General features: G+C 36.0%; 6 protein-coding genes and 2 long non-coding RNA genes across 12 annotated transcripts; 4 read left to right on the top strand and 4 right to left on the bottom strand.

Annotated features, from left to right (window-relative positions):
• Nucleotides 1-1,300: 1,300 nt before the first annotated feature.
• Nucleotides 1,301-2,813, bottom strand: LOC121430242 (cilia- and flagella-associated protein 251-like). Its single transcript, XM_041627519.1, has 2 exons — nucleotides 2,801-2,813; nucleotides 1,301-2,547 (listed from the first exon to the last, which is right to left on the bottom strand). The coding sequence occupies exons 1-2, from the start codon at nucleotides 2,811-2,813 to the stop codon at nucleotides 1,301-1,303; spliced, it is 1,260 nt and encodes a 419-aa protein (XP_041483453.1).
• Nucleotides 2,814-7,752: 4,939 nt separating this feature from the next.
• Nucleotides 7,753-78,547, top strand: LOC121410878 (TBC1 domain family member 1-like). Of its 5 annotated transcripts, none has more exons than XM_041603234.1 (19): nucleotides 7,753-8,486; nucleotides 27,019-27,735; nucleotides 37,710-37,808; nucleotides 45,196-45,319; nucleotides 52,630-52,721; nucleotides 55,303-55,419; nucleotides 56,979-57,083; nucleotides 64,213-64,269; nucleotides 64,836-65,242; nucleotides 65,902-66,053; nucleotides 66,942-67,130; nucleotides 67,751-67,912; nucleotides 68,995-69,153; nucleotides 69,990-70,141; nucleotides 70,949-71,041; nucleotides 71,835-71,994; nucleotides 72,498-72,667; nucleotides 73,161-73,391; nucleotides 73,962-78,547. In XM_041603234.1, exons 1-19 carry the CDS (start codon nucleotides 7,890-7,892, stop codon nucleotides 74,373-74,375), a joined length of 4,197 nt encoding a protein of 1,398 aa, XP_041459168.1. In that variant the 5' UTR covers nucleotides 7,753-7,889; the 3' UTR covers nucleotides 74,376-78,547. The 5 variants fall into 5 exon arrangements, with proteins under 5 accessions (XP_041459168.1, XP_041459185.1, XP_041459177.1 ...); XM_041603251.1 differs by lacking the exon at nucleotides 7,753-8,486 and adding an exon at nucleotides 22,031-22,210; XM_041603243.1 differs by lacking the exon at nucleotides 7,753-8,486 and adding an exon at nucleotides 26,606-26,850.
• A 2,638-nt stretch (nucleotides 78,548-81,185) lies between these two features.
• Nucleotides 81,186-116,040, top strand: LOC121410864 (heat shock protein 75 kDa, mitochondrial-like). Its single transcript, XM_041603215.1, has 16 exons — nucleotides 81,186-81,360; nucleotides 94,679-94,876; nucleotides 95,428-95,510; nucleotides 99,581-99,727; nucleotides 101,389-101,460; nucleotides 102,192-102,355; nucleotides 103,026-103,135; nucleotides 103,730-104,083; nucleotides 104,808-104,877; nucleotides 105,620-105,767; nucleotides 107,775-107,902; nucleotides 108,494-108,684; nucleotides 109,206-109,291; nucleotides 110,270-110,415; nucleotides 111,666-111,738; nucleotides 113,215-116,040. Exons 1-16 carry the CDS (start codon nucleotides 81,222-81,224, stop codon nucleotides 113,314-113,316), a joined length of 2,211 nt encoding a protein of 736 aa, XP_041459149.1. The 5' UTR covers nucleotides 81,186-81,221; the 3' UTR covers nucleotides 113,317-116,040.
• LOC121410873 lies at nucleotides 82,272-90,264 on the top strand. Its single transcript, XR_005969394.1, has 3 exons — nucleotides 82,272-82,851; nucleotides 84,053-84,112; nucleotides 88,589-90,264. It is a non-coding gene; the product is annotated as an uncharacterized LOC121410873 (long non-coding RNA).
• Nucleotides 116,041-117,633: 1,593 nt separating the features above from the next.
• Nucleotides 117,634-126,319, top strand: LOC121410857 (zinc finger matrin-type protein 2-like). Its single transcript, XM_041603206.1, has 6 exons — nucleotides 117,634-117,744; nucleotides 120,989-121,085; nucleotides 121,739-121,942; nucleotides 122,240-122,385; nucleotides 125,107-125,245; nucleotides 125,887-126,319. The coding sequence occupies exons 1-6, from the start codon at nucleotides 117,703-117,705 to the stop codon at nucleotides 125,889-125,891; spliced, it is 633 nt and encodes a 210-aa protein (XP_041459140.1). The 5' UTR covers nucleotides 117,634-117,702; the 3' UTR covers nucleotides 125,892-126,319.
• A 4,384-nt stretch (nucleotides 126,320-130,703) lies between these two features.
• LOC121410851 lies at nucleotides 130,704-144,830 on the bottom strand. The gene is made up of 6 exons (XM_041603195.1): nucleotides 144,330-144,830; nucleotides 142,206-142,409; nucleotides 140,911-141,826; nucleotides 138,108-138,891; nucleotides 137,425-137,512; nucleotides 130,704-133,771 (listed from the first exon to the last, which is right to left on the bottom strand). The coding sequence occupies exons 1-6, from the start codon at nucleotides 144,635-144,637 to the stop codon at nucleotides 133,675-133,677; spliced, it is 2,397 nt and encodes a 798-aa protein (XP_041459129.1). The 5' UTR covers nucleotides 144,638-144,830; the 3' UTR covers nucleotides 130,704-133,674.
• A 9,946-nt stretch (nucleotides 144,831-154,776) lies between these two features.
• LOC121406409 lies at nucleotides 154,777-160,783 on the bottom strand. Its single transcript, XR_005968796.1, has 3 exons — nucleotides 160,666-160,783; nucleotides 155,451-155,726; nucleotides 154,777-154,883 (listed from the first exon to the last, which is right to left on the bottom strand). It is a non-coding gene; the product is annotated as an uncharacterized LOC121406409 (long non-coding RNA).
• Nucleotides 160,784-163,905: 3,122 nt separating this feature from the next.
• LOC121410847 (trace amine-associated receptor 13c-like) lies at nucleotides 163,906-180,620 on the bottom strand. The gene is made up of 2 exons (XM_041603180.1): nucleotides 180,397-180,620; nucleotides 163,906-165,352 (listed from the first exon to the last, which is right to left on the bottom strand). Exons 1-2 carry the CDS (start codon nucleotides 180,602-180,604, stop codon nucleotides 164,349-164,351), a joined length of 1,212 nt encoding a protein of 403 aa, XP_041459114.1. The 5' UTR covers nucleotides 180,605-180,620; the 3' UTR covers nucleotides 163,906-164,348.
• Nucleotides 180,621-208,528: the final 27,908 nt, after the last annotated feature.

Here is a 208,528-nt window from a genome sequence, read left to right as displayed (position 1 = left end):
CAAATATGATTTTACTATAAATTTGATTATCATGGCAAGATTGGAATCTCATCTCTTATTTGAAACCAACAGCTTAACCAGTCGTTCACGCATGCAGATAAAAAATGTTGAGACATATCAGGAACGATTTGCGCAGAATCTTGAATCCACTCTCATTTCAGGGATCATAGAGAGAAAAATTAACCCCGGGAAATTAACAAAGAATACAAAAGAAATGCTAACGAGCCAACCATTGAATAAGCACAATCTTCGTATCACCAACCAATCTTGTCCAATTTTTCTGGGTAACCTGGTTTTTACGTTAAAATTTCAAACTCATCACTCATGAAGTGTTTGTCTCATATTAGGTATCGAAATAAAGATAAATAATTGAATTATATGACTAAGTAATTATCATAATTCATCTGTTTTTGAAGAATAAAGACATGAGAATCCCGGTTTCCTTTTTTTTTCTAGGACGCATTTTAGAATCATGGGTTTTGGTCTGACAAATGCGAGTAGCTCCCCCATTGGTCGTATATGTATACATAGACATAGAACTCCACCAGAAAATTTGGCGCGTAGAATCTAGAGAGATCGGATCGCCATCATATTCAACAACAACATTGATTATGTCAGGCACACCATTTCATACTCACTTTGTTAGAAAATATTTTCAATCATGAACCATTAGAAAAGTAATGTACCAAAATTAATGTTTTTTGCTGATCCCTATGGTTCAATGAAAACAATGGATAAATGCATAAGTTTTTTACGAAGAAAAAGTGAAAATAAAATTCAATAATAAATGATTTAAAACCAAAGGGATTTTTTGTTTTCATGGAAAAAAAGTTTTTTTTTAACTCTTACTTCGCAAATTTCTTGTGTGACATAACCCCATATAACTCCCCAAGAAAATGATTTTGTTGCTTTCATACTATATAAACATCCATGTTATTCCACCATGATCCTTGGGGAAAATGTCATGGCATTTTCAGTTTATAATTAAGCTTTCCACTTTCTCCCATAACGAATCTTCTGTCCATAAAATATTTCTTTTTGTCAATTCTTGTGACTTTTGTTTTATTCAGTAAATCTCTAGGCCAAACCAACACCATTCTCCTCTCACACTTCAATTACCCCTTCCTTTTCCTTTAATGTTATTTTTTATTTCTTTTTGTATACCTGTCTTCTCACTCTCCATCTTACCTTGTATATAAAACACACACACAGTTAAATTGTAACCACTGGAGTCTGGTGACTTATATTTACAATATTTACATTTAATTACATTATTCATGCATGCAAAGTTATCTACATTCTAGCCCAAACAACACAGTAGTTTTCTCAACCATTTCCGCCTCCTCCTTTGTCCAACTTTGACAGATGAATCCAGATCCCTGTTTGATTCATTCACCAATTCCTGCATTTCTAATCCATCCCGACCCTCACCCACCTTCGGATTACTTATTTCCCTTTTTACTTTCTCCATCAACGCCCCTTGATCTACCTCCAGCTTCTCCACTCCTTCCTGCTCCACTTGCTGCTCCCGTTCAACCTCCTGCTGCTGGAGGTAGTCCTCTTCTACATTCTGCCCTGCCTCATGATCCTCTTCCTCCACCTGCTGCTCCTCCTCCGATTCTGCTAACTCTTTTTCCTGCTCCTCAACTTCAGCCTGAAATTCCACCTCCTCGTGAGCGATATTCTCCTGCTCCTCAACTTCAGCCTGAAATTCCACCTCCCCGTGAGCGATATTCTCCCGCTCCTCAACTTCAGCCTGAAATTCCACCTCCTCGTGAGCGATATTCTCCTGCTCCTCAACTTCAGTCTGAAATTCCACCTCCTCGTGAGCGATATTCTCCTGCTCCTCAACTTCAGCCTGAAATTCCACCTCCTCGTGAGCGATATTCTCCTGCTCTTCAACTTCAGCCTGAAATTCCACCTCCTCGTGAGCGATATTCTGATGTTGCTGGTCATCCTCCTTCTCATTCACTGTATTCTGCTCCTCAATTTCTTCTTGCTGCTGATCCAGCCTCTCATCCTCCTCCTGCATATCTTTCTGCCCCTCCTCCTTCTGCTGCTCTTCAATATCTCCCCGCTGCCCCTCAATATTGTATTCCTGTTCTTTCTTCCATTGCCCCTCCTCGGTATCTTCCTGCACCTCCTCAGCATCTTCATGCTCCTCTAATTCCTCCTTTTTCTTCTGCTGCTTCTCAATGCTACCGTCATGCTCTTCCTGGTGCTCTTCAATGTCACCCTGTTCCTCTTCCTTTTCCTTTTCGTTCTTCTGCTCCTCAATGCTATCATCCTGCTCCTCTTCTAGCTGCCCCTCTCTAGCATCATCTTCCTGCTGCCCCTCCTCAATATCGTCCTGTTCCTCTTTCTTCTGCTCTTCTTCCTCCTTATTCCCCTGCTCTTTCCTTTTCTCCATGTCTTCTTCCACTGGCCCGAGAACATAATCCAATAGGCCATTGACTGATCTAACCAGCAGGTCACTGAAGAATATGCCGAAATCAAAGGCCAGCGGGTCTTCCAGTTGTTCTTGGTAAGATAGAATGACCCGATTACCTGCAAGGAAAAAAAGAGCAATTAATAAAAAAAAAACCCGAAGCAATAGAGATAATAAATAAAATCTTAAATAAAATGCATTGTCCTGTTGCATGAGAAATGTGTGAATCGTGACATAAATTAAAAACGAAATGAAAGTTTCCGTATTAACTGAATTGGAGGAACACTTTAACATAATATGCAAAAGAATAAATAGTTGATTTGATAAATTTGAATTTATATTAATTATTGATTTTATAAAGCAGTGAGTTACCGTTGTCACTCATGGTGTAAATTTGAAAGTCGAAGATTCTAAAGAATAATGTGCAACCCGAAAAGCCACAATATCAGAAATGATAATGACAAACAATAATAATGTCAAAATCAGCATAAACTTGGTAACTATTGCTAGCAATAATGCGCGAAAATCTTTTATTACGTCACGATAAAAAAGGACAAGTTGTGCGCATGGAGAATTAAAATGGCTGCAGTCAGAGTTATCAATAGACACTCTGGGCTCAGTCAGAGGGCTCAGTCAGTGGTAGAGTGCCCGCTAGCGCCTCGGGATAGGGAGATCGTGTAGGGTTCCATACCGGCCGAGTCATAACGGGGGCGGCGGAATGTATTTTCGTTTGGGGGGAGGGCAAAGCCAAAAAGATGTGGGGGACAGTCTCCCCTAAAAAAGAAAAGAGAGAAAGAAAGGAATAAAGAAGAAAGTAAAGAAAAGAGGAAAGGAAAGGAAATCGGATAAACGACAATAAGTGTAGGCCTAATGAACAACTGTATAACAAGAAAATTTGAAACCTATATATAGAATAGCGAAAATTTTTACTTTGGAAAATAGTACACAAAGTTTAACTTTGTTTCTTATACTATTTTGTTCAGAAAAATAATTGACAAGCAATTTTTTACGCACACAAAAGAGATTCAGATCAAATCTCTCCATTATATCATGCACTTGTTTATTACCGTTCATATTGCAATATTCATAAATTATTTATTTATTTTGTTTTATTTATTTTATACTGCAGGGTAGGCCTGTTAAATTCTTAAAACTGCTTTACAAAGGCGCCCTGCAGTTTAAAATACATGTCAAGATAACTATGAAATACATCATCAAAAAACAATCAACGTCAAAAATACAAAATACAAACTATTTAACATCAGAAACAATAGAAGAAAAATAACGAATAGTAGTGAAAAGACTGGAAACACAGTATATTCGAGATAATTCCACATGTTCAGGGAGAAATAAAACTTTGTTTCACGGGACAATGAGGAGAAAATTAGCATATTTCATATTTCATATGACAATAGAAATAGTGAGTGATGTCATCAGTTCCCTCATTTGCATACCGACCTGAATGTGCATATAACTATTTTGTGAAATTAAGCGAAACTTAAAAGGTCATATCTTTCTTATTTTACATCCGATTTTGATGAAATTTTCAGTGTTATGCTTGTTTGATTTTTCTTTTTTTTAATTCAAATTAACTTCTCGTTGGGGTGGACTTGTCCTAACCCCCCCCCCCCCTAATTTCCCACATTCAAATTCAATTGAATTAGGATTATTGCATACAAAATTAGGATTTTATATTGTACATCATCAGTACTGATTTTTTCTTCTATTTTTATATATATTTAAAAGAAAAACAATTATCGGTAGTTGCCTGGTCTTATATCTTTAAACGAAACAAAACAAATGTGAGTTGTGTTGTAGTGTGATATGTTTTTGTAATGTGCGGTGTTTGGTGTGGAGTTTTGTAATGTGTTTATTAGTATGGTATGGTGTGGGCGACTTTTTGTGTTTTCATAGTGTGATGTGTTGTGGCGTGGTGTTTGTGATTGCTCGATGTCGATCGAACCGGGGTCCATCGGATGTGTTGGACCGGCACCGTCAGTGGCGTACCTAGGATTTTCCTTAGGGAGGGGGGCAAATTCGTCCGCCAAAAAAAGGTCTTCAACCACAAATAGAAGATTTCGTACCAGAAAAAAAAATTGACAAGCAAAGAAAAAAAATGGTTTTAGAGTTCTAAGGAACGGGCCAGGGATCAGTTGTGACTCGTCAGGGGGGGGGGGCAGGGATACATCCCTTGCATGGGTTGTGCCGTCGGGGGGGGGGGGCAGTCTGCTAGTGGGCACCGTGCTTGGGGCGTCTCCCCCCACATAGCCCACATGCAGGCAGAATTTCAGTGCAACTGACTGTCCTCGCAGCATACTATTTAGATTGTTTTGTTACTGTGTAATTTTGCATTGTATATTATCTAATGCCATTATTTTTGTAATTATTTATTAAATGTTATTTATTGTTCTTTGTTAACAGCCGGAATATGATCTTTATGCCAATGAAATTTCTTTTTTTTGAGTATGACAATAATCTTTGAATATCTAAATATCTGAAAATATAATAAGGTCATATTAACCAAAAAAATGACAATAAAAAAAAAGGATATTCGATATTGTGTCCCCCACTATTTTTTATAGGGGGACGTGCCCCCCTGTTACCTTCGGATTTCCGCCCATGAAATATAGGGCCTATGAGGTTATTACACATTTATGTTGTTTATAAGAATAAAACTAAGGAATGACTATTAGAACATGGGCGTTTTGCACCCCCAAAAAAAAATCATGACTAAAAAGAGAAAAGGTAAAGGATATCAATTTTACGTGATACGCCATATCGAGCCCCCTCAAAATTGTCGGCTCATTACGTCACTAGGACAGCCCCTTCAAAGAAACAAACAAAAATCAACTAGGGGGAATATGAGTGAAACAACCCCCCCCCCATTTGCGGAAGCTGGATCCGCCCCAGCTCATTTGCGAAAGCTGAGTAACAAGGAGCACTACGAGTACGCATCATATCATTCGATTTTGGCTATTTCATGGAGAAAATCAAACTAACATGACGCTGATTTTTTTTAATAAAAATCGTATGTATTAAATAAGAAAGTAATGTACGTTTTAAAGGTATAGCTTATTATGGTATTATTCACAACACATCTAAACGAGACAGTTGACAATGTTCTTTATTTATTAATTCATTTTCAATTTATTGTTTGAATTGTATCTTATAGACTGCACAGTATAAGGGCCAACTTGACTGAACCATAAAAGAACATATTCCACACAATGTTCAGAGAGGAATAAACGTTGTTTCATTGGACAATGAGGAGAAAATTGAGATATTTAATTCTTCATATAAAATATACTAAAACACAAATGCTCGTATTCTGAACTCGGGTTTAAGCCATCCTGGAAGGATAAATAAGATAGATGTCTTAAAGGACTATTGGGAAAAACTTTTAAAAAGTTGTCACATTCTTAGCTTCCCATAATTTCAGCATACAGTCGCACAAAGGTTTAAGTTAAACCAGGGACCTATCGTTATCGTAATAGGTCCATGGTTAAACCCGAGTTCAGAATACGAGCCAAAACATAATTGAGTGGATGGGAGTGGGTGACGTCATCAGTCCCCTCTAAATGTTGTGTGAAATTAAAGCTGTGAAATATGGAAGCTTAAAAGTGCCACCGAGATGTTGAGATAATTATCTTGGGAAGTCGACATCTTGATAGCAAAAGATCAGATGACGAGATCCCGGATCTCATCATGTCAACATCGTTTAAAAGAAATGATGAGATGACAAGATCCCGGTTCTCATCTTGTCAACATCTTTTAGAAGAGATGATGAGATGACAAGATCCCAGATCTCATCATGTTGGCATCTTTTAGAAGAGATGTTGAGATGACAAGATCCCGGATCTCATCATGTCAACATCTTTTAGAAGAGATGATCAGATGACAAGATCCCGGATCTCGTCATGTCGACATCTTTTAGAAGAAATGGTCAGATGACAAGATCTTCGATCCATGATCATGAAATCTAATCATCTATTCTTAAAGATGTAGACATGACGAGTTACGAGATCATGACATCTGATCATCTCTTCCTCTGGATGTAGACATGACGAGATCCAAGATCTTGTCATCTGATCATCTCTTCTGCAAGATGTCAACATGATGAGATCCGGGATCTTGTCAATTGATGATCTCTTCTGAAAGATGTCGACATGACGAGATCCAGGATCTTGTCATCTCATCATCTCTTCTAAAAGATGTCAACATGATGAGATCCGGGATCTTGTCATCTCATCATTTCTTCTAAAAGATGTTGACATGATGAGATCCTGAATCTTGTCATCTCATCATCTCTTCTAAAAGATATTGACATGATGAGATCCGGGATCTCGTTATCTTATCTTTTGCTATCAAGATGTCGACTTCCCGAGATAATTATCTCAACATCTCGGTGGCACTTTTAAGCTCCTATAGTGAAATAACTTACATAAGTTTCTTATTTACATCCGGCCGATTTGGATGAAATTTTCATTGTTATATACTTGCTTAACGTTTATTTATGTTCACGTTGGGGTGGACTTGGTCATTAGACGTCGATACTGCTATCCAGGGGTTGGGGACATTTTCCTGATGAAAATTTGACAACAAAAACTAAAAAAAAGGAAAAAGAAAGAAAGAAAAAAACTTTCAAGGGGGGGGGGGGGGAGGGGGGGGGGGGGGGTTGGGCCACACTTGGCATTTTTACATTACAAATTCTGATTATGGGTCTCAAGGGGAGCACGGGTCGGATGTGCCCACTGTCCCCCTTGATCCGCCACTAACGCTATCTGCTATCAGATCATCCCCTTCCCCAGTGAAAAACGCCCCTGATGTTGAGGTGTCCACTAGCGCTTCCGAATAAAAGTGATTTTGTTCGATCAGTCATAAATTTGTGTAAGCAAAGGGGCAATAAAAAACGAAGGGGGGGGGGCATAAGCGGTGGAAGCGGGGGGGGGTCCTATCCCCCCTTAAATTTGAGGTGGGGGCTGGGATGGTCCCCCTAAATTTTTTGTTGAAAACCTTTTTTTTGGGGGGGGGGGTTGTCATTTTTTTACCTGTGTCCATCTCAAAATTTCAGATAGAACCCCTAAATTTTTTGGCTTCCGCTGCCAAGGGGGGGGGGTCCCCGAAAGTACGATCGGAGGGAATCCCTTTTCGGTGAGTCATCCAAATGAATGAAGAACCCCGGAAATAACTCCGGTACGACAACGAAAATGTGGAGAGCTCTATGAAAATGGTAGAGACACGCGTTAAAAAATAAGATGTAAGCTGGTCGCATCTCTTCAATCGCGCTGCATTGCGCTGGCGCTCATATGGTACGGTACCGGTACAGCAAACTAGTAAAGCGCGGAATACGAGAGTTTAAAATCGAGAACCTACGTAAAAGAACTTTGGTCGGTCGTAAAATTATCGTTTATTTTGTAAGTTTTTACTGACTTGGATTGGATTGGTAAAACCTTACATCATAATGAGTTTTGGAGTAAACAAGAAGGATTCATCACCTTCTTATTACCGTCATAAAGATGATCAACAGTTGAATCTTAGCCCGCAAAGCTGTTCGAAACTTCAGGTGTTAGATCAGGGGGAGCGTCGGCAGAGTGAGCCTTTACCGTCCGCTGTTACGACCCAGACTACAAGCACAATGGCACACGTTGGTCAGTCATCATCAAACTCTCTTTCTGTTCCATCTCTGCCGAGACACAGGGCCAATTCTGGTTCTAAACTTGAGAGAATGGTATTACAGCCCATCGTTTACAGTCTTATGTACTTTGGGAATGTGGTCTTGGATCGAAGAATCACCCAGCCGATGTTGCCATGGTTAATTGATGAGAAACAGAGGAATGGTAAACTGGGGCATGCAATCATCCTCCAAATATCTTCAAAGGGTGCCCTTGGTATTTCTGAGAGAAAGGGGTCTATCGTCTTCGAGCATCGTCTGCATAACATTTCTAGATTCTCAAGAGGGCAGGATAAGAAAGGTTTTGGGTACCTCTGGAGACCTGACTCAAATTCTAACTTCAGATGTTTTGTTTTCCGTGCTTGCACTGATCAACATGATCAAGTGGTAAGTCCATATTCTCAGTTGGGTTTAGGGACAGGGTTAATGAATCATAGTTTCCCTTCAAAACTTAATGATACAGAGTTTTTTTACAGACTATTTCTATGTGTACATATATTTGTATAATAATGCATCCACACTGGAGGGCTTAATGCTGTGTGCCACTGCCCACTGTCATTTTTTTGGTAATTCTTGAAAAAAATTGAAGGGGCATTCAATCTAAATGAAGATTCATACAAAGAGAAAATAAGGGAAGCAGATAAAGGTGACATTTAAAGTTACATCATTGACTACCTCCAGTCTAGGTCCATGGTTAGACACATTAATACCCCTTTCATAAACCCAATTATGCGGCTAATAGCAGCATAATTTGGTTGTAAAATTGGAGGAGGACCAGAGTTATCCGCATTATTTTGATGCTGCTATTATCCGCATAATAGCAGCAGCATCGGGACAAGATTTTGAGTTTATGAACGCATTTCCAAATAATGCGGATAATTGCCATGGTGCGGTCACAAGGTCACCCTTTTCCAACACAACTGCATCGGAGGGGGCGTGTCCAGTTGTCATGTCGATTATCTGCCTTTTTCAGGACGGGCGCTCGTAAAAATAATGTGGCTTTTATTTTCGGAGTTTGTGAACGCAATTTTTATTGAATTATCCGCATTACTCTTAGGCGGCTAATTGGAGGATTGGTTTATGAAAGGAGTATAAGTTGTAGATTGCAATCACTCTACTGGTAGTATATAAAATTTCCTTATGAATGGATAGATTTGCTAAATGTTTGATTAATGCCCTGTGGGAAATGTAATTGAACTACAAACTCCTTGTTTAGAAGATATATATACAGTACATATATTGTGACATCTCACCGATTTGCAAAGCCAAAAAGGCAATTTAAATATAAGCTGACTTTTTTAAAGTCTTCATTTTCCTCCTTCCAAGGAAGGGCAATGAATTAATTGTTAGTATTCTTACTCCTGAGCAAGTACTTTGGATATCAAATAGGTCAACTTGGGACCACATTTTTCAAAATTGGATTTGACACATTCTGTCAATAGTGAGAAATGTGTGCTTTTTTAAAATGTAGCCTTGTATTAATTGAAGGCATCATTTGAGTTAAAATGACATTGTAGCCCTAATTGTTTCTTTAAGAGGGAGGCAATTTCAAATACAATTTGAGTTTGACATCACATAAAAAAAAACACCAACAACTCCCCCAAAACCTCACCACAGTCTATGGAACATTGAGAACTATGTTAGATATAGATTTCTTCTGACTCGTACAAAAGAAGATACATTTAATATTCAGTTTCATTCTAGATATATTTTTAACATTGAAATGGCACAATGAATGTATCAACAATGACAGGAAGGATTGACCAGGAATTTCAGGAACTCAATTGTTGATTACACAGGTCAAACCTTTACACACTTTATTAACCCTACAAAATGTACAAACCAAAATACTCTTATCTTTGTGTTTACCCACCAGGCTGATTATGAACTTCTCCATCCTAATAAAAATAAAAATAAAACCAAACAATGATGTTGTTCATGATTTGTAACTTGTTTTCCTTTTTTTTCAACCCGACCATCCAGACAAGTGTCTGGCATTGGCTTGTGGTCTGTAATTATACATGCCTACAAGGTACACCATTCAAATTATGCATGGTAATTTGCAGATATGTTGAAGGATATTAGACAGGACGGTTATGACTAAGAGAATGTAGAGAGTTAAAAAGGGAAGAAAGTTAGGGGGGGGGGGTAAGTAGAGATATTTGAGAAGTTTCACAGTTTATTCACTCATCTTGAAAACTTGCAACCTAGTCTTAACATAGAGCTATTACAGGGTCTTAACAATCACAATCCTACCAGGTTGCTACATGTATGTTATTAGATATTGACTTGGATGTCTTGAAGAAGAAACATCAACTAGCTAAACAATGCTTGGATGTTACTAAAAGACAATCACTCAAAACTTAAGAGGGATGACTTATAACTACCAACTTATACTCTAGAAAGCAGGTGGGGTTTCCATAACCAGGAAGTAATACAAAACAAATTGATCAATTTCAAGGCTTATTTGTTTATTACTTTGTTCTCTCACTACATAGTGATTTAATAAGTCTATTGTGGTCTATGGTCTAAACCACATCCTTTAATAGAGTCTGCTTGTTAATTTTAAGACAAACATTGTTTTTCTTCTTAAAATGATGTCTATGAATGAAGTTCATCAAGCTAAACATTGTCATTGCCCTTTTAGCTACCACTGTCAAGTGTATTTCATATGGTTAGAGTCAGTGGGTTGCAGGAGAAAAATAAAAAGGCTCTAAAAGTCTAGTAGACACTGAAGTTGACCTACAGGGGTGTAACATATAAAAATAGGACAAAGTACTGAGGAAATTTATATTATTTGTAGAACTAATAACTCGCTGACTTCTGAAATTTTGAATTCCCACAGCCTAGATGTACAATGTATTATAAAGCAGTTGCAAAATATTCACCTCCAGCTCTAGTATAGAGCTTGCCAAGCAATAGAACATACACCAAGGATCAGCCATTGTTACAATGAATAGAATGTACAGGGTTGATGAGTTTTAGATTGCATTGTAATGAACAGATGTATGTTTGGCCTTTGGATTCCTGGTCATGTTTGTAAACAATAAATACATGAAGTTTTTACAAAAATGCTGATATTTTTTCTGGACCTTGTATAGGGCAGATTTAGGGTTGCTTTTACATGGTGCCTATTTGTTGTTGGAAAACTTTTTTTTTAAAATGGGGGGGGGGGGGTGGTTATGAAATACTATATGTCAGAAACATCCATATGCATGAATCATGAAAAGGTTGCATTATCTCTAGATTCTCCAAATTCATTTTGATAGCTACTACATGTACAGTATGCACATTTGATTACTGTTGTTTACTCAGAGAGGAAGTTGCCATGGGTGATTGTCTATTCTGTGATTTGTGTAGGACAGTATGATATGACGTTGATATCATAATGATACTATTAAGGAAGTGCAGGAGTCAGAAATGATACCTGTAGAATAGAAAAAAACACTTCCTGTAGTCTTTATATGAACAGACACATGTATAAAGGTAAATAATAAAGTTAAAGTTATCTCATATTAAGGTACTGTTGGTTTACTTTATGGATATTAATATGTACATGAAGGCATACATGAAAGGAGGTTTTGTACACGTTCTTGGGTTTGTAACTCTATTGTAAAACATGGAATCCATTGCTCTAGATAACAGTATGAATAATAGTGAATATAAAAATCTCCGCCCCCATTGCCATGTAAACAAACCAAAATTTATATATGATTATTACAGGTGTAGGCTGACAGTATGTATTTGCTATGTTTGCCTTAATACTAGTCAGCAGAATGCTTTGCAGTGTAACCTGCAGATATTAGATTTTATTTGATTTTGATTGAATGATTTCACTTTATTTTTTAAAATTTTTTTAAATATTTTTTTTGGGGGGGTTGTATTTTACTTTGATTCCCATTTTCCCCTACTCTTTTCCTACTTCTCTTTTGTCCAAGTTGTTTTCTTTTTCTTCTTTCTTTCTTTCTTTCTTTCTTTCTTTCTTTGTTCCTTCCTTCCTTCCTTTTCTTTTTTAATTGTCTCCATTTCCATCTTTTTCCCCTTCTTTTTGCTGAGCACTTTTTTCTTCATTTTTCACCTATTTTTTTCATTTGAAGTACCTTTTTTTATTTTGATAAGAGTTGAACATGTATTTTTTTTTATATATTTTGATTCCCTTTTCTCTCTGACCAGAATGATACAAAATTACAAATGAACATCACCCTTGAACGCATATTTTTTTGCTTGACTTGATGTCAAATGACAATTCAAATGGAATTTTATTTGTCATTCCTTCCCACTAATTATCCATTTAAATGCGTCATGCAAAATCATGAAAAAAGAACACTGTGATTGTGGTTGCATGATTCAATAGTATTGAACTACATCTGCTTTTTGTCAACAATAGGCTTCTAAAGTTACCACCAGAATTCATAGAAATCAAGACTATAGGCACTTGCTATAGGGTGAGTCATGCAGACTTGGACAACCCCTTGCATATTTGACTGTGTATAAACACCAATATGTTTTCATCCCCACTGAAGATGATGAGGCATGCTTCACTATACATGCTACTTGTTGACCGTGAATTTGAAGATATTGATCCGCTCACGTCTACAAGGTGACAGAGATTCCTGAAACACAAGTCATACTCCCGCTGAGAGGGAGGAGTTGATTACCAAGGTTTTTGCTTCACCACCATTGGTTTTGCATGTAGGTTCTTTGTCTTGGGGGAACACCAAATTAGTCACCATTCCTTATTTGGATAAAAGGTCTAGACGATATTGTTTGCCTCAGTTAACTGAATTACTAATCTCTCCCATCTTACAAGACTTTCAATTTCCTTTTGTTTTAAATAATTTATTGCACGCGCAGTTTTTTTTTAACAACTCTGGTGCCTTCAGAAGCAATGCACTTTTGAAATTCATTGATCTTCTGATCACCTACAGATTTTTTTTTTTCAGGGGTGGATGTCACTGGAATGTATGTTTTGGTAAATACATTTAGGCGCAAGCGAGCATACCTTTTTTTTTACAGATTTTAACCACTATTCATTTGATTTTCCATGAAAAACATCAGTTTTTATCCTTTTTCTTTTGTGTTTATTTTTTATTCTTCTTCATCAAACTTTTTTTTTTTTTGGGGGGGTGGGAGGTAATGTGTATTAAATATTGGTCTAAACTCTAAAGTAAAATGTAGACTGAATTAGTTTGAAGGGGAAATCATGTTGTAGAGAAGATATAAATGATAATTATTTGATGACCTTTTTAAGTTCTTTAATGATCATCTATTTAAAGTTCTTTTCAAGTTACTAGCAAATTAAAGTAAAATTGGACAAGTCCACGGACTGCAAAGGATTGCTTCTCAGTCAGATGCCCTACATTGTATTAAAGCCCAAACATACGCCCCATGGATTTCAGGTACATGTACATGGTGGTATTTCTCTATGAATTCGGTCATTCTGAAAACTTACAGCTTACTTTGTGAAGTTGGTGCATGATAATGAATATTCAACATCCATTCTCTTTTAGGTAGTTTATCTGTCATAACCAAAATTAGAGTTTAGCAATGCAATGATGAAAATACAAGTGAGTTATGTAATATGGTACATGATCTGTTTTCACCAGTTTATGCCTCCTTTATGTCAGCAATCTTCGAGTGAAAGGGTCATTTAATGATGGGGGGGGGGGGGGGGATCATCATTATGACACTCTAAATTTGCAGAGACCCAATAATTGTTTATGGTTGATGTTAGATTTTACAGAGCTATAATGTTGTCTAACCATATGAAATCAATAATAATGCAGGTTTCATTGCCAAAGTGATAACTTTGTGTTTTATTGAATTAACTGGATTTCCTGTTTTCCAGAGTCAAGTATTCAAAAGTTTGTGGGCCAAACTGATCTGAATTGACTTTGTACTGTCATTAAGCAAGGGGGGGGGGGGGCAAGATAAACTTCTGTAGGCTACCAAAATTGCAACTTAATAATTCTGTGACATCATTTTCTATAGATCTGGTGTTTTAGCTGGTAAAGGTCATGTAAATAGCCAGTTTGCGAATTCAAGTCGAGTGCACATTTACAGTGAACTGTTTCTCATCCCATTATCAATTAGGTGGAACCAGATCCAGAATGGGAAATACCACTAGGCACTTCATATCCTGTTCAACTAGGTTCAATGTACTTGAAATGGTTTACTGCTTGGGCTATTACCCGGTTGGTCTCAATCCAGTACCTGGCCTACAAGCAGTTGGTCTACTCATGGTGATACTAGTCTGCAGGCACAGACCCTTGGTTTTCCCAAGTCGGATAGTGCATACATGTAATGCAGAGTCTGAAGTAGTGAGACTAGGTTCACTGTTTACTGTGGCTTGGTCGAAAAAGTCTTATACCCCTTTCATAAACCTATCCTCCAATTAGCTGCCTAAGAGTAATGCGGATAATTCAATAAAAATTGCGTTCACAAACTCCGAAAATAATCGACACTATTTTTACGAGCGCCCGTCCTGAAAAAGGAGGATAATCGTCATGGCAACCGCACACACCCCCTCTGATGCGGTTGCATTGGAAAGGGTGACCTTGTGACCGCACCATGGCAATTATCCGCATTACTTTCGAAATGCGTTCATAAAGTCAAAATCTGGTCCCGATGCAGCTATTATGCGGATAATTGCAGCATCAAAATAATGCGGAAAACTCTGGTCCTCCTCCGATTTTACGACCAAATTATGCTGCTATTAGCCGCATAATTGGGTTTATGAAAGGGGTATTATTTGACACAAACAGAGGTAGGGCCTTTGCAATCTAGTCTTTAATCTATACCTGTATGATATTGGTTAAACATGAGTCTGTGCTTGCAGACTATGGTCATACTGTTGTAGGCCTTCATTATCTTCATGGTCTACTTCTCAAGGACTTAACCCATTTGGTCTATTACCAGTTTGGTCTCGTTGTCAGTTGGTCTCATAAGGGCCGTCTGCACCATCCTGAGTTTTCAAATTAGCGCGCTATTTCTTATCTGGCAAATTATCCCGATCTGAACAATCTCAAGATAATTTGCAAGGGAGACGCAATTATCGCGCTAGTTCGTAGGATCAATCTCAAAATTGTATTTGCAAAATAGCGTGCTATTTTACGAATTATCGTGCTAAATCATAGGTGCAGACGCACTATTCACGGCGTCAGACCATAATGCATCAATGCCTCGCTCAAGCAGGAATCGCTCTTGCGATGGTGGAGACTAGGTTTCTTGAATCTCAAGATTAATCGCGAAGAGGGCCGATCGGGCTAAAATCTCGAGATTGAGCAAACTCGGGATGGTGCAGCACCGCCTATTGTCAGTTGGTTTGGGGTGTGTTCATGTGACACTTTTTTTACCCTAGAATTTTGAATCATTCTGCAGAATCATGATTGCATGTAGGGCCTTTTCACACATAAATCTTGAATATTCATTGTAATGATGATTGCTAATAATCATGCAAAAAATATCAGTTTACCTATATATGCCTAATACTTCCTGTGTCAAACTGTGCACTGTGAATGCACGCTGGATCGACCCGAACCGAAGGAGAAACAACATTAGAATGAAGGTCTTCTAAACCCTGATTCTCTGTAGTATTGTGATTCATGTTGGTGTTTTGAATCATGATTCAAACCTTGATTCTGGCTTGAGGTCACATTAACACAGCCCTACACAGAAATAATCAGACTGTGTATTCATACACACTCTATGGTGTTAGACCAGTGCACTGAAGCATTTATTTTACCGTCCTGGGTTACAGATGATTAATGTTTTATTGTTATGGTATAATTTTTTTTCAATTATTTTTCTTGATACCGTCTATAGCAAATTGCAATCAATTCCTTGCTTCCCCATTTCTTTTTATGGGCAATACAGACAATACAGCTCAAACCCGCATCTTGTAATAATTTCAGTGCTCCCTGAAATACCACAAATCTTTGCTATTCCTTTATAAATCCCACAATGTTTATCAAACCTGTAATGGGAGGAACAAACAGCCATGTTAAGGGCAATCGATAATCAAATGGTTTACACTCCTTCCTTATTTACCCTGCGTGTAAACTTTGAACCAAGATATGATGATTGTATGCTTTGAAGGGAATTATTTTTAGAGCAAGGGTAAAGTACATGCAGTTTTAAAGTATTAAACTGTCATAAAAGTTGTCCCCATTTTACAAAGTGGCAGAAGAGGGTGTAAACACTGCATAGGATCTACCGCCTCTTTAGTGTCCTCAATATAAACAAGTGCATTCATTTGTAAGAATATCTCCTTTAGAAAAATCACACAAAAAAATCATTGATTTTCCTACAGGTAAACCATTACAGGAAATATTCCTGTGTATTATATTCCAAAATTTCTTCCTTGAGCAGATGCATATGATTTAAAGGTCAAGTCCACCTCAGAAAAATGTTGATTTGAATCAATAGAGAAAAATCAGACAAGCACAATGCTGAAGATTTCATCAAAATCGGATGTAAAATAAGAAAGTTATGACATTTCAAAGTTTCGCTTATTTTTAACAAAATAGTTATATGAACGAGCCAGTTACATCCAAATGAGAGAGTCGACGATGTCACTCACTCACTATTTCTTTTGTTTTTTATTGTTTGAATTATACAATATTTCAATTTTTACGAATTTGATGATTAGGACCTCCTTGCCTGAAGCACAAAATGTTAAAATAATGGAATTCCACGTGTTCAGGGAGGAATGAAACTTCATTTCCCATGACAATGATGAGAAAATAAAAATATTTCATATTTCATATAATAAAATACAAAAGAAGTAGTGAGTGATGTCATCAACTCTCTCATTTGGATGTAACTGGCTCGTTCATATAACTGTTTTGTTAAAAATAAGTGAAACTTTAAAATGTCATAAGTTTCTTATTTTACAGATCCGATTTTGATGAAATTTTTTGTGTTATGCTTTTGTTGACTTTTTCTCTTTTTATTCAAATCAAGTTTTTGTTGTGGTGGACTTGTCCTTCAACAAAAAGAAAAAGTGTGAATATGACATCACCAGGTCTTTAACAAAACCCGGCACACAATAGTTAAACCAATGAAACTTCAAACTTGCATAACATCTTAATTTTTATTCTGATATTCAATTTTTTTTATGTACATGTATGTGTAGATTTGAGTATTTAAAGTCACCATGCCATAGCTACTTTGAACAGCGCCATCTCAAAACCTATACTACCTCTTGACCACCCTACATCTTTGTCCAGAATGCAAGAGTATGATTTATGAATAATGATGAACAATGATGAATAATTTCTTTGTAATCTTTACAACATATAGAAACGGCCTTGGGGTGGATTTTTGAGATCCGCTTTATCACAGATAAAATGAAATAAAACATTTAATTTCTGTTAAAATCTGTGAGATACATGCAGAATACCCTTAAAATCTCTCCGTAATTGTATTCTGAGAACCATTTTATCTTCTTTTTATATCTGTAAGACACTTAGACACCTACATGTATTTTTAAAGAAATATCCAATGAGAAACACATTATTTTATAGCACTTTCACCTCATTTAATCAATGAAAATCCATTTCGTCAGATGTTGCAGTCTTTACAGAAATTTCTTTGAAAAAAAAAGAAGAAAATACTCATCTTTTTTTAATGTCATTATCGCATCATTACAAGCATCATTAAAAAGACAATATTAGTCAAGAAGTGTCTAATGAAAATTGTAAATTCTACAGGAATTATTTTAAAGTATTACTCCCAGTCTCAATGATTATACCATTTTTCTTCATTTCATTTCAACATTTGGAGCTAATTCACCTGGAAATATCATTTTGAGACTTTCCACATTTAAAATAAAATCCATGTCAGTTTCACAAAACTTTGCACATCTAGATACTTTAGTACCTGCTGAATATTCCAAATATGCAAAAATTAGCTTGGGTCCATTTGCTTGATATTTTGCTATAGAGCTTGAATAAAGTTCACCCAAATGGATGGTCTTAAAGCAGATACGAACCAATAGTGCCATCTCGAGTCCTCAACTACTACCGTGTTTACACAGTGACACGGCTCGGGGGTTCGACACGCGAGCCGTGCTCAACACGGCAATTTTATGCTGTGTAAACGCGATCAGTGTGATCCGCGAGCTGTGTTGAACACGGCTTTTTTGATCCGCCAAAATCGTAGGTTTCAACCTGCGAGCCGAGTCAGACTTGGCAATTTTTTCGTGTGTAAACAGAAAGCCGTGTCGAACTCTCTTGACCAGGTCACTGCGCGCGCTTTCACTTTTGGCATTGTTGTTGTTCGCACGGACAAGATTCGATTCTGGCGGTGAATTTCCCGCGTTTAATTTGCGACGTCATAATTCTTCCGTTTGAGATCCGCGAGCTGTGTTGAACTCGCCTTTTTATATGTACGTATGAACGCGATCTCTGATCCCTTCTTCTTAGTGTTCAACCCGGCTCGCGGATTCAACACCCGAGCCGAGTCAATGTGTAAACACGGTATACATGTACTCATACCTGGCCAGTTTCCTGACCCACAATGCTAGTGTAGTGTAGTAATATAGACCAACTTGAAATTATAACATGCTAATTAACTCAATACATGTATACCGCAATAATTATGCTACCAAGTAGCAAGACAATTACTTTTCCTCTCAAAACATTTTAGTTGTTTCTCTATAGATACAAATATAATTATAGCCTATAATTATAGTCAATTTATTCTCTGTACTATTAGTAGATATCCGAAAACCTATATTTTAAGACTATGTATTCATAACACAAAGTCAATGAGAGACCACATTTACAGTTCACTACCCCTTTAAAGCTTGTGTATAGTTTTGGTAAATCCACCAAAATGCACCTATCACTATTCCAATTCATTGCTAGCTAATATGAATGGATATGCCCTATAACAGTTATGATGTGGAGGATATGAAATGAAAATGTGTTTTACAGGATAAATTTTGCGATTTTACATGGAAATTCAACTTGATCGGGTCACCCGATCAAATTAAAATATCTGTGTGTTTTTGTCTTTCAATTAAATCCTATTCCAAATCATGGAATGGGCTGAAACTTTCAAGATATGTTCTTTGTAACTTTTGGATATCTAATCACTAAATTTATAAGATAAGTGCTTGAATGCCCATTTTTTAAATTTAAAACAAGCATCGCCGAGAGAGGGCGCTATATATCCAAGATTTGAATATTTGAAATTTTCTCAGAGAAGTGCAGTTGGAAAAATATCTAACGGTCTCTACGCTTCAGTAAGACTGTCATATTAGATGATATTCGATTATCAATCACATTATTGACCCTTTACCAAAGCTATACACAGGCTTTAAGAATTGCACATATTAAAGAATTTGGCATTTTTAGACTTCACAGGGTCGCTACAATGAGTTTAAACCTCTATTACTCAGTCATAATCTATGAAAATTTCATCAAATTTTGCAATATAGTGGATAATTGTATCCTTAAGATAGAGATGCTATTCATATTGCTTGTTGTTTGTTCATTTTATTAAAGTCTATAAGCACTGTCAATTCTTAAGAATGGTATAAAGATAACAAAACACAATCTCAAAAATGTGAAATTTCAATAACCAACTTGAGAAGTACAATAAATGCTGCAGTGCACTTTATTTAAAACCCATGTCATTTTCACCAAACTCTGGAAAGTTGTAGAGGAAGGTATACTTAAAGGGGTGGTCCAGGCTGAAAATATTTATAGCTTAATACACAGAGTAGAACTCACTGAGCAAAACGCTGAAAATTTCATCAAGATCGGATAACAAATAATAAAGTTATTGAAGTTTAAAGTTTAGCAATATTTTGTGGAAACAGTCGTCATGAATATTCATTAGGCGAGCTGATGATGTCACATCTCCACTTTCTGTTTTCTTATGTTATTACATAAAATCACATTTTTTGCATTATTTCATACTTGTGTGAATAAAATGTCTCCCTTATAATGAAATAAGTTGTAGCAATAAATATCTAATGTATTAAATCAGTTGTCAATCCAGTTTTTCTAGTTCTTGGAGGAAAAAATTTGAAAAAACCTAATTTCATATAATAAAATACAAAAGAAAAAGTGGAGACGTGACATCATCAGCCCACCTAATGAATATTCATGACGACTGTTTTTACAAAATATTACCAAACTTTAAAATTCAATAACTTTGCTATTTGTTGTCCGATTTTGACGAAATTTCATTTTGCTCAGTGAATTCTACTCTATTTATGAAGCTATAAATATCTTAAGCCTGGACCACCCCTTTAAGAGGTACATGTACAAACATTAAAACATAGGGGTTCATGAACTTGTTTTCAATTTCAAGCTGTCAGCACTTTTATTAGAACAACTTGCTTTTTGATGCACCCAGGTTGATTGTTGCATGAACATTTGTGTTCTTGTCATTTTGCACATGGATGAGCAGATTGTGACGATGATATTCCTGTCATATTACACTATTAATTTACTCTGTATTGCTTGGAAAATAATGACAGACCACCTGATTATTCCTCATGATAAATTGAAATCTACATGTAATTATTTCTAAATTACAAGTTAAAGTGGGTATTACACATGTAATTGAACGATGTACATGCACAGATGTGAAATGTGTCAAGATCATGTGGTTGTCCTGTGAGGTTGCTACATGTACCAAAGAAAAAAAAAAGAAAGAAGAGCTAAAATCTTTTTAGCAGTTTGGATGATAATGAAGCAAGCAGATATAGAAGGTCTCTTGGCCTTCTTGCTTGTTGTTGATCATGGCCAAGAAACCAAGCAAGCAAGCGTTCATGGGCTGTTGATTGAAGTCTGGATTCTTCTTAGTGGCATTCACACTTGCCAAATTTATTGTTCAAGTAACTGTTTGCTGTATAAGAAAATCTGATTGCACAGAACTACATATTTATGTAATCTTTGATAGGTACATGTAATTTTATATCAACATTCAGCCCAAAATTTCAGTTGGTCAAAGGCTACTCAGAGTTGATCTAGCTTTTAAAAAATGATGTGACTGCACATATGTACATCTAGCTCCATGGTGTAACCATGGATCTTAGGATCCATGGTGTAACCTTTGAATTGGGACATGCCAGCTTTGAAATCCTTTCTTATCTGGAATAAGGGACCTGAACAACCTCTTTCGCCAGCCCAGAGTTTAGCCAAAAGGCCCTAAATGGAGAAATCTATTACTTGAAGGCCTACATCTAGAATTTGTATAGATTCTCAATTTTGTTACTTTTTTTGTGGAGCATTAATTTTGCAGAGATAATCATTTGCAACATTAGGCTCATAAACAAGTGAATACAGTAGGCCTATTATTAGCAAAAGTAGAACCACCAAGAAAATTTTGGTAGATATCTAGGCCTATATGATATTTTATCTGAATGCAATAATATTATGGATTAGAATTATTGTCTTTTATGGTGAAGAGACCATAAGACCCCAAAATGCACTTTTAAGAAGCTAAGAATCATGTGATTGCCAATTATTGTTTCTACATGTAAGGTGTTTAAAATGTAATGAGTGAATATTGAACAGAAAGGGGGTCTCACTAGAGCGTTTACAACTGTATTAACATTCTTAGACATTCCCAATATCCGATTGATAATTATGTATATCCGATTGATAATTATGTATGATGTGAAACAGCAAATCATACTATGTAGATAGTTATTTGTTTTATTTCTAAAGATTTTTTTTTCTTTATGCAATGCCCTAATTAATGCTATCTCTGGATTTTTTTCTTCTGAATACAAAATTCATGTAATTTTCTCTGGTGTGAATGATGCTATCCCTTGTGTCTAGTGTGAATGCCTTTGAGGTTACCTGGACAAGCAATGACCTGTGAAAGTCTGAAATAGATATCTGTTGTTTTCATTTGGCCTTTAATACATAAAGGCATCATGGCCTGTTATTAGGATGGTGTCTGGTCCTCATCATGTTCATGTTCAAGAGCCACGATTATTCATTGTACATCACATGGTGGTATGCCATAGGGTTCTTAGTACTGACATTTGAGGTCTAATCATATAGTCAAGCATATAGACCATGCTACTACATAATAGTTAATGGATATCATACCAGGAACATACAGATAAAGATAAACTCTTGGTAAGCATGCTGGAAAATGTTTTAGTGAGTGTGTGTGTTTGTGTGTCTGAGTGTGAAAAATAATGTGGTCTTATGGGGATGGGGATATTGTTTTAAATGTCATAAATAACCTTCATAAATTGAAAAATTAAAAAGAGCCCAGGTCCTGTTCAATTACTATTTAATAATCAGTGTATTCAGTTCTTTTATAGCACATAACACATGGCACAGCGATGCATGTCCCTCATAATTAGCCTCTATCTCCTGTCCTTTATACATTTTATTATATATTCTCATATTCATCTAGTGATGAGCATAAATTATATTTTTTGATACATGTACTTGTGTACTTTTAATATTTTTCTACAAATGTAGATGAGTACATGGATAGATGCACTCTTTTAGATCTACCCCTTTCTTTATAAACACTTGAATAGTTCTGCTCTAAGGGTCTGATGATTAATTGTCCGTGGTGAATTTTTCTGAAGTATACTATATTTGGTCCATAGTTGTATTCAGCGATTCCAGCCTAAATTGATTGAATGCAACATAATTCTTGTAAATGTCAAGTGTGGCTAGAGAGTGGGATGCTATGGAGGATAGTCGGCCAGAGGGCAGAAAAATTACGATATTGCTGCTTTTTCTCTGGTGTCGTGTTCATATCTCTGACTTCTCTAATGGGAGTATTTGGTGTCAGTAGAGTGAGATTGATTCTTTAAAGGACAAGTCCACCCCAACAAAAAGTTGATTTGAATAAAAACAGAAAAATCCAACAAGCATAACACTGAAAATTTCATCAAAATCGGATGTAAAAAAAGAAAATTGTAATATTTTAAAGATTCGCTTAATTTCACAAAACAGTTACATGCACATCCTGTTCGGTATGCAAATCAGGGGACCGATGACATCACCCACTCACTATTTCTTTTGTATTTTATTATATGAAATATAAAATATTTTGAGTTTCTCGTCATTGTCATTTGAAACGAAGTTTCATTCCTCCCTGAACACGTTGAACTCCATTATTTTAACATTTTGTGGTTCAGGCAAGGACCTTATTGTCGAATTCGTAAAAATTGACATATTGTATAATTCAAACAATAAAAAAACAAATGAAATTGTGAGTGAGTGACATCATCGACTCTCTTGTTTGCATATCACTGAGTTGAGCAAAGAACTGTTTTGTGAAAAATAAGCGAAACTTTAAAATGTCCTAACTTTGTTATTTTACATCCGATTTTGATGAAATTTTCAGTGTTATAATTGTTGGATTTTTCTCTTTTTATTCAAACCAACTTATTGTTGGGTTGAACTTGTCCTTTAATACACTTCTTGTTTTGTCAATCATAAAAAGAGATACATGTACATGTAGGATTGACTGTAAACTATGGTTGGAAAGATTATTGCAATGCTGTGAGTTTTTTTTTTATATTCAACTTTCTTTACTTTGTACAGCATGAAGCTTGATTAGTTATTCATTCATTTACCATTATGTTTACTTTGAGTGATCCAAATGATTCTAATTATTCATATTAAAACTAGTGATTCATGATTAATTCACAAAATATTGCTTGTGTATATTGCTCATTAATAGAATGCACAAAGGTCATGCAGCATAAGCCATTACAAATATCTCAATATTTCTTTCTCCTGGGACCCGTTGCATAAAACTTTTGCCATAAAAAAACTGTGGCAAATAAAATAATGCTATTAAAACACTCTGGCAAAAAAATTGCCAGAGTTTTTTATGGCAAAAGTTTTATGCAACAGGCCACTGATCAGGACATATAGGCCTATAGTTTGCTACGTCAGGAAATAGCAGAATAATTGAAAACTCCCATGCTTAGCACTGATGAGCTTTGTCAGTCTACATGTACAGAATAACTTTTTTTTTTCGTGATATTAAAATCATCTTTTTTTGCCCTGTCTACACTTTGAACTTTGAAGAGATGTCTAATTATTGATCACAAGACCATCATAAAACCAATTGACCTTTCAAACTGACTGGTATGAAGTGGACAAGATGTGTGTATGACTTGCAATATATTTTATGACTTTATGATTGAAAACAAAAATCCAAAATGGTTGGTCATTAAATGGCAATACCATTTTAGGCCTACAGTGTATGTGACAAATGCCCTTTTTACGCATGCTAAAATTTCCTTAACCCCGTACTATAGGTGGGGCTAAATTGCCATTTTAGCCCCACGTATAGTATACGAGGTTAAGCTTAGCCCACTTTCTTTTTACACAGCATTTTTGCAAAGTGGGCTAACCCCATCTTTAGTACGGGATTATTTGGCCCTGCAAAAAAGCAGGGTTATCCCAGCAATCGCGGTGCTAAGAGCGATAGTACAAGGTTACGATCGCTAGTGTAAAACGAAAGTGGGCTAAGTGCTCCCATCCATGCCCCGCAACAGAGCCGGTCCTCTTGTCCAATCAGAGGTAAGCATAATGAATATTCATAAACAATAAACAGCAAACACGGCGATGAGAAAAAGCATGCGCCAAAAGTCAGCGAGTTGGAATTCGTGTTTTAATACTTTCCTCATCGACGCTTGTGAATATTCATGAGCTACAACTAGTCCGGGGTTAGCGAGTTTCATGTGTGAATAGCAAGCATTCCTTATCCGGGGTTAGCAATAACAATTTGGCATGTGTGAAAAGGAAAAAAAATAGTACGGGGTTAGCGATAGTCTGAGGCTAAGAAAATCCTGTGTAAAAAGGGTATAAGAGGTTTGTATTATGAAAGTTCATTTGTCCTCCACACTTGATTATCAGGTCACTGGTAGAAAACATGTTCTCATTCTTATTTTTCACAACTTGCTTTTATTCAGAAGCATCGTCTATTTACGCTTTGGTAATATTGCAGTTTCAGATCACTCACCAAAGACAAATGTCACTTAGGGTCAATGAACTTTGGTTATGTTATTTAATATGAATCTAGTTCATGAAACTTGGACATGAGAGCAACCATGCGTCTGTGAATATACATGTACTACTGTGCATGTTTCAGATCACATGACCAAGATCAAAAGTCATTTACGGTCAATGAACTTTGGCTGTGTTGGGGGTACTGGTTGAATTGTCATCATAACTCAAAAAGTTTATGGATCTATTTCTAGAAACATATACATATAAAAATTGATGGTCCAGGCTGAAGATATTTATATCTAAAAAAATAGAGTAAAATTCACAGAGCAATATGCTGAAAATTTCATCAAAAACGGATAACAAATAACATGGTTATTGAATTCTAAATTTTACAATATTTTGTAATAACAGTTATATGCACATCATCATGAATATTCATTAGGTGGGCTGATGATGTCACATCTCCACTTTCCCTTTTCTTATGATATTACATGAAATCATAAATGTTTTATTTTTTCACATGTATAAATGATGTGTCTCCATTATGATAAAATAAGTTGCGGCAATAAATAACTAATGCACTTGCAATAAATACCTTATCAGTTGTCAATCCAATTGTTTTAGTTCTTGGTAGAAAAAATTGTGAATAAACCTATTAAGTTTCATATAATAAAATACATAAGAACAAGTGGGGATATGACATAAGCCCACCTAATGAATATTCATAAAGACATGTCTAGAACTAATTCACCTGAATAATGCAAATCTTTAAAATTCAATGACGTTTTTATAAATTTATATATAATTTTGATGCAATTTTCAGCATTTTGCTCTGTAAATTTTACTCCATTTATTGAGATATGTCTCTAGCCTCAGTGGTTAAAGGGCAATCAAGTATGAATGATCTTTTTTGCACAAATCTTAGGCCACATGATCATGGTCAGAGGTCATTTTGGGTCATTGGACATTGTGTTTTGATAATATGTGAATGTTTTATTTGTGTGTGAATAATTATTCAATAGCTGTTTTCAAAGTAAGCACTGCTGCTATATCGAATCGCATAATGCAGGCGAGACTGCCAGAGGCATTCCACTTGTTTCAATTTCACACATATATTTCATAACCAAAGCATTGAAAGCAACCATAAAAGAAGTAGTGCACTGGCTTTATCACAACAGTATATTGCTACCCAATATTTGAAGTAACTTTTTAAAAATTGATAAGGGCTGCTCAGTCGATGATGCCCTTTAATTGGTTATGATCTTATAGAACAAACAGAACATTTGTTTTAGCACTTTGAATACCCAGTTCCTTTTTTAATTGTTTATTACCTCTCTGATCAATCAATAACTAGGTACTAACTGAGACATATAAAACAGAGATATTTTACTTCCTTCTTGACAGATGGTGTTATATCGTCTGTTCAGTTATTGGCTCAGTGATGTCTCGTGCTTGACCTGGCAATTCGCTCATCTGGGTCCCACTGGGAGGTGGATTGTTTGGTTGTTTTGTTCGACGACGGGTTCATTGTTAGTGGGGAAATTTAGTCTCTTGAATCCACAGGGAAATGACTTGCTCCTGTAAGAACTGGCATTTCAGTGCAAGTTTACCAAAATTATTCCTTATATAAGGGTATAGGTCTGTGATAGGAGTCATTTCAAATGAGTGTTTCTTCAGATGAGGTTCCCAAAATGGACACTATAGTTGAGACAGATTATTTCCTTGAGCGAATGGAAAAGGACTATCTGGATAATAATAACCATATCAGGGATTCTATGGTATCACAGGTTAGTTTAAATTGTGTTCTGTAAGTCCTGTGAGTGTAAACCATGAACTCATTGAACTTGCTGCCGCCTCGGTTCGTTTTTGAACTAATTAACTTGTTTTCTAGTGTGGAGACTGTAGACACAATTATGTCTTTAACGTTTTTCTTTTTAAAAATTTCTTTGCTGCAGGTGAATGACGTTGTGACGAGCATACGGGAATCAGACAAGGAGAACATCCCGCAGTCAGCCCAAGCAGAAGGAATCACTGAAGTGATGGACATCCTGAAGGAGTCCAACTCCTCTATGTTTGAGGTTCTTTATTGTGGCAAGATATCTGTTAGTCACAAAAGAGCCCCTCCTACCTTCATTGATGAGTCCATAGAGAAATTCAAAGAGCATGAGATGATGATACAGCGGCGAAAGCGGCACTTCTCTTCTGATGATCGACAGCGTTCCCTATCTGATGCATCACCAAAGAAGTCATCCTCTCTTGATATCGTGGAGGAAGACATATCAAAGTCGCACTCTGACATTGATCTTCCATCAGTTATCCAGAACATTCAGAACAACAACTCAAATGACTCCACACTTACCATGGAATTACCACGAAAGTCATCCCTACCCTTGACAGACAATCAGGTTTCAAGACTCCAGGAAGACTCACCAAGGAAAAATTCCCTGCCGCTGTCAGGTTCTCAGGATGTCGACTCGGGTGCGACAACAGGTCGCACATTTGGAACACTCCCACGGACAGACTCTTTTGCCAAGTTGATGGCAGCCAAAGAAAGTACTCATAATCGAACAATGGTATTCCAGATAGGAAGGAGTACACTGACAATCATCAGTCTGGACAAGAAATCCTTTGCACTTACTAAGAAATTCAGTGAGATCTCCTTCTGCTCCCAGGTTTGTATTGGTTTTGATATGTTGGGGCCCTGTGGTGTGTGGTGGCATGGTGGTCTAGTGTTACGACTCTCGTCTTTCAATCAGAGGGACGTAGGTTCAAATCCCAGCCATGGCAAGTTTTCCTTCAGCAAGAATTTTACCCACATTCTGCTGCACTCAATTCAGGTGAGGTGAATGGGTACCAGGCAGGATCAAGTCCTTAAATGCTGCAAGCTCCAAGCAACTGAATAATCTGCGCCTCATAAATGCTATGTAGGCCTACTATTATTTTTATTATGGTAAATTCATCTGATAACATGTAATTAAAGGGGAATCCAGCCTTGGCCATAGAATGTTGTGGTGGGAAGGAGAAAAATGAATTAAACAGAATGGTGAAAGTTTGAAAGAAATCGGACAAGCAATAAGAAAGTTATAGCTGCTTTAAAATTGAGATCACTAATACCATGTAGATTTCAAATTGGCAACTGGGTAAGTAAATTATGACAAGGGGCAAGGACAACTTTCCCATAGGCCATGTACTTTATTATCAGGGATTTGTGGTTTTCTCCTAAGTACCCATTCCCCTGGGGCAGTAATCTGAATATAACCCAGGTAGTATATTGTTTAATGTCCTCATGAAAGAAAAATATAATTTGAAATAAAACTTTTGGGAAAAATGACATTTTAGCCATAATATGTATTGGAGTACATGGATGAGTAGTCCTTGCCTTACATCACTATGACATCACATAAGTGGCCAATTTGAAGTCTCCATGGGTCTAGTGATTACTAATATTTACAACTTTAAAAAATTCATAACTTTCTTGTTATTTGTCCAATATTGTTCAAACTTTCACTTATCAACTTGTCTGATTTTTCTTTTTCTTATAAAAACAAGGTTTCATTTGGGTTGGATTCCCCTTTAAGTTTTGTACAAACAGGACTTTATTATAACAGTTGGTCTGGGGGTGTTTTCACAAATAGTCACATGCAAAATCCTGATTATGTGCAGTATATAGTGCAATTCAGCATTGGTCAAAACATTTTCAAGAGATGTGCTGCGCACTACTGCATATCAATCAAGAAAGAGTGTTAGATCAATCATGTGTCTGTCATTACTTAAGCATGATTTTAAGTCACACATAATACTTTGTGAAACATTCGCTGATCATTTCATCTTTCAAAGTGCTCCTGTTTGTTATGATTCAGGGCGTGCATGCTCCAAAAACATTGTGATAGTGTGATCTATTATCATGTTTTCTTTTATACATGTAACTTAATACAGATTTACCATTTTGAAAATGCATTCTTCAATATCACCAGGGAAATCTCACCTCCCTGATGTCTCTATTGAAAATGCTATATATATGAAGGAATTATTCATATAACTATTCTAGGTTATGTTGAATCCAGTCTCCAAGAACTCTTTTTGATAGCCTGGTTCAAGGGAAATAAAAAAAAAACTTATCTTCTTTGCACACATAGTGTAAGTTTATAGTGTATGTAAAATCATTTTGGATAATTGAAAATGTGTTCCTCTTCATACTTCAAGATTATCAAGAGCATCAGAGCATGAAAATGATCTTATTTTGGTTTCATCAATTCAGCCCATTGTGTTAATGGTGTCATGGACTACATCATTATATTCAATAACATTTTCCTGTTTAGGTCCTTCCATGTTGTTGAAGAGAGTCCGATTGCTCCAGATGTTTAGACTGTATGTACTGGGAAAGACGGATATAACTTTTATCAGTAAAGTGCTATACCAGAAATTGTGCCCCCTTTTCAAGCGTTTCGGTAGATATGACGATCACGGACTTCCCCATCTATGTGGGGAATAATAATGGAATGGCCCTTGTTGATTGTGTATTTAGTAATCAGTCTGAAGTATGAAATCATGGGGCAGGGTATAAAAAAAATTTGCTGATGGAGCGTTGTGGCCTAGTGGATTAGTCTTCGGACTTTGAAACAGAGGGTCGTGGGTTCGAATCCCAGCCATGGCGTAATTTCCTTCAGCAAGAAACTGATCCACAATGTGCTGCACTCAACCCAAGTGAGGTAAATGGGTACCGGTAGGAAGTAATTCCTTAAAAAGCTGTGTGCGCTATGAACGCCTAGCTTAGCCGGGTAATATAGGAGCGCCTTGAGCACCTAACAAGGTGGATATGTGCGCAATATAAATACCCTATATTATTATTATTATTATTAAATAACTGGGGAGAATTTTTCTCACCCATTGAACCAACTGATAGAGATGAGATGATATTTTTCATCATAGGGTTTGAAAATTATGGCTTTTTTCTTCTAATTCATTTTCCATCATTCTGGACAATTTTTTTTTTGCTTCAATTCTTGGCAGTGTATAGTAGGGTTAACCCTGCGTTTTCACAAGGCCAGCCAGCTACATTTATTATAGAATTATCAGTACTATAGTGATAAGATATCTTGGGGGAAGGAAAGGATTTTCCCTTTATTTTGTTGTTGTTGCACCCCATTGCTTGAGTTCACTCTCTCCCTTATTCCCCTGTATCCTAGGATTTAAGTGTTCAGCCACTCCAGGATTCCAATTAAGATTCTGTCAGTTTGATTTTCTTGCATCGCTTTTTTTTCTTCTATCTTTTCCTTCTCTTGCTCTCTATTTTTCTCCCCTTTTTGTCTCACCTGCAAAGCAGAGTGAGACTATAGGCACCGCTTTTCCGACAGCAGCATCAACACTAAATCTTAACTGAAGGTTATGTTTTTGAAATGACAGCATAACTTAGAAAGAATATGGACCTAGTTCATGAAACTTGGTCATAAGGTTAATCAAGTATTACTGAACATCCTCTCTTAGTTTCAGGTCACATGACCAAGGTCAAAGGTCATTTTAGGGTCAATAAACTAGACCATGTTGGGTAATCAACATCAAAATCTTAACCTAAGGTTAAGTGTTGGAAATGTCATAAATTAAAAAAATATATGGACCTAGTTCATGAAACTTGGACATAAGGTTAATCAAGTAGTACTTAACATTTTGCCTGAGTTTCAAGTCACATGACCAAGGTCAAAGGTCATTTAGGGTCAATGAACTTTGGCCAAGTTGGGGGTATCTGTTGAATTACCATCATAACTAAAAGTTTATGGATCTTATTCATGAAACTTGGACATTAAAGTAATCAAGTATCACTGAGCATCCTGTGGAAGTTTCAGGTCACATTATCAAGGTCAAAGGTCATTTAAGGTCATTGATTTTTTTTGCCATTTTGGAGGTACAGTAATTATTAGATTGCTGTCATAACTTTCAAAGTTTATAGATATCGTGTATAAAATTTGGATAGGGGTAATCAAGTATCAATGACAAAATGTCAATAAACGTATTATTGTATCATTATGTGAATGGTGTTTTTTGTGAATAATTATTTTATAGTTAAGTAGTTTCCAAAATCAGCACTGCTGCTATATTGAATCGCGCGATGCAGGTGAGACGGCCAGAGGCGCTCCACTTGTTTAGTTTTTCTATCCTTTTTTAGTTTGCCTTCCTCATGCTTGCATATTTGTCTGAAATCTTCCTTGCATTTTGATCAGCTTATTCACACCTGCCTTCCCAGGAAAAATACCTGAATAAAAGAATTTGTTAAGGCCTCAATATACCTGATAATTATAAAAAGTTGTACAGGCCTCAAAATATCTGGTAATTTATCTTCATGCATCCGTACACCTGCCTAAGACAGATTGGCCCGAATTCACAAAGGTGGTTTTGAAAACCAACTGTTGAATCCATGGTTTATGCAGATTTCCTGTATATAAATTATGCTTAATTAAGCGCGTATCGTCATATATTGCATATATTGCTGTCATAACTTTCAAAGTCTGTAGATATAGTGTATGAAATGTGGATATCAAGTATCACTGACAAGTTTTAGGTCACATAATCAAGGTCAAATATCAATGAACGTAGTATTGTATCATTATATGAAAGGTGTTATTTGTGAATAATTATTTTATAGTAGTTTTCAAAGTCAGCACTGCTGCCATATTGAATCGCGCGATGCAGGTGAGACTGCCAGAGGCATTCCACTTGTTCAATTTACTGTGTGCTCGATCATCATTGAATGATCTGGATTTTGGTCATGTGACATTGTTATGAAATTCATTATTACTATCAACTGGTCTCCGATGGAATATTGCTTTGATATAATTATCTCAAGACATAATAAAAAGGTCAAGAAATTTGAAATTGTTCAAGGTGTGATATGACCCACTCACCTATACCGTGTTTACACATTGACTCTGCTCGGGTGTTGAATCCGCGAGCCGGGTTGAACACTGCGAAGAAGGGATCAGAGATCGCGTTTATACGTACATATAAAAAGGCGAGTTCAACACGGCTCGCGGATCTCAAACGGAAGAAGAATTATGACGTCGCAAATTAAACGCGGGAAATTTGCGCGCAGTGACCTGGTCAAGAGAGTTCGACACGGCTTTCTGTTTACACACGAAAAAATTGCTGAGTCTGACTCGGCTCGCGGGTTGAAACCTACGATTTTGGCGGATCAAAAAAGCCGTGTTCGACACGGCTCGCGGATCACACTGATCGCGTTTACACAGCATAAAATTGCCGTGTTGAGCACGGCTCGCGTGTCGAACCCCCGAGCCGTGTCACTGTGTAAACACGGTACTAGTCACAATGGATTTGTTGATATTTGGAACTTTGCAAGGTCACACATTTTGATTTATTCTTAATCATCTGCTCCCTATATTTTTTTTTGTACTGTCTAGTTCATACCTGGAAGTAATCCTTTTATCATAGACAATTCTGAAGTCGATTTCGACTCCTGTCATCTCACACATGTACCTCTCAGTAATTCTTTTACATCAGATCCCCATGATATATTAAAATTAGCTTTCAGAAATTAAGAATATACTGCTTTTTTCTAGCAAGGGTTATTTCACTAAAATCAGTGTGAAAGCATGGTAAAGTGAGGAATGCGTGCCAGAGAAGTTCGCCGGGGAAAAATGAAGAGGCCAGTTTGAAAGGGGTATGAAAGGGAGCGAACTGTCATGGTGACTGCACACTTACCTCTACATCAGGGGAGTAGTTTATGAACGAAGCTTTCATGGTGCAGACTAGTTTGGCCTGACCTTTCTGTAATTTAGAATTTAATGACTTACATACATGTAGTATGATATAGGCCTACTGTAAAGAGGTATGAGGTTCTACACAAATCACTGAAATAATGGAATATGCAAACGAGCCACCCTACATATTGATTTAGAAATCATTATTTGTAGCGTTAACATGAGAATGGTCAGAAAATGGGGAAAATAACCCTCTTTAAAGGATTTTTTTCAGGTGACTCGCTCCTTTGATAATGTAGATTCAAGAATGATTTCAAATGAAAGTAAATGTTGGGTTATTTGGGGCTTGAGACAAATAGTACTTCATCATTGTGTTGTTTGAAGTGGTGTGCAAATTTTACATTGTGAAATGAAATTTATTTTTAGTGATTTCATCTGGGTCCACACCATGTAGGAGATGGATAACATTAGGAATATCCTGTATTACATTGCTACTGTAACCTAAAAAGCATCTTTACTTTAGTTACTCTTTTTTTCCAACCATGAAATTGATGGTTGCTCAATTTTTTTTCTAGATGTTAAATGTGATACTGATGGATAAGGACTGGAGGTGAGAGAAAAGGAGAGAGGAGGTGGGGGAAGCAGACAGAATTAAAAAATCAAGAGGATAATTACAAAAGAAATCGTAGGTGGAAAATACATGTAACATGAAGTTAATGAAAAAAAAGAGGGGAAAGATGGAGGGAACAAGGGAGGATGGACGAAGGTCAAAGAGAAGATCTGAGAAATGATTTGAGGGATGGGTTCAGGTTGATCATGGACCTATGGGTTGATAGAGTGATCAGGGAAGGATGGAAGATGAGAGAGTGAGAGAGGGATGGAAAAAGAAGAGAGATTAAAGGAATACAGAATGGAAGTTTTTAATGTCATATATTTTTTTTTCAGTGATAAACAATTTTGCAATTTGCTCCTAAATGCAAATGAATGAAATTTCACCTTTGTACTAACTTTGATTAAAAAAAACATCTAGGGTATTATTAATTTAAAAAATCTAATCTAAGTCTTGAAAAGTTAATTTTAATAGAATATGTAATATAGAAATGACATACTGTTAGTGTTACTTCTACCCTTTAAAAAATTGTTGCCTTAAAACAGTATACTGCGCTATAAATAATGTAAGTTTAATATTGAAATTTATCCCATATGTAAGATAAGAGAGTTGGGATCAGTTTTCATCTTTCTCTAATGAAGTGGATCAATATGAAATATGTACCAGTACCTTATCACCCTATTATGGACCCTATATTCAGGCGCTGCTATATATGTCCCCATTTATGGTATAGCACAATATCTATAATATTATACACAGCAAAATTAAGCACTGTTTGGATCATAAACGGCAAAGTATCCGTCTGATTCCTGAAAGGATTATAACACTGATATTATTTTTAATTGCTTGAAATCTACTTATATGATGATTGGTGTTATCTTGGAAGTTTTTTCACCACCTGTGTGTGCAGGAAATGGCCTTCTAACATGATTGTAAGGACATTATCTATTGATTTCTTTTCTATTTTCTGGGAGAGGAAGTGTTCGTTGTTTTTATGGAGGTAAACTGTTTCAGTCGTGTCACTTTGTTGGTAGCCGATACCAGGATATATTTTGCACAGACAGTACAGTATTAATGTGATTTAGGTTTATGTAGGCCTAGATTTCATACATATTCATGTTTATGAAATAACAATGTTGACAGTTACAATGCATCTATCTGTTTTTTCCAAAATATGTTTGGTATTGTATGCTTCCCCCATCCTGATGAGAATTTTGATTACCAAAAGGTTGAATTTGAGTTGTCATTTCTTTTAAGGAATTTCCATTTTTAAGAAAAAATAAATTATGTACCATGAAAAGAAACTACTTTTTTTTTAGAAATTACAATCTTTAATTCTTTTATGGAAGAGCCATGGTGTAGTGGTTCTGACTCTCGCCTTGAAAACAGAGGGTCATGTGTTCGAATCCCACCGCGGTCTAGCGTCCTTTGGCAGGGCGTTAATCCACACTGCCACTCTCGACCCAGGGGCTTAATGGGTACCCAGTAGGATGCGAAAGCCTTTGTAATACATGCCTAGGTTTTGAGTTTTGGAACTCTTGTTGGAATGCTTCCCAGGGAGTGGAGAAGTGCATACATGTGCATTGTATGCAGGCATGCAAGGATCCGATGACAGGGGTAATACTATGCTGTAAAGCGCTTTGGGCCATTATTGGAAAAGCGCTATATAAAAGATAGCTATCATTATTATTATTAGTATGAAAGTCATAGACTCCCTCTTTCCCTCCTTTCCTCTTTTTGTTCCTTTCCCCTCTCTACTTCCCTACCCCCTCCCCTACCTCTATATAACCCTCTTCTCACCACTCCCTTTACCCCATCATTGTCTCCTGTCCCTGTTTTTTCTCCTTCCCCCCTCCTCACTCTCCTTTTAGTCGTAATCAGACTGCATAGCGTTGAAAGAAGGTAGACTAGTGGCGTTGATTCGTAGACTAGTATGTATGTAGGGAAATGTTCTAATTAACACATTACAACACAAGATTAAACCCGTGGGTAATGCTTCAAGTTGCTTCTGACTTAGAATCACGTTAGTTCCCTCGTTAGTTCCCTTGGAGTCGGTTGAATTAGATCACGTTTTATGGCTTGGAACGAGGGGATGATGCTATAACAGAGAGGTTAAAGTGTTTGTGGACTCTACTGGTCATGAAGCTGTAAAGGTGGGCATAAACTTGGACTTTATGGAGAGGAGATTAACCTGTATGGAGGTATAGACTTTAGTCTGTAATTAGTAAACTTGATTATGTTTTTGTTGTGCTTTGTACATAACCTTAGCTGGGGAGGGGGGGCACTGGACTATATCGTTCTACTTAACAGAAAAAAGTCTATAAAGAGAAAAGGGTGCTGTTAAAAATGTCCAGGTGCCATGCGTAGTGGTCTAAGGTGCCTAGACACGAAACATGAAAGTACAGGGTTTGAGATACCTGGCCATGATGCACTTGAGCAAAGTGTGATTAAGATATTGCTTCACACAAGAGAAACCGGCATTTCTGGGGGTGTTTTATGATGCATCTGTACGGTTTTGTAGTTGAGTGGTCCCATTTATTTCATAGCTGCTTGCAGAGATGCAGTTGAGATGCCAAAATGTGTATGAAATATATTTTATTTGTGCTGGAGTAAAAGCATTGTATGTTTATTACTGCTGTCTGCTGAGAGTAAATGATTTAAAAAAAAGATTTATTTGACATGATTTAAGTTTTAGGGGCCTTATAGTATATTGCCAAAGTGTCTAGGTGAATTGACTTTTCAATTTATGTATTATGTTACTCACTACATGTAAGTCACCATTTTTCAGCAAAAATAATTGAAAACAAGATGAAGTTTTTAGTTAACTCCAGAAAATGAAATTAACATTTTCACTCCTTTTTTTTAAAGTTTAAAGTAATGATAATTTTCATACACAAAAATTAAAACAATGTAGACCACCTATGAACGCTTTTTGTTGTTTGTTGCATTGTGAACTTTGCTGCACCTCTCAATGAAAGGATGCACATTAAGCCTACAGTTGCTCCACTGACAAGTTGACATCCTTTATAGATAATGTGGCCCTGTTGCTTTCAGATGACATGCAGCATTATTCCATTATGAATTAATGAACCTAAAATTTCAGAATTCTCATTTTTGTTTTTCCAAGATTTATGGAAAAGGGTCCAGTTGCTTCAACAATGCAATTAATGCCTCTTGGCTTTTTTTTTAAGTTTCCCCTTTCATTTTCATTATAACTTTTGCTTGTTAATAATTTAGTAAATTTTGTATTATGTATATTGTTTAATCAAGAATGAAATAAATGTGAATTGAATTGAATGTCTGTTTTGGAGGTTTTGGTTTTAACTTGTCATAGTGCAATATAATTTTGTACACATGTATCTATTGTCTCTTTTGAAGAAATCTGTTTTGAAGAGCATTGATAATAACTGAAAAGGGCAATGATTTTTCAATTAGTACAATGTTACCTATAATTCTTTTGTTTTTAGTGTGATTTCACTTTTGTATAGTGTTTTTGTATTGAATTCATCTAAATTTAAAATCCAATTAACACCGATTTATATTACATGTATTTAGGACATGATTCTTTATAATTAATAATGATTCAACCTTCAATGGTTTGTCCGTGTATCTGAAATAGCCTGTTCATGGACCTTTTGTTCATTAAAATCCAGTAATAAGTATCATTGTTATGCAGGAAAATACATTGTTATTCATTATTTTTGCACAGTATCTGAATACATGCCTGTTCATTTCCTATGACAAAGCAAAGTCTGAAAATGGAATATCTTTGAAAGCAGGCAATCTAATGAGGAAACTTCTAATAATGTCAGAATGTCATTTACGCATGAGTAACATACAGAGAGCAGTGGGACATGCAGTTTGTATGCTACATTGGGTTCAGTTTCAAAGAGTTGAGGTATTCAAAAGTAATCTGTAAATGAACCTTATTTATTCCATGTTGAATTAATTGTTTCTTATTTTTATACTGGCACCTTTGTTTTATTCGAATGTTTCATGTGAAATCGATTTTAGGTATATAATTTTATATCCTTTGATTTACTAATTGAATTCAAGACGTTTGGCATTAGATTCAAATCCACAATGTAAATGTAAATCTTATGATTTTGCTAGTTAGTATTCACAACCAATCTGGATTTATGTTAAATCCCTGAAAAAAAATAGTGTGACTCTTCATGATATTTTCCTTGAAGTCAGACAGAGGTGTCAAAAAAGTGAATTTATATCCTTCTGATTTGTCCTCAAATTCTGTGTGAAAATATTGGATTTGATCACTGATTTTTTTTTCTCTAATTCTGTTTCTTTTTTTCTTTGAATTGATATCTAGGGCATAAAACAACCTGAGTACTTTGGGTTTATCTGTCGGGAGAAGTCTTCAAGCCTCAACTACATGTGCTATGTTTTCAAGTGCCAGAGTGAATCCGTGGTAAGTCCTCTATCTCACACCAAACGATTCACACCTTATTTCCATGCAAAGAAAATAAACTTTACAGTAATTTTTGTGTGAAAGTCAAGAAATTTCACTAGGTTATTTTCAAGAGTCAGTTATATACATGTAGGTTTCCTTTTACCAGTACCTTTAATTAAGGTAGATAAGATATCTGCACTATTTGGTTCACAGGACACAAACTCGTTGATGCACCATTTGTAACAGCAACAGCTACAACTTAACCTCAGGCAACCATTTATGCTCTGTAAATTTCTTAGCTTAAGAATTGATATAAAAATATCATAGTAGGGGACTTATCCAGAATGAGGCGACAAATTTCATTCCAATAGAAAGACAAAAATCACATTATTTTGGATATTTACCCCAAAAAATATTCATTTAAAACCATAATCTATTGTGTTTGTGAATGCATAAGTTGAATCTGTTCACAGATGTATCCATCCATGGGCTATTAAAAGTTCCTTGTCTATTCTGTTAGTATTAACATTGACTTGACATAATTTCTTTTTAAAATTGGTGTGTATCGCCTACTCTTAAATAATCACTAGCAGATCTCTACTTTGACACAATCAACTGGCATACTCAGCAGGAACTTGCTCTGCCAGTCTCGTGTTTTGTTGTGTGTGAGATTTATACCATTACACTCATTTTATATCAAGTCTGGTAATATGCACAAAACTAATTTACATGAAAACCAAATGGAGTACAGGAGTAGGTCTTTAATGATGTGGCAGATCAATCATCATTAATGATGTAATCTGTGTAAACAAAGAATGCTTGCTTTGAAGGCCCTCTCTCCAAGCATGTCTAATGAGCATAGAAAATGATTTAAAGAAAAATTTTAAAAAATATTATAATGTTTGCTGTGAGATTGTCGGGTAGAAAAATATAACGGCAGGTGTCAATATGCACCTGATGGTGCATGTATTGTATTATTGTTTATGAAGAACATGCATTGATTGGTGTAATATTCATGTATTCATAGAGAATATTTTTATGGCGATTTACATACAGATTTTAGATTCTGAAAATGCACCTCAGCCTGTTTTGATTTTGGGAGTAAATTCTCCACAAAGTGCATTATACTATTCCAAATAAGTACTATCTTTACGTTTAAGCACTAAACATTAATGATGTGGGGTATATAGTGAAAATTTTTTTTTATAGGATGAATTTATCTTTTTGCAATTTTTATGGGATGTTCAGTCAAAGTGTGATATCTATTTATTTGTTGGCTTTAATTAAGGGTAATGTTTTTTCAGGTATAGGAAACAATATTCACTTTGTCAATTTGGAAATTCATCTTATTTCACTCTGATATGGCCCCAGAATTTATGCGAGCAGTTGGCATCAGCTTTTGAATAATGTACGTAACAATCTATAGATAATTATCAAATGAGTATGATATTTGCTATTGAGAAAAAGCCCCATTACTCTGGGAAAGACATACATGTAGTGTGTAGATCTGATCCTTGGAGACTGGGAAAGTCTTTAAAGATAATAACTAGTTTGATTTTCTTTGGAGTCTTGGCTAGTCTCATCACCAGAGATGTGGTGGAAGGGGCCTAGGGGGGGGGGGGGCTGTAGGCTACCAACCTTTCTTGAGTTTGACTTCAGGCTATTAAGAAATACCCTATGGAAACTATTACCCCTTTCATAAACCCCATTAAAATGAATTAGGCGGCTAATAGCAGCATAATTTGGTCGTAAAATTGGAGGAGGACAAGAGTTATCCGCATTACTCTGATGCTGCTATTATCCGCATAATAGCAGCATCGGGATAAGATTTTGAGTTTATGAACGCATTTCCAAATAATGCGGATAATTGCCATGGTGCGGTCACAAGGTCACCCTTTTCCAACACAACCGCATCGGAGGGGGCGTGTCCAGTTGTCATGGCGATTATCCGCCTTTTTCAGGACGGGCGCTCGTAAAAATAATGCGGCTTATTTTCGGAGTTTATGAACGCAATTTTTATTGAATTATCCGCATTACTCTTAGGCGGCTAATTGGAGGATAGGTTTATGAAAAAGGTATATATTATCCCATATTTGGTATTATTAGATTCAACTTCAAGTCCAATGTTGGTATTACATGTAGTTATTCTGTTAGTGATCTTATACCCCTTTCATAAACCCAATTAAAATGAATTAGGCGGCTAATAGCAGCATAATTTGGTCGTAAAATTGGAGGAGGACAAGAGTTATCCGCATTACTCTGATGCTGCTATTATCCGCATAATAGCGGCATCGGGATAAGATTTTGAGTTTATGAACGCATTTCCAAATAATGCGGATAATTGCCATGGTGCGGTCACAAGGTCACCCTTTTCCAACACAACTGCATCGGAGGGGGCGTGTCCAGTTGTCATGGCGATTATCTGCCTTTTTCAGGACGGGCGCTCGTAAAAATAATGCGGCTTATTTTCGGAGTTTATGAACGCAATTTTATTGAATTATCTGCATTACTCTTAGGCGGCTAATTGGAGGATAGGTTTATGAAAAGGGTATTAGAGGTTGATTTTACCTGCTTATTCAAGGTCCAACAGGCAACACCAATTATGAACTTGATAACAATCACATTATTGAAAGTCCAACACCTGTAGTGGTGTCAATCAAAGCACTATTTTTATGACTAGTTCGGTGCAGTGTACTTGATGCACCAATAACTATTTAACACCAGTTTCTCACACCAAACCAAAAATTACCCAAGACCTACGGTATTTCAAGCTTGTGTAACTTGTCTACATCACAAACATCCATCTGTGAAGGTTACATCATGACCTAGTTATTATCATTGCTAGGTCATGTGATATCGATTGAGATGATGGATAGCATCACCAGTATCATCTGGTTACTGGTCACTGGTATCATGAGATGGTATGAAAACCTTGCCCATGTAATAATATAGCATCTTATGCAAGTGAGAGAGATGAACTCGTTCAGACTGTGGTTCAATAGGAGCTGACATTTTCTTCTGATCTTTTCTTTAATAACCTACTGTTCACACCTGTCCTTGCGGTCAGAAATCTTGGCCGCGGAAAGAATATGCAAATTGTGTCTATGGGAAATGTGCACCGCTGCTACAATCGTGAATGGCACGCCGCACATTTATCACACAATAGGTGGTTTCAGACCGCCTCGAAGTTCGTCACTTCCAGGTATTCTCTGTTCGGGAAATTTACCCTGATCAGAAAATACCAGGTATTTTGGTCATGCGAAAGCAAACTACGCGGAATTTCCCTGAAAGAAAATACCCACTAATTAGTAGGTACTTGGCGAAATTACGAGAACTTTCGCGGGGATTTTTCCAAGGTCGCAGGTATTTTGGCAATGTGAAAGCAATTTTCGGGAACTTTTAGCCCAGCGTGTCGCTAGGCGCGGGAGCTGTGGGTGGCTGTTGGGCTGGTGATTTTGAATCTCGCGCCTTGCCTGCTTATCAGACCATACTGCTTGTAACTTCAGGAACTTATCCCGAAGGGTATGTTTCGGGGCGGTGTGAATGCATTAATAATTAATGGGTATTTTTCAGCCTAAAAAGTTCTCGTAATTTAATGGGGATTCTTGTGATCGAGGCAGTTTGATACCACCTATAGTGCATGTAGGTATTCAGTAAAAACAGCTGTGCTTCATTGATTCCCACCTAAGATCACTCTCTCCTCCAAAGTTTTCTCTGAACCTCTCATTTGAAGAGAGAGGAAAAAGAAAGAGAGAGGGGGAGTTCTAGATTGGAGGAGAAGTTTTGGTTGTGTTTAGGCTTCCCATGAGGAGACAGAATCAGCGTTTTCAAATGCCATTTCAGATCGCTGATCGCAAACGTTCAAGGAGTGCTGTTTATGCTTTGTTTTTCAGAGGTAAAATCACGATTTGCAGCTGGCTTTGCATCGTAATTTCCGTTGAGCAGGAAAGCAAAGTCAAATCAGAAGCACCAGTTCTTGAAAAAAAAATTCAGAGTGTTGTTATGGTCATTTATTATTTAAACTTCAAACAATTTCCGATCTTTCAGTAATTGCATGGAGCTACTTGACATAGCCATAGGATTTTCCACCATGGTGAGGATAGTAATGAGAAAAAATAAACAATATTGAAGTATACGTAAGAAAATAATAATAATCTATCTGTTCATGCTACTTTGGCTTCTGGCTCAGCGATGTCTCTCCACCATAACTCATGTTCCGGAATCATACATCATGATGACAAATAATAGATGAGTAGTAATAGTGATAGTACTTAATTGTACATTGGTCATGATTAGAACCAAGGAGAGGAATGGTGATTCTGTGGAGGTAAGCCCCTGTTAAGACCCATGCAACTTTATTTGCCCGCGGATTTTCATCTCACTGGAAATATGTACCAAATGATGTCATTCAAACACATTTGCGATTGTGGTTCTGTTTATACTCCCCTAGAAACCCTAATTCTGGTCAAACAACGTTTTGAAACATACAGGGTACCTTTTTGTAAGTTTACGATCAGCGTTCTGAAACATTGTTTAAATGAAAGAAGCATGGACGAAACCATGTTTTGGACTAATTATGTATGAAATTGTTGATTCTGGGCTAAAAAGTAGAAGCATAAACATGCCCTTTAAGAGGCAGGGGGATTCTCCTCCATGCACTCAGACAATAGTCTGAACCTAGGGAGTGAGAGAGGAGATTAAAGGAGAATGGGATGAGATGGGCGATAGAGGAGACAAGGTGAGAGGGAGGAAGGAGGGATGGATGGGTGCCAATCATGACAATGAATAGAATCACCATTACCATCACCCAGCTTTACAAAATCACCTTCTACTGTACAAGATGACATGAGTATCATTGGTGATTAGCTTGTGATGAAATCGTCGCACGCACCATGAACGTCCTCTCTGTGCATTTCGATGCGAAAGTTACTTTTGCAGAAAATGCATTTTAATTTTTTTTTTTAACCAGCAATAAGTGCACCCAAAAGGAGAGCAAATTATTTACCAGTGTCTTCGTTAAAAAGTTGAGGTTCCAAAGTTTCATCCCGTATCTTTATATTTTCTTGAAGTTAATTATTTACGCCACAGTGGGCAACGTAACAGAGAGGACGGTTCGTGGAATATATACAGTGCGCTTAACTTTCGCTTCGAAGTGCGCAGAGAGGATGGTTCGTGGTGCGTGCGCCGAAATAATCTGTGCTTATAATACAAGACCAAGTAATCACGTTTGCAGGGAGAAGAGGTTAAGTGTGAAATGAAGGATGAAAGATCGCTAAAATTATTAAATAAACCATTATAATATTTTGTCACATTTTCCTCTCCCTAAATTGTACCCTGATGTTCCATGCACACAAGGTTGTTGGAAAGTGCACCCTTTTTCCTGAAATAGGCAGTTTTGATACCCTGTACAAGTTGCCCAATCAATTCCCTCCCCCTCCCTCCGACCAAGTGACAATTTATCTTCATTTATTTCTAGAAAGTGCTATTACGCCTACATGATCATAAAAAAATCTGGTATTTGTGCGTGTGAAAGCAAAGGATTTGTATCGTCCCAAAAAGAAATATGCATGCACGATACTTTTCAAAATTACAAGATAGTTGCAGGGATTTTTCCAAGCTGTGGCAAGGTGTTTGCAGTGTGAAAGCAAATTATAAAAACCTTTGATGTGAGCCATGAAGAATATCCGTTCCGATGCAAATAGCTGCAAAAGTCTGTTTGCAGGTTCAAGACTATAAGAACTTTCTTTTTCAGGCAGGTGGGAAATGTACAAAATAATTTCTTTTCATATTTTGAGACTTTTGGTCTGTTTCATACTATAAAGAAATACTATCATAATAGATTTGCAATTATGGTAAAAACAGAAATATTGATTGGCTGTTGAGCCCAGTTACTATTGTAGCAACCATGAAGACAATGTTACCATTATCTTTTATGTGAAACAGACTTTTTCGTATCAGGATACACCTAATGATAAATAAAGTCAGGGGCATGTGCTGCAATTCATTATTTGGGTTGTAGGGAAGTTATCAATTATTACTGATACCATAGCAACAGTCATCTCAGTCTACTTTGCCTCATGTTCTAAGGCCTTTGAGTATGGGTTGTCTTGTCGTAATTTATGCTTCATGGTACACTATGCAATGATACATTGTCTTGCCATGGTAACCTTTAAGCCATAAGGGAACAAGGCGACCAAAATAATTTTGTTCACACCTGTTTCCGAGAAAATTTGTTCATCTTCCCTTGCTTGTGTGGGCCTATTGGTCAACATACTCTACTGCTTTATAAATGAAAATTAAGATCAATATTTCAGTTTCAGTTTTACATTCTTTAGACAATAGTTTTTTTATTCATCATTTGAGAAGCTACAAAATTGAATAGGACTATAGCCTGACAGGGTAACCTTTTTTTTTTTTTTTACTTATTTGACCTTTTATAATAGAAATGACCTTTCAAATTTAAGTCTATAAAAAAGTAGGTCTAGTACAGAGTACAGAAATGTCAGTTTATGGTTATTATATGAATTTGGAAATCAATTCTATTTACTGTGATAAAGAATATTTTCATTTGAAACCTTTTCTTGAAAATGTGTTAAATATTAAAGAAAATTTGTTTTATCAGTGCAAAATATGTACACATATAATGTTCATGTAGGCCCATTTTTTGTCTGGCCCACCAGTGATGAAGGCGAGACTAAGGGATCCAAATGTCGTCCGTCTGTCTGTCCGTTACAAACATTATGACACATAACTCCGCAAACATTTGTCACTTTTCAACCAAACTTGAATGATAGATGTACTTAGGGGACTTGCATGTAATGCTGCTGTTGGGGTCACATGATAAGGTCAAATGTCATTTTCAGGTCAGCGTTAAAGGTTACGTGCAAGACTCTCTTATGATACATAACTCCGCAACTGTACGTCACTTTTCAACCAAACTTGCATGATAGATGTACTTAGTGGACCTGCATGTTATGTTGCAGGTTATGTTAAGTTTAAAGGTAATTTTCAGGTCAATGTTAAAGTTTACTAGTACATGTAAGACTCTCTTATGATTTATAACTGCAACCGTAAGACACTTTTCACCCAAATTGGGTTGTAGATGTATTCAGGAGACCTGCATGTTATGTCTCAGTCAGAGGTCACATAGTAAGGTAAAAGGTCATTTTCGGGTAAACGAGTTTACATGCAAGACTCTTATGACACAGTTTACGTGCAAGACTCTTATGATAAATGTTATTCCATCCAATATATTACAATGAACTTTTGATACAATTCTTTTGTGTTCCCTCCCAAATCACAATATTTCTGGTTACTTTCACAAGTGGGCAAGATACATCACTCATGCCTTGCTTTTGTAATACCTTTTTTTTTTTTTACTGTTTCTGTCTTTTTGCATCTGCAGGTTGAATGTATAATGAACACATTGAGACAGGCTTTTAATGCAGCTCTTCATCACAACAAACTACACATTATCTGTGAAACCTGCCCCATGCACAAACTACACAAGTTCTGCCAAGAAGTAGAAGGTAAGTTTGTACAAGTTCTGACAAAATTAAACTGGCCATGATGGTAACGGTCAGAAACCAATGTGCTCATCCGTACCTACCTAGCTCTATCCAAGGTAACACATGTACACCAGGGAATTTTTTATTTTTATTTTATTGTCTTCTTTACACAGGGTAATACACAAGAATACTTGTGTATAATAATTCATGCTTGCTCCTCCCAGTCTTTCAGTTATAGGGACATGTTTTTACAGAAATTCACTTCCAGAATAGTTTGATTCACCTCAAAGTAGAATTGATTTAGTATTCATCTATTTCCTCTCCAACCATCCCCAAAAGATGAGCCTCTAGTGCATGGCGATATGTCTCATTTTTACTCCCATGCTACTCTCAAGTGTTATTCTGAGCTTGAAGTCTTAAAAAGATGTTATATAGTGTGTCCCAGAAAAAACGAAACCGAGATTAAGCGATGATTTTTCATAACTTAATCACAAATACAGTAGACAAATGACCTACCATTGTAAAGCTTGAAATCTCTTTCATCTGAAATTACTTAGATCATTTTTCATTCACGAATAAGTGAGCAAAAACAATTTGAAGAGGGGATACCAAAAAGTCATTTGGCGGGCTATATCTGGGTTTAATGCGTGAATGAAAAATAATCTAAGTAATTTCAGTTGAAAGAGGAGATTTTAAGCTTTACAATGGTAGGTCATTTGTCTATTGTATTTGTGATTAAGTTATGATAAATCATCGATAAATCTCGGTTTTGTTTTTTGTTGGACGCACTGTATATGTTGTCTCTTCACTCCAGATATCCAAATGCTGTAATGCTCCACAAATGAATCGTAATAGAATGATGAAAGAAATGGCTACATATTGGTGTAATGTATAAGTAACGCTGTGCACCAGAGGTATAAATGATATAATAGCTTTTGCAAATAACATTCTACATCATGCTGATTTTTCAGTGGTGTAATATATTCATTATATGTGCCCTCAAATGCTTCCATCATTTTAAATTTTATATTATGGTTCGGTAACTAGTAACTCATAGAGAAGTTTACAAATAATGGATTCATAATTACTAAATAATAAAGCAATATATGAAATTAAAATAATCATGAAATAATTTTACCTCAAAATTATTTTAGAGTGTGGTTTAGCCCGTCATAGGGGGAATGATAATTACTAATTAGTATGCATCTAGCATTAACTAAATTTACCATTAACAATGGTGGGACCCAGATAAAAATAAAGCTATCCCATAGTTATTGACTTGTAATAGATATTGGATAGTTAGCTAGCTAGATAGTAAAAGTGTAGGACATGTAGTGTAGGTTTTCCACCTCTCTAACATTCCCACTCACCTCTTATGATTATAAATTATTTTGGGATTGTGGTTTGGATATTGAGAAGATCAATTGAATTATAAATAAGGTATGCATGGTGGTTTATAGAAATGTTTTAAAGAGGAAAAACTTCTTTAGCTGTGAATGATGAATTTGCATGATTAAGAGAGTAGCCCAATATTGTAGAGATTATTATCTTGTAAGGAAATTCTTGTCAAAACCTGGATAATGTATGCATATTATTTGAGGAATATGATTTGGGGATATCTTTTAACACTTTGAGGATAGGGAGGTGAAGTTGAGAGTGTAAGGATGGGCAGATACTGGTGTGAAGTGAGTGGGTGTGCAACTGATTGGTGTGAATACCAATCTAAGGGGGGGGGGGGTGAAGATGAAAATAGAATAGAGTGGGATGAAGGTAGAGGGAGGGAGGAGAAGGGAAGGGAGGTGGAGGGATTTAGGAGAAGAGAAAGAGTGGGGGGGGGGGGAGGGAGGGAAAGGGAAGGGAGTAGTATTTGAAGGAAGGTGGAGGGAGGGGAAGAGAAGGATGGTGGAGAGATGCAGGGGAGGTGAAGGGAGAGGATGGGGAGGGAGGGAGGAGCTAACTGCCTTAAAATAAAATCTTAATTCTTTGGTTTTGCTTGTCAGTTTGTATTTTGATCAGAGTTTGTATCTACATGTACCGGAAAATGGTAAATTCATTATTTTCAACTGAACCTGTATATATGCGGGCTGGGATCTATGGAAAATGCATAAAATATACCAAAATTAGCCAGTCTCCAAAGGGGTAAACAAGAGTATCTACCCGGCTTTATGATCTTTGTCATTTTATATCCAATCAAAAACTTTGTTAGCTCTGACTAACTCCAGTTTCATTTTGTGTGATTAATTGATATTCAATGTTCCATTTCCTGAATAATGCATATATGCTCTAAGAGTAATCAAACACAGTTATCTAAAATCAATAGAAACGAAGAATATGAGAAAAACCCACGACAACAGGAGATTAAGATTTGACTTAATGTAAATTTCAATTTGTTTTATTAAAGAAAGCCATGATCTTGGAGATTGCATTATTGGTGCCAGGATTCTGCATTAGGAAATAGGTTTCTTTACCCTCCAAATAATAGCTCTGAAGCTCATGCTCATTTTTGTTCATTTTTCTACTCGCGTTTTTTTTTACTGAAATGAAAGAAAAGTTATGGGGGGGTATCTTCAAAGGGGAAGACCACCCTAACAAAAAAGTTGTTTAGAATAGAATGTGAAAAAGGTCAGGCGAATACAGAATTTGAATATTTAGAACACCAACAATTCATATAAAATTAGCTCTATTTTTCATTCGGTTCAATGCCAACTCATCTACTATCATTTGGTCGTCTACCATCAGTTCGTTCAATATCCACATGGTTAGATTGCCATTTCATCCACTCACCATTTCATCTAATAACCAGTTGGTCCTATAGCCATTTAGTCAATACCATTTGGTCTAATTAGACTAAGTGTTTATTGGGCAAAATAAGTGAAAAGTAAACAAATATTGGACCAACTGGTTATAGCATTAGACTAAATGAAGGTAGACCATGTGGTGAGTGGACAAGATGGCAGTGGACAAATTGGCAATTTACTGTTTTGGAGACTACTATCAATCAGCATGATCACGAACCAATCTCCAATACTGTCTGTTTGGCCATGGACTGAGAGTAGGTAGGTCCAAGCTCCTTGGTCCATGGTTGGCCCATTGCAGAAAACTCTCTTTCATTACAAGTTAAAACTTTGTCCTCAATGGTAAAAACCTTAGAAACAGGGCTCACAAAAAACATGGTTCTCTGGTAGTAAACATTGATTGAATAGGGCCCATGAACCAATACAGAATCATGCATATCAAGGTGGATAAATTATATCCCTTGTATTGTAGAATGAAGGAAGCAACTAATAGAATCAGATCAGTGATAGGAGTCTGGTTGAGAGGGGAATCACTGTTGATTTGATCATCAGACAGACACACACCAAGGAAGTCATCAATTAGTTTTAATCTTGTAATCCACTGATGAAGTAAATCATGTAAAGAGACCTCAGAGAGCTTTCACATTGGTGTTTAATACACTTAACTTTAACTATGGGCAACTTTAGGATTCACTGATAATGAAGTAAATCATGTAAAGAGACCTCAGAGAGCTTTCACATTGGTGTTTAATACACTTAACTGTGGGCAACTTTAGAATTCACTGATAATGAAGTAAATCATGTAAAGAGACCTCAGAGAGCTTTCACATTGGTGTTTAATACACTTAACTATGGGCAACTTTAGAATTCACTGATAATGAAGTAAATCATGTAAAGAGACCTCAGAGAGCTTTCACATTGGTCTTTAATACAACTATGTGCAACTTTAGAATTCACTGGTAATGAAGTAAATCATGTAAAGAGACCTCAGAGAGCTTTCACATTGGTGTTTAATACACTTAACTATGGGCAACTTTAGAATTCACTGTTAATGAAGTAAATCATGTAAAGAGACCTCAGAGGGCTTTCACATTGGTGTTTAATACACTTAACTGTGGGCAACTTTAGAATTCACTGATAATGAAGTAAATCATGTAAAGACACCTCAGAGAGCTTTCACATTGGTGTTTAATACACTTAACTATGGGCAACTTTAGAATTCACTGATAATGAAGTAAATCATGTAAACAGACATCAGAGCTTTCACATCTAAATCTGTGTAATTATCAATTTTCATCATTCAATTTCGCTTATAATTTGAGAAATATATTGTTACAATACTGCAACAAATAACAATGACAATTTAGTTTTAAATTTGATTTTTTTTTAATTACAGGAAATATGTATGTAAATTAATAAAAAAAAAATCAAACAAAATATCTTACATCTCTTGAAGTGCTGGTTTTAATACAAAGTTATGATCCAGATAAAATCGAAGTTGGCTGGGCGAAAATCCCTTAAATTAAAGTTTAAAATGATGGCGATGATGAAACTGATGTTGAAGCACAATGAATAACAAGAGTCACTGTAACGAGTTGAAATGTATGTGAAGATGTTGATGATGATTAACAGTCAATTTCAGCAATCCATGGGTTGAAAAGCATTCATTAAAACAGGTTGTTGATCTCGATGAGAACTGAGAATTCCTCTCTCAAAGTAACTGCAAACAGTGCATTGATGACGTGCAAATAATTCCACAGAAGATAAATATTCCAGGTGGAAATAAACTCTTCTCTGACATAAAGTCTGGTGTGAAACTCTAAGTTCTGATCTGATATGATGTGATGTGATGATCTCCCTGAAGAAACTGCCAGCTTATATACAAATTATTCACTATTCTAGAAGCTTCTAGTATTGTCTACACAAAGAACATTCTCCTTCTTTCTGGAGTAATCAAATTCTAAAAGACTCTTGAATGACCTCAGTGAAATTAACAATTGTAAACAACATCGCTAATGCTATTGTTCATTTCCACTACCACTGGGAATCTTATTGTGTAGCAATCTCTATTCAGAAGTAACAAAATTCCTCAGCCTATTAAGGAACATGCCTAGCAAAGCTTTAGTGAGACATTCTGGAATGTTCTTAATCATTCTATGCTATGAATAACCTAAAAGAGAAAATAACTAAATAAAATGAATGTAATTGCTCTTACAATTCTTATATATAACAATATTTCTTTCCAAAGAGAGAATTTACCATGTAATATGAACTTGTTGATTATGAAAAATTATTCACTTACACTTCAGATAATTCTTTGTCTAAATGTAACGATCATTGACTTGTGGGAGCTCATATTATGCGCACAGAGCTGGACGGCCCTTGCTAGCTTGGTTCAGTTGTACTTACCGACAAATAAGCAATAAAAAGCATGTTATAAGCTTATGAGATTGATTAGGGTCCTATTTTAATAAATATTGTCTCAGGTATAAGTTATTTGCCTATTTGTTACCACTACACAATGAATTTATATTTAATTTAACGGTAGGTACATCCAAGGAGCTTTAAACAGTTTGAAGCTCCTTGGTATATCATGAGCCCAACAACAGGCGGAACATGCTTTTCCCTGTCAGAATGACAAGACATCTATAGATAAGAAGCGGTATTTGTAATGTGAACCATTTCTTAATGCCAGGCTGGGATCAAACTGTCCTATTCATTACACAATACAGACACCGTGTTTACAAAGTGACTTGGCTCAGGGGTTTGACGTGCGAGCTGTGCTCAACACGGCAATGTGATCGCATTTATACTGAAACAAAAAGGGCGAGTTTGACACGTCCTGCGGATCTTTGTGTTGAATACTGTCTGCTTGGACTGCATCATGAAGAAGCAACCTTTTACTACAATACATACATATAGGATTTAACAAATATAAGTCCTTTGGAATTGAGCTGTAGATTTGAGGAATTTATTTGAGAAGGGAGGAGAAGATAGTTGAAAGAAAAAGGAAAATATGAAAGATGGAGATGTTCAAAGAGGAGAAAGAAAGGGATGGAAGCCAAAAGGGTGGAGCCAGAAAAGAGAAAAGAGGTGGGAAATGAATGGGAATAAGGGTGAGGATTTTAAAATATAAATATAAATAAATAAGTGACAAAGAGAAAAGTATAGTGAATGAAGGGAAATGGATAGGAAAGGGAAAACAGGCTGAAAAAGAAATCAGTGGTATAGAAAAAATGATAAAGAGAAGGAGAAGGGGATAATGAGAAGAAGGGGGGGGGGGGGGTGTGAGGAGAGTTGGGAAATGAAAACAGGGAAAAAATAGGTTGGAGAGCAGAGAAGATTTGATTAGGGGCCAATAAAGGTCCTTATACACAACTCTTTGAACTGACTAGTCATTGGTTTATGTATCAAAGTAATTAGTCTTTTTTTTACAGAGAATTAAGTCATAAACACCACAATCTTGATTTGAAAAAAAGAAAAGAAAATGCAATTGATCAACTAATGCACAACTTTGAAATCTTAATCATCTGTTGTCATGTTTGCAAATCATCTTTATGTCACAATAACAACTTTAAAAGGTGTTTTTTTACCTTCCGAAAATGTATTTTAAATTTCAGTAATTTGGTCAATCCACTTGGTTTAGTTTTATTTCACTATGAGTGGAATATCTTGGTAAGATTTTTGTCATTTAGTTTCATGGTAGAAAATGGATGATTTTATTAAGCTCAGAGATGCTTGGCCGGTCGTGAACTCCAGATAATTTCAAAGCGAAACTCTGATGAGGAAATGAGTTTTGATCAACCGAAACAAACAAGCTGACCTTTAAATTGTTGTTCATTTTTTTGTCACTCTCTCTTTATGCTATGGCCTAACCTTCTCAAAATAAACTTGGACAATTAATCAGTTGAGCATGTATTTATATTGGATGTGATACATTTGATTTTCTTTGTACCACACTGGGATTTTTCAAATTTAGTTTTAGTGTTGGTGTTGGATCAATTTTCATTATCATCAAGGCAGCAAAATGAAATTAAGCCTCATCTTCTAAATTTGCTAATATTTTATGCGTTTCCTGGTCGATATGCAAATGAGTGAATCGATTGCATCATACACGAAACACACAAAAAAAATCAAACAAAGTGAAACATAAGTTCAATTGAATAATGATAAATGTCTTTTATGTCCTTTTTACCCCCATGTTGTATAACCTCCTGGAAAGTAACATCAACTTCAAACAAGTTTTTAATCCCGAGTGGATGGAAATTAAAAGACAATTTGTGAATTTGATGGATGCAAAGTTGATGGTAAGTTTTTCAGGTTTATAAATTTGCATAGGATTTTTTTTCTTGAAAAAAAATTCAACCATCTTTTCCTCTTTAATGGACCCACAGCTTGAGAGGAATTGAATAAAGTTCATCTATTCTTTAATATGAATTAAAATGAGAATGAACCTCTAGCCATTTAATCATCTCATCCATCAAAGCATAATCTTTTCAATTCCCTTGTTTTGTTTTCTTTTGGGGGTCATCTTAGGTCTAAATGAAGAGCTGGTTTGGACTCGTCTTCAGCAACAAATATCAGCCTTGGGAGTGTCTTCTTCAAATACATTTGCACTGCAGATGAGAGTAAGTCCAATTTTAAAACATCAAAAATGTATGTAATAAGAATGAAGAACATGCATTTAAAGGGGAAGAAAGTAAGTAAAAGTAAACTTCACTGAGCAAAATGCTGAATATTTCATCAGTATCTGATAACAAACAACAAAGTTATTAAATTTTAAAGTTAAGAAATATTTTGTGAAAACAGTTATATACACATCGTCATGGATATTCATTAGGTGAGCTGATGATTTTACATACCCACTTTCTTTTCTTATGTTATTACATGAAATCATAATTTTTCATGCAAGTGTAAATGATACATCTCCCTTCTGAAAAAAATTAATATCGAATGCATTAAATCAGTTCTCAATCCAACTTTCTTTAGTTCTTGGGGGAAAAATCAAATAAACATAATTTCATATATTAAAATACAAAAAAAAAGTGGGGATATGACATCATCAGTTTTCTCATTGAATATTCACGAAGATGTGCAGAGAACCGTTTCACTGAAATAATGCAAATTTTGAAATGTCACAAATTTGTTATGCATTTTCTGATGATGATCCATTTTTTTGTCTGATTTTTCTTCATCTGTTCAAATCAAATTATTTCCAGCCTGGAGTACACCTTTGAGGTTGAAGGAGAATCATTGGCGGTGGAAGCCAAAAAATTTAGGGGGAGTCCACCTGAAATTTTGAGATGGACACAGGTACAAAATTGGACAAGCCCCCCACTAAATTGACATGCAATGTCAATTTAGGGGGGGACACGTCCCCCCTGCTTCCGCCGCCTATGAGGAGAGTACAGGAAATCAAGAGAATGTAAAAGCAATGCAATTGATTAATGTCTTTTTCAACAGTCATATTCATTTTACCTTGTGACTTTAAAACTTTAAATGCCACAGGAAAACAAAATAGAGCAGAGAAAGAAATCCAGAAATAAATTTAGTTGTTGGATTATGCATGCAGTGTAAATACTGGAACCCTTGATGTTTACTGACCCATATACATCCCGCCTTATGGCTGAGTGGTGCACCTAAATAGGAAACCTTTGAATAAATGAATATATATTAAAACCAGATACCAAAAGTAATTAAAGTTTGTTTATAAAGGTGGGAACATGTCAAGGATTTACAGAAATATTGAAAAACAACTAATAATCAGCTACTCTCCTCTTTAAATCAAAACCATCTTTTTTGTTAGGTGCCTGGATATGATGAATTCCATTCACTTCTTATGAAATACTTGTATTTTGATAGTTGGATCAGTTGGGTAAAAGATTGATTATTTAGGATAGAGTCTAGACAAGTATAAAAAAAATTCTTACATAGTAACTTAGGGTAAATCCAGTTTGTACTATTTTCAGCTTGTCTTACTCTCCCATAGTTAAAACACTAATCACTTCATTAAAGCAGATTATTATCAATAAATCAAAAATTATAAAAATCAAAACCCAAATGGAAAAATTGTTCCGGAAGAGCGTTTAATCACATGGTTTCATTGCATTGTTTCTTCCTATTTTAAACTTCCATTGAATTTTATTTAGTGAGTACTCCACATTTTTCCTGATATTGTACTTGATTCTAGTGTGTTCATTATTAGAGATTAATATTAGGGACGATGTTCTTTCTATTGATATGATCAGATAATGAATGTTTCAATTTTTTGTATATCCATTATTGAAACTGAAAAATGAGATATCTCTTTTAAAGGAAATCTATTATTTTGAATTTATTCAATTCCTGTATGTTTTTTTTGTTGCTTATACTTACATGTATACAAGATTTCTTGTACCAAATAAAATACAAGTAGATCATACATTTGAACATATTCTTTTCCAAAATTAATACATGTACAGTCTTGCTTAATATTGATACATTATAACAGGATGTGTAATGTAATAAGTGATTAGTTTTGAACAACACTGATTATAATGATAAAAAACACTTGGGTTGATTGGAATAAATCATGTCTAAGAACAAAGGAAAACAAATGCCCAGTAAAAAGTATATGTTTCAACTGACTAGAAAATTACATTAAAGCATCCATTTACACAGTAAATATGCTATATACATTTTTATGCAATGCTGTTTACTAATATAAACCTACAGTAGTTGTTTAAACAGTTTAAACAAGAAACTTCATTTTTTATTATTTTGATATTTAATCCTTAAAAATTGTTAAGGCATGGCTGTAAAACAACTACTGTAAGGTTCATGTAGTTTCATGGCTTTCAGTCAAATCATGAATAGTATTTTTACTGTGTAGATTTGACAAAAAAATCTTTTGAAGGCATTATTCTGAACAGGTTTTTTTTCAATATCAAATATGTCGGATTATTCAAATGGGGCCAAGGCTTCCTCTACATTGCACATACATAATTACTGCTCAGTTTTCATCATTAATGGCACAATGTCAAAATCATATTCATTATGGAATCCAATCCTTGAATGGTTGATTCATTGTTATGCTATTCATCAAATTGCTTTATAGGGAAATCCTTTCGTAATTGAGTGTAGAAGTTTAAGTGCTTGCTTATGAATCTAGCACCAATGAATCATCATTGTTCATTCATTTGTTTGTTACTTGTGCATTTGTCATAATAGAATTGTCAAGTTTCAAGCCAGCAGGAGCAGAACCACCTTGCCATGATGTTTCTAATGAAAGTGTGTGAACAACAACAACAGAACCATACTCATATTAGTGATGAAATCAAACAAAAGGTATGATATAATGAAGAAATGAATGAGTGGTGTGTTAAAATAATAATAATAATAATAGCATCTGGATTTATATATAGCGCTTTTTGCCTGAGGATATAAAGCGCACGCCATTATTACCCCGGCTATCGCTCAAGCTACCATCACCGGTGCTCAGTGCATGCAAGGAATTACTCCTGCCAGGTACTCATTCACCTCACCTGGGTCAAGTGCAGCACAATGTCGATAAATTTCTTGCTGGAGGAAAACACTCTGTGGCTAGGATTTGAATCTGTGATCCTCTGTTTGAAAGACAAGAGTCAGAACCACTAGACCACGGCGCGCCCACATATACGTACAAATAGTGATGGTGGTGTGTTATATGATGGTAATGTTGGTATTAACGATGATGGATGCAATGATGCTTTGATTGAAGTGTTTGACCAATGAATGATGGTGGTGGTAGGTAGTGGTGGCTGTTGAGATGGGGGCCATTTAAGTTTAGTTAGATGTTACAAGGGTTAGATTTTCTTGTGCTTGTAAAACTAGGACCCTATTCTCGTTGACATTTTCAAACTAGTTTAGTGGAAACCAGTTTAATGTCCAATGTGAATGCTGAAAGTGTTCTTTGAAGAGATCATAAGTGGTGTTGGAAACCAGTTTGAAAATTTAATTTGAAATGTGGTTATATCGTATGATATTTTGCAATATGGTTATATCTTATGATATTTTGATGGGTCTGTGTAACCATCACAGCATCACCCATATCATCCTATCAATATACATCATGCAAAGAGATTGCTTATGAGAAGGATTTGAAGGACTGGTCGCTAAATGGACTGTCGTGATGATGCAGTATTTTGATGGAAATATGAACCCTGTTTGTGACACCCATATCAAATATATGATCAAACAAATTTGATCTAGGGGTGTGGTTAGTATAGATGGAGTGGTCAAAGCAGATCTATGATGATTGCAGATTTTAGATTTGTCTATGCTGACATATCAATGATATAATAATGTTTAAAGTCTCTTTACATTCATTCATTTAAAAAAAAAATTGCAGACAGTATGTATGTTACTTCTGGGCTTGTTTAATAATTTCCATTTATGCCCTATATCATACTGTTTTTTTTCTGTTTTATACTTTTTTTTTCTGTTAAATTACGAAGTAAGAATGCCCTATAAAATTGTACTTGATTTGTATTGCTTTATATTAGTTTGTATTATGTTTTGAATGGAAATGAGATAAAAGAATTGAATTGAATAATTCATTCATTTGTTCATTTTTTATCTATTTAATGCTTTGATTAATTAATTGGTGGGTGATGTCACTGTTGTGTTATAAATGAAATGGTATGGAATGTACAATTTAACTTTTATTTTCATAGAAAGTTTCTATATTTTTACGTTGTTGATTTTTAGATCACAATATTTGAATGAGATCATCACTCCAGAGTAAAATATAAATGTAATATAAAATTAAAACACATGAGCACAAGATTTCAACCCCTTTTTCTGCAAATAACTACATTTTTTGCTCCTTCATGGACTTGTACACATTTTTTTTTCCAATTTCACAGGAAGTGTACAAGTCAGATTCCAATAGACCAACCACATCCAAGCTGGAATCTTTGAAGAAAGCCAAGAAGTCTCTGACTAGTTCCTTTGAGAACCTCCTAACTAGAGTGAGTAGCAATCAATGTTTGTTATTAATTCTAATAGAGAACCCAACCACCAACACACCTGCTATTAAAGGTCACATGGCCCTTGTGGTCACATGACTCTTAGAGTTACCCTCCTTTTCTTCCTACAGAAACGCCCACTCTATGGTATAATGGCACCTTAAGATTTGAGTGGTTACCATATTTCTTTGACTTTATTTTAGTGACAAATGAATTTAATCATTTTTAAGAATTATTTTCTTTTTAGGTTGAGTGTGTACATTAAGAGCCCTAGAACACAAATGTTAGTGATTGATGGTATGGTTGATTTTTAATTGATGTTTATTATCTTATAAATTAATTGTATGATCAGGTGCTAGGCTTGTGTATATTGGACCAGGTGATTTTTTTCTGCAGGGACTCTAACCATTTGAAGACTTTATTTTTCAAAACAGGAAATATTCAAGAATCAAAGTGGATTTTGATAAATTAGGCTCTAAAAATTGAATTATGGTCTGTTTATTATTCATGATGTCTGACATCACTGTTCATAAGGTTTTGAAATGTTGCCTTCTATGTTGACTTTTGGAAGAAAAGGTTGTGAATCAGATTTTGTAGATTTCATTCCAAGTATAGAGAAATGTTTTAAAAGCTTTTAACTAGATGGCAAATTTCACTTAAAGGCAAAATGAATAATTGGAGGCAGAAAAGATAAGATGAAAAACACAGAGTTTTTCAGTGTACACTTTTCAATGAAAATACTGTACTATGATTATGCAAATTGTGCAATGGCAAAAATCACTTGTGCCACAAGCTCTCAACTGTATTGTACTGAAGACGAACAAAAACCTCCAATAGGTTGGAAGTCTTGGACGGGAGAAAGTATGAATTATTGATGGTGCTTTGATTTCCTGATGGTAAACAACCAATGTTACCCTTAAAAGCAACGCCGTGGGGTACATTTGCATTAGGAATGGTGTTCCACCCTTGGACACTTACCCCTGCTCCTAGTCTTACGTTTATGCAGCATCTGTGCGTGTGCTCGCAGGTATATAACCAATTTTAGGTCAGATTTTAAAGGTTCCATCATCCATTGGAGGTGTTTTGTTCACCCAGAATTCCACCTTACATCAATAACGGTTTTGTGATGTGAATTGAAATAAAGGAAGTAACTAGATACATGTGTAGAAATATAAAATAAGCTGTTTGATTGATATGCTGTCAGCCCTTAAAGAGATATAAAGCAACATAATAAAAGCATTAGAAAACAACTGTGTCCTAATTATGGAATGATTTATTGAATGTTAATTAATTTTCAAGATGATTAGGCACAGATTATTGAATATTATTAATAACAAGAGTGACAGATATATATATATCAAATCTAACAGTTGATTTGTATCTCTGCTTTTTCTTCTTGATTTTCACTCATTTTAAAGGGAATAAAAATGTAATTTTTCATTTATTATTTTATTTTTTGAAAATGTAAAAGTAAATAATACATTGTGAAAAAAGAGAAATGTTTGATTTACCTCTTAGAATCCTTGCCCTTACCAAACCTTTAAAACTTTGGATGAGATGAGTGGTCTCCAAAAATCACAAGAATAGATCACATTAGATACATCTGATTGGCTACTATTGCTTGCGTATGCAGCAGCGTAAACAGATAACGTCATTTGACAATCAATGTCTTGAGAGATGTGCTTACTCATGCCAGTATACCTTTGATGTCGTAATACAGAATGATCATCCCCAGTGCAGTGATCTTTGCGTTGGATCTCCGGGGTTGTAAAAACAACATTCAAAAGGGGCTGGATAGAAAGATAAACTATCTTTGGGTGAAGGACCTAAGAAGCTGTTATTCTTTTTACTTTATAAATATTTTCGCCAATCTTCCTCCTCTTTCTCATTTTCTTTCTCTTTCTTCTTCTCGACATCCTCATCCTTCATCTCCTTCGTATTTGTCTTCTTCTCTTTAACTGCTTCTTCCTCAGATTTGATTTTTTTTGGTAATTCTTCTCCACCTTATCCTCCTTTTTCTTCTTTTTCTTCTGTCTCCTCTTACTCGTTAATATGGACAAATGGCTGTAATTTCAGATTGGTTTGCAAGAAATGAAGAGAGAATCTAATACAAGAGCAGCGTTTTTTTTTATAATTCATAGGCTAGGATACATGTATACTCTTAGATGGAAAGGGGCCTGGAAGCACTTGATTTTGATTGCATCTAACATCCTTCAGGCTTTTGAGGCATGACCTTTCAATTTATTGATCTACAAGTAACAGTATTGGGCAAACGTAAGGGAAGTGTTAGAAGTCTTCACCATTAAATATCGTCATCTTCATCATCATCTTCATCATCATAATCATCATCATAATCATCATCATCACCATTCACCATTTCCATCACCACCACCACCACCTCCACCATCGTTGTCCTCGTCATCATCATCAACATCATTCTCATCATCCTTGCGCTGTATTTTTTTCATTTCATTACCTATTTGACAGCTTATGATGGTATTGCACAAGAATAGATGGGCATACATTTATTACATGCCTGCAATGTTCGTGGGATATTCCATCTATTCTTGTTCTTTATTTTTTTGTGCAATCCTGTTTTCATAGGTTGACCTTTCATAAGTGTCTCTTTAAGATTTTCTTTATTGCAAAATGAATGATACTGTGTGTGTGTGGGGGGGGGGGGGTTAAAATGTATATATATATATAGCAAGCATTGAGAAACAGTTGTGACAGTGTTCTTCTTGCCCTGAGGCCAGTTTCTAGATTGAAATCATGATTGATTTATCTGCATGTAATGACACAATTTTTTGTGGTGGTGTACATTATCAGTTTTGGTGAATGAGTATAACTCGGGCAGGGCTGCCAACCGTTAGGTTTTGCTGTATGTAGTAAGTAACCCAATTATGATACATGTTACTTCATAAAACGTACACAAATATTGGTAATTCAGTGACTGTAAATTCAGGTAACTTTCAGCTATCAAGTAACTTTGTTTTTTTGTCTCACCTGCATAGCAGAGTGAGACTATAGGCGCTGCTTTTCCGGCGGGGGCGTCAACATCAAATCTTAACCTAAGGTTAAGTTTTTGAAATGACCTCATAACTTAGAAAGTATATGGACCTAGTTCATGAAACTTGGCTATAAAGTCAATCAAGTATTTAATACTGAACATCATATTAGAGTTTCATGTCACATGACCAAGGTCAAAGGTCATTTAGGGTCAATGAACTTAGACCATGTTGGGGGAATCAACATCAAAATCTTAACCTGAGGTTAAGTTTTTGAAATGTCATCATAAATAAAATATATGGACCTAGTTCATTAAACTTGGACGTATCACTGAACATCCTGTGCGCATTTTAGGTCACATGACCAAGGTCAAAGGTCAATGAACTTTGGCCATAATGGGGGTATCTGTTGAATTACCATCATAACTTTACAAGTTTATTGATCTGACTTTTGAAACTTGGACATAAGAGTAATCAAGTATCACTGAATATCCTGTGCAAGTTTCAGGTCACATGATCAAGGTCAAAGGTCATGTGAGGTCAATGAATTTTGGCCTCATTGGGGGTATTTGTTGAATTACCATCCTATCTCTATAAGTGTATTGGTCTAGTTCATAAAACGTGGAAATAAGAGTAACCAAGTATCACTGAACATCTTGTGCGAGTTAAAGTAGTTTTCAAAGTCAGCACTGCTGCTATGTTGAATCGCGTGATGCAGGTGAGACGGCCAGAGGCATTCCACTTGTTTAGTTCATTGCATAGTGTAGTGTTACATAAAAACAAAGAGAAGTGGTTTTCAGAGGCTGATCACAATGATTTCTCTGGATTAGCATTGTATGTAATTTATTCATTTTCATTAATATCACACCACAACACATAAGTAGTTGTGAACAAAATTCCTTAAAGAGCAGGTAAACTAAAATATATTCAACAAATCAAAGGAGAAAGTTATTTAGACAATTATGATATTTATTTTGTAATAATTGTTGCTCTCTAGATTTCCTTTCAAGTGATTGATGATATGCTAAAAAAATTTTGCTGAAGGAACACTGAATTAATACAACCGTTTAGCATTCATATTTTAGATCGATATTCAAACGAAAGAGCATTTATGTACATTTGATGAAGTAGAGTTACCTTCTGGTTCTTAAAAGTGAATATGTAAAATTGTAATACCATTTATCTGGAGTATCAATCCATGTGAGTGTATGTAGATATTTGGAATATTTCAATGGTGAAAGCTTTTACCACTGTAATGGAACATGATGGGTGTGTGTTTGTGCGTGTGTTTGTTGTGGATGGTGAGGAATGTTCAAAATTAACTTCTTCAGTGCATCCTGAAACCGTACAGTGTCCAACAATCGTTAACATTTAGAGAATGGATGGCATCAATGAATGAGATGGATCGAAGGAGAATGTGTTTAAGTTACAGGTTATTACATCACACTCCATACAGAGGAGGATCCTTTCACTTAATGTATTTCCATGTATCCTTCAATTCCAATGCTTCTTGAAACCCTCTTCCTGGAGGGGAGGGGGGGGGGGTGAGTAGACGGAAACAAAATTGGGATGAGAAGAGAAGATGGTGGCCATTTGCTTACTGACTGTTTGCATGCATAGGGATGATGCATTGTTACTGTGTGAGGGGACTACTTTTTGTCTGTGTTGCTTCTCTGCTCGGTGTCTGTGTCTGAGAAGCCGAGATGGGTGTGAATGAATTGTCATTTAAAAAAATAAAAGATTATATCTTTTTAAATAACTTTCGACCATTACAGTTACTGAATATGAACACAGTGAAAATTTTTTTTTGGGGGGGGAGCGAGGGGGGCACATCTTCCCCACCCCCCTCCATTTTGACCCACCAACCCTCCCTTTCTTCCTGTTCACTGTCAGTTGAAAAATGGATCATGTTACACAAATAATACAGCATTTAGACAGCTGAGGAATAGCCAGTAAAATTCATGGTCAGCTTAATTGTGGTATTGGATGCTATTTATGGACTTGATGTGTTTAAGCCACAAAAGTATTATTCACGCTTTAGGTTTAGTAGGCGTACATGTATACCCTTGGTTTTTCACATAGTGCACAGTGATAAGTCTGAAATAATAAGAGATCCAATGTATCGGCTCATACTCATAGACTCATTTGATTCAAAATAATTCTTAATAGCATGGGAGTGATTGATAAGTAAGTTGAAGAATCAAGAAAAGAGCACATTAGATGTAATATGTAATATAAATTTTGACACATTTTGCTTCCCGTAATTTGAGCACAGAGTTAGACTATGGTTAAACCAGACTTCAGTGTAGTCTCTAACATAGACATGGTATAATTTGTAAATTTTGAGTCTACTTGTGTCTATTTGATGAATTTGAGTCTATGCTTATACACTACTTCAAGGTTGGCATCATGTCTATATGAATGAAGCATAGTCTTGGTTTTGTCGTAGTGTCTCAATCATTTGAACAATTTAATAATTTTTTTAAAAACAAGTTCACACCTAGTTATCAATAATGCATATAGCATTTCCATTTATTTGAAAGCAAGGAAAAAGAGCATTTTAGATTAAATGTCTTGCTCACGGGCATAGCTGCTGCGGCCGGGGATCGAACCCCGGACTTTTTCATGTATAGCCAGGCGCCTTAGACCACTCGGGCCACGGCACCTCCACAATGTAATAATCATGTTCATGTACACTCTAAATTCCAAGGATTGAAAATAAATCCAGATTGGCTGTGAATAGTGACCAGCTGAATATTAGATTAAGATTTAAACCATTAAGATTTAAACAGAAAGTTAAAAGATATGAATTTATATCATTTGAGATTTAAAAGTTAATCCTAAAGATAAAAAATTAATCCAAAATTTGGCTGGTTACCATTCACAGCCAATCTGGATTTATGTTAAATCCTTGGAATTTAGAGTGCAAGGGACACAGATAATGATCACTTGGCTTTAAGTTTGTTATAGTATGATTTGTAATTGCTTCTTGCTTTTATTAGATGATCTAATTTAGTATTTATTAATCAACTGTGAACTCCCCCCCCCCCTTTATGAGAAATTAATTGTTAATCTTTATAATGTCTGTCAGTATAATGACATCCAATTCATAAAATTATTTCCCAATAGTTGGGGACATCAAGTACAAACATTACTTGAAAAATGGTTCTGAAGAGAAGAGCCATGATAGATAGCATTCAATGAAATAGTTTTTGAGATCTGTGGCGTTACATGCAAAAAATGCATATTTTCAAAATATAATGCGTTTTGTATTATTTATTTGTTACTGTTAATTATATGAGCACAGATAATGTCCTTGTTTTGATGTCTGAGCATTATATACTAATGGCAAGATGCCAACCAGACCATGATTATTTTGATTAATAAAATAGTTCATTTGGCACAACAAATTCATTAGTCAGTTGGCTCATATTTTGTCATTCAATTTATATCAGTAATGTATGATTTTAGAATAGTACCTTTAATAATTTCTTTTTCTTGATAATTCACCCGTAAAAAATCTCATTAACTCAAAGGTTTTAGAGCAGAATTTGTATGTATAATATTCTGACTATGAATTTTTTCACACAGTATGGGGGGGGGGTCATTTCAGAGCTGACAATTAGTAGGATTTCATCCTAGTTAGTATGATTTTTTAGGGTAAAGTAACACTAAATAAGATTTTTTTTCATTAGAAATAGGATTTTTGATCTTGTAAGAATGATGATTTTTGGTATGTTTTTTTTTTCAATTTTTTTTGAAAAAAAAAATAGGATTTTGGCTTGAAAATGAGATAAAAAGCAATATTTTTATTCACATTTGCAGCTCTGCCATATCCTTATTTTGTGTTTCAAATACAGGGTCTCTTTTGCAAATTATGATGGATATAAAAATACCATAGGAGGGAAATTTCCCTTATTACGATGCCGTTTGCCATATTTCATTATCATGTTGTTCAATGTTTCTGTTTTCATTCATAGACTCCAATCTCATTCATATTGACCTTGAATTTGTTACCAAATCTAATTTGATTTAAAGTTTTAAATTTCCATTTATCTTCAGTCATTTGCCAGAACCTGATATTAAAAATCAAACCTGTTTACTGCTTTTATTTTGTCCTTCAGAACAAACATCGAAGTAGTCCTGGTCCTGACAGGCTTGTCCTACAAAATGGGAGAGAGGTAAGTGGGACAATCAAACAGTGATAAACAGAAATAAGAAAACTATTTTCAACATCCAGTCTGACAAATAAACTACAACAGAGAGACAACATAGTATTAAAGAATTCAAATCATTTTTAAACGACAGATATTGATATTTGACTGAATAATAGTTTCTGTAGCTTTACCTCTATTTCATTTTTGAAGGAATAGCTGGATTTATATAAACTTTTAGGTAAACTTTATTTCCAAATCAATTAAAGCAATCGATAAAAAAATGTAATCACAAATAAATAGAAATGTATAGCATTTCTTTTAGGGAATACAAAGCACATCTTATTACCCAGCTTTAGCTCTAGTTGCCGCGTCATTAGTAGCGTTCAGTGCATTCAAGGAATACCGATTGCCCATTCACCTCGCCTGTGTGCAGCATAATGTTGATACATTTCTTGCTTCGAACCCACACAATAATCTGTTTTGAAAGATGAGAGTCAAAACCTCTAGACCACGACACATTTATACTGTATGTTCAAGGAGAATTGGCTTTCAGAAAGTTAACCATATTCTATCTTTCCTCTGTATTCCAGGAGTCACCTACTGGTTCCCCTTGCGCCACCCCACCCCCTCTACCCAACCTTGTATCACCCCTAACCAGCCCCTCGTCAACCACTTCTACCACTTCTACTGCTTCTTCTACCACCTCCGGTGAGAATACAGATATTCCAGAGGGGAGGAGGCCCCCACCCCACCCCTCCCATCACCCCCAGCCCCACCCTCATAACCCGAATCATCCCCATCACCCTACCAAGCAGCAATCAGCCGATGCTGGACAGTCTTCCGTTATCACCCCGTTACCGATGAGGCAGAGGAGTAGGACGTTAGGAGACACGCCCCTCACCCCGACCACGCCCACCTCACCAAGGGCCACGTTTCAGTTTGAAGGGGATCAGTTCAAAGCCCTCAGAGCCCCTAAGCAGAAGCCACCCCTGATCAGGTAGATTGGGATATTATTTTGTTTTAGATTAAGAAACTTTTACTCTTTCAGATGCATAAGACATGGCCTTAATCTTTTTATGCCCAATCACCAAATGATATCTTGCTCTGATATGGAAGATAGCTTTGATATAGATGATTCTTGTGAGTGAAAAGGAAAATTATGACATATCATTAATAAAACGTAGGGATAATAGTGACTGAATGATGTCAGCATATTTATCCATCACATTTATGACATACATGTAAGTATGAATGAAAATTTTGTGATATCTATTTGAAACATAATTGATCTAGATATCATTTAATTTACTTACTTTCTATCCAGTTTGACTAACGTCTTTGTTAGCAAAAGAAAAAAAACAAAAAAACAAATGTGCACTTGCAAATAGATTGTCATGCCATTTAACCGATATCAACTATTACATGAATAATTGTCTGAAGACATGTGTTTGATCCTTGTTTTACAGACTTAATATAAGAATTATTCAGTTTCTGTCCTTTGAAGTCATCGTAAATTTACAGAACTCAAAATTATGTATCCTCAAATAATAAAGTCAATAACTATTTCTACCTTCAATTTTGACAGTTGAATTAGAAAAGTATTGAGTTTATTTCATTAAATTTTAATTAATCTTTGTTAATTTATCCTTCTTGTAGGGCAATGAGTGTAGGTGGAAGAGCACATCTTCTGAGCTCCCCAGGACATAGCCCCCGTACCCCATTGATGACCTCTAGCACCCGTACCTCATGGCGTCAGGCAATCTTCAACCGAGTTGTGACACCGATGAGTGAGAGCAAGGCACCACCTCGTAAGTTCACTTTCTTGATCAGTTCTCTTAATCTTTAAAGTGATTTACTATGGTGGTTATGTTTATTTATTTTTTTATTTATTGGTAGATTCTGTGTCATTCCTCACAAAAGTTTAAATGACAAATTAGTATGTCTTTATACATTATATTAAACATCAAGGAAATTGTGAAACTGAACAATTGCCAATTTTCCCATCAATTCCAAATCACAGAATATATGGTGCATCTTCGTCTGGCTGGCAGTTTGATATTAGGATGTATACATGTGTCAAATCCCATTTATTAGGGTCAGGCAGGAGAGTATAAACTCTCTGGTGCACTGAACATTTTGAACAGAGCGCATTTAAACGAAGCCCTTTCTGCTAGCCAGGCAAAGATAATTCTCATCTTTCATTGCAATCATAAATAAAAGTCTGGTCACTGAAAATGAATGGATACTAATATAAATCCAGAAATCCAGATTTAACACAAAGAGAAGGCTATATAGATGATATGAAGATGATTTATAGTCATCTTCAATTCACAGGCAAGGTAAAAATTGATGTGAAGACAGTTTAATGTTTAATATACATATGGAGACATGCTTTTTTAAATTGAAGTTTTTTTAAAAAAAGAATGACATTAGAGATTTTCTCAAACGATCACAACAGCACAAATTTTATGATAATTTTGAATACTGATATTGCTCCTGCTGCTGCTGATGACCGTGATAATGATGTTTATGATAATGAATCATAGAAGATGGTAACTATTGGAAAGTTTTGAGGAAACATATTTTACTTGTGTAATGTGTTTTCTTGATATATCGTGAAATTTTCCCAAATCAGAGAAGAATGTAAGGTAAATATGGCATACCTTTTTCTAATGCTCTCTACTGAATCTGCCCAGGTTTTCCAGACCAGAGCGAGAGTGTGTTCGAGGAGGAAGAGGAAGACAATGAGGAAAAGAAGGAATCTAAATCTAGTCCTGTCGTCAAGAGATTCACCTCCAGACTAGCAGTGAGGGCGCTCTGGCAACGAGCCATTAGGGAACAGATTATACTCAATCGTATGGATAAAGAAAACAAGAGAATACAAGGTCAGTCTTATGTCTATGAATTCAGTTTTTAATTAAGCATATCTGATAGAGCATGGATTTTGTTTTGTGAAAGAATTCTGTGATGGATCTTGCTGGGTGGGTTAGATGCAATTTCAGATTATACTTAATCGTATGGATACAGAGATTGCAAGGTCAGTCATATGTCTATGAATCAAGTTTTGAATTAGGCATTCAAAGTTTCTGAACCTACAGGAATTGTAATGTCCATTTTGAAAGCATATTGGATTTAGAATTCAGTGATCAATAGTAATACAGAATCGAAATGATATTTGATAGATCAGGGAATTTGTATTATAACAGAATTCAGTAGCGGATGTAGCCAGGTAGGATGCTATTTCATTTCGCAGGACATATTGTTTGTGCACAAAGGAGAGCCTGTCCAAATAACTGTTTCTAATCTGGCTAGTTCTGCAACTGGAATGTATATTTACAATGAAATGTATCAATTGCTTATTAAACTCATACTGTCCAACCCTAATATTTGAATAATCTCAGAAATTTTAACCTATTAGATGCATAGAATTTTACTGGATGTTTATGATGGTTGCTTTCTTTTAATCTGTTTATTATCATTTGACATTATCTTTTAACAATACCAGCTCGCCAAGATGCAGTGATTGAGAAGAAGATGAAGTTGGACTATGAAGAAATCACACCATGTCTGGTACAGGTCACAAAACAATGGGATAAACTCATTGCTATACCTAACAGAGCAAACACCATCATACCTTATGATGAAATCAATACCTTATTCAAAGAAGGTAAGGGGATGTATATCTTTGGTGATTTAGCATACAAGAGCTACTCTTCTACAACTAAGAAAATTATGCCACATTATCACAGAGTACTTCAGAGAGTTTAATACCATTAGAGTTGAGCAATGTAAAAGCTCGTTTAATTATTATCATTATTAAAATAGAACCAGACACTTATTCTCATTTTGTAATTCGTAGTTAACAAAACTGCAGAACTGTATATGATCTATGTGAAAAATTGTGGTTTTTAAAATATTTGTGACTTATTCTCTTATGACAAGGTTTGGAGTTTGATTTTATAGCACTTCTTGATATTGCAAAACCATTTATTTTCAAAATTTCTTTGAAAATTATACAATATACATTTTTCATTTAACTTTTCCTTGAGATATTTCTGCTCCATCCAAGCTTTCTATAGGTGGTTGGTACATGTAGTATGCCTAAGTCATTGTAGTCATTTCAGTATTGATAGTGATATGATGCATTTTGAAATATTTTTAGGAAGTTTAGGATAGGCATATCGCTTTCCTTTGACTTGGTTTAGTGGCATCATTTAATTGAAGTCTATTCCCAATCCCAATCCTTCCATTCATTATCATTAAGGATTTTTTGTATAGTAAGTAAACACATTTGAAATTCTGTGTTGTACTATTTTGAAAGTTACTAACCCCACCCTCCCCTGGAAGATCCTACTCCACACTTTGAGGTCTTATCAATCACCCTGTTACCCTGTCACTATGATATACATGTACAGTGGTGCTAAAAAGTTAGTGAACCCCAACAGAAAATGCACACCTTCGTGCTGAGTGTTGAATGGAGACGACACATAATGTTCGGCAAGCCCAGAGAAACAAACTGTATTGAATGTATTATTTTATCACCCGACTTCACAATTGAATATGTAAAACATGGCAGAACTTGAACAATTGAAATGTGTTCTTTTTCTGGTGGGGTTTTAACTTACTTTTTAGCACCACTGTATATTCAACTTCACTCTATTCTTCTAAGTTGAAGGTACTGCTGATGTATGGAGTGCTACAGAAAAATTGAACATTGATATTATATTTCAATTTTGTCCATCTTTATAGGTGTACCGAGGACGAGACGAGGTGATATTTGGATGATGTTATCTGAACAGCATCTATTAAGAATGGTCCCTGGAGCATCTCAGATACCGGAATCTGAACCATACACAGAGCTTCTAAAACAACTCACAACACACCAACATGCTATCCTCATTGACTTGGGTAAAATTTACATTCAGTACACATTACTTACCTATTCTCCATACATCAATTATGGATTGCAATACATTGCATATACCCCTTCTTTTTTTCTCTCAGATCATTGCGTTAGATTTCATGTTTTGTTTTATATGTAAGGAGATGTGGTTTAGAACATTCTACAGCTATACTTGCATAAATGGACCTTCCATATGTTGAATATTTGCCTAAGTCAAAGAAATCTTTTCGACTATACAAAATAAAAAGGAAAGAAAAATCCATATTTTATTGTTCGAAATGAAACCTGAAACAAAAATACTTTGAAAATTCTTTGTGCTCAATTAATTGTGGGCCCTGCATCCACTGTGCAGCACCAGATAAATGTAGCTCTATCCCTTGAATGTTTGAGCGCCAAACAGGGTAGCAGCAACTCCCATCTTTCAATATCTTTTGGTCTGACGCAGCCGAGGCTTGAATCCCAACCTCCCAATTGTGGACGGACACTTTATCAACTGAGTTAACACACCGGTTCAACACATAGGTTCAAAACATGTTCTGTACAGTGGTGCTAGACAGTTAGTGAATTCATTCATGCTGAGTGTTGAATGTAGACAACAACACTACACTGCCCAGAGAAACACGCTTTATTGAATGTACTATTTTATCACGTGATTTCACAATTAAATATCTATAACATAGCAGAACTTGAACACATTTAAATTTGTTCATTTTCTTGTGGTGTTCTCTAACTTTATAGCACCACTGTAACCTCTTCTGAGTGGAGTCTCCAAAGTCTAAAGAAATTTTGTAATCCCTAAAGATTAAATTTAGGCAAATTTTACCTATATTTCTGTTGACAGGACGCACTTACCCAAACCATCCATATTTCTCCAATGCTCTTGGTCGTGGTCAGTTATCTCTCTTCAATCTTCTGAAGGCCTATTCACTCCTTGATGCAGAGGTCGGTTACTGCCAAGGCCTCAGCTTTGTGGCTGGAATTCTTCTCATGCATGTAAGTTTGGTTTTCAATTTATTTTTTCAATCATAACAAATATAATTTTGTTGCAATTTAGCATATTGGGCTTCTGAGGGTTACATAACTTGATAAATATGATGAGGAGGAAATTGTATTAACAATAAGTTTTAAACAGGAGAATGCACGTACCCTTCAACTCATCTTGGCTTGTAATGGTTATGCCATTGTACATAAATACTATATGAATATAGTGTATGACATAGATTGGAAATAAAAATTGAACATCGAAGATAGGTTTCATGTGAACAGGTGTTCAAGTATATGAACAATTTTTTTTAAACTTTGGTCATAGGCACTTTGTGCTCATAATGTGTGGTTTAACTATGGCTAGTAAAATCTGTCAAGAATTTCTTACTTCAGGGTCCTGTTGTACAAAGAGTTACGATTGATCCGATCAATCGTAACAATGGAAATCCATCAGTGTCATAATTTTTTCTACGAAAATTTGCACAATGTCCTTTTTATGCAAAGAGAAGCGCAGTGAATTTTCAAGAAAACAATGAATGCATGAATATACATCACAGCTGTAAAATATTTTGAACAAACATGCATAATAGATGTTGATGTTGCTGGCCGTCCATAGTTGCGATTAATCGGATCAATCGTAACTCTTTTTACAACAGGGCCCAGATGTCCAATTTATATTAATAATAATATTGCATATTTAAAACAAGCCCATGCAGTGGTTCTGTTGCTTCAACTTACAAAATAAAAACCAGACATTACAGCACCACAAATAAGGATTTTGTACCTATTGTTGTTCATATTGTATTTGTTTTTAAGATGGAAGAACATGATGCCTTTAAGATGTTGACCTATCTCATGTTTAGCTGGGGTTTTAGAAGACAGTATAAACCAGACATGACAGCTCTACAGGTAAGTTTCGGAGTAATTCATGAAACAAATAGTGATTTTTACTGACTTGTTATAAGCTAAATGAAATCTTTGCATCTGATTGGCCGATGAGCAAATTAGCCAGTGAAAATCACCCACAGAATTCTTTATGAAAACACTTCCTGGGATATATTCTTTTTCACCACTTGAGGAGACCAAGCAAAAATATCTCATATTACCTCAAGATTTCTCAAAAAATGTTTCAACAAGCTCGGGTCAAAATCTATGATTGTGGCTAACTTTGATCATATAGCATTCTTCAATTGGCAATAGCACTGTTGAAATCTTGCTGAAATTGTAGAAAGATTATAATATTCCTAGAGGAAGTGCACATGGTTTAAACTTATTCAGAAGTTGACATTGAAAATCTTAATGATGTAATCTGTACTCATTTTAAATGTCAAAGCTTATTTTCTTTTTTTAATGTAAATTCATGACATCAAAACACAAAAGATTATTGACTCAGAAATAGATTGACTACACACCCTTTGCCTTGGATTAGTGGATATTTCATAGGATTTAGTTGTAAAAGATGTCCGAAAATGGTTGAGGGGTTGAATTTTACCCTTTGTAATTCTGAAATAACTGTTTTGCAGCTGTGTCTTTAGGGCTTAGCCAGTTAATGCTGTCCCATAGAATCAACAAGACTTCTTTCCCTGCTTCTGGTAAGGCTGGGCCAGAGAGTGTCAAATCATCCCATTCTAAAACAGTGTCACTGCTTTAAAAAAAAATCATGATCAATGATTTATTGTCATAATCATATCTTCTTGTATAGATCCAGATGTATCAGCTTTCACGTCTCCTTCATGACTTCTATCATCGTCTACACAATCACCTGGAGCAGAATGAAGTGGCTCCATCTCTTTATGCAGCTCCTTGGTTCCTGACACTTTTTGCCTCTCAATTCCCTCTTGGCTTTGTCTCAAAGGTCTTTGGTGAGTTATTTTAATTCCCCCGATGCAAACCATTACAGAGCTTTAGATTTCGCATCCTGTTGCCGAATATTGTCTCTGGTAACTATGCGTTTTACTCCTTACTCATGCACAGTTTATTGTCCGAATGTCCCAAGTCAGAATTTTCTGCTTCATGGATTAGAAATCTAGAGCTCTCACCAATCTACATGTATAATAGAGAATGTATTGTTGTGGGCTATTCCACATGTGATTCACCTCACTTTATATTTATAGTGGAAACAATCAGTGGTTTTTAATACCTGTATTCTTGGATATATAAACAGGATTGTGACACAAAGGTTTTTATTGGCTTAATAATTGTTTGATTATATAGAATTATATTTTTGTTCTGTAAAAATGGTTCAATATTCTGGTGATTCTGACAGTTCAGATTTATACCACATTTTCATGAATGTCAGTAATAACCTCTATTCAAGATAGTACTATGATCTTAATCTCTATTTTGTGGTTTTTCTATCCCTTAGATCTGATCTTCCTTCAAGGGTTTGAGGTGATCTTCAAGGTAGCTCTTGTCATCCTTGGTAGCCATGAAGAACTGATCCTACAATGTGATGGCTTTGAGTCTATCATTGACTTCATCAAGAATCAATTACCATCCCTTGGTATCGTCCAGATGGAGAAAGTCATTAACAAGGTCAGAAATCACAGCTTATATCCTTCACAAGCATATTGCCAACCTTTGTTTCATGAAAAACTTGCATGGTATATTTGAAGAGGGTTATGAATCTTAATCTCTCAGATTAATGTTAGTTTTCTGTATTCATTTAGTTTTGTCTACTTCAGGTGTTTATTTTTAATAGCTTATCAAGTTTGCCTCTGGCATATGTTTTATCTCTAGGTCTTTTTGTATAGTTTGTGTTATTATCATCCTACACATTGCTATACTTTGCCTCCTGCATTCATCAATTGACTCAACATAATTATCATTATTATTATGACCCGTTTGAAAAAGAATTTAAAATGGAGTAACAGTGGATCCACCCCCCCCCCTTGGCTGTCTGAGATGGGTCCAGTATTAACAAGCTTCTTGGTTAAACAGTTTCTGAACTTTTTTAACCTCTTATTTCTTGTGGCTTTAGGTTAAATTTTTTAAAGATCAATTTAGTCAATGATCTCTGTCTTTGTAGGCTTACCACTTGGACATTTCAAAGGAACTTCATGCCTATGAAGTCGAGTACCATGTTATTCAGGAGGAAATGCTGCCCTCGCCTGTCCAACCAAAGTCTATGCAGCGAGACATCGATCAGCTGGAATTCAGTAATCGTAACCTACGTCGTCATAACAACGAGCTCTTAGAACAACTTCAGTCTACACACAATACAATACAGAATCAGAGATCTCTACTGCAAACAAAACAGGTTGGTAATTAATCAATTCATTTGAAGAAGAATTTAATGGTGGGTGTGGTTGTTAATATATCATAGATGTAGCCACCCTATTTTTTATGGCTGCCATAGGTCTGAATCCACAATTGCTAGTTTGAATCCACTGTGTATGAAGATTTTGAGGTCGGTTGTACTGAATTACTAGTCTAGCTCACAACTTGAACTGACCTTTATCCCTATGATTGAAGTCACTTCAATAATTTCTAAAAATTATCATCATTATGATGTCTGTTACAATATTTCACATAAATTTTCAACCCATCAGAAAGTTTCGGATAAATTTTCATGTTGGGTTTCTGTCATCTCTTCTATGACTGGTAGAGAGAGGTGAGGGTTTCATAACTGCAGAAAATGTGTAAAATTATTATTTATGCAAATTTAATAAAATGTTGAAAAATTACATACAAAATGACTTCCCATCATTCAATCTAAATTCAAATTGGATTGTTTCTTCAGCTATTGGCATTAGTCAAGTACTGTGCATGACTTTCTGGCACAAGATGTATGATGTGCATTGAAACATTCTTTTGGTTGTGATTGCAGACAACCGAGAACAATCTGCGATTGGAAATCCGGAACTTGAACCTGGAGAGGGCAGCTCTTCTGGACACCATCGCTAAGTTACAGGCCCTTATCCCAGAGAATATTCTTAGCAATGCCAGTCTAGACCTAATTCAACCAAAGAGAGATTACAAGTGCTATGACAGTGAATCCTCTCACCAGACCATAGAGAGTGCTGCCGGGGGTGGAGACAATCTGTCCATCGACACCGACTCCATTGAAGACATCGATGGGGAGGTCGCAGCCATCAACAAAGTACTTGCTCTGAAGGAAGAGAGGTCTAGGAATAATAGTGGTGGAAGCATTGGAAGCGGACAGAGTGCGAGTACAAATACAAGCGAGGCAGATATTCCATGTATTATGATCACAGACACTAAATCGATATCGTCACTGTGAAAGTGAGCTGATGAGGAAGGCTTTAGAACCAAAGAGATTTCAAAGGTATTAATGAGAAGAGATGAGGATTAAAAGCAGTAGATAGGGGACAGGTAGAATCATAGTTTGGAAGATATCTGTTTTAATCAGAGGGAAGAAAAAGTGAAAATAAAGGGTTGAGAAAGATTCTTCAACCATTCTTCTGTTAAACCTGATTGATTAGTAAAAGCAAGAAAGACTGTACCTCTGTTAAACTTTATGATGATGAAAATGAGGAATTGAGCAAGGCAATAGGACCGTACATGTACCTCTGTTAAACTTGAATGACTATGAAACGAATCTGAAGAGATTAATGTAGGCTCTGTACAAATATAATTCAACATTGTACAGATTAAAAAAGGATGAAGGATTCAAATTTATTGTTTGTTAATGTAATGTAAATAATATATTGATTAAGCTAAAGCTTTAAATAGATTTATTCTTGTGCTGTTACAATCTAAGATTGGCATTAGTGTTTATGTAAATCATTTTGTTTTGTATTTTTTCTGTTTGTTAATATGATTTAGTGGCCTTTATGTGTGCAGGAAACGCCATTCAAACACATGCTCTTCCATTTACTTGAAAGAAAGATCTGATCTGAAATAAGAGAGCCTAGATAGAATAAACATTTTTTTTAATCTGATATTTCTTGCTTATGTCTACCTTGTGTGCATTTGTGATTAACCTTTTTGGTGGATCCCCTGTTCTATGGGAAATTGTTTTATTTTCATAAAGCTCTACTTGTAAATAGCATTTGTATAAATGTTCATACTGTATGTCTTCAAGAAGAATATTTTCTGTATTTCAACTACTGTACTGGTACAGTTTGTTAAAAGTGATGGCCTACATGTATATTTGTGTGTGATCAGTAAAGATTAAGCTTTAGAATATATTATGTTAAATAGTTATATCAAAAGATTGATCCCAAAGTTAATCTGTTATCAAGGCATTGTACAAATGTTTTGCAATCAATTGCTTATTTGAAATGATGATTCTGATTGGCTGTTGGTCATGCCTTTGAACTAAACATGCATGCCAGGATGATCTTGATTGGTCACTAATTTGCAAGTGTTTATAAACCTTTGTGTTACAGGAATAGATGTTAATAAAGTTTATAATTAAGTTTAAATGAATAAAGCAATTTACTTCAATATTGGACACATTTTAGCTGTAATAGAATTGTTGATTGTAAGTGATTTTTTTTTATAAGAAGGTAAATTAATTATTATGAATTTTATTGACAGATGTTTAGATTTTGCCTGTGCATTCTTGCAAACATTTTATGGATATAACTGAGGTTTGGAGATAGTGTTCACATTGTGTGATATCATAAATAGTGTTGCCATGATAACAAAACCTTTAACTGTTTAGAAGATAATTGAGCACAGCTTGCATGAGACATGCTGGCTTCTGTCTCCTTTTAGAGTTCCAAAATCCAACAATCAACAGAATCAAAAAGTTAAAGACTTTATTTCATTGAAACTACAGGTTAAGACTTCATATATTTTTGTAGCTATTATACCCCCAAATTGTTCTCCCAATATTATCTTATGGACACTTGTGCAGCACAGTATTACTGTAATTTCAAAGGAATTGAAGAATAACTGCACATATATGCTTTAGAATTCATGCATCATTGTGAATTCAATTTAATTTGATGACCTTGTGTACTTTCATACGATGGTATGTACCAAAGTTTTTTTTCTAATTCTATTCTATTTGTTTTGTTTGTCTTCCTCAACATTTCTTCATCTTTTAATCCTCTAATTTTTTCTGCCCCTTTTCATTCTCTTTTCTTTTATTTCTTTTTACTTTCTTCTCTTAACTTTTCATGACTTTGTTTCTCTTCTTTTTTAAAATTCTGTCTCCCATTTATTTCTTACCCGCTATTCTTCTCTTCTTAATTCTCTCTTCTCCTCTTATCTTTTTTGCTATTTCTTCTCAGCTCTTATATCCTTTTCCTGCTTTTCTGCTTCTCTTCATTGCCTCTTTTGTCATTCACTGGTTTTCTCTCTCTATCTATCTTCCCTTATCCCTCCTGTCATTCTCTTCCATTCTTTCATTCATCTCTTTTTTTTCTCAGTATTTCCTTCCCATCATGAGCTGCATTGATGTCTTCCAGTGATTCCATGACCTGTGCTTCTGTTCCCATGGAAACCTGCCAGTCACAAACCTAATAACAAACCAAATGTTAACTCAAATCCTTGCAATATCATTCTAATCACATTGTTATCCTTAGCATGTCTTTTAGGGGAAATGAGTACAGAAACAATGGCTGGAGTAGCAAATGTCTCTTCAACATCCTTGCACTTAAGTCCTTTAGACTACTTTATCTCTGAAGATTTTTGGCAGTCTTTGTATGTTGCAACCATTTACCGGTATGTGACTTTAATATGGTGATGAATATGGTAAAATAAGCAATAGAAGAACTCAGTATAGACCATGGTATGATAAGAGTAAGACATGTCCTTGGCATTCCAGTGCTGAATTTCTATTATCTATCGCTCATTGTTTGTTTCCTTTTGTGTGCAGTATAAAGTAATTGTAAGTCATCATAACAGGAAAATTTACCTAGAGAGGAAAAAAGATGAGGAGAAAATGGTAGCAGATTGTTAGTACCCAAGATTAAGATGTTTTTACCCCTTTGGTCCATACTAATATTTGATCGGTATTAAAGGTGTTATTTCATATATCATGTGGATTAATGTAAATGAGTATGAATACCTATAATAACAGATTTCAGGCAAAGATCAGCTGAATAAGTATGCATGTAACCTATTATTATTCTACTTCCACTTAATTGTTTGAATAGGATGATCCATTGCTAAATGGACAGCTTGTAATGTACTCAAAGCATTGTGAACATCTATATTGCTTTCATTGTATTTTTACCATTATCACATCTTATCATGTTTGTTTGGTAAATGATTCTTTCTATTTTGTTTCTATGAAGGGATTTACTCGACAACACCCGATGGAGGCTATGTGTGTGCATTTAAAACAGTAAACAAACATACATGGTACTTTGATAATTACTCGTAAAATATACCTGTCATTGTGCTCTGCTATTTTTTTTATATAGATTTTATTATTTCATCAATAGATTTTCTTATTTCATCAGCGCTACCTAAGATCCAAGCAAAGAAAAATTTGCTATACAGTGACACTTTATCATTATTAGTTTTGTTTCATTAACAAAGAGTTTGTATATTTATATAGTTGTTTTTGTGTATATCATTATTTTACTGATAACATTTGATTTTTTGGAATGTATTGTTTGAAAGCCATAAACGATATAGTTACTCATTCATAAAAAAATTGTTCTACTAGTATACTATAAATCTTGTGACTCTTTCTTGAATTGAAAGCTTATATTTACCTACATATATTATCATTATCATTACATCTCAGTTTTTTTTGTTCCTGTGCAATTAGAACAGATTTCCTTTTTTCTGTGATCGAGTATTTTATAAGTTTTCACACTATATATGTTTTGTGAAGGAAATATTGTGATAATGATAATTTTTTTCTTTTTGTTAATTACATCCAAAGGGGACAAGAAATTATCTCAATATAGATTCAATTATTATGTTAACTGCATTTCTTCATTGAGGTTGAGAGTGCCTTTTTTCATTTTATTTTGTGCTAAAGTATGACATATTTGAATGAGAATCACATGTTTTTTTTTGCCAATGTCTGATTTGGAACATTCTCATTCTTGTAAAGATTGATATAGTTGTATCATTTATGTAATTGTGCTAATACTGATATCTTAGCCATTGTATTTGATAATTACTTGTGTGTATTGTATGTATTTTCTCTGTAATCATATCATATTTTATTTTTAACCAAGTGAAAACCTGTAAATGTCAATATGAATGTAATCTTAAACACTGAAATTATTGCTCTAATATAAAGGTATTTTTTGGTTTATGTTATTTATCTTGAAATGAATATGACTGCACAGTGATCAATTATGAATTAAATGAGTTTACTTTGAAGAAACCGTTACATGTACATGAAATAAGAAAATGTATATATTTTGATCATTGCCAAGTAATGGTTAAAACAGATTCAAGTTCTTCACTTTTGATGACATCACACATGTTCAATTAAAGTACTAAGAATCTACCAATAAAATTTGTTGAATGGTATGTTGATTTGATTTCTTTTTATCAGTGTCATCCCTAAATCTATGAAATCAAATTTAATAAAAAAAAGAGGTGTTACATACATTACAACCATGAAACTCATTTAAAATCTTACATTTCACAATTCAGCTGGATTGTATTATCATTTCTACTGAGTAATACATTAAGTAGATTATCTACTTAGCCATTAGCATTAATCTGAAAATAAAAGTCAATAAAATATTTATTAATAGGCCTTCCATGAATTCAGAACATGCCCAATGTATAGGGGGCAAGATAGTTGCATACCACCGTTGTAAAAGGCTATGAGTTCTAGCAGCAGCCCACCCTGAGATAAACAAAACACACCTTGTGCAGGACAGAGAATTGTCCTCCAGAACAGCCATTTTGGCCCATTATCCTTGATATGGCTATGTGGCAGGAGGCGGGCCAGCAGCATCAAGACAAGATGCCACCTCCAGCTGCTTGTTTGGTAAGTTGGCTTTATATCTATTCAAATCCAGGCTGAGGACCTTGTAGCAATCTCCATTAAGTCCAAAGCCAGCTTCCTTCTGTTGGTTATTCCCATCCTTGAGAGGAAGAAATGGAGAGATTTTGTTGCATAACCTCTGCAACCGATCTCCACTGGGTAGTAGTTTACCTTCCATCCCCTCTCCTTACATTTTAGGATAAGTCTGCATACTTTGTTGTTTTGTACTCATGGCCATCTCTATGTTCTCCTCCCATGGGACAGTCAATTTGCAGAGGATAACCGACCTGGACTACTTCGACCAGACTACCATATCTGGTTGCATGTTGGTAGTTGCAATCTCACTTAGGAAGGTCATCTGCTCATCCATGTCTGAGACCAACTGCCTGTCTATTGCCAGACAAAGGAGCCTACTTGTCTGTGGGCTAGCTTTCCTGTTGGCTCCAGTACTTGTCCCAGCTTTCATAAATGAGATCATCACTAGAGCATTTGATGATTTTGTCTGGTTTAATTTGTCTATGGTGTTCTTTGGGTCATTGCTCAGATCTTTCAAGATCTCATTGTGCCTCCATATATATAGGCCTTCTGCCAGAAATACCTGACAATTTGATAGAATGTGCCTGAGTGAACCCTTTCCCCCCACATCTATAGCAATTCTCATTTTCAGTCTTGGCCCACCTCTTCAGGTTGTAAGGAGAAGAAAGAATGTTGTAGGTTGCTCATAGCAAGAATTGGTATTACTGTAAAGGTGTTACTATAGTATAATAATGAAACTACACAATGAGCAGATTGTGAAATAAAAATGCATGATGACTACTTTGCAATAGCAATGCCCCCCTTAATCCACAAATTCCAATCATGCAGAAATGAAAATAAAATAATGTAATTTATTTTACCCTTGCATGACTAGAAATAAAATCAACAAATTGAAAGAGTGGAAAATATATAGAGCTCTATGAGAGAGAGGGAGAGACAGGGAGAGAGAGAGGGAGAGAGAGAAAGGGGGAGTTATAGAGAGGGAGAGGGAGGGGGGGAGATAGTGTGTGAGAGAGAGGGGGCCGGGAGATACCCCCACAAAACAATATTTTTATTCAGCATGTTCAAAGGAACGATTTTTTTATTTTGGAGGAGGAGGGGGAGCTGTTGTTTATGAACAGGAACAGCTTAACATGAAAAATATACATGGGCCTGTATTCTGAAATGAGGTTTTTCTTAAACCATGGTCTAAAGTCTGTGCCAAAATTTATATGGGGAGCCAAAAGTTCTAACATTCTGTTTATATTGTATACTTCTTAAGTTTACTGTTTTGTTTCCTTTTCATTTCATAATGTATACTTCAAAATACTTCAGTTATCATTCCCAGACAATTTGGGTGTCGTATGAGTTAATAAATTGGATGTGTTTTGTTAGGGATTTGTGCCCCAATTGGCTCTCCATAGTTAAACCACAACTTTAAAACCCCCATTCCACAGAGAGCAAGACTCTGAAAGACTGTCGTAAGACCATGAAACCTGCTTGATCTTTCAAGGGCCTTTCAACAAACTTTCAAAGATCTCGGTGGTCTTTCACGATTCCTGAAGAATCTCTCATGTGGTCTTTGTGGTCATCGTGATTCCCCAAACTTTTTGAAACGGTTCAAAACAGTCTTTCAAAAAAATGATCTTTTGGTGGTCTTTCAGTGGTCTTTAGATGAACTTTCGAAGTTCTTATTAGTCTTTCCATGATCTGAGATCACTGTATGAGAGATTGAAAGACAACTGAGGAAAAGTCCATGGAAAAAATTCTGAAACAGATCACTTGTTGCATAAAAGATCTCTGAAAGACCATTGAAAGGTATATCTATAGCATAGGACTAGTCTATTAAGTCCATTAAGACAAGAAACTGTCTTTCACAGTTTTTTTTAGCCATTCCACAGAGATGACAAAATTCAGTTATCTTGCAGACTGCTGTAAGACCTTGCCAAATTCTAGCTGGTCTTCCATGCATAGTTCCTTCAAAGGTCTCCCCTCTGAAGGGAAAGGAATATGCTGAAGCAATTATATTATTGCAATTATTTTGAATAGATTCATTTGCAAACTAGAAGTTCCCCTGCAGTCAATTGATAAAAGAATGATTTGGTTTTGACTTGTTCACTATGAAAAGCCCCGGCCCCATGCACAAACAGCGAAAGCAACAGTTCATTGACCTCTACGTCATCAAATTTCAAGATGGCAGCCTCCAGGAGTGTCGGCATGTGCCGCTTAGCTCGAATTTTCAGTCTTTCAAGGGGTCAAGTTAGTAGGTCACAACGATCCTATCACGGAGCGATTTCTCAGGCAACTGGAATACCACCATTTGGTCAAAATGGTAATTAGTTAAGTCAGTTTATTTGTAATTGTGTGGTCGAAAAGTGCTGCTGCGAGTGCGAGCTGCTAGCTGCGGCTTGCGCTGCGCATGGCCTGGCGATGGCCCACTCACACAACATGTGAGGTTAGTAATACTATAAACCTCGCACAATAAACGCATGTGTTTTCATAGTGGAGTTTGATATTTTCATTCATCACACGAATGTGAGGGAATAAAACACGCCACACTTTTCACTATTTTTCCACTATTACTCTTGCAATTGAACATTCGTATTTTAACTTCATTTTAAAAAGGAATTATTTATAAAACTGTTTTTATCGCTTACCTCCAAATACACAACGAACAATTGTGTACAACGGATAGCGGAGCGTGAACGTAGCGGTCGTGTACATTTTTGCTTAGGCAGTGTATACAGCCACACGCGTGTGTCTTTACCATCCAGCCACACGCGTGTGGTTATATCCAGAACACCCATCTGTGGATACCGCCACACGCCGCCAGTAATAACAGTAAAACACGTAGGCCTACTGGTATGTAGGTCTGACCGTCTATATCACGATCAAAATAACCTCATTTCTTCAATAAATTCTTACATTCTAAACCCATTTCATATCCTTAGATCGTTTCAATTTCATTCTCACCGTCTTCTCCCCTTGCTTTTCTTGTCTTGTTACAAACGGTCGTCTGTTTAACAGCAAATTCTCTTTTTCTACTTGTGTCGATTCTGGCTTCCTTCGCGGCGGCGGCAGACCCATACAGCGTCTACTACTGCGCTGCGCTAACGCTGTATGGGTCTGCCGCCGCCGCGAAGGAAGCCAGAATCGACACAAGTAGAAAAAGAGAATTTGCTGTTAAACAGACTGTAGTACGCACGTCTGTGCAACTCATAAGCTATAGGCCTATTGTGAGCAAGTAGCAGAGTGCAATCGGAAAGAGCGCCAGCTACGGCGGAGGACCGTCCAGAGCAGTGTTTTCTCATGGCTTCGACCCGTTACGACGTACCTCTGGAATCGTTGGAAATCCTAAATCCTGTGGAGTTATCCGGGCGTTTTGGATCAATTTTTGGACAGCGTGAGTTTGAGTGATCGCCACCTGGCCAACCTTGGGCACGTTTGGGGTTTTTCGAGCTACGGGGAGAGATTTATTTTCATCCTACTTTTTCGTTTGGACATTCATATTTCGCGGTGCATATAATACATGGGCCCATGACTTCGGACATTGACTCTCTCACATACCGGTTCACTAACCGCCATACTTCATCTCTCGCGTACGTCCGTATCCGCGGAGCGAGCCTCTACGCGGTCGGTTGGCCGCTGCAACGCTTCTACCGTACCCTGGCCTGGATTGACTGCGGAGCTGAGCCCTTTTAGACTTCGCTACGGAGCTGCCGTCGGCGTATCCTTCCTCTGCCTGTTAGAGCAAGTCGGGACTCAACAGCTCAGTCAGATCAGCTAGTGGACTTGCTCGAAGCCGTCTCAGCACAAGAACCAGGTGAGACTAGTCATCTGAGAGCTTAGGTCCTCCCACTTCATCAGTTTATGCTCACACAGATTCTTTTTGTATTCAGATTGTTATGATATCTTTTCTATTTCTTACCGTAAAATATTATTTATCGTAGACTTTGCCCAACTGCGGTCTACGTATACAACAATTGGCGTAGTCGAAAACTCAAGGTCAGTCGTGGGGTATCTCAATTGATATATATATTTTTTTTTTTTTATTGTTATTGCTGGAATTTATAACGCCAGTGAATGTACAATAATTGGCTTGATATTAGTGGAGATACAAATTAGTAGGTTGCTTTTAATATAATTAGATCTTTTTTACAAGTTCTGACTAAAGGATAGGGTGTAGTTGAAGATATTTTTGGCACCAATTTTATAAGTGGTGTAGTTCAGTACAGCACTGTCGGTGGTCGGTGTAGTTTTGACAGTGACATTTGTAGTTTACTTATAGTTATAGGTTTATAATTATATCAGTCTCGGACTGCTTAGTATTTTTGTAAGGAAGTTCTGAAGACTGTCTTTGTATATTTGTAGCTCTACGGCTATTAATCTTTCAGCCGAGAGGAAGGAGATCAATGCAAATATTTTTGCATGATTCATGTTTTGTGCTGGAATTGTTGAGTGGCTTTAATTATCTAGGTTAATACTTAGTTAATCCTTAGTTAAGGCTACTTCAGGTAGAATTTTTAGTTACGCAAAAAAAAAAAAAAATTGAATTAAGCTTTTGATTTATTTCTACAATTTAATAAATCAATAAACACCAGCAGCGATATATCTCAGGGCTGGTATGGTAGTCTTAGAACTGAACTTATTTAAATTTATGATTGAGTAGATATACAGAGCTACAAGTGAAATGTGAACTCTATGATAAAGTACCTGTGAACTTTATAGTCAGGACGTTTAATTTTAAAGGAAGACTAGAAGTCTGGAGCACTGTTCTATTTTAAAGGTGCATTACTGTATTATAGCAGAACTTGTTCGGTATTTCACTACATGTAGGTGGTAATTAAGTAAGGTAATTTTCTTCATGTACACGTAACGTGTGTATGTGACGTGAACAGTGTGTATTGCTCCCCATTGAATCTTGTCTTTGGAGATATACAATATATTAGTTTGATTCAAAACTTGGTTTTTGTGAGCAGATTGACTTATTTCTTGTTTTCTTTTTTCTTTTGCATTTGCCGGAGGAATCAAGAGAAAGGAAGTCTTTGTCATTTCTAACTGTACTAACCTCAATATATTAACAGGTCAGTATTGTTTTGTTGTTTATTATAACAATTTAGATAGCGCAAAGCAGTTCATTACTTTGAAGAAAAAAAAATAAGAAAATAAAAATTATTTTAATTTTTCTTTATAAGAGTGTAAGAGATTTAACACTTAGAAACGGATGCTTATTTCAACTTTCTAGTACAAATTCTGGCAAAGCACAGGGAAAGTCTATACCTATTTTTTTATGAGCATCCAGATTTCTTTTGTGATATTTCTTGGAAATGCATGCTGAATAGAGACAAATCTGGTCATTATATTATTAGGTCGAAATCAAACACATTGAACCTAGATTGTTGGATAACTTTAACATGATATTCTTTTCATGCTAAAATTAATGCTGTGAAAATTGTTCATGTGTTTTGGAGATGATTGCGAAATAATATTCGTGGTTTAACGATTGTCCCCTAATTAGGTGAGATTTTGGGGAACATTTATTGTTTGTAACTTTGAAATTCTATAATAGTGTGCCCAATATTCAGAAAGGGCATTTCCTGGTTGTAATAATTTGTATTTATTTTTTGCAAATTATTGGTCAAAGGTTTTCTCTATTCAATAAAAAACTTAGCCCAATTGTCTGTATTGCATTGAACAGAGACTACTATTATATTTAGTTGTTCAATTTAATAACACCTATAATACTTAATGCATTTGTACAAAAAATAATCATTGTTTTTTTTTGTGTGTGTTGACTAGTGTTGCTAATCTGTTGTGATACTGTGCACACCAATAGTCTAACATTGTACATGGCATGTATTAATATTTAGGTTTTATAGACATCAATATTTGAGACACAAAAGTACAGTGTACAGTGCCACAGTCATTCCCCCGAATTGTGTCAAGCGGGTGAACTGTAATGTGGAAGGGGACATGGAGAGTACCTTCATGTTCCAACCAACTCACCCGTCTCCTATATGGTCACCGCGGATTGTTTTTGACCGGGGTAAGGATATTTCCGTGTATGTAGTTAACCTGACAGATTCCTACCACCGGTTGCCAGCTGGTTTACCCTTCGGAACGGCAGAAGAAGTGACCCTCGAGGAACCCAATATTGTAGATGGACAGGACTTTGAAGAAACAGATATTTCCGTAAAGCAAACTTCGGTTATGGACTCGCCTAGTATTGTCCCATCTCATTTGACTGACCTGAGAGACAGGTCGAGTGAATCTCTCTCTGCAGAGCAGATTTTTTATTTAGATAATCTTTTATCAGAATATCAGAACGTCTTTGCTAGGGATGATTTCGATTTGGGAAATTTCAGAGCAGTTACTCACAAGATAGACACTGGAACGGCAAATCCCATCAAGCAGAAAATGAGGCGGACACCAATCAATTTCGCCCAAGAAGAGAAAGCGCATCTAGATAAGATGTTGAAGGCAGGAGTCATCAAACCATCAATTTCTGAATGGGCGTCACCCCCAGTTCTGATCAGGAAGCGTGACGGATCAGTGCGTTGGTGCATAGACTATCGTGCCTTGAATAATGTGACTAGGAAGGATGTATATCCATTGCCTAGGATTGAGGAATGCTTGGACACATTAGCCGGAAACATATGGTTTTCGAAATTGGATGCGAACGCTGCCTATTGGCAGATACACGTCGATCAACCTGACCAGGAAAAGACAGCCTTTATTACCAAATATGGACTGTTTGAATTCGAGCGAATGGGATTCGGACTATGTAATGCCCCCGCGACGTTTTCAAGGGCAATGAATCTCATTTTGCGCGGGCTGACTTGGGAGATCGCTCTCGCATTCTTAGACGACGTCCTGGTCCTTGGAAAGAGCTTTGAAGAACACTTAAAAAATCTTCGGATAGTGCTGAACCGATTTCAACAGTTTGAACTGAAATTGAAGCCCAAGAAGTGTGCTTTATTCCAAACAAAGGTCGAGTTTCTCGGAAGAGACGTCGATAACACTGGAATTCATCTCAGAGCGGAACATGTCCAGGCCGTTCAATCATGGCCGGTGCCAAAGAACACCCGTGAAGTTGAGCGTTTTTTGGGACTCGTAAACTACCACAGGGTTTTCTTGAAAGACTACGCAAAGGTAGCTGCCCCCTTATACGCACTAACAGGAAAACAAGCATTCAAGTGGGACGAAGCGCACCAGTGTGCTTTCGAATCAATCAAGCACATGCTTAGTACAGCTCCGGTACTTACTCTCCCGAACTCCACTGATGGATTTGTGCTAGACACGGATGCCTCCGATATTGCCCTTGGAGCAGAACTTATACAAATCCAAAATGGTGAGGAAAAAGTGATAGCGTATGGAAGTTGTGTACTTGCCAAGGAACAACGAAGATACTGTGTGACAAGAAAAGAGTTACTAGCGGTTGTTTTGTTTACACGATTCTATCGCCACTATCTACTAGGAAAACCCTTTCTTGTCCGAACGGACCATAGCAGCTTACGATGGCTATTGAACTTCAAGAGACCAGAGGGTCAGATTGCGCGTTGGATCGAAGAATTAAGCCAATATGACTTTCACATTGAGCATCGAAAAGGGAACAAACATGTTAATGCAGATGCGTTATCCAGAATCCCTCAACCTCCCTCCTCCTGTAGCTGTTATCAACTAGGTAGTAAGCTGAAGGACCTGCCGTGTGGCGGATGTCATCATTGTGAGCGTGCGCACAAGCGGTGGGCGTACTTCGTTGAGGAAGTGGACGACGCAGTGCCGTTAACCAAACGCTCCCAAGTCTGCGAAGTAAGTATGACGGTACCATGTACAAGTGAGTCTCCGCTCAGCATTTCTCCTCAGGCTAAGGAAATCGGTGAGCTACGAGAAATTCCAAGTGATTCTCCGCCCAGCATTTCTCCCCAGGCTAAGGAAATCAGTGAGCTACGAGAACTCACAATTTTACGGTGTAGCATTCCCACCGTGAGCGCCATTTCACTTTCAGACATCAGGGATGAAAACTTAAGGGAAGCGCAAGAGAAAGAGACCTATTTCGGACCCATACGTGCCTGGCTTGAGTCTCAAACAGTTCCGTCCCAAGCGGAAATCATGCTTTGGGGTGCGGAACAAAAGTTCTTATGGGTCAATCGAGATCTTCTCATTCTTAAAGATGGTCTACTGTACTGGAAGAAGGATGAACAGCTCTTTGTTGTTGTGCCCCGTGCGCTAAGAGAACAGATTATGCAAGTTAATCATGATCTCCCTTCTTCAGCACATCCTGGTTGTGATCGAACCTTTGCGAAGATACGCCAGAAGTATTTCTGGTATCACATGAAAGACAACATACAGTCGTATGTCATGGCCTGCCCTCTTTGTAATAGGAACAAGAAGCCGGATCGTCATCAGCGTTTTCCCCTTACCCGGTATCATGCCGGTGTTCCAATGGAAAGGGTACACCTAGATTTTCTTGGCCCCTTGCCTAAAACTACTAATGGGAATGAGTATATCTTGATGATCGTCGATCAGTTTACTAAATGGACAGAAGTCATTCCCCTACCCTCCCAGACCGCTGAAGTGACAGCGCGGGCACCAGTAAATGAATTTTTCAGCAGGTTCGGTTATCCTCTTCAAATCCAGACCGATCAAGGCCGAAATTTCGAAAGTGCCCTCTTTCATCAGCTTTGTCAGTTGTTGCATATTCAAAAGACACGTACCACTGCATACAGACCTTCTGCCAATGGGCAGGTCGAACGTTATAATCGTACATTGATGGCAGCAGTTCGCTGTTACGTCGACAAGACCCAGACGCAGTGGGATAAGTATCTTCCCCAGATCGCTGGAGCGATTAGAGCAACCGTTAACCGCAGCACAGGATTCACACCTAATAGACTCATGCTGGGACGTGAAGTGAATCAGCCCACTGATTTAGTATTTCCTCTTCCCTCCAGCCAGGAACGCAAACTCCCCAGCGAGTTTTGTAAGGAGCTAGGTGATGCAATTCAAACTGCTCATGACACTGCACGGAAAAACCTTCATGCCACCCAGCGAACAATGAAGCGTGATTATGATGTGCGTATAAAGACAAGTGACTACAAAGAAGATGATTGGGTTTATTTTCTGAACCTTGCCACCCCCAAAGGGAAGTCTAAGAAGTTGTGTCCCCCCTGGACGGGACCAGCCCAAATCACGAAATGTCTGTCCCCATATCTGTTTCGGATTCGATACAGGAACTCATTCTTTGTAGTTAATCATGATCGAATAAAGAAATGTAATGATCGTACACTCCCCACCACTCCAGGGTCACAATTGAATGCTGATGTTTATTGCATCTGCAGGAAGCCGGATGATGGAAAATTGATGATACAATGTGATCGCTGTGGAGATTGGTTCCATGGAGCATGTGTAAATATCTCACCTGCGGATGCCATAGCCATCCGAACGTATGTGTGTCCCCTGTGCCATGCACCCAGGGGAACCCCTCGTTACTAAAAGATGAAATGTCTAGAGTGTAATAATTTATACCATTTTATGTTGTGTGCACTTCTTTATTTATACAGGAATAAGTAGCATGGAGAAGGTAACTCCTTTTGTGATGTAAGCTGAACAAGACAGGCTTCAATCACAGTTTCGTTTCAGTTGGAATTCAGTTGAGGTAACAATTCTTATTCAGGGCTAAAACTAAGCCTAAGCATGCTATAAATTCTAACATGCTTATATATAGTTGTTAATCATCTCCCAAAACTTGTTAGTGGGATTTTGGGGATCAAGAGAAAGATCATTTTAGTCTAAATATGAACAGTTCAAAATATTCAGTAAAAATCATTCTATTTGATCATAATTTGTGTCTTAACAAAACATAGGTTTTACGTTTTTTGCAGAACATGTACATGTTTGTGTGATTAACTTTCATCATAACTTCACATTAATAAACAGTTTATTGCTAATATATGACAGCCTGGTTATATGTGCTGTTCATTTATATGATATGTGTGATAACTGTTCTAACCGTTTTATCTTCTCGTTTTTACAGCATACAAGAGTTGGAAATGATAAGTGACCTAAATTTTGATGTCAACTTCAAAAATATATTCACTGTTCACAGGAACCACAGTATTGTAAGGCATGGTATTATTTATAGTATTACTTTTAATTCCGTTGATTTCAAAGCTCCTCACACATTCTATTACGCATGTGATTTAGAGAATGATGTGAAAAAACAAACTGAATTGGTATACGGTAGTTAAATAGTAATGTAGAATAAAGTAATAACTGATTTTTAGTGTTGATAAGTAGTCAGCAATCACTTGCAACTGTGATTGATTAGTTATTGATTATTAAATATGTATCTGTGCACAAGTCTCCCACGAGTTCTCCTACATGTATATGACTAATTTGTGAGCGGACCTTCGCTTCCTTTTTCAATACCTGGAGAAACTCATTTTTCTGGTGAGCGGATCTTCCTTTTTTCAATACCGGGAGAAACTCATTTTTCTGGTGAGTGGATCTTCACTTTTCAATACCGGGAGAAATGTAGTACGCACGTCTGTGCAACTCATAAGCTATAGGCCTATTGTGAGCAAGTAGCAGAGTGCGATCGGAAAGAGCGCCAGCTACGGCGGAGGACCGTCCAGAGCAGTGTTTTCTCATGGCTTCGACCCGTTACGACGTACCTCTGGAATCGTTGGAAATCCTAAATCCTGTCGAGTTATCCGGGCGTTTTGGATCAATTTTTGGACAGCGTGAGTTTGAGTGATCGCCACCTGGCCAACCTTGGGCACGTTTGGGGTTTTTCGAGCTACGGGGAGAGATTTATTTTCATCCTACTTTTTCGTTTGGACATTCATATTTCGCGGTGCATATAATACATGGGCCCATGACTTCGGACATTGACTCTCACATACCGGTTCACTAACCGCCATACTTCATCTCTCGCGTACGTCCGTATCCGCGGAGCGAGCCTCTACGCGGTCGGTTGGCCGCTGCAACGCTTCCACCGTACCCTGGCCTGGATTGACTGCGGAGCTGAGCCCTTTTAGACTTCGCTACGGAGCTGCCGTCGGCGTATCCTTCCTCTGCCTGTTAGAGCAAGTCGGGACTCAACAGCTCAGTCAGATCAGCTAGTGGACTTGCTCGAAGCCGTCTCAGCACAAGAACCAGGTGAGACTAGTCATCTGAGAGCTTAGGTCCTACCACTTCATCAGTTTATGCTCACACAGATTCTTTTTGTATTCAGATTGTTATGATATCTTTTCTATTTCTTACCGTAAAATATTATTTATCGTAGACTTTGCCCAACTGCGGTCTACATATACAACAAGACGACCGTTTGTAACAAGACAAGAAAAGCAAGGAGAGAAGACGGTGAGAATGAAATTGAAACGATCTAAGGATATCAAAGGGGTTTAGAATGTAAGAATTTAATGAAGAAATGAGGTTATTTTGATCGTGATATAGACGGTCAGACCTACATACCAGTACGTGTTTTACTGTTATTACTGGCAGCGTGTGGCGGTATCCACAGATAGGTGTTCTGGATATAACCACACGCGTGTGGCTGGATGGTAAAGACACACGCGTGTGGCTGTATACACTGCCTTTTGGGCAGAATATTACATGACGTCATCCAGCCCCTGCCGAGAACCAATTTATGAATGAAAATATAGTAAGCATGCGCAGTGCAAGCCTTTTATTTCCCCACACAGAATTCCACCAAAACAAGTGTGCAATTCTCTATCACCTCGTACCAAAATCGACCTAGAATTTCACTTTCCCGTATTTTATATGAATTATGAAAGGTATTCTCGGAGGATCTATTTTCTCACCGATACTGCACAGGTAAGCAAATTTCGATTACTTCTTGCTTTTCCGTCAAAATCTTACGAATTAGCGTCTATATGCCATCGTGTTCGTTGGAATTTGTAGAGTCTATCGCAACGTGCACAAAGTCAATTGGCTTCCGGGTTTCGGAGCGTCGCTTGAATATGCATGAAATTGCAGAGTTTCGATAATTTTCGATCGATACCGGAGCGATCCGATCACGAACCAAAACTATTTACGGCGCACACAACGCGACCGGATATCGTTATCGCTATCGATACTTCCGCACGCAGTCCGAAGGAATTATTTTTGGGACCACGTGGTCATGACGTGATCTGCGCGATTGACCAATCAGCGGTCTTCGAATCGCTGTGCGGAGACGATCTATCCGTTGTACACAGTCTATGGACAATTGTTCGTTGTGAAATATCAACCGTTCAATCCGTCCTAGACACTAAGACAGCTGGCAGCCGTCAGTTTCGAGGATTTTTTTAACATTTTTTTTTTATTTCTCCTCATACACAGACGGCTCGCTATCGTGCAGCCACCATTAGGGGACTTGCAATGCAAAATCCCCCCGTCGGGGCTCTTCAATTTTTGTCTTTAATGAATAAAAATTTTGAAAATTAATGCGACCAAAATGCAAATTTATATTCCCTCTTGGCATTAATTGCCAAAAAATGGAGAAAAATCAAGTTAAAAGGAACAAAAACAGTGACTTACCTCGGCTGTCGTGCAAATAAACATATGGCCATTGAGTCCCCTGTACAGGTCGTGCTAAAACTTCGGTCTCTGTATTTGGTGAGTGAAGTCAACGGAGTTCAGCAGAACAACCAAAATAACAGAGACCGAAGCTTTTGGTCTAAATCCGTCCTTACCTTAGTTATCCTTGATGCTGCGGTGGAAAGTACGCAAACAACAATCAAAAAGCAATTTTTCCTATCGAACATTCTCGATTCAAGTCGTCAGCGCATAATAGGAAATTGTACCAAAAATCAACAGGTTGCATCTCTTCTTCTCTATAAGTACAGGCCACCGTCTGGCGTATTGTCGTGCTGTATATATCTCATGTATATACTTATTGGTAAAGTACACCATCTTTTGACAAGATGATGATGAAAGTGGATTGAACGAGCAAGAAAATAATGCTGATCGCCTAGAATGCAGCTAGCTTGCAAAACCGTAAACAAAGGTATACCGTAAACAAACGGTAGCCACTTAAGAACCAAGTTTGAAAGGACACTCGTAAAATTACGTCACTCTCGCCGATGAATATTCATTAGATCGTGCTTGTGCGTGTTCAATACACACTGAGTGCATGCATGCAGAGAGTTTGTATTGAACACACACGACCACGATCTAATGAATATTCATCGGCGAGAGTGACGTAATTTTACGAGTATCCTTTCAAACTTGGTTCTTAAGTGCCTACCTACTTTGTGAATAATATCGCGCACCCTCTTTAGGCAAAAATTGATATCCACGCTGAGCAGAAGGTATCTACGTGAAGATCACGAAAAATGCTCTTATTTTATTTAAAAAAAAACAGCAAAGAGAATTCAACAAATGATCCATATGGTTCGGTAAGTGTCATAGCACAAATGAAATTCTAAGCTATGATGTAAAGTCATAGTTATTTTAGTAAAAAGGGTGTGAAAGATTTTTTAAAAATAAATTTCTCCTCGTACACAGATGGCTCGCTATCGTGCAGCCACCATTAGGGGACTTGCAATGCAAAATCCCCCTGTCAGGGCTCTTCAATTTTTGTCTAAATAATGAATAAAAATTTTGAAAATTAACGCGACCAAAAAATGCAAATTACTAATTCCCTCTTGGCATTAAGTGCCAAAAAACAGAGAAAATCAAGTTAAAAGGAACAAAAACAGTGACTTACCTCGGCTGTCGTGCAAATTCACTTCCCCATTTTATCCGATCTTAAGTATCCGATCTTAAGTACATAAACATATGGCCATTGAGTCCCCTGTACAGATCGCGCTAGAACTTCGGTCTCTGTATTTGGTGAGTGAAGCCAACGTAGTTCAGCTGAACAACCAACATATCTATACCTCCTTCATCATAAGGTACATTGCATAATACCTTGGGTGAAGCAGCTGGGCCAGATCTGTCGACACTGACGACAAATTTAGATAATCTGTCGAGATTTGCTGAACCATTAAATCAGCTAAACATGAGATAAAAATTGTTTCTCTTGGGACTCATTTGGGCAGCCACTGAGATAATTTTAAAACATCAGCCATGTGAGCAATTGCTTTGGGTGGTGACGGACATTTCATTTATTTCTTTTTTTTTTCAATCAGCAGCTGTGCATATTAAAACAAATTATACAAATTCTAATAACTTTTAAAGTCTGTGATGGATTTTTGTCAAACTTTCATCAAATGCTTATTATTTTTTTCTGCTATCTTTTTGTCAGGGTGAACTCCCACTTTAATGTTTGGTCACTTAAAAATGACACCTACGTATCACGAGTGTGTTCAGTAAGTTAATTTTCAGTTGGGAAAATTTGGAAATATACAAAATAACTTATCATTTATTTTTATACCATGCTTTATTTTTCTTTCAGGTTGAGAATTAAAAAATGGGTTGACCATTCTCATCATTTTGCATTTCAAATTCCCTCTAGAAAGATGTTGCATAGTCTTAGGCATATTTCTGATCTGCACGATCGGGGGGGGGGGGGGGAAGGGTTCGCATGACATATCGATTAGAAATAGTTACCTAAAAATATGATTTTCGATTTCTAATCGATATGTCATACGATCACATGCCAAATTCCAAATTGAGAATGATTGTTAAAAATATTACTTAGCAAGTAATTAGTTGGAAAATTATGAGGAACAATTCATTTTAAAATCAAATTTTCTTGAAAACTATCAGAATATGGTATCATGTAAAAATGAAAGGCTACGTCGCACAGCGGACAATTCAGTTCCAAACATAGCATGCATGTCCCGCTCAGCTAGCGCTTGCTATTTGCTCGCTATTTGTGCGTGACGCATCAAGAGCTTGTGGAACTTATGTGTGTCGCATGCGACGCATGGGTTCTACACTGGCGAGAATGTTGCTTGCAAAACAGCTATATGCAAATGAGCAGACTGATGATGTCACCCACTCATTATTTCATTTGTATTTTGTTATAAGAAATATGAAAATTTTAATTTTCTCATTGTCATGTGAAACTAAATTTCTTTCCTCCTGGGCATTTAGAATTACCATTATTTTAAAAGTTTATGGTAAAGTCAAGTTTGTCTTTGTTGTCAAATGTGTAGAAATTGAAATGTATAATTCAAAAAAAGAAAAAAAAGTGAGAGGACATCATTTATTCTGTCATTTGCATATCACTGAGTTGTGCATATAACAGTTTTTTTTAAATAAGGGAAACTTGATACTGTCAACTGTTATTTTACATCAAATTTTGATGAAACTTTCCGCGTTACCCTTGTTTTTTTTCAATCAATTCAAATCAAGAATTTTCTGGGGGTGGACTTGACCTTTCAGGAACAGGAAGGAAAAAAAAATTGCTGATGGTTATGCCACCATCTAGTTTAGTTGTGTTAATCAGACTTTGAATCATTGATGGGCAGATCACTCTGTGTGAGACAAAGACTGCATGGTTCAATTGTCTTGCAGAGCAATTGGCAAATTGACATTGCTTTGTCACCACCTGTTTACTTATTGTTCTGGCAGTGGAGAGGTTATAAAATTTGGCTGCATGAACTCTAATCCATCGAGATCATTTTATGTTTTAGTCTGATGAGTCATTTCTTTTTCACTTCATTTCATTTATGAAAAAACTGTTTTGCATTTAGATTCAATATCAGCTAACCATCAAGAAACTTCAAGACATCGAAGAGGACATCTCCGTATTATCAGACGGTACTCGTCAAACACTGCAGAAACAGAGTCAAGTTCTGAACCTATAACAGGAATCACTGAAAATGAAACTGAGAATGCAGAAGAGGAGCCTGTCAAACACAATATTATCCAAGATTCAGAGGTATCATCAGGTAATTTATGCATGATAGTGCTTTCTATCTAGAAAAACTCATGAGGTACATGATATGAAGAGGCCTTGATAGAGTTATTACTTATATTTTCCAAATAATATCATATTGGATTAAGCTTTGGCCGAGGTTGAAATTCAATGAGGGTCGTATCTCAAAGTAAAAGTCCAAGAAGTCCAAGGGTTTGTTAAATGTCTTCTTTTTTAGCTTGTCTTCATTCATATCACATCTGTTTGGTTTTCATTATGATATAAAATCAATCTACTCAGATGTCTTGTACTGATAATAATTCAAAATTATAACTGTCTCAAAAATTCGCTATTTATTAAGAAAATTATTTGAAAGGAATAATATAAGGAAGAACCCATAAGTTCATTCATAGTACTACATTTTCAAAGGGATGAAACATTGCAAAGGATTATGTAACTGCATGTTTTGGGATAATTTTTCTTTTGCTTCTAGGAGTTTCAATATGAGGCCATCAAACTGTAATAGTCAACTGATGTCTTGTAATGGGAGGACATGCATTTACTTATATATCATTTCTCTTGCAGGAGACTTTCAAGAACATGAATTTCAAGCTGAGACCAGAATGCTTTTAGACATTGTTGCTAAGTCTTTGTATTCAGAGAATGAGGTGAGTATCAGATCTTGGTGACCTCACAGCCAAGTCTTTCAATAAGAAATCTTTCTTTTTCATTGCTGATATTCACAATGAGGAATGCTAGAAAGTCACTCTCATTGACTATTGTGTTTTCACAAGAGATCAGGGGTGTGCATTGACAGGTTGCAGTTTTATGCTTCACACTTATGACTATCTCATTTGAAGATCACGGTGGAAGGTGATTTACATTTCCATCCAGAATGCTGTATATTTTTTGTTTTGGTCGTTAGGTGAATTGTCAGTCAAAAACAGAAAATGAGTGCTGTTGATGATGACTTGGGAGGAACATGTAGATTTTAAAATGTGTTATTCAATTACAGCTGCACTGCATGTTTCATCTTCTCTGTACTTGTTGTTTCATTGACGTGTACAAAAGTGCGGTATGTTTGGCTAATTTCCATATTTATCCTACTTTGACCTTTGGATATTCATCTTGTTTTCTTTTATGTTGCGAACATGGTGAATCCAATCCGAGCTTAGATCTTCTTTTTAAAGTGTTGAAACATCATCTCTGACAGATCTGCAGGCAGATATCACCCAAAAGGGTAGTGGGTGTAACTCTCTCACACACTTCCTCACATTACAGCTGCCAAGTAGTACGGATTTTCATTATTTTAATTGTGAAATTGAGAAGAATACTGATGGTTTCATGCAAAATACTGATTTCTAGAGTTTCAGTCTTATGTGTTGTCCTGTGGTATTTCTCTGGGAATACTGACATCATCACCAAAATACTGATTTTCATCTTAAATAATACTGAAATGTTCTTGTTCAGGTTGACAGCCTTGTCACATTCAATTTGAAAGATTAAAAGGTTGAACAGTTGTACTTATAATATGTTTGTCATCCAATACATTATTTTACTTGTTAAGTACATGTGACTTGTGGCATAATTAATTTATTCATTGTAGAGATTCCAGTACATTACATTTAACACCAATTCATACTTCATAGAGCATTATCAATATCATCAATTTTTCCTACTTCCTTACAAAATAAAAACTAAATTTAAGCTTCAATTCATCCATACCAAATGTTTAATTTCAGCACCATTGCTCTTTGACTGTTCGTTGCCTTCTTCTGTCTTTACTGAAAGGGTTTCCTCTTGCCCATTAACATGACAAAACACTCGAGGTGTATTTCCATTATTGGGCCATATCCTCCTGATAGGGTCAAGACTGCGACGTCTCACTGATTCTGCTGTCTCTAGTCTGTTATCATGGAATGCAGATGATGGAAATTCACATCTCCTTGTGTTAAACTTGGAGACAAATGACTGAATTACAAGTTCTAGATTGTGCCTTTTAGTCTCTTCATTGGTTTAAACCTTTTTGTTCTCCTTATTTTACTCAGCGAAGAAACCACTACTACGTCTCCCAACAATGGTACATGGTACACCCCTTTTGGACAAAAAAGTTGAGGACATATTGAAAAGTCCTTTTGCACATAATATTATGAATGAAGAGATAGTGGGTTTCTTCAAGATGATAAGTGAAAGTTAGCTACAAAGCCTAGAGTAGTGAAATTGGGTAAATTAGTGACACACAGATAATAAAAGGAGGAGGGAAAGTAGTTCCAAATACTATGTAATCCAGGAATGCAGTGTCCCCATATAGTCCTTGGAGAATCAAAATGATCACTCTTGAGAAGGTGTGGGGAGCATTACACTAACCAAAAACCTCATTAACAAAGTCATAAAGCCCATGTTTGAAAGCTGTTTTGTCTCAGACTGCTTTGATCTGCTGTTATGCAGAATGAGCATCTAGTTTAGAATACCAATCACCTGATATATCTAAATACTCCTCAATATAATGAATGGTAAACACACCTTTCTTGGTGGCATTATTCAACTTTCTATATTCAATACACCAACTGACTCCACCATCCTTTTTGCAAACAAACTAGAGGAGATGCCCATTCCTTCACTGAGGGTTGAATAACCCCTGCAGTTAGCATCTTGTTGAGATGCTCTTTTTCACAAGAACTAGATTCTTAGGCATCTTTCGCATACTTTGTTTTACTGGTTAAGCGTCCCCAGTGTCAATCTGATGCTCTCTTTATGTAAACTTTTCCACATCATAGTCTGTCCTTGTAACAACTACCAAATACTCCATAAGTAAATCTCTAAGAATTTGATTTTCCTGATCCTCTGGATTTTGAGAAGAGTGATCATACAAATCTTGGAGATGGATGGAATTTCCTTGTAATTTGATGGTCTTGTTACCTATACATCATAGGATCTATTGGTGGGGCTTCTTGAAGCTTCACCCACAATATGATCTTTGGCCCAGTGTAAATTCAGATCAGTGGGTGGTTCCTGAAATTTAATTTCCTCAAGAGAATATTGCAACGTTCTAGGACTAAGACTACTAAAATTGACAAAAGGTTCAACCACAAATAGTGAAAGAGGTACCTTAATCCTACAAGAGACCTTTGCTATTGACATTAGGAGAGTGGTTATTGCACCTTTAACAAAGACAGGAATCTTTGGTGTTGTACTTTCCCCCCAAAATAGGGGGTTTCAATTCTGTAAAATGATTGAAATTGGACAAATCAATGTTGGTCTGATGTTTCTTCAAAAGATCTAATCCCAATGATATATCATCTCCGATGGGAGAAACGTTGAAGATTTTATCTTCAAAATTAAACTCACCCATTGTCATGGTTGCAGGAACCATTACCTTCACATCCATCATCATGTTTCTTTGGGCAGTGTTGAACATAACAGATCTTAAATATGTAGTGTAGGATTTAAGGAGACATACAAACCTTATCTGAGATGATTGTAACTCTATCTGCCATATCAATCACAGCACTGAGCTTACAGTCAACAACCTTGAGACACACTGTGAAACTTAATGTACTATGAAGTCGACAAACAAGCACATCCTCTGGACTGCTGTCTCGCCACCTGCACATTTACTTTTGTTTGATCTTTATGAGAAGGGGAGGCCAAGGCGGGAGAAGCCAAGGACATTTGATTTGTTTGTAAGGACACACCTCAGACCCCTGTTTAAAGTAGAGAGTTTTACACATATTACGTGGTCAGACATTTTTATTTCCTCATCAAATACAACATCCAAACCCTTGATTGTTGAAGACGTGGGAATGTGTACAGCATCAATAGAAAATGGAAGGTCATTGAACCAATTGAGATGTGTTGGAGAATGGCCTTCTGGGATACCCGGTAATCTCTTGTCTTGCAGTTTGTCCACACTCAATTTTCTGGCAAGGAATAAATTATAAAATATGCATGGTGTGCTTTGTTTTCTTCCAACCCTACAGGAAGTTTTGAAACCTTTCTGGTCATTCCTTTTGCATTAGTAAACTTTTTTTTTCATCGAACCAGCTATGTTCATAATCTTAATAAAAAACATAAAAAGCAAATAATTTACACAATAGAATTCATATTTGTATAAATGGCAAGTGTAAATCGCTACTGGTCATAAAAAAATCATTGAAATTTGAAAGACAGATATTTTCTAATCATGAGAACATGATTATATACTTGTAGCAACATGTAGTTCATTCAATTCAACGATCTTATGGATCCTATTTATCTTTAAAAAAAAGATTAGCAGTGTGAGAAAATGTGTGTCCATCGCTAATGATACGGATGGCATGTTTATCTACTTTAAAAACATGATATAATAGGTAATTGGCAGAGTGTCCCATACAATACAAGAGTAAGTTATATGTGGTAAGATCATGATAATAATGATAATAATGATAGCATCATATTTACCCAGGGTAGCCACTTCAGTTCCGAAAACTGTTCTCCCAGCGTGCCCTGCTATTATTGACTATTATTGATTATTGACTATTGATCATTGACTAATATAAAGTTTAAAAACTTGTTTTGGTACTATATTCTTAAGAAATTCATTGCACCAATGCTTTTGGAAATTTTTGAACAAATAACATCAATGTGTACACTCCAACTAATATCATTTGAAACTCCCAAGAACTTGGTATTAGTGATATTAACTTACAACTGTTATAAGCTACTGAAATCTTAACACCTGATTGGTTCTGTTCTTCAGGTGTTCATCAGAGAGCTGGTGTCCAATGCCAGTGATGCCCTAGAGAAGCTTCGATATCTTCAGCTGACACAGGATAACCTTGAGAGACCAGGAGCATTAGAGATACACATAGCAACCAACCAGGACAAGGGAACATTCACTATACAGGTACGGTTTGCCGGGTAATTGTTAGTAACTCCTCCTTGATGATCCTGGTGGGTGTTGCATTAAAGTTGTTCATAAGTTATGAGCAACTTAAACAACTGGTGATCCTTCCTTGTGGTAAATGATACACACATGATTTTCATTGGTGTTGATTTGGTTTTTAAGAAAGGATAACAAGTCATAACAAGTTAAAGTCAGGAATGCATGAACAATGAAATTGACATGTGATTTCCCAACATGTTTTTCAACAAGAACTTGATATCACTACAAGCTGTCAGGGTTGTCTGCTGTTATTTCAATCTGTCACTAACTAATTACATACCATAGTAGTTCTAAATGTCAAGTTTGAAGCCTGAGGTATCAAGGTATTAAACAGTTCTGTAATTAAAAAAAAAATATATCCCCCAAACCAACGATTTTAATTGTAAGAAATGGTTTTTAAAATAAGCCTAGATTTCACCAAAGAGCATCTAGAACCCTAGGTGGCCCTGGAAGCTCTGGCGTATTGGGACTTTGCGTTTTGAGCTCTTGGTGTGCACTTCATGTACACTATTTATTTCAGATTTTTTAAAAATCTTGCTCTCACACCCGTGATTGTACAATGAACCCTTGAGATTAGTATTTTAGCCATTTGAGTAGAACAACTACAGGACTGGTATAGAGTTGAACTGGAGTCAAACTGCACTTCTGCATCAGACAATGTACTCCACAAGTGCCTGAATGAAACTAATTTTTGAAAATAGAAGTAATGAAAGCTGTTTAAGGATAAGTATAAACCCATGGCAGTTGAAAGAAATTGCTTTGATCTTTTCTGCCCAATCATTACTCCAAAAAGACTGGTGATAAGGTCCTTTTTCGATAATCTTCCAGTGGTCATTTAAAAACTTTATTTTCTTAGGGTTAGAGTGACCTATTTAGGTTTGCTGTATTAAGGTTTGGTTTGGGAAATAATAATTGCAAGATTCTGGTTTCTATGCGACTTTGGGTAAAATTTAGAAGATTGGTTTGCAAAGTTATACTCATTATTGTCGGAATACAAACATTTAATTTGTATCTTTTTAAGAACTTGAATGGTGTCACATGAGTGATGGTATCAGATTTTTTTTTTTTGATTGCTGGTCTGACAAGGTCTGCTTTTTGAAACATTCTTTGTAGACACAGTTTTTTTTTAAAGGGGAGTTCATGCTGGTGAGAAGTTGGTTTTAATAAAAGCAGAAAAACAAAAACATTGGTGAAGATTTGGTGAAATTCAATCAGAGGTCGGGATTTTGAAAGTTTGATTTTTGTAAAGTCACATATGAGCAGCTCCCCCTTATTCATGTGATACAAATTCCATAAATTGTAATTTTCACAGAAAACTGACAAAAATGTATTTGTGCATTCATTATCAGACTTACCATTTCTTATCAAAAATATTTTTAGTCATCTTGAACCATAAAAAAAAATATGGACTTCATCACATTACATAGGGGTTGCTGCCAGCGTATGACGTCAAAAATTTCAATCTTTTTAGAATCCATAATTCATTATCTGATGTATTTTTGTCAAATCTTCATCTATATTTCTTCTTCATTTTTCTGCTGTTATTGAAATGTCTTTAATAGGATGTCAACACTTTGACATTAATACATTGCCTTTCTTCTCACTCTGTTTTTGTTTGTCAGGATACTGGTGTTGGTATGAATAAAGAGGAGATGGTTGAGAATCTAGGAACCATTGCAAGATCAGGGTCAAAGGTAGGTTATACTCGTCATGTGACCAAACTCACCAACAGTGGCCCGTATTCTGAAGTCTGGTTTTACTTAGACCATGGTCTAACTCTGTGCTAAAATTATGGGAAGCCAAGCATTTCATAATTTTTTTTTACAGTGAATGCTTCTCATGTTAATTGTGCTCTTCACTAATTATTTAATAGTGAAGACAATTGTCATATTCATCCTTCCCATGCAGTTAATAATGTTTTGGGAGTCAAATGAGCTGATACATTGAATCTCTTAGATTTATGTAACAAATTGCTTTCCATTTATGTAACAAATGGCTTTCCATAGTTAAAACACAATTTAAAATGAAATGCGACTTCAGAATATGGGCCATTGTTTCTAGAGCTTGATTATAATATTACATCTTATTCATTGTAAGCCCTTTGGGCCTAATGGGAAAAGGGCAGTACAAATAATAAGTAATAATAATAATAACAATGATAATAATTAGAGGGTATTTGTTAATAAGCGCATTATAACAAGAATTAGAACAATAACAAAACCAAAATGTATATACATTATGTTTCTAGTATATGAACCTAAACCCCAGAATTTGTCTCCCATTTGGTTGGAATGTGTGACACCTGTTATGCATGCCATTCATCATTGATCACATTTTCTGTTTTCTTTAGGAAGGCAATAATAGACAGGTTTGAATGTATTCATAATGACATACTTGTTTAACATGGAAATCTGTATTTTTACAGGCATTCCTCAAAGAACTGCAAGAGAAGGGTGGTAGTTCTGATGGCAGTATTATAGGACAGTTTGGAGTGGGTTTTTATTCAGCTTTCATGGTAGGAGATAAGGTAGAAGTCTTCTCTAAATCACATCAAAAGGATGCTAAAGCTTGGTATTGGTGCTCAGATGGGTGAGTATAAACCAATCCTGATGGTTTGTATGATAATTTACAAATGAAAGAGGGAGGGGGGAGGGGCTAAGTATGCCTAGCAATGAATTGATATAGCAGTGCAACTTGCTAATTGCATAACCCACCCATCAGAAGTGACTTCGTTCATCTTTGGAACCTCCTTAGTTATGGCTGCCATAAGTTGGAGTGTTATGAAGTTTAATTTATTTTTATGAAGGGGGTAAATGGTATTAGGTAGGTGTTTTTTATGATGGTAATGGTGATGATGAGGAGGAGGAGGATAAGGATGATGATGATTATGATGATTATGATGATTATGATGATGGTGATGATGATGATGATGACAATGATGATGATGTGATGATGATGATGATGGTGATGATGGTGATGGTGGTGGTGGTAGTGATGGTTATGATGATTATGATAAAGATTTATGAGGAGGAGATGGATGACAGCGATGATGATTATAAGGAAAAGGATAAGTATAGTAACAAGTATCGTCATTTTGACAATTTCTTGATGCAATTGTTGCATTGCTGTATTGAGGTGAGTGTACTTTCTGTAAGAAAGACAACCTCCAAAGTAATAGATAACTTGCAAGAACCTTGTAATGTAACAATTCATATATGTGTGATGATAAGGAGTGAAACCATTTGCAATTGTCTTTTAGGTCAGGTAAATATGAGATGAGTGAGGCTGATGGAGTGATGAAAGGAACAAAGATTGTGATTCATCTCAAGAAGGATTGCTGGAAGTTTGGAATGGAGTCGGATGTCAAAGGTCAGTATTCAAGCCCTATAAACTGCCATCACATACTAGTAAGACATGCCAGTATTCGATTAAACCACAAAAAGAAATCTAATTTGTTCTTTCATTGCAGCACTGAGTTTTTTATATTTCTTTAACCAATGGGCGCTCTGAATGTAAATCATCATTGCTGTCATCGCCACCACTACTGTCACCACCATCATAAACAGCAGCATCAAAATCATTAATCAGTATGATCACCTTTACAATCACAATCATTGTCGTCATTATCATCATCATCATTTCTCACTTTGGAAAATCAAAAAGTAAAATGACTGAGAATGTTTTGTTAGGGGAGTTTTTCCTACTGATGGCATCCATTATGTATTGGGGAAAATTGCAAGATAGATATATCATTAACCATTAGGGTGTTCCTACAATCTTATATAATGGGGTTCAATGAGCATGTTGAAAACTGAAAGAAAACATGACCACTGATGTTTAGGATATTGTGATCATTTTCATAAGAATTTCCTCTCTATCTCATTTGTATTTTTTTATTGTCATGATTTTATGTTTTGCTATCCTGAGGTTCTGATTTTTTTTATATCCTCATCTGTGTATCAGATATCCTCCTCAAGCACAGTAACTTTGTGGGAGTTCCCATCTTTCTCAATGGTACGCTAATCAACACAACCCAGGCCCTCTGGACTGAGGAACCCCGTAACATCACAGAACAGAACCACACTGAATTCTACCAATACCTCACAAAGAACACCTACGACACGCCCCGTTACACCCTCCACTTCAAGGCCGATGCCCCTCTCAATATACGCAGTCTGTTCTACGTCCCGAATCGACCACCGGCAATGTGGGAGTACAGTCAGCAAGCTGATAGTGGAGTATCCCTCTATAGTCGGAAGATCCTCATCCAGCACAAGGCGGAGAAAATATTACCCAAGTGGCTTCGGTTTGTTGTAGGTATGTGGATCACAAGGATTGAGAGTGCCAAGGGTTGTGATAGATTTCTCCATTCTGTAAATTGTTGCCAGTCACAGAAAGGTGTTTTACTACAGATCTTTATATTGAATTTGACTTTGTACACATGACAGGGGCCGAAGACGAAACAAAGGCCGGCAAAAAGTGGCCTCGAGCTCGGCCTTTGTTCTATCCCTGCTTCTAAAAGAATGCTCATAGGTCAAGATCAGACTACTTTTCCTAATTTTGCTATTGCTCATTTTGGTAGGCAAATTGAAGGAAACTATAAACTTTTTAAGAAACAAAATTAATGATGAGACAGAAAATATTTATAGACTGTCTTATTTTTAAGTAAGGGTTCTCCATAAATATTCTCAACCTTTATGTTCATAATTTGCCTTTTGTTATAATTGGCTTTATCTTTCTGTATTTCATACAAATACAAGGTTTATGAAGAAGAAAATAAAAAAAAGCAAGAAATCCCACCTGATACTAGACTTTATTTAACAAATGAAACAAAAAATTTAAGCTAGTTTTTTTTGTAATATTTCAATTTCAACATCATTTGTTAAACTTATCTCATTACTTCCTACAAGTGTTGTGATTCATATAATTATGTTTTTTTAAGTATGTTTCAACCATACAAAAGGTGCTTAGATTAGATTATTTGCTGATGGAAGATAATACAGGATGCTTTGTTAATTCAATCCTATATATTTTACTACAGGTGTTGTAGATAGTGAAGATATTCCTTTGAATCTTAGCAGAGAATTGCTTCAGGACAGTGCCCTTATAAGGTAAACTTAGTTATCACCCTGAATAGAGATTTCATTGACAACAGAATCATGCATTGTAATGTACAACTTCAATATATGCTGATATATGTACAACTTCGACATATATGTCTGATCAGGGAAAATGTAAAATCATTGCATTGGGTGCATGAAACCGTGTATGATATCGACACCTGCTATTGGGGAATATACAGTTGCATACACATTTTGATTATTCTGTGCTTATATTCTCCAGTTGTAATTGTTTGTGTCTCTGATCATTTGATGCTGAGTTGACAAGACCCTGCATTTAGGAGAACCATTTTTTGTTTTTTGCTTTAACAAGAAAGTGTAATGGTGCTCTGTCTTGATTCAATCTCCTTTTTATCTTGAGGAAAACATAAGCCATTTTACCATGTCAAAAAGAAGACAGTCTGATTCATTTTACCATGTTAAAAAGAAGACAGTCTAGTTGGATACATTATAATAGCAACCATCTTTGATTTTTCTCCCCCTGAGCATTGGAAGTTTTGTCACCTAAAGCTTAGGTCTGGTCGATAGCAAATGAAACATTCCTCTTTTAGACTGTTTTATTTACTTTTTGAGTTAGTCAAAGCAAATTGAAGTGGGACAAATATCATACATTCCAAAAACAATTTTTGTGCACTTAGGAGAAATGTAATGTGAAATATATTCATTAGTTTGAAATTTGATTCTGCATTTGGAGAGAATTAAACTCATCTTGTTCTGGTCATTTCTGCTTCAGAAAGCTGAGGACTGTACTGACCACTCGATTGGTCAAGTTCTTTACTGACCAAGCTAAGAAAGATCCTGCTAAATATGATGAATTCACCAATGAGTATAGTTTGTTTCTCCGAGAGGGTATTGTGTCTGCACAGGAACAGTCAGAGAAGGTGAGTTGTATCAATTATAGACATCACATTAAAAGAACTACTGTAAGTTTTGAAAACTATAGTGGGTCGGAGCTGCCAAGTAGTACTGATTTTCCGTATTTAGTACTGAAAATAGAGAAGAATACTGATGGTTTCATGCAAAATACTGATTTCTAAAGTTTCAGTTTATGTGTTGTCCTATGGTGTTCCTGTGAAAATACTAATTTCCTCACCAAAATACTGATTTTTCAGCCTTGAAAATACTGAAATATTCTTGTTCAGGTTGGCAGCTTTTCTGGGTCGGTATTTTGTTTGCTTCATGTATTTAAATTTCATTAGAAAGAGTAGTCAGAAAAGCAAAACTTGATTGATATAAAACTGCATATCTGTTTTGCATGTTTGCTTGTCCATGATGAAAACTTTGTGAAGTTCAATTTCATATCAACAGCAAATTCTTCTTCAAAAAATTAGTTGAAGAATTATATAAATTGTGCCATTATGGTATTTGCCATCAATCATCAATTCTGTTATAAAAGCATACAAAATGTTGACACCTTTTGCACATTTATTTTTTAGTTTTGCTTGTCCTTGATTGCGTATTGGTGCAGTGCATAGCAATGACAAATCCGCTTCAGAATCTATTACACCAAGTTTGTCATAATGGCCATCATTATTGTTGCAAAATAAAGATATAATTAAAAGAATGGGAAAATATGAAATAAAGCTATGGTATGTTGTGTGGTATGTAAGAAGCCTGTAAATGATTGATTCTTTTGTAACTAGATATGCTTTGGAATAGTTTTACTAGGTAGATGGCACATAATGAATGCTGTGTTTGTTTATCGTACAACGCCTACTTAGCTTGTTGTACGCGAGCAAATGGGAGGCTGAATCCGTTGCACAAAAGACGTAACATCCAAAATGTACCGCTGCATGGCTTTAGGAGGTGACTTCACAATACGATTTAATTTATTGCGCTCAGTAAAATGAAAGTGCAATACGCGTATAAGCCTGCTGCCTTAATGCGCAACAGCTGCCCAAGGTCATGTGCGCTTGTGAGATTTTGCTTTTCGCTTTCAATACTTTTGCTCCCTTTTCATAGATTACTGCAGGGAAAAACTTGTTTTTTCCATATTTTCACTAATTTCTGAGGCGTTGTACAACACAAATAGCGCATATTCTTATTTGTGCAATGGTGCTAGATTTTGCATTCTGTAAAAGAAAGAGACGCTCTATATTCAACTCGGCTAATGCCTTGTTATATAGAGCATCCTTCTTTCACCTCATGCGAAATCTCGCACTATTGCACTTATGCTTATTCGCTATTTGTATATTATTACTAAAGGTCAAGTCCACCCCAGCTAAGTGTTGATTTGAATGAATAGAGAAAAATGAAACTAGCATAACAATGAAAATTTCATCAAAATCGGATGTAAAATAAGAAAGCTATGGCATTATAAAGTTTCTCTTATTTTTCACAAAACAGTGATGCACAACTCAGTGACATGTAAATGAGTCAGTCGATGATGTCCATCACACTCACTATTTCTTTTGTTTTTTTTATTGTTTGAATTATTCATATATATTCATATTTCATTTTTTACAGATTTGACCATAGGGACCGACCACATGGTATTAAATAATGCTAATTCCACATGTTCAGGGAGGAATTAATCATTGTTTCACTCGACAATGAGGAGAAAATTAGAATATTTCATATAATGAAATACAAAAGAAATAGTGAGTGGATGACATCATCGGTCTCCTCATTTGCATACAAACCAGGATGTGCATAGAACTGTTTTGTGAAATTAAGCAAAGTTTTAAAATGTCACAACTTTATTATTTTACATCCGACTTTAATGAAATTTTCAGTGTTATGCTTGATGGGTTTTTCTCTTAGTATTAATATCAATTTGTTGTTGGGGTGGACTTGTCCTTTAAGTATAGTGGTTGAGCAATATGTTATCTTAAGGGATTTCTGGATTTGAACAGATTACCACAATCTGATCATTTCTCACTCTGTAGGAAGAGATAGCTAGATTGCTAAGATATGAATCATCAGCCTTACCAGAGGGACAGAAAACCAGTCTGATTGAATATGGAGAAAGGATGAAGGGAGGAGAACGGAATATATACTACATCTGTGCACCAAGGTATATCTTCCAACCCCAAATTTAAAAGTATAACTTTTTTCAGGGGTGCCAAAGACTTTTTGACGTTATTGCTTGCAGTGAGAACACTTTCATTGATACTGCAAGGTCATATGTGCATTTCTTGCAAGGGGATTAAAATATGAATGGGCATATATTCCCATTTAATACTATTAAAACAACTATTGTCATGATTACCAAGCTAGCATGGTTGTCATTGCTATTGTCATCATCATCATCATGTAGTTATCATAATTTTTAATGTCATATATGATATTGATAGGATCTTATGCTTGCATAGTTCAATGAAAAATAACTCATCTTTATGAACACCAGCAACACATTCTTCTTCCTCATCATCTTTCTTTTCCTTTATGCTTTCCCTATTCCTCCTCATCATCAGCGTCATCATAAACTTTTCGCTCTGATACCTGCAATTATTCTATTTTATCAAGAGGAAAGACAAAATGGTTACAGTGATTAAATTTTGTTTTAGCTTGTTTTTCGCCGATGAGGCCATATATTAAAATACTGTAAAAGCTTTCCCCTATAAATTTGCTACCATTATGTAATTTGCCTTTATCTTGTTGACAGTCGAGAGCTGGCTGAGGGCTCCCCTTACTTTGAAGCATTCCGGCGGAAAGATCGAGAGGTAATCTTCTGTTATGATGACTATGATGAAATCACCATGCTACAGCTGAGGGAGTTTGATCGTAAGCTGCTTAGGTCGGTAGAGAGTGAAATGGCAGGAGATGAATCCAGTGAAGAAACATCTCAAGAAAATGGTGAGATAAATTAACCTTTTTGCTACTGAACTAATTGATTACCTAATTGCTTTGGCTCTTTTGTACGTATCCATGAATTTCAAGTGAACTTTGACAAAATAATTCATCTCAACATTACTATACTGGTACTTGATATAAATCAATCTGGAACATTTTTTAAGGGTACTTGTATGGGAAACCACAAAAAGTTGGTATTACACTGTTGGTCTCTCTGTCAGAGATAAATGGACCCCCCCCTTACTTAGATTATAACCATGATATGGGGAGATATCACTGAACTATTAAAGGGAATAGATGTTAAATCCAACATTACTCCTGGAAGTCTGATCATTGTGGGCCATCACAAAGCAATTTTTTTAATGCTTTGCAAACTTTGTTTTGAAATTTAACTTATCGCTAATTCCACATTTGGTAATTTGGAAATATGTTTTTTTTTATAACTGTTATCGACTGCTCTCTTCATGCAAACAGGAGTATATGTTTTAAACGATATGATTTCATTGAATTTTTTTACGTTTCAGTTGAAGGAAGTTTGACCACAGTGGAAGTTGATTCTCTTGTCCAATTCCTGAAAGGATCTCTAGGGGCCAAGGTCAATGATGTCAAGGTGAGACTCATTTCATTTTCATAGTCTACTTATCAATATGTGATGTTTATTTAACACCCATGGTCATACCAATGATATAAAACATACTGTGACTCTTCCTGGAGCATTTGAAATTGTCAGTAATATAGCTCATTATGATTCAGCAAAACATATATCAAGTTAGCAAGAAATTATGTATTTGACAATTCATGTAATTATATTTAAAAGAAGTTATGATTATGTGACATCACCGCTGTTATGCATAAAGATATTTTGTGAAATTATTAAAGGGTTTTAAATGTCCTAAAGCCTATCTTTAGTTTTGGTAAGCTTGCCCCAATGTGCATGTCACAATTCCATTTCATTGCCAGACTATATTGATACTAGTGCCAGAAAACGGTTCTCTGAAGGGTATAAAGTAAAAATGCATTTTATTGGATAAATTCAAAATAAGAATTTGATTCAATTGGGTGCCTGATCAAGATATACAGGCTTTAACTTTACTGTTTGGAACCTGCTTTCATGAGGTTTGCACTATTTTTTTTCAATGTTTTAATGGGTTTTCAAATCAACTTCATCTTGATCATAATTAACACTATGACAAAATAAATTTGTTTACATTTATTATTTAAATCAAATTGGTTGAACACACCTCTGGATAATTTTCAAGTTGGAATTGCTGCTCATAGGGGTTTCTTCTACAATTAGAGATTGCATTAATAGCCAGATGTATTGCTGAAGTATATGTGAGTGAGAAATATATAATTTTTATGGGTAAAATCTTCTAATTCTTATATGCTTATGCAATTAACGTGTCACACTATCAGCCTTCTATATATTCGAAATTTAGTTCTAGAATAAATTGTCATTTAATTTCATGATTACTTTCAGCTCCTCTGTTGCATAATACACTCAACTTTATGTCCCCTACATAAATTTTTATATCATATTTGTTTCTTAAAAGAAAAGAATTGTGATTTTTTGTTGCTGTGATATTAGGTAACACAGAGACTGGGGCAGTACCCTGCAATGATAACAGTAGCTGAGATGGGCGCTGCTAGACACTTCCTCAGAACAGCTATGAAGAATCGTACTGAAGCAGAAAAGTTGCAGCTACTCCAACCTACGTTAGAACTTAATGGAAGGTAATTGAATTGGAAACTTTTCTACAAAAAACCCAAATAAATAAACATGTATATCCCTCTATATTAGACATAAGGCAGTTTGTAATTCACAATTACTGGTATTTTTTCTATAATTTGTAAAACTATGATTGGTATTTGTTTATGTAGCAAATGTAGATACATTGTATATTTAAGGGTATTGCATGAAATGTGATATTAAAGACTAGATACAAGATGGGATCATGGGGTAGTCTTGGTCTTATTGCAGAAAATGTTGCTTTTAAAAGCAAATCAGAGAAGTTAAGACCAATTCTCAAATGCACGATCTACAATGGTTGAAAAAAAAGTTGTTGTGTATGATTTTAAGAGTTACGTTTGATTGCAACTCAACAGGCACCTTAACATATAAACCAATCAGATGAATGTTACAAGTACCTTGGTAACAGCTGATTTGTTCGTGTCACTCCAGTAAACATGAGGGTGGTGTTCTGATATGATGGTTTAGTTATAAAACCTTGATAACTTGGACCATGCTTTTATGGAGTGCCAGTTGTCAACTCATTCACTAATTGAAAATTATTTTTTTCCTTATGCAAGAAGTTGTCACAGAATTAATTGAGTTGTGGAATGGGAATAATAGGAAAATACAAAAATGTTATGAATTGAATCAATTAATAATTGCCAGGAATATGGAAGAAATATTGTTAAGTCCAGCATTTCATAGAAGTGTGGTTTGAATTCTAGTTGAGACTCGGGTTAAACCTAGTTCAATTATCAGGATACTGGCCATAGTCTTGTCTGCAGGATTCAAGATGACAAAATACATGTAAAATATCTTGTTGGCTTCAAAGTGAATTTAACAATGGTGCACTTTATTAACTTGTTCCAATTTTTTAGTGAACTATTATGTTACTTATTCAATGGTCATCTATTCTTTTAAACATATGTATTAACAACTTTGGAGCTTGACATTTTATTTGAACAATAACAAGTATAACCAGCAGACATAATTGGCTGAGTAGTTGTAGTATTATGACAGGTGGTTCTCACTCTCAAACAGGAAGTCGTGGGTTGAATCCCAGCATCCCCTAATGACAGTTATGTTTAAAATATTAATAAGAAGATTGTTAATGATACCAACATCTAGAATGATGATAAAGTAACAACAGAAATATAGATGTTTTCCAGGTGCTTACAACTAGTGTTCTTTTTCAAATGCAGCATGTCATTTTAAAATTCTGTTTTTTTTTGTTTTTTGTTTTGTTTTACAGCCATCCAATCATCAAGAAATTATTTACTTTGAAAACATCTGATCCAGATTTAGCCAAGATGCTGGCAGAACAGGTAAGATGAAATACTATTCTGTAAACAGACTTCTTCCACTATGCAGATACTTTTAAATCTTCTGCCTTTTTACAATAAAATTAATACACGATAACAAGTCTTTTAAGAAGATAGACATTTTACGCTTAGATTAGACAATGAATCATAGTTATGAACTGTTCTTTTTTTTACTTTTTGAATTATTACATATATGCCAATTGTCAACATTATGGCCCGAAATGGTGATTTTTAAAACCATTGATTGAACCCATGGCTTATGCAGATTTCCTGTATAAATGAAGCTTTTTTACCGCATAGATTAAAATCTGTCCAAGGCTGATGTACGCTTTTGTCACAGTGCGCCATATTGATGCCTGTTGCCATGGTTATCCACGCTATTTTATTCTTGAGTCCACTGTTTAAAAAGTGGACTCATTAATTCAAAACGGTGGACTCGTGAATAAAAGAATGTACTCAACCACAGCAACAGGCATCAATTTGGTGCACTGTGACAAAAGCACGCATCAGCATTGGTCAATTTTTAATATATGCAGTAAATAGGCATAATTAAAAACCACCTTTGTGAATTCGGGCCCATGTGTTTTGAGCCTTAATGATTATTACTCATTGATCAGTAAACTAAAAGCTTATTGATAATTTAATACGACTATTGTGAGTACCAGGCAGTTGTCAAGCTGTTTGTAAGATGAGGATGTCATTTATGTAAAATTGATGATCCTTTCTTGTGCCAAATTTAGCACCTCATACTACAGTGTGTTGTAAAGTTATTATTGACTTTGCAAATAACTTCATGAAAGGCTGCCACCTACCGGTACCTGCCACCACAGGAATGTAAATGTCAAGTCCACCCATCAGTTTTAAAGTTGATTAAAGATAAATGGAGAAAAATCAAATGAGCACATTGCTGAAAATTTCATAAAAATCTATGTACAATGAGAAAGTAATGACATTTGAATGTATTACTAATTTCACAGAACAGTTGTATGATATTTTTCGTATATTATTACATGATATGAAATTTTTATATTTGATCTTTAATTTAATTTAGAACAATGTTTGATTCGTCCCTTAACCAAGTGGAATGGCATTTATTGTTATGTGATTCAATGAAGATCTTCTTTCTTGTTTAATTTTCAAAAATTTAAATATTCCAGAATTCATTTGATATAACACAAAAGAAATAGGGACATCATTGGCGCACTTATTTGCATATTACCTTCCATGTTAGAGTGTCATAACTTTTTAAATTATATTTCCAATTTTGATAAAATTTTCAGCATTATGGTTGTTCTTTTTGTCCTATTTCATTCAAATCAACTTTTTATTGGGATGGAGAACTTGTTTGTTAATAATGTAGATGATTTGTAGCACTTTACCTTTGATTGAAAAAGGCTAAATTTAACAATTCTGTAATAGAGTTGTAATATGATAGATACTAGTATAAGTTAAATTTTTTTTCTTGCTTTTTATCTACAGATTTATGATAATGGAATGATAGCTGCTGGACTGGTAGAAGACCCCCGCCCTATGCTCAATAGGTTTTATGCATTCATGGAGAAGTCATTGGAGAAATACTGAATGAAAATATGAAATGATTACCTTTCTTGAGTGGACTAGTTGAAATGCAATGTGTCATCCTCTTTAATGCATATATGTGAATGGAAGATGTCAGGAGAAAGGATTACCATTCTTCAATAGACTGGTAGATGGTCTGCAAACTATTCTCTTGTGCCCAGATGAATTTACAGATGTGAACGATGGCCATGCCCCACCACCACACACTACATAGCATTCTTCAGACACAAGTCATTCAAATGCATTGGGTAACCCATGCAGTATCTCCAACCATCCATTTGTAGCCTTTACTAAAATGTCTGTTTATTCTTACATAGAATAATACCCCATTCAGTATATCATGTTCACTTGAGCTTGGTGTAAAGTAATATAGCATGTTGCAAAATAATCATATTTTTTAACCATTCTCCATTATTTCATTGAATCTTTTTTTGTCAATACTGGAATTTAAAATTTGACATTGCCCTAAATCATTGTGTTCTATAAAGCTTATACATGTTGGTTATGATTATATGTTCATTACATATACTGATTATAAATGAAAGGAAAATAATCAGGGTTGTCACTTCAGATGGATAAAAAAGGTCACCTAGAATGACCCCTTTCCTATTTGGAAATAATCTTTTTCTATGGCAGGAAATAGTCTGAATTGGATAATAATCATGATACTAGTATGAATTTTAAAAGTGCACATGTCAGCCAGCCATGCTCATAGGTCGAGTTATGCAAAAGTGTTTTTTTATAAAACTTTTTAAACTGAAACCCATGATTATCAACAAAAGTTATTAAATGAGACAAGCAGCAGCACAGCAGCTACAACTTCCCTACATTTGATTATTAGCTGTCGTGAAAAGTATTTATACTTTGTATGATGATGTCCTTTTCAATATGATTATATGTTCATGTGTATTCACTTGGGGCCAATTTAAATGAATTCTTGCTAAATAATTCAACTTAAAATAAATTTTTAAAGAGATTTGTTTACAAAGAAATATTCATGTCGTGTTGCATGCTGTTACTCATTTTATACTGCCTTTTATAAAGAAGTGTTGCTTCTTCATCATAACAGTGTTTTCAGTCGCTTATTTATATGAACCATGCAGATAAGTGGGCTTCTAGGTCATGGCCATACAGATGATCATTGCAGATGGTGCTATTTTGAATACGTACACATTCAACAAATGTGTTTTATTTAAGAAATATGCTTGTCTAAATTGGGATTGTAGTTTTTTGTCCATATTTTCTGTCAAATGAATAGTGATCTGATCACTGTGTTTATGAGTAGAATATCTCTTCATAATGTATTTCTAAATGACAAAAACCCACACTTTATTATGCTTTTTATGGAGTAAAGTTTTGCTCTATTTTGACAAAGGGAAGCAAATGACATTTTAATCAACAGAGAGTTTACATCACATATTGAAGTTTTCTTGTGGGAAAAATTTAAAAGAGGAAATTTATCCTGTTATAAGATATGTTGATAGTCATCCATCAATCTATATACAGTCAAGCCTTTGAATAGTGACCACTAAAAACTGAATTTCATGGAGGCAGTTTATGTGTATAAGAACATGTCTGTTTAGCAAACACCTTTCTATTAAGGTTACATAATGTGTTTCCCCTTAGGTGATCACTATAGACAGGTTTCACTGTTTATAAATTGGTGTTTTGTAAATGACCGAGACCTATTACTTTTTACATGGAATGACACTTATACTTGCTTCCATTTGCTGAAGTAGAGCATTATTAACTGTGAACAAATCAATTAATGCTCAGTGACCGAAGAATGTCAATTAAATGATTAACGTAATAATGTGATTGAATTTCCTGGCTTCTTTGCCTCATTTTCTATCTCCTTTGAAAATTCATTTGAACTTGATCATAACTTCAAATACAGGTCAACTTGCTCGAATGATTCAACTATCCAAAAGTGAAATATTCACCTTAGTCAAAGCAATTTTTGACCAGATTATGAAAAACATGTTTCATACCTCCTCTTAGTCAAATTGTTCAAAATTTGAAGAGATTTATGTGTCCCAAATCAATTGCACTGAGGCAAAGTTACCTGTCTTATTTATTTGTAGTCTGAGATTGAACTTGCTTTGTGGTCAATATTCAGAGCTTTCAATTAGCAGGATTTTATCCTATTTAGTAGGGTGAAAGTCACACCAAATGGGATTTTTGAAACTTGTAAGAATGATGATAATTTGGTATGTTTTTTTTCAAAATTTTAAAGAAAAATAGGATTTTAGCCTTGAAAATAGGATAAAAAGAAATAAAATTGAAAAAATTTCTTAAGAGTGGCTGCTCTGAATATATGATTTAAGAATAATAATATTAGATATATTTGCTATTATTCCTGTTTGGAAATTTAAACCTGATTCTCGGTTTAACCTTAATCACACGGGCATTGGGGTCGTATCGTACAAATATATCAGACTTTGAGAAAGTATAGTGGGAATTAATTATCTGAGGTTGGACTGGCAATAACTATTTTTCCCCAAGGGATAAATAGTTATATTGCCAATCCAACCAAGGATTACTAATTCCCACTATGCCTATGAAGGAAACGCCTGATATGTTTGTTTTATATCCCTCTTTAACTTGCAGACCTAGTCCTTACTGATTTGCAACTAATCCAGACCAATTCTAATGTTGCAGGACCTAGTAAATAATTAAGAGATTGGTTTAATAACAAAGAGGCTGTAACGTTTCAAATCGATTGGTTCCAGAATCAAAAGTCACAAAATAGCAAAAGAAAGACCAATGCAAATGAGATGGGAGTAAAGCATCATACTTTGCTTTACTACCATTGAGTCCAGTCATTGCCATTCATGCATTATGCTTCTTTAACTTCAATAGGTGTGTTTAAAATGATAATTTTAACTTCCTGTTACTTCTTAGTTACTTAGGCAATCAGTTAAACATGATGATGGTCATATTGTGAATTTTAATAAACTGGTAAATTTGTTTAATCCCATCTAATTTTCATTGGTCTTCCTTTTGCCATTTTGTGACTTTGGGTTTCGGAACCAATTGATGTAAGGGGCTATAGCTTCTCTGTGATTGAACCTATCTCTTAATTATTAACATGTACTTGGTAAAGTTATTCAAGCTAGCCTTTGTCAAAACTTTGTTCATTTTGACTGAGTGGAATTTGTTTAGAGCACTTGCGAAGTTTGATAAGTTTCTTTTTGGAACCCAGTTTATATTGACAGAAGGTTTCCTGAGATGGCACATCATGACACTGAATCCTCAACCCATGTATGACGATCAGTAAGAATGAAGAAATATTGCAGACTATTCAATATCGTAGCTGATTGCTTGGGGACAATCATTTATGGTCTAATAGTTCTTAGTTCTCTCAGTAAATATAATGAACATTTTATATCAAATCATTCAATATGTTGTGATTTCACCATCCTGATACTGCATGTGTGCATGAAATTACATACCAGTAATAAAAAACATGTATAAGAATTTGATTTTGGATTTTTAGTTTGCTTTGCTGTATGTGAAGTACCAGTACGTTGATTTTATATGGGTTTCATATTGTTTGCTAAGATGTTTTGTTTAGTTTAAAATGCATATGCAAAAATATAAGCCACCGTTTTCTATATCTTTGATGTAAAAAAATATAAAGTTGATAACAGAATAGCCCTATAATTATGTTGATTCATACAATAGGGGGGGGGGGGGGGCATTTTATCAACATCAATTCTGACAGAATGTCAATTTGTCAACTTTCTTTAGTTTTGATTAGCTGAAAAATTAGTCTTTAATCCGGGGGGGGGGGGGAGCTACCAAAGTTTTGATGAATTTTAATGTTTTCTATATATTTAGGGCCATCAAACTTGCTTTGCAGGCCACCAAAAAAAAAAAAAGAGTATGAAGCCTTGCTGTGGGGCATGTTTTGAAACTGAAAGCAAGGTTTATACCATATGGCAGATATGCAAACAAGTTTGATGTGGACAGACCTCGTCATTTGCTTCGTTGGAATTCCCCTTTAATCCAGAAAACAATTACATAATATTTATAATTTAGGCCCATAATAATAATTTTTTCTCAGTGCTATTTTCTCGGTCATGCAACTTTTCGAGGACTGCCCCAAGCTTCCCCCTATAAATATGGACTGGTTTAAGACCAATGATTAACAAAACCTTTTCGACCTCTCACGTCCCTTGTCAAAGACGATAAATTTGTCATTAGTTTTATCATCATCATCATGTTACGAGGTGAGGTAATCCTGTTGACCTCGATCTCTTCATCTGGTATTACAGTCCTCCATCTCGATTTTCTCGGATACCGTACCGGTATGGTATATCGAGCTAAGCGCTATAGCTAGCGAGCTAGGTGAGATTTTCATTTCGCCGAAACAATTGTGAAAGTATGGCGATGAATTACGCTGGAACAAGTTCGGGTACCGGTTCGGTAAGTATACATTACTTTGAATTTATGATTATAGTTATATCATCATGTGTGAAACCTTTCATATATCATGGTTATGTGTTCCAATGCTCAGTCGAGACGACTTGCGTGGTTTTTTGTTTGGCGAACTTACCGCAAGGCTTTGTTTGTAAACTGGAAGTGGAACGTTGTCCCATTCGCCGAATTCTGTGTAGGCTATGTTGAACTCCTCAATACGTAGGCAGCTGGCAGCCGTCTGTTTTGAAGATCATCATCATCATCTGGTATACGGGAGTGAGGTGAACCTGTAGATCTCCCGGTCGTCAACGAAGTCATAACGGAGTAAAATTGCAAAAACTGATACATGATGCGTGTGTGCGTGGATGTCGTCATGGTACAGAACTGTGTGCTTTGCCAAAGTTTATCCAAGCCATTTTTGAAAGCGAAAAAAAAAGACTATAAAGAGTTTTTAAAAACGTTTTTTACTTTTTAAAATTTCTCCTCGTACAGAGATGGCTCGCGATCGTGCAGCCGCCATTAAGGGGCAAAATGCAAAAAATCCCCCCAACGCCGGGGCTTATTGATTTTTGTCTTTATTTCATTAACAAGATCAAGAACTGAACCAAAATTTAATTTAGCCCACTTATTCAATGAACAAGGTTATGATATAACCTTGTTCTCAGCTCAGTTACATCTCCATGTGTGGCAAAATAAGGGTGGTAATCTTGGTTTATTTTCTCTTTTTCTATGGGACAAATGCTTAATTTTCTTATCTGTCAGTTTACAATACAGCTATTCGTCACATAACTTGACTCTTATGTAAATTTGATTCTTTAAATTATTTTTTCTTAATTAAAAATAGAGATTGAAAAATGAAAAAATTCTTGCCATATTAGTTGTTACTTTCCACCAATAGAGGGCGTACACAAAAATGTGCCCAAAATTCAAGTTTTTGAGCTCCCTGGTGAATACAAAAAATATTCCCAATTTACTAATGAAAAATAAATCGCAACTGTATGGAAATTGGTAATTTTGGTCACAAAAGTGATAGTTAATCATTTTTTTTAAAGTGTGTGCAATGTACAGCATTGGAATACCATAGTTCTACCTGTAGATTCTCCACAGGCAAGATGGTAGCAGTGAACAAGTGATTTAGCCTAGAGTACTCTATTCTGTTTTGGCCTGAAATGCACCAAAAGGCAAAATGGGATAAAATAAACTTAAAAGGACACAAAAAAGAGACTTACTTCAGCTGTCACGCACTCAAGGGTTCATTTCCATTCTGCCTGTGGGAAATCTAGGACTATGGTATGCTACCTCGGGCGAACTTCGTGCAGGCTCTACTCCACTTCACTAACTAATCAAAATACACTGGCCACTCGTAGCGGCCAAATTCGTGCATGCGCCCTCGGTAAGACTTCCAGTTTGTTCACTTCGGTAGGCTAGGGCTAGTAGGGACGGTAATTTTCCGTTTGAAAAAAATTGCCTTTTCCGTTTCAGAAAATCTTAAATTCCGTTTGAGCATGTCAGAAAACGGAAAAATCCGTTTCCCCATAGGCCCCCCTAGACTTTGTTACAGAAAAAAATTGACGATTCCGTTTACCCATTCAGTAGAAGTAACAACGCTCGCGCTGGTCAAAGTTTGTATCTGCCACTGGACCAACAATGCAGTAGAATCCGCTCTCATTGGATCTACCCGGGTACATAAAATGTTTTTATGAATATATTTAACATGAATAAATCCTCACCTTTCACATATTTAGCATTATTTTGCATATTAATCAAATTTTATCGATAATTTGGGGGGTTTTTTTGACATCGTTTTGAGCAGTCAACGATTTTGTTCTATCAATATTTTGGATTTGAAGATCGTGCTGTTATCTTCAAACGTAGAGGGCAGCAACACACGATCTGCATGTGAAAGTTTTTGATACGGCCGATCTACCGTACCCCGCCTGCGTGGCCGGGAAGGGCCGGAGCGAGGGCCTAGGGTACGATCGAGTATGATGGAGTGAAGAGCAATCACGATGTGTGGATTGTAGTGATTTTGTAGTGAAGTGACATCGTGTTTTGTGAGGTTTTGTGGCCATTTAATATTCGTATTTTGTTAAGATCTTGGAGTAATTTTTGTTGCTGTTTTGTGTATTCTGAGGAAAAATATGTTTTCCGCGATTTCCATTTGAAATGCCACTTTCCGTTTCAAAAGGCCATTTCCGTGAATTCCGTCCGTTTTCCGCGATCGCGGAAAATCACTGTCCCTAGGCTAGGCAGAGTTCACAAACATTCTCGCAACTTTAGGTATAGGGCAAGAGTTCCATATGCACCCCCTACTTTGCCATTAAATTGAAAATAAAAACATGGAGAAAGTTAAAAATAATTTGCCTACATGTAGCCCTTATATAGAATATATGATGGGATTGATGGGGGGGGGGAGTGGAAATACATACCAAAATAATATGGCTTTATTCTATCAAATTTTGAGCAGGATCTAGTGCATGCAAATTGTCTATAGACATTGATTTATTTAGTCAGTAAAGGGTCTGTGAGTCAAGACTAGTCGAACTATCGGCTGATATATGCTAAAAAACCCCTTTAGGTAGCAGCGCTTCTCGCGAGCTTAGCGGGAAGAGGTCATAACTGCCGATATGAGGTGAGTTAGAGTCCCAACTAAGGTAAGCAGCAGTAAAAAAAATGATAGAAAAATCTGAAGTAAACGAACTGGAAGTCTCAACAATTTTTTGTTATTTTGGTGGAGTCTGCATATGGAACTCTTTGCAAATTTAGGATTGTATCTTCAAATTACCAATGAAAAAAGAAAAACTTTAAGACTCTACCACATTTAATTTTCATAGAAATCAAGTTTACAGCTAGCGGCAGGCATCCATTTGACATGAGGTCCCAGCGTAATACGGGATTGAATGGCCATTGTAACTTTCCAGTTGTATGTTCCCTGTTGGTGTGGCGCAATTTAGCCACGCTCACATGCATTGACTTTTTAACAAGATTTGCACTAAGTCGAATGGAGGGCGGTGGCTATCGAATGCTGGGCGCAAAACATTCCAAGATTTTATGAAATATTGAGATTGGAGAAAATGAACATTGCAATTAAAAATAGACAAATATACTCAACAAACGTTGATGCAAATTTTATTTTGTGAAAATACATTTTAGAACAAAAACTATTGCAAAAGCTTAACATGTTAATTTCTGGGCAGTTTACTCTTCAAGGGAAAATAACTTTTCTTATTAATTCCTTCCTATATTTTAGCGAGTTGAGGACCACAGGAGAAAGTGGGACCGAGATGAATATGAGAAGCTTGCTAAGGAACGTTTGGATCAGGAGCTTGAAGCTCAGGCAGAGAAAGGTAACATAGTCACCATTTAATTCAAATACTTGTTTTTGTGGTGTTGAATTTACACCTTGTGAGAGTATGTAGAATTTATTGTAATTCAACTTTTTATGTAGGGCCTGATGCCCACTTTTCACAACCTTATCATGATGGTGTGATTTTATAAAAGGCACACACCGCCCGTCTCTTACTGAAAGTTGAAATTAATCTGAATTGAACTCAAGTTGATATTTTGAAAGAATGTACAATTCCATAATGAGATCAATCTCTTTGTCAGTTTTAGTTTGATTCGGATCAATCAAAACTTTCTGAATTTTGTCCCAGAAATCTTTGACAAGAGAGTAGATGACTGACAAAATTAAACCCAAAGAATATTTTCAGAAAGGTTTTTATTTTGTGCAAGGGTAGCCCCATGGGTTTGTCCATTTGGTGTCAGTCATACAGCATCTGCTGGGTACTGTTTAACAAAGATTAGTTACAAATGCATAATTTGTATTGTAAGCAACTTTACTATTAGCCAATCAAATTGAACGATTTCAGTAGCTTTTAACTGTTTACATATTCATTTTCATAACTTTTATGAAGCGGACCCCTGGTCTAAACATAAGGAATCCTGTACTTGAAAATAATGAAGTCAAATGTTTCTATCATTCTTCATAATGTTTCAGAGAGGAGGAGAAAAGAACCTGTTGTCAAGCGTGAGCTTCTCAAGCAGCGTGATTACAAGGTTGACCTTGACTCAAAGCTGGGGAAGTCCCAGGTCATCACCAAGACAACTCCTTCCTCTCAGATGGGCGGATACTACTGTGATGTTTGTGATTGTGTTGTTAAAGACTCCATCAACTTCCTGGATCACATAAATGGCAAAAAACGTAAGTCAATTGATCTTTGTAGTCTATATGGTACCAACTGATCTATACATTTATATGAACAATACTTGTCAGATTTAAAAGCATTGATTAATGATGAAATCTAATGCAAGTTAACAAAATTAAAGATCCCAGATGAGAACAATTCAAGTTTCAAATTTTCAACCCATCCTCATGAACTGAAGTTTATTTTATTATACAATAAATGATATATGACACGGTATGTATGTATAGTGGTATTAAATAAATTGTATTGATACATGTAATTAACCTATAATAATTTCCTTTCATTCTGTGCAGATCAAAGAAATTTAGGAATGTCAATGAATGTCGAGAGGTCGTCCTTAGATCAAGTCAAAAAGCGGTTTGAGATGAACAAGAAAAAAGTGGAAGAAAAGAAAAAGGACTATGATTTTGAAGCCAGGTTACAAGAATTGAAAGAAGAGGTAAGTTTTAGAATGCCATGGATTTTTGTGTAGTGGATATGTATTAACAGAAATCCCATTGTCAAGCTCTTACATATTATGTTGTGGAGATGTAACAAAGTATATCCTTTCAGAGCTGCCAACCAGTACGTTTTTAGCATATTTAGTACGTTTTTTTTTTAAAATTTTTTTTACAGAATCGTGATTTATTGAGAAAAATCATCTATACAGCGCGTCCCAGAAAAAACGAAACCCGAGATTTAGAGATGATTTATGATAACTTAATCATAAATGCAAAAGACAAATGACCTACCATTTTAAAGCTTAGAATCTCCCTTTCCATCTGAAAACAATTCGAAGATCGGATGCCAAAAACTCATTTGGCGGGGGGTATCTGAATTTCAAAAAGAAAACCACATGACTGAAAAGTTCAATATCTGCTCTTTAATTTGATACCGTAATCACAGAAAATGGTCAAGAATTAAAAAAGTTATGATCCCTCGAAACAATGCTTGTATTTCAATAATTTCATTAAATAAACATGTTTTCACTGGTTTCCCACAGAAGCTAACGCATAATAACAAAATACTTAATGCATGGCTGATCGTCAACAAAACGGAGAGTCGACTGAGTTTGAACGCTAGCCTGTGAAACCTCTTCATTTTATGAAATTATTGAAATTCAAGCCTTATTTCAAATACAGTAACCAGAACTTTGTTATTTCTTGACCATTTTCTGTAATTGAGGTATCAAATCAAAGAGCAGATATTGAACTTTTTTAAAATATGGTTTTCTTTTTAAAACCGAGATATGGCCCACCAAGTAACTTTTTGGTATCCCCTTTTCAAATTGTTTTTGCTCACTCATGTGTAATGAGAAATAATTAAGTAATTTCAGATGAAAGAGGAGATTCTAAGCTTTAAAATGGTAGGTCATTTGTCTATTGTATTTGTGATTAAGTTATGATAAATCATCTCTAAATCTCGGTTTCGTTTTTTGTGGGACGCACTGTATATGTCTCTATTTCATAAAACTTAAACAAATATGGTTATTGGATCAATATAATTTCAGGTAACTTGTTTTTTTTTCAATCATTTTGTTTAAACCAGGGTGAGATATACACATGTTTCAAGGTTTTTTTTTATCTGCACGAGCAGTGCGCAATTTAGCTTGCCTCCAGCTTGAGCGGCGTTTTGAGCATGCGCGTCACACATTTTATTATAAAATACAGTTTTTTTTGGAAAAATACAGTTTTTTTAATCACAGAATACACTTTTTCATTCCCAGAGGTTGGCAGGCCTGTCTTTTGTAGCTTTAATACAAGAGAGCTGAATATGAATAGCCAAATTACCTTGACCTTAATCCAACCTTGAATGTAATTCATATGACCAGTGACCCTTGTGTTCTAGTTTCACTCATGAAATAGGCCTACACTTTGTGATGACATTTCAAAAGCTTAACTTTGGTTAAGATATGATATTGATGATGCTGCTTTTGCCATTGCCACCTCCATTAGAAAATTTACACATTTGTTTTACTTCTGCTGTATAGGAGTGATAAAAATGTTGGATGAAATGAAACATAAATTGTTCCAATGATGACTGTAATGGCCTGGGGTGGTATTCTGAGGTCATTTTATCTTTAAAATATTTTATTTTATCTCTTAAAATGAAACTGGTATTCTGAGATGAGATTTTATCTCTCAGATAAAATTTTAGATTTTATCTTGCGTATAAATTTTATCTTGCGTATCTACAGATGATACGCAACAGAAAAATGCCTGCGTACACATACCCATCGCGTATCTGGCCATTGCAACGCAGATTATGTGCTTGCGCCCATGTTACTTTGAAGAAAAAATAAAATAAACTTAAAAGAGGGTAGAGGCTATTTTATCTCTGCGACGTTGATTTCACCAGTATTTCTAGGTGAATCAACCCCAAATGGTGACATGAAAATGAAGAAAATTTATATATTTGTTGAGAATAACACCTTAACGTTTTTCCTGTACAATCAGAGAGTATGTCATAAGACTTTTCTTGACTAATATTGTCTTTGAAATGATGCTTGAAAAGATGCGATATAGACTTCGAAAAAAGATGAGAGTATTGTCCTTTTAGTTAAAAAGAAATCTCCGTAAAGACGCGCAAGCGTATAATGCAAGCGTATTTGAAGTCAATAAATTGACGCAGTCTCACCCCTTTGCCACACCTCCTGGTGGAATGGATTTTAATTGGTTGAGTGATATGAGAGAGCTATAAAAGCGCGTTTCTAATTGGATATTGATTAAAAAATAGGTGTGTCTTACAAAGATAAAGTGAAGATAAAATGGTTCTCAGAATACCAATTCGGAGAGATTTTAAGGGTATTTTATCTCAATGATTTTAACGGAGATAAAATATTTTATTCTATCTGAGATAAAATGGATCTCAGAATACCACCCCAGGGTTGTAGTAGAGGCCGAGATTTCCGAGTCATGAGGCCACTGGAGAAAATATTTACCCATCGACTTTGGCCTCAAGGCCTGCCAATTTGGCCTTGCAGCTGCATTCCTTTGTGTAAAGAAATAGTGTACTTGGGGAAAAAATCGGTTTGAAAGATTAACTTTGAATATAAACTAAGATAATATTTTTCCTCATGTGTCATATTATATTTTCTGGTAAAATGTTTTGAGGAAGGATTGATGATAGATGATTGTTTGGTTAGTGTTATTTCTTGTTATACATGTTGATTCTTTTGCAGGAAGAAAAGCACAAAGCATATCAGAGAGAGAAGAGGAAAGAAAGGAAAAGAAGAGCTGATGATAGAGGGATAGATGGAATGGATCCAGACATGGCATCTATGATGGGTTTTGCTGGATTTGGGAGTAATAAAAAGAAATGTAAGTACAGCTGAAAGGATAAAAAAACCAGAAAACAAATCATGGTAAATACTGTAAAAGCATAGCTCGAAAATCATGATTTGTTGTGCATTTGCTACATTTTATAATTTTTCAAAGCTTTTGATTTCACTTAAGCGATGATTGTCAAAGAGTTTAATATGCTTGCTATCATGATAGGGTATAATAACTGGCCTAGTAATGTTTAAGTACCTGCATTTTATCTAAACTTGGTAAATATTTAGATAATTTTTTATCTCTTCAACTTAATGAATATTATGCCACAGACGATCCAAAATCAATAACATGTATAGTGGGTCTCAGAAAGAAAATCAGGATTCTCTGTTATGTTTTTTTAAATATATCTTTTGTGTGTTAGGCATCACCCATGCCTGGGAGGCGGAGAGCAGACTGCACTGTGTGTGATCTTCAAAAGTGAACATGTCACTAAGAACTTGTTTTTAAAGCAGAGAAGATATTTCACTTTGTATACCCTTATTGTTAAGTTTGTTTAATCAAACATGTTTGTTTGCGATAATTCTGAAAATAGTTTCCCCTTGTCCTGGGATACTCTGTATATCTTTTTATGAACTCAAGTTCATTTCTCCGAACATTATTCATATAATTTTTTTCTCCAAATACAGACTGAAGAACACCTGTAGGACAGACCACATCCGATTGAGGAACATCAAAGAAACAAAGAAAGCATAACGGTGGCTCCAAGTCCAGTTGTAAGAGTGCAATCTATCATATTCTTAGTGTTGCAGGATTGAAATCGGCTGTGAAAATCACTGACTTGTTTCATGGATTGCTGCACCAAATTCTAACACTAAACTTGGGCTAATATTCTGACCTCTGGTAGTTCAGTCAAGCTATGGTCATGCATGCTAAAATGTTTGGAAGTCACAGTGTCTGAAGATTGTTTCACTCAGGTTTCTCACTTAGGTTTGAAATTCTTAATGCATTTATGTTTAAAAACCGATTGTAGTTACCATTGTGCCAAACATAGGGATGCCAGGTGGAATTGATCAGAGGGAATGAAAATCACCTAGAATAATATTTTGTAGACAAAAATGCTAAAAATATGGCCTGAAAATAAATTCCCAGGGCCTGAATTTAGGCTTTTGCTTGAAAACTGGCATCCCTGCAAACATGCTGATTAAAACATCTGTCATTACAGTTTTGTATCAGAGATGGTCCTTGTTGCATAAAAAATAGTATTATAATGTTTGCCATCCAAAGGTAACTAACTGCCAAGGTTACAAGTAGCCAATCAGAATCAAGAATTTATCATTGGATGGCATAGTTACTGATAATAACTTTTATGAAATCGGGCCCTAAACAATGCTGCCCACCTTTGGCAAAAGGAAGCAAGTGACACATCAGTCAAATTTTAGTTATTGTTGTTTCTGAAACACCCTTTGTTTGTTGCATGTTCAGGAAAAAATTTGAAGAAGAAATTATCGTTCTCTGGAAAGATATTGAAGAAAATATGCTGTTAAATTGCATTGATGCCTTTGTAAATTAGGAACGCACATTGCTCATTTACAACAAATGATACTTTTGTAAGTTACTTCCTTTTGCCGAAGTATAACAGAATGGTTTAGGGCCCTATTTTTTAACAGTTATTACCCGAGTTATACCTTGGTCACATATGCTCTACGGCAGCTGTACGGCGTGTTGAAAACAGCCGTTTTATTGATTTTGATTCAACCACCTATATGTAGTTGGACAAAAAATGTTAAAACGGCTCTTTTTGACGCTGTATAACAAATGTGACCAAGGTATTAAGAACATGGCCATGAGATTAGAATGTGATACTAATTAGTTTTGCACTTAAAGGTCAAGTCCACCTCAGAAAAATGTTGATTTGAGTCGATAGAGAAAAATCAGACAAGCACAATGCTGAAAAGTTCATCAAAATCGGATGTAAAATAAGAAAGTTATGACATTTCAAAGTTTCGCTTATTTTCAACAAAATAGTTATATTAACGAGCCAGTTACATCCAAATGAGAGTCGATGATGTCACTCACTCACTATTTCTTTTGTTTTTTATTGTTTGAATTATACAATATTTCAATTTTTACGAATTTGACGATTAGGACCTCCTTGCCTGAAGCACAAAATGTTAAAATAATGGAATTCCACATGTTCAGGGAGGAATGAAACTTCATTTCACATGACAATGATGAGAAAATCAAAATATTTCATATTTCATATAATAAAATACAAAAGAAATAGTGAGTGATGTCATCTACTCTCTCATTTGGATGTAACTGGCTCGTTCATATAACTATTTTGTTGAAAATAAGCAAAACTTTAAAATGCCATAACTTTCTTATTTTACATCCGATTTTGATGAAATTTTCAGTGTTATGCTTGTTGAATTTTTCTTATTTTATTCAAATTAAGTTTTTGTTGGGGTGGACTTGTCCTTTAATAACAATGTCAATTCCATCTCCAGCCTCATTTAAAGTGGGTCATTGTGACTGGTTTTGATTCTGCACCACTACCACATCTACTCCAGGTTTGAACAATAAACATGCAGGCAGATAATCCGAAGACTGGTTTAACTTGGGAGGCCACTGTGTAGGTCTGTGCTAAAAAAATAAAGTCAAACTTTGTCTATGCAGTTTCTTCTTTCCATGTGGAAAAAAATTATATTACTTATTATTTCCAGAAAAAAATGATTTTGAGAATCAAATTTAAACACAGCTTTGAGAGATTTGTGTCACAATTGGCTATCCATAAAACTACAATTTTGGACTAGCATTTGAATTCAACCAGATTCAGAATACAAGCCTTGATAGTCAAACACACATCAAATAGTCGTAGTCTCTTGTATTTAGACAGACCTAAATATTTATTCAACTTCCTTTTATCTCAAGAGAAACTTCTAAGATATTTTCATGGAATTTAAAAAAAAACCCTAACTTTTGAATTAGTAAGAAACATTTTTCATATTGGAGATGAGGGTAGATGAGGGAAAACTAAGATATTTGGGATCCATAATATGAGAGTTGCATCATTAAATTTGCAGATAAATCACACTCCATATCAACCAATCATATTTCTAGTTCTGATTTTGGGGTAACAGGGCCCAAATGAGTCAACATTATCTCTTTACCAGGAATCATATGGTCAAATTTTTTTGGTTAATTTTTCAAAAATTGAAATCTAGTATTTTCTAATTAGCTATCCTTGCATAAATCACTTTAGGTCAGTGTTAAAATAAAAATGAACATCAGAATGCAGGCCATATAGTTTTGTTATCCCCATGTTTCATTACAATACCCTACCTTTAATTGGATGGTTCTACGTATCCTCTTGGGTTTTTCTCTTTTAGACTGATTGGTTTAATTACCCAGGTGCAACTAAATTTAGGACGTCAAAAAGGTCAAATGAGAGTGATTGTGGAGTTTTTACAACACATTTCCATTACTGCTCCTCCCCCATTCTGGTTTAGATTTTGTGCAATCTAGAATTGCTATGTTACATGTAGGTTGTATGTTAACCCTATCTAGGCCGGGGGCCTCGGAGGCCCCCCCCCTCAACGAATCGCGCGATATTTTCGCCGCGCGAAATTTTTTGACCGCCCCGCTCACTGACTTTTTAATTTCAAGTCTTCCGCAACTTTTGAGACCAATTTTGCGTCACCCAGGTACGTGGTTCTGAAATTACGCAACATTATGTAACTGCATGTCAGACCAAAAATTGCTCGAAAACATGGTTTTGTGTACAAAGACAATGCAAATTGTGTTTTCAACAAAATTCATAAATGTATGATTATTTTTAGTTTTGCTGGTCTAAATGTATTTATTTTATGTTTTTTATGATCTCAGAAGAGTCCCCAACAAATTTCATTGAAAAAACAATGAAAAACAAAAGGTCAAAAAACAAAGAAATACATAAGAAATTGCAAAAAAACAATATAATACATAAGAAAATGATTTGATATCACATTTTTTTTCATGTATACTTGCTAAGAACACCACAAAAAGTTTCTATTCCAAAAATTAGTACATCTGGAGCTTTATTTAGGGAGTTAGAGGAAAAATTATGATTTTGCATACTAATTAGGCATAAATTAGCATAATCACTTAATAGTGATTCGCAAGAAATAAATTACTATACTATTTTGATTATGTCCCAGGCAACATGGGTGCCGATTTTCGGCGCGATCGACGGCCGAGATATGAACTCCCAAAATACCCCGGCCTAGATAGGGTTAAGTGACTCGTTTATATATATTTTTTAAACCTTATATCCTTGAATAGGTTCAAAGATGTCATTTTGATATTTTTCCATAGTCTAATATACAGTGTATGAGCCACTCATTGAAATCAGGAAGAGATGATTTTCATCAACATATCCCTCTCTAAAATTTATTTTTGAAAATAAAGATACATAGAATAAGTTTAATATGGAAGGGGGGCGGGGGGCTTGACCATGTGAGCATAAAGCAAGGATGTATGTTTGAATGTCAACATTGCTAAGAGTTTATATGTTTTTTACACTACAAGTTTTAAGTCGGGTCTTTTGTTTCAAGTGTCATCCAATGTGTTCATTTATCATACTAGTAATTACTGTTTATTTAAATGTGTAAATATCTGTAGAATAAAAATAACTACAACAAAATGGTTTTTACTTGTTTTATTTTGAAATGCAAGTTAAGACTGATACTTATTGTGGGGGAAGGTCTCTGGTCTGACCAACCCACTAACATTGATAAATTCTTTTTGTCTCGCCCACCAGAGGTGAAGACGAGACTTAGGGATCCAAATGTCGTCTGTCCGTCACAAACCTTATGACACATAACTCCACAACCGTAAGTCACTTTTCAACCAAACTTGGATGGTAGATGGACTTGGGGGACCTGCGTGTTATGCTGCAGTCGGAGGTCACATGGTAAGGTCAAAGGTCATTTTCAGGTCAACATTAAAGTTATGCAAGACTCTCTTATGACTCCTAACTCTGCAACCGTAAGTCACTTTTCAACCAAACTTGGATGGTGGATGGACTTGGGGGACCTGCGTGTTGTGCTGCGTCGGAGGTCACACAATAAGGTCAAAGGTCATTTTCAGGTCAACCTTACCTAACTCCGCAACCGTAAGGTGCTTTTCAACCAAACTTGGATGGCAGATGAACTTGGGGGACCTGCATGTTATGCTGTAGTCGGAGGTCACACGATAAGGTCAAAGGTCATTTTCAGGTCAACCTTACTTAACTCCGCAACTGTAAGGTGCTTTTCAACCAAACTTGGATGGTAGATTGACTTGGGGGACCTGCATGTTATGCTGCAGTCGGAGGTCACATGATAAAGGTCAAAGGTCATTTTCAGGTCAACATTAAAATTTACGTGCAAGGCTCTTAAGTCAAATGTTATTCCATCCCAGTCATATTACAATGAAGTTTCGATACAATTCTGTTGCATGCCCTCGCGAATCATGATATTTCTGGTTATTTTCATACGTGGGCGAGACACAAAATCGCTTTTGCCTTGTTTATTAATAAAAAAAAATGCTTGTCTGATTGGGGTTATATTACAGGTATACAAAACTTTGCAATATTAGTCAGATCATGATGAGGGGTGCATGCAATGGAGTAATCATCAAGTATTAATGTTAAATGAAATGTTAACATTTGCACTTAAGCAAGACTCTTGGTCATACAAAATTCTTTGTGAACCCCCCCCCCAAAAAAAAAAATCTTTATTAGTTATTCATGGAATAACTACATACACACTTTTTTGGGGGGGGGGGCAATTACATGTAAGTGGATAAAGATATCTTCATTCACATTTAAATCAAATCTTCCTTGAATGGTTGCTTACATGTAAAGGAGTTATAACATTTTTTCAGAAATGATTACGCAAAATGGGTGTCATTAATTGCTTTTGAAGGGGAATTCCACACCGACAAAAAGTTTGATTTCAAAGAAAAGTGTAATTAAAGTCTGGAAAATTTTGTTTGTGCATGAAATACATAAGAAATAGTGGATGAGTGACAACTGCCTCATATCACTGTACTGTGTACAACCTTTTTTGTGATAAAACAAGTGGAATCGGAAAATGTCATAACTTTCTTTAATATTTTACCTCTGACTTTGTAGAAATTGTTTGCTCTATGATTATTTGGGTTTTATCTGTTTATTCAAATCAATATTTTGAGTGGACTTTCCCTTTAATTTAGCTCATGTCATAAAGGATTCTGGGGCTGATTGCATGAAATGGTCTTTGCAAAAAAACATCTTTTGTATTGCCCATATATCATGATGCATGACACATTTTCACTAAACTACCTGCAAACATATTTTATTCGTCTGTTAAAGTAAACAAAAATCATTGTTTATAAAATGACGTGATATCTCATGAAATTGCATAAATATTTATTCAAGAGCCAGCTAACACATTTCATTTGTTTATCATAAATTTCAGAATATCCTGCATACAGCGCATCATAAAAGATGGGTTACACAAAAGATGGTCCTTGGAAAGATCCTTTCATGCAATTGGCCCCTGTTATCCCTAAAGATTTGACCAAGGCAAAGTACCTTATTCAAATTCTTTTTTGTAGCTCACTTAAAAACAAAATTATGAAATTTCACGCTGTTATTGATGCTTACTGAGCCACAACTTAATCAAGCAGAACATAAATTGCTATGTTGAAGAAACAATTCAATGTGAAATTTTATTTCATTCCATTTTATAAAGCGAACACTGAACATTATAACAAACTTCAAAACAAATACATGAACTATTATAAGTTTATATTGTTGTATGACAAACATTGAAATACAAATAGTAAAATGGTCATTGTTTATGTTAAAACAATAATAGTCTGTTGTAAAAAGCAACATAGATTTAAAGGGGAGGGGGTGCAATTTATCTGGAGAAGTCCAGTTTAAAAGGGCTTGAAAAAAGCTTGGGAGTGAGGGAAGTAAAACAATGAAATGAGAGTGCTAAAAAAGGGTTCAAAATTTATAGTAAAAACATTTTTGATAATTAAGAAATTTATCTCTGAATACAGGTTTCCTTTTTTGTGGGATGCACTGTATCAATGATATACAAAACTAAAGGAAATGTTCAATAGAAAATAACATCGTAATTAAGTCATATTTCATACATAAAAATAATTGCTTTTGCACATATCAATATTTTTTAAGGAATGATTAAGTCTATTAAAAAAAACACACATTTTTTTAATACAATCAAATGTACATATGTATTCCAAAGATTACATATGGTATGTATGCAGTCATAATAAGAGTTGTGCCATTCTATGGTAAGATCAAGATGATTTAAAACTTGCAAAAGCAACTTTCCAATTCTACAGAAATTGTCTTCACTCACAAGAAGTCTGTGCAATACATAAAAGTAAAACTGCATAGTGCATCTATGCCAAATGCAAATATGTTACTTCAGAATCTGTTTCCCTTAACCATCATACATGTATTTCAGTTTTAAAACTAGAGATATTATAAGAGACCTTTAAAGCAGTATTGCAACTCTGTCTTGGCAAGAAAGACAATTTTCTTTAACACAGTATTTGTTGTCTTCTTTTTTTTTACAAAAGATGTACAAGAGACCCTATTCAAATTCGGGACAACAGATAATGACAAGCATTTACTGGTACATTGTCAGTTTTCTATCGATGCTTAACTTTTCCCTCATTCAGACTGATAAATCTGCAAATTTGCATTAAAATCATGAAAAGCAAAGATTTTTGAATTTCCATAGTGTTGCCAATTTAAGAATTCCATTGATTATTTTCCTTTAAACACAACACTAATTGAAAAATACTGATGCAATAATAATTGTTTCAGTATGTGTAACATATTCCCCTATCCTTTTGTATTTGATATTTCCTTAGCACAACATCCTGACTTATTGATCCTGCTGAGTATCGTCGTAGAAGTATTTGCATGATATTTAGGACCCTGTTTAAAAATTTAATGGCCAGCATCAAAATATCACATTTACCTGAATAGAAAGGACCAGTAAGAAGCATGGAAAACATTTTGGGAAAAGATATTCATCACAGAAATCAGACATTGATGGATCTTTGATGGTAGTTTTAATAAAGTTTACAAAACAATTGTCACAATTCTGATTGTAAAACTTTATCAATTTTTAAGGATATACTGAATGAGTGCTGGTACATAGTATTCGTTTTCTAAGAAATGTGAACAAATAAAGTAGCCCCCACCCACGAATGGTAGATGGCATACCTGCCGGTTCTGAAATAAATAAAATAACTTATGTTTAGCAAAATCTTTCAACTTAAGGGAGAATTCAGGAGAAATAACACAGAATTTTTCAAAGAATGAACGTATAACAGGCATGACAAACTTAGGCGACAATATTGTAGGCGACAATATTTTGTAAATGAAATTTTCAGGGAGTTCCCCTCCGAGAGCTTTGGGTTAGACTTTAGAGAAAAAAGTTTTCTTCCAGGAACAAGTGACTGGAAACTGGATCATCCATGCAACTCTGATAAAACTCTGTCTCACCTTGAGGGTTGAATGATCTGCATTGATAAACAATTAAGAATTAAATGGGATATATTGTTAGAGCAGATATAGGGAAAATGTGGAAAGTGCATAGAGATGAAAGTGTGTGTGAGAGAAAGAGGGGGAGAGAGAAAGGATAATTATTGTGTACATATATATTTATATAGAGGGGGAGGAGACAGATAGAGGGGATAAATGTAGAGAAATAAGAAAAGATGGTTTGTGAGAGTGGAGGAAAGTATGGAGGATGGAAGAGGCAAAGAGAGAGTTGGAAAGAAAGAGAGAAAAATAAAGAAAAAAAGAAGGAAAGAAAGATAACTAGAATTTAATTCGTCATGTGGACGAATTAGGTGGTCTGTCTTTATTCTCGACATCATGATCACTATTACCATGTTCATGCAGATCAATATGATCTTCATGATGACGACGGAATGTTCATTATGGATGGAATACTTGTGAAATATATAATAAAGCACTGTGAAAAGGGTCTCTCTGATGTATGACAATACATGTGATATGAAAAAAAGTAATTATAATCTGTTTTATCTTGCTAAATTTTAACTTTTATACCTTTAAATTATCATGAAGGATCATGTACGAGGTGGTAAAAAGAAAAAACAAGTGGAATGCCTCTGGCCGTCTCACCTGCATCACGCGGTTCAATATAGCAGCAGTGCTGACTTTGCATACTACTCTGACTCGCACAAGATGTTCAGTGATACATGGTTACTCTTATGTCCACTTTTTATGAACTAGACCAATAAACTTACAGAGATATGATGGTTATTCAACAAAAAACCCCAACATGGCCAAAGTTCATTGACCTTACATGACCTTTGACCTTGATCATGTGACCTGAAACTGGAACAGGATGTTCAGTGATACTTGATTACTCTTATGTACAAGTTTCATGAATCAGATCCATAAACTATCAAAGTTATGATGGTAATTCAACAGATACACCCAATTCGGCTAAAGTTCATTGACCTTTGACCTTGGACATGTGACCTGAAACACGCACAGGATGTTCAGTGATACTTGATTACTCTAATGTCCAAGTTTAATGAACTAGACCAATAAACTTTCAAAGTTATGATGGTAATTCAACAGATATCCCCGATTCGGCCAAAGTTCATTGACCCTAAATGACCTTTGACCTTAATCATGAGACCTGAAACTTGCACAAAATGTTCAGTGATGCTTGATTACTATTATGTCCAAGTTTCATGAATCAGATCCATAAACATTCAAAGTTATGATGGGAATTCAACAGATATCCCCAATTCGTCCAAAGTTCATTGACCCTAAATGACCTTTGACCTTGGTCATGTGACGTGAAACTCATGCAGGATGTTCATTGATACTTGATTAACCTTATGTCCAAGTTTCATGAACTAGGTCCATATATTTTCTAAGTTATGATGACATTTCAAAAACTTAACCTCAGGTTAAGATTGCGATGTTGATTCCTCCAACATGGTCTAAGTTCATTGACCCTAAATGACCTTTGACCTTGGTCATGTGACATGAAACTCTAATAGGATGTTCAGTAATACTTGATTAACCTTATGGCCAAGTTTTATTAACTAGGTCCATATACTTTCTAAGTTATGATGTCATTTCAAAAACTTAACCTCAGGTTAAGATTTGATGTTGACGCCGCCGCCGCCGCCGCCGTCGCCGTCGCCGTCGGAAAAGCGGCGCCTATAGTCTCACTTGCTTCGCAGGTGAGACAAAAATGGAAAAAAAATCATGTTGTTTACCCCAGGACTCGAACCTCCGCCCTCGAGAAAGCAAGTCAAATGCGTTATCCATTGAGCCACGATATTCCCCATAGAGATTACACGTAAGCAATTTTGAGAATTACAATTCCAATTTTGCAAGTGAAAAACGGGCATGATCCCGGCATCTGATCAAAAAATGGAGGGAACACTTGCGAAAGCTTAGGATCTCAGCTACATCATACCAAAAGCTCAGGGAAAAGTGACACTAAAAAATGGAGATATGGCTCACGAAAAAGAGGAATGACGAATCCAGTTTTGAGAAAGTCATGTCCCATAGAGATTACACGTAAAATGAGGAAAAATGACATGCCTCTTTTCATCGCTGTTTTACGCCATGATGCCTTTTTTAAAATGAAAATTCATGTTAACTCAGGAGAAAGAGTCCATTCTAAACTACAACAAAAATAAATCCTGGGCGAAAAATAATCTATATTCGAGAAGTTACAACCAAATTTGCATAAATTTGATGACGTCATTTTTGAATAAATGAAATTTTTAGTTTAGGCGCCATTTTGATGACGTCATGATCAAATTGAGGGACATTGGTGACATGAAATCAACTTTACAACTAATATTCTATCGATATATGAAAAAAAAATTGGGGGTCAATGGACTATTTAAAGAGCTACAGTGAATTTTGAATAGGCATGTTTTTGCCCATATATGGCCTATAGTGAGAGCTCGCGCGCACACGTGCTGCAAAGTTTAACGGGTGTTAATTGTGAAAATACCATGATTTTCTTATTTACGAGATAACTGGATATACTTTCGGCGTGCTAGCTAATTGTAATGAACTAGCAAATCAAATGAGTATATCCCAGTTATTGATAGTAAATTTCGTTATTAATGGTTGTAGAAGATTGATCAAGGTATCAAATTGTTCATAATTTTATTATTAATGCAATGATGTAAAAAAAAACACGGTGTTTCTGTGTTCCGCTAGGGCGTTACGCGCTGAATCGCGCGCGCGCAAATTTTTGAAATGCTTAAAATGACCTGAAACGTACCCAAAAAATTTTATGGGCCATTTGGAGAATTTTTTACCTTTGACGCGCGCGTCATGACCTTTACATGACCTTTGATGACATTGACAGTTGACCTTTGACCTGAAGTTAATGTCATGTAAATATTGTTAATTTTTGATAATTGATAATGAAGATATGATCAAATGACGAATTTTACAAAATGGCGCGTAGATGACGTCATCATAACCATATGACCTTCACAAGCTTAGTATGCCGTCTCTATGATAGATTCTATGTATGACGAAAAAAATCAGCAAAATTGATTCAGCCAATTCCGAGAAAAATTGGCGACAAACATAGGTGCCAAGAATAAATAAATAATAAAGAAAGAAAATTCTGACGAAATCAATAGGTGATCTGTCATAGACAGACCACCTAAAAAGAGAGGGAGTGTGATGGGAGAAGAGAGTTAGGGAATTATAAAGAATCTGGTCATTATGTTAAAGTGCAGGTTGATCATACACAATTAAAGTAGTACATTTAGATAGTGACTTTCTCAATTTGATACATGAATTAAAACCAAACATGTATGTTCTATGCAAAGGAGTTCAATGATCTGATCAGATTAGAAATTCACATGGTCACAGGTCATAGATTTGTAGATCCAATAGAAGAATTCATGGATCCCTATGGAAGTGATAATCTGATCAGATTATGTTCTTTTAATGTTATAAGCAAATATATTTCAGATCTAGCAATGGCAAATATATAAATTATAAATGTGTGCAGTCAAGAATCATTCAATTTTGAATTGTATTTCAAATTTTCCTATAGTTTCTTTCGATCCTGATTGATTTCAAATTGTTTTTTCTGATATGTATCTTGTTCTGTAATAACTCTGTAACACTATAAATAACATACCTCTTTTCAGAAGAAAGGTTTGGTTGGAAGAGATCACAAAGAATTCCATCACTCTTGAAGATTTCTTCTTGCTCAGTCGTCTTGATTTCTACATAAAAACAAATTACAGTAGCAGTAGAAGTCAAAATTCATAGGTAAATAAACAATAGGTCTACACCAGTTTCATCTACTTTTGGTTTCCTTTCATTCCACATAGTCTAATCCAAGTTCATTTACTCCCAGTCGGTCTACTAACCACTTGGTCTAATTGCCATTTGGCCCATTTACCAGATAGGCTATAAACATTTTGTCTAACACTACCTATTTGGTCTGACACCACTTAGTCCTGGTAAGATGAACTGTTAATGATTCAGATTTTCATTTGACAATTGTTAAAAAATAATGATTGGACAAAGTGGAGATTAGTCAATCTGGGCATTAGACTAAATGAGAATAAGACGGATAGGTATTGGACCAAGTGTAGTGAAGACCAAGATCAAATTGATAGTAGATAAAAACATTTGAGCCCATTCAGTATTAGAAAGTAGACCTCCTTCTTGTAGACAAGTGAATATAAACCAAGGATGTAAGCTTTTCAAAAATAAGAGTACTTTCTCTCTTTAGAATGGCAGGTCTAATAGAACAGGTCTACCTCCCTCTCCTCCCTGATACGGTTGGGGATTTCTTCATATAATCATTCTTACCCTGAGCAATATTTCCTCCCTCATCAGTGCAACCTTCCTTTGCCAAGGATCTGTTCACCAAGCTTTCCTTGTTTTTCAGTCTTCCTGACGTCCTCTTTTGAACCTTTGGTGCATGATCCTCTTTATTTCTTTTGGTGCTGTTTGTCTTCGTTGCTGGCTTAGTAGGTTTTGAATTCATCTCTACCAAGACCTTCCTTTCATTTGATACCACTGAGTCTCCTCGAGATACAGCAGTCTTTGGTGGTGATATTTGTTTCTGGTTCTCTTTGGTATGTCTTGCAGTAGTCATGGAAACCATGTCCTCTCCTTGTAGCCCTTTCATTTGTCTCTTCCTGCTAGTGGGAGAAACAAGTCCTTGAATCCTAGAGCTCTTACGTGAATCCATTTTCATGCCATCCTGTAGACGCATCTTTCGTTTCTGTGGTAAAGCCGAGTCTTCTATCATGTCTGGCGATGTTTGACTAACTTGTTGAAGTCTAGAGGTTTTAGGCGAGTCCAACAACATTCCATCTTGCAGACGCATCTTTCGTTTCTGTGGTACTAAATCTTCTCTGATGTCTGGCGATGGATGACTGTCTCGCTGACATCTAGAGTTCTTTGGTGATTCCATCATCAAGCCATCTTCTAGATGCATCTCCTGATTTTGTAGCATTGGTGAGTCTGCTCTGATGTCTGATGGTGTCACAGACCCTTGAGGTGACATCATCATTTTCCTTGGCAATCCAAATATGAACTGAGGGCTATCGGGAGACAGGCTGGCCTCGGTTGATGACAATGACATAACCTGTCAAAGATAAGACACATAGGCCGGTATTCGAAGTTAGGTTTAACTTAGAACCATGGTCTAACTCTGTGCTAAAAATATGGGAAGCCAAAAACTAAAATTCTACTTATATTGTTTCTTTCTTTTTATCTAATATTTTGTTTAACTTTGCTTTCATAATGAAGATGATATTTCAGTTATCATTCTGAGAAATTTAGAAATGATTTTGAGTGTCATAATTTTTTACTCATAAGTACTAATAGATATTTGTGCTCCAATTGGCTTTCCATACTGAAACCACAACCTTAAACCAGGGTTTAATTTAAACCAGAGTTCAGATTACCAGCTATTGGATTTATCAGCCCTTACAACACAGTTCCCCTCTGAGATACATTTGCAGGGGTTCCCCGTCTTACTATGCATTGTACATGAATCTGACAGTGATACACCACAAAGAAATATGGCATTTTTTGTTCTTCATAATGTCAAGTACTAGACCTTCAGACCACTTCCTAATTACATACAAGTCCATCACTGTCTTGCATGTATTTCACATTTTATATATTAGCATTATATGTGAAATCATGTGCATGGAAACGGCAAACCTTTATTTCAATTTACATTCAGGTACACATGTAGTTTTGCTGACATTTTATGTAACCAATACAAATTTCAATATTATCTGAAAATTTCAAAAGTATGGAAAAACTACCACTACTTTGTCAAAGTTTAGTGGCCTCAAATGTCAAATTACCTTTGACTTTGCTTTGGTGACTTGAAATTCATGCCAAATTTTTTAAGAGACACAAAAAAATACAGTACTTTCAAATTGGAAACGTGTAAAAAATTAAACTTTTGCTTATGACTTAATCTCATGCAACTGCCGTTGCCATCAGAAAAGTGACACTAATATCCATCTGTTGTGCAGGAGAGACAAAATTAACCATCTGGAAAATATAGCGTAGGATATAATTTTTGCGGACTCAGAACATCATCAAATAGCTAATCATCAAATTTCCCAATAAGATATCAATCTACAACATCACTGATTTTGACTAATTATTGATGACTTCACATCTACTACTGATCAGATATGGACAGTTTCACAAAGCAGTTTGTAAGTTACATACAGCTTTGTGCATTACTAATGTTAAGCAGCAAGGTAATGTAGCTGGATACATGTATGTAAAAATATTTTCCTGAATAGTTTTGCCCAACTTCTAACATTGAAACACCACTCTAGAGCTTTGATGTCTTCATGGTTTGATACTAGAAATCATGATTAAACAAAGATGGGTGGGGATTTAATTTAATTCATATGTCTAGCATAAGCAACCTTTATACAGAGAGACAGGCATGTATATGTAAGACATGGATATGAATTTTACTCCTTAACAATGAAAAGGAGAGTAAACAAAATAGCTACGGTATGTGGCAATAAAGAAAAATATATGGAGGAAAATATGTTTGTCAACTGTATTCCCTTTGCAATTACCGGTACTGCATGAGCAGTGCATTTAAGGAAAAAAAATTATGATGACTGAGAGGATAAGTGGGTCCAAATCTATGATTTCCATGTACATGGAAGCTGTGGTAAAGAATTTCATGTCTCTACTTGTTCTACATCTACTGAAGATATTAGGTCTGTTACACAAATCCTAGCAATTGATCTTATGATCTCATGATTGATTGCATTGACAAAATGTACAATGAATGTGAAATTAATGTCAAAGTCTGTTGCTTTATATTCAAGGGCACAGATATATGGAGACTGAGGACATATGGCCCCCTGTATCGGTAATTACAATTACATTATTAAAAGCTTTCCAAACTGGTTAAATGCAATCTCCATAGGCATAAAGTTCCATTTAAGAAATGTGTTTTTTATGTTTTGGAAGGCAAATGATTTCAAATTGTTGCTGTATTGAGTAACTGATCTTTTCACATCTACCATAGATCTCTAACCCTTCGCTTTTACCACCACCCTCCCCCATAAACTTGTTCCCAAACACAAAGACATATTACATACATGAACCTCACCTCAGCTGCATCCATTGAAACCTGAGACAGTTGGCTGTCAAATGTGTCGGTTCCTAGACTAGAAGTCTTCTTTGTGAAACAAGCTCCATTCCTGAACATAGTGTTATTCTCTGATGGACCAGCATCGTCAGATCCTTGAGAAAGAGAAGGCACAGTTGGGGCACTGCTTTCACTGCTGCTCTTGTGATAGTAATCGTAGAAAGCATCCTGGTCTTGGTCATTGGAAGAATCATCACTGGCATCATCCGAGGAACTGTCTCTGTGAGCACTGACAAGCCATGGTACTTCTCCAGCATCATCACTCTGTGAGGAATCAAGGTCATCAACTGTGGATGGACCATCATCTTTCTTTCCTTTCTCACCAATGTTGGGATTGTGTGTGACATCTTTGCTCTTATGTAATCTTCTGTTCGAATTTTTAATGCTCTTAGTATTCCTCCCGATGCTAGTTTTTGTTTTTTTGCTAAGGTTTTGTGAAGATTTATCATTAAGTGTGGTATCTGGAAGTCTTTGCTCTGGTGTTATGGTGGGAGACTGACTGTCATCAGTGAATATGTTGGTATTCGCACTGCTTTCAATGTTGTAATGTTCAGGTGCAAACACATGATCCTTGACGCCAGGATTTGAGTGGGACGATCTTCCAGCCTCCACTTGAGCCTTACCTACAGAGTAATTCCATGACTTGGAACCTTCGTCCTGAAACTCATACATCTGTTTCTCTTCAAACGACAGTTCCCTTTTCCTCAAATGACCATCCTTGGTTGATTTGTGCTTCTTTCTTTTTTTGTTTTCAACTTTTCTTTCCTCTGACTTCTGTTCCTTAATGGAGCTTCTTGTATTTGGTCTTGCTAGCAATGGAGATTGATCAAAGTTGAAACTTACTCTTCTGGTTGAAACAAGTTTCTTTGAAGAGCTCCTGTAAAGATTTACAACAGAGGAAAGTCGTAATTCATCTCCTGCTTGGCTAAAAGAGATTTGTAACCAAATGTCTTTTTTTAATACCAAATCTTCTATTTTTATTAAGACTCCATCCTACCAGAGAAGTATCATAGCTTGTTTCCAAACATAACTTCATACTGCTAGAAGTATGAAGGTCATTCTTTTTCTTTTCCTTAGAAAAGAAAAAGAATGACCTGCCCAATGGCCACCAGATTATCGAATCTTGTTTATCCCATTATCGTCATTACATTCTCATAATTCCATTAGTTATAACTGATCGCACTTTATGAAACATAGCTCATAAGTTATGACCAGAGAGGGAAACAAATTGACAGTGAATGCCTGAGAGTTGGTACCTGAGAGTTTGTTTTCTGCTTGTTTGAGACCATGGATCTTTCATGCTTGAATGCAGGGTACGCACAGGACCAGAACCAGCCATGCTTGTTGTGGGAGTACTATTGTGGATAGGGGCACTGTTGAAAATGATGTGCTCCAGGGGTAATTTCTTCTTACAAAGTCCTTGAAGTATAGAACCTTTGAAGGGGGATTTAGCAGTAGAGCTACAAGGAATCAGATAGATTTAAATTAAACATCATGAACGAACCAGAAATTTCTAGCAAAGTAGTCAAACGATGCAGAAGTTCCTCTATGTCCATTCTTGAAGAGTTTTTAAATATCAGAACATAGATATATAAGAATTAAAATATGAACACTTGAAGGCCTAGTTTTTTACTTGTGTACTTGATATCTGCAAAAGAATTAGCTTATGGTTATATGGCTGTATTCCTTAAATCTTTTACATTAAAATATGAAGCTGTAAGTGGGAAAAAGGTGCAAGCCACCTTTTTAAATGCTTTTACATTCTGTAAGGATTCTGACAAGGATTTTAAATGCATATGATTTTGCATTTATCCCTCTCTAAATGTAGATCTAGATATCAAGCATTTTGGGGCAATAGTTTGTAAATGAGTACAAGCTTTAATTCTTCTGCCTTTTACAAGTGAAAATTACTGTTGAGAATGACATGGATTTGAATAAAATAGAGCTTTCTTTGTACTTTTAAAACTTTTGACAAGTATTTCAAAATTTTGGGATATCCCCCCCCCCACATTACTGCTCTGCTAACAAAAGGAGTAGAAGGCCCCTTGTATTTCGGAAGTAAAGTAGAAATTTTGAAAACAACATTTTTATCTTCTGAGTTCTAAAGATCTAAGGCCCAAATCTCGACTTCTTCAACTTTCTGTCGATTTGGCAAACTTCAGATGTCTATAGTTCATAAGCACATGATCATGAAATTTCTTTTTTGCATATTTGGCTTACATCTAGGTTCAAAAGTAAACTACAAAGTTTGGTGAAAACTACATTGATATCAACTTTACAGTGGGAAATCCTTAAAGAACAGGTCCATTTTTTAAACCAATCGTTTTTTTATATTTATATTAGATAGGGGTGGTGATTCTGGGGGGGGGGGGGGTGGTGGGTACTCTGTCCCACACATTTTGAAGAACTAGAAAGTCCCCCTTTTTATGCAAGAAATATACCCCCTCAACAAGTGCCCTTTCTCGTATAAGTGCCAATTTTTACCAGAAAATGCCCCCTCATGAATGTTTTCTGTGCCCCTTTCACCCAAGGACCTGTTTTATGTGTGAGCAAGTGCCCCCTTGCCTTCTTGTAAGGGCCCTATCTTGTATCAGTCCCCCCTTTTTACACAAGAAAAGTGCCCTACACGAACATGTTCTGTACCCCTTTCACCTGTGAAGGACCCATTTTATGTGTTGACGAGTGCCCCTATGAAACAAGAAAACAATATTCATGCCTTAAGCTTCATGAGTCATGTAAGTGGGGTAGATAAGCAGAGGTGTATAGAGGGGGGGGGGGGGCTCTTGCTGCCTCCATCCCCAAAAAAAAGAGAACAGGAAAGGGTGAAAAATGATATCATTTTTTGAACATTAGTTGTCAAAATCTATCACAAAATTGGATTTTGGTCACTTGCAGAGCTCGTAAATTTATGTGATACCACATATCTAGCCCCCTGGAAATTTTTCCCCCATTACGTCAGTGTAGATTTCATTTTCTCTGTTTTAAGAATGTGCCCTTTTTCCCCTGTGATCCCCCCCCCACTTTAAACTTCGCTCTGCCACCCCTGAACATAGATAATTGTGAATTTATTTTTAACTCAGAAGCAGTGCTAATGCACTGATATTCAAAGTAAAACTAAAATTGCAGGGTAATAGTTTTTTTGAGAAATTGAGATGTGATGAAAAAGATTAGGACCTGAAGAGTTAGTTTTCAATTATTTTTTTACAATACTTTTGAAAATGACATTGGGTACTTCAAGTTTTGTAAAAATGAAATAAAGTAGTTGTTGCAATTTCATCTAAAAACTACATAAAGCAGATCAGGATCTTTGAAAAATGAATTTTGGAGGGATGGCAAGGTTTCTCTAACAGGTTATTAAAGAGGTCAATAAAAATCATTACCCAGATGATGTTAAGCAAAGGACTGCTCTTTTCTCCGCTGAAGCTCTCTCCCATAGATGCTTTATCTTCCTCTCAATCTGTTTCTTAGGCAAGAATGGATACCTGGCAGACAGTTTGGTCTTCTTGATGTTGTAGAAGGTGTAATACTTAGAGTCAGAATTGGTCTGGTCTACCCGACTCCTTCGTGATTGATACAATGGAGGCGCCATCTTTATGCTGGATTTTCTTGAACCTTTTGCCTTGGAATCTGTTTGAAGAAGCACATTCATGTAATTGGCAAGCTTCTTTCCAACTAGGGATGAGGACATGTCTAAATGGGGAAAACATTACTAGATCTAGGTTCAATCCTAGATATAACTTCAAAAAAAGATGTTATAAGCTCCTCAAAAGACAAAATAGATGGATTTTTTCCTGTCTGGGTCTAACCTACAAAGATAGAACTAGTTGTGGAAAATTAAAAACTTGAATGCTAATTGCTATCCAGAGGCAGAGGGATAAAATACATGGGGGCTCAGAGCAATTTTGCTCCTAAAATGCTCTTTAGAGCCAAGGAAACCCACATTCATTGCAAGGTCTATGCAGATTCGGGATGTAAACTAGATCATGAAATAAGGATCTAGATAGGTTGGCGGATTATTCATACAGGCCGAGCCTTGATCTAACATATGAGTATGAAATAATATCCATGAGATTTTTTTCTTTTATGGTCTAGATCCAGAACACTTAAAAAAAATTGGTAGGCCTAGCATCTAGATCTAATTGTCTGTTCTGAATCTTTGGAAGACTATGGAGATTAGCCTAGTCCTAGAGCAAATCTAAGAATAATCTAAAACTAACATTAGGTCTAGACTAGAGTCTCATCTTAGGCTTACCCAGGGCCAGGGAATGACAATAATGTTAGGCCTAATTTTAAAGCAGCAGCCCAAACACGATTGTCTAGATCTAGCCTAGATCTATTCAAAGTCTTCTCTTGCAAAAATCTATCTAGAATCTAGATCTCTTGCCTATAAGGTTCAGCCCTGGACACAGGATTTTTGTTCTGGTCCATTAAGTTTGCAGGGCAGTCATCTTGATTAGTCCTAGTCCTTAGTCTATAATGTCATACTCCAGCCAAGAAGTCAAAGAATTTGCACGCGTCACGTATGGGACATTTCAGAGGCTTTAAAGGAGAATGAAACCATTGGAACAAGATAGCTTGTGTGAAAACAGAAAAATCAAAGAAACAGATCAACAAAAGTTTGAGAAAAATCGGACAAATAATGAGAAAGTTATGAGCATTTGAATATTGCGATCACTATTGCTATGGAGATAGCAAATTGGCAATGCGACAAAGATGTGTGATGTCACTGATGAACAACTCTCCCCATTACTTTAGTATATATTTCACTTGAATTGCCTCTTTTATCACATCTATCCAAAGATCATGTGTTCTTTCTACATGAGGGCATGTAATACATATTTTTTAAGAATAAATAATGGATAAAGAGTTTGTATCATCGTAAGAAAAAGCAAAAAGAGACATTTTGAGGGTATTTTATAGTCCACTAAAGGGAAAGTTGTTCATCAGTGACATCACACATCCTTGTCGCATTGCCAATGGGAGGATCTCCATAGCATTAGTGATTGCAATATTCAAATGCTCATAACTTTCTCATTATTTGTCCGATTTTTCTCAAACTTTCTTTATTCTTATTCTTTGATTTTTCTGTTTCTACACAAGCCTATTTGTTCCAAAGGTTTCATTCCCCTTTAATGACCCGAAAAATAGTGTTAAATGACTTTGACTGGATTGCATACCCTCATGATGGTAAATATCTAGAATAACCATGCAAAAACTGGTGACATATGACCTTGACTTTTTAGAGAGAAAAGACGTGCCGTTACATATGGAATGCAGAAAAAATACATTTTTTCACAAATTTTTTCAAGTTGAGAATTCTCTGAAAGTATTTCATTTGAAAATTTGTAACTTAGTGTGATAAAATTCAAAACACTCTAGTATAACTGTGGCAAGTTTCATGTAATAAGCCAAAACCCTCTAATTACAGACAGTAATTAAGCAAGTTAATGATTGCTTATGGGACAGTTAGTATGTATGGGACATTTTGTCCCCATAGTCATAGAGAATGTACACAATTTTCCCCATAATTTTAAATTTCAGAATAACTCTAAATTATATGGAAATAACAAAGTTTCTTTTAAAATGTTCTATTGAGATATATTACATATTAATGAAAAAAAAATTAGTCATTTCAACAGTTTTTCCTTGTTTTACATGGTGTGATGAATTTCTCATCAATTTTCATTTTTTTTGCATCAATTGTTTTCATTTAGATCTAGATATTAGTATTCATAACAAATCAGTCTTTAAAAACTAATAAATTACAAGTAGGGCCTATTGTATTCTAAGAAACTTTTTGAAAAATCCTCAATTACGTGTGAGACATTTCATCCTTAGACAAGAAATAATTTGCATACTTTTAGACGACACCAACTTTTCCCCAAAAAAGTAATTTAGATGTACATGTAGGAGGGGGCCGGCCCATATGGCCATGTCCCACATAAGTTTTGTTTTTTATTTTCTGAGTTTTTGCAATTTCCTCATACGGTACATGATGCCCATTTTACCAATCATGCATATTTGATGCCCAAAATTACTATAAATTATATATATATTACCAGTATATATTATTGTTTACTTAGCCTAATGAAATTTTAATATTCAACTTTTTGGCTTTCTTAGTCCTATCCCACCAAAGATAATTTCTTGAAATAAAGATGAAATTTTGTCTTCTACAGTAGTACAGGGTGACCTCTAGTCTTCTTGGACTTGGCCTAGACTAGAACAGGCCTAGACTAGATCTAATCTACACTGTATTGTAACTAAGTCAGGATGTATAGACTAGATCTAGTTCGGGCTGCCGCAGTAAGTCAATGGCTAGCGCTAGCGCGGCCTGCGCCTATAATTATAAACCATGGGCCTAACACTAATACGGTACCGGTACGATTAGTACTAGTACTAGTAGCACCAACTTGTTTAGCCCGCGCGCCAGTGCGAGTTCTAAGTCTACGGTTAGATGATCTATCGATAAACTTCTGCTTATTAGGCCTATACACCCATTCACTTTTACATTTTAGCTTTAAATTTGCACCATAGCTTATACTACAAAAAATCATTCCTGGTCTAAAAATATCATTAAAAGGGAAAACCTTACCTTCGCTTCCCCGATATAGATAGTTTCACTGGCATTGTAATTGTGTGCATATAATAAGGCCGCCGTATGCGCTGCAGCTGCATGCGCTATGCATATATATCGTATGCGCTGCATGCTGATTTTACTAAAAACGCGCCAAACAATTGGGGCGTGGCCATAGGGCGTGGCCTGTTTCCGGTACGGCATTCTTCTAAAAGGCCCACGACTTAAGTTTGTTTGCAGCATAGAGATGTATACTAATAATAAGTGCATGTATACATCTCTATGGTTTGCAGTTACTCTAATGGTGTTTCATTATTGTTGGCGATGACATGCGATTGATTGATCTTATCATACTAAAGCAAAATAAAGAATAAAAAAGCAGCACGAACGTTTCTCTGGACGTTTCTTATTTCTATTAAATAGAGACAAATCGAATTGGCTATATACACAGCAAAAACTGTGGTTTTAACCGGTGTACACACCAGTTATTTTTTTGACCGGTGTTAAATTGGTGGTGTTAGTTTTACACCTATAGGTGTTATTAAAACACCTATGGTTGTTACATTTACACTCTTTGGTGTTATGTTCAATCTCCAGGGTGTTATTTTAACACCTCAGGGTGTGGTCCTCTATTAACACCAATGGTGTCAGTTTTAACACCACAGTTTTTACAGTGTACCCGTGAAATCGATTGATGAGGAGGTGTTTCAAGAAAATATTTGCAATCAATTGCAAATATTTTATGTTGCAATTTTAATTTTGATTAATCAATTTTAGCTTTAGCAAATCAGATTACACTCCTTGTTTCATGGAGCAGATTAGCATTCAGTTGCAAATTTAATTGTAAGACATGCTCGATAGGGACTGAAATTAAGGTCCGTGAAGTTAGTTACTTATTCCTTATTACTTATTCCTTATTCGAAATGTGAAGTTAGTTACTTATTCCTTATTCAAAATATGAAGTTAGTTACTTGTTACTTATTCGAAATACGTAGTTACTTATTCGAAATACCCAGTTACTTATTCAAAATACGCAGTTACTTATTCGAAATACGCAGTTACTTATTCGAAATACGCAGTTACTTATTCGAAATACCCAGTTACTTATTCAAAATACGCAGTTACTTATTCGACTTATTCAAACACAGAGTTACTTATTCGAAATAAGTAACTGGGTATTTCGAATAAGTAACTGCGTATTTCGAATAAGTAACCGCTTATTTCGAATAAGTAACTGGGTATTTTGAATAAGTAACTGCGTATTTCGAATAAGTAACTGGGTATTTTGAATAAGTAACTGCGTATTTCGAATAAGTAACTGCTTTTTTTGAATAAGTAACTGGGTATTTCGAATAAGTAACTGGGTATTTTGAATAAGTAACTGCGTATTTCGAATAAGTAACTGGGTATTTCGAATAAGTAACTGGGTATTTTGAATAAGTAACTGGGTATTTCGAATAAGTAACTGCGTATTTCGAATAAGTAACTGCATATTTTGAATAAGTAACTGCGTATTTCGAATAAGTAACTGGGTATTTCGAATAAGAAACTGCGTTTTTCGAATAAGTAACTGTGTGTTTGAATAAGTCGAATAAGTAACTGCGTATTTCAAACAAGTAACTGCGAATTTTGAATAAGTAACTACGTTTTTTGAATAAGTAACTACGTTTTTTGAAGAAGTAACTACGCATTTCGAATAAGTAACTACATATTTCGAATAAGTATCTGGGTATTTCGAATAAGTAACTGCGTATTTTGAATAATTAACTGGGTATTTTGAATAACTGCGTATTTTGAATAAGTAACTGGGTATTTTGAATAAGTAACTGTGTATTTCGAATAAGTAACTGTGTATTTCGAATAAGTAACTGGGTATTTCGAATAAGTAACTACGTATTTCGAATAAGTAACTGCGTATTTTGAATAAGTAACTGCGTATTTCGAATAAGTAACTGGGTATTTCGAATAAGTAACTGCGTATTTTGAATAAGTAACTGGGTATTTTGAATAACTGCGTATTTTGAATAAGTAACTGGGTATTTTGAATAAGTAACTGTGTATTTCGAATAAGTAACTGTGTATTTCGAATAAGTAACTGGGTATTTCGAATAAGTAACTAGGTATTTCGAATAAGTAAATGCGTATTTTGAATAAGTAACTGCTTATTTCGAATAAGTAACTGCGTATTTCAAATAAGTAACTGCGTATTTTGAATAAGTAACTGCTTATTTCGAATAAGTAACTGCGTATTTCGAATAAGTAACAAGTAACTAACTTCATATTTTGAATAAGGAATAAGTAACTAACTTCACATTTTGAATAAGGAATAAGTAACTAACTTCACATTTCGAATAAGGAATAAGTAATAAGGAATAAGTAACTAACTTCACGGACCTCTGAAATTATGCTTGCAACAATATTGATCGCAAGTTTCTTGCAATGCCCCATTAGATACGTATGGTTTTAGGGAATTCTTAAGATAAAGCCTTAGCTACCCTTCATCAGGTCTGAATTTCAAGAATTTTCTGCTCGCATCATTTGATTAGTTAGATACGTATGGTTTAAGGGAATTCTTAAGATAAATCCTTAGAATACCCCTCATTAGGTCTGAATTTCAAATATTTTCAGCTGGCGTTCATGTTCATGATAGGAATGACTTCAAAATGTGCTTCATGTGTTTCATTGTAATTCTAACAAAATCATGGTGAGATGTATGCTCTTCATGAATTCCTAAAAGAAATAGTCCTTAAAATAACCCTGTTTGGGGTCAGTATTAACAGAAAACTCGCGCTCGCATTGTTGTTTAGTGAGACAGATATGTATCATGATTACAAAGATTTGCTTATAATACACCTCTTTAAAAAAAAATTAGCTCGCGCTTCGCGCTCGCATCATGAGATACATCCATTAAATGACAAAGTCCTTAAAATGTCTGTATTAGGTAAGAACTTGGCAATTTAGCGTGCTTCGCGCGCCCAATAAGTGACACAATAATTTTGCTGATGCCCCAGCCCCCCCCCATGCTGCGATCCACGGTATACGTCACTGGGAGGAATTATATACAGAAGAAAAACTTTATGATGGTCACAATAGTGTTAGTATTTATCAGAGTGTAAACATTTCCGAGTGTTTTTCCTTCATATTGCGGGTTGAGGATTCGGGAGAGGATTATCTAACATGAAACAAAAGACTACAAATTTAACTTCAAATAAAAAAAACTCACATAGGCAACATTTAATAATGATAAAGAAATGTTTATTGATGTGAAATCTTACAATATTTGTCATGATCATCTTTCATGCAATGATAGACCTTTAAAGTCTGTCAGCAGTGGAATAATGAGGGGGCTCGATTTGGCGTTTCGCAAAAAATTAATAAGACGTTGCGAGAGAGGAGCAAGCAAAATACTCAACAAGATCATCCTGATGAAAACTTCAGTAAAGAAAGTTGTGTGAAAGGTTTGGAATGTTTTTGCTTGCTCTCTCGGCCTAAGGTTTGAAATTTATAATAACTTCTCATGATGATAGGGATGGATCAAGCATATTTTATTTTCCTCGTTAGGAATTTTTGACACCAACTCTCCATTAGAGTGGATTAGAATCATGCGTAACTCAGTAGGCAAATGAAAGCATGAAAATGATTTTTCAATTTGAAAGCGCGTTTAATTTTAGGACCCATTGAATTGTGGTATGTGCATGATGGAGCAATATCAAACAAGTGGAATGCCTCTGGCCGTCTCACCTGCATCACGCGATTCAACATAGCAGCAGTGCTGACTTTGAAAACTACTATAACTCGCACAAGATGTTCAGTGATACTTGGTTACTCTTATTTCCATGTTTTATGAACTAGACCAATACACTTTACAGAGATAGGATGGTAATTCAACAAATACCCCCAATGTGGCCAAAGTTCATTGACCTCACATGACCTTTGACCTTGATCATGTGACCTGAAACTTGCACAGGATATGCAGTGATACTTGATGACTCTTATGTCCAAGTTTCAAAAGTCAGATCAATAAACTTGCGAAGTTATGATGTAATTCAACAGATACCCCCATTATGGCCAAAGTTCACTGACCTTTGACCTTGGTCATGTGACCTAAAATACGCACAGGATGTTCAGTGATACTTGATTACTCTTATGTCCAAGTTTTATGAACTAGACCGACATACTTTTAAAGTTATGATGGTAATTCAACAAATACCCCCAAATCGGCCAAAGTTCATTGACCCTAAATGACCTTTGACCTTGGTCATGTGACGTGAAACTCATGCAGGATGTTCAGTGATACTTGATTAGTATCATGTTTAAGTTTCATGAATCAGATACAAAAACTTTTAAAGTTTTGATTGTAATTCAACAGATACCCCCAAATCGGCCAAAGTTCATTGACCCTAAATGACCTTTGACCTTGGTCATGTGACGTGAAACTCATGCAGGATGTTCAGTGATACTTGATTAACATTATGTCCAAGTTTCATGAACTAGGTCCATATATTTTCTAAGTTATGATGACATTTCAAAAACTTGACCTCAGGTTAAGATTTTGATGTTGATTCCCCCAACATGGTCTAAGTTCATTGACCCTAAATGACCTTTGACCTTAGTCATGTGACATGAAACTCTAATAGGATGTTCAGTAATACTTGATTAACCTAATGGCCAAGTTTCATGAAATAGGTCCATATACTTTCTAAGTTATGATGTCATTTCAAAAACTTAACCTCAGGTTAAGATTTTGATGTTGATTCCCCCAACATGGTCTAAGTTCATTGACCCTAAATGACCTTTGACCTTGGTCATGTGACATGAAACTCTAATAGGATGTTTAGTAATACTTGATTAACCTTATGGCCAAGTTTCATGAACTAGATTCATATACTTTTTAAGTTATGATGTCATTTCAAAAACTTAACCTCAGGTTAAGATTTGATGTTGACGCCGCCGCCGCCGCCGTCGGAAAAGCGGCGCCTATAGTCTCACTCTGCAGGGCCGTCACCAGCTTTTTTCTAGGGGGGGGGTGCTTTTTATGAAAAAAAGAGCGAGCACGAAACTCAGCTAAAAAAATGGGGCCGGTCCAAAAAGGTCAAATTCAGTTTCAAAGTACATTATTTATTTATTATTAACTTCGGAAAACTTGTGAAGTGAACGTACGTTAACTGGTAGATCTAAGGTAGATATGAATATGGATCTACTAATACTGATAGTATTTCGCCTAGATCTTTTTCAGAAGAGCCCTCAAGTATCCCTACCCCCCCCCCCTCCGTTTTTTTTTTTTTTTTTTTTTTTATTTATTTATTTTTTTGGTTCTGAAGGGGGGTGCGTTCGCACCCTCCGCACCCCCTGGCGACGGCCCTGCTCTGCTATGCAGGTGAGACAATAAAACGGCTATGACAGATGCGAGGTCACGGGTCTTACTATTTTAGTTCGTTGTTGTCAGTTGCGTAATGAGCAAAAAATTTCGAAGGGGCTAGAAATGGCGGATCGCGTAAAATTATAAAAAACTTGAGTAATAGAAACAAACGAGCAAAAATTTCGATATTGCTATGTCAAAAATCAAATTTTGTGATGGATTTTGACATAGCATTCAGAAAATGATACAATATTTCACCCTTCTCTCTTCCCTGCTGTCTTTTTTTCCTGGTCATATTTTTTTTTGAGGGGGCGAAGATCCCCTCAAGCCCCTCCCCCCATCTGTACGCCAGGGGTTTTCCTCGATCTTTGCCGACCCGCGACGACATGGTCAGAGATACTCCCCTCCCCCTCATACCCTGAATGCATACAGCCATGTAAAACCATTTTGTCACACTGTTATTAGTGTGTGCTTTCTACCTCGATTGACACCGAATGTATCTTCCTACTAGAAGACGTTGTGGCTGTCTTATAAGAACTACTGTTTGATTGAAGGACTGTAGATTTGGTCGTTAAGTTACCATCTTGGGTTCCAGGCTCCTCGATGAATGACCTCCTACGGCCTGGGCAAAGTGTGACGAGTTTCTCTCTTAACACCTTCCTGAAATTGGAATAGGTAAATGCGATTAGTGTCGGGTTCACTGCAGTGTCCATCCATAGCAACATGACGGCAAACAAAGACGCTGTATTTGGAAACATATTACCCGTGTAACGGGCATAAACAAGCTGTATTTGGTATGGTAAGTAGCAGACGATGAACGTTATCACAACAACGAAGATGCGCATTGTGACTTCAAGATCAGACCGACTCCCGCGAGATGAATTTGGTCGACGTCGTCTGACGGAGTCGTGTGTCCCCCAGGGGGGCCACTTACGTTGACGAGTGGATACCATGCGCGACCAAAAAAACACGTAAAAAGGATGTCTTTTTCACGATAGGGCACGTTACGTACGTAACGTGATAAGGGTGTCAAAAACACAAAAATAATGAAAAAAGGGTATCTATTTCACTAGGAAAATTACGTGTTTAGGGTCGAAATTGTCGGGATGATAAAACAAAATTAAAATGTTTTATAAAGGATGTCCTTTTTGCCTCAACACTTCGTGTTTAGAGTCCGATTTGCGCGAGGTGTAGAAGGTGGGGTCGTACTAAACCAAATAAGGTAAAGCCGACGACCGAAGGACCCGTAACAATAAAACATTCCTGTACTTGTTTAGGGGTTCATTTCAGGAAATATTTGCCAAGAGTATCGTTTTGTTTCCAATACTTGTTAAGGGTAGGATTTCACACGCCAATACTTGTTAAGGGGTGCATTTTCAGAATATGGAAATTACGTGTTTAGGGTGCTTTTCCAGACCCCATGGTCGCGCATGGTATCCACTCGTGAATGGAAGTGGCCCCCCGGGGTGTGTCCTTGGTGAGTCGGCGGTCCGCTGATGCACTCGACGACCTGCATCCCGTGTTATAATTAGAATTTTCCAACTACAAGCCGTCGCAATTGCAACTGGAATCAAGAATCCAAGGATGTTGATGATATATGAATATGGCCATGCATCTTTGTCATCGGCGGCTAATCCGCAATTGTAATACGCGGCGTCGAACTTGATGGTGTGTGGTCTAGACAGAGTGAAACCCAATGTGATACTTAAGGAAAACATCCAGATTCCAATCAGAATTGCCAAGATCCTTTTCTTGGTGAAAATAGATTTGTACTGGAGTGGTCGACTTATTAGAAAGGCTCGGTTGAGGCTAACAACAGCTAGGGAGCAGAACCCTGCTCCGTAACTGGTATAGGAGATGATGACGGCACCGAGACAAGTCATATCGGGTGGCTGCTTATGATGAGACAGTCGCCATGAAGTGAACAGGGCAAGCTTACACACAAGTAGAAGACACCTATTATGAAATCAGCTATGGCCAAGTTTATCATGCACAGACCTTCATAAGATCAGACAAAAAGAAAATTTAAAAGTAGATAGATTATGTGGATACACATCATCAGAGCAGACAATATGTTCAAATGTTTTCTTTTTGCTGAATGCAGTCACACCAATCGATCCAAACCACTTCAGTGAAAGCTGTTAATACCAATAGGTGGTGTTAACTTCGTCTCTCTGCTGGGGATCGGTGTCTCTGATGTGGGGGTAACATCAAATCAAGGGTGTATAACAAATATAATACGGGCTTATCGACTATCTTTAATAATGTAACATTTTAAAATATACCTTCAGTAACCAATCAGACATCCAGGGAAGTGGGGATGCTTCCCCTGGTGAACAAGTTGGTATGCTAAAATATAGAAATTTGAAGAAAAAAAAATCATCTTCATTTTCAGTGAAAACATTGCTTAGTTTGCTTTTAATTTTTCATCTGACCAAGATTGCTTTAATTTTGAAATGAAAAACTTTCAAATGAAAAACGCATTTTTGCCTGTTATATTCCCCCAAACCAGCACCTCTTCCAAAAATCCTTCCTAGGTCCCTGCCAATCGATGTAGAAGCATACCTGTTTGGTTTCGAAGTTTAGGAGTGGACGAGAACGTAATGATGACAACAAAGTTCCCAAGAACGCCCACAAAAGTAAAGAAGAGTGTGAAGGTGAAGACGACATAATTCGGCCTTAAGGGACCTTCAGTGAAGTTCAGCGGGGGTCCGGAAGGGCTTGGTGGAAAGAGGATATGGTTGGTTGTGATAGGGTGCTGGAGTATCTCTTGCTGCAGGTCAGCGATACTGTCCTCCGAAGGATAGAGAATTCTCAGCGGGTTGGCATACATGGCTTTCCCTGTGGATGATGGGAAATTGCGCATCTGACTATCATCGTCGTCTACATCATCATTGCCATCATCAACGTCATCATATCAACCATCATTATCATCATAAACAAAATCATCGTTATATTTCTTTCTTTTCTTCTCCTTCCCTTTTTATCACTGCTTGAAAATCATGTATAGGGGGCAGCCACGACTAGTTCTTAAGATTCTTACAAAGCAGCAGTATCAAGTCCAAATCTGGCCAGGTTGTTAACCTAATCATAATGCTACATAATTACTGAGCAGTTTAGTCTCATTTTACATTTGATTTTGATGATATTTTCAGCGTTATGCTATTTTTATTTTTCTCTATTTATTCAAAACAACTTTTTTCTTGCTTGGACTTGACCTTTATGATAACACACTGATTCACTGTGCCTACTCAATAAAGTTATAGCGCAATTTTCTAGTTAAGTAAAATTACTGTATGCTAATTTATTATTAGATACCTAAATATTTATAACACAAAGCGAACGAAAGATCACACACACATTCATGTCCCCTCCACCTTTACAATTCAAATTGCAAACTAAATTATAAAAAAAAACCTCAAAACATGTTGTTCACTACAAAAACTATCAAGAAACGTACATTTAAAATAACATTGGTCAGATGGATATGACTAACATGTATTGATGTTTTGATCAAAAGATCTTCAAACTTTATACTGATTATTGGACAGATTTTTTGTCAAACTGTCGTATGTTAAAACTTTGGTCAAATATTTGTCAATTCAACAGGGTATTTACTCAAAGCTTAATATGTTAAACTAATTAGTATTATGTCATCGTTTTGATGTTGTTTAACCGAATAAATTGTGGTTCTCCTGTGCTCTTTAATCTATTGTTCAATAAATGGTACTGATTGTATAATCAGTAATAAAAATCAATAATGGCAATCCCACGTTCAGGGAGGTATTAAACTGTGTTTCGCACTCAGTTGAATCACCGTTTATTATTTTTTATACAATGTTTACTATAAAAACCTTACATTAGTTGTTTAAACACTGTTCAAAATCTTAAACAACAAAGTTTATTTTTTAAGCATTCAATTCATGATAAATTCAGCATGGTTATTTAAACTTTTAAACAACCATGCACTGTATAGCTTTATACAGTAAACATCGTTGTAAAGTTTAAAAAACGTTTTACTGTGCAAAGAAACGAGCATTAGCGGCGGAAGCCAAAAAGATTAGGGGAGTCCACCTGAAATTTTGGGATGGACATATAGTAAAAAAAAAATGTACAAGCCCCCCCCCCAAAAAAAAAGGTTGTCAACCTAAATTTTAGGAGTGGCTCACCAAAATTATTTGACAAGCAAAGAAAAAAAAATCAAAAGAAAAAAAATGGAGTGAGGGATGACGTCATCGGTTTCCCATTTGCATATTAATCAGAATGTACATCCGATTTTGATGAAATTTTCAGTGTTATTATGCTAATTTGATTTTTCCCTTTTTCACTCAAATCAACTTTGACTATACAGTGCGTATCAAAAAATGTTTACACTTTGAAAAAGCCCTGGGAATTAAAAAAATATACAACATGTGGGTAATTTTTTCACATATAATTATGGGTTTGGGTCTCATCTATCCAATTAAAGTAAAAGTTTTGACAGAATGTTACACTTGAGTGGGCACTGTCCATTTTTGTAAAGCTCGCAGAAATCTGCGCAGAATTGCTTGTTTTCACGCGCTGTGTCAAGGGGAAAGGGCGAAATCAAACTAACCCTGTGAAGCATTTCTGATAAATTTCCCTAGCACTTTTAGCCAATTGAAATAAAATGGATACATTCAAGCATTTTGTAACAATTTTGCCACCCAAATTTGAAATTTCAACACTTAGTAAGCACAACCTTTACCCCTTTTGTGCCAGCTAGATCTGAGGACATAACTGAATCTGAACTAAATTTTATATCAGACATCTCCAGCATTTTTTACTAAGTTTTTATCATTTAAAGTTGGTTTACATTTCATTTAATACTTGTTTCTCCACACTTTTCCCAAGCTTGGCAATGATTAACAAAATGAAAATCAAGCCTAAGCCATTTCATGTAAATCACAGCTCAGTGTATCGTCACGATGGACTCGGTGTGTGGGGGAGTGAGGTGGGGTGCAATGCACTCTTCGAACTGTTTTGGGCAAGGAAACAAGTTTAAAAAGATAAAAGATATCTTCAAATCAATTTTACTAGGCTAGGTAATGTCCACGTGTTCTTCATGATTAAGGTCTAATTTTATTCGCATAACTATTTCAAAGTTCTGCGCAAATCATTTTTCACCAACTTTTGAAAAGTGGTGCTCACTCAAGCGGAAATATTTTTTCGACAGTTATATCGTCACTTGCTTAAATGGATCTGTACCAATGCTAAAATGTGGAAAAATCGTCAGGATATTACAAATATATAATTTTACAGGATTTTTTCTAAGTGTAAACTTTTTTTTTGATACGCACTGTAGTGGACAGTATCAGTGTTGAGTGTCTCCATCTATACCAGCCGCGTAACAGACGGGGCAGGGGCACATATCAATTTGTTTGCGCTCCTTTTTTGCAGTGCGTAGCGTGTTAAATTATTTCCCTATGGAGAATAATAGAAAATACGCCGTTTTTGAGGGATTTGCTAAGATATCTCCCAAACGCGTCAACAAGGTGATCTATCAAAACAGAATAGAATAGAGCAGATTCTCACCTTGAACATGATATGATTTTCATTTAATTTTAGTCAAATTAAGTTCTGTCACTTTTGAGGTTTTTGGAACCTTTCTTGATGATTTTGGAAATCCATTTGTACATGAGCCAATGGGCAAGTGCAGGAAACGAAACGTTTGGTGCGACTTCACATTGTTGTAAAAAAATATATACGTCACAATAGACCCTATCAAAAAAAGACATTTTGCAGAAAATGCTGTAGATTGCGAATACCTAAGAATGATTTTGATTGGATAAAAAAAAACCTCTGTCACTTTTCACATTTGCAAAAGCTTTTGCAATAATTGGTCACTATAGTTTGGCGGGTTCAGCCGATGGCATTGTGTGTACACAGTACACACGCATAGCTAGGCAACGCAGCGCGTGAAGAATTTTGCACGTTTTCATTATTCGTACAGCGACGACTTGAGTGTATGTTGGATAGGACCGTACCATTTTTGACCGGGGGTGTGCCAATGAATGCAAGTGATCAATTTGTTACAAAACTGAAGGGAGTGAGAAAACAAGGAAAGTGAGAGGGAAATTTATGAAAACAAGTAATGCGAGGAAAAATGACAAGAAAAGGAGAGAAAGGAGAAGTGAAAACACGCAGCTGAGTGCGCTCACGATATGTAAGTTGAACACCCCTGCACCGCAATGTAGCAGCCCGCCACTATACACGTACACTGCCTGCACGATGCGAAAACAGCGGCGCGTATTAGTGACTGTCATAATATACATCTCTATGGTGACTGTGCGTTAAACGTCCCATTTCTATGCCTTATAATTAGAGGAGCGTTTTTTGTACACAACAAATTGATATGTTTTGCCCCCCCCCCCACCCTGGCAGAGCTTGCCGAGGGAAAAGGCAGAAAGAAAAAAAGAAAGAAAGGAAGGAAGAAAGGAAAGAAAGAAATGAAGGAAGGAAGGAAGAAAGAAAGAAGATGAAAGAGAGGAAGAAAGGGAAGCATAATGAAAGAGGGAAAAGGGAAAGGAAACAAAATATGAAAGAAAGAACATGACGAGGGAGAAGGTGAAACGGAAGGGAAGATAAGAATAGAAATAAATATACTAATAATGAGTGTGAAGGCCAATGCAATCAAGAGAAGGTATTTGAAGAAGGAAATTTGGGGGGGAATGGAAAGAAAGAGGCAAAAAGAACGAGAAATGAGGTAGAATGGAATGAGCTAAGAAAGTGAAAAGCTGAATTGAAAATGAATAAAATTGGAAAGGGGGAAAAAGAGAAAAAATTAAGAATACGACAGGGCTGCCGAGGATTAAGATTTAGAACGGAAATAAAAAATTGGATTAGATGGCGTATGTGTATAAAGTGTGCTAAATTTCCTGTAATATTGGTCGTAAACTCACAATCTGGACAAAAATATTGCTGAATTTCGATTCAAGTTCCGGAGGTACCGCTAAACTATTGTCTATTATTATACCATAAGGCCTACCTATGGCTATACATAATATTTAGAATACAATTCAAATTACATTTGTATGGATATTTCAATGCACTATGACATACAATACATTACATGATTGTATAAGAAATCTGATGAATATATATATATATATATATATATATATATATATATATATATATTCAAACTTGAGTTGCAGAACTTTTTTGAGGGGTATATTTATATATGTATATATTCAGTGCGTCCCACAAAAAACAAATCCGAGATTTATCAATTACTTATAACTTAATCACAAATACAATAGAAAAATCACCATTGTCAAGCTTAGAATCTCCTCTTTCATCTAAAATACTTATATTGTTTCTCATTTCTTCTAGGCCAACAATTTTCTCGTTCACTTCGCTTGCCCGTGTCGTTTTAGATTCCCGTTTTGTGCCCACCCCCCAAAAAAAATGTTTTATTTATTACGCCGCTTTGTTGAAGTAATGTGTTTTACAAAAAAAAAGAAAATGCTATATACCCGTGATTATTTTGATTGAAAAAGCGGCAATCTTTAAGGTTCAATAGGACTGAATCTCGAGAGGGCGGGGGCTCCGCCCCACATGCCACTGTCGTACAAAATAAGGCAATCAAAAGTTGTCAGACCAAGAGTAAAAAGAGTAGGAGGAAAAAAACACCCGAAAAGTGTAAAATATGTTCTTGTCTGAGTATCGGTGGAGATGTGCGCAATATAAATACCCTATATAATTATTATTATTATCAAACTTATCTCATTTATTCGAAAATAGTATTTAATGCTCTCACCTGAATATGCATTTTCGGCTGGTGTAACATCCGATATCTGACAAGTAGTTCTATGAAATGAGAAGACTAATTAACGACACCATTTCGGTGACCTAATGTTTAGCCATATTACGACCGATTGATCATCGGATTATCTGGTTGTATGTATTAGTAGTTTGTGAAACAGACCAAAGAGATAACCGTAACCCCATGAACACCGGATTATTCTGATAACACATGAAGATAAGCTAATGGAATGGTAAAATAAAGGGAGAGATCCCAACTGAATAATATTTCACTAATTTCTTTTAATAGAGGGATATACTCTATTTCAATTTTTTTTTATTTGATTTCCATGCAGGTACACATACTCATAACAATATTCGAATTCATTACATTAAAAATAGTCATCATACATCTAATACACAATATCAAATAAAAAAAAACACTAAAAAAAGGAGAAAGAACACCAGCTAATGCCTGGGGATTATCAAAAGAAATCAAGTTTCTGTTAAAAGACTCTCCTCATTAGCTGGTGCTAAAAAGGAACGCTAACATTAAAATACAGTTCAACAAATAACAAAGAAAATGACATTTGAAGACATAATTGGGCTAATGCAGGTTTAGAAGGAAAAAAAGAAACGATGAAAGAAAGAAAGAAAAAGAAAGAAAGAAAGAAAAGGAGAGGAAGAAAAGGAGAAAGCAGGAAGGAAAGAAAGAAAGCAAAGGCGGGATAAAAGTGAAAAAGGAGAAATTGTGAAGCAAAGTAAGAAGGCAGAATTACTGATATGCATTGTTTTTTTCTTAAACGATTGATGGCTAGAATGAGGAAATGCAATGTTTGAATTAAAAAAAAAATGTTTAAAATGCCTTTTCGATTGGTGGCATGCTACATAGGAGCTCTCGACGAGCATTGAGAATTATGTTAACATTTTGTTCCAGGCACAGGTCTCTCTCAGCCCTGCATTGTTTCCCAGAAGCGGGCAAAACTGTGAAAGCAAGTATATTTCAAAGCATTGCTTCGGGCAAATTCATGAGTAAAAAAATAATGTATCTAGTTTCCTTTTCCTTTGGCAAGGTAGTATATGTTGTGGCATATTATACAAACAAAATAATTTATAAAAAAAGTTGACAAGTAAATCAATCAATATTAATACGATGTTGTGCGCATATTTCTCAGAAATTAACGGACGATGTAAAAAATTGATTAAGCTTATGTTTTTGAGTATATATTCCATGAATGTCATTGTAATTAGTGATGTGTGTGTGCCTGGAGCACTTGTGGGAGGGTATATGTGGGTGTGAGGAAGTTATTGTTTAAAACATACTTTCATCAACTCCAGTCTGTGTCTTTAATTAAAACGAAAGGAAAATTACTCTTCCCGATTTTGCTACCATTAATTTCCTTTAATTCATTTTGGCTTATCATTCTTTCATTATCAGCATAGTTTATCTCTTTATTAATGACAACACTTTGTCTTGGCAATCGGGAACCCAATTATTGTCAATCGCCAAGGTGTATGGGGACATGTGTTTCCGGTCTAATACACTCTAAAATTAGAATTTGACATTATATATGTGAGCATACCGCTAAACGGGGGACGCTTATAGCTACCGCCATACATACACAAATAGAGGTTAATCGACTGAACGGGAGCTTTTTACAAGTCATGAGATGACTAGATGAAACGATTTAAGATGAGATGAAAATTATTAGCAAAGTTATCTGAAATTCGGGGTCATCCCCGGCTGTAGGAAATCTCGTGGTTGATAGGTAAGCAAATGTCCCCATGCAGAAGCAGGTCATTACAAACTTATATATACACACGCATACCCCCCCACACACACACCTCGATTTTCATCAAAGTCTCCACACCCTCACCCACTTACATAATTTATATTTTAGTCCCCTTGTAATTACACTTCAATCAAAAATTTTCTTTAAATGCTCAAGGTAATGTTGACATTTTTTTTATAATTTATCAATTTGAAATTTCAACACAATATAATTTTAACCTAAAGCGCTATAATATAAATCAGTTCTACAAACAAGTGGAGCACCTACGGCAGTCTCATCTGGAGTGCCTTCGACGTACAGTCTCACCTGCATTACTAGATTCAATATAGCAGCATGGCATGACACTGAAAACTACTATAAAATAGTTATTAACAAAAACACAAATTTAACTACATTCATTGACCCTAAATGACATTTGACTTTGATCAAGTGACTATAAGACTTGTCAGTGATATTTGATTACGCCTATGTCCATAATTCATAAACTATATCAATAAACTTTGAAAGTTATGACAGCAATTTGATAATTACCTCCAACATGGCCAAAGCTCTTGGACTACAATTACCTTTGACCTTGATCATGTGACCTGAAACTCGCACAGGATGTTCAGTGATGCTTGATTACTTTTATATCCAAATTTTATGAACTAGACCAATACAATTTCAGAGGTATGATGGTAATTAAACAGATACCCTCAAAATGGCTTAAGTTAATTAACCTTAAATGACCTTTGACTTTTGTCATGCGATCTGAAACTCGAACAGTTTCATGAACTATAGGTCCATTTTTTTAAGGTTATGATGACATTTCAAAAACTTAACCTTAGGGTTCGATATTGACTCACCCAACATGGTCTAAGTTCATTAACCATAAAATGACCTTTAACCTTAGTCATGTGACCCGAAACTCAGACAAGATGTTCAGTAGTACTTGATTAATCTTATGTCCAGGTTTCATGAACTAGATCCCTAGTTTTTTTTAATTTATGCTGTCATTTCAAAAACTTAATCTTCAGTTAAGATTTCAATTTGACGCCACCGCCGTCGTTAAGCGGCGCCGAAAGTTTCACTCTGCTATGCAGACAAAAATTGCAAGAAGTGCGGATGATTGTGTGCTGTGTCAGTGATGAAGGAACTAATTTGTTATAATTATTTGCCCTAAGTAGACATCTCCATGCAGTTTTCTTGGGGTGTCATTTATCAAGCTGTTCGTGTAGTATATGCCCAACTTTAAAATTGCACCTGTGAAGAAATAGTTCGTTGTAAAAATTTCAACAACAAAAAAATCCATAAAAGAATTAGAGTTATCAGAATTCAAAGTTTTGGATTGTGACGTCATAAATGAGAAGCTGCCATATGTTATGTAATATATAAAATGCATAAATTTCAATTTTTGAATGGTTCCTGATGACTTACTTTTTTTTCTTTTAAGAAACGGGTGTGAAATTATTTGTATATTGATATACTGAAGGTACAGTAAACCCATATTAAATTTTCTGAAAAAATAACATTTCATTGATTTTTTACCATTTTACATAATGTATAGATTTAGAAAAGCTGCTCGCATATGACATCACAATTCAAATAATTGGAATTCTATTCTTTGGTGGATTTTTCCAAACACTCGGAAATATTTTTTGATGATTTTTTTTGCTATTTTTACAATTATTATTTTATCAGGGTTGGTTCCCTTTCGAAGACGTACTCTAGATTTTTTTCCAACTCTAACACAGTTGAATTCTTGAAAATTTTAATTTTTACCAACAGAGATTGGATATCAAGTTTATAAATGAATGAATAACAATTATTGAGAATTTCGATTCAGCATCCGAGGATCCCGACTCCCTAGTAATGCGTAACTTAAGAATAGCTTTATGAAAACACCAATCGTGGACAGTCATTCATGTCATAGCTCGAGATCAGCTACGCATTCATCAATTTCTTCGTCTATGTTACATTTTGCCGTCATCATAAACATTCGGTTGTTGGGAGGCGTGTTGGTCATCGTCATTGGACTAGTTCGACGTCGTGACGGTGTGTACTGGTCTCTATGCTGACTCGTCACCGTCCAGATGACAGAGTCTCCTCGATTCGAATTTCTGCAGAACTTTAGGTACTTGGCCTTGAAGACACGTCGAAACTTTGAGTAGCTCGTAACATAAATAATAGGATTCAATGCGCTGTTGATTTCGACCATCAGAACGGTGGTGACGGCAGCTTTATCGGGAAACATGTGCTGGGTGCGACGAGCGTACAACAACTCGATATTGAATGGCATACAACAAATAATGAAAGCCGCCACGACTACAAAGATCCGTATGGCAATGCGTACCTCTGATTTGCGAAAATGTCGGATTGCTCGAGTTCTCTGTGCTTGTGAGTTTCCTGATGACGCTACGGCTGCCTCTTGATTGGCAATGCGTAAACGAGCTCGATGTGCTATGATAGCAATTTTGAAACTGCAGCCACATATTACAAAAACGGGTAAAAGAAAACAAAAAATGTTCACGCAATATGTATAGGACCAGGATAACCTACTTGCAGCTGCAATAGTGCAATGATAAATTGTCCCATCGAAAACGATGATGTTCGGCTCAGAAAGAATAAAACCGGCAGTGAAAGTAAACAACACGACCCAAGAAGAAACTAGAGTGGCTAACGTTCTAGGTTTGCTGAAGATCTCGTTGTAGTGAAATGGTCGGCTGATTTGGAGATAACGATCCAGCATGACGATGACGAGGGTAAAGACAGATACACTGTAGCACGTATACGACACCGTAACTACGCCGAGACAAAGATATCGGTTCGTTCTTATCAGACAATCACCGTTGAGGGCGCATGGCAGGCTGTAGGGTAGGTAGATCACTCCAGTCAGAAGATCTGCTATAGCCAGGTTGATCAAGCAAAAACCTTAAAAACAAAAAGAAAAAATGGCATTAATTCCTGTTAGTGATAGGCTATCTTATTTTTCGATGATATTAACGTTACATACTTCTACAAACTTGTAGCATTGCATTGGTAAACGGTGTGGCATCCCAATGACATGCAGCGCCTTTGTAAAGCATATTCAATCGCCAGATCCTGTTCCGACCCATCGACTTTCAATTTGGTATTCCATGCTCTTTGCGTCACTGCAACCGAGCTAGTAGTCGGGGTTTGAATTGATAGTAACACAACAAGATTAAAACAATGTGTCGACATCGACCTTGGGCAAGGATGATTCAAGGTCTGATTGCTACATAAGCTTTAAATACAACGAGTGTTTGCACTTATTCAGGTGCAGCGACACTTGATCGGATCACTTGACACGATCTTTGACAAGTAGCCCTACAAATTATTTGCACAAAAGGCATTTTTTGTTTGCATGGGCCACATTTTTATTTCAGATTACATCCACTTACATCCACGATTTCCCTCAACGTCTCATGCTCTATTGCAATGGTAATGGAATAAACCCTTGCTTTTCCTCTATGTCGATCCTTTCACTGGTAGCTTTTACAAAGGTCAATATTACTACCATTGTTATGATGATGGTGGTGATGGTGATGATGATGGTGATGGTGATGATGATGATGGTGATGATGATGATGATGATGGTGATGATGCTGATGATGGTGATGATGATGATGGTGATGGTGATGATGATGGTGGTGATGGTGATGGTGATGATGATGATGGCTATGATGATGATGGTGCTGCTGCTGCTGATTGTGGATATGACTATTATATTAAAACCATGGTCTTGTCATTTATGATGAGTTTGATGGTCACCATCATGACCCTTATACAGCCCAATACTTTCTTTAATAATTTTGGCTGAGTTCTAGCTCTGACTAGTCTAATTGAGCTTCATTATTGTGATTGTTACGATACTGCAACAAATAACAAGAAAAATTTTATTTAATTTTTTAATTTCCTCTTTTTTTATTACAGGAAATAATTATACATAAATAAAACAAATAATGATCTTACATAAATCTCTTGAAGTGTCCGATGTAAAATCCCGAAGTGATGATGCTATATCCAAGTAATAATCCAAATGATAAAAATCCCAGTTGACTGGCGAAAATTCACAATGATGGCGATGATGAAACTGATGTTGAAGTCCGATGAATAATAAGAGTCACTGCAACGAGTTGAAATGTCCGTGAAGACGATGTTGATGATGATTAACAGTCAATTTCAGCAATCCATGGGTTGAAACGTGTTCATTGAACAGGCTGATGATGTTGATGAGAACTGACAATTTCTCTCCCAAAATAACTGCAAACAGTTCATTGATGCATAAACTGCTCTGATCTGATCTGGTGAAGTGATCTCATATGATGTGATGTGATCTCCTGCTCTCATATGATGTGATGGTGTGATGATGTGATGATAATCTTGAAGAATCCGCCAGCTTTATATAGTTTGCCGCTATTCTTCTAGAACTCACTATTAAGGAAGGTTCTAGCATTTTCTTTAAAAAAAACTTTCTCCTTTCAGGAGCAGTCAAAATCCAGAACACTCTTGAATGACCTCATTGAAATCAAGAGTGTCAATAGCATAGCTAAGCCTATTGTTCCTAATCTCTATTCAGAAATAACAATACAACTCCTTGGCCTTTTAAATAGGCAAGGCCTGCATAATAAAAAGACATTCTTGAATGTTCTTTACAATTCTTGGATTTCCTTAAAGGGAAATAACTAATAGATGAATGTAATTGCTTTTACAATTCTTCTAAAATTATTCTTATATGTAACACCTCCCCCACCGGGAAAAAGAAAGCTTTACCGTAGTAAAGGTTTCTTTAAGATTACCTTTTTTCTTTTAACTGTTCAAAGTCATCTTGATAAATCATTTACAGTTATCGTGTACAAAGATATAGTACTTAATGAACATGTTAAAATAAATGAACATCAAAAATGTTTTCTTCAAATGACACACTTGGTCAAAATCATGAATAATTTCACTTTTTATACTCTTGACAGAGCATCAGCAATTACATTATTCTTTCCCTTTATGTGTACAATTTTCAAAGGGAATGGTTGGAGCATTAGGCTCCATCTGTACAGTCTTTGATTCTTTGTTTTGAATTTCTCCAAAAACACAAGAGGATTGTGATCTGTATAGACTGTAATCTCTCCATTGGTTAGATACACCTCAAACTGCTGAAGGGCTAGTACGAGACTTAGGGCCTCTTTTTCAATAGTTGAGTACTTCTTCTGAAATCGATTGAGTTTCTTAGAGAAGTAGCACACTGGTTTTTCGATGCCTTCTTCATCTTCTTGGAGCAATACTGCTCCTACTCCAACATCACAAGCATCAATAGCTACTTTGAATGGCTTTGTGAAGTTTGGAGCTGCCAAAACAGGCTCATTCACCAAAATGGCCTTTAATTTCTCAAATGATCTTTGACATTCGTCAGACCAAACATACTTCACTTTTGCCTTCAGCAGGTTTGTCAGAGGACTAACCACTGTACTGAAATTTGGAACAAATTTCCTGTAGAAGCCACTCATACCTAAGAATCTGAGCAATTCTTTCTTAGTTGTGGGAATTGGGAAGTCTAAGATAGCTTGTATCTTGGCTTCTCTTGGTAGCACTTGCCCTTGACCAACCACATGACCAAGATATGTGACCTTTGCCTTGGCAAATTCACTCTTCATCAGATTCACTACTAGATTGGCTTTGTCCAGCCTGTCAAACAGTGCTCGCAAATGATTCAGATGATCATTCCAAGTATCACTGTATACTAGGATGTCGTCAATGTATACGACACAATTGTCAAGTCCGGCAATCACTTGATTTGTCAACCTTTGGAAGGTTGCTGGTGCATTTTTCATTCCAAAAGGCATGACTTTGCATTGAAACAAGCCTTCAGGTGTGACAAAGGCTGATATCTCTTTGGCTCGGTCAGTCAGTGGCACTTGCCAATATCCTTTAAGCAAGTCTATCTTTGTGATATAGGCAGAATTTCCAACTCTATCAATACAATCTTCTAACCTAGGAATTGGATACGAGTCAGTCTTAGTAACTGCATTTACCTTTCGGTAATCAATGCAAAATCTCTGAGAGCCGTCTGGCTTTGGAACCATTACAATGGGAGAACTCCAACTACTCTGACTCGGTTCGATTATGTCATTATCTAACATAAACTGTATTTCCTTATTCACCATTTCCAACTTGCTTGGATTGAGCCTATAAGGATTCTGTTTGATAGGTCTTACATCACCTACGTCTACGTCATGTACAGTTAAAGGTGTACGACCTGGTTTGTCTTTACACACATTTTCATATTCTCTTAACAGGCCAGATATATCATTTCTTTGATCTTCAGGCAGGTGTTTTAATGCCTCATCCATATTTCCTAACATCTCTGAGTTAGATAACTTTACACCACATGGTTCGTTCTTAGATACATCTGTATAAGACAATTCATTATCTATCTTTCCATAGCATTCTTCTTCATGTACATTTACATGTTTTTCTTCTTCTTTAACCTGTGTTGTACCTATTGGCTGATTAGCCTCTCGCTCAAAGTATTCTTTTAACATGTTTGCATGACAAACTCTTTGAGACTTTCTTCGATCAGGGGTACTGATCACATAGTTGACATCATTCAATTTCTTTTTGACTATGTAGGGACCACTAAACCTAGCTTTCAAGGGCTCACCTTGCAAAGGCAACAACACTAATACTTTGTCTCCAGGCTTGAAACTTCGCTCTTTTGCATTTTTGTCAGCTTGAGCTTTCATTTTTCCCTGCGACTCTTTCAAGTGTTCCTTAGCCACATCACAAGCTTTTGAGAGCCTTTCTCTAAACTTTGACACATAGTCTAGAAGGTTTACATCATCATCCTGAACCATAAACCTCTCTTTGATAAGCTTTAGAGGACCCCTAACCTCATGACCATAGACCAATTCAAATGGACTGAAACTTGTGGACTCATTCGGGGAATCCCTAGTTGCAAACAGTAGGAATGAGATCCCTTTATCCCAGTCATCGGGATAGTCTTCACAATAAGCCCTAATCATGGTCTTCAAAGTCTGATGATAGCGTTCTAACGCTCCTTGGGACTGTGGGTGATAAGCAGAGGACTTGATCTGCTTTATTCCCAACTCCTTCATAACTTGCTGAAATATTCCTGACATGAAATTTGACCCTTGATCAGATTGAATTTCCTTCGGCAGCCCGTACCTAGTGAAAAACTGCACTAACGCCTGCACCACTGTCTTTGCAGTGACACTCCTCAAAGGTATCGCCTCTGGAAACCGTGTAGACAAGTCCATAATCGTCAGGAGAAATCTGTGACCCGACCTCGTTCTGGGTAAGGGTCCGACACAATCAACAAGAACCCTAGTAAAAGGTTCATCAAATGCAGGAATGGGTATCAATGGAGCAGGCTTGATAGAAGGCTGTGCCTTACCAATAATCTGACATGTGTGACATGTCTTACAGAAATGCACAACATCTTTGTGCATCTTAGGCCAATAGAAATGCCTCATAATTCTATCTTCTGTCTTCCGAATACCGACATGACCTGCCATAGGTAACTCATGAGCCATTTTCAGAATATCTGTGCGGTAACAAGGAGGAACTACAACCTGGTGAATTATACACCAATCTTCATCAGCTGGTCTCCGGGGAGGTCTCCATTTCCTCATCAAAATGTCATCTTTGACATAAAAGCACTCAGGAACCTTATCAGCCTCAGCCTCAGAACATGCTTTTTGTGACAAGCTTTTTAATTCTGGGTGTGCCTGTTGTGCCTGTACAAGGGAGGATTTACTAAACAAACTATCATTGTTAGCAACAGAGCCTTCAACACTATCCCCATTCAAATCCTTGAAAAAGGTTTCAGCTAACCAGACATCAGTACTCTCCTCTACATCAGCAGATTCCGCATCATCCTTTTCAGCTCTACGAGTCTGAGACCTAGTAACAACACAATCCGGGAAAATCCCTGGAAAATCTTCCTGCAACAATTCAGTTTCAGCTACCTCAACGGGCTTCTCCGAAACCACTGGAGATGCAACAACTTTATCTCCAGCCAAGTCGTTACCTAACAAGAAATCAACACCTTCCATGGGTAATTCTGGAACGACACCAACAGTCACAGGACCACTAACTAGGTCACACTTTAAGTCGACCTTATGCAAAGGAACCGACATGAAATTTGGGCCAATACCTTGAACTAAGACGTTGGCATTCTCTGAACTCTCCGGAGGAAGAGCCGAATCCCCTGGCACCATCAGGGACTGTGCAGCCCCTGTATCCCTCAGGATCACCACTGACCTACCAGCAGCACCAGTCGAACAAGGGGATACTTCACCATCATGCAAAAAACTTCTAAAAGTTTCATCAACCTGCTTGACTTTATCAGCAAATACCAGAGAAACACTCTCAACATCTTGATTGGGCTCTGATGGAACAAACTCCATCGAGGGAACACTTGTTTGCTTGACAAAACCCATGTCTTTCTTAGTTTTGGTTGGCATTCCAACCAATTTCCAACATGATTCTTTCAAATGTCCCGATTTATGACAATGAGTACAAATTTTGGAACTACGACTCTCAGACCTTTTGGTTGATTCTGTGCCCCCACTAGCCTGATTCTTATTAGCGTCTTTGTCCTTGCTTGCATATTTTCCCTCACTAGGTTTATTGTGGGATTCAAATGACCCTTTACCATTCTTTTTCCAATAATTCTTGAAAGGAGGCCTATCTCCACTACCTTTATGTGTGACCTCAAATTCATCAGCTACTATGGCTGCTTTACTGACTTCAGTAACTCTATGGTCATCTAAGTGAGATTTAATGCCAAAAGGAAGACTCTTTTTGAATTCTTCTAGGAGGACAACTTCCCTAAGGTGAACAAAATCTTTGTCAACTTTCAGTGATCTGTACCACTTATCGAACATCATTTCTTGTTCCCTAGCAAATTCAACATACGTCTGGCCTGTTTGTCTTTGCATGTTCCTAAATTTTTGTCTGTACGCTTCTGGTACCAACTCATATGCATTGAGAATTGTTTCTTTCACTGTAGCATAGTCACATGATTGCATTTCAGAGAGCGAAGAATAGACTTTTGCAGCCTTTCCAACAAAAACACTTTGAAGGAGAAGAGTCCAGTATTCCTCGGGCCAATTCAGTCTCTTGGCCACTTTTTCAAATGACACAAAGTATGTATCAACTCCCTCTTCATCAAATTTTGGCACAAGGCGAATATTTTTCGCCACATCAAAGCCTTGGGGAGATTTATCTTTAACAAAGTTAGTATTTGCATGAGCTAACTCCATTTCTTTCAACTTTAACTGGTACTCCAATCTCATTTTCTCCATTTCAATGTTTTCTCTGATTCTTTCCTTTTCAATGTTTATTTTCTCCATTTCAAGGTTTTCTTTGATTCTTTCCTTCTCAAGGTTTTCTTTAATTCTTTCCTTTTCCAATTCAATGTTTGCCAGTTGGATCTGAGCATCCTCTGACATATTGATAGAAGTTTCAGACTCCTCTGTAAGCTTCATGTGACTAGCTAACAAGTCAATTATCTCTGCCTTCTTTAAACCTGGGGCTAGAGATACACCCAAATGATCACAAACTGTTATCAAATCATCTTTCTTCAGTGACTTCAAATGATCATATGACAATTCTGTCTTTGCAAGAAATTCTTCAACATCAAATGTAGCCATAGTGAATATACACAAATACAAGCACGTAATAACACAGTACAGTATATTCTAGAACTTTCCAAAAATTTCCAAAATGTTTCCAATTCAAATTGGCTTTTGTTTTAAATTGACTTTCGTCTCAAATTGGTTTTCGTTTCCAGGAAAAACTGTTTTTAGTTTCAAATTGGCTTATACAAATTTGGTTTTCGTTTCAAATTGCCTTGGCTTGTACAAATTTGGTTTCCGTTTCCCGGACAACTGGTTTTTAGTTTCAAATTGGCTTGTACAAATTTGGTTTTCCGTTTCCCGGACAAGCCCCCAAAATTATTTGTTACGATACTGCAACAAATAACAAAGGCAACGAAGAATTTTATGTAGAATTTTTAATTTCCTCTTTTTTTATTACAGGAAATAATTATACATAAATAAAACAAATAATGATCTTACATAAATCTCTTGAAGTGTCCGATGTAAAATCCCGAAGTGATGATACTATATCCAAGTAATAATCCAAATGATAAAATCCCAGTTGACTGGCGAAAATTCACAATGATGGCGATGATGAAACTGATGTTGAAGTCCGATGAATAATAAGAGTCACTGCAACGAGTTGAAATGTCCGTGAAGACGATGTTGATGATGATTAACAGTCAATTTCAGCAATCCATGGGTTGAAACGTGTTCACTGAACAGGCTGATGATGTTGATGAGAACTGACAATTTCTCTCCCAAAATAACCGCAAACAGTTCATTGATGCATAAACTGCTCTGATCTGATCTGGTGAAGTGATCTCATTCTAAGGCAAGGTACAAAGTCACAGGCAAAGTCTTAAACGCTTCGATGGAGATATATAAGCTAATCGTCCTACTCTTTTTACTCTTATGTACCTGTCCCAAGAAAACGCCTGTAATAGAACACGGCTATCTTCACGACCACCCTGAACGAGCATGCAGGTGTCAAAATATTCTTACCAAGGGGTACCACAAAGCCCGTGTTCCCTACTATGCGAATGCTTGTGTAACTTTTCAACTCTCCATAATATGCTGTGGGGATATAGAGATTAATCCCGGACCCTCTAACCATCCAACGGATGTTCATAATCGTACTGAACTTTCTTCAACCAACTACCATTATAGCATTAATGAGTTATATACCATTGGGGCCAAGTGTAACAAAGGAAAAATTGATATAGGCCTAACTGAAACCGTAAAGGACACGATCAAAGAATTAGAAATTGAGAGAAAACTGTTTAGGCATCGACACAGGGGTACAAGAGCAGGACGAAGAAAAGCTAAGAACCACCTCCCGATACAAGTAATAGTGAACCAATTCCCTGTGAAATCTCCCGAACTCAGATCACGTGATCCGTCGAACCTTGTAACTGTTCCAATACAAAGGATCGATAATGATAATAATAATGATAAAAATAGGTCAGAACTCCCTTCACTCTTCCTTTGCAATGCAAGATCTGCTGTCAATAAGTTTGATGAACTCAGTGCAATTATTCAAGTTCATGATGTTGACCTATGCGCCATCACGGAAACCTGGTACAAACATGATCTTCCACTTGGACTGGTTTCCATTCCAGGTTATTCAATGTTTGTCAAGTCTAGAGAGCATCGGAGTGGAGGAGGAGTAGCCCTGTATGCCAAGCACCACTTAAATGCAACGTCACCCAGTAATATCAAGGTACCTGACAACTTGGAAGTAGTTTGGGCCAAATTGCGCCCTCACCGACTGCCTAGATCTGTATCGTGCATTTTTTGTGCTGCTGTCTACTTCCCTCAGCCTGACAATTCAGTTGAAGCACAATTGGTTGAACATCTCCTTGCAGCTATCGACGATATCATGACCCGCCATCCGGAAGCTGCAATCTTCCTAACGGGTGACTTCAACCGATTGGACATTTCCGCCTTAATCGCCGATCCTCGTTTTCAACAAGTTGTAAGACAAGCGACTAGAGGTGATAGGATCTTAGATAAGATTATTTGCAACATCAGCGAAAGATATAAAGAAGTTATCATCTGTTCTCCTATAGGTCAGTCGGATCATAATTCAGTACTTTGGCTTCCACGAGACCATGTAGCTCCAAGCAATGCTAGCCATTAACGTACAACTCGCCCAATGCCTAGTGCAATACGGTCCTTCGGTATGTGGTTGAATAGTGTTGATTGGACTGACGTTACCAACAAGGTGGATATCAATGAAAAATATGAGTTATTCATTCAAACGCTCCAATCTGCAATAGATCATTTCTTTCCGATTCGTAGGGTGAAACTTCACAAGTGTGACAAACCATGGATGACCCCACGGATAAAGCATCTCATTAATGAACGACAACGAGCTTTCCATCGAAATGACATTGCAGTTTGGAAGAGATTAAAGGCAACCTTGAAAGTGGGCATAGAACATGCTAAGAAGGAATACTATGCTTCACGGGTTCAACGCTTGAAGAAAAACAACCCTTCAGCTTGGTTTCGTCAAATTCGAGTGATGACCGGAAATACTAAGGATCCTAAGCCTATTCTAGTTCCGGATATACCTTCAAGCGATGAAGCTGCAATAGCTGCTGCCATCAACCAGTCCTTTGCCTCTGTAGCATCCGATATCCATCAACTCGACTTAGCTGAGCTCCCATCATACCTACCATCTAAGAGCCCTTGCCCGACTGTTTCTTCTTGGGAAGTTTATAAAGAACTATCAAAAGTGCAACAGTCTAAGGCTGGCGGCCCTGATGGTATATCAGCTAGGATCATCAGGGAATTCTGTCTTGAACTTGCGACCCCCTTGGCAGACATAATCAATACCTCTTTCAGCCAAAGCAAAGTTCCCAGTGACTGGAAACGAGCCATCGTTATTCCAGTTCCAAAGCCACAACCCCCAACGATAGATAAACTTCGTCCAATCTCTCTAACCAGCCACTTTGCCAAGATAGCTGAAGGATTCATGGCAAACTGGATTCTACAGGATATTAGACCCAAACTCGACCCTAACCAATTTGGTAACAGAAAATTCCTCTCAACTAATCACTATCTGATCAACATGCTTCATTTGATGTACGAAAATGCTGACAAACCTAAAGCTACATCCTCGGTAATTGTAACTGATTTTAGTAAGGCATTTGATAGGGTGGACCACACGATAGCAATAAGGAAATTGATTGATCTTGGTACCAGATCTGCCATTATTCCATGGATTGCTGATTTTTTATGTTCACGTCAGCAATGTGTAAGATATCGTTCAACGCATTCTGATTGGGTAACCTTACATGCAGGTGTCCCTCAGGGAACTAAATTGGGGCCAATTATATTCTTAGCGATGGTCAATGATATTAAGCCATCCTCTCAGAACTCATCTACCTTCAAATACGTAGATGATCTTTCTGTTGTAGAATGTAGGAACAATAACCAATTATCTGAATTGCAGAAATCTATGGACTATATTCTAACCTGGTGTGAACGCAATCATATGAAAATGAACCCCCTAAAATGTGCGCAAATGAATGTTTGCTTTCAAAGGTCTTTCCAAGTGCACCCATCAGTTGATATTGGTACCCATGAACTGGCAACTGTTCAATCAACCAAAATTCTAGGATTCATTATCCAAAACAACTTAAAATGGGATCAAAACACAAATATCATAAAGAGATCAAACAGCAAAATTCACATGCTTAGATTATTGAAACGCCATGGTCTTCCCCAAGATGATTTGTTGACAATATATAGGTGCTATATTAGGCCCGTGTTGGAATATGCAGCTCCTGTATGGAACGGGGGACTCACCAAAGAGCAGATCACAAGGTTAGAAAGAGTTCAGAAAAGGGCTTTAAGGGTAGTTATGGGCACACGCTACTCTACTTACGATAATGTCTTGGTGGAATTGAAGCTTCAATCACTCTCTGATAGAAGGGAAGATTCGAGTTTGAATTTCTTTAAGAAAACTCTACTCAATACAGACCAATTTGAATCGTTTTTCCCTCCAGATAATCCAAGATTCTTGAGACGTAAACCCCTAATCCCTGAGCCAAAATGCAAAACTAAACGAATGCAAAATAGTGCAATACCGTATCTCATTCGTATACTTAACAATAACCAGAATAAGTGATGAGTAAGTATGCTACTTGTTCCTTCCTACCTGCTCTTTGGACTTGTCAATCCCTCAAATGCTTGTGGTTTCGTGTCTCACTTTTCCCTTTGACTCTTTATTACCTTTTCTATTTCTCCATCCTTCCCCTCATTCTGTTTCTACTACTTCTTCCCTTTCTTTCCTCATCCTTTTTTTTTCCTTCTTCATCATTTGATTCTTTTCAGTATCTCCTTCCCTTTTCTTTTACCCTTGCTTCTTTCTTTTCACCTTTGGTCTCTGCCTGTTTATTCCTTCTCATTATCACAGTCCTTCTCTTCACGTATCAGTTCTTTTTTTCAATGCTTTCTCCTTTTTTCGCTTTTCTCCATTCTCTTTTTTTTCAACACAAACGTTATGCACTCCATTTTATTAATTTTTTTTTTGTTTAACAATGCAATCTGGTACAATACAGACAAATTTCATTGTTTTTTATCTTCACAGTTTACTATCATGACTATGTTGAAATCGAATTATCTATAACTTAAACAATTTTTTTTTTATAGTAGCCTCGCAACCGTTCTCTCTTGTTATTCTTTTGTTTCGTTATATATTTACGCTGTATTCCAAATTAAGTTGTTTTCACTATTGACCAATTACTCCATCTCGTTTACTATGCTATTGTTCTTGTTTGTTTGTTTTTTGTTTGTTTGTTTTTTTTTTCATCCGCCTTATTTAATTGCTGCTTCGCTTTTTTATCTTCTGTCCCTCTTCTCCTCACTCTTGTTATTCTGCCTATTTTTTCTCCTTATCCGTCATCTCTTGTGTACTCATGTATTTAATTTATACCTTAATTGTATATGATCTGGTACTTTGTTTGCATAATTTGTATGTCTCATCTATGAATTTGTATTTTGTGTTTTAGTTCTGTGATTTTTGTAATTGATGCTAACGTCATATTGAACACATTTTTTCTTATAAGTATCTCTTTGTGTACCATATTTGTTTATTATTATTGTATTACTTTTTTTGTTGTATGCCACACTCTGTTTATTCCTTATGATTTCAATCTTTTATATTGTAAAAACTTTTTGTAATTCGGCTCTGTGCTGTGATGAAAGTTTTTTATCTAAATAAACCATTTTGAATTGAATTGAATTGAATTGAAATGATGTGATGTGATCTCCTGCTCTCACATGATGTGATGGTGTGATGATGTGATGATAATCTTGAAGAATCCGCCAGCTTTATATAGTTTGCCGCTATTCTTCTAGAACTCACTATTAAGGAAGGTTCTATAGCATTTTCTTAAAAAAAAACTTTCTCCTTTCAGGAGCAGTCAAAATCCAGAACACTCTTGAATGACCTCATTGAAATCAAGAGTGTCAATAGCATAGCTAAGCCTATTGTTCCTAATCTCTATTCAGAAATAACAATACAACTCCTTGGCCTTTTAAATAGGCAAGGCCTGCATAATAAAAAGACATTCTTGAATGTTCTTTACAATTCTTGGATTTCCTTAAAGGGAAATAACTAATAGATGAATGTAATTGCTTTTACAATTCTTCTAAAATTATTCTTATATGTAACATGATGCATATCAACATCTTATAATCGGAGAAATGATGCATGGCTCTTCGACTTCGACCATTTTATAACAAATGGACGTTGATCTTAGCAACGCTAACACGAAGAGCATTTCGAATGGCGCCGTGTTATTTAAGGAATACTTATGTCATTTATAAGTAAACCTTTCATTGTCAATTCCATACATCATGATATTTATAACCATGATAACCGCAATAGGATATGGAAGGATGAGTATTAGATAAAGAATACTCTCATAATTCTTAATTTTCAGTTCATTGATGTGATCACTATACGGCGTTCAGCAATAAGCTACACATTGAAATACAGAAAAATTGAAATAAACGATAGCAACCCTCTATTTATAGATAACATTTCCATGTCCCTTGCTTTCGTTAGAGCAAATTTGTTTATATTTACTTGATTGTTTCAATAATCTTTATTATGTCTGTTTATCTGTATTAATTCCGTTCTAGGAGTTGTTTGACTGCTCTTAACACCTTGTTAGGAAGATACATAAGCTATATGAAATATCCATTCTTGTTATTATAGCGATTATCGTTTTGCGTCTCATTCTTCTTTGTCTTCTTATTTTCGTTTTCCTTTCTTCTTCCTCTCCTCCTCCTCCCTCTTCTTCTTATTCTTCTTCTCTTCTTCGTCCTCCTTTTCTTCTCCTATCATCATCATCATCATCTCCAATTTCTCCTTCTTCTTCCTCATCGTCATCATCATCATCATTACCATTATCATGATTATTGTCGCTGCTTTTGTTACGATTATTAAGAAAATAAGGATCAAGTTTATTTACAATTCTGTCACTCTCAGCATTGTTTAACCAACCCCAAAGTTGATTAAGCCATGATTATCATTCAAACCCAAATAGTTACTATAACATCTTTTGGTTACAAAATCTAAGTTCAATTTACATGTATTTTTTTATCAGATGTATTTTTTTAATCAGATTATTATTATCAAAGCAATTGTACCTTTTGTGTGTTAATTTTGTAAGCACCCTCTTATTATTAGGATGAAATTCTTTAAAATATGCGTCTTTATCATGTTCTGGTTTATCACAACAGATTGTTTGTATTAAGTCTATATTTTGTGGTTTATTATGTGTCAGAGGTGCACAGCAAAAACTGTGGTGTTAACCGGTGTACATAGAGGACCACACCAGTTATTTTACACCGGTGTTAAATTGGTGGTGTTAGTTCAATTCAATTCAATTCAATTCAAAAATGGTCTTTATTGATAATCAAACATGTTAACAATCATACATGAAAAAACAGCAAAAGCTGGAAAGATCATGCTTACAAGTTGGTTTTGGCACATTATTAAATACATAGTAAAATGCATTAAAAACGGTTATACATTTAAAAGTAAATACATTTTGAATAAGGCATAAAAGACAATGAACATGATGAACGAGTGAATGTAATATGATAATGGCAGACTTGAAGGAGAGGAGACTGACACTTATTTAAATGACAAAAATAATTTTATAATGGGGTGAGGATCACCATTTGCATTGCCTTTCCTAGTCTACACACTCATCTTTTGTTGAGTATGTCTACCAAAAAAGGCAATAGACTGTTTTTAAATCTTGTTGTTCTTATTGGAAACTGTTGATAGTTGTTTGTACGACGAAGAGATATGTTTGTATGTTTTTTTTAGGTAGCCATGTCTTACACAATGGATGAGTTGAAAGAGATTTTGCAAATTTTTTACTTAGTGTCAGTCTTCTCTCCTCAAGTGTTGGTAAATTACATACCTGACATGCATTGAGTATGTTATGTAATTATGTCCTAAGATAATTTTACATACTCTCCGTTGTATTCTTTCAATAGTATTATTTTGTTTTGCTGTAAGACTGCTGTGGAAAACTGGAGAACAATATTCTAAAATTGGTCGTATATAACCCATATATATTGTCACTAAATCCTTCAAAGGTAAATTGAACTTTTTCAATTTCCTTAACATATATAATTTTCTATTGCACCTCTTAACCAAGTCATCGACATGTAAATTCCATTTCAAATCAGATTGTATAATAACTCCAAGAATTTTGATACTTTCTACATTACATAAGGCAGAGTTATTAATGGCATGAACCTCAGGAGTGATGGGGTTTTTCATAAAATCGGCGTGCTCTTGAAAACAAGGATTGTGATGCTGTTGCCAATAACAACGAGGAATACAAGGATTAAGGTGATGGAGAAAATGAAATAATTCTGTTTTACACCTATAGGTGTTATTACAACACCTTTGGTTGTTACATCTACACTCTTTGGTGTTATGTTCAATCTCTAGGGTGTAATTATAACACCTCAGGGTGTGGTCCTCTATTAACACCAATTGGTGTCAGTTTTGACACCACAGTTTTTACGTGTGTATTCCGCCACAACTATTGTTTCTAGGAATTACGCCCAACAAATCTGTCCTATATCTATATACGAATGATTTTGTATGATTTTTATTGAAAAATATATTTTGTGGAAATGGAAGAAAAAGGTTTATTTGAATAATTTAAACAGAGTAATAATCGGTGCCGTTTTCGTATGACATGCTAATGTAGTTTGACACTCCCGGAGTTACCAAATAAACGACTGTTTCGCCCTGTGGCGTCATTAACATAATATACTAGGCTTACTTACCAGTTTGGTTACATAGTTTCGGCGTGCTCTTGAAAACAAGGATTGTGATGCTGTTGCCAATAACAACGAGGAGTACAAGGATTAAGGTGATGGAGAAAATGAAATAATTCGGTTCCAAATGATTGTCTTCATCTTGAGGAGTAGGACTTGGTCCTTCTTGATGGTGTTGAGCGTTGACCTGATGATCGTTATCAAGAAACAGTCGCATCTTGCTCTAGCTAAGATATTCCTTGGAAAAGAAAGGGATTATGGTTGATATGAGAATGGAAGAGGAATAATGTTTAAAAAGGAAAGGGAAGAATCCTCTCAACATGAGAATGGATTCCTTTACAGAGAATAATAAAGCACCACATATCGCAATATTATTCTGCTTCTATCGTTTTGAAATCTAAAATAAAAATCATATTATCAACAATATCTTGTTCGTTTATAAAATTGAATACTATCCTGTACCATGATATCAGACTAAATTGATGATTAACCTGATTTAGACATTATGGGCAGAAATGTTTAAGTATTTATTTCCCTTTAGAAATATTAGAAGTACATGTATCTTCATCATCGTGTCCCTTTTTACTATTTTTTTGTGCAGAAAACGCTCTCTTTTTACATGATGCTTCTCCTCTCGTCATAATTTGGTAAGTAATATCTGGCGGCAATTTGTCATGACTGTCTTGTCAAAGATGATGTCATACTGAGAGAGGCTGTCCTTATGTCGGTTTCTTAATGGAACATGTTTAATGATCACCAAACTCATGAAATTATGGGTTTTATAGATGGGTTTCCTTGATTTGTAATTGGTAAAACAATGACATGGTTAAAGGTTGTGCATTCTCAAAACAGTTTTTGTTAACGATGTTACTTGTCTGACTGAGGAACACGTTTGTTGACTAAGCCCAGATAAAATCTGCCTAATTTTATAGCATCCCTTATTAATTAAAAAACCTTGTCATTTCATTTTTTTCGTATTCGGTTGCCATTCATTAATTTCCTACACTCTATTACGCATTTCTAATTCATTTCCATGTCATGTCTATTATTGTAATATTCATAGTATGACATATCTTCTTTATGTTAAGGCAGGGGCGACGCTTTGACAATTTTCTGTAGGGGGAGCAGTAAAAATTACGTTATAAAAGTAAGTGGGGTATATACAATAAAAGTACACAGACTATATTTTTTCATTCCTTTTTCCTGTTCTCGTCATTTTTATATTAATTTGGAGAGAGTGGTGGTCACTCCAGTGCCCCTGTAGCACAGTCCTTGCTTTTTAGGGAAAAAGAAGATACGATAAAAAAGGGTCAATCTTCTTTTGGATTCATTTGACATTTTATAATTCTTCGGTTATCTCTTGCTCTGAATCTCAATGAATCTAAACGCCTGTTTTCAAGGACCAAACCAAAATTACATTAAGTATTTCTCATTCTATACTGAGATTTAGATGAGTAATCTAATTTTGGTATGGTCCCTTGATAAGAACTCTCCAAATATGGAATTTAAAATAGTGTGTTAGGTAAAATGTAAACAAGATTGATTCTAAAGTGCTTATATCCATAAAAGCAAAAAACGCGCATGTACATGCATATTAAACTATATACAGTGAGTATAAAATACGGGACAGTTTTGAAAAGTCTATCAAGATTATTCAAATTATGATAACTACACTTTGATGTTAATAAATTCTCTGAAGTCTTGTCTTTCAAATGTTCATGCTTTACCGAACACTGAGGCCCGTATTCTGAAGTCAGTTTCAACTTAAAGTGTGGTCTAAGTCTGGTTTAAAATTATGGGGAGCCAAAAACTCGAAAATTCGCCTTATATTTTATATTTCTTATATTTACTATTCTGTTTTTCTTTGCTTTTATAATGAAAAAAATATTTCAGTTATCATTCTGAGACACTTAAAAATGATTTGAGCGTCACAGGAGTTAATAAATTGAACATGTACTAATAGCGGATTGTGCCCAAATTGGCTCTCCATAGTTAAACTGCAACTTAAACCAGGGTTTAATTTAAATCCGACTTCAGAATACGAGCCTGATTGTTTACTTCGGAGGTTCAAAAAGTGGCTTCAAGTAAATTATGCTCTGTAAATGGATTTTGAAAGCATAGTTTCAAAATTATGGCAAAGATAATGAAAAGGTTAAGAGGAAGTCTGCTGATTATAGCAAGATGTCTGATCGTCAATATATTCTCATTTTCTGCCATTTTTTAAACCCCTGACATGGTTGAAACATGAACGACACTTTTTTTTGAAAGAGCATTTAAAAACTAAGACTTCAAAGCATCTACTGACATCAAACTATTTAGACATCATAATTTGAAACAAAAATTTGATAGACTTTTGAAAGTTTCCCCGTCTTATGTGTTGTTGATACGCACTGCATGAATATGCCTACTCTTATAAAGTAGAATAACTTACTTACCATGCAGTATTAAACTATTACGAAATAAAAATGACGTTGTTTTCACAAGTGAATATATCGAATTTTCACATGAAGATTAAAAATATAACCGCTGATCTAATTTCAACTTTAGCACCGTGATTCGGAAAATCATAGTCATAGGAGTATTGTGATCCTGAAAAGCGTCCCGAAATAAAAACACCAGCTTCAAAATGAGGAGAGAAAATATATCCCAATATCGACCGCTGATGATGATTCTCAAACGTCAGATCCTGAAATATCGAAAAAAGATCGGTCTTTGCCCCCACAGGTTCACTCGGTTATACAGATAAATTCATTATCAGGAGACTTCTTATATATTATGTGATATCATGTTGCTGATGAACATGGACTTGAAACAGGCTTTAGTCACTCGCACTGCGATCAAAGTAAAATTGATGAGATTGTCTTTTATTACGTGCCTTGCTTCCTATTTTTCGCACGTCAGTATACACCCCGAAGATTACTAATGCCAGATTGGTCAAAACCTTATCCAATAATTCACCTTGTCCTATCCCATAAATCAGTAGGTGACTGAAAAACAAATCGGCACAAATTGAAAAGGTTCAGGATGTCACAAACGTCGAATGTATACAAACGCTTCTTTTTGAAAAAGAAATCTTATCTTCACAGTGACAAACAAATCGTAAACTTTCCAGTGCAGGCCACGAGCGAACAGTAAATTATGATTACACTCTCAAGACGCATCACGCAAATCGAGGATTGTACCTGTTTTCTCTTTCTTCGTGATCTTTCAGGGACGAACTCTGATGCGAGCGACGCCGCATGAAGGAGCACCGTTCCTTTGCGAGGGAGATGTGCAGTGGGACCCACCCCACCCCCTCCACGCAGTGGCGTACAATACTGCTACGGTAGTTAAGAACAGATTTAAATGAAAATATTATATCATATTTGGTCATCCTCCTCCCCATTCCTGGCATTTATCCGCATTTATCCCCTGTTTTAACCACTTTCTTGGTAAACCTATACAATAGTGATACAACACACATCTTCATTTATCTGGGCATCCGGCATCAGTTTATAGTCTGTAGGCACAGACCCTGTTTGGAACTTTGATCAACAAGTGTGCCTCCACGCAAAGACTAGCACATACAAAACTTGCCGTTTCAATTCAGCGAGAGGGCCTTCAGTACACAAGGCATGAGTAGGCTGCACATTCAGACCCTTAACTCGAGTGAAGTGTTTGCCACTTCTTCGGCTTTATTATTATTTTCTCTTATTCATTTTTTACGTATAGTACCCCAAGACATTAGCCACAGGTGGAGTTTATGTTCAAAGAATAGATTGTTCACTACTATGAAATTGCTTCTTTTACTTTGTTGTTTTAAGATTGGATTCATCTTTTGCTACATTTCCCCACTAAAGGCCTACTTGATATGCAACTTCTAATACCCCCCCCCCTCGATCCCTCAGTCCCTATCTAGGCTCCCTTATCTGTATGACATTTTGCCTTTCCATGCATTCGACTTTGCGATTATTATGATGAGTACCACCCCTCTCTCACTAATAAGGACCAACATTCATATTTGACATGTTTACGATGTTTATGAGAATGAAACCACTTTAAGAGAATGATCGCACTCTGCTTGTCTTCTTCCGTCGGTTTTTTTTTATAATTACATTATTTTGTTACATGAAAGTAGAAAAAGTATAAAGTGTTCTTGATTATAATAATAATGATATTGATATCGGTGATGATGAAAATAATAGTAATAATAATGATAATGATAATGATAGTAATAATAATAATAATGATAATAATAATAATAATAATAATATAATAATGATAATTACGAAAATTCAAACTCGTGTAGTCTTTATCTGTCGACTCTTTTTTTTCTTTCTTTCTGAATTGTATTCCAACAGACCAAGAGCAGATCAAAGTGAAAACTTTTTTTTTTTAAGAAATTAACTTATTTTCTTCCGTAGTTGTCGCCGTTTTTTCGAAGTGTACCACGAGAGAGGCAAAATCTATTAACAGATCATTTCTTGTGTATTATGACTTAAAACAGTGTATCCCAAGATTTGTTTTGATATTCGATTGGAACGGTTTCTCTTTGGCAGATTGATCTTCATTTCATGTCATGGTTTATTTCTTTCAATTAAAAGATTATACCCATACTGCAGCTAAAAGGATGAAATGCATATTTCACGATGCATAGTGTAGCATAAAACAATAAATATGATGATAAAACTAATATTTAGGAGATTGATAAAATACGGTATTGCACTGTTTAAAATGGGAGGTCCTGCGTATACATACTTTTGTTTATTGTGTTATGCTACCCTTTTCACTATGTGCGTATATCTTAAACTTAAAAAAAAAAGAATGAAGGAATTTTTCAATAAGCAAACCTCTCTTGGAAAATCATCATTTTTTTCTTTAACCGTCGTGATGCCAATTAAAACATTTGACCGCCAAAGAGGCAATTAGAGGGAGTAATACTAATTAAAAAATGGCCGATAATTTAACCGTCTCCAAGACAGTCTCCAGTCAGTATAGTAAACGGGTAGCCCTGGCGTAGCAACGACGGGCTGGGGTGATAAGTAGGCCTATACACTACCCATTCTTTGTAATGGTGAGTGAAAAAAATATGACGAAGGAAAGGGGATGACTCGGGGATGGGTGCCATAATGGTGAGAAACACTTATCATGCTTATATAGGCATAATAAGATTCTTTTCGAAACTCGGCTCTAGCTAGCTAGTTTCTTACATTTATTTCCCCGCCAGTGTCTGATTGCATGGCCCCTCTCAGCTCCTGATACACGTGCCGAACACGCGACTGCAGTTTTCTAATTAATATCAGGGTGCTTGAATCTGACATACAACAGGAAGAGGTAAAGACCAAGCCACTAAGCCGTTGTCTTAGTAACGGATACACAACAGAAACATTCATACTATAGCAACCAGACAATGTAATTTGGTTCTTAAAGAGATGGTCCGGGCTGAAAATATTTATATCTTAATACATAGAGTAGAATTCACTGAGCAAAATGCCAAAAAATTTCATCAAAATCAGATAACAAAAAATTAATGATAAAGTTATTGAAGTTTAAAGCTTAGAACTATTTTGTGAAAATAGTCGTCATGAATATTCATTAGGTGAGCTGATGATGAAATTTATGTTTACATTGTAATCTTTGTTTGTATCAGTCTCCAGACTGTTTTAACGAGGAAGTATTTTGTACAATAAACCGAAATGAATGAATGATGTCACACCTCCACTTTCCGTTTTCTTATGTTATGACATAAAATCATCATTATTTCATACGTGTGTGAATAATATGTCTCCCTTATAATAAAATAAGTTGCAGCAATAAATATCTAATGCACTAAATCAGTTGTCAATCCAATTTTTCTAGTTCTTGGAGGAAAAAAATTTGAATACACCTATTTCATACATTAAAATACAAAAGAACAAGTGGAGATGTGACATCATCAGCCCACCTATGACGACTGTTTTCACAAAATATTGCTAAACTTAAAAATTCAATAACTTTGTTATTTGTTATCCGATTTTGATGAAATTTTCGGCATTTTTCTCAGTGAATTTATTAAGCTATACATACTTTCAGCCCGGACCATCCCTTTAAGTTGGCGTTCAAACAGATAAATGAAAGATTTGGAGTGATGGGATTCTCGTGATTGCCTATAAACCATGCAAACATCTATATGCAGCGTAATTGGTAAAGCGTCTGAAGAGTGAAAAAACGAAGAAAGAATGTTTGCCCCTTTTGTTGTTTCAGGTACTTTACCCCTACTTTTCAGAAACTGATGATATAAAATAACATCTCTTCGTTCCCTATCTCCCTCTATCTTTCGCATTTCAAGAAAGGGAGAGCGGCGCTAGTACGCCCACAAAGTGATTCAATTCAAGTCAATTCAATTTTATTTGGCAAAATAACACAATCAAGAAGTTACGAAATAAAAAGCAGATACATATAAAATGAGCCAGGATACCCTAAATGGAACCTGTGCTTGTGTTTGAGGTCTTAAAGGTACATATTATTATGAAATATATACAATGAAATTAAAAAAAATATTGATATCAGATTAACTCTATTTGAAAGAGCATTATAAGCTATAGGCCTGCACACTAAACCTAAAAACAACATACATCCATAAACTCACAATCACACATTGCATTAAAAGAATAAGTGGTGAAGAGAAAGTGAATGAGAGTAGAGAAGAATGTGAGAATTATAAAGAGAGTGAGAGAGAGAAAGTAATGAGATGAGATGAACAAAAAGAAAGAAGAAAATGGAAAGAGGATCTACTCATCCAAGGATGACATTTGCATCGAGCGTTTGAGTAATATTATCATATAATTTTTTTTTTATTATTATTAGCTTAGCACTCTAAAAATATTTTAAATCAAATTTGGAAATTTTATTTACCATAATGCCATTTAATAGAATGCTTATTTGAATAAGTTTATTGTCAAATTTAAAAGATTGTATTCGTTCATAATGTCAAGATACTCGTCTTTTTTGCATGAATCTTCTCATTTTTATAAATAATAAAGTGCATCTCTGATGGGCGTTGTGGCGTGCGCCTGTAATCCAAGCTGTGGGGAAGTTACAAAATTGATGCAGAGGTTCGAGGTTCGAGCCCTGGTCACGTCTTTCGGATGGTGACGTTAAAGGTCGGTCCCAGACGTAAATAATCATACCTGATTGATACACGTCTGACAAAACTAAAATACACACGGTAACTATATATATATATATATATATATATATATCTATATATATATATAGGGCATATCTAACGAAATAGTGTATGACAGGCAAACCTAGGCCCCATTTGCATACAAATGCAACATGCAATGGTATCTTGCACGGAATCCTTGATTTTGATTGGTTGTTGATTATCGTCACGATGGTAGTTACAAGTTGATGGCAAAGTAACATGCTTTTATGCAACGTACGGGACCAGGCACAACTAGGGTAGTCTTAGGGTGAGGTAGAAGTCGCACTTTATGGATTAGTTTCTTCTTGATGTTGATTTGGTATGGAAATTATGTGCCTGATCCCAATGAAAACATGCTTTAGCAAGCCGATAACGTTGCATCTCATGAAAAGGCGAGATCGGTTGTCATCTCCCAAACTTTTAGCTCAATCTTCCATGTTTTCGTTATTTTCAAGTGCTATTTATAGTGAAAAACAGACTAAAGTGATGCGGTATTAGGAGATATACAAGCCTAATGAATTCTGCATATTTGAAACTCCGAACCAGGCCGGATCCAGGATTTTCTAGGGGGGGGGGGGGGTTGGCACATTTTCCCTATGAAAATTTGAAAGCCCCCCTCCCGCAAAAAGGTTTTCACCCAAAATTTAAGGTAATTTTGTCCACAAATAATTTTGACAAGTAAAAAAAAAGGGTTTTACCCAAATGTCAATTTGTGCAGGAAAATTCTTTACAAGCCAAAAAAAGGTCCTCGCTTTCAAAGGGGGGGGGGGCACACTAGTCTTGTGCTAGAGCGGCATGGGGGGCACAGACAGGCTGTGCCTCCTGGATCCACCAGTGCTCTGAACAACTTTATCGTGTGGGGAGGGGCGGGGGGCATTAATCATTAATTTTATGACGTCACATGCGAGCAACTTCTCTTGTCTGATTGATTGATTTGACCGCAGTCACCATAACATATACAGTAGCATTAAAAAGATCAGGCTTATACAGGATGACCCAAGAAAACTCGAAAGCTTATTCCTCGACATGAATAGATTTACGATAATAAAATGGTAAAATCATTCTATTTGCACAAAGAAGACGAAGAAAAATATCAGGATTTACTATTAGCAATAAATACATAAATAAATGAATGATATATATATATATATATATATATATATATATATATATATATATATATATATATATATATATATATATAAATGTGTAAAGTTATACATGTACAACAGCTTTTGTGTGTAAAGTTATACATGTACCCTAGCTTTGATCCAGCTGAGGCATGGCGGCTTGTCATTGTTCAAAACTCACCTTCACCCGACAAAGGAATATATAATTGGTATAGTGTCGAAAATCTGTCTATCTGACGGTCAATCGGATCGGGCTCGCCCTAGCTACTAACCGTCTCTGTGGTCTAGTGGTTAAGGCACCGGCGTTCAAAGCTGGGGGCCCGGGTTCGATTCCCGGCAGAGACATTTTTTCGGCATCACCAATTTTTCCAAAGGGTAGATAGCTCTGGGGAACCTTGATTTAAGCTACGCCTACCATTGTTCTCTTCATCCATTTCTTACAATATTTAAATAAAAAAGAGTTGCCAAAAGCTGTTGTACATGTATAACTTTACACATTTGTATTTCTTCTCCCATATGTGTACTGTATCGAAGCAATAGCTTTGATCCAGCTGAGGCATGGCGGCTTGTCATTGTTTAAAACTCACCTTCACCCGACAAAAGAAAATATAATTGGTATAGTGTCGAAAATCTGTCTATCTGACGGTCAATCGGATCGGGCTCGCCCTAGCTACTAACCGTCTCTGTGGTCTAGTGGTTAAGGCACCGGCGTTCAAAGCTGGGGCCCCGGGTTCGATTCCCGGCAGAGACATTTTTTCGGCATCACCAATTTTTCCAAAGGGTAGATAGCTCTGGGGAACCTTGATTTAAGCTACGCCTACCATTGTTCTCTTCATCCATTTCTTACAATATATATATATATATATATATATATAGTGAAATTATGAAAAGGATGAGTAATTGGAAATCTTCCTACATTAATAATGCGAGCGCAAAGCGCGAGGAGAAATTTGTTGATAGTTTATGATCTGAAACTGGATAATTGTTCAAATAGAGAATAAGCTGCGTATCTGATTTCGACCTAGAATCTGGGTATTCTAGCTAGCTTTTTTTATCAGGAAAGTTAATAAAGCGAGCGTGAAGCGCGAGCTTAAAATATTTGATATTCCGTTCTGAAAAAGGGTCGATTTAAGCTCTGTATTTCAAGTACTTTGTATGAAAATTATGAGGTGGATATGGATCAAAGTAAAAAAAAAAGAGCTGATATGTTTCATTATTATTACTTTGAGTTTTGACATAGGACCGGGACATTCTCTGAGGACATTATGTAATCATATGAAAATGATGACTATCTTCCTATTTTTCTTCCTAAGCGCGAGATTAAACATGTCGATATTCCATTCTGAAAAGGGACAATTTGATTATTAAATTAACATCTTATTTATTATCTAATAAGCCTAATGAGAGCGCGAAATCTGTTAATATTATGGCCTGAAAACTGGACATCTAAAGCACTTTTGTAAATATGAATAAGACGCATGAGTTAATATCTTTTCAACAATCAATGCGAGCGCAAATTGCGAGCCGAAATTTTTGATGAACTGTCATTTTAAGTAGTTTGATTTAGAATTAATATTGAGATATACATAACTCACCAATCATAATGCGAGCGTGCAGCGCTAGCTGATACGCTTTGACAATCTGACCTGAATAGGGATATTTTGAGATTTTTTTATATGGAATACAGGAAAATAATAGGTACCTGACAATTCAAATTTTGCGAGCGCGCAGCGCGAGCACAAAATTTTAATATTCAGATCATAAAACATAAATTTTCACAGAGCACTTTTTAAAAATCAATTCGTAAATCAAACAAAATAACGAAAGTTCGATTTCCGAGCTGAAATATGTTTTGTATATTGACTTCAAAATTTTAATATTTGAAGCTCCATATTGAGCAAGATATGTAAATCACCTAAAAGGCAATGCGAGCGCGTCTGTATGAAAAACGTATGTTACTAAAAATACGTACAATCATAAATGATTCATCACATCCATTGCATGTACAGTTTCTTTGGATTCAACCGCTCAGGCAGTCGCCTCCGTGCACCCAAGAGTAACCGTTCACCATTTAGACAAAGATCATTTGTACCCAATGCAATTCACATGTACAATGACAAAGTCAAACGCTGAGGCTTTTGTAATGATGCATGTCAGCATTCAATCCTTGACAATGTCCTTGCCTGTCTACCCTGCATTATATTATTATTATTTAGTAACTCAATTCAATTCGAACACGCTTGTAATCGATCTCCAGCCCATTCTTGCCTCTGTCCTTCCCAGCTTCATTTCAAATTCGGTTTTTTTTTTAATTTCTTATTATGCAATTAATTTTAACGTATATATATGAATACAGCTGTGTATCCTCGCTGCAATTTTGTATTGCCTAATTATCATTCCTTTAAGTTTTTTCTCTCCCTCTCTCTCACACATGTGCTCCTCTTCCTCTATCCCCCTCTAATACAAGTTGTTTAAATATATACTTAAGGGAGAGAACTTAAAGGGTTATTTCAGTTTGAAAGTGATATTATTTTGAACAAGTAAAGAAAAATAAGACGAACAAAACACTGAAAATTTGATCAAAATATATAAGGGAATAACTAAAAGATTTGCCTTAATCCCGAGGGAAAAAGTTGGGCATGTCCTTATGAATATTCCATGAGCAAACGGATGATGTCATATCCCAACTTGTTCTTTTGTATTATTATTATATGAAATCAGGGGACTGTTTCTCAACATTTTTGTCCGACAAGTTGTCAGATCTAACAACTTTTCTTGATTCTGATTGGCTGATAGTCACGGTTATAACTCTCGAATAAAACGTCCGACTAGTCCTTTCATGAAACGCTCCCCAGGTTTATTAAATTTTTCACCAAGAACTAAAAGAATTGGATTGACAACTGATTTAGTGCATTGGATTGTTGCAACTTACTTCACTAAAAAAATCATTGAAAATTAGATTAATTAATAAGGATCTAAGGAAAAAGGGAAAGAAAGAAATGTATATTTTGACAGTTATTTTGGAATTGTATTTCTGAATTTTGTATGTGAAATTGATTATGGGTGAAAGAGGAAAAAACTAATTTCATAAGAAGGGAGACAAATCATTCACACATGTATGAAAAATGAAACAATTAAAATTTCATATAATAACATAGGTTAAAGGAAAGTGGGGATGTAACATCATACTCCTACCTAATACCAATTTATGACGACGTGCATTCCAGGTTTTCACAATATATTGCTATATTTTTAAAATTCAATAACTTCGCTATTTGTCCTCAAATTTTGATGAAATTTTCAGCGTTTTGCTTTGTGATTTTACTCACTTTATAGGGTGGTGTCGGGTCGTTGATTTTCTGCAGATTCAAATGTTTTATCCCCTCGTAAGTCTCTTTGCGGGGGCTTGCTTGGGGTTTGTGGGTATAGGCTGTCGCATACATTCGTAATTCCGAAGCTTCGTTATTCCGAAGGTTCGGTTATTCCGAAGGTTCGTATTTCCGAAGGTTCGTATTTCCGAAGGTTCGTAATTCCGAAGGTTCGTCAATCCGAAAAAGAAATAAGGTTCGTAATTCCGAAGGTTCGTCAATCCGAAAACGAAATAAGGTTCGTAATTCCGAAGGTTCGTTAATCCGAAAACGAAATAAGGTTCGTAATTCCGAAGGTTCGTTAATCCGAAAACAAAATAAGGTTCGTTAATCCGAAAATTGAATAAGGTTCGTATTTCCGAAAATGAAAATTATTCATTTTGGTAACAAACACGGATAATAATAATAATAGCTGGGAGAACAGTTTTCAAACTGAAGTGGCTTCCCCGGGTAAATAATATAATTTTTATCATTTTAGACCTTATTAAAAATCATTCAGGCCTCTACAAAAATTTTTTTCGTCACTTGCCCTGTTGGGCAAGTGATGAAAAAATTTGCTTGCCCGATAGAAAAAACTGCTTGCCCAATTTTTTAAATAATTTTTTCATTATGACGGCACTACTCTTATTTTAATTAAGGTATACTAAATAACAATTGAGAATCATGTCCAGTATAAAAGAACACACATTGAAAAGGATATTTTCAGCAACGTAGGCCTGAGTCTTTACGTTTATTTTGGAGAAAAAAAATCAATATTTTATGGCTATTTAAGGTTTAAAAAACCCTTCAACAAAAGTTGCTAAAATTTCATATTTTGCATCTTTAAATCCATGAAATGGCTACCTGCGTAACATATTTCCTTAGAATTGCTTTCATTTACCGTAGTTGGAAACTATAAAGAAAGCCAGTGAAAAATGTTCAGCTCTTTATTGACTCGGAAAAAATTATTTTATCATCAAAAGTGGAGTGGCTAAAATTTCACATTTTGCATCTTTAAATCCATGAAATGGTCATTTATTTTCCATATGGAAAATATATAATTCCTTGATTTAAAAAAAAATATTATTTGGAAACCATCAAGTCTTTTCTTCATCATTTTATGATGTTCCACTCGGTCAATAATTTTATCTACATGTTTTCACATGCTACTTTTTTTCTATTTTGAGGAATACCTGTTCACTTATTAATGAATTATTAGTAACATTGTTTAATATTGTATGATTTTTAAGTAATTTTTTTCACTATGCTTAGAATCTTGGGTGTGTGTGTGTGTGTGTGCGTGTGTTTGTGTGGGTGTGACTGTGAGTTGAACTTTGATATAAATGAATTCAATATCTAATTTCTACTTCGCCTATTCCAGTACAATAACCTGTACTCGGCCATGTAATAAAGGCCCACATACCCTAACTCCGGGCCCTAACTTTTCCTGAAGTTCTTTGAAAACGCAGACTTCTACGAAAATTGCATTTCTCTATGGGGGAGTCTAAATTTGGTGAGAATGTATTCATTAATAACTTAAATATACATGACAATGAAGAAATCATCAAACTTTATTGGAAGTTTTGAATAATATACCCGAAATGTAAACTCTGTCTGAAACAGAAAATCACCATCATTGAGGCCTTTACTGAGCGAATTGTCCCCCAGAGCTCTGGCAGAGAGACAGAGCTCAGACTGGCTAGCTAGTATGCGCACGTGTGTGAGCCTCCCGCCGGCCTTGTAAAATAGATGGAGCTTTGTTTGATGATTTATTGTCTGATATTTACCTCATCCCCTCAAAAAGGGAAACAAATGAATTTTAAGTTATAATTAACAAATACGGCAAGTTATTTTGGATGTTAATAGGCCATTTTGAAAAGCAAAGCCGAATGACATGACAAGGCTCACCAATGCGAGGTTACTAGACTCTGTGATTTATTTCCTGTGTAATTCTAATTATTTTATCACAGAATTGTGATATCGGAAGGGGGAAAATGTGCATTAGAAATTGCACATGGTGGTAGTCATAATGGACCCCTATACTACACTCAACTGTTTCCCGGCCATTGCGTTGATTTTTTCATACCTGGTACCATGTATGGAAATACGTGGTACAGAAAAAATAACGCAATTTCGGAATTTGAAACTGCGCTACTCGCTATTTTTTAAGGCTGATTCATGATTTTGAGTGTGGATTTTGGATGATTTATGGAAAAACGAGGTACGGTACAGAAAAAAAAGACGCAACAACCACTTGCCCGATCGGGCAATTGACTTTGAGAGGTGCTTGCCCGCACGTCATTTTCACTTGCCCCGGGCAAGCGGGTTTGTCGCGCCCTCCAAAAGTTTGAGCACGTGATTCGCTGGCAACATCTTACAAGGTTGCCCTTTAAACAGTAATTGACCCAATAGGCGAATTTTACATTTTCCCAAAAAACCGCTTGCTTGCTACGCTCGAAGAAATGAAACGTATATAACTTACCAATCAGAGATCACTTAATTTTTTTTTGCTCAACTTAATTACTACAAAACACACAACCTCTTTACACAGATGATAATCTTATGGCGAAAATATCCGTTTGCACCAAAATGCCCCTATTGGCCCCTTTTTTGGCTCCCCCCCAAAAGGAAAATACGTTCCGCCGCCACTGGTTGAAACACGCATCGTCTTCATGGCTAACTGCAAAAAGTCCCCTTTAGATCAGGTCAGAGCTTATATTTAAAATTTCTTTTCGCGCTTCTTGCTCGCAGTTATTATCTAGTTAGTGTTACATAGGCATCTCGTTTTGAAGATCACACACATATTGCTAATCATATTTAAAAAATATATAGCTCGCGCTCGCATTATTTAAAAAGGGTTTATCATGTTATTACATTATTTACTTTATTTTATAAGTATAAAGCTAATTATTGACTGTTAGGACTACCCTTTCAAAAAACAAACAAAAATCAACTTTAAGCTGCCGATCGAGGAAAATATGGCCGAAAAAAAATTGCCCCCCCCCCCATTTGACAAAAGTTGGATCCGCCGGGAGGGAGGCAGGGGGCACTTGCACCCCAAAAATGAAATAAAAAGCAGGGAAATGCATATTTTTCCAAAAATGGGAAAGATCCTTTTTCAAAAATAAATTTGCTGTTTTTCATGTTTTCGAAATAAAATACTCTTTTTAAAGTAAAGTTTTCAGGCTGGAATATTGCAAATTTTCAGCTTGCGCTTCGCACTCTCAGTTATTCGATTGGTGAAATCCTAAAGAGGTCACTAAATTCTTTCTTTAAGATTCCTTTTCTGGTCAGTATTTAAGCTCGCGTATTGCGCTCGTGTTAATTCTTTAGTTAGATGTACATATTTTTAGTGACAGCAGAAATCTGCTGGGATTTTTAAAAACTTATTTCCATTTTTATTGAAATACCCTTAAGTTTTAGCTTGTGATTCACGCTCGCAACACCTCGCAATAATGCCATTTAAAGAATAATTGACCCCCAAAACGAGTTTTACAACTTCACATTTGATTTTTTTACCAAGCCGCTCGCTCATTATACTCTCTCCCGAAAAATAAAGGCTAAATATACATTTTGCCATAATAAGAAGTCATTTCAAAAAAGGTTTTTTTTTAATAATCTAAAGGTGAAAATATCACCAAAGTGCCCATTTTGACGTTTGAGTTTCATTTTTTGGCTTTATAGTGTGGTACGGTATGTCACTGACACAGCTCCCGTAGGACTAGCGTGCCAAAATTGATTTTTTGGTTGTTTTGGCTTCAATAGGGTCCCCTTAGGCCAAAAACGATGGGGTTCAAATTTTCAGACCCCTCCTTCCCTTTGTGGGGGGTCCTTTTGGCGCCATATTGGCCTGTACAAAGCCCAATAGGATAATCCATTGTTTTCAACCTTATTTCTCACTTTTCTTCACCAATTATATTTTTAAGTTGTCTGAGGTGTATGAGAATGAATACTTGATGATGTTGTGATGTCAATGTTTTTTAAATTTTACCATATGGGGGCGGACTTTACGAAAAATGCCCCAAAATTGTAAAATATTGCCCCCAAAATATTATTTTTCCCTTTTTTGGCACTAAAATTAGGACAAAAGGATTACAAAATGAAATGAATATGTCTTTTTATACACTCCAACAACAGAGGAATATACCACATGTAATGTATATCATTATTTTTGGTCAATTGATGTAAAAAATCATCCCCATTTCATGATTTTATGCAGTGAAATCCTTACTACAACACTAGAGGGCGCCATAACTTATGATAAGCACTTCCCTAAAAAAATCAAATTCTAGGCACTGTAATTTTATCAATAAATTTGAAAGCTGACACATTTCAAGAGCAATTATTTCCAATGCCGATTCATAGTATGGGCATCTAATTTGTTAGATTCTACCCTATGGTTACCCGGTAGGAAGAAATTCCCTGAATGCGCGAAGAAATTCCTTGAATGCTAGAGCGCCTAGGCAGCCCATCTAAGGCAGGGGTAATAATAATGGCAAGGCCCGCTGGGAGAACAGTTTTTAGAACTGAAGTGGCTTCCCTAGGTTAATATACCTATATTATTAATGTTATCATATCAACAAGGGCAGTCATTGGTCTATGTCGGAAAATCCAAGATGGCGTGAAGAAATCTGAGTCTAAAGTGAATGATGTTACTTAAAAATGGACATAGTTCATTTAAAATTCACCAAGGACATATGATTTTGGTGTCCACTCAATGGTTTCATGATTATAGTGATACTTTCGACTAGTTACAAAGATAATTATGCACTTGTCCATTTTGCCTAAAAACCCAAGAAAGTTTTCAAAATGGCATCTAAAATGATTCCTAAAACTCATTAATAATGGTCAGAGTTCATACAATATTAATATGTGAGGAATAATTTGGATGTCTACATGGTGGTATAAAGGGTCAGATAATACATTCAACAAATAACAAGGATATTTAGTTTTCCATTTTGTCTAAAATCCATGGTAGATTTAAAAAATTCATCAAATGGGTGCTATTACAAACTCATGAATCAATATGATAACTTATCCCATACATTTAAGTGTATATACATTTAATATTTCTCACAGGTTGGTATTGTTTGAATAATTTCTCCACTTTTAAGAAACAATAATCATTTTGGAACCCATTTTTTAAAGCCAACTTGGATTTTAAGGCAAAATGGATAACTGCATAGTCATTGTAGCCAGTCCTTAATAAATATTTTTAATTTCAACTCTTGAAAAACTAGTGTAGACACCAAAATAATATCCCCAGGTTAATGTTTAATGTTCTATATCCACTTTTAAGTAATAGCAGTCATTTAAGCAATCTTGGATTTTTGATAAACTTGACATCCGACTGTTCTTTCAACTTGAAACAATACTTGATCCTTAAAACTCTAGTGTAGACACCAAAATCAAATCCACAATGTGCATTTCTAATGAACTATGTCTACTTTTAAGAACCACAGTCAATTTAGACCCTGCATTTTGGAGGCCATATCGCATTTCTTGACATACCAGACCACTGACAGCCCTTATTTACTTATCCAAATGTCTTATTTGACCCTTGAAACCATTGGTTTAGACACCAAACTGGGGGCCGTTTCATAAAGCTGTTCGTAAGGTGGTGATCTTTTCTTACGCGCTAAACCATCGCCTAATACCATTTACCAAAAGAAAGGATCACCAGTCGTTCTTAAAGTCGTTCTTATCTTACGAACAGCTTTATGAAACACCCACCTGATATCTCCCAGGCCGATATGAAATGAACTATGTCCGCTTTAAGTATCAGCAGCCATTTTAAGATCATTTTTTGGAATTCATCTTTGATTTTTGGACATACCAGACCACTGACTGTCCTTGTAACTTATCCTTATATATTACTTGACCCAAACCAGTGGTTTAAAATTAAAAATCGAAATCACATTTCCATGGACGATATGAAATCAGCTATGTCTGCTTTAAGTTTAGCAGCCATTTCAGAATAATTTTTTTTATTCACTGTCCAATTTACTACTTCACCCTTAAAATCATTGAATCAAATTGCGGATTTTTAGCACACGGTAGCCTTTTTTGATGCCATCTTATATTTTCCAGGTATCCTGGGGTCATTATATTCACTCTATCCTGTGTCAACAAATTATTTTAACTCCTAGACCATGGAGTATGAAACTGATTAGGATTCTAGGGTGGATAATGAGTGAGTCGTATTCATTAATTTTAAGTGAATGGTGGCCATCTTTGATACTATCTTAAAAATAACAACTTTCCCTGATGCAGATTTTGGTAGATTTTTAGTACATTATTCCTGAGATCAATTAGTACTAAAAACTGTTGAAAAACAATGTTAGTTCGGAAGTTCTCTAAACACCACATGTTATTTCAATAATAATTATGTGCATGTGTGCGTGTGTGGGGGGGGGGGGGCTAAAAATATATTTTATGTGTTTCTTTCTGTCTATCAGTAATTGGAAATTAGCCGAGAAGTATATAATTGACAATTCGAATTGAAGCCCTTTAATCGTAAATTGTACTCTAGAACGAGTGGCCGAATGGTGAAAGTTGTATGCCAGTCAGTTGGGGGGGGGGGGATAGGGGATATGGTTGGTAGGATGCTCGTCTAACTTGAAGCCTTCAGATATAGGCATTCTAGCTGTCTAGGGATGATAAAATACCATAAAACAATCCATTTTTTAACCGGGCGCAAAATTACTAATGCTCCTGATTTTAGTGGGTCTTGATATAGGTGACCCCCACCCCCTCAGGCAGTGGGTGAGGGTGGGGAAAATTGGAACCCTATCATTTCCTGATAGATTGGACCCAAGTGAATAATAAAAAAAAAAAATTTGGCACAAAAATCCTGCAGGAGCTGTGTCATGATATACCGTACCACACTAATATCATCATCATAAGTTATGGCGCCCTCTGGTGTTGTAGTTAGGTTTTCACTGCATAAAATCCTGAAATGGGGGTGACTTTTACATTAATTTACCAAGAACAATCATATAAATTACATGTGATGTATTCTTTTGTTATTGGACTGTACAACAAGACATATAAACTTCATTTTGTAATCTTTTTGTCCCAATTCTAGTGCCAAAAAGGGGGAAAATTATATTTTTGGGGTAATATTTTACAATTTTGGGGCATTTTTCGCAAAATCCGCCCCCCGTATGGTAAAAGTGAAAATATATTGACATCACAACATCATCAAATATTCATTCTTGTACACCTCAGACAACTTAAAAATAAAATTGGCGAGGAAAAGTGAGAAATAAAGTTGAAAACAATGGATTATCCTATTGGGCTTTGTACAGGCCAATATGGCGCCAAAAAGGACCCCCACAAAGGGAAGGAGGGGTCTGAAAATTTGAACCCCATCGTTTTTGGTCTAAGGGGACCCTATTGAAGCCAAAACAACAAAAAAATCAATTTTGGCACGCTAGTCCTACGGGATGACACACCATACCCCACTATTACCCCCAAACGAAAATTCGTTTGGCCGCCCTTGCCTTCCCATCCTCATAACAATTGAACGGCAAGTGTCCACCCCCCCCTTGCCTCTGCCTCTGCTTTCCTGGTTTTCATTTTTCGGATTAACGAACCTTATTTTGTTTTCGGATTAACGAACCTTATTTTGTTTTCGGATTAACGAACCTTATTTCGTTTTCGGATTAACGAACCTTATTTCGTTTTCGGATTAACGAACCTTCGGAAAAACGAACCTTATTTCGTTTTCGGATTATCGAACCTTCGGAAAAACGAACCTTATTTCGTTTTCGGATTAACGAACCTTCGGAACAACGAACCCTATTTCGTTTTCGGATTATCGAACCTTCGGAACAACGAACCTTATTTCGTTTTCGGATTATCGAACCTTCGGAATAACGAACCGTCGGAATAATGCCACAAATGTTCGGATTAACGAACCCTTTTTCGTTTTCGGATTAACGAACATCGAGGTATAGGCAATTTACGTGTTTCGGAATTACGAACCTTCGGAATAAAGAACCTTCGGAATTACGAAGTGTAACCATAGGCTGTATAGGGGAGGCGGCTATGGTGGGTCCAGAGGGGGGGGGGGGGGGGGGGGGGGGAGGAGAGGGACTTTAGGACAAGGACGGTGTGTGTAGATGTGCGTATGTGGCTTTCTATCTTTATTTCTTTTCCTTTTTTTTGCTTTCTGCATTATATTTCATAATCTTTCTTTCAATGAAATGGAAACACAAACTCTTCATGCTTTGCATTTGGTTTCAGTCAAATAGGCTATCTGTTAATCCCCGTAAAATGTAATAAACAATATGACACCCTGAGTCTTTTAATTATAATGTAATACTATTGAGATTCCTAAAGTTGAATAAAAAAATCTTTGTGTAACCATTGATTTAAAATTAACTTGGAAATTTGAAATACAAGATATAGAGAAGAAAATATCAAAGAACATTGGTATAATATATGGACCATATCAAGTTACTTTTAACCAGTTGATATATTGCGAATGTTGTATTCCACACTTGCGTTGCCTTATTTATCTTATTGTAACTTAGTTTGCGGAAGTACTTTTCAGTCTAACCTATGAAGAAAATGGTTGCAAAACAAAATAAAACGTTTGAATAATATCTGGAGCAATCCCAAGATCACAAGTTGACACACTTTACTTCCCTGAAAGGGGAAGTTCACCCTGAAGAAAAGTTTGTTGCAAAAATAGCGGAAATAATAATTATAAACAAGTGGAGCGCCTCTTGCAGTTTGCATTACACTGTGAAAAAAGAGTAAATTTACGTTGGTCATTTTTTTGTTGGGTAATATATACGTTGGTTATTGTTTTGTTGGGCATTATGTGCCCAATACTTAGGCAAATTTTTACTCTGCCGCTGCCAAAATACAGATGTCCAATTGTTGGGCTAGTAATTGCCCTGCTGAGTGGTAAATGTTGCGAAACTTTACGATCACGAGTTGCGCTTGCAGCATGCTACACACGGTCAATAAGATATGGAGGAGCTTCTAGATGACTGGGGGCTGGGGAGCCTCGCTGAATCTTTCATAGATGAGTTGTTTAAACGTTTTTTTAATTTTTTTATTTTGGACTTTACGTTAAGCATAATTTGTAAGGAATTTGTCAGAATAGGCCTACATACATGACATATATCTGACGCTGTTTTGTTTTTGCTTCACTCACTTGAGATATGCACTTGCACTTGTATGCAGCGTTATTGTGCATGCAAAGCACTTTCGGATATATATAAGGTCTCCGGATCGACACGGACCAGATACACGAAGTGAGTGTAGGCCTTGCCCAGATGTTGGGTTAATAACTTTATTAAAAAGTTGGGCAAATTAATGTCCCCCAAAATGTAGTTCAAAATATTACCCAACAGTTGGGCACATTAATGCCCCAACAACGTTGGGTAAAATATTGCCCAGTAGTTGGTAGGGTTGACTATCGGCCCAACGTTGGGCAAAATATTGGGTAAAATATTGCCCAATTTTTTCACAGTGTACGCGATTCGATATAGCAGCAGTGTTGACTTTGATAAAATAATTATTCACAAAAACACTATTCAAATAATAATATAATGCTACGTTCATTGACCCTAAATGACATTTGACCTTGATCAAGTGACCTAAGACTTGTGCCAGATGAGCAAGATACTTCATTACCCCTATGTCCATATCTCATAAACTATATACATAAACCTTCAAAGTTATGATGGCAATTCAACAATTACCCCCAACATATGGCCAAAGTTTATTGACCTTAGATGAACTTTGACCTTGGTCATGAGACCTGAAATTCGCAAGGGATGTTCAGTACTACTTTATTACTTTTATGTCCAAGTTTTATGAACTAGCTTCATAAACTTTCAAAGTTACGCTGGTAATTCAACAAATACTCCCAACATGGCCAAATTAAGTTCATTGACCCTTAATGACATTTTACCTTGGTCATAATCTATGTGACCTGAAACTCAAGCAGGATGTTTAGTACTACTCCATTACCCTTATATAAGTTTCATGAGCGAGGTATACTTTCTAATGACATTTCAAAAACTTAAACTTAGGTAAATTTTGATGTTGATTCCCCGACATGGTCTAAGTTAATTGACCCTAAATTACCTTTGACCGTGGTCATGTGACCTTAATCTTGGGCAGGATGTTTAATAATACTTGATAATCTTAATATGTCCAAGTTTCATGAAGTAGGTCCAAATACCTTGATGTCATTTAAAAAACCTAGCCTATTAGGTTAAAATTTCAATGATGACGCCGCCGTCGGAAAAGCGGTGCGTATAATAGTCTCGCTCTGCTATGCAGGCGAGACAGAAATATTGGTGAAGGTTTGGGGAAAATCCATGAAAGATTTAGAAAGTTATTAGAATTAAAGTGTTGGGTTTGTGACGTCATAAACGAGCAACTGCCCAATATGTAATGCATGAATTTAATTTTTGCTAATGATTCCAGACGATTTGTTTGTATTCTTTTCATGATCAGATGTGAAATTGTCTATTGATATGCAAAAGGTACAGTGAAAACCATTTTCAATTTTCAGAGAAATGGACATTTCATATATTTTTTTTACCACTCGCTATGGGCTTACATTCATTATTCAGAAGGTTCGTAATTGTTCAATCAGAAAACGAAATAAGGTTCGTTTTTTCGAAGGTCCGTTAGTTCGAAAACGAAATAAGGTTTGTTATTCCGAAGGTTTGTCAGTCCGAAAACGAAATAAGGTTCGTTAATCCGGAAGTCTGTTTGTCCGAAAATGAAATAGGTTCGTTTTCCGAAAATGAAAGTATTTTTTGTATCAGAAATGGTGTATAATTACACAGCAACAGGATAATAATACTTTTAACGGAAGATGATTCATAAGTGACCAAAGCATGATTGTATTGCATCAAGATTTGGCGCGTGGATCAAGCATCTTAATTTTTTTTCTGAGCGATTGCTGCCTGAGCGAATGGATTAAGAATATGGGAGTCTGTGTCACATTTAAATAACCTCCAGATATGGGATTTTTTTAAGGAGGGGCTGTCATTTTTAATAGCTTCTGCGGGTTATGATAAAAAACAAATCCCCGTAGGAAAAAAATGCCCTTTCTTCAAAATGGAAAGTGCCCCTTTTTTCATAAGGAAATGTGCCCCTTTAAAAAAATACCCTTTTTGAAATACAACATAATATATTTTAGGTTAGATAAACATATCTTTTTTTGCTTGCGTTTCGAGCTCGCCTCAGTTATCATGGTTACACTGCAAAAACTCCGGTGTTGATTTAACACCAGCCCGGAATCTATAATATGTCCACACCAGAGAAGTGTTAAACAACACCAGTTTGGTTTTGGTCTATAACACCAGATATGTATTCATACAACACCAATAAGTATTAAAACAGCATCGGTTTGATTCCAAACTGGTGTTGTTTCAATACTTCTCTGGTGTGGACAGATATAGATTCCGGGCTGGTGTTAAATCAACACCGGAGTTTTTGCAGTGTATGCAGTAAGGTACTCATTCTGTTTCTGGTTATAAAATGCTTAGAATGTCCAGTTTTCAGGCCTTTATTTGGAATATAAATTTTCTGCTCGCGCTTTGTGCTCGCATTATTCGATTGGTGAAATACTTATCCTATTCATGAGTCACTAAATTTCGTCATTAACAGGTTCCGTAATTTATGGTCAGTATATTAAAATTTCAGCTTGCGTTTCGCGCTTTCGTTAATTCTTGAGTAAGACAGGGCCGCCCTACACATCATTTTCATGATTACAAGAACGTATACTGCTCGCGATGTTTAATTTTCATTTTTTATTGAAAATATGTCTAAAATTAAGTTTGAGCTTGTGATTAGCACTCGCAACATCTCGCAATCCCTTTTAACAGTAAATCCTAATTAGCCTCATAAATTATCCAAAGTGCGAGTTTTAGAATTAACTTAATTCAGATTCGAATTTTTTTCCAAACCGCATAAAAAAGCCTAAATACATATCTCAAAATAATCAGAAATCACTTCGAAAAGTATTTTCTCAACTTAATTTCTACAAAACATACAACGACTTCACACAGATGATAATCCCATATGGTGAAAATATGCCCATTTGACCAAGGTCCCCTTTTTTGGATATGCCCTGCCCCCGAACAAAAATACGTTCCACCGCGCCCCTGCCTTCTCATCCTCATAACAATTGTTTCTACCCCCTACCCTCCACCACGCCTTGCCTTTCCCGGCATCGCCACAGATTATTTCGGATTAACGAACCTTCGCAATAACGATTTAACCTTATTTCATTTTCGGATTAACGTACTTGGAATAACGAACCTTAATTATTTCGTTTTTGGACTAAAAACCTTCAGAATAATGAACCAGTTTTTTCGGACTATATTTACGAATCTTATTTCGTTTTCGGACTAACGACGATCGTTTCCGAACTATATTATTGAATCTTCGGAATAATGAACCCTATTTTGTTTTCGGATATTAACGAACATAATCGAGATATACAGTGCGTATCAAAAAAAAAAGTTTACACTTAGAAAAAATCCTGTAAAATTATCCATTTAATTAGTAATATCCTGAAGATTTTTTCACATTTCAACATTGGTTCAGATCCATTTAAGCAAATGACGATATAATTGTCGAAAAATATTTCCGCTTGAGTGAGCACCACTTACTTTTGAAATGCTAGTGAAAAATGATTTGCGCAGAACTTTGAAATAAAACTGAAATAGTTATGAGAATAAAAGTAGACCTTAATCATGAAGAACACGTGGAATTAAGTATCTTTTCCCTTTCTTTACTTGTTCCTTGCCCAAAACACTTCGAAGAGTGCATTGCGCCCCACCCCACTCCCCACACTCCGATGCCATCGTGACGATATTTGCTTTACACTGAGCTGTGATTTACATAAAATGGATTAGGCTGGATTTTCATTTTGTTAATCATTGTAAAGCTTGGTAAAAGTGTGTGGAAACAAGTATTAAATAAAAAATGAAATGTAAACCCACTTTAAATGATAAAACCTTAGTGGAAAAAATGTCTGGAGATGTCTGATATAAATTTTTGTTCAGATTCAGTTACGTCCTCAAAAAAGTGTAAAGGTTGTGCTTACTAAGTGTTGAAATTTCAATTTTGATGGCAAAATTGTTACAAAATGCTTGAATGTATCAGTTTTATTTCAATTGACTAAGAGTGCAAGGGAAATGTATGAGAAATGTTTCGCAGGAAAAGTTTGATTTTTCAAATTCCCCTTGACACAGCGTAAAAACAAGCATTTCTGCGCAAACAGATTTCTGCGAGCTTTACAAAAATGGACAGTGCTCTCTCAAGTGTAACATTTTGTCAATACTTTTACTTTCATTGGATAGATGAGACCTTAACCCAAGATTATATGAGAAAAAATTACCCACATGTTGTATATTTTTTAATTCCCAGGGCTTTTTCAAAGTGTAAACTTTTTTTGATACGCTCTGTATACATGTATAATAATAATAATATTCCGCATTTATATAGCGCTTAATAAATCGCAACGACGTCTCTAAGCGCTTTACAGACATATTATTACCCCGGTCATCGGATCTTTGCATGCCCGCATACAATGTATGCACCTTCTCCACTCCCTGGGGAGCATTTCAACAAGAGTTCCAAGACTCAATTGCTAGGCATACTACATATAGGCTTTCACATCCTACCGGATACCCATTTAACACCTGGGTAGAGAGTGGCAAAGTGTGGATTAACGCACCTTGCCAAAGGACGCTAGGCCATGGTGGGATTCGAACACACGACCCTCTGATTACAAGGCGAGAGCCAAAACCGCTACACCACGACGCTTCCACAACATTATAGGCAATTTACGTGTTTCGGAATTACGAACCTTCGAAATTACGGAGTTTAACCTCGCTATGCTTGACGTCACAAGTCATAATTAGAATTTTAATAATTTTTCAATTCTTTGAAGGATTTTTCTCAAACCTTCGGCAATAATTTTATAATTTTCTGCTACTCTTGCAATAAACTTTTTGATTGTCAGGATGATTCCCCTTTAAGCTGCTTACAACCTAATACCAGCAATATTTTTATTTATCAATCGGTTTATGTGCTTGTTCATTTTCTCATTTATTTGATACAAATCAGAATTTGTATAATACACTCTCCTCTTCATAAATACCTATTTTCCAAGAAACAGGACGTGTTGTTATATCCAAATAAAATTTGTTTTACAGGTAAAAAAAAAAGCCCGGGGGCCGCTTACATTGACGAGTGGATACCATGCGCGACCAAAAAAAAAAAATTACCTTTGGAAGTAAATGTTGAATTGCATTAAATTGATGAAGTCATTTGTCAGTTTGTGTGTTTATAAACATTTTTAAGTTATTTGTAAATGTACGTCATTGTATGGAATGATCTATTGAATTCTTTAGTTTAAAAAAATCTTATTTATACAGTAAATTGATATATATGCACACTACCTTCCCAAGGGGGGGGGCAGGGAGCAGACTGCCCCCCTGACGAGTCACAACTCATGCAGGGGACGTATCCCTGTCCCCTGACTAATCACAACTTATCCAGGGGACGTGCCCCCCCCTTATGAGCAGCCAAATTAATAATTTGTAATGTAAAAATGCAATAAAAACAAACGTGTGCTTCCTCTTTTGAACCTGAAGACCTTGGGTTGAAGACCCCCCCCACTTTTTTTTGCTTGTCAAATATTTTCGCGGACGAAATATCCTCTAAAAAAATTTGCCCCCCATTCTGGAAAATCCTAGGTACGCCAGTGTATATACAATGTTTGTGAACTTCATAGAATGATTATACTTAAAAGACGAGAGCCCTTGAAACAACTTAAAAATATGAGAAAAAATAAAACTGAAATAAACAATACTACTAAAAAACAAACGGCCGAAGCTGCAGGCTAGATTTCTGAACTGTTATGTTCAATGGCGTACCGTGGGTCACGGCCGTCACGGCATTAGGGGGGGGGGCACCAGCAAAAATTGTGTCACTTAGTGGGCACGCGAAGCGCACTCAATTGCCAGGTAGGCCTACTTACTTGAAAAAGAAATTTTAAGGATTGTTCCATTAAACGAATATGTATCTCACCGGTCAATAAATGCGAGCGCGAAGCGCGAGCTGAAATTTTTTATATTCAGACCTAAAAAGAGATATTATAAGCTATTTTTTTTTACCATCATGCTACATACCTGTCTCACTGAATAAACAATGGGAGCGCAAAGCGCGAGCTGATTTTTTTTGCATAAATTGACCTCAAACAGGGACAGGACGTTTTTTTAGAAAAAATCACAGTGGCGGATCCAGGGGGGGCGGCGCCGAAGGCGCCGCTCAATATTCAGACCTAATAAAGAGATATTATAAGCTATTTTTTTTTTACCATAATGATACATACCTGTCTCACTGAACAATCAATGGGAGCGCAAAGTGCGAGCTGATTTTTTTGCATAAATTGACCTCAAACAGGGACAGGACTTTTTTTAGAAAAAATCACAGTGGCGGATCCAGGGGGCGGCGCCGAATGCGCCGCTCAAAGAAAAAAGGTAAAAGAAAGAAAGAAAAGGCGTCGCTTAAAAAATTAAAAATAAATGAAAGAAAAGAAAACGGGCGCCACTTAAAAAAAATTATACACTGATATAATATTAGCAACAGTAAAGGAAAGACTATCCCCCGGCAAAGACTACCCCTTTTTCAACATTTTCTTTTATGGCGCCGGTGAAGTGCAAAAATATGTGCACCGCTCGGCAGTACGCCTCCCCCTTTTCGCCAACAGCTGGATCCGCCTATGATTCATGAACAGCATACGTATCAAACCACAGCCATCTAATGCGAGCGCCAAGAGCTTGCTTAGTATACACTTAAAAACATGAAATACTTTTGTAGTTATTGTAATCATGAACATGATATGTATATCATTAATCAAATATTGCGAGTGCGAAGCGCGAGCTGAAATTTTTTAAAATTCAAACCTGTAGAAGGGCATTCTAATGCTTGCTCGTATGAATTCACAAAGACCAAAAGTATTTCAATATACAACGATGCGAGCGCGAAGTGCGATCTGAAATTTTCGATTTTCAGACTAAAAAACTGACATTTTTAAAATTGTTTTTTAGAATTCATGAAGAGCTAATATATCTCACCAATCCACTAACGCGAACGAAAGTACGGATTGGAAATGTTTTATATTCAGACCTGAAAAGGGGGTAATCACTTAAGGTAATCATGAAAAAGAAGCATATCATGCCACTACCTACGATGATAACTGGAACTATAGGCCTATTTGGTGTATGATTGACTTGAAAGGGGGATGTTTTAGTACACCAGGAATTAAACAGACAATGTGAGCACCAGGAATGATGAACACATAGTCCCTGAGCAAATTATATGTTTCTTAAAGTTATGAAAAATATTTCTTATGTAATATATAATGTAATATATAATATAACATAATATAATATATTTAATATACAATAATTTTTCATTCCCCACTACGTTTTTCTTTC

This window comes from Lytechinus variegatus, chromosome 1 (genome assembly GCF_018143015.1).
Source record: "Lytechinus variegatus isolate NC3 chromosome 1, Lvar_3.0, whole genome shotgun sequence".
Lineage (NCBI taxonomy): Eukaryota > Metazoa > Echinodermata > Echinoidea > Temnopleuroida > Toxopneustidae > Lytechinus > Lytechinus variegatus.
Note: the sequence above shows the minus strand (reverse complement) of the source record. Positions and strands in the feature narration are given on the sequence as shown.

Coding starts and splice junctions, on each gene's coding strand:
- LOC121410878 (XM_041603234.1), top strand. CDS start 7,890: ATGAGTTTTGGAGTAAACAAGAAGGATTCATCACCTTCTTATTACCGT. Junction 65,243..65,901: donor CAGAAGCCACCCCTGATCAG/GTAGATTGGGAT, acceptor TCCTTCTTGTAG/GGCAATGAGTGTAGGTGGAA. Junction 69,154..69,989: donor TGCTATCCTCATTGACTTGG/GTAAAATTTACA, acceptor TTCTGTTGACAG/GACGCACTTACCCAAACCAT.
- LOC121410847 (XM_041603180.1), bottom strand. CDS start 180,604: ATGCGACTGTTTCTTGATAACGATCATCAGGTCAACGCTCAACACCAT. Junction 165,353..180,396: donor GAAACTATGTAACCAAACTG/GTAAGTAAGCCT, acceptor TTTGTTTTTAAG/GTTTTTGCTTGATCAACCTG.
- LOC121410851 (XM_041603195.1), bottom strand. CDS start 144,637: ATGTCCTCATCCCTAGTTGGAAAGAAGCTTGCCAATTACATGAATGTG. Junction 142,410..144,329: donor CTTTGCTTAACATCATCTGG/GTAATGATTTTT, acceptor GATTCCTTGTAG/CTCTACTGCTAAATCCCCCT. Junction 137,513..138,107: donor GGGAGGAAATATTGCTCAGG/GTAAGAATGATT, acceptor GTTTTTATGTAG/AAATCAAGACGACTGAGCAA.
- LOC121410857 (XM_041603206.1), top strand. CDS start 117,703: ATGGCGATGAATTACGCTGGAACAAGTTCGGGTACCGGTTCG. Junction 121,086..121,738: donor TGAAGCTCAGGCAGAGAAAG/GTAACATAGTCA, acceptor ATAATGTTTCAG/AGAGGAGGAGAAAAGAACCT. Junction 121,943..122,239: donor TCACATAAATGGCAAAAAAC/GTAAGTCAATTG, acceptor CATTCTGTGCAG/ATCAAAGAAATTTAGGAATG.
- LOC121410864 (XM_041603215.1), top strand. CDS start 81,222: ATGGCAGCCTCCAGGAGTGTCGGCATGTGCCGCTTAGCTCGAATTTTC. Junction 107,903..108,493: donor TACTACATCTGTGCACCAAG/GTATATCTTCCA, acceptor TCTTGTTGACAG/TCGAGAGCTGGCTGAGGGCT. Junction 108,685..109,205: donor AGAAACATCTCAAGAAAATG/GTGAGATAAATT, acceptor TTTACGTTTCAG/TTGAAGGAAGTTTGACCACA.